A 281378-nucleotide genomic window follows, 5' to 3' on the forward strand; every position below is an offset into this window, starting at 1 on the left:
TCTGGTCTTTCTTTCACCTGTCATAAAAAAAAAAAATCAACACCATAATGTTGAAAAGCTGCTGTCAGAAATACACTAGCAAAACACTGAACATAATCAAATTAATTTAGCCATCTTCTGGAAGGTTTCAGTTCAATTCAATTCTATTTAAAAATCACAACAGTCGCCTCAAGGCACTTTATATTGCAAGGTATAGACCGTGCAATAATATACTATAGTCATATATGGATAAGACTATAGTGTCCTTAATGCCAACTTTATCCGAACCGCTTTGTTAAAAGTTACTCATTGTAAATGCAGTGTTACCTCTAGCCTCTGCAGCTGGTCCTTTCCCAACAAATCCCGCACCTCTTCGTTGTAAATCTCCAGGTATGAAACACGAACTAAAAACCTGTGGAAGGTAAGTGCAAATCAGACACTCACTAAGACTTCAAACTGTAAATTGTAAATATTTTACCTGTAACAGTTTAGGTCAAAACCTTTAAGAGCTCTGTTTAGAGCCCTTAAAGGTTTGGAGCCTTTAAATAATTTGAATTTAAAAAAATCGCCTGAGCCAAGGTGTGAAACTGGGTGTGGCTCAGGCGATTAGAGGATCATCAGGGGGTCCTTTTGTCCCTCTGTGGGGGGTTACTCCCACTAGGTTATATCTGGGACTCTCCACCATTTGACCTTAGAACTGAAGAAGCTTCTCGGATGAGAGGTGAAATGTCTTCAAGCAACTTAAAGAAGTCCAGACGCTTTTCTTTGCAAGCTCCTTTGATCAACACTTGAGGATAAACATCGCACTTCACCAAAGACTGAGTTTATGTGAAGCCAGTTACAGACATCCTCATTACACCTTTGACATACACTACTGTGGCTTCTTGACAGCCACAATTTATAACAAGGCTTCAGCTAACCATAAATGGATCAAATGAAAGGGCAGTTGAATCTCTTAGGTTGTGTGTCAGGTCTATACTAGTTGCCAGGTTTTTGGCTAACAGCTGTTTGGGAATCACCTTGCTGGTGCAAAAATACTATTTTATGCCTGTCAAACAGTGTTATCTTTGGCTTTTGCGTAGACTAAAGAAATGGAAACAAACTATGCATTTTAGTGACAATGCTGCTACTAACAAAAGTCCTAAAGATGTAACTTGTTCTTTGCCAAGTTGTCTGCAATTGACTGGATCAATTGTGTGTAACTGATTGTGGTCTTACCTTGTGTCACCCTCTGCCTTGGCAATGTGCCCAAAAATATGAGCAAAGGAATTTGGGATTATCCCTCTGAGCCCTGGCACCGCTCTCACACCCTCCATTGTGAAAGTTTTTCCTGTGCCAGTCTGCCCATATGCAAAGATTGTGCCTGAAATGGACAGAAGAAAATAAAAATCATTACTTCAAATAATGCATGTGGAAAATAAGAAAGAAGAAAAAAATGCAAAGTTTACAATCCAATAAAGAGAACAGCAATGGTTTCTTAATTTGAAAAAGCAATGTGTGTAGTCGCATTAAATATACCATTGTAACCCTCTAACACTGAGTCAATGATGGGGCGGGCTGTGAGATTGTAGACATCCAGCTGTTTACTGTCAGGACCAAAAACAGTGTCAAAAGTAAAGGTCTTGGGAGGTTCGTGGGGGGTCTCCAGCTTGTTGACTGTGATGGTCCCACGCATCTCATCCACTATGACGGCCTGTTTGTGGCCCATCGTCGTCTCTTTCTGGTTGAGGGGACGACATCTCACCACGACCTTAACGTTATCGCTGACCTCCTGCTTCTCAACCTTATGGCTCTGGAAAAAAAAAAAAAAGGACCACAATACCATAATAAAGACAGTTATTTCTAGTACGTAGCAATAACTTTTATTTTACGAACATGGATATAAGGGCAGAGCTGTCAGGTCGATTCAGTGGAGCTAGTTTATTAGTTTGGACTAAATCTGAGGGTAACATTTGTAGAAGCTAGCTAACGGTGAGGTTATGCTTGAGTTACCTGCTTTGCATTTGCCGCTAGCTTTTTTTGCTATGCAAAAATACGCTTGGACTAGTAACATAAATGACAATGCTAGCTAGCAAGCACCACTCAAGAACACCAAATCTGAGGTGACACGCAAAACCCAACGTCGGAAGAATGAGTCTGCGGGGTTTTTTGTATCCTACAGCAACAACAACGGCTAGGTTAGCTGTGCTAACCGGTTAGCATCACATCAGCAGAGGAAGGGAGGAACCCAGTTTGCAAACAAAACAAAAATGCAAACATGCGTGGGGACTTACCGGCATAGTGATAAGGCCGAAATGCAATTACAGTGCACGTGTAGTAACAGTAAAATATTTTCAAGCCTTTGTTCATTTGACTCTACGTTATCCGAAGCATTAAAATACCAAAGCTATGCCCATATTACCAGAATCTCACAACCGATCGCTTGTTGTTAGGTCTGCTTGCGCATGCGCTAACCGGTCGTCACTGGCTCAGTCAGCTGCAGTTTAATATTAAATGACATCGAGAATTTAATGTTACGGAGACAAGTACAGGTGGAAAGTATTGGGAAATATTTTGTTATAGAGTGATTCACTACACACACACACACACACACACACACACACACACACACACACACACACACACACACACACACACACACACACACGTCTTTATATCTTTGAATAATACCATCTGCTTGCCCAGCAATGTTCCCTCTAATTTTTCATGTGTCTAAGCGAACACACAAACTCCCTGAGAGGACACTTGGATCACTGTGAGCAACAGCAGACGTGTGCACTGTGGTCACGCCAGCATCGAATCCATCCAAGTTACATGGTTTATTAAAATAATCAAATTACAACATTTACGTTAGACTATACTTTAACCCACTTACAATGACAATTTAAAAAAAAATCTTGTTCATGACCTGTGCAGTTTGTTAACACTATTGGAAGTAAAAATAATAATAACTTGTACTCCAATTTTGAAAACACAACTTTCTTTTTTTTTTTCTTTTTTTTTTTTATAAAGCTCTGACTTGTATTATGAGTATGAGTCTGTGGTCTGGGAGAGAGTCCTGTAACTCTCTGTCTGCAAAATACAGTATATAATGACCAATGTTGGGCAATTATTTATATAGTTACTTCTTCAAAAAAGTAAAAAGTTTTTTGCAGCTGTTTACCTAAAAAGCATCCAAGGCAGTTTTTTAAATAAACATTTCAAACTATTTACAGAACAATCATCTGTTCTGCATCAAATTTGATGCCACACAAATTATTTGTGCCACTCCAAAAAATAATTTCTGTCCACTATGAGATAAAGGAGAACAACAGCCTGATACCTGCAGGCCTGACAACAGGAGATGTATCACTCCTGTAACACCTGTAACATTCAGCAGTCGCCTCATTGTTCTGACACACACAACAAAACTACTGACTACACTACACACTAACTACACAAGATTTGCGCTAAACGTCGCAAATCTCTCACATTTCAAAACACCACCATCACTCCTAAAACTTCCCTCTTCCTAAACAACTAAATGCCTTGTTGCCATATCATTTTTTGATTGGAGCGTTTTCCTCATACGCCGTTTTTCTTCCACAGTAAATATAAACAATGATAATATTCAGGAAGAAAACCAAACATTGCATATATTTTTTTTATCATAACTCTGGTTTTACGTGGCCTATCAACACAATTTAAAAACTGGTATACAGGGAGTGCAGAATTATTAGGCAAATGAGTATTTTGTCCACATCATCCTCTTCATGCATGTTGTCTTACTCCAAGCTGTATAGGCTCGAAAGCCTACTAACAATTAAGCATAATAGGTGATGTGCATCTCTGTAATGAGAAGGGGTGTGGTCTAATGACATCAACACCCTATATCATGTGTGCATAATTATTAGGCAACATCCTTTCCTTTGGCAAAATAGGTCAAAAGAAGGACTTGACAGGCTCAGAAAAGTCAAAAATAGTGAGATATCTTGCAGAGGGATGCAGCAGTCTCAAAATTGCAAAGCTTCTGAAGCATGATCATCGAACAATCAAGCGTTTCAAAAATAGTCAACAGGGTCGCAAGAAGCGTGTGGAAAAACCAAGGCGCAAAATAACTGCCCATGAACTGAGAAAAGTCAAGTGTGCAGCTGCCAAGATGCCACTTGCCACCAGTTTGGCCATATTTCAGAGCTGCAACATCACTGGAGTGCCCAAAAGCACAAGGTGTGCAATACTCAGAGACATGGCCAAGCTAAGAAAGGCTGAAAGACGACCACCACTGAACAAGACACACAAGCTGAAACGTCAAGACTGGGCCAAGAAATATCTCAAGACTGATTTTTCTAAGGTTTTATGGACTGATGAAATGAGAGTGAGTCTTGATGGGCCAGATGGATGGGCCCGTGGCTGGATTGGTAAAGGGCAGAGAGCTCCAGTCCGACTCAGACGCCAGCAAGGTGGAGGTGGAGTACTGGTTTGGGCTGGTATCATCAAAGATGAGCTTGTGGGGCCTTTTCGGGTTGAGGATGGAGTCAAGCTCAACTCCCAGTCCTACTGCCAGTTTCTGGAAGACACCTTCTTCAAGCAGTGGTACAGGAAGAAGTCTGCATCCTTCAAGAAAAACATGATTTTCATGCAGGACAATGCTCCATCACATGCGTCCAAGTACTCCACAGCGTGGCTGGCAAGAAAGGGTATAAAAGAAGAAAAACTAATGACATGGCCACCTTGTTCACCTGATCTGAACCCCATTGAGAACCTGTGGTCCATCATCAAATGTGAGATTTACAAGGAGGGAAAACAGTACACCTCTCTGAACAGTGTCTGGGAGGCTGTGGTTGCTGCTGCACGCAATGTTGATGGTGAACAGATCAAAACACTGACAGAATCCATGGATGGCAGGCTTTTGAGTGTCCTTGCAAAGAAAGGTAGCTATATTGGTCGCTGATTTGTTTTTGTTTTGTTTTTGAATGTCAGAAATGTATATTTGTGAATGTGGAGATGTTATATTGGTTTCACTGGTAAAAATAAATAATTGAAATGGGTATATATTTGTTTTTTGTTAAGTTGCCTAATAATTATGCACAGTAATAGTCACCTGCACACACAGATATCCCCCTAAAATAGCTAAAACTAAAAACAAACTAAAAACTACTTCCAAAAACATTCCGCTTTGATATTAATGAGTTTTTTGGGTTCATTGAGAACATGGTTGTTGTTCAATAATAAAATTATTCCTCAAAAATACAACTTGCCTAATAATTCTGCACTCCCTGTAAAGTCCACACTTTTTCCGTCAATTGTTCCGTCTGTCCTGCTCACATCTCCAATGGTTGTACACGTTGTCATTAACGTAGATTCACTCCACATCAGCCGCTTTGCTAGCTAAAACACCGGTGTCGGCACATAAGGACGCTGTCATAGCCTGTCAATACGAATGTGAATCGCATCATTGGCTGGACTATGGGATAAGGTGGCATCGTTCTAATCCCATACGGGAGCAGCCATTCACTTACTGACTAACACTGCAAAACAGAATTGTTAAAGTTTTAATTTTAATTTCAATTCAGGTTAGATTTTTTTTTGTGCGCAACGCAGATTTTCTGTGCGGAGAGACCGTGCCAGCAGTGCGCAATTGCGCACGCGCGCAGTTTAGAGGGAACATTGTGCCCAGTATCAGCTTACACTTCATCTATAATATGGAAGAAACTGGCTACATTGTATACATATATTTGGGCAAATAGTGCATAAATTTTGCCTTTGTGCAGTAATGTCCTCACTGTTTTGGAGGGTAATAAGTTGTCAGGAGTGGGTACTGAGATAGGCCTTCCAGGCTATAAAAGCAGGTCCAGATAAACTGCTCATGGATCTATCTTACATGCCACTAGGCATTAACCCTGTGTGGTGTTTGTATTTGTTACATTTTTAATTTTACATTTGTTGTATATGTTAGTATTTTTTTTTTATTAGAAAATGGCCATGTCTGTGTCAGCAGTAAAATCAAGGCTTTAAATTTCCCTAACCCTAACCCAAGTTTTTTGGGACACAAGATAGTGTCTAATTTTTGCTTGGTTATTACATTGTTAGGATAGTAATAGTAGCGCTATTTTTTGTTTGGTTTGCAAACATATTAAATTCTTTTAGGATAAGTAGAGCCGCATAAATGTCCCTTTGGTAGACTTAGGTAGGCAAACCAAGCTGTTTTTCAATTTAATGTGGCAAAGAACATAGCCAAAGATAATGTTTGGGAAGTATTTCCCTATTTACCAGAGAGATACCATTTTATGGTTGCCCTTTATGCCAGTGGAATCAGTGTATCTGCCTGAAGACTGGGGCTGAAACTAGTCTGGAATGGTTAGCTCATTAGTTGGGCCTTTTACTTCACCTTTGAATTTTCAGAAGTAAATACACTGGTATTTGTCCATGGGTTTATGGCCTTACAAAATCTATGGCTAGTCTTTAAGAAACATGCTATATGATATGTTGGTATTCAGTTAGTTAAGCAATGTTACGTACAAAATTTTTCTTGCCAAGGGCTAATTTGCAAACCCAGTCTTTGGTTGGACTTTTTTTAAATTTAATTTTTATTTAACCTAAATTGCCCTAGTGCCAAATTGTTTATTAATAGTGTCAACTAAATACATATGCTGGAACAGGCAACATACTTATTTGGCTCCAAAAATGAGGGAAAATAGTTGGGAGAAATGGTGTTGTTATATTTTGGCCTTGAGGACTCTTAACACTTTGGAGAGTAGCCTTTTCATGTCCATATGTAGAATATATTTGTTTCTTCTTCAAAATATGCAATTCTGATTAGACTCTTGCATTATCCTATGAACTCTTGTTCTGTATTTTTGTAATGTGGATAAATTATAAATGATAAATAAAGAAATTATATATACATATGTATATTTATATAATTTGTGCTGTAGATTTCCACTACATCCTGGGTCAAATTTGACATTTCCTTCAATTATAAAATATAAAATTCGATTTATTTAGTGTATGCATACATGTCCATGTTATTGTTTAGTCAGAGATTTTACTCATATATTGGGGTTACTACATTTGCTAGGAAATGTGATGATGTCAGAGGATGAGCAGCATTATCATAGATGTCAGCTTCAATCAGGCGTAATGAAAGTTTTTGGGTGAAAATTGCTAACATAATACGATGCTTGTATAAGGTGTTAGGTGCACAGCTAGGGAACATGAGAACCTAGTCTCTGATATAGATTTAAAAAAAAAAAACTTCCGGTCTTAATATCTGTGTTCCCATCTTTGTTGCTCAAAATCAGATTGTGGAGGTTGTCTTTCTATGTGAGCTCTGCAACACACTGGTGAACTTTCTAGGGTATACCCCACCTCTTACCTTTTGACAGCTGGGATACACTTCAGTTTCCCCAAGAGCCTGAACTAGATAAGAAGAAAAAATGGATGGATTACTGATTGTGTAGGTATTTTTTACAGACAAACAAATATAGATTTTGTGTGGTATCATCTAAACTATGATCTAACTATCATAAACTGACACTTTGCTCAGTCCTAAAATGGAAAATTACCTAATTGACAGTCTATCCTATGTCAACAGTGGAAATTTCCTTTAGCCCTAAAACAAAATTGCTATCATGCACAGTCTATCCTGTGTCATCAGTGGAGAATTCTTACATTCAGTTTATTTTAGTCTACCCTATATGAAATTCACTGACACTGATGTAAATCCCAGAGCAGAAATTTCTGATTACATCATATCCTCAGCATTTGTGTCATATTGACAATAGTGCAATGCTTTGTGTGGTAAAAATGACTAAACAACTGCTACACCAACACGAAGAAATACATTGTGATTCTATACAATTTGAACAGGATAAAGTGGAAGAAGATGGATGGATGGTAAGTAAATAAGTAGATAAGTAAATAAATAAAAAGTAGATACTGTTGGAGCATTTTACACAACTGTGTGTTCTGACTCAAAATCAATCAGCAGTCTATAAAAACTACTATGACTAAAAAGTAAATACACTTTTTCTGTTTGCTGACATCATTTGACAGTCATATGGTTACTTCATTAGCCTTGTGTCATTAAGTGAAGTCCCTCACATTATTTTTCTTTGAATAAAGTTCAGAAGTTCTTGTTTTTCTATCTCTATTTTCATCTCTTTTGTGGTTGCTCTAGCTGTTGTTGCAAGAACTGACATGCATGTTGCCTCCACCATGGTTTAAATCCTGCAGTGGTTTTTTTTTTTCTTTTTTTGCTCAAAAATGATCAGACTTTAAACTTTGAAGAAAATTTAACTCAGAAGGAACACAAAAAGTGCACCTTTGATGCTGCAGCTCACCACCAGCCTTCTGCTGTGAAGTCAGTGTGGTGTGTATAATCCATATATAATCTATTTTGTCTGACCTCTAGCACATTTCTGTTTAGAGAAATGCAGTTTTGTTATTACTGTTTGTCGCCACAGACTGCTAGTTGTCTGTGCATGTCTTCTAGAATCAGTGTTTCTGCGAGGTGCGTGTTTATTTTTAACCAACTGTTGAAAGCTTATCAGGGCTATACATGGCAATTTCCTGGACATTGATACTAGAAAACACTGTCCAAAACACTGCTCCTGAACTGTACATGTATGGTTTTTGTCCAGATATCATATTTTTAGCTGTATTAAAATAGTAGACAGTTGAAATATTCGCTCATCGACTCAGTATTTGCTTTTTATTTTTCAGAGTAAGATACATTTTGAAAAATAAATAAATAAAACAATTTGTTAAGCACCACCTCATCTTTTCCGCCTGACCTCTTTATTTGTCTTTCACTTTCTATTGACCAAAAATGAAAATTCAGTGATAACTTGCGCTCGGTACATGGGTATATCTTCTGCAAGACATCTTCTGTGCTGTAGCTCGGCGATAGAAAAAAAGTAGAGAACAAGAATCTTTCTGCTGCTTTCTAACGGTTATCCAGGAAGTGAATATGAAGAGCATGCATTTTACTTGACTTAAACCAAGAACAAAGATCCACCTCCCTTGCCCATAAAATTCAGTCATAAAAGAAACCTGCACAGCAACAACGATCATGAGGACCTGCTGCAGGAGCAGATGGTTTGTGCAAAAGTTAGCCTGTGCTGTTGCCGTATTTTTAAAACAGTAAATACATAGAAAATTTATGAAACAGCTGCAAATAGCTTTTTTAAAATGCCTTTTAAAGCTTGCCTCACAGCAAGAGGTTTGAATCCACCATCTGGCTGGGTCCTATCTGGAGTTTGCATGTTCTCCTTGTGTCTGCATGAGTCTTCTCTGGTTAGTCCAACTTCCTCCCACAATCTACAGACATACAGCTCGTGGGGTTAGGTTAACTGGTAGATTTCCATTATATCATGAATCAAAATGGGCATTTCCTTCAACTATAAAATGGAAAATTGTGTGCACTTACTATATGAGTACATATGCATGCTGCTCTATTGGTTAGTCAAAGATTTTACTCATATGTTGGGCTGCTGCAGTTGCTAGGGAGTGTGATGATGTCAGAGGATGGATGTCAGCTTCAATCAGGCATGATGAAAGTTTAGCATGATATGATTCTTTTATAAGGGCTTAGGTGTACAGCTCCTACAAATAGGTCATTTTACCCCATAAATAAGTGGTTGCAAGGGAACACGAGGTCCTAATATCTAATATAGATAAGAACCTTCCGGTTGTTTTCTGTGTTAGCCCTGCAACAGGCTGGCGACTTTAGTTTTGAGTTTACTAGTGTCACATCCGAGACCAGAATTTTTATTTTATTTTATCAGTCTCTAAAACAGTTTATAGTGTTGCTGTGCAGAACTTTGAATGGGGAGAGGATGACTCACTTTGTTAAATGCTTGTTGCCTTAAAATCTCAGAAGCAAAGAGAAGAATCTAAAAAATTGAGAGAGGGGCTTGTCTCTGCTTTTTCCCCTTCTGCCTAACACGACCTGCTACAGCACGGGTGTCAAACGTAAGGCCCGGGGACAGAATAAGCACAGTCCACTGGACTGCTTTGGAAAATGCCAAGAAAGGCATACATTTTTTTCCACAGGTTTTACAGCTTTTACTACTATTAGAGACCTCTTCCATTCATACACAAAAAGTTAAACAGTTAAACTGTATACAAATTTCAGTTTTTGTTGTTTTTTTTGACAATGGGTTCACAGTTTTGTTTTTTTGTTTTTTTAAAAAGGTACCTTTTTAGCTCCAGGATTAAATGTACAGTTAAACCTCTGCATAATGACAGAAAGGAGAATTTACCTGGTCTGGCTCACTTAAAATTAAAGTGGGCTGTATGTGGCCCACAATGTAACATGAATCCCTGTTCTACACCTGCAGAGATTCCTCTGGGCTTAAAGGGTGTTTTTAAAATCTCCTCAGTCTTGGAAAGTTCTTGCTTACAGAGCACCAGTGGGTTTCTCTCTTTAATATTGAAAGGTTTTTACCTTATGAACAGATGACTGTTATGAATTAGTAGTACATGAATATAGTTGAACTGAACTGAACTAGTGTGCCACAAGAAAGTTGCAGTCAAAATCCAGGCTGCAAAGCAAGGTTTACATATAGAACAGGTCACTACCAAAGTAACATGCTACAATACGCTACTGTTGTTTCGTATTGTTGATGTCAGTTCTATGTCTGAAAGATGACATGAAACTACTGATGTCAAGGAAGTATACTTTATTACCGGAAAGGCATTTCACCTCATAATTTCTCTAATTATGTACAGATATAGTTAATACTTTCTTCATGGGTTTTGACAAAGGCACTCACAATGAGTGTAACATGGGTATAAAACGAGGAACAGTCGTTAAGTGTTTTTTTTTTATGTGCAAAATCTTGTAATAGTACATGTGTAAACAAACATGCATGGACATTAAAGGACGCAACAAATATTTCCAGAGAATTTACCCATACTCTAACTCAGAACAAAAATAAACACCTTCCACCTTCCAATTGTCGTTTGGCAGCATTAACCTTTGCAGCTCTAGGCGCGTCACCAGGTCTATCAAGTCACTTGGCAGTTTTAAAACATGGTATTTAGAAATATACATCACTACAGAAGGAATGCACGGTCAGCTGAGGCGTTCGAGGGATTGAAGAATACTGCTCTGGAAAAATCCTGTCTGCCCGCTGCTCTCCTGAGTAATGAGAACCCGCCCATCAGGTCGCTGTCTGTGGACGAGGACAAGCTCTCCTTGAAGCAGACTGAGCTCTGAGTCTGTTTGGGCTAAATGTGTCGCGGCAACTCTGTGTCTGTGGGGGGGGGGGGGGGGGGGGGGGGGGGGGGGGAAGAAAAAAAAAATCAGTAATGACTTTCAAGACTGTATGATCAATCACTGCTCCAAACCCATAAATCCAACATACCTACTTGGGCTGAACTGTGCTGACACAGCTGACAACGTTGGCTGTGAGGTTGTCGGCTTCTGGTTAGTATAAAAATCTGTCATGGCCGTTTCAAGCCCCTTCCGGAGAATAGGACCTTTTCCATCTTTGAGGATAATCCCAGGTCCGTCCCTTCCCAATGTGAGCGATGGGGCCCACACTTCTAAAGGAAGGGGCCCGGGTCGGCTGTTGGAGAGAACCTGATTTCCTGACGACCAAGAGGCGGTCCGATGTCTTGGGGGAGGGGAGCCTTCATTTGTGACAAACCGCACAGACTTTGCCGGCTATGGAAATAAAACAAACTGTAAATCACACAAATAGTAGCGTGATTTAAATATATATATATATATATATATATATATATATATATATATGCAAAAGCAAGATCAACTTTAATGACACTGATTTCATAAGAATGGCATTACCTTCTCTGTACTGGTCTTGTGCATGTCAGGCTTTACTAGAATTGACTGAGGGGTAGTGCTGTCCCTGTCCTTCATGAACACAGCAGAAGAGGGCGCTGCTGGATCAGTCATCCAACCCAGCGGTACGTTAGCATTGGATACAAAGCTGCCGCCCTTCTTCCTCTGCAGAGCAGGCGAGTAGCCAGATGCCTGATGTTGTGCAAAGTGCTGCGAGTTGGAGGGAACGTGGGAACTGCCCATGTGGGACGTGCGATTTGAGCCTGAAAAAAAAATAAAAGATCGTCACATACCTGACAAAGTGCATAATTCAATCAAGCCAAGAGAGTGTGGTTGTTTGACACTCGCCTCTGTGTGGGTGAAAAACGCGCCTTACAGTCTCCCAACCCTGTGAATCCCCATAGAAGGAAGGTTTTCCAATCCCAGTGGGCGACATTGCATGGTGTGCTCCGTTTGGCACAGATGGGATCTGTCCTGGTGAGTATATCGCTCCATCACCATTCACCTTATCAAGAGCAAGGAACACAGTAGGGTTCTTGGCAGCTGTGTGTTTCTTTGCAGATAAAGTGCTGTACTGCGAGGGCACATTAGGCGCTTTGGTCTCCAGCAGTCTGGCCGAGGTTCTGTATTTTGGGAACAAAAATATTAGTATAGTGATAGTGATGAATGTCTACTTTCACATTGTTGCTATATATGACAAAGAAAACAGCAGCAGGCCGTGACATGCAGCTTTATATTTCTGATTCATAAATAAGTGTACAAAATAGCTCATCTTCATGCCCACACTATGTTACTATCTGAACCCAAATAGCATTTAGCTCCCATTTCCTGCGGTCAGCGATCGCAACCTCTCACCTGAGCACAGGAGTGACGTAGTTGCCGGGAAGAATGCCCACTTTGCCCGTTCTCAGCGATAACCCACGCAGCCAGCCTTCTTTGAATGTTCCGTACACGCCCACCATCTCCCCTTTCCTCAGCTCCAGCTCCTCTGGCCGGCGTGGTTTGTAGGAGTAGAGGACAGCACACCTGAGAAGTCAAAAACAATATACATCCAGATTATTCAGCCCTTTTTTGGCCACATATAACTGTTTCTTATTCTATTCACACCTCATAGATGTGACATTATACATTATAATACCATTAACACACCATGACTTTTCAAAACAGTGACTCACACACTGATGGAGAGCTGCTGTGTGGAGGAGTTTTTGCCATCTGCAGAGGCAGAAGGCATCTGGGGGTTCATCAGAGCCATAGAGATGGTGGGCGGAGTCTCGCTGGTCATTTTCTTCTCGCTCTAAAATGGGATAAATTCAAAATTATCATATAGGAAGCAAAGGACACCTCATGGTACATCGTTTATTATTCATCCCGTAATCACAATCCCAGCAAACTTAACAGTGTGGGCCAACAGTGGGGCTGGATTTCTATGGGCAACCTAGAAATTCTATATAATGAAGGGGTCATTATATAGAAGTGCTGTCCATTCTAGAGTGCTGTCGGCACCATTTAGGCACTCCCAACTGGGGCCTGCTTGGGATAAGTGTGGGCTTGCCCTGCCAACACAGCCCCACAGTTCACCCACACCTACCCAATGTGAGCCCGCATAGGCATGTTTGTTGGCACATTAATAAGGAAATATCATACAGGGAAATGTGACCGTTATGGAGATACTTAAACGACAGACCTTATTCTATTATGCGGTCAGAAATATGAGCCTGGGAAAAACCACCGATTCAATTTGGAAGTTAAACTGATCCTATTAAAATACTGCAAAAGAAGTCAATTAGTGAAAGAAATCAGGACCTATTCCATTTTCTAATAGACCCCTATTGATAAAGAAGTCACTAAAAGTAGCAACATTCTGGTAATAATGTACCACAGAGCACATCTGGGCCCCAGTAGGACAGCCCACACTGTGTGGGCATACCGTGGGTACGATCAGGCCCACAATGGGCCCCACTGTGGGCCTCTCTTTGCCAAATTTCACACTGATACTGTGGATGTGTGGGTTTGCCCACAGCACCCCCCTCACATAGGCCCCAAAGAGGGCCGCTTGCTGGGATGGCTGTCTATACCGAATGCAATTTTAATTCACTTAACAGTTTAATGTCGACAATGTGGTAAAATGATCAGAAGAAGGATAATTTACTCGATTTTCTATTTTAGAATGTTTATTAACAGTAAAAAAACTTCAGGATGCTGATTTTTTTAATGAACAATGGCAAACATGTAACATGATCAAAGCAAAGACAAACACTTTTAAAAGAATAAAGAGTTTTTATCTGCACAGACCCTGATCTCTGAATCTATTGTCTTAATTTCTTCTGATTTTGTTGTGGTCAGCGTGTAATCCTGACTAATAACAGCCAGAGTTTATAAGGATATAGCAGCCAGGTTACATTTCTGTCTCCAGCTCTCTGCTCTGCTAATCTGCGTCATGGACGTATAAAATAATGGACTCAAGAGGTGCACATCAGCATGTTTGTTTGACTGGCCACACACACGTTGGCTGCATTCACACAAAATTTTCCAAGGTAGTGCCTTTCTGCAGGGCTGTGCAGAAGTGTGGGCCCATTTATTTCTCATGCTTTAGAACGTTACAGCTACGATGCAATCAGGAAATAACGTTTGATTTTTCTAAATCTCTGCTTTGTTCTGCTCAACACCGCTCCCTCTTTCGCTCGCTCCCCTGTTGAGCCAGGGAGGAGAAGTTTAAATGTTGTTGTGTTGTTAAACAGCGGCCTACGCACTTTGCTTGTTATGCCTTTAAGACAGGCATAATGGCACGTGAGCCTTCTGATAATATAAAGCAGTATTATGTAACTTTTACGCCTCCAACACCTCATTTTTGGGCACTACGTAACATGGATGAGAGGGTGTGAAGGTGCATTAACAAAGACCTGCTGCCATAGCTCACCACACACAAGGCTCTGCAGCAGGGGACCGATGTAAAAAGCTGAAGATATAAGAGCGTGCATGGAAGCAGGTGGCTATCAGCTGAGAACTTTTTACTCAGGCACCTTTCACTAAGTGGGGAAAAAAAGTAGATCTGCATCACAAAACTTGAGTACACAACAGGAGTCCGACTGGCAGCCAAGCTGCTACTCTCTTTCTGCAAGCTGACACTCCTAACACTAATTTACCTGTTGTTGTGTATAGTAAATTGCTGGTTTGTATCTAATACACCAATACGCCGGCTATGTTAACTAAATTTCAACTCATTTGCCCAGACATTGGCAAATAAGTTGACATTTGGCGTATCAGTGGTGGATGTTTATCTCTTACGTCAAATCAGTTTGTGCCAAGTGTTCAAAGACAGTGTGATTAAAAGATAAATCATTCATGACTTTGGTATGTTGCCAGAATTTCACAATCGGTTCATTCCAAGAATGCAGCGCATTCAGTCTCTACATTTCTCCTCATTTCTTTAAGTTTCTCTTTTAATCTGTCACACGTTTGCACATAAGAAATGATTCATTGGATTTTCCTCTGAAATTCTTAGTCATACTTTGAAAAATGTAAACAGACTTCTTTTGCAGTGTATCTTTACAGATCAAAGCTTGTCTACTTAAAGCTTAGAGCAAAGAATATTTTACAGTGATGAAATCAGCAGGATGTGAGTCAAACAAGACTCAAATATGGTGTGTTAGGTTAACCTTTATAAAGCCTGGCCTGTGTGCTGCTTTTTTTCCCCTTTAATCAAACACATTAGTCTTTCTTACTTAAAACAAAGATGCAGAAATAACATTGCTGCGCCCATCTTCTCTGCTGATTCCTGCTTGTATTTACAGCACCACCACTAAACTGCTGCTCGAAGCTTTAACGATAGCCTTTGGGCTCAGAGTTCCTGCTATTACAGTATGCGGCTGGATGTTGCAGTGCTCTCACACTCTGTAACTCAACAGCACAAAGAAAGATGCATCTGACAGACGCATCCAGCACTGTAACCGCAGTCTCGCTTTTTTAAAGGCAGCGCTGTGAGGCAGAAGTAAAAAGTGTAAAAGTAAGGTTGCGTGCACCGATTCCTGAGGACACGACAGACTTCCATCATATGTGAGAGGCCACGACTGAGCATCTCTGTCATAAAGAAAACAACCATGTTTTTAAATGAATGAAGAAGCAGTATACATTATATTTGGACAAAAAAAAAAAAAAAGATGCAAAGCACTGACAACAAAGAATAACTTAATGTCTTAAATTATTCATCTCTTTCATGACTTTGTGTCCTATTTCTATTCTTAGGTTTTTATTTTAGCCACAAAGAGCCGGCTTTATTTATACTGCAGTCACGCTATGGCCAGGTGCACTGACCCAGCAGCTGCAGCGGCTAAAGGATATTGAAGGATACTTACACAGAGAAACTAACTAAACTAAAGAAGAAGAAGGCTTTCAGGAGCAAAGTGAAGGAGGAGATGAAGGCAGCACAGCGGGAGGTGAAACGCTGCCTGAGGGAAGCAAAGGACACCTACAGGAGGAAGGTGGAGCAGAAGTTGGAGAGGAACAACATGAGGGAGGTCTGGAATGGTGTGAAAACCATCACAGGCCACAACACCAAGAAAAGCACAGTGGGGGGGGGGACTGTGGAGAAGGCAAACGAACTTAACTTCTTCAACAGGTTTGACCAGCCCACAACCCCCCCACCCTCACCTTCACTACAGAGTCCAATCCCCACTCTCCTACCTCCCTCGCTTCCCCCCCTTCCTGACACCATGACACCCCCCTCCTCCAATCCCTCTCTCAGCAGCAAGACATCTCCCCCCCTCCCCTCCTCCCAAACATCTCCCAGTGTCACAGTGGATCAGGTCAGGAGACAACTGAGGAAGCTTCGCCCCAGAAAGGCAGCAGGCCCAGACAAGGTGTGTCCTAGGATGCTAAAGGCGTGTGCTGCTGAACTTGGGGAGCCGCTACAACGAGTCTTCAACCTCAGTCTGCGACTGGGGAGAGTGCCCGCCCTATGGAAGACATCCTGCATCGTCCCAGTCCCCAAAAAGAACCGGCCCAATGAGCTGAATGATTTCCGACTGGTGGCACTGACGTCACATCTTATGAAGACTCTAGAGCGGCTCTTCCTCAACCTCCTCCGACCACAGGTACAACATGCCCAGGACCCACTACAGTTTGCATACAAGGCGGGTGTCGGAGTGGAGGATGCCATCCTGTACCTCCTACACAGAGCCCACTCACACCTGGATGGGGGAAAAGGCACGGTCAGGATCCTGTTTCTTGACTTTTCCAGTGCCTTTAATACCATCCGGCCCTGTATGCTTCAAGAAAAACTGAACAGGATGGAGGTGGACCCCTGCCTGGTGGCTTGGATCTCCGACTACCTCACCGACAGACCACAGTACGTCAGGCTGAAGGACATCACGTCTGACACTGTGGTCAGCAGCACAGGAGCACCACAGGGAACTGTGCTGTCCCCTCTTCTCTTCACCCTGTACACCTCTGACTTCTGCTACAACTCTGAATTATGCCACATTCAGAAGTTTGCAGACGACACAGCCATCATGGGGTGTATCTGGGATGATCAGGAAGAGGAGTACAGAAGTCTGGTGAGGAACTTTGTCGCATGGAGTCACACAAACCACCTGCAACTCAACACCTCAAAGACTAAGGAACTGGTTGTGGACTTCGGGAGGTCCAGAGAAGGTCCACTGCCGGTTCAGATAGAGGGGGAGGAGGTGGAGGTGGTCAACAAGTACAAGTACCTCGGGCTGTGGGTGGACAATAAACTGGACTGGTCATGCAACACAGAGCACCTGTATAAAAAAGCCCAAAGCCGACTGTACTTCCTCAGGAGGCTGAGGTCTTTTAACATCTGCAGGAAGCTCCTGAGGATGTTTTACCAGTCGGTGGTTGCTGGAGTACTTTTCTATGCTGTGGTGTGCTGGGGGAGCAGCACATCAAAGAAGGACTCATCCAGGCTGGAGAAACTGATCAGGAGGGCTAGCTCTGTGGTCGGCATGAAGCTGGACACTCTGGTGACAGTGGCAGAGAAAAGGACATTAAAGAAACTGATGGACATTATGGACAATGCCAGACATCCTCTGCACACGGCCATAAACAACCAGAAGAGTCTGTTCAGTGACAGGTTGCTTCTCCCAAAGACAAGAACTAACAGACTTAAAAACTCCTTTGTCCCACACGCCATCAGACTGTTTAACTCCTCCCTGGAGGGGAGAGGGAGGGGAAACAGGAGGACAAAGGAGGGGGGAACAACTAAGCTGTAGTGCCTCTTCACCTCACTGTGCAATACCTTTTGTGCAATACTTTTGTAAATAGTCAACGGTGCAATAGACTCAATACTTGAAATGTGCAATTCACTTGTATTTTTATTCCTATTTATTCTATTTATCCCCTTCGTATATTTTATTTATATTGTCTCTGTATATATATATATATATATATATATATATATATATATATATATATATATATATATATATATATATATATATATATATGTGTGTGTGTGTGTGTGTGTGTGTGTGTATTATATATATATATATAATATTCTGTAACTCTGTAACTTCTGTCGGTGCTGTGCTTTTTTGGAAATTGAATTTCCCAGAGGAACCCACCCGAGGGATTAATAAAGTTCTATCTAATCTAATCTAATCTAACTCTGATATTAGTCAGGCAGAAAATAAAGTCTTATTTAGAGTGAAAGGTTGGCTTGCTCCTACAGTCTGAATCCTGCTAGCACAAACACGCGCATTAATTTAACAGGATATTAATCTGCAGCTTTTTGCCAACATCCTTTGACCTCACATGAAGTGAGACAGTTTGTATGGATGCCCAAAAAGTGTAAAACTAAATAAATTAATGAGCTCTTGTGAAATATTATAATGAATAAATGTAAATAGTTCATCAGTGAGGTTGCAGACGTAGAAATCACGTTCATATTTTTGACGGGGATTTTGATAACGAGCTTTAATCCCATGACCATCCAAAGTAAGTATGAGCTACTGTGTGACTTTGTGAAATAACGTCAGTAAAGTCATCAGCCTTGTCTTAACAAAAAGCACATTTTATTACATTTTATTGCCATGTTGTGGAAAAGAACTACTCTGCCTTCAAATAGTGTTGTTACTATGGAAATACCTGAACTCCAGGTCACTTTGTAAGAATAATGAGGAAATGACTTCTGGAGCCCTTAAAAACAATAAATTTTATTATATTAAAAAAGGCTTTTTGTTATATCTGCAACCTGTATCTTCTGAAATGATCATTTTACCGTCACAAAAGCAAACACTACCAACACCACGTCATAATGTGTGTCTAAAAATTATGATATGAGGTGAAAACATTCACAAAAGCTCTGACCGGACAGGTCTTTTCAGTTATTATGGATAAGACTTCTAGTCAAGCTGAAGCTGGTTAGCGGATATTACATGATGTTTAACTGTGATCAAAAGGTGCTAGGCCTGCACAGAATCAAAAAACCACCAAACAGCACATGACACGTTTGACTTCTATCCAGCTTGATCTCCAGTCACCGTGGCATCATGCCGACATCATCAGGAATTACCTCGCGGGATCACTTGCAGCTGCACTTTTCTGAGGTTGCTCTCCACTCACTGCAACCCCCCCGCCAAGGGCATGATAGAAGGCACGAGGCTTGTCCCTCATCCAACCAGCTCAGATGTGTGACGTTGTTACGTGTTACGTCTTCTGCGTCATTTTCAATATTAACATTTTATTTGTTAAAATTGCACTATTCAAGTCTATTTTTTCCTGCTAAAAATGATTAATGAGGCCAAAATGAGATTCGAAACAACTGCAATTTATAATTAATTTAAAGAGACATAGAACTGTTGTTTAAACATGTGAAGACATAAGATCTGTGCAGACTGATTTCAAACCTCATTTGATTGATAGATTTGATTGATTTATTGGTCTTTGGATTTTATTTCGAGTGTTTGTTTATGAAGTTTATATGTATGACATGTTGGGAAGTATAAACCCTGTCAACTCATTATCATGGATATGTTCTCTTACATGTTTATGGTTATGGAAAAGTTTTTCAATTGGGTGAAAAGAAGAATAACCTTGAACGCAGCTTTTGTCCCCCACCCTAGTGTACTCACTAGCTTTCAATCACTTTACAGGTTCGGGATTTTATTCGAGTTCAGTTTTTAAGCTTATGTCTCCACCCTGGATGTGTTTAATGAAAACTCCAATCAGACAACATAAATTAGCTGTGCAGAGGGACGAGTAAGCTGAATTTCAAACAGCCAGTTAGAGGGTGAGGATGATTTATATTATTGACTAGTCTCCCTCTTTAGTAACCAATTAATGCTTTGGTTTTTTTAAGCTAAAAAAAAAAAAAAAGAAAAAAAAAAAAGGGAAAAATCAATGACGAGTGAAAAGAGGGGAAAAAAAAAACTTTGTGGAGAAAAATAGTATAACTTCCACACACTGTCCCGCTTACCATTATTTTTTTTATTCAACTGCAATGTGTCAGTCTGTGCAACCTTCGTCAGGTACAGAGAAAAAAAGTGTTCATGCAAACATTTGCACATATATACACATTCAGAGAGATTCAGCCAATTAGGGACTCCTCCATGTATTCTTTAGTCAACTGAGTGATGCATAGTGTTTTTAGGAAATGCAAACATCACAATTCAAACCACATACACCCCAAAAAAATAATATAATGGAGAAGCCACTACATAACATTGAGTGCAAGTTCATCATTCAGTCCTTTAGGTGACAATATCTGCGAGGTGAATGCCTCTCTTCTCTTCACTAACAAGTCATGGTTTCCACCCATTGGAGGTACTGGAACATGCTCAGTGTCACAAAATCATAAAGATGCAGAGATCATGTTTCATATCATTAAAAAATGTGCTTCTACTGAATAATTTTGTCACATCGGTGAATCGCACTTTTATTGTTAACTTATTCTCCGTGTGGTTTTGCTGATATGTGCAAAACCACAAGGGCAATGTATCATTTATATATAATTTGAGTAAATGCACATGTAGTCACACTTCTTATCGGAAATTTTTTTCCGGTATGCGACTGAAAAAAGTATGTAGTTTTACTAGTGTTGTGACCAGAGGTGTGGACTCGAGTCACATGACTTGGACTCGAGTCAGACTCGAGTCATTAATTTTATGACTTTAGACTTGACTTGAAAAAATGTTCTAAGACTTGTGACTTGACTTGGACTTTTACACCAATGACTTGGGACTTGAATTGGACTTGAACCGGTTTACTTGAAAAGACTTGATATTTTACCCCAAATATAAAATTTAACATGCATATTATATAGAGATTGAAAATGTGACGTCATTCACGGGTAGAACCGCAAAGGATTCTGGGAACTCGTGGCAAGAGGTACTAGCGCACGCAGGCTTTCAATTAAAATCAGTCACACAGCGATAAAAAGAAACACAAAAATGTCAAGAAGCTGTTGTATTATTAACTGCAATAGCCGGTCGCATGACAGCCACGGGAAGCCGACGGGTAAAGAGATCGGTTGTTATCGGATTACGTCGTTGAAGAGAAATTGTTCAGCCATGTTTCCGAAGTAACAAAGAGGCGTCGGGTGGCCTGGATTGCAGCCATTCTAAGATCAAATATAACGTCCCAGAACACTCCAGCTCACAGGTTAGTCTGCTCCAAGCATTTACACAAAGGTCAGTCTGCTGTTGTAGTTAATGCGTCATTTTCATAACATAATTGGTGATATAGGTTACAAGCAAGTCTGGCGCTGAACAGAAATGGTCGCGCTATGCTCCTTTGTTTATTGTGCATAAATAGTGAATTGTCCTGACACAATATTGCGTTTCGCTTCTGTTATTATGGTACATTGACAAAAACATATACTTTTATTCACAGGATAAAACAGGTTTTTTGTATCACTAATTGCCCAGTACGATTACAGCATACAATATTGTTGTCACTGCTACATTTCTGTGATGCTACCAGAAATTATTTCCACTGCTAATTAATTACCGTTGAGCTCAAAGGTCCTATTAATAAACGGTTAACGAATGTGTATTTATGACAACAATTTGTGAGACTGGTAAACTTATGATACCTACGATGGTCTTTCGTTCTACACGGTGCATTTCAAAGTCCTGCACCCATCCGTCGGTAAACTGTACCTGGGCTTGTTGCAGTGACCGGAAGTTACTAAACTTCATGAGTGTATGCACTCACTCCAAGAACCGTATGCTTATAAATATGCATATAAATATGCTACGATGAGATAGCTGACTTCATCTAACTAGCAAATGTTTTCAAGGCTACGTTGGTGATGCAGTTTTTTTTTTTAAATGATATTTTTAAAAAAAATATCATTTATTTATGTATGATATTTTTGTCATGCGATTTCAAAGCCGGTCCTACAACCGCATCCAAGAATAACATGCAGCTTATCTCAGAACTGTCGGTGAAAATTATTCTTGGAGCTAGGTTTAATTGAGCTGCATTTTAAAGAGGTGCAATTTCACAATTTGTGTATATTTTCTAAGTTCACTATTTTGTCATGTGTTGAGAAAAACAGATTAAAAAATTACATGGTCTAATATTTACATTTAGCATAACTGCAACATGCTTTTTTTTTTTTTTTTTTTTTTTTAAAAGACTCGAAAGGACTTGAAATTCAAAGTTTCAGACTTGTGACTTGACTCGGACTTTTACACCAGTGACTTGAGACTCGACTCTGACTTGCCTGACATTACTTGAGACTTGACTTGAGACTTGAGGATAAAGACTTGAGACTTACTTGAGACTTGCAAAACAATGACTTGGTCCCACCTCTGGTTGTGACACTGGACGCAGTGTCCACACCAGTAATTTCCATTTGCAAGGGCATTCAAAGGGGTCTGACACGGTGTTCTGGGAATCCATCCTACCCATTGTTTCTGCACATGTGTACAACACAAAACCCACATTTACTTCATTTTTTTTTTTAACCCATTGCCAATATTTCTTATGGTTAGGGTTATGGTTTGGATTAGTCAGAAGTCACCATCAAATTATAATACGGGTAGGACGATTTGTGAAAGTAGAACGGTTTCTCAGAACAACGGCTGACTATCTCGTGTTTTAATGGAACCACGTTGTCCTTTAAATTTCGTTCTTATTTATATACAAACAAAGGTGGGAGATTTAAAATGGGATCTGATTTCAAAATTTGGCAGTGCTTAAAAAAACAAAACAAACAAAAAAAAAAAAAAAACCTGACCTCCCTCACAGAAGAATAAGTAGTTACAGGTCAGTTCTCTATCCCTTGCAAGAATTTAGATTTTATCTCTATTGCTCTTTCTATAAAGTCCTCTGTGGTTTTGCACAGTTGGCGCAATCTAAAAACTGACTTTTAGGAAAGCCTTACTTAAGTAGGCACAAGTAGCTAATAATAATGTATGTCTATCAGTATCTTGTCGACATTGTTATACATAACCCATGTGTCAATGAAAATAAGTGTTGTACTCAAAAATAAACTTATGGTTATTTTTAAATGTACAGGGTGGGCCATTTATATGGATACACCGTAATAACATGGGAATGGTTGGTGATACTAAAGTCCTGTTTGTGGCACATTAGCATATGTGAGGGGGCAAACTCCTCAAGATGGGTGGTGACCATGGTGGACATTTAGAAGTCGGCCATCTTGGATACAACTTTTGTTTTTTCAATAGGAAGAGGGCCATGTGACACATCAAACTTATTGGTAATGTCACAAGAAAAACAATGGTGTGCTTGGTTTCAAGGTAACTTTATTCTTTCATGAGTTATTTACAAGTTTCTCTTTGTTCACAGCCATTGACATGTCAAAGAGGTTAACACGTGAGGAGCGGATCGAAATTGTGTTGATATCTGGTGAACGCAGTAACCGGGTCATTGCAGCAGATTTCAATGCAAGACACCCTACGAGACGACCCATCTCCCATGCTACAGTCAGCAAACTGCTTGCCAAGTTTCGTGAAACTGGTTCAGTGTTGGATTTGCCAAAATGTGGACGCAAGAAAACTGTCACTAATGAAGAAACATCAGTGGCTGTCCTAGCTTCATTCAGCAAGAGCCCACAGTGTAGCACTCGCCGCATGTCACTGGAGAGTGGCATTAGTCAAATATCCCTTCGGTGGATATTAGTTACTCACAAATGGCACCCTTACAAACTCCAACTACTGCAGCATCTCAGCGAGGATGACCCAGATCGGTGCACAGAATTTGCAGAATGGTCAAAACAAAAATTGGAACAGGACCCTCAGTTTACGCAGAAGATTTTGTTCAGTGATGAGGCAAACTTTTATGTAAATGGTGAAGTTACAAACAAAACCATCGCTATTGGTCTGACACTAACCCACATTGGATGGATCCCTCCAAGACTGTTGGAACAACAAAAGTGATGGTTTGGTGTGGTATATGGGGTACAACGATAGTGGGTCCATTCTTCATCAATGGAAACCTCAAAGCCACTGGATATTTGAAATTGCTACATGATGATGTGTTTCCCTCTTTATGCACTGAAGCTGGCACGTTCCCTGAGTTTTTCCAGCAAGAGGGTGCACCACCACATTATGGGTGCCAGGTCCGAGCATTCCTAGATGAACAGTTTCCTGGAAAGTGGATTAGACTTTTATCTTTGGGGTCATCTGAAGGCAGTTGTCTATGGTGTGAAGATACGAGATGTGCAGCACCTGAAACTACGGATACTGGATGCCTGTGCTGGCATTTCTCCTGCGGTGTTGCTATCAGTGTGTGAAGAGTGGGACAAGAGGGTTGCATTGACAATCCAACACAATGGGCAGCACAATGAACACCTTTTATAAGTGGTCAAAACTTGTAAATAACTCATGAAAGAATAAAGTTACGTTGAAACCAAGCACAGCATTGTTTTTCTTGTGACATTACCAATAAGTTTGATGTGTCACATGGCCCTCTTCCTATTGAAAAAACAAAAGTTGTATCCAAGATGGCCGACTTCTAAATGGCCAACATGGTCACCACCCATCTTGAGTTTGCCCCCTCACATATGCTAATGTGCCACAAACAGAACTTTAATATCACCAACCATTCCGATGTTATTACGGTGTATCCATATAAATGGCCCACCCAGTATATTCAGATCCTCTTCATTTCCTTGAATGAATAATAACAGTAGAAGCAAAGCTGTAAATGTAAGAAGCTAAAACACATTTATGTCAAAATGAAGATTTAAAATAATTAATTCATACTTTCATGTAACTTCATCTAAACTAAGGTAATACCCTCCTTGCTGCATTAGCTTAACAATCTACTTTGCCTAAAATGCCACTAAGCTTTTGACCAGGTCACCTACAATCCATCACGTGTGACTAATCAAAATCTGAATTTAATTCAGGTTTCCTGTTTTGTACCTCTGCACAGTCAAACAGTGAACTAGATTACAGATCAACTGCAGTCGTACTCAAACACAAAGCCTCAAAGCTCTTCTGATCTGCGTTTACCTAAACTTTTATCTGTCTATCTTCGGTCTTCCATCTCCGATTAAGCTTGAGATTTGAAGAGAACCGTCTGCCACTTATCTTGTTTTTACTTTTAAATCTATTTTTTCTGTTTTCGGAAGCACTTTGTGACTCTGCACTTGAAAACTGCCGTATAAATAACTCAGCCTAATTATTTCTGCTCTTTTATGCAGTCACTTTGCAGGGTGACTGCATAACCACTGATAACAATTACAATGATGTCAGATATTCTGGTGAAGTATGATAGGGGAGTGAACTTTTTTTTCAAATTAATCCTAAAGTTTGCTCTTACATAACTGTGCAGATATTCACACTAATATGCATTATTTCATCCACAGTGGGAGGGAAGCTGCAAAATAAAAAAAAAAAAAAGAAACAGGCGAGAGTCAGAGGTAAGAGCCGATGGGAAGCGGCACCAAGAATAGCACAAACATGCCGTCTTGGTCACTGGAGAGCTCAGCCTCAGCTTCAGGGACACGGCCCCTCCGCTCCCTTAAAAAGGGGGAGTGTGTGGCTCGTCTGCCATTACAGGCTCGCTGATGTGAAAGGGAGCGTTACCTGCTTAGTGAAGAGGAAGGAGTTTGAAGGAAGGGCAGAGAGGGAGAGGGGTCTGTTATGTAAGCAACTTCACTAGTGACTCATCATCATCATCAGCATGAGAGCGATAAGCAGACACACTGAGGGACTCTCTGAGCCTCCCACTCTCCACATCTATTTCTCATTTTTTCCTCCTCCTTCTTCCCACTTCATGCGTTTTTTGTTTTCGCAGCCTGAAAATGTGTCGCGTTTCTCTCCCTCGCTCCATACCATTTTCTCGGACGCTCAGCTTTTCCTCTTCCTGCCGTACTGCCCCGTTTCCTCATTTCTTATCGTTCCCCTCCGCCTCCCTTCCTCTCCTGTTTCTCTCCAACCTGCATGAGGTTGAGCATTTCTGCGCTCTGACATGTGTAATTGCAGGGCAGAGCCGACACGTTTGAAAGGAATCAAAGGAAATCGCTATTCTGAAGGGCAGGGAATTTGGCAGCGCGTTACATTATTAAGCCTTCCAGAGGCTTTCATGCCAGCACTGTACTCTTAGGCCCCGTGACTTGGTGCCACATCACCGCTGTTTTCTAATGTGAAATAACAGCACTATGTCCGGTTATTTACTCCAACGTGCTAATGATTTATAGGAGCTTTTGGGTCATTTCCCGAGTAAGTTTTATCACAAGCTTTCTCAGAAATTAACTCTTCTTGTCTTGGTTAAAGCTATGTGCAGGGACATGTTTACCAATCATGCCTCGCCCTGATATTGCTACACAATCTTCATAAAGTATGCAGCAGATATCATGTTAGTGCCGGAAAGGCTATGAACCCAATAGCCTGAAACACTAACATTCCCAAACTCCAGCCTCACTAAACAATGAAACAGCAAAAATCTTCAGTTTCAAGACTGTTAATGACTTCTAGTCTTCTAGAGGTAATAATTAATTTAGACAGTAAAATTGACCTGCTTTCTTCTGTGCTCCCTCAGAGTTAAAAAAAAATAAGTTAATGAGTCATTTTAACAATCCCATCAAATCAGAAGAGATTTCCTCTTTTCTCTCCTGCTTGACAGTTCTCCCTGTGAGGATTCAAACTCGCACAACATCACAAACCACATGTCCCTGAGATGAAGAGAGAAAAAAAGAAAACCCACCCTGTGGAACTATAATTCATCTCAGACGGGAAATCCTGGCTTTTGTCCCAGGACTCGTGATTAAAGACCTCTCAAAAGTTACGGTCCACTCACCTCCACTCCTCACTTCTTTTGTTTCCCTTTCCCACATGTGTCTCGTCTTAATGAGAACCACTTAATCACAAGGGCGATCTCTTTCTCACTCATTCCTGCAGCTTACAGTGTCACGGTTCCCTCCCTTAACCAGAGGCCAACTTGATCAGTGACTCAAATAAACACCTCTTATTATCGCACATAAAACCATTTCACCTTTTTGCCAACAGCATGTTTTCTGTTATAGCAAATCACTGCGAGCAAAGCCAAACCCAGCTTTAATTAAAAGATTAGAGCAGAGGTGGAGAAAAGAATAAATAAATAATAAGAGAGTTATGTGACTCACTTGTAACAGGTGTCTGTGCGAATCAGAGTGGCGTCTTCGCTGAGAGTTCACTCTGGAAGAATGAGAGTGGCCCCGGGTGGTAGTGGGCACAGAGAGGCGCTGCGTCTGACCCTGACGGTTGTAGCTGTTGAAGGTGTTGTTGTTGTCTCCTGTCTGATAAAAGTTGCTTCCTCCGGCTACGGGCTGTTTCCGTTGGTTGGAGAGGGGCAACGTGCTGATGACGGGCGTCTTAGCCGGGGCTTGAGGGACTCCGTAATGGGCAGTCCTACTGGATGCGTCAGTGGCCTTGTCTTTGCCCCCGCTCGAAGTCTGATGGTGAAATTCTGCTAGATCCCCCCCCCTCCGACTCTTTCCCTTCAGCAGTTTGGCAGCCACAGAGTTTGGCTGGAATAGGATGAATGCATAAAAACGAACCACAGTAAGAAACGTAACACAGGAAAATCCTCAGTCAAGAAAAACAATTCCTCTCAAACTTGCTCTAACCTGCACCTGCCAACCTCTGCTCCTGCTGACCAGCTAAAAATCTGTCTAAATACACCCACTTATCACCGCTAGACTCACCCCTACAACTTGTTGGACAGGCAGGCAGCAGAGAGCGTGAGAAGTACCAGCCAATAAGCCAGGCAGGGTTGGATACTGCTGAGAAATGAGCCGCGCAGACAGACAGGCAGGCAGACAGGCATTGGCAGGGTTAATGCTTTCACTCTCCACAGTGATGTGCTGTTATGCCACCCAAGCAGAGAAAGCATTACTGTGTCTTTACGCCTGGCTGCACGACACAGGAAGAGGCTGGCTCAGAAAGGAGAGGAGGAAAGTGGAAAGGAGAAAGATAAAGAGCATCACTGAAGCAGGGCTCGAGGAGAAGACATGGGTGAGTGGGAGATAAAAGTATGCATGCATTAAAGAGAGGACTAATAAGAAGAGGGGGTATATTAGTGAGGAAATCACAGCAAAGCAGATGACAAGTTAGGAAAGTAAACAGGAAGTGAATGAGGCATTGACCCCAGCGACTGAATGAACAAACACAGCCCCCCTCCAGCATGGGTGAAGTTAATTCCTGGAGGCAGAAAGTGCAAAGGAAAACAAATGACAGTCAGCCAGCTAAGCAAGCCCCGCAACCCTGAGTAAGCCACATAGTCACAAACTAATGAGCAGCTGCAGACACAGCAGGGCTTCGCAGATTAGCTTTCTGCCTCAGCACTTTACAGAGCAGGAGTGACATTTACTGACAAATCAGAGATTTGAATGAAAAGCAAGTTAGCGTCCCGGCAGTGACCTGGAATTAATGGCATCCGGCGACGACATCTGCAGTTCAATTGATTACACTACCGGAGAAAAGTGGCTAACGGCAGGTGTCGACCTCGATCGCGCTGAAAAGGTCACAACTCACATCCAAGGAAGAAAAGAAACTCACCTCTGTAAACTGCTCAGGGCAGAATCCCACTTTCTCCCCCAGCTTGGCCTCGATCCAGTTTTCATCCACCCGCCTGATGAAAGTAAGAATGTCTCCCTGTATGAAGCACAAAATAAATAACAGACTGAAAACCACACACAAGACGGGACACAAGATGGATTTAACAGAGTGCGCTTGCCCCAGAGACTGAGCACTCAGCTTGGAAACTCTGTGTTTCTCCACGAACATGTGACATAAGCTCCCTTTGTGTCTGCAGGCCTTGTCCTTTTCTGTGGCCAGCCTCTTAAAAAAAACAACAACATTTGACCACCTAGATTGAGAAACAAAAGAGGCTCGGTCGAGGGCGTTTTAATGGAGGGCACAAAAGTACCCAGGCCCTTATATAACTGCCTCAGAAATCCAGGGTAAGTAAGAACTGCTGCAATGGAGGTCTGAGCCTCCGTTTCCACAAGTCTCAGTTTTCAGTCTCTGAAAACAGTGAAAAGAATAAAAGCGGTGATCCTTATGTAGCAGTCTTTGCTGGGGACTTCCTGCGCTCTTTGTATTCACAGATTGCTACAAACACAGGTTTAATATAAAAGAAAGCAGGATTAAGTTCAAGGGGTTAAGCATCAATTCAAAACTGCTGTTTCCCTGCCATGACAGAAGATAAGTCAATACACCAGTTGAAAGGCTTCTAACATCCTAGCTAACTGACAGATCTGTCCTTTATGCATCTATGAAATCTAAACCGAAGCAAGTAGTCAAACCAGCAGCTAAAACTATGACCGTATGACTTTATCGGTGTCTCAGATCATTGTGGAGGAGTTTTGGTCCACTTTTTGTTCATGCACAGCTTCAGTTACTCTGTTGTAGATTTGCTGCTGTACTGTCCCATTTTCAGCCAAGCTTTAGCTGTCAGCCACATGGCCTCACATTACCTCTCCACCATCATCTTGACAGCTGGTATGAGGTGTTGATATGTTGTGTTTGGTTTCCAAACATGGTCCTGTGCATTATGACCAAACATCCGCACACTGGTCACTGAACAAAGCATAAAGTCTTACGCTTTGTTCAGAAGCAACTTTGCAAACCTCAACTGTTTGGTAGGGTTCTTCTGGCAACCCTACCAAACAAGCCTAACTTGTTCAGTCTTTTCCTAATTGCATTGTGGAGTCTGAGATTTAGCTCTTGGGTTTTTTTTTTTTTTTAGTTGTTTCCCTTGGGTGTAAAGTCCTGGAAAGGACTTTCTGTTAAACACACACCTGAATATATCAGACTATCAATGAATAAAGAGCATTTGACTATCAGCAAATGGCTGCTGCTTACACTCTCTGGACCAGATTTACTAATATGTTGCTCCATAAACTGGGTTTTGGTGTAAAAAAAGGTGTTTACAGGGAGTAACAGATTTGCGACTGACGCTGTTAAACATGTGTCGCAAGGTGACCTCATAAGGTGCAAAACGTAAGAAGGAGAATATTTAAATCAAGCACAAAAACATTTACTGATATTTGCGACACACAATTTACTGCTAATTCTGCAGATATTTAAAGCATGTCTCATTTTTACCAGTTGATATTGAAATGAATCAACTGTGCCTGTGTTTAGAAAATAGCAAACACCTATCAGCGCTGTCTGGGGATTGAGCTCAAACGCTACTTTGCCCTGTTTAGTAAATCTGGCCCTTAATTCTATGGAAGCATTACAGACTGCACAGACCCCTTTGAAAACTGTCTTTTTCACATTACTGGGGAGCTTACTGAAATCATAAAGAAATAAAATACAGGTGCTTTTTAGCCACAATAAATATGTGAAGTTTGGTCCATTTGTACCGCCATGGTGGTCTGTAAACTTCAGTGCATGTGCGATAACTGAATTTCTAAAAACGAGGCTTGTAGCATATTTCTTGCAGAGGAACCTTTATACTTTTTCACTCTAGAGGTTCACTGAAGTAAAACCGATGCTATTTAAAAGGTTTAAAACTGTGCACACACAATTACCCCATGAACACTATATTGCCCTGCTGCACTAACTCAGCAGTCTGAGTGGCTCACCTTGAGGAAGCTGAGAAAATATCTGCTGTCTTCCAGATTCATTTCTTCTGGTTTAAAGTCACACAGTGCTCTGCACAGAGCTGGTGCTTGGAGCTGCTGGAGGGGCTGCAGCTGAGGTGTCTGGCTGACGACCTGCTGAGCACTGACAGACGCACTGCTACTGTCGCCGGCGTGCCAGTTGTCATCCCCTTTGTGTTTTGGTGTGATAGCGTTACCAGCCGAGAGGAACAGCTCTCCTGACAGATCACCTCTGTGGCTATACACTGATGCTCTGTGAGCAGCCTAAAGTGTGGAAGAAAGTCAAATTTCAGCTTCTTTATGTTGAAATAATTAAGATTTCTTACATAATGTAAGATTTTAAAGATCCCACACTCTGCAATTTCATCTGTAAAAATCCCCGGCTATGACACATTTTAAGAAAATAAGTGACAGTTGGTGTGAGGTGCTACAGAAACACTCTGCATTTAATTTGTGCTTCATCTTGTAATACGAGTTAGATTGTGGGATGACAAAACAATTTTGCGCTGAACCGGCACTGATGCACCACTGAGATATGAAGATGACTTTTATATGACACATCCTTTCTTTTTTCTTTTTTCCCCCTTTCAAGATTGTATCAAGTTTACACTTCAGTTTGGAGTTTTTCGAAAACGGCACAAAAGCGATTACGCTGCCTGAGAGGGCACAAAATCTGATTAATATGGACTTCAAGTCATACTTAAAGTAACAATTTCACAAGTCTCCTCGTGATTTCCGTAACTAAATGCAGGCTACACCCTGAGCTTCACTGATTATTACCAGTGGAAAATGTCATATGTGCAATTTAAATTGATGGTTTAGGGATTTTGTATCAAGTCTGTAGATAAAGTGTTTACATCCACTTTACGGCCAATCATCGTAGCATCGGGTTACAGTTAATCAGACTGACACATACTGTATCCATGACAGCATTCGGAAGAAGCCAAAATGATCACTAACTCGGTTTAACGAAACAGGCTCAGCTTTCTGAACTGTGACTGAACTCAAATCAGGTTTCAAGTAGAATACTGAACTCTTCTTGTTTAGCTCGCACATGTGAGAACGCAGATTTGTGGACTGTAAAGTTTTTGCAGAGATGCATATAATACTAATTTAAAAAAAAAAAAAATGCATAAGAAATAGTCAGTTCACTGGGCTTTGTATAATTCCCTCTTCATCATCTTCTTCTGCCTATGGCAATCTCTAAATCTGCATGCTGAATTTGTTTTTTGTTTTTCATTTTGCACACAAATAAAACTGTCGTCCAATTTTTTCTGGTGGCACCCAAAAGCCTGCATCACTGCCAGAGAGCCAAAGTTGGAGGTCCAATTGGGTTCATAAAGTGGGAAAACACAGATTTTCTAACTTTACCACCACCACCACCACCACAGAAAACAGCAGACTTTCAGCATTAATTAAAAGGGTTTTACAAAAGCATTGCATTAACTGATTAATTTCACTGACTTTTCAGCTAAAAGTCTGAACTTTAGTCACATGATGATTGTTTGATTTCAGATCCACTGTGGTGATGTGCAGGGGGCAAAAAGTGTATAATTGTCAAAAAATGCTTATGGAGCTAGCTGTATTCATGTGCACTTTACTTCACTTTCTGGCATATAGAACATTTTTCCCCCAACTTGTTCTACGGCTTGGCCCACCTTCCTAAGAATGCCCATCATTTGTCCCCTCAGGGGCATTGCTTTAAGTAGAAATATGTTTTCTTCTTTAAACGCTTTATTTTTAATATATAAACACCAGAATGCTAGGAATATGAAGTACTCTGTTTTGCATGAGCCACAAACTTTCAGATGTATGGAGATTAGTCGAAAAATATCGCTTAGCTACTGTTGGAAATATAACCGAGCAGTAAACCACAGCTCTCCATGGAGTTGACACACATATTATCATCTGGTTGGTTTTTCCCTCCTGTTGCCCTGCATGCGTGTGGGTGTATCACTCAGCAGCACTTCTATAGATTAACGGCATAAAGTGCTATCTGTTTTTCCCCCATCACTTGATAATTATAGTATTTTCTATAGTTTGCTTAAAGGATCTTATCTACATCCAAGATTGATATTCCATCATATTAAAAATCCCCAAAGTTCAAAGGTTAGGTAGTACAAGTGAAAGGGCAAACACTTGCATTTTTACTACTGTGTAAAACCCTTCAGCCCGTATAGTGTAGTGTAGTGTTAATAACAAATAACTATACTTGTCAGTAGTGATGTGCAACACTTGAGTTTGGGTTTCACATATTAGTTTTTACAGTTCCACTTTGTTTCTCATATAGCTGTAGATGACTGGGCTGAGGCCTTACTCACCTCATTGTTCCCCTGCTTCTCTCTGTTTGGACTTTCCTGGTACTGTTTATCGTCCCTGGCTGTTAAGCTCTCCCGGGACACGGGCACTGCATAGCGGGATTTCTGGTTGTTCTTGCTGGGGCCCGAGGGACCGTTGAGCCCCTCCAGGAGCCGCACCAGCAGGAGGTTTGTCGGCAGCTCCTCTGCGGTCCTGGCCGGGACAGGAGCGCGGCACTCAGGGCAAAATAGCTGGTACTGGTCAGCCTCGTGCCTCTGCAGGCAGGGCAGGCAGAAAGTGTGCTGACAGGGAAGGACCTTGGCTGACGCATCCAGCTTCTCCAGACACAGAGGGCACTCCAGCAAGGCCATTAGAGCCAGCTCCTCCATTTTAAAACTTGTTTAAAACTGTTTGAGAATAGGACTTCTGGTACATCGGAAACACTATAATCCACCATTCTGAGACAGAAACACAGAAAGGAATGAAAAGCTGATGTAGTGAAATAAGTTACTGCCAAAACACAGTGAAGCAGTTACAACACGAGTGACCAATGTCCTCGCACATGACAGCCAGTAGAACTCCATGTCCCACCACATACCTCCAGACAGCTTTGATAAGGTCGAACTACAACCTAATAGAGCGCCCCACGCGCAGCTGCTCGCCCGCACGTTCGCCCGCGGTGCTTTACACAGGTGTCATGTCGGCTCACCTGACTCCACAGGTAGGACAGAACCAGGAAATAACACAGTTCTTCCATATTTGTTTACAAGAAAAACCCTCAAAGAACAAAAAAGCACACACGTGGTACTTACACGTTTGCTTCCTGCCAATCAGAGGGACAATCCATAAACTTCGACTATTTGGAAATGCGCAACTTCTTCCCCGCCGTCGTCGAGACGCGGTGCGCCGAGCACGGGGCACAAAGGGCGCATCAGCTTTACCTTAAACCCGTGCCAAATATCACGACGACATTTAAAAAGAAACGCACCTGGTAGAATTCTACTCAAAACAAACTCCTTAAAATGTCCCAGCCGCCTTCGGGCGCATCCATCAGGAACTGTCTCGGGTTTCAGTGTCTTGACTAAGTTTAACCCTTTACAGCTGATCAGCTCGGCTACACCGTTCAGGGTAATGACACGGAATATTTCAAGGTGATGTCATGCAAAGGATTAAAATGGACGTTTAAAATCAAATCTCCTGTAAGACAAATGCTTTTTGCAATTCCTACATTTAAAAAAAACATTTATTTATTTATATATTTATTTTTAACTGTATATGTTTTGCATAGTCTCAAACAAATCCTTAAAAACACTAAAATTAAACATGGCAGACATTGAAGCTTTTAATTATTTTTCCCTTCAAATGAACCGTCTGAGCATGCCCATCTTTATTGATTAAAACATGTATGAAACGGGGAATTTTGGGCATCATTTACAGCGCAGTCGTGTGACTTTGGCTCCCTCTGCTGGTGCATACACTCACCGCACTCCGCAGCAGTTTATAAAGCCCCACAGCAGTGCACATCAGTTTGAATTGAGTAAAGGGAATATCAAGCATACCTGACATTCACCGGCACTCCTTTCCTCCACCACAATTTTGCCAAAAGGCATTTAAAGCAGTTCACAGTTAACATGTCGCATGACTTTTAATTGTTGCTCGGATTACAGCAGCACCGCCCAAACCCCAAATTCCCTTTCTTGCACCAAAGTGTTAAATAATTCACCAGTGTGGGCTGTGTACTGAAAGTTCAGGACATCAGTTTGAATTTTTTAAACAAACATGAATCTTTCATCTCTTTCCTCACGTCAGCAGAACTCGGGGAATTCTAAAAATGTACATATGGCTTTTACAGAGAGAGAGAGAAGAGGAGAAAGTGAGGGGGAGAGATTAGCCATGGCTTATTTACATGCTCACCTCAGTGTTGATACAGGGCCTTCCTCCTAAGAACCTCATAAGTGTAGACACGAGGGGGGCCGAACTGCACTTGATTTTAGTTTATTTTTAGGTCTTTTTTTCCTTACTGGACTGAAACGTAACCTCCTGATGACTGTAACACTCTCGCGTGTGAGTGATTGATCTCCTGTAATCCTTTGAAAGATGGAGAAGGGAGTGTGTTTGTTTAGTTGTTCAGAGGGAGTCAGTACATAAGTGCTTATCAGCTCCTTACAGCCGACGATCAGTCTGGCCTCCACTGTGGAGCCTTGCATGTTGCAGGAGTGGGGATCATGTCTGATGGTTCTGATATATAGTCTATCTGATGGAGAGTTGAAGGATCTCCCCCGGGGACAGCTCTGAGCTGGCTGCCCTGTCTCTCAGAATATCATGGCTTGCCACGAGTTGCTGTATATAAAGTAGTGACTTCTTCTCCAGCTTTCATGTTTTATTTAAAAAGCTGTCTTGTTCAGAGAGCGCTGCTAACTCATTGAGTGTGATCTGCCTCAGCATTGCCTTCACCCCCTCGACTTCTTTTTTTGTTTCTCTCTTTCAGGCCTCTTTCTCCTCCTCTGTCTGCCGCTGTGTTTGATCATTTCGGTGTGGTACATGTGCAGATGTACTTCCAAATGCACGAGGATGTGTTTCAGCAGTTTCACTCGAAACAAGGCAACGGTAAAACTGCGTAATCCTCGCGCAGCAGTTCGGTGAGGATTAGCCACAAATCGAACAGCACTTTAGGTGCATCACAGCCACATAATCAACTTCTTCCTTTCAGAGGGGAACTAATCCTCCACTCCAAACCTAGTGGCTCTCTTAGCTGCGGCAGTTCTCAGGTGCTGATTTGATGACTTATTTTTTGCTGTTTTTCCATTCTTTAATGAAAGATCCACGGACAGGGCGGGAACCGGCTCTTTTTCCCACGGAGTAACGTGAGATGTGAGATGAGGCCGCCGGCTGTGTTTGGAGGAAAAACACAGTACTCCAGTCAGACTGGCTCAACCAGAATATCTGTAGTTTTTTCCGAGTCTGCGTTTCTGTGTATGGCACACAGACACATCCTCCGTCTTTTATTCAGGTACTCCCTTCAGTTGTCTGAGAGAGAAAGTCCAGCTGACAAAAGAGTGAGATGTTTTTGGCCCGCAGTGCATTGTCACTCTCGGTCTGGGACTGACTCAGCCGTGACTGCTTGAAAGCCCAGAAATGTAATTTAGGTTGCAAATGTATGCAGAACAGCAGGCAGCCCTCCACCAGATGTTTTTTTTTTAATTTTTAAATTTTTATTTTTAACATCCATCTGCAAAGCAACTTCTGCCTGGTCTTCCTCTACCAGCAAATTGAATCCTATAAATATTTTACATTTGATAAATAAATGAAACAACCTCTTTTCTTACTTCTGGGTAGCGCACTAAGTTGCTCTCCTACCTATGGCTTATTACTGCTGCTCTGACATTGTTTCAGTCACTGTCAAAACGAGGCTCTGCTCAGGGATGTTTTGCTTTATTTTTGAAATGAACATGCACTCATTCTGCTGGGAACTACACAAATAGTTTTTGACTTAGTCTGAAGCCGTTATTAAGGTGGAAATTTTAGATATCCTACAGCATTTCATCAGTGAAATATTCTCTTGTGTTATATTTTGTACATGCAGGGGACACAACAAATACACTATTGATATCCCTGAGTGACATCCCAGCTACTTCTGTCATTAATGACCCCCTTTGGCTGTTTTCTCAGCCTGTCATGGCCCTCCATACATTACTCACATGGGACACAGGCTATTTACGACTTTCTTGCTTTTCAGGCTGCAGGCGGTATGTATCAGCCGCGCTCTCTGGGTCATGTGACTCTACCCTGCACCCCACCTTTGTGTTCGCGTCTTAAACTTAACAGAAGCGCAAATCGGGTGATGCTGGCGGGATTTTAAGCTCTAAGCCAATAACAGCTGAAACACCTGAGCCAGGCTGAAGTTTGAGTCTCCCTGTTGCGTGGATGTGCAGGAGGTGTGCTGAAGTTTTTGTTTTTTATTCGTGTGCAAATGCTCCAGCAGCTGTGTGGAGTTTGAGATGTGCATGAGGGAAACTAAAAATAGGACGCACACACCTCCGAGCCAGCTGCTTCTTCTCTGCCTTTGGGACTGCCTTTGCGTCTCCCCTCTTGCTTGCCTCCTTTTCTCTGAGTAGCTCTCTGTTCCCGCATTCATCTCTATTTTCCCACTTTTCTTTGTCCCTGAAAAGGCCTTGTGTTCCCGGCCAGTCCTGAGCTGACATGAAAGAACTGAAACAGGACACTGCCTCCCCCTCACTGTGGTCCATTATTCAATCTGAAGAGAAACTAGAACACGTGAATCAGTACTGAAAATATGAAGTCTCGATCCCACGAGTCTCAGAGAAGCACCAGTAAATTTAAACCCCTAAATAAAGATCTGCAGGTATATCAGAAACTGTGTGTTTGAGAAGGATCCTGGAAAACTTGAAAACATTTATACTTGTATTCCAAGACTGGCAGGACATGAAGCATGCTTTGCTGCAGTTGGAACTGCAGCTTTATTCTCCATTCCTGCTTAATAACACTTCTTTCCAACAGAGAAACTTCTTATCTCGCATGTGACAAATTTTGGTTTTGGCATTTTCATGGCTTGTTTTGATGTAAAAGAAAAAATGCTGGCAATGCATTTCTATAAACTAGCTAAAGCCTGAGCTTTTTCCCTCCTGCTGAAAAACTTCTCAGCACTTCCCAGCAGATGTTTTCCAGGCAGATACATTGTTTGTGGACAATTTTGCAAGACCCTGTGTTATATTGAGGACTAAATTCATGTGTCGTACTGCTATTATTTTCATGACTGATCACGCATAGGTGTGATTTCTTGGAAACAGTCAATCATCAAAATAAAGACACAACAGATTCCAGAAAGCATGAAGTTTTTTTTTATGCTGTTGTGCAACCACATGCTGCTAGAACAGCTGCAGTGCATGTTGGCATTGATTATGCAAGTCCCTGGAAATGTACTGGAGGAAAAGAGCTGCAGTTTGCTGAGAAATATTCCCTCTATTAGTGTTTCGATGCTGCTGGTGGAGAATGCTGCCCAAAACGTTGGTAAATAATATCTGTGGCTGTTTAGCTGGGCTGAGATCTGGTGCCCATGGACCTCCTTGTGCTCTGTGGATGAGGGGATTACCCATCGAGATACAGTCCTGTGATAAACTAAGTACACCCTTACTGCTTTAGGAATGAAGAGGGTAAGTAGCAGCCACGTGCTGCTAATCAAATGCACTTGATTAACTGATCATCAGCAGGCATAAATACTTCTTTAAAAGCAGAGGTTTGGGCAGTTTTCAGGTCTGATGCATTCATATGTGTGTTAACACAGAGCCACAATCTTCCCAGTAGTGGATGTCCAGATGATTCGCCCCAAGGTCAGACTGTGTAGTGCTCAGGAGCTGCAAAAAACCCAAGAGCTCATCTGAGAGTCTACAGGCCTCAGTTAGCATGTTAAAGGTTAACGCTCATGACAATACAAATAGAAAACGACTGAAAAGAGAAGCTCAGCTTTGCAGGGCTGGCAGAAGGAATGTGGCAGAGTGCAGTTGCATCTGAACAAACCACAAGATTTTAATGAATAATGTCTTTTGGACTGAGACCAAAGCAGAGATGTTTGGCCTTAATGCACAGCGCCACATTCAAAGAAAACCTAAAAGAGCATATCAGAGGATACACCTCATGGACAGCTGATGATCTATGCTTGTTAGCAGCCACAGGACCAGGGCACGTGCAGTTGGCTTGGCCTAAACCATTTCAATGGGTCAACAATCCCAAGCACAGCAGCAAATCTACAACAGAACTGCTGAAAAGGAAAAGAATCAAGGAGTTGCAATGACACTGTCAAGACAAGAATCTGATTGAAATGCTGAGATGGGACCTAAAGAGAGTGGTGCATAAACAAATGCCTGCAAACCTCAATGAAATGAAGCAACACTGTACAGCGGAGTAGGCCAAAATTCCCCCCAAAAAGTGAGACTGATGAAATCATTAAGAAAATTAATACTTATATTCATTACTTTCACAACTGTAAATGGTTCAAGAGGATAATGATGAATGAATGTCTATAGATTTGCTGTTACTCTTCTTCAAAAAGGAGCCAAATGGCTCATAAGCATGACAGTCAAATGTACCCGACAGCATAACAGAGTTATCTAATACCCACAGCAAAGAAGGGCAATAACCTTTGACCTATAGGCCCTGGTTATATTAATTCTTCTACACCTACTTTAGTTAGTTATAGCAAAAACAAACAAACAAACAAACAAGAAACCCATAAGAAGATACCCAAAGATAAGTTTAGCAAAGCCACTCAAGCTAATAGTTGCTAAAGGGAGATATATTTTGCAGGAATAATACAGTATGTGTGTGTGCTCAGGGCAGCTATTGCTCAGGAGAGAGTAGGAGCGAGTTACCTACTAATCTGAAGGATGATAGTTCGATCCCCAGCTCTTATAGTCTGCAAGTTAAAGCATCCTTGGGCAGGATACTGAGAGCTGCTCCTGATGCATCAGTGTGAGTGCTTAAATAGTTGAAAGTGCTACATAAGTACCAGACCATTTGCATCACGTATGCTATGATGTGCAGTAAAAATCTGTTTCCCCTTTTTATTATTGTTTCTTTTTTATTCTTGTTGCACAGCTCATGCAGTTGTTGCAGGATGTAGGATGTAAGAATTCTAGCCCTTATATTTAATGAATATAAAAAAGTATTAAACTGGGAAAGAAATTAAAATAAACCCCAACAACTGAGTGATGTTTGCTAAAACCTTCAGTCCCAGGCCGTCTTTGAAACTGGGTGAATTTCACAGCGTGGCGCGTATATTTGTGACCTATTTTTTAAAAAGATTTACATTTTTAAATTGAACAAATGGCTTTGGGCTGAGACAAAAGAGAAGTTGGAAAGTATTAGGAAATGGATTAGCACCCTGTTGGTTTTTGTTTAAAAAAAAAATGCCGTCCTTATCCTATAAGTAGACTGACACGCAAAAAGCTTTTGTTCTCTAAGTTCAAAGGTGAAGCAGCGTAAGAGACGAGATTTTCCTCTAGCTCGGTGAAGTGCAGACATCGAGCAGGTTTGTGTGCATGAGTGTTCCTCGGGCTATGAATAAAAAAAAAGTAGCCTCTGTTTATTGTCCCTGCAGACTCCGTGAACGGGAAAACTCTCTTTCACCGAGTAAACGCTGTAACATGATTATTATGGCCTGCCCTGTGTGCGCGGGTGATGAAAGTAATTCACATTAGAAATGACTGGCTGAGTTTCTTTCACTCATCTCCCGTGGAACAAACCCCCTCAATCACACCCTTTGATGTGCTTCTGTGTGTGTCTAATTCCCATTCAGTAGGCAGATACATGTGTCACACTGTTTGCTTGGTATCAGTTTTGGAGAAAGACTGGGAGCTTTCAAAATAGGTTACGCAACCCTTCTCCTTTCTCCCCTCTGCCTCATCATTATTCATGCACGTTCATCACAAACATATCTGGGATGCAGCCCTCAAATCAAACGGTTGTTTGGGGTATTACCTGCTGGGCTGACCTTAAGTGGATGATTGGCGAAAAGAGAGTTGAAGATACCATAAAAAAAAAGTGAAGTCTGTGTAAAAAAAAATTAAAAAACACGTCGGGATCCTCTGTCCTGTGACAGTCTTGGATAAGTGGTGCATGACAAGTGTGTCACCAGTGATTAAGGTGACACTGAATGCCATCTAGAGGCCGGATCACGGCTCCTGTTAAACCATGGAAATAATTTGTATGGTGCAGAAAACCGAGAAATATCACCAGTTCCTCGAAGCGGTTTATGTATTTGCTCAAGGCTCTTCTACACACACACACCCACCCACACACACACACGCACACACACACACGCACACGCACGCACACACACACACACACACACACACACACACACACCAGCAGAATAGCATTTTGTCAGACCCACTTTCTGTCATGGCTTGAGTGTTTTTCACTCTGATTTACCAAGAGTTCTGAATGGTTGAATCATACATTTCTATTCAGCCCGTGTGTGTTATTAATCTAAAAATAAATAATACATCATGGGAGAGTGGCTTTGTCAGGTTTTTTAGGGTAATGGGCCCAAATGAAGCTCACAGAGGTAGAGCGACAAGAAGGAAATGAAATATAAGGATCTTTAGTGAGCAGCTGAAAAACATACAGGATATATGTGAGGGTAGCAGGAGCCTCCAGCACAGACAAACACGGGCAAATAATAGCACAAAACATGATCCCAGTGTTCACTCTAAGGCTTAAATGACATCACCTGCGTGTGCAGGTTGAGTTTGAGCTGGTAGGGATTGGAAATTGTATAAACAGAAAGTGGACTGCACTTTATGACTTATGAAGTGATGTTATTGTAAGGTTTCCAACTTATTGCAGCTTTTGGATCATTTGTTTCACTTTATTTTGGTGCTTCCATCAGCGCCCAGTAACTTAAAGGGGTAATCTTCCAGGGTCTCGCTCTATACCGCGAGGATGAAAGTTAGAATAATCTGTTTGTGGAAGTGCTGTACATATGAATGGGTAGGGCTAAAATCCAGGAGGATTTTTAGTCTTTGAATACATATCACATTATATTTATATCTAGCCGTATCTTGTGTCTTGAATATGTATTTCTATTTTATGCCTTAAGTATTACTGCCTGCCTAGGGACTGCAGATGGAAATTAGCATGAGATCATTGTTTCAGTGTGTGGTCCCTGACAAAAAATAAATAAATAAATAAAAATGAGCCTTAAAATAAACTATGTAATAAAAAAAACCTTTCATGTAACTTTTTTTTTTTGTTTTCTAACTTTTAAGTTGTTTTCTTCTCCTGTCCTCGCTTGTTTACCATTTTTTTTTTCCCATCCTTTTTTTCTAAGGCATCCCCTGCAACATATTTAACATCACAGTGCTGTGAAATGTGGGTACTTCCCTTTGGCACAAGTCGACAGAAATGTCGACTTACTGACAGTGTGCATAAAGGGCTCAAAGGCCCAACTTCAATCCGTGTCCTACACCCTCCAACTCCACGGTGAATGTAACTCCATGTGGAGTCACATTTGCAGCTGCTGAAGGGTCTCTTAATTAAAGGGCAGAGTGGAAAATAACTCAGCAAGCTTTGGGATAACTTCGCCTTTCTGCAGTGGAAAAAGAAATTTGTAATCAGCGTCTTTATTTGTACAGCTGTCAGTTTCATGTATTAAAGGTTATCACTTATTAGAAAATGGACCAAGTCAGATTTGTTTCCATATATATCTTTCTTGGGTTATCAATTCAAAATACACGCTCACACAGGAGAGATATGTTTATCCCACACTTTTTCCCTTAGTGACACCACACATGTGATCTTCCCTGTCCTAATCAGAGATGGGCAGTAACGCGTTACTGTAATCTGATTACTTTTTTCAAGTAACGAGTAAAGTAAGGGATTACTATTGCAAAAACGGTAATTAGATTACCGTTACTTTCCCGTAGGAACGCTGCGTTACTAAAACCGTGATTTTTTGCGAGAATGTCTCACGACAGTGACGTAAGCGAGTGCGCTGTTAGTGACAACAGCTGTGTGCAGATCAACAATGGATCACATATCGATTGTGGGAGAGAGTATGAGCGTGCAGCGTTTAAAGCGTGGAAGTACTGACCTTACTTTGAGTTTGATTCCATAAAAAGTGACAAAAACATTAGCGTCCATTGTGCGTGGGAAGAAAACTTCTTTTTACAGCGAAAAAAACCCCTAAACTTCCAAGCAAGCACCGAGTGTGCTATGACGTAATGGGAAATTTACAGAGAAACTCGCGGATTCTTCAACTGACCGCTGCGGCACACCTGCACCAGGGTAAACCTCCGCCTACCGCAGTCCTGCTTTACAGGTGAAAATAGAGCAACAGGACCGCTGAGTCTTTGACTTTATTTATGTTCTGCTGTGTTTTACTTGCATCTATTTGAAAGACTGAGTGTAAACACAAAAAATATTTTATTTTATGTGTTGGAATGTGCAGAAAATAGGTTTAAATGTTAAACTAATTTATTCAAGTCAGAGAATGTTGCATATAATTAAATTTTTGCTTGATGCATAAAGTTAAAAGATTAAAACTGATAAAACAAGTTTAAAAAAAAAAGATACTTTTCCATTTGATTACATTTTGTATGATGGATTATGTAGAAAAAGTAGAATTGGGCTGAAAGATCTATCACTTTATCACCTCTTCAGGTTGTAAATCGTGTTTTTAAAAAGTAACTAAGTAACTAAGTAACTAAGTAATTAATTACTTTGAAAATAAGTAATCAGTAAAGTAACGGGATTACTTTTTTGGGATAATAATCAGTAATTAGTTACTGATTACTTTTTTCAAGTAACTTGACCAACACTGATCCTAATACACAAATCCCAAGTTAATCATACTTTATTTATGTAACCCTGATACTATACTTAGTGTTTTAAATGTAGGAACAACATTAAATCCAAATACTAATATATTACTTATATTTCGTACTTATATTACTTATATTAAACAATATTATTACCTTCTCCTGTTGGTGAAATGTGTAATTTTTTCAGATACTGTTTACATTGTTTGAGAATACGAAGATAGAGGTCCAACATGAACTTGGTCTAGGACAGGAGAAGAACGTATGTGCATGACTAGTTTGTGACAACAGCAATATGTTGAATGCATCACTTATGTTAACTGTTTTCTAAGTGTAATCTTTGAAAATTTACCTGTAGAACTTTAAACTGAATTAAAGTCAGACAGCACAACGTGGAGTCGCACTAACCCTCTCTGTATCATACATTTGCATCGAGGGTGGCTGCAACTGACTTTACTTCATTCTTATCCTACCAGCATTTTTAACAAATAAATAAATTAAATTATGGAGAACCTTTCAAGAACATTAGAAATCATGTACAAAATTTGCATAAATGCTATTTCCTTTAGTTTCAGTTTCCTCCATGCTGGACACAAATGTGCTGCACATTTTACTGGGATTTATAAGCCCGCACTAGTGAGGGCTCTATGTGGGAGAACTTCATAAAGCACTTAAACTCAAGGCTAGGGTTTTAAAACAGCATTTTTTTTTGTGTTGGACTCTCCACATGAGTATTGGTTTAGGTGCCAGACTGGAACTATAATAATAATAATGGATTGGATTTATATAGCGCTTTTCAAGGCACACAAAGCGCTTTACAAGGCCACTATTCATTCACTCTCACATTCATACACTGGTGGAGGCAAGCTACAGTTGTAGCCACAGCTGCCCTGCCATATTGTGCCATCGGCCCCTCTGGCCAACACCAGTAGGCAGGAGGGTAAAGTGTCTTGCCCAAGGACACAACGACGAGGACAGAGAGCCTGGGGATCAATACGACAGACGACAGAGAACCAACACAGAAACTTGTGAGGACTGACTCTGTGGCACAGTTCAAGTCTGTGCCACAGAGTGGTACACACCTGGGTAATGGGTGGAAAATCACAGGTAGACTCATTTGGATACTAATGAGGGTGGGAAGACGTAGGAAGGAAGTAAAAACACAGGAAGAGAATATCTACAAAATAAAAGATTGAGTAATAAAAAAAGAATAAACTTACAGAGAAAACAAGAAGAAACCGATGGGTGGAAGGCACAGGAAAAAGTAAAACACTCAAAAACACAAGGAGCAATCACTATGAAACTATCACAGGTGTGTTTCATCCTGTATGTAAGCCTTGGCTCTATTTCCTCGAGCAGCTCTGATCCTGCTCGAGGTCTCCTTTATCTAAAGTTAATCACAGAGCAGACCTGCTCCCGACTCGAGGCTGTTGCACACACACACACACACACACACACACACACACACACACTCCTGCCCCTAACACAATCACCTTTTCTCCACTTTCACCTTGGCTTCGCTTTCTCAAACTGGACCTCCTATAACTTAATAAAAGACAAGAAGTTAATAAAAGAACGACTGTCCAGATGTTGATATTTCTCCTGGGAAAAATGAGATTCGAAGCAAATGACAGACATCCTTGTGGCAGAGATGTAATCAGCCTTACTTCTGAGGCTAAGCCAGGGTTCAGTTGTGTAAGATCCTTGTTAGGGTAAAGTCACGCGGGTGAGCTCTTTGATTGGACCGTGATAGACCGCAGGCTGTCTCTGTGTGGGTGACTAATTAACAGCACCCTAATTTGGAAATCAGACTTTCTTTGGTGTAGAAGCAGGCCGTGATTTAATACCACAATCAAAATCAAACCCAATTACCCAGGCGTTCAGGGAGCTGCAGGATTATTTTTAAGTTTGTTGCCATGGAAATCAAGTCCATGTCATAATGTAGTGAAGGATTAGATGGTGATGTCAGACATCTGTGTCAAATCCCTCTCCAGCTCATTTCAGCCGTTTGTCATGTTCTTGGATGACAGATGACAGGCTGACACTTGCAGAGGAAGTCAGCACGCTGCAGCTTTATAATGAGTTTCAAACTCCTGTTTATACCCCCTCTTGCTTTACCCCTATCTTGGCGTCATAGCCTCCTATTCCTTCACCCTGAGGTAATGTGGCCTTTGAGGTAAATACCATTTATTTTGTGGATTTTCTTATGATGGCAGAATAATGGCTTGAAGTAGGAGGCTAAATGAAAGTCCGAGGCCGGGGATGGGAGTAATCTCGCCTTTCTTTCTGAGCGCTGACACAGGCCAATAGAGATTAATGAGAGTGCCATGGTCTTAACACTTTCACGGCTATAAGACAAACAACATCTGCTTTGTGTTGGTTAGACTTTTACACTCACCACACTCACATTCACCAGCTCCACATAGTTGCACTATTTTAGCATTAAAACAAAGTTTTGATTAAAAAACTCCACCTTATCTAAGATACAAATCAGCTATTCAACTCTTTATTAAACATTATCTGGTTGTTGGCTAGCACTGAATGCTAAATCTTCAAGAATAAAATGAATGTGGGGAACTGACAAGTCATTTATTTGCTGTTGACCTTAAATGTAATGCATTTAAACGCCTGTCTCCTGTTCTTAAAAGCAGTGAAAAAAATAAAGGACATGATCTCATTATTCAAAGTGCATTAAGCTGTTTAAGTCACATTGTATTAAAACTGGGTTTTTCTGAAGAGATTTAAGCATCTTATTGCAGTCAAACATATTTTATTGACGTACTTTTTAATTATGTCATCATTTGTGACCTTTTTAAACCAGCCTCTGCTTACAGGTGACAGCACGAGCCGCATCATTTGCGAGCAGCTTCATTCAGCTAATTTGATTTTTATGCACTGCTCATAAAATTAAGGGAACACTCAGTCATCACAGTATAATACAAAGTCAGCTGAGGCTGTGCTGGGAGGCACACAGCAGATTTTCTTGCAACAGCATGTGTGGAAGAGCCATCCTGGAGGAGCTGGACCACGTGTGAATGTGCTGCAGGTACCGTGTCACGCTACCAGCAGGGTCTCTGAGCAAAAAAGCGAAACTGGAGAAGAATCAGTCAGGAGGCATAAGGTGGGGTAATGGTCTGTGGCTACCACCTGCTAAACCATTTTGGGAGGTTGTCTTGTTGCCTCTCTGGTGCACCTGTTGACACTTTCACTTGTAGGAAAAATGGATTTGAAGGGGTTCATGGGAGGAATGAAGCGGTCTTTGTGGTATACTGTGGTATACCAGTGTTCCCTCTATTTCTTTCAGCAGTGTTTTCTTAGTTAAGCTGCTATAGGTCTTGGCTGTTGGGGACTTTCAATGATGCACTGAGGATTTCTTCTTCAGTCACCTCTTTTCAGTTCTTCTTCTCACTGTCACCAAGTGACATTGTTGGGGTTTTCTGTGTTGTTGTATGGTCTTTACATCACAATATAAAGCACCTTGCTAAATAAATAAACCTGAATTTCAATGAATTGAATTGAAACAACTAAATGGGCAGATTTTGAAAGAAAAACATTTGCTAACATACTGATGTAATGCTAAGAAATCACGAGTTCATTTAATTAATTATTACTTTGTAAATAAAGCAGTTTGAAATAATGATATGTTTACTAGGTAATGGTGCAGGATGCGAAGTTAGCCTTTTACTAAAGTTAGTAAACCATTATTTTATTTTTATGTGGACCTTTCAGCGAAATCTACAATTGTTACCTTCCACATCTGTGAATCATCTCTGAATCCTCTCCCGTGCCTCCTGACTTCAGTGGTTCCAACTTTTTCAGCGTTTCAAGCAATTATGGAGTCCTGGCACAAGCTTTTTGGCACAGACACTCCATGGGCTGCATTCAAATGCATGAAAACAATTCTAGAGTTGGCACCAGGCACTGGTGAAAAAGATATATAGTAGAAGTCAGTGAAGTTTTTAGGATGTATTCACTGCAAAAAGTTAGAAGTTAATTGTTTCCACATCAAACTCCGAGAGCTTGGCTAAAACAGTAGCTTGCTTTATTGTTGCTTCATTGAAATAAAAAAAGAGAAGACTTTCTATCTCACTGGTGTTTTTTGTTGAGATGGGCACTGCACAGAATTGCATTGTAATTATTGCACTGTTATCTGACCCCAGAAGCTGAGTGCTTTGGCGTAGGCCTTCAGTGAAAATATGTGCACAATGTACTGATGTTTTCATGTTTTTAAGCAATCTGTGTGGATATGTTTAGTCCACTGCTGATAATCGCAGAGCAATGGTACCGGGTCAACTGATGTGGATGCAACATGCCCACCATCTGTGTGCAATGTTTAATCTCTGGAAGGATTAATCTGGTACTCCATGGGTGATATGAGCTCTTCCTTACATGCACGACGCACTCAGCTTTGGGAAAATAGTGCCTAATACCCATAAAAACACATCCCGCAGACCTGCATTGGTTGAGTTAAATATCTCTCCAGAGAAAAGAATTTGATTTAATGAGTGTAGCTGGGAAATAAATGCATTTGGCATTAATACGTGGCTTCCGTTTTGTGGTGCTGCACCTCCCCATCCTTCAAAAACAGATTACCACTGAAAATAGATTGGATTATATTGAAAGAACGCGGCATAGTGAGCATGAATCTTCCTCGCCGTCCAGTCTGGATGCCACATGATAGTTACCTCCCAGCTGTGATTTGATCTGACTCAGTTTTTTTAATTGCATATATTTGTGAAGATACGCGCCAACAATATTTATTTTTTCTCCCATCAGTTAGACGTCACATAAAGGCTTTGTTTGACTTCAACTTGAACCTGCTCCATCGCCTTAGAGTCAAATTGAATTCTCCAACTTAATACACAGATTATTTTTGCTATACACTACCAGCTTTGTAATGTATTCAGAGAAGGGCTTCTCCCTGGGCCCTTGTTAAAAGGCATGAAAGAAATTAACAGCCAACAAAGTCTTTATCGCGCTTGTACACTGAAAAGGGTTGCACAGATGGAAAAGTGCTCGGAAGCTATTTGAGGATGTTTTAAAGAGCGACAACACCTCAAGGTATGGTTAGGGCATGAAATTCTAATTGCACATCACTGGGAAAATGTTGGGAGGAATTAAGACAAAGTTTGCCTACTGATTACTTAATAGGCCGACACATTAGCTGAGCGCAGCATATTTTAAGGTACAAAATCAGGTTTAAGGGGACTGTGAAATCTTCCCTTGTGTTTCATAACATCTTGACAAAAGACAGCTCTCTCTCTCTCTCTCTCTCTCCCTCCCCCCCCTCTCTCTCTCTCTCTCCCTCCCCCCCCCCCCCTCTCTCTCTCTCTCTCTCTCTCTCTCTCTCTATATATATATATATATATATATATATATATATATATATAAGCAGAGTAAGTCCTTGTCTATTCTCTCATAGCTTCATAACTGTTTACCTGTCTTGCTGTATTCATTCTCTGATATCAAACCTCACAGACAATCAGTGATTATTTTCCAGATTTATGATACGGTGTCCTACAGTATTTTATCCCCTGCAATATTCTCTGCTCTCTTCCTTTGATTTATAATACCCTGTGCTCTGCGGCACACATCATAGCGTGCTGCTTTATGCTGTGGCACAGCAGCGCTGATCAGTAGCCCTTGGAGGTGATTTATGAGCAATGAGATTTCCGGTCAGAACAGCTTAATTGAGCCTGTATATGCTAGCAGAGCAGTCCTTGAGGAAGGGATAAGGTAATGAGGTGGAAAATGACGAGTGGGAGACACTTTGGCTGTAAATCAGCCTCCTTACATCCGCCAAGAGGAAACGTTTTAAAAAAACCAAAACAAAGCATATACACCTGTGCTGATGCTGTGGAGCTTCAAGTTCACTTGACTGACCTTAGAACAATGCAGTGGGGTGACTTCTTGAGTGCACCCTCATTTTTCCTCTCTTTCATCACCCACTTATGTCTCAGATGGATCCCTGGTGAGCCTCTGTATGTAGTTAGCGGGCTCGCTCTTTGCACTTTTACTCTTACTCTGGACCTCTGGATATTACGCATTATTAGGAGCATGGATTTAAAAACTTTATTTTGTGCAGTGGGAGAGGCAGGAGGGATCCCACAGGGGGTTGGAGGAATATCCAAGAATGTAGCTGAGCACATAATCCAGACACAAGCTGCAATGCTGACAATGGTCGTCTGAGGTGGGCGGGAGGGTGGGGGTAAATTTGTCAAACCTCACTACTGGCGCCAGAGGGGAGAGCTGAGGGAGGAGATAGGGTGCCGAAGAAGTGCAAAAGAAGACTCGCATTGGACTCAGTGACTGCTGAAGTCAGCGGTATTGACTGACACCTGTCTTTGCAGTATTCATTGTGTGTCTATGTGTGTGTGTGTCTATGTTTGTGTGTGTGTGCGTGTCTATGTGTGTGTGTGTTTGTACCTGGAGTAATGAGAAGAGATTGCAAGGGGTTCTAGATCAAGAAGGCTCTTAAGGTTTTGTGCTGGTCAGCAGTAGAAATCTTGGACATGTTAAAACCTGGACACATAAAACTAAGAGTCAAAAATGACTCGGTAACACGGGGCACTTTACTGTGTGTTGCGTTTTCAAAATAAAGTGCTTCAAAGTCAAAGAGTGTGTGGGTGTGTATTGTTGTAGCTTGCACAGGGCGATCGTGGCTCAAGAGTTGGCAGTTCATCTTGTAATCGGATGGTTGCCGGTTCGAGCCCCAGCTCGGACAGTCTCGGTCCTTGGGCAAGACACTTCACCCGTTGCCTACTGGTGGTGGTCAGAGGGCCCGGTCCGGCAGCCTCGCCTCTGTCAGTGCGCCCCAGGGCAGCTGTGGCTACAATGTAGCTTGCCATCACCAGTGTGTGAATGACTGAATGTAGTGTAAAGTGCTTTGGGGTCCTTAGGGACTAAGTAAAGCGCTATACAAATACAGACCATTTACCATTTAATAATCATTAGCTGTTGGCAATGGTGAAATTGAAGTGAGTTAAAGGAAATGGGAGGCATAAAGATTTAAGGTTTATGTTTGAACCACTGCATTCTCACAGGGAAGTCCTGCCACTCAGGGTGTCGCTCCCTTTTTTTGCTGGGGCTATGGTGATGATATTTATTGTCATCCTGTCACTTTTCCCCCAGAATTCATTGGTACTCTGCTCTGTTGGTATTTCTACACATTGGACTTGGCAGAATCAGGCCAGTTTAAGACCCCCAAAAATGCACTCGGAAGCTCTAAATTGGCTCCCATTTCTCCATAGCTACTTCCCCGCAGGCTCTCTATGCATGTGCGAGACAGTATGTAAGTTCAGTATAATCACAGCTCGCAGCACAATGTGGCATGCAAGGGAAAATTGGCCCCATTTACAATCATAAAAGACAGTGAAATCTTACATATATCAAGTAATATGACACTGAAGGGAAATCAGGGCTCCAGGGTGGTCTTTCCATTAAAAAGAAAAACAAACAAAAAAAGCCCAGTATGAGCTGCAAGATTTTTTTTAATCATTTTTTATCATATTATCAAAGGACACGGTGGCGCAATCCTGGGAATACCCTCTTCTGCCATAGCAATGAGGAAAGATGCAAATAAACAAAGATACGTACCACAGGAGATAAATCCTAACTTGGAAACATTTCCATTCACTTCCCCATAAAACCCAGAGATGTCAGTCATCTAAAATTTGACGAATGAGCTGAAAATGGATATTTATGGAAACACAGTGAAACCTCTCCCTTAAGAACTGTTTTTTGTCAGAAGAATGAAAAATTGCATAATTCATCTTTTTATGCCAAGCTTGTCAAAAAAAAAGAGAGCATAGGCTTGTTTATTGTATAGCTGCCTAAATCGTTCTTGTTGCAACAATGACACCAGTTATCAGGTTGGATTTATAACATAAGGAAGAACAACATAGCCTCATCTAAATCTCATACAATGCAGAGCCTAATCCTCACAGTCCTTGTGTGAAAAAAATATATGTAATCCCGTTTGCCTGGTTTTACATCATACGTCCATTATTTCTTTTGTGAATAACATCCTTTCTCTGGTCGCCTAATATCTGATAATCAGGGTAATTCTCCCACTCCTGAATCCTCACAGGCTGTGCTGTAATTTTCTAATACAAGGGCTGTAATCACGCTGTCAGACCTGCCTTGTGCTGAAGAAAGCTGCTGTGCGTAATGCAAGGCCTGCAGGCAGCCCTGGCAGATAATTGAGGGTAGTTAGCGGTGGCAGGGATGCTTTTTGAGTGAAGATTTAATGTTAGCTTTCATCCTTGAGGAGGATGTTGGTTATCGACTGTCTATAAAGACTAGAAAGGCCCGGGCCAGGATCTGAGGGTATTGATCTGTAAGGAAAGCAGAGCGATGCCGGCCGTGTTCAGGTGGTTCTGTGGGATATGTCAGCAAGGTCACCTGTGCAGGGCCAGGCTCGGCCATGCTACACTGTGATGTTGTGCATATTTGATATGCAAAAACAGAATGATTGATTTTCTTTTTTCTTTTTTTTTCTTCCATTGAGGTATTAGGATTCAGATTGTGCGAGGCGAAATGTCATCCAAAGCGGATGTGGTTCTCAAAGTCGGGGAAAGGGACATTGAATTTCAAAGAGATTTCATGCTGCGGTGCTGTTGAATGACGGCTGAGAGGAAGAGATATCAGTGCAGGTGCAGAGTGCAGGAGAGGCGGAAGGACCATGATATCCATGACAAATTCATTATGTCACCGTCACTGAGTTATTACGGATCTAATGCATATTTTTTTAGTGAGTTTCAGAAAGCCCATTTACATCCTTACCCACATCACTTCTTAGTTACAGAGCAGTTAAAAGGACTTTAATAGAGGCTTACAGGCCTGAATTTTTCTCTAACATATGGGTGTAAGCTGATGGTTTTTTGCCCCAGGATTATAGGTTCCAGTTTGCATTTATGCCTTAGCTGACACTGATGGAAGCTCTTGAGAGGTATTCCCCTTCCTCACTTATAATCTGGTTATTATCAAATGCATTTCTGCAGACAGAGCAAAAATCACCAAGCCCTATAACAAAGCTTTTTTCCTTGGAACTTGTGTTGGAGGACACTGGCTGCCTCAAGAGAGAAGCAGGTCTTCATCTATCATCGCAGGGGCTGTTTTTGGGTTGCAGTGATACGCTCCCTAAGCCTCGCTCCTTACGGATGCAGTAAGGAACACTGCAGAAATCTGTTTGCTAAAAATAGTGCTCTCTATGCTATGGTTTTCTTCGCCTTTCTTTAAGATCCTCTCGAGAGGATGAGGCAGACATTAAAATGTCAACAAGCAGGGATCTATTTCACTTCTTAAATGAAGCCAGTTTGTGTGGGATGAGCAGGTGATGCAGTGCATCTCAAGGGAGCATGGTTTTGTTTCCAGCGTAGACGAGCTTCTGTATGTGGAAAATTTATAAGGCATCTCTGTGTGGAGGAAAACAGGACATGGAAGGCGTATTTACATACTTCATTTTCAGATGTTGGTGTCAGAAGCAGACTTTGTAAGTGAAAACAACTGCGGACATGATACTGTGCTAAATGTCTGTATCTAAAACTATGTCAGCATCCGCCTTCGATGATCTGTGTAGTCGACCTATGAATAACAAACAGTACTGTTTATTGTAACAACCCTGGTATGGCTGCTTAATAAATATACCTGGATAAGAAGAACAGAGATTACATTAAAGAAAAATGTTTTCAAATCAGTTTGCAGAAATTTGTACAAAAGGAAACAAGTGTACTGTTTATACGCATCAAATACTAGTCTTATCCTTCTTTCTTCTGCTCCCTTTAGGGGTTGCCACAGCAGATTATCATCCATCTCACCCTGTCCTGATCCATGAGTCTTCCCTGTGGTTTTTGTCTTTTCCTCCAGTGTGACAGCTCCATATTCAGCATGTTTTGTTCAGTATGTCTACCATTCCCATTCTGCACATGTCCGGACCATCTCAGCCTTGCCTCTCTAACTTTGTCTCCAAAACACTCAACCTGAGCTGTGCCTCATTTATAATCCTGTTCGTCTTCATCAGTCTGAATGAAAGTCTTAACATCTTCAACTCTGCCCCCTTGAGCTCTGCCTCCTTACTTTTTGTCAGTGCCACTGGCTCCCATCCATACATCATAGCAGGTCTCACTACCATATTTTAAACTTTCTCTTCCACTTTTGCTTCTATTCTTCCATCACAAATCACCCCTGACACTTATCTCCACCCACTCCACCTTGTCTGCGATGTCTTCTTCACCTCTCTTATGCACTATTCATCACTTTGAATGGTTGACCCCGGGTATTTTAACTCCATCCATCTTCACTACCTATACTCTTTGCATGTTCTGTCTCGCTTCTACTTTCATTCCTCTTCTCTCCAGAGAATACCTCCACCTCTCCAGGCACTCTTCCACCTGGTCACAGTACAGATCACAATGTGTCCATTACCACTGGATACTAATGCTAATAAACAGGAATAGGATTAATAAGTAAAACACAAACAGCTTTGTAAGGGAAATGAAAGCTATACTGAAACAGTGATGTTGCCGAAAAGATAAAAATTTCACACCGTAGTAAGAGTAGTCAAAACGACGATGTGATCATTCTGCCTCAGCAAAGTCTGTTACAGGCAGAGGTTTTATATAATTCTTTCCAGACGTGCTGTCTAACTCTTTCAGGTCTTCACGAGCACAAAGGCCTATGACTGAGTACTAGAAACACAGTGGTCAGCCAAGGACTGAGCACAGCAGACATGACACAGGTTAAGCTGACTTTCAAAGCAGTGTTCAGGGTTGCCCATCAGCTCAAAATTGGGATTCTAAAAAATAGGTAGGTACTCTGGACTAATGAAACTTAAAAATATCCACATCTGACTGAAGGTTTTTCTTTGCAGAGGAGTTGGGAAGAAGAAATTTACGGTGAAGCAAGTTACAACCTGCAAATCTGGAGTTCAATTAGTGAAAATAGTCACAGATGTGATCAAATTTATGGTCTCCAGCACAACAAGGACTCTAATCAAAACAATAAAAAGCTATTTTGCAAAAACAGCAATTAGCCCTACAACAGAGGGTATGGGCCCCATGAATTGTTGATGTCAACACCATGGCTTACATGAAAAAACTGAAACAGTCTAAGCTCAGCAAGCTGCTTGGAGCAACACACAACAAATGTCAACTAAATACCCAGATGTGGTGTTAATAGAGAAAACTGCCTCTTGTTTTTTAGTATAACATTTGGTTATTGACTAGATTATTGACAAACTAGGTTATTGTTGGCATTTTTCACTGATTCACAGAAATGGTAACAAATTGTTATGTTTTAGCAACAAGCTGATAGTAGCAAAGATGGTAGCCTGGATGATCATGCAACTTCAAAACCTGAAAGCAGGATCACCAGTTTCAAGGTGGGCATGAAAAATTAACCAGACTTTGAAGGTGAGGGCTGAGCTAGCTAACCAGATATATTAGCAGTATAATGTTTGAGGAACTTGAGCAGATGAACAGTTTAGTCAGTTGTGTTGTTTTGACTGTTTGGTCTGTTCTTTTGGATTTTTTTTCCATTTCTTAAGAACATGAATGTGTTTATTTTTTTAGGCCTGCCACTTCTTCTTTTTGTTTGTCTTCTACATGTCCAATTTCCTCAAAATTTTTAAGGCCACAAAGCACCCAATGCTCATTCGAAGTAAAATATAAAGAAATGCGAAGTGGCTCGAGGCTTTCACACAGTACCGGATGATCATGCAACTTCAAAACCTGAAAGCAGGATCACTAGTTTCAAGGTGGGCATGAAAAATTAACCAAACTTTGAAGGTACATCTCTATTCATATCTGTGCACAATAGCCTCTTTGTTGACCTCACAAGTTACCAGGTTGCACTACGTAGATACTCGGGCACTTTCAGTAGCTATATTTATTAAAGTAAACCACAGACAATATATAAGATAGAAATAGCGTCTCGTTTTTGCCATCAGAGTCTTGGTGCTTTGAGACAGGACATGATGAGGGAGGGGCAGGTTTAACTGTAAAACTAAGTACACACACACACACCCTGGATAATCCTTCTTTCTGACTATAATAACCACCATGAGTTACAAAATGAGCTGCTGGCCATTAGAAGGAATGCAGGTTAAAGGTACTGCTGCGTTGGCTTCTCAGACCCAGAAGCTATATCAATCTCTTAAAGCACTCTTAGAAACAAAATAGCAAGTGTAAGTACTGAAGTAGGTCATCATTTGTTAAAAGTTGTAAAAGTTTTGAAGAAGGCTCATTATGAAGGAACAGAATTCTTACTCATTTATTTACTTTTTTTATGCACACATACAATCAAGGATTAGATCAGTATCCATTGGCATTATACACTCTACCTACACAACATCAGCTATCCAACACATAATGACGTCAATGGACAAAAAGTTTCACAATGGCAAAACAGATCTAGGCAGTGCTTTCTTCGGTGAAGTCGGCCTCGGTCCTGACACGCCACTTTTACCTGTCACACGAAACGGTGAATTTAAACTTTGCTTGATATTGCATAATTATGATAAGAGTGAAATGACATGCAGTGCTGCTTTCAAAGCGTACTATAAGTATATGTTGCGTCGGTGACGTATAGTGATAATCCGTTGCTAACTCACAGCACCATCTGGGTACATCCATTTAGAAAATAGCTATTGTGGGCTATTGCACATACAGTATGTGGTGAGTTGATGAACTGAAATGATGTTGCCCCTGAGGTTGCTTTGTTGTCAGTGGTAGTGTTTCCTGCCTCTCAGCTCCGCGAAGCGAGAACAGGGTGTGTGTGTGTGATGTCAGCCCCAGCAGGAGAAACCTGATTTACACATGTGCATATCGTACACAACACTGTGCATACCTCACAAATAAATGACTCACACTGCCTCATACTGTGTGTGCTTGGCTAGTCATCCTGGCAGGAAAGTGGCCACAGTTTTGTTTTGTTTTTTTTCTAGTACAGTATGTGTCTTAGAGGGTGCAGTGTATTGCCTATGCAGTTTAATGCTCTCCACTGATGGTTAAATGATACTACGGCACCATCTCTCACTCTCTCTTGCCTCTCCTCCACTCATATATTTAGAGATGGTACTTCCTCAGAAGCTCTGATTGCCACATGTACTTCCTTTCCGGAAAGTGATCGGGAATCCTAATGCGCTGGAAGTCTTGGATACATTTCTCCAGCTCCTGCTCGGGAGTCATCTTCTCCTTGTTCGCTTTCCTTTTCGCAGCCTCTCGCTCCCGCACTCCAAAGGTTCTCACACGGAGCATGTCAGTCTTGCGGCGCATCTCCGCCTGCTGCAGCATGTGAACCGGCCCTTTAGGCACCGGCCGGTCCAGCGTCTGAATGTTGGAGTGCCGGCTCACGGGCCCGCAGATCACGGTTCCTTGAGGGGAACTGGCCTCTGACTGGGTCTCGGAGCAGGACGTGGAGAGGTCGTTGTAGGATGTGCCGCTCTCTCCCTCGCGCTCGCTTTTGTGGCTCTTGCAGCAGCAGTCACAGTGAGAGGACGACCACCGAGAAGGTCCGCCTACAAGACAATGCAAAAAGGTTTGTCAGTGGGGTCCGACCACATGCAGTTTGCAGAAAACCACCGCAAACAGTCTTTACGGAGACAAATCCCCACAGTAATCGACCGAAACAGTTGGAGTGAACAAGCAAATGCTGACAAATGCCTGCACAGCAGTTTCGGTGTCCACACGAGTATCTTTCAATTATTCAAAAAAGGCCACAGCTGTAAGAACATGCGAGGTATTGGCTTTGACATTTAATTGCTGAATTTCAAAGAGCTGGTGGGCTGTGCATATTGCATCCCCTGATAAGGAGAACCTCGGAGCTCAGTGCAGCTCAGTGCGACTCCCTTAAAGACCTTTTCCCAAGGCGAAGCTTGTCTCGGAGCCAAAGCAATCTGCTCTGCTGTTGCAGCTTCTTATTGGAGCTGTAACCCTGGCTGCCAAGGAGGTGGCGCATGATTTTTGTGTTTTCGGATCACTCAGTCAAATAAGTCTGGGATTATGTTTTACACCTCTGGGGGAGCCACCGGGCCAGGAAAATGTAGGCAAACAAAGCACAATTTATCTCAGCTGGTGTTAGAGTCAGGTCAGTGCATGTTGCAGGATGGGTGGATGTATGTAGACCTCTGATGTGCTGCAATCTCTTATCATGAATTTTGGGAACAGTGACTCACGCTCTGCAGCGAGCAGCAAACAGGTACAAACTAAAGATTTTTTTGTAGTCTTTTGTTTTTCTGCCCGTACCTTCTTCTTGTCTCATCTCACATCCTCCTACACGGCTAATTATGGACTGTACAGTACTGCCCGCTGGCTTGTGAAGTGTTCAAGTAAAGGCAGCAAACACTGTAGCTGTCTTTCATTTCCAAAAATAGCCACAGTATGTCTCATTTAGGTTGAAATGCGTAAACACCAGCATATGAGGAATAAACTCGCGGACACAGAAACATATTAATGGCTCTCCCCCCAGTGTTATCATACAGACCACATAGCAGTGATATCTCAGAGGGAGCAATAATTTGTCCATTACTCCCTCCAGTGCACGCGCCAATTTAAACTGAGCATAGTTCAAGGGGGATTTTAACCTCTCTGCGCAGACAGTAATAATGACCTTATCTGTAGCACGATGATTGCATTGCGCTGATAGTGAGAGAGTCACTAACAGCTTTTTAATGGCTAATCCATGAGTAAAGAGGCCAATCAGCATGCCAATCCTACCCCTCCCCTTTCCACATAATGAATCCCACTGAATCCGGCAGACAAACAGCACCAGGCAAATGGATGCAGGCTCTTTAGCAAGGAGGATGAAGAGGAGGAGGCTGAGCATTGTTTCGAAATGGATGGATGCTGTAGTCCAGAGGGGGAAACCCGTTTAGGAAACTAGCCAACACCCAATAATACCAGCATGAAATTTCTGAGCCCATGCAGGGGAATGGATTGTATCAAAGCCGCCGATGAGGTTGAGAAGCACCTGTTTTTGCCTTTTTATTTTTGTTTTCCATAACAATTCATGTTGCTGGAGCATGGATACGGAAATGGGCTCTTGCCACGCAGCCAGTAACACAAAGACAAATCTGAGCGTTTGGGGAGAAGTTGTGAGGTTCTTATTTCTGCCGTCAGAGCCTAGTCAGTAAACAACTAAGAGACTTTCAGGAAACACAGATGCATTTAAACAACTAGGTGGGTGTGATACACTCTGGTATCTTTTCAGGGAAGCCATTGATTGTAATGTGTTTTTTGTCTTTTTTTCTCAGATCTATACACCCCGTCTAAAAGCTCATATTCCAACCACATTAACTGACTAGGGCTGGTCCTCAGACTTGGGCTGTGCCTGCACTTCTCATAAATAACACAGAGAGAGGGAGTCGAGCTCTGCACAGAGCACGGGGCGCGAGCAGGCCTGTCACACCGGGTATCCTCTCCACCTCTGAGGAGAGCGGGAACGCTTGTCCCCGTGCCTGCAGAGGCCAGGTTTACACGGTTCTGGCGAACTGTGCATTCGCTTATAGGTGTTTAAAGGTTTTAAATGGCAGAAAAGTAGGACATGACTGAAGGCACAGCGATCTGACAAACTCAAATGCAAAATGTCAGAGGAATTCTTGCCAGACACTGGGGGGAGGAGGAGAGATTGGTTTTAACTGTGCTCCTAAACTGAGTCATCAGGGGTGTCTGATGATGGCAGCTTTAAAGGCAGAGCAGCGCTGTGCTCCAGTCATGCAATCTGAAAGAGACTCTGCACAATCGTGTGGTGAAAGTTGAGAGGCAAAATAATTTTTAAAAAAAAAAGGCAACAAGAACATTGTTATAGTACAAATCCACAAGGCCAGAATGCAATTTATGTCCCGTTCAGATGTGAGTGACCCAGATCTGCTTTTTAAATGTGAATATGGTGTGAACTGTGCCCTCAATCTACACGGATGAAAGTTTGGAACACACACACACAAAGAGCATTTCACATCAAAGCTGTTGGAGTCAGGCACAAAGATACTTTAAAAATTCTGAAATAAACACGTCTGCTTCTGTTCACTTTCATTACTGTCTGTTATTTGTGCAAACACAAGAGAAGCCTGTGAGACCTGAGAGTATGAAGCTCCAGTTGCTGTGTTTTCTCTTATGAAATAATATTTTCAGGCCAAGACTTTGGGCGTGAAGCAAAACAAAAAAAAGAAAAAAGAAAAAATGTAGAAAATTGGCCCGTTTATTAACTTGGTGTTGGAGGATGAATGTGTATATTCATGCGTCATGCAGCTATTCAGAGAGTAAGCTCATACAACTTTCTCATCTTATATTTTTCAACCTCTATATCCAGTTACACAAATATATATATCTATCTATCTATCTATCTATCTATCTATCTATCTATCTATCTATCTATCTATCTATCTATCTATCTATCTATCTATCTATCTATCTATCTATCTATCTATCTATCTATCTATCTATCTATCTATCTATCTATCTATCTATATACATATATATATATATATATATATATCTTCCTGCCTCAGGAAGTAGTTTACATGCTTGTTAGCTCACAATTTAGGTCAGCATGTCCTTGGAGCAGAAAAATAAAGAATTGTCTTGCAAAGGCAGCGATTGTCCTTACACGGAGAGGGTAATCCATTTCACCAAGATAGTCTTATTTGCCGCAGAAGTATCACTTAAGCAGTTTGTGTCAAACCTCCTGCCGTGTATAATAAAGTCTGTAATATTTGCATACATTTGAATTTGTCAATATTAATTACCTCCATGCAGCCACCCTAATGTACTGAAACAACCATTATTGGCAGCAGTGATGAGAAAGAGCTGGGAAGTTGGGGTAACCCGTCCCAAAAAAGGACTACGTGACCTAATTCAAGGACACAAAGCATGGCTTGTTGTTTTTCATTGCTCTGGCTGAAATTATCTCCCTTCCATGAGGACAGTGACAGCATGACTGGCTGATTGTTAATGACAAGCGGGTGCTCTCCCCTCCCGAGTCAGAGGGTGGCTGTCCGCTGAGTGTCTCCCTGACAGGGAGATGAACAAGCATAGCAGGCAGATTGAAATGTCTATATCAGCCTCTCCCTGTAGGCCTGTCCTCTGACCCAGAGCCACACCCCTCTTCTGCACAAGCACTAATGAAGCGAGATGAAGGGAGGACGTGTCCCGAGTAGTTTGCAGTGCTCTATTCATCCCTTAAATGATGCCTCAGGAGAACTTGGGGGGTAGGGGTTTGTGGTCCCTCTCCCTGTCAGGTTGGTTTTAGTCAAAGAGGGAAATCTAAGAAAGTACACTGAACAATGAGTTTGAGTACGAGACTGTGCATACTTTATCAACTACATTCACTGGCCACTTTATTAGGTACACCCATTCAACTGTTTGTTACCTCCAATATCAAATTAGTCAATCACATGTCAGCAGCTAGGTGTATTTAGACATGTAGACACCGTCTACATGGCATGGCAGCAGATTGGTTATAGCAGCAGAAGACCACAGCAAGTGCAAGTGTCATCAGCTAAGAACAGGAAGCTGAGGCTACAGTTCAAACGGGCTCGTCAAAATGGAACAATGGGACTTTTTGGTACTCTTTCGGTCCCTTAGTTCCACATGAGCATTGAGTATACAGGGTCTTACTCGATATAGTAACAATTTGTGCATATTTGTACGTATTTTTGTACACTATTATACCTATTTCATCTTATTTTTTTATAATATGTTTCTAATTCACTTTTTCTTCCTGACCCTTGTGCTGCTGTAACAAGATTAAATAAAGTCTTTAAAATGTCTTTAAAAAAAGACAGCCGAAAGTATTGTTGCTGACCATGTCCATCACTTTATGACTACAGTGTACTCATCCATGATGGCTGCTTGCAGCAGGATTTTCATGTCACAGAACTCAAATAATCTCAAACTGCTTCCTTGAACTTGACAAAGGGTTCACTGTACTCAAATGACTTCCACAGTCACCAGATCTGTCTATGGCACGAAAAATGTTCTAAAGGCAAAAGTTCAACCCAATGAACTGGTTGGTGACTGCAGAATGCCACACACCTTCAAAAAACCTATAACATGCCAGTGACTAATATACAACGGTCTCCTTCTGCATACCAACACAGGGGATCCCCTTTTCTTCAGAAAACACTCAGTCCTGTCCATAATGTGAAGACTTTCACACCCGAGCAGCCATTAAGTATCTCTGGAGGGATCGTAAAGGTGTTAAATGTCAGACAGGAGCTGTTATACCTGCTCTCCAGCAGATTCAAAGAGCAGAAATAGCAGAAGCAGAGACCAAAATAATAACTTCTGTGTAAGTGCTGCCTGCACAATTCCATTAAGGGGGGAGAGTCTTCAGAGAAATATGAGAAAAGGGTTAGATACAATCATAAAACCTGCTTAGCTGATTAACGATTATGTCTGAATCCCAGGCAGTGTGCACAAAATGTTTCAGAACAACAATATATTTTATTGGATGAAGTCAGCTAAAAAAGTTGTGTTTCAGTTTGCTGATATAGACTGTAGGGTCTATACAGAGGGGATTTGGGGTTTTATTACTCAATAAAACAGAAAAGAAATTCTAAACAGCTAGAAAAAAAAATAGATTTTCACCATCTTTTTTGGAACAAAATGTTCTATAAATCAGGCTATGAATGATGTATGAATACAGCCCATGGGTAATGACCTTCGGAATAAAGATGGGAATAAAACTGGAACGGTTTCTTTCTGGCTCAGAGTATGAGAATGAACTTTTTTCCAAGTAAACAGCATTTAAAGTTATGCACTGTAGAATTTCACACACTTTATGGCAATTTTTCTAACTAATACATGTAGATATCACCACGAAACCTCCCGGCAGTTATTAAAAATGTGATTATTTGCATATATGTTCGGTAAAAAAGTGATGTGAAGACCTAAATATGTACTCAAATTTTTTTTTTCAGTTTGTCTGAAGTAAAACATGGTAAGTAGCAACAAAGTTTAAAATCTGAAGCTTGACCAGTCTTTTCATTTCAGTGTACAACTTGCTTAAGACTGATTAAAATCCATCATCAATGACAATCTTTATTAGTTTGTCACACACTTGTGTTACAGTATACTTAAACCAGAGGACAATCAGTATGCACAGACAGTCTTAAACATGAACAATTCCAGCTTTCATGTTGGGTTCTAGCTCTTTGTGTTGTAGGAAAATTAGGTTAAAACTGGGTAGAAATCGTAAAAGCTTGTAGAAGGTCAAACATTTAGAAACCATGCGGCAGGGCCGCAAAACAGGCCACAACATAATCTTTCAAAGAGCGATTGATTTCAAAGACTCGATTTTCCCTTTGAGATGTTTAATAAACTCATACTTTACTCCCAGGGTGGAGCAGATTGCCTGCGTGAGCTGATGTCACGCACAAAGTTCGGTTACCTTTTGGGAGATGGAAAAAAATGGCACATGCACACAAACCTCGCCTTGCTTCCAACCATTTTTCCGCCCAGGTGCTCTTTAAGACGTGTACGAGTTATTCATGGGAACACCATCCATCTCTTGTAGGCACTGCCAATCCATCCAGACTCCAACCAGGCTCCGTGGGAGCTCAGGGACGGTCCAATCTCTGCCTCCATTACGCCCAAGCAATTGATTACTTTCACTGTCTCTCCCTGCCGATTTGTGGCCATTGTTCAGGAGCCATTATGGGCAAACATCATCTCTTTCACAGCTTAAATGAAGACTGCACAGTTATATTAACAGACTAGAGGAAGTACAATCATCCTCCATCTTTACTGTACAAATCTCCCATTTTGACAAGGCTCTCTGCACCGCTCTTTCAAAGTGGGAAAGATGAGCATGTCTCTGGTTTCGCCGATGAGCAGGCTAGGATGATATTTAGTCCAAGATGACAGCTAGTTTTCATTTATGAATTGCCTGAAAGTTCTCCTATGGTGTAATGGTGCCTAGAGTGTCTCTTTAAATAGGGAGTTTGTTTTTTTTCTTCCTCGGTGGATGACGGCAGTTGAGGAAATATTTTGGGATCACAGATTGCTTTTTAATTAGCAGCAGCACTCCCCTCTTTCCCCGGAGATAATTAGCAGTGAGGGGACCGGTCCCAATTGCCAGCTGGGAGGTTAGAGTTTTTAATCACTACAACGATAATGTTGTCACTACCAGTGGAAAACAGCAAACATGTCTATCATGCTAAACAACCTACGTCTCTGCCTGGGATGTCACTTGACAGAATCGCTTATATAAGGCCATTTCTGCAAGTCAAAGGGAGGGGGGTGAAAAGTGTGTAATGATATAATTAAAATGCTCAAAGTAGGTTAATATTTTGATGTACTGAGTCAAATTTCTCTGCACAGGGTGTAATTGAAAATGTCAGAATATGACGACGTCCACATTTAAATTCCTCACTCAAAAATTTATGATCTTTCCCATTTTTTCTGTTTTTTCTCTTCTCATTTTGATTAAGTAAGCTATAATTTTGACTTTTATCAAATATTTTACTTATGATTTAATCATTTTTAGCTTTTAAATTGTACAGTTTTGACTTGGGATTTTAAATAATTGATATTTTTCATCTCATGATGACTTTTTATGTATGACTTCAATCACCTTACTGTCTTGCTATTACGACTAACTTGCAAAGCAAGATCCCGGTTGACCGGATGAGCCTCTAAAAGCAAAGTACTGATCCCAGTCCTGTTCGCTCTGTGTGTTCATTAGCAGTTTCAGTTGTTTATTCAAAAGGTGTCCAAGTCATGCTTGGCTAAATGTGAATCATTCATCATGGCTGCAGCCTCCTGAGGAGATTGCCCTTTTAGATGAAAATATCATTTGTTTTAGTTTGAGGAGAAGCTGGCAGCATATTCTACAGCGCAGGTGAGGATGACAATAACTGAGATAAGAGTGTCTTAACATGATGAGAGGAAAAAGTCCCCTGACTGTTAACAGAAAAGATTATGAATATGTGGAGTCCACACTAATGCTGCCAGACAGTGGAGCCAGAAAACAACTGACGCATTTAACAAGAAGAGCAACACGGATGATGCTAAGAAACTGACAGGCTGGAAGGAAGTCCTCCGTTTTTTTTTTCTTCCATTTTCTTTTTTTTCTTACCGCGCTGGATTGCTCTTCTTAGAGACTCAACAAACCCATCCTCCCTCTGACCATTTTCCCCACTATGTGAGTCTCTGTTAGAAGGAGGAGAGGGTATATAAAAAGAGAGCAGTAAAATGTTCAGCTGAAAACAACAAACAACAACAAAGCACATCTGTTTTCTGCCATCCCCGAAGGTGCACTTGTCTACATGCATTCTTAGCTTAGGACTACCTGCCCTAGGCCAGCCAGCGTCCCACATTTAGAATCAGGTTACAGTATTAGTTTTGAGAGTGGATGCAGGCCGCTGTGCTGCTGTGAAGAAAGGCCTGTCCCGCCTGTCTACCTTTGATGTGCCTATACATCACCCTATCATCTATCTATCTATCTATCTATCTATCTATCTATCTATCTATCTATCTATCTATCTATCTATCTATCTATCTATCTATCTATCTATCTATCTATCTATCTATCTATCTATCTATCTATCTATCTATCTCTGTGCTATCCCCTCATCCACTGTCTTCTAATGAAAACCCAGCCTGTCTCTCCCTGTGCTTCCATGTTTTACCACCCCGTTTTTTTCGTTTTTTTCCCCCCTTCCCCGCTCCCACGGCCTCAATGAACTTCCCTGTCTGATCCTTACTTTAATCTATTTTTGCTCCCACTGCCTCTCTCTTCTTTCTGCCTCAGTTCTTTCTCCCCATGGCCAGGTCTCATGCAACTTTTACTCCCTCATCCCTCCCGCTCGGCAGCTCTCTCCTCCATCTGCCAGCCTCCCCTTTCTTCCCTTCACTTCAGCTTGGCTTCTTACATTGTGCCTCTCTTTTCCCGTTTTTGCTCTTCGCTCTTATTTTCTCCTCTGTCTCTTCCCACCTTCTCTCCACCTCCTGCTGTCCCATGACCCAGAACAGTGTTTCTTAATGGGGAATGGGGTGAACACCTACACCATATGTTGTTGTGCTCCAGAATGTTGAATGACTCAGGAAAACCCTGCTAGCTGCCTGGTTGGATGTTTTCTCAGGTCAAGGCAGAGCCCTCTGTGATAATTACCTCGTATTAACAAAGCTATTGGTAAATCATTACCAAACCATATGTCATGTCTTCCTCAGTCCACCTTGCACCTCCAACTCTGACCCACCAACTGGATTTAATTCAGCTCTTCTAAGGGGAGCCGTTCAGAATAATGAACAAAGTGCTTTTTAATTGGCCATATGCTCCAACTCCTCCCTCCGCAACGGGACAAGCCATATTTGCAGCTAATTAGGTTATTTGCTGATGAACAAACTTTGTCTCCAAATAAAAAAAGAAAAGAAAAGACAAGCTGATTCAAGACAAGCGGCAGTAGCAGCATCCATGTGATTTCCCCCCCGCCCGCTGGTGCTATATTATTCATCGCCCAGCGGCTGGCAAAAATGTGAGCAATAAGACATGTTGACGCATGACGCATGTGTACTTTAAGTGTAGCAGCATTGTGACTCAACTCCTCCGAGGGCCGTAGGCAGGTTTGCCTCTTATCTCGGACCCAGAACACATGTTTTAAGTCAGTCACTGTAAGGGATGCAAATATTTAAAAGGATAATGCTGCAATCCGACCGTGCCTCCTGGCGGTGTGAGCAACCCTTGTAAATCTTCAAATCACACTGACTGTCGTGTGGCAAACTAGCAGGATGGTCTTTTCATGTGAAAAAAACCCTTCCTGATAGGCATTACATGTGGATGTGGATTTATTAGAGGGGGCGAGAGGGGAGGGCATTAGTTCCTGTTTAATCGTTTGTTTTCTTTATTTTTAATTCGTATTTGGGGTTGTTTGTGTTTTACTTTGGTGATGGTTGCCTTATGATTACTCCTGAAGGTCAGAAAGCCTCCAGCTCAGCTTGTTAGCACTTCTAAGAGAACAGAGTGGGAATAAATCTTCACTCACGGTAGAAGATGTACTGTGCGTAATTGGACCAGACCCTGTCATCCGGGTAATGAGCGATCGGGGACGTGGTCAGGGACGAATTGCAGGCCACAATATGAAAGCCGCTCTCTGACAGCATGTCAAACGCCCTCTCCAGGTGTCTGAACTTGAGGTAAAATCTGCAGGTGTATCGGTCCGGAGGTCTGTCCGTGTCCCTGTTCTCATTCAGGGCGTCTCCAAACACTTCTTTCGCCAAGCCAATTCTGCTACTAATGAAGATTCTCGGTAACTTTCTGGCCTTGGCATCACTTTGATTTTCTCTGCCTCCCGCTGCGCAAACGCCTTTGAGGGCGACCGTGATGTAGCCGTACCTCCTGTCAAAGGAGTAAGAGGGATAATACCTCTGGTCGCTGCCCTGCGACGCATCATCCAAATCGCTGTAGTACAAGTCGTCTGCGAATAGTTTTGAGTCCTCGGATGACAAAAGTTTGACTAAATCTGGCAGCTGAAAGTATTCCGCCTCCCTTTTCAACCTTCCTCTTTCAGGAAAGTGATCAGGGAGGACGACTTGCTTGTCTCTAAGGTAATCCAGGATATACCGAAACAGAAACCCATCTCTGTCTATAAAATAGCGTCCTCTGAGGTCCCGGGACAAGTCATTCGAGGACCCCTTCTTGTTAGAGAACAGCTTCCCAAGTAGAGAATTTGGAAAACTTGCCAGTGTACCATAACGAGTGTAATACACCTGCCCACCCACGTTTAGCTCAATCACATCCGATGGAGGGTTTTGCACCGAGCCTTGCTCCTTTGTGGGTTGCGTTTTGCAGTTTTCGCTCAGTGCCATTTTGTCCGATCCTGTAAGAAATCCGAGTCTCGATCACGGAGCGCAAACGTCCCAGAAGTTCAGGGTGTAGGGTGTAGCTGCATACGGTGCCGATGCGCTCAGAGCTAACACACAGTCTCGATGCAAGCTGCAGCACTCGCATCCAGTATCTCATGACAGAACAATCCCAAGGTGTGTCTACAGTACATCCTTTAACCCCGTGCGTAAACGTGCCTACCCACCACGATGCATCCTTTTCTTTTTTCTTTTGAATGGAATCGATTATCCTAACCGGCGTCGAATTACACGCATCCACCCCGTTGATTTGCTAGTTTGATTCCAGATAAATGTAATATACTCACTTCACTCAGAAATTTCACAGCACAAAAAAGTGAATACATCTCCGCTCAAGTTTCAGTGGAGAGCGTCACTGGTTTGCGTTTGTCCCTCAGTTCAGCCAGATAAACTCAAATAAAGAATTAAAAAAAACAAATGTGCTTGCACCTCATCGCTCTGCTGCCACGCTCCCGGCTCCTGAGATACTGAAATGCGCGAGGAGGTTTCTCGCACAGATGAGGAGGATGGGATTCCTGCGCGCATCCATCTCTCCAAACTGCTGAGTGCGGAAATGTTTGGACCGACGGCAGGCTCAAGATAACGTTGCTCCAAGCTGTGCAAGAGAGAGAGAGAATGGGAAGAAATCGTCCCGTGTAGTAATGTCTTACATCATCTTAAAGGAAAATGACATTTTCAGCTGATGGACGCAAAGCGGGATGATTGGAGAGAGAGAGAGAGAGAGGGGGGGGGGGGGGGATCTGTGCAATTTTTCATGAAATTCTGATACGGCCACGGGCGACGTGCAGCTGGCGATGAGGTGTGACGCAATTTTAAGATCACAGATTAATCCCCTTTTACATTTAACACTTTTAGCTGACGTGCTTATCCCGTGAGTGTCACGGTTCTGGGTCCGTCGGACCCAGTAGTTTGAGTTTTATTATGTTTTGGTTTTAGTTTGCATCAGGGATTGTTTTCTTGTTCTCTTGTAGTGTTGATTATGATGATGTTTATTATTTGAGTTTCATGTTTCTGTGGTGTTTAGGATTTGTTCTTCAGTTGTGTCTGCTTAGTATTTGTCTAGCTCCATGTGCCATTTTCTGTCTGTCTCTCTATGTCGAGTTTGTGTCTTAGTGTGATGGTTGCTTGTTCCTGTTTTATTGTGATGGTCTGCGTCTCATGTGAGTGTGTTCAGTTTTACCTTTGTCTCGTCTTGTTGATTATTCCCAGCTGTGTCCACCACCTGTGTGTAATTCCCCTGTGATTCTCTGTGTATTTAAGTCATGTCTGCCGTCATTGTAGTTGCTGGTCCGTCTGTGTATTCCACCCTGCGTCATCTGTGTGTTTCCCTGCTGTCAACCGCCAAGTGTTTCTGCTCATGTTCAGGTTCGTGTTCTGTAGTTAGTTTGTTCCCAGTCTAGTTAGTCATAGCTCCCTTTGCCGTTTGTATTTACTTTCATGCTCAAACCACCTTCACACCTTCACGACTGCCTGCGTTTGGATCCTCCATTACCTCCACACGGCTCACCTCACTCGCCGTGACAGTGAGATGGATGAGGTGGGGTAAGGTGTCGCTGTGTCACTTGAAAGCTCGTCGTGTGTGACAGCTGCGCGTGATCTACACTCTTAACTACACCCCTGTCCGGTGTTACGCTTGAAAACTCGAGCTGAGTGAGCAATAATTAGAATCTGAGCGGCACTCTGACTGAACCTTTGAGCACCAGGGTCAGACATCACGGTGAAACTGATCTCTTTACCAAAGGAACTAATTAAAAAAAATATTAAGAAATGCATTAATGAACACTTTTACTTTTTTCTGCACGTGTTATAATGGTAATTGAACATGTATATCATAACGAAGTCTCCGTTTAGTGCGCTCTCCCTGTGGTTTATAGAGTTGGAACCCTCATTACTGAGTCATTTTATTCTGGATTATATAGCAGCAGAGGGGGGCTGAGGTTTTGGGGACGTGTGATAGTGCTTAAGGCCTGCTCAGTGAATTTGCCGTAGAGTCATCAGAGTACACTGCGCTGAAGCCAAGTTTTCTTGGGGTGGAAAATCGAGTTTGGATAATGTGAGGTGCAAAGCAGAGGTGAAGGATTGACAGCGCATGTCATCATCTGCATGTGCATTTCTATGTAGGTCACAAGCTCCTGTTGTATATATTGTGCATAATATAAGATGTGTGTAGGAGAAATTATTTAAATGGGGAGAGAGGGCCATTCAAGGGTTCACAATCACCCGAATCTGTGATACCAAGTTGAAACGTACTTGCCTGTTTGCGCTGTGTGTGAAATATCCCATAAATCTTGCTGTCCACATCACACGGAGCCCCCAACCACGTTTCACACTGTTTCGTGTCTCGTGTTTGCTTTTCATGTTGTTTTGGTTTTGGATCCACGATGTAATAAAGCCGCGGCTTTTATTGCTGCAGTGCTGAGAGAAGGCGTTGGTGATGGGAGAGCACCCTTGACTCGTGGTTGTGAGGAGGCAGCGGTCACGCTTTACCCTGTTAATTCGGAGTATATTGTGCTGGAGAGGGGTTGCTAAGCAGCCGCAGGGGACTGAGTGGGATTCAAACAGTGGGGATTTAGAGCTACAGTGAGCATACTGATCTCCTTTTCTGTCATGTGAGGGCTTTGCTGCTTACATTTGAAATTATATCCTGATGTTTTGAGGCTTGTGCGCCCTCCACACTGAAGCGCACGCCACTATAGATAAGGAATAGCATCATACGGTGTAGTTTACTGTATAAGGCAGGTTGTTTGCAGTTGCACATGTGCAGATAGGGCGATGTTTGACTTGTATAACAGAACGACTTGGAGTTAATTCCCTAAAATGTACTTGGGGATGACTCTCCTCCTGTGTGTGCTATAGATCCTATTTCTTATTCATCTCACTCATCCTCCCATTAAAGCCAATTTCCCTGCCTCCTGTCTTCACTTTATTTCCTGTTCGTGCAGAGCTCCCAGGTTAGATTCTATCTTTTGAAAGGGATTGAATTTCATGCAACTTCAGCATGAATAATGTAAGACAATATGTCTCTCAGCTGAGCGTGAAGTAGAAATCTGTATGAGCTGTAACATTAAATTCTCAGCTGTGGGCTTTGGAAGCTCGTGCATTGTAATCTGTGGTGTGGGCTGATTGGACAAAAGATTTTTTTGAAGCAGGTCAGCTCGCACTGCATGCACAAAATATCTCTTTTAAATTATTTAAGACTCGTTTGTAAATCTGAATACACACGTATGCTCGGTGATGAATGTCCCCGTTCACTCGTTAAACGCTGCTCTTTTACTGTGCAAATTTACTGACAGGCATTGAATTTATGCACTCTTGTGCAGCCTTTAGAGGGGAAAATAATATAGGACTGATCCTCTCTGCAGAATTATTGTCCCCATGCACAAACAACCTGCCTCACACGATTTCCTCTTCTCCCGCCCACTTTTCATCCACTTGTATTTTCACATAAAAAGGCAGAAGTGTGAACCGGCTTTTTTTTTTTTTTTTTTTTTTTTAAGGGGCCAATATGTGTTTTGCAGCTTTTTGCATAAGCAGTGCAGCAACTGTCTTTTAGTTTTTTGGTAACTATCTTTTTCTTGCTTCATAATAAATTTCAACATGAATATTTTGATGACGCCCATTAATAACAGCTTAACTATTAACCTACCTAATAAAAACTAACACGCACAGTTCCCTTTTGTAGCCCCTAGAGGGCGGTAAACAAATTAAACCAGGAAATTGCATCTCTAGATATGAGTTATTCGTTTATTTAACTACTAAGCCCAAGCATTCTAGAATATTTATAACAATCTGACGTTAGGTGTAACTTATATTGGATCAGGTTCAATCATTTGGACAAATAAAACATGGGTTCCATTTAAAAAACAAAGTGAACAGATATTGCAGGAGTACACTAATAAACACAGTGTTTCATCATACCTGAGTTTACACACCAGTAAACACTCTTTAAATCTTTAAAACTGAGAGGAAATGTTCTTGCAACCACGAATACCACCCTCCACCAAAAACCACACAAACACACGCAAAACATAATTAACTGTAGGGGAGACCGGGGATAGTTGTAACGTGGGTCAGTTGTAACACTTCCAATTTCTCCAATCAGGGCTAAGTTTCAAATGATGTGACTCATCCTGTGCATGCCCAATTCAGTTCTGCTATCACATGTGAAAAATCAGCACATTTCGTCAAACACAGACAATTTAACACGAAAAAAAGTAATTTGTATGCCAAAAAGTAATTTGTATGCCAAAAAGTAAGTTTTTCTACTTTATTTCAATTTCTAATAGCATTATCTGCTTTGCAGTTAAACTCATCAAACCTAAATTATGTTATTTGTATGTCTATGGGGATATATTCTGTGTAGGTCTTTAGTGCTAATGTTTTAGCCGTTGGCTGTAATGTTAGCTAGTTCATGGCTATAGGAGTCTGGGTCAGTTGTAACAGCAACAGTCTGGGTTAGTTGTAACAATAATGCAGATGTTACAACTTACCACGCTATTACTTTAACTTATATTAAACAAGTTGGGGGAGCGACATCAGCAGAGAGAGGTTCACTGGTCGCATTTGTATATGCAGTTAATGCCATTGGCAACACAATTCCCCCACTGCTTGTGTTCCCACACATACATTATGCAGACCACTGTGTGAGAGATGGACCAGTAGGAAGTACTGGTAGTGGAAATAAATCAGGATGGGTGCAAGAAACAGATTTCCTCATCTTTCTGAAGCACTTTGAAAACCACACCAAGGTAAGCCATGATAAAAAGTAATGGAATTGCGATGCTGGTGAACAACTACATTTTTTCAGCTTCATTGTTATGTTCAAAATTGGTGCAAGAGTTGTAGGTTATAATGCCCACTGAGCCAATGAGGCCAAACTCAAGGAAGACCAACCAAAATTAATGAAATATTCAGTTGCAGAAAATTCCATAATTTGTCTTTTTTTGGGGGGTTGGAATATGTTCAAAAGCTAGATTTCTGCATTCTGTCACACACACACATAGCTACATAAATGGATGTAAGTGCATTCATGTGTTGAATAAACAAAGATTACATGTTAATGTTTTGTTAGTACCCTTATTTCATTGTGTTACATTTCACCCCAGGATATGTTACAACTAACCCAGACTATGGGGTTAATTGTAACATTTCACTCTTTGTGTTTGAGGCCATACCATGCAATGGGTAATTGTGCTGCAGAGAAAATAGCTGCACTATTTAATAGCAGAGACATGTAAATACTTTGCATTACATTTTGAATCCACTACCTTAAAAGAGCTCCAATTTACAGACAGAAATGTCAAAAATGTTACAACTATCCCCGGTCTCCCCTACAAGAAAGCAGAACTTTGCTGTAACTGTGGCACTAATTCTGATTCAGTAATTAAAACAAGCAAACAAAAAAAAACCAAACTGTCGTTCTGCACCCATTTTCTTATATTTGATCGACTCAGTTTTATAGTTTTTTTTTTTTTTTTTTTCTGGAAGTTTAAATCGGAACTTCAGCTGCAGTTCCCCGGTGCGGCCAGCAGCGGGCAGGGCTGCATGTAGTAAAGCAGGTCAGCCATGGAACCGCCTCTTCCAGTTCTCCATTTTGTATGTTTTTCTTAGAGGTTAGCGCCTACTTTCCTAAGGGATAGCTGGCAATCAGTGTAGTTACCAATCTCACCTTTTGCATGCAAATCTACAGCTAGATTGATTTGGGCGGCTGAAAAAACGCCGAGGCTGGGTGTGTTGTATCATTTGATGTCGGAATGTAGAGACGATACGCCGCGACAGGAGTAATGTTAGCAGACTCAATCAGGGTGTATCAACCAAAACAATGTTGACAGGCGACCTGTGGACAGATATCTGCAACCACTCATTTCAAGGGTAAATACGATACATTATTCACATTTAGTTGGTTCAGTTAATGCTAAAGCAGCCGTTGTAAGGACTGCGTTAGCTTGAAGGCTAATATTAGTGTCAACGACTTTAGCCTATTGCTACCTAGCATGTCAACAGTTAGCAAGAAGCTACCGCTGGGAAATCTTAAACTTGTCTTAACTTTACCAGTCTCTGCATACAGTGTGTAGTCTAATTCGCGATGTGTGTGTTTGCTTTAATTGCAGTGGATAAGAGGTCGAGATGTGTGCATTCATGTCAATATTGTGCTAATAGCTAGCGTAGTTAGCGGTTGCAGTTCGTTGAGTATCAGGCGCGATCAGGCAACTTTCCTCTGGTCTTGTACATAACTGGAGTTACCTGCTCTGTGCATGTGTTATTATCCAACTCCGTAGCATTTCTGCACATTTATCTGTGTTTGCACTCTGTATCTTATCGCTGTCTGTCTCCTCTCCCCTCTAAAGATGGATCAAGGTGGAGTGAAGAAGATAGCATACAGAAGAGATGACCATTTAAGCAAACTGGTCTATACTGAAAGCCCCGAGGAGGGAGGTCTGTTGAGAGTAGCTCCTCACAGTGCCATGTCTGTCACCTCTCCCGCCTCTGTCGTTCTTCCATCCAGCTCTTTGATGCAGCCAGGACAGGTGCCCAACGGCCTCAACAACAACACCCTTCCTGAGGAGCTCACCTCTGCCTCTGTCACTGCCACCGTAGGCTCGTTGATCGACAGTCCACAGCCCCGGGGATTGACCAAAGATCAGAGACCCCAGCACCAGCAGTTACTTCAGACGCAGACGACTTTTGGTCATCAAACCTTATCAGAAAATTTGTCCCAGTTGGATGCCAGTATGGCAGACATCACCCAGTCCTCCATGGATTCGCTAATTGGGGGATCAGATCCCAACTTCTTCCCTTTGAAAACGGAGGATTTCTCCTTGGATAAAGGAGAGCAGGACCCAATTGACCTTGATAATGCCTTTGAGCCCATTGGGAAAGATATGGACGTGAACCAAAAGTTGTTCAGTGACAACACTCTGGATCTGCTGCAGGACTTTGACCTCTCTGGGTCCCCTTCAGATTTTTATGTAGGGGATGATGCTTTTTTGTCTTCTCTTGCAGATGATTCTTTGCTTGGAGTGACATCCGAGAGGGACATAAAACCTGCTGTAGTTGACAGCAGTAACACGACTGGGGCAGTGCCTGTTGCCCTTAATGGCAACAGTGTGACCAGTCCAGATCTATCCAGCCCTACCATATCCACAACTACTTCACTATCCCCTACAACCACTTTGTCTGCAATGGTGAAAAAAGAAAAAGATGCAGACTTCATCCAGCTCTGCACCCCAGGTGTGGTTAAACAGGAGAAGACCTCTGGAGGACAGAGTTATTGCCAAATTAGCGGCACGGCTTCTGGAGACATGGCTGGGACTAACGCCATCTCAGTCTGTGGGGTCAGCACTTCAGGAGGACAGACCTACCACTTTGGTGTGAACACACTGAGCAGTGATACTCCGCTGCAGAATGAGCAGAAGCCAGTTTCCAGCCTGTTTCTCCCAGTAACGACCATCGGTGGGATCTGGAACCGAGGCCAGGGTATTGGTAACAACTCATTAGTCCAGAGGGCTGGTGAGGGGTTCTCAAGTTCCCCCTCCTACCCCACCAGCTTTACCAGGTAACAACTGTCGACATCAGCTGTGTCCTATCACCCTTCATTTCAGTATGCCTGAATAACCACTATCTTTTATGTTTTAAGCCAAAAATGCCTTGTTTTTATCATATATATCATCTAGAGAAATTTAGTATTTAGTGCTGAAATACCACTGCAGCAGTGTTAGACTGCATTTTAGCAGCAGGTCTGTGGTCTTCAGAAGTCAGCCTGGTCATGAGCTGACTTGCCCACAAATACTCAAGATCCTTTGCTGAAATTCTTGTTTTTTTTAATTGGGTGTTTTGTTTTTTTTGTTTTTTTCTCGGTTAGTTGACTCAGAGTGTTAGTGGGGGTTTGCATCTCAGATTTGATCTTACTTGCAGAAGCCTTGCACCCCCTTGGTGGATATTCATAGCTTGTTTATGAGACTTTTGAGATGAGACTTTTTTTCTTTCTTTCTTTCTTTCTTTCTTTCTTTTTCTTTTCTTTTCTTTTCTTTTTTTTTTTTTTTGTAAATGCTGCTTGTGATTAAGAAAGTTGTGTTTGAAATTCGGTTGCTGTTTTTATTTTCATGTGATTTGACTGTTAGTTTCAGTTGTACTCGTCTTGTTTATGTCTCAACTTTGGTAGACTTTGTTATCTGCTTTCAGATCGGACTTTGGCAACTCTGGTAAACCAGTCTTACAAAATGGTTATCAGATATTGGTGTCAGCCCAGACTGTTTCACTTTGACTTCACACAAGCAGCTACTCACGTCTACCTTTATCAAATAAAATGCTGGGTAATTAAAGCATTTAGTAAACTTTTATTTGTTAAACACATTACATTGACACTATTGATCCCTGGGAGGAAAATCAGCTTCAAAAAGTAAGGGTCAGCAAAGTAAAACGCTTACTTTTCAATACCAAGAACAGAAGTAAATGCGTTACAGGTGAAAATAATGCAGTTGTATAGAATTGGATCAGCAATCAAGAAAATATGTGAATTGCTATAGAAAGAGTCGCTGTATTGAGTTTTGACCTGCATCTTTTTCAGTCTGTAATCTTTATTTTTTCCCTGTATTTTAGTTAGTTTCTATTATTTGTGGGTTTTCAGCTAAAAAAAATGTCTAAATTAAAGTTTTGCTGTTGATGGTGCTATTAGTGTGGGGCACTGATGTTTAGGTGGATGGTGTACATCAAAGTAGCACCACTGCTGCAGTTTTATTATAGTTCCTGATCAGTACAACTTCCTGCTTTTTTTTTTTTTTTTTTTTTTTTTTTTTTTTTGGCAGCGATAAGAGACGGTCTATTTTTATACCCACAGTGAGACATTTGAGGAAGTTCTTTATTTCTGCAATTTATTTTAAGCCTTTTTTATTTATCTCTAAATACATAAAAAATCATATTACAACCATATTACAATATGGTGTTTGTATTTAAATAAAAATACAGATATGAGAAATAACAATATGATATGTAACATTTACAATGGGTTTTGTTTCTCTGTTTCCTTATTCTGTAGAATTGGTGACTCATACAATTAGACGTTTTTTGTTTGACTTGTTTTGGTTCAGCATGGTTTAACCTCTAAGATAGTTAACCTACTAATCCTGCTTTGTGAGGCAGACTGATGGTCGCCACAGGATGTGGCTGCACCAGAAGCAGTAAGTGCTGAGATCTAAAGGAAGGATGTGCTGTTAAAGGCTCGGGGAATTCCACTTATATTCGAATCAGACAGGCCATCCTTTTGTTTTCCTTGACAAGAGTGTCAGTATGAGTCTCTATAGCTTGTTTCACTTCCACTCTGTGATCAACTGTTTTCTGATTTGTTGTTTTTATGTCCTAATCCCACTATCTCTTTTGTTTTCTATTATAAGAGTAAGGTTACCCAGTCAGGGAGTTCAATGAGTCATTTTTAGTAGCTCTTCCAGCTGTTTTGTGCTAAAATAAACCTGAGGACAGATAAGTAGGATCATGGTCTAAACAGATTATTTGAGCCCGTAATATAATAATCAAATTATTTCTGTGTAAGGAGAAGTGAGGGGGGTAGGAAAGACACCTTCTGTTCCTATGATTTATTTCCAGTGAGCTTGCATTCTGGCTAATAGGAATCACAGTGTTTGCAGTGCACATGGCCCTACAAAGCATATTTTGTTTTGTAGTTACTTTGCTGCCCTGCAGATATTTTATGATTTCAGCTCCGAGGCTGACATGCAAACAGAGGTGTGTCAGAGAGTCTAACTGTCTGCTTTATTTGCATCTCTTTTACATTCACGCCTGTTTGATTCAGTATCTGATATGGGAGTGATCAGCTTAAAACTTGGTGCACCCTGTCAACACAGCCACCGATGTGGTTGTGTTTGTATTGTGCAAATGATGCATGGTGCCATCTCCACAGCTGTCACACTGCTTGGTGAGCAGGAACAGATGAGTTCAGACATGAGATACACCTCAGCTTCATTTCACTTGAGCCTCTAATCGTCCTGTCTTTGTGAACAGTAAAGGTGTGTTTAGGCATGGGATTATGCCTGTCCGTGTGGTGTGAGGCGAAATGATTTTGTGTGCACCTCTGGCTGTTTATCTTATTAGTGTCTGAGTCTGTGTGTATGAGTAATTTTTGTGTGGTGTTTGTTTGACTCTGGTTGTGTTACATTTACTGGCTTGAAATGAACTGAGCACTGGGCTGTGTTTTGATTGTGTGGTCACCCGGCAGTTTGCATTAGGTAGAAAACTTCTCACGCTGCAATGCCACTGCTGCTTCCTTCTAAAATTGTGGCTCAGAGGGCATTGCGTGACACTGAGTGACCGACCTGAAATGGCACATTTTATAAATAGCACACACAGTAGATTTTTGCTGGGTTTCTCTGTGCAGGACTCCTAACATGAGTCCATTGTCCATTAGTTTCAAACGTCCGCTGTGAATTCCGTGCATCACGTTGTATTATAGTATGATGAACTGACTCGTAGATAACCTGTTTGCAGTTAATCAAGAATGCGAATGTGTCACTTTAAGAAATGTGGAGCTTTGTTTATTTTGGGAAATACACACCCTCATCATGTCATGCCTAGTTTTGACCACCAGACGTGATGGATCGATGGAACTGGTATAAATATATTCCTTCAATAGATAATAATCCACCTTATTTTTTCTGAGTGCTTCTTCAGCCTTTTATGAAACCATAAAAATATAGATGTAGGGGAAAGGAAACCTTATGCCTTGTTAACATGCAAGTTCCAAAGATAACTAAAGACACTGGCATGATTGTGAGATTGTTCTGTGCAAATTCTGGGCATAGGTTTGCAGACAGTTTTCTACTTGTTGCAGCTGTCTATACTTTTACCACGGGGCAGTGTCACAGACAGCTGGTCTGTGGGATAGTTGTCTTCATGTTCATGTGGTTATTGGTAGTTTAGCTTAGCTCTCATCTCAGAAAATCAGAGTCAAGTCAGAAAAGAGCATTTGTTTTGCTCGATAGCGTATGGTAGAGCACTCATTAGCAGTACTTGGTGTACAGCAAATTTCTGTTTAGTTTTGGTTTTTTGCACTTCAGAACATCACCGTTGCTCATTTACAAATAAAGTCTGGTTGGTATTCAGTGTATGGCTTATTTTGTAAGCCACAAATGCACAACAGCGCTAGTACACATTACAAGCTCTATAGTTTTACTGCTTTTCTACTACTTTACTATTGCTTTCATTTTTGCCAACGTTGATACTAAAGTTGGGGTTGGTGGAACCGCTCCAACTTTACAAGTAGGAAGTCCGATTTGAGGGGGTGTTCCAGCTGAAAAGTACGACAGGGAACTCAGGATTTCAGACTTCCCTTCAGATGGAACACAGCTTTATTATACAAAGAACAGGATTGTAGTAAAGTAAAAGAGAATGTTAAAAAAGATGAAAACTGTCCACTGCAGTCACTACCTCTGCTTTTCATTAGGGGTGGGGGAAAAAATCGATACTGTGTAGTATCGTGATATTTTGTTTGCTAATAATGTATCGATACAGGGACAGCAGAAATCAATATTTTGTTACAAAAAAGTTTTTGTGGAATGGAACATGCTCTGACTTCAGAGCATGTTGATCAGCTCCTTTTTCTGAGCAAGAATCCTGACATTCCTTCACTGTCCAAATGTGTTTAACTTTTTTTTTTTGGCAGCAATAAACATGACAGTTTACTTATTTTAATTTAAGACATGTTTTATTTTAATTAAGTTTAAAACTTTTTTTATTTAATGTAAAATTATATTTTGTTTTAATTTACTTTCAAATTCTTCAGTTGCTGAATGGGCTGCATAGTTATCATAAATTTCATAGTTCAGAATAGCTATAATTGTACCAGATGGTTGCATTCAGTTAAGTTGGACTGGACTGTAATACAAACCGTTCAGTTTGTCAACAGTAAAACTGACTGAAATGAGAGAAAGACTGAGTGTGAGACTTTGATATTAGATAAAATGAATATTGATAAAGTTTACCTTGACGTACAGAATCTGAATATCGCAAAATATTTTAAAAAATTGCAATAATATCATATCGTGGGATGTATGGTGATTCCCACCTCTACTTTTCATGGTGTTTTTTTTTCTTAATTTGTTTGGCACTTCTCCCTGTATCAGTTGAACTTTCCTTACATGTTCAGAAGAACTTCTTAACCAAGCAGGATTTATCCTTTGTGGAGGGTCATCCCCATTGGGCTGTGTGCTTTTTTTTTTTTTTTTTTTTTTTTTTTTTAATCGGACTACACAGAAGCACATCTGTGTAGAGTTGCATAACCAGTCCGTCACTCTGGATAGCCAAATACCATAAATACCACTTAAGCTGTTACTTATAGTCTTCTGGTCATTTTCCAAAGTTGTGCCGCAGTGGTTTCTGGAGATTTACTTTTTGCGGGGTGTATCTCAGCGAGTTTTGAGGTTATTCTAGAGCTTAAAGAACATTCAGACACAAGATCTTTTTAACACGGGTACTTAAAGACATTTGGGATTGTCATTGTTAATCCATCTTTGGTTTTAGAGTAGGCAGTCATCAATTTGAGTAATGGTATCTTCTGTGCTGACACACATGGCAATGGAAGAGAGAAAATGGTGAAAAAGGCTCTCAGACTGCACTGAAGCTAAACAACGGCACATAATTTAAACTATCTTAAAAATAATAATGTAAATATTTTGTGTTTAATTAGTTTTCCCCTTTGGCTTATTGGGATCTCAGGGGTTTTCATTGGGTTGGTGTGCTGCTCCCACTAAGGCAAATACACTGGACTAAAGATAATTAATATTTTTGTTAACCAAAACAACAGACGCATCATTAAAATATTGATTTGTACTTTGTGCTTTGACATTATCTTGTCTTGTTGTAGGATAAAGATGAGCTCTAGTTTTTGTAGCATAATCATATTGTCTATCATTATGTTGTTGTTGGTGCATGCTGCAGATTAGTATTTGTAGATTTGTGCATTTATTCAAGGAACTTTGTTTGCAGGCGTAATGAAACTGATTCATTGAATAGAGCCGTTGTCACTTAGAGTTGTCTTGTGTAGCTTCAGCATCTGCTTTTCACTTTATGTGTGCATTTGGATGATTTATGAGTTAGGTTTTCACACATATAAAAGGCCTTAAATTCAAGTTTCCGCTCAAGCAATTCCTTTAGCTCAGTTTTTCTGTTTATTAAGTAGATTCTCTGGAAAGTTAAAGCAAATATTTTCGTAATGGATCCCTCGTTTAAGTTATTTTTTTGGCCAAAAAAGCCACACTTTACTTTCCTGGAGCAGCCATGGGGATTGGCTGCATTTTTCTGCATGATACTCTAGTGGAGTCTGAGATTTTCTTTCAAACAAGTGATTTGAGAACACATTTGGTGCATTAACTAATTAAAAAGAAATCATTTGTTACAGAGTAACAAATGTGTTGTTATAGTAACAACAAATGTCTTGTTACTGCAACCCAAACATTTGTTACAAAGTCACAAATGTTTGGGTTGCAGGGTTAACCACCTGACTTGATGACGCTGCACAGGCAGCGTTTAGTGAATCTGACCTTCTGACTCTGAGCTCGTGTGCAGTCAAGATGGGGGCGAATGAAGCAGTGCCTGGACGAGACGGTGATCTCACTAACGTGGTAACTCTCCAGAGAATTTCACATGTGGGAATACTGAGTCTACTGTGGAAACTGACTATGACTCACAGCTGAATGAAACTCGGGAGAGTAAATCTCTTGAAAATATTTTGATTCAACACTGGTGCTGCTTTGAAGGAGCTTCTTCTCTTCCACAGAAAATGCCTTTGTTTAATGTTTTATCATGCATTAAAAAGAAACAAACAGCTAAAGCTTCTATGTGAACATTTTAGGCAGTGCTCTTCCGATCAAAATGTTGGTATGATTCCTGCCCTCAGGGCTGTGTATTATGATAGCTACAGTGTTTATAAGACACTGCAGAGACCTGTTCAGCTAGTGAGATCCTTATCAAACTGTTGCAGCAGTGGTGGGCCTCAATCTGAAGTTAGAAAGTGTGTTTAAGTTGTATTGGTGAACTAAAACTGGTGTCATGAGTGCCAGCTGTGGTTTAAAAGCTGGTTTGATACTTGAGTTATTTGTGGTCAGTCATTAATTTATATATAACTGTGTGTATTTAAATAAAACCTGCTTGTAAGCCTATACTAACCTCTGTGCCTTAACTCTGTGTTTAGAAAGTAATCTTTGGTCAGAGTCCCAGTTCACTGCACAGTCTTGCCGCGGCACACCCCTCTACTCGCTCAGCCGTCCTCTACCTCTCGCTCCCTCTTTCTCCCTCTGTCCCCTGCTTTTACTTCCTGCAGTCAAGGGCAGAGACCATGACCGTCAGCAGAAGCTTTCAACTGCTGTGTATCGCTTCTGCTTGTGTGTGTGTGTGTGTGTGTGACATTTGTTTCTGTTGACTATGTGTATTATTCATGAATGTGTAGGTGCGCGCATGTATGTGTGCATGTGGGTGTGTCATGAGCACCGAGGCAGGAAGGCAGACCGCAGAGCACAGCCGTGAAGCTCTCACTCCTCTGACCTACTTTCTCTCCCGCCTCCCCACATCTGGCGCCGAGTGAATGCACCAGATCAAATGCCAGCCATTCCAGTCTCTTTCACGTTATTACTGCATTCCCCTGTAACCACAGTGCTGCTTTTTCTATATTTACTCTTTGTTGAGTTTTGATGCTGAATAGGCTTACAGAAACTCCCCATATTGAGGATAAGAGGATACAGCTAGGTTAACTCTGTGCATTATGTGCTTTTTTTTGTTGTTGTTGTTGTTGTTGTTTTTTTTCCTTTCAGTGAAGTTGTTGAGTCAGCAAGTCAAACTTTTGGGAATGGGATCCTCCCACATCCAGTAATACCCAGTTAAAGGTATTACAGTATCCAATTCATTCAGCCAGGAAGTTACCTCCCACCTACACGTACGAACAGCTTCTATTATGGAAACTTGTATGGAAACTCGGATCCTAGGGGGTTGTTCTTCCTATGCTTAGCAGCGAGTTGAGTCTAATTTCCTCTTCTGGTGCTCGAAGCCAAGCAGTAGTTGCTGCTTTGGGCTACAAACTGCCACTGTTATTGAAACCGATTTAGCACGAAGAGGAAGACAGTGGCCCTTTGTGGACAGTGACACAGAGGGACAATCCAGAGTGCCTGTATGATGAAACAAAGCAACAGCCATGAGAAAACTTGATGTAGATGTAAAAACCGAAATAGTATGCTTTTTCACGTGTTCACTGTACCTTGACAGCGTGCCTCATTGAGTAAAGGCGTAGCACCAGTATGTATAAAGACATACTGTTATTATTAGACACCATACATCATAGATATTTTTGAAACGTCTAGCCCAGAAAGAAAAAAAAAAATCCTGCCACTCACTCATAAAACCTCTTTAATTGTTCTGCATATGAGAACGATTCAGAGTGCACAAACCAGTTCTCCTCTATATTTCAGTGGTGTACTTCCTCATACACTTCTACCGGCTCTGCTCCAAACGTCTGATGAAGATGAGATGTTTGTGGGATGATGTTAATCCATATTTGTAGCTGCAATTGCCAGTAAAATAAAGCAACCATCACAAGTGAGGCTGACAAATCCAGTAAAATGATTGGTCATAATCTTTTCAGTGCGATGACTCATTTGCAGTGGTTGGTTATAAAGTAGGTCAAGTAGTTTGAGAAAAATATGTGTAAGAAAAGCTTCAAATGATTTATCATCTGCAAAAGAAGAATAACTGATAATCTGAATGGGCAGACAGTGGAGTATAGAGAGTAGGGGGCTGCCAAGTTCCTTGTGATGCACGCAGCTTAAAGGGGATTATGAATTGTTAAGCAGGGCATTGGGACACCTGCGTTAGCACAAGTGTGTTGCCTGCTTAACGCCCAGGCTCATTGATTGCGCTCCTAAGCAGCTAACTTTCTCAGCGCTGCTCGTGTTGAAGGCGAGCCCCCACTCAGGGTGTCTCTGCCTTTGTTCTGCGTCTGAGCTCTGACCGAGAGTACACTCAGAGGGAATGCAAGAACTTCCTGTTGATTGTGAGCACGCACTTCAGCAGATGGTTTCAGAAAGAGGAAATTTGGTCTCCCCACATTGCCTTGCAGCTTTGAGTGGTTTGCATCTGACAATCCACAAAGACAGATTTGCAGCTCATATTATGGTGAAGTTCAGTTTCATCAGCTGATTTCACAATGAGACTTTGAGAGTGTCATAGACAGCCACAACTTCTCTTCGGGGTTACATTGTTGTCGTTCTTGCAAGCATTTACCAGCAGCAGTAATTGGATTTAAGCCAGTAGTCCAAAGCCTTCTAGTAAAGCTGCTCTGCTGACACCATTTCAGTGGACCAGTCAAGGACAAACCCTCTGACATCATCATCATCAGTCTAGACTCATTAGCAGCCACCGCCCATCGTGCAGGCCACTACACTCTCATTTGGGGGCTTCGTGGTCTTATTTTATTTTTACCCATCATGCAGTACGATCCAGAGGCCTTATAAGTGATCCAAAATGCTGTGGCACAAACCTCAAACATAGACCCGAATCATGAAACATTATCTTCAGTGACAAGTACAACAGCGAACTGTGCAGCAGATGGTATTTCCCCCACACAGCCATGACCTCTCAGATCTATAGGCCTCAGTAAAGCTGTAGTTCAGCCTGTGTGGAGAACTGGTGATGTTTTAAAGGGAGAGAGCAGAAAATATTGATTTGATTTTTAGCTTAATATGGGAAAAAACTGTATATAGCATTGTTGTTCAAAGCATCCTGGCTTTATATTTGGTTCTTTATATTTTTCTACAGTATAGTGTGTTGGTATAGCCACACTGAAGCATTGTGTTAAACTCTAAAGCTTGGAACAGGCTGCAAATATAATAGCGACGTATTATCACCTAATAACTTTGTTACAGGACACATTTTGGCAAACCGTAGCTTCTTAACACATCCAGCAGGGGTGAAACGATAGCATTGTTATTTGGAGGCATTCTTCTGAATATTTGCATACATATTTATACATCTGTTAAGAGTTTCTGCTTATTGTTTTTGTTTTTTCTTTGTGCTTAGGTTAGAGCTTTTGTTGAAAGCAGCCACAAGCTGTTATTACTGAAAAGTGCTAAAGGTTAAACTTTTAAACAATGCACTGGAAAAGGCAGAGTGAGTAAAACATTTTGGAAATTGTTGAGGATTAACAATCATTTTCACATTTGATTCAGTGGTAATGTGAAAATATTGTTTACTTAACTAGGGTCACCTTAACTTTGGTAGGCTATGAGTTGTGCTCTGGGTATAAAGTGTAAAAAGATGCGTGGTCATTACAGGATGAATTTTGGGGTTTACAATGCGCACTTGAATGCATCATGAAGTCACATTTTCTTTTTATTACATGGTTGGCAAATTGATCTTGTTGTTAAAGTAGAGATGGTGCAACCGTCCCTCTCAGGTGATGTTAGTGTATAAATATAAACCAAAGTTCAGTGAGGTTAAAACCAGTCAAGGTCAAGGACATACCCCGACCTTGGCTTGTTTGTGTTAGTTTGGAAGAACTGCAGAGAGGGCAAAGTGAGCAGCACTAGAAAATAACATAACTTTCTGTTGGCTCACTTTGGGATCCCAAATGAATGCAAAGGTTATTCCACGTCAGTCATCAACTCCCTCAAATCCAACCATTTAGGATTGAATTGAGAAAAATTCCAGTGGAGCAATCCACCTTAATAGGATTTCTGCAAAATTTCAGGTCCCACTGTTATTAGTTTTGTTTCTCAAAATACAAGACAAATCGAAACTAAAAGATTATTTGCAAAGTTTGTTTTGGAAGCAGAGCAGTGTAGTTTTTGCATCCTGACAGTACATCAAGAAGTTATGGTTGAGAAGACATGATGTGTCCTGGATGTTGTTACAGGACTTTATTGCAAAGAGAGAACTTGCTAATGCCACCTCCAGATCCCGTCTTAAAAATTAACTACAGTTTTATCGTTTTCATATGAATTAAGACAGTTTGTAGCAGCCAGATGTTGCTAATCAGATGTACTTGTCAAGTGTGACAATCCCTATAAAAGCAGACCTTCAGGCAGTTTGCTGATAAGGAACATTCAGGTGTGCATTAACACAGTGCAACCATATTCCCAAGAGTGGAAATCCCTGCAAATTCAGCACATGGTCAGACAGTGCAATGCTCAAAGAAACTGCAAAAAACCCAAGAGCTACCATTTTCTTTAGCCATCTAGAGCCATTTGACATATTAAAAGTGGAAGTTCATGACAGTAAAATTATAACAAGACTGAACATGCATGGCTTGTTTGGAAGGGTTTCAGGAGAAAACTCCTCTTGACAAATGACATGGCTGCACAGCTTAGGTTCACAAAGATGCATCTAGCAAAACATAAGACTTCTGGAGCAGTGTCCTTTGGACCGATCAGACCAAAGTGGAGATGTTTGGTAATATGCAATGTCAAATATGGAAATAGCCCGACACATCATATCAGCACTAACACCTCATTCCTGCTGTCAAGAGTTACTTTAATTAAAATGTTGAAACATTTTGGATCCTCAGTATTTTGGACCCTTGATCTGGAAAGCAGTGAATATCAGAATTTATTAAAGTCTTCAGCTGCTACATAAATGTGACTATTTTAAATATTTGTATTGGCAGATTAAAAGGGAACATCATCAAAACAATACAAATGTATTGCTGATACGTAAATGGTAATCATGTTATCCAAAATATAAAAAACTTTATGCAACCATTTTAGTGTCCAAAATGTGTATGAATAAAAATCAAAGAAGAATACGCTAATAACATGAGAGGGATTATGTGATAATGTACAAACAGGTGAAAAATGCAACGCTTTTTGCAAAGTGGCGCTCCTTTCAGTAATAAACAAACAAGGTCCAGTGCAAACCGTAAAAGGTCAATTCCTAGTCATTTGACAGCAGTTTGGCGTTTAAGGCAGTATTTGAAGAATAACAGGATAATAGTGCCATCTCTATTACCCTTCAACCAAGGTGATGCCTTTGATTTAAAGCATAACTGAGCAGAACTAGTTTTTCTTGTGAATACTTGAAAAGACGGAGGGATGAGGGAGGCTCTGCTCTCTGTCATCACACATACTGAGCTATAATACGGGCATGTAGTTTTAATATTTCTTTTAAAGTGCAGCCCACATCAGCCTTAAATCAGTTAAAAAAATAAATATCTCTAGGCTTAGTAGTCACTTCTTTGGTGTAACTTTGATGGATAATGAGAGTGGGAACATACTGCAAAACCATTACCGCACTGTTTGGTTTGTTGAATGTGGATTTGCTGGTAATTTCTTGTTTCCCTTTTCAACTGTTGCAAATGAATGATTGATTGTTTCTTATTTATACAAGTAATGCACCTACTTAAGCTGGGATGCATTGTTTTTTTTTTAAGCTGGGACGATAAATCTGGTTTTCAGGGCTTAAAAAACAGTTGTTATTGCACCATGCCCATTTATCATAATGTTCTTTCTGCGTAGTCTACCTCAAACATTTTGAAATCCTGCTCGTGTTACTCTTAAAAACATTTGTTTTTAAGTTCAAAATAATCATAAATGCCGGTTTCCTGGCTTACTCGTGAATTTAGTGGCTGTGTTCACTCTCTTTAAGCTGCGTTCACCGCTCACAGCTGACCAGAAGGGAGTTGTTTACGTAACACTCCACTTTTCAGCATTCGGCTCTCCTAATTAAAACGAGATTTGGAAGTAAACACTGGTTTGAGTTTGAGGTGTAAGAAAACAGTGCGGTGAAAGACGGAGAAAATGAAAGCTCGGAAACAATCACACAGTTGTACAGATTATAGAAAACTGACATGTATTGGCCACAGTGTGTTGTCAGGGGAGCTTAGCTTTCACAGATCTCGTGCTTCTTTGGTTTTCTTGCCTTTCTTTTGTAACAAGATTTATGAATGCTTCTGGACTTGATGCTTTGATGTTTTACTCAGGTTTTCCGGTCCTGCGCTGTCCATTGAAAGTGCATGAATGCCTGCTTTCATCTTAATACCCTCATGTTGTATAACAAAAAGTGAACTTGAGTCCTCTGCCAATAACCTCAATAAGTGTTTTGTTGTGTGCAGTGATGGTGTTCAGGAGAAGCTGTTGTCAAATACAATAGTTTTCATTGCAGCAGCAGATGTGTAAACATATGGACAGAAACGGTTATTGCACGTCTCAGGCTGCATATCCTCTCAGTGTGGGCGTTGTCATTGCTGTGGCCATTGGGTTAGAAAAGTTCATGAATGCAGCAAAGTCCTCTAGTGGCGGTTTTGAGCAAGTGCATTCTTAACCAGTATTGACCGGGTCTGGAAATGTTTGCGGTTCAATCACAGGAAGAAGGGCTGTTTGATGAAAACCACCGGATTTAGGATGTGACCGCAGATGTTGAGATAATTTAGGTTTTAAGGGCTGGGACTTTAAAGTTTTCTTCACTCAAGATGCTGAGATCAAACCAGAGTTTACAAAAATAGTCACTAGAGTGTGTGTATATATATATGTAAATTGTTTTTTATTTGCTTCAAAGCTTCAGCACAGAGTTATAAATATGAACTACAGCTCAATTCTGGATAGGACAAGGCTGCATAAATAGCACTGTGTAAACACGCAGTTTGTGAATTTTACATGAATTTGATTGTGTTTTGCAGCTGTTTGATTTGAATCAGTTTAAACACTTTTGGCATGCAGTAAAATTACATTAGCGAGATGTCACTGTGTGTGAAATTGTGTTTTATTAAAAAATAAATAAATAAATAAAAATGCTGCTTCTTCCAATTCTATCTCCAGGCAGGAAGGGAGCACCGCTACATCCTCCACACAAGGAAAGAGCGGGACTCATAAAATCTGCCTGGTGTGCTCTGATGAGGCTTCGGGCTGCCACTATGGCGTTCTCACCTGCGGCAGCTGCAAAGTCTTCTTCAAGAGAGCAGTAGAAGGTGCAACACCCTAAAATATCATCATTTGTGTATTTATTGCCTCCTGTTACACAGTAATTACTAGTGTTTGCCTCTCATGTTAGCTCAAATACAGGGGTTATAATGTTAAAGTTGATGCCTTAATGTTTTAAAAGACCATGAAACACCTCATTAGATTTAGCCTGCAGTGTTTGCCTTAACATTTAAGGTAAATAACACATGGATCTTCTCTTCTGTGTGCTGCAGGGCAACATAATTACCTGTGTGCAGGGAGGAATGACTGCATAATAGACAAAATCAGGAGGAAGAACTGCCCAGCCTGCCGATTCCGAAAGTGTCTGATGGCAGGCATGAATCTGGAAGGTATGCAGCACCCGCATGGATATTTCAGATGCTTTGAGTTGTTTTATTTGCAACTGTTCACCCCTGTTATGTCTCCCGAAGCTCGCAAATTAAAGAAGAATCGGTTAAAGGGCGTCCAGCAGAGCAACCCACCAGAGGTTACACCTTCACCGCCAGTTGAGACCCGCTCCCTCGTACCCAAGTGCATGCCTCAGCTCGTTCCAACAATGTTATCCCTGCTGAAGGCGATAGAGCCAGACACCATCTACGCTGGCTACGACAGCACCCTGCCCGACAACTCCACCCGCCTCATGACCACCCTCAACAGGCTTGGAGGCCGACAGGTCATCTCTGCCGTCAAGTGGGCCAAGGCCCTGCCAGGTTAGTGGTGCTTGGTGTGATTAAGCTTATGGTGGGGAATTTGTAAAGTATAAATAGTAAAGACAGGTGATAAGTTGAAGGGTCTTAGCAAGGTGTCGTCACCAACACCTTGAGGCGACTGTTGTGATTTGGCGCTATATAAATAAAACTGAATTGAAGCAGGACAGCTTCAAGTCTCTGTAATGCTACTCGGGGGATAGATCATCGTTTCTCCCAAAGATATTCCATTTTTGGGTGTTTCGATGATGGTGGTAAAGAGTCTGGCATGTTTGACATGTTGCTACAAAACCTCCCACTGGTGTTCAACTGGTGTTAATTACGGTGAAAAGACAAACACTTAGAAGAACATTTTATTGATTTGTGCCCACTAAGGGAACAAATGGAACCAAACCACAACAGCAAAAATGCCCCCAACAGCTAAACAGAACCAGCAAATCCCAGAACTGTTGCAGTCAAGCATTTAGGTTTGTTCTGTAGGGCTGGCCTCTTTGCTCGACGGTCTGATTGTCACCCTGTGGGATCCCACAGAGGAGGTTAAGGGTTAGGGTAGAGGTTAGGATAGTGCGATCCACCCTCCATTAAAGTACAGCGAGTGGCCCACATACACCAAATCAGTATGCAACAAATGAGAGAGAAACACGCACATCTATGAGTTTGTTTCTCACTTCAGCATGAAGAGATGTCTACACATCAACATTTCATTTTAGCCTAATTAGTTGAAATAAGTAGATTTATGCTGAACATCATATTAATGGTATTTTAATGCATGAAAGGGAAAATGAGCTAAAATGGCCTTGATTGGCGAGCTATCATCAGTCACTTTGACCATCTGCACAACCCTACTGTGCCCTTCTCTTGGCGTGCACCACACGTACACTCGCCCACCTTCAGAGAATATAGTGACAGATGACTCATCTGACCTTATCACTTTTTCCACATCTCTGCGAACTGTTGTCTTTGCGGTTTGTTTGTACTGCCAAACTCTCAAATGTAGATTCTTCTTTGTAACGAGGACTTCATGTTCTGTAACTCCATGTAGTTTATTTCAGTGTAGTTTCCAAAATACCTGTTTTTAATGACAGTTCCACTATGTCCTTTATTAACATTTTAAGCTATGTTATGAGGAGAAGCTTCTTTGTTGTTTTACATGCTAATGCAGAAATATCATGTTTGTGGTATTAACCACAGCTTCACTGGTTGTTATTGTCTTTCTGAAGCAAATGTCACTCTGGGTGTTTTCCGTGTTAAGCATAGTCTTGTGTGTTCGCCAACAGTGATGCCTCTTTAAAGTCTGTGCAAACAGTTGTTTAGCATTTTACTTGTAAACCACAGACCACCTCTGGAAAATGAATATAATTATTTTATATCGTGACTGCTTTGAAAACCAGTTAAGGTATTTCCACGTCCTTCCCCTCAGGTTTCAGGAACCTGCACCTGGATGACCAGATGACTCTGCTGCAGTACTCCTGGCTCTTCCTCATGACTTTTAGTTTGGGCTGGAGGTCTTACCAGCAGTGCAACGGCAACATGCTCTGCTTTGCGCCAGACCTCGTCATCAATGAGTAAGTATTGCTAAGCATTCTAAATCGTCTGATACCTAAAGGACGACTAGACCGGTGTATATTTAAAATAAGTGAAATAATGTGTCACTGCTGTCGGGATTGTTAAAGTAAAAACATAGATGACCAGGTGACTCAAGCACAAACATCTGCTTGTTGAAGTGTATCAGAGCAGCTCTCTGCTGTGTGTCCCATCTACCAACATTCAAACTGTGTCTGCCTGCTCTTACTAGTAATCTGTGTCTGATCCTTCTTATAGAATCTGAGAGCAGTGAGCCGTTGTCAGAGCTATCGTGCTTAGGGCTATAATAGGCCTTTTGCTTTTCATTTTTCTCCCCCTAATCAGAAGCTTAAAATTAGCATGATCATAATTAATATCTGACGAGGGTGTGTTTTCTGTTGTTAGTCAGCTCCAAACAAACCTCATTTGCTGCCTGTCTTTTGTCATAATTTGCCAAAAATAATCTCTTTCAAACATTTGTTTGTTGTCCCGCCATGGGGAACGCTGTCTTAGTATTGTCTTCATACCCTCTTTTTTATCTACCCAAACAGTACTGGAGACAAAATCATGCTGCTTCCCTATAAATGAGGATAGCTCAGTATCAGATGTCATTTAAGTTTCTTTTCCTATTTTACCCAGAAGGCCTCTCTCAGCTGACTGTTTAACTGTACCAGTTACACAGACCTAGAGATCTGGTAACCAACGGTAGTAAAGGGGGGAAAAAAGAAGCATATTCCTAAACCAGTGGGGAATTGGTCACTGGAAGTTGCTGGCAGTGAAGGAGATATGCAGCACTGCACTAAAAACCACGATTTGATTGCCACGGTCACCTGTAGTTTGTATGAAAGATGCAGATTTGTCCGTAAACAGAGCTCCAATATATACAAATGGCTCAATATAAATATCCAAGTATATTACACAAGCCCCTACTACTTAGCTAATAGTTGGCTTTTGTTTGCACACAAGTTGGAATCTACCATGCTGGCGACAGCTTTCAGCCAGAACAATCACAAGGAGGTTTTTGGTGCAGCACCCTCTTTGCAACAAATTTCACCTAGCTACCAACTGTGAACAAGCACTCACCAACTATACTCGGGTGATACAATTTTTTCCTTTTCAACTTGAAGCCTTAACTGTCCAGCTGAATACCTTCATCATCAGATGCCATCATGGCTCCTCTCTGACAGTCACCGTCTAGTCCTCGCCATACAGCCAGGTGTGGGATCATGTTAACTTAGACATCCAAGCCTGTTGGGGTTAATGCTTGTTTTTATGCTCACCATGGCCCCTGTAACACGGCGGTTATGCTGCTAGCACGTTGGTGTGTTGTGAGACTTTCTGGGACTGTAAAGTCTTTGATTCTGGTTTAAACTTCTTCCCTTCCTATACTGGCGCTGATGTGGCGTTATCTTCTGAGTGTGGGCACTTATGATTCGGGAGAGTGCTGTGGTAGCTTCCTTCACCTTGACAGCAGACATAAATAGAAGCGACTGCATGACGACGTTGCAGTGGCGTGCGAAGCATCAAATGTGGGGGGAATACTGGTGCCTTAAGCCTTGCACATGAGGATCAGTTGTTTGCTTCATGGGCTAACCCCATGTTGGCAAGCCTGTTACTAAACAGTGGCTCTCTCACCGGATTATGTAAGTTAACTAGCAAAGGACTGCAGCTACCTGTGTGTCATTGTGCTCATTCCTTTAGGGGAATGACACCTCCTGGGCTCTGTTTATACAAGATGAAATTGTATTGAAGTCAATCATTGCCGGGATTTATAAGTTAAGTGTCACTGTACTCCACTGTGAGCTGTCTTACCTTGAAAGAAGAGAGAGTAGCAGAGATAAAGAGAGGCTCATCTTGAATGATGAGTGATATTGAACTTAGGGCTGCTCAATTAATCGAATTTTAATCACGATTACGATCTGGGCTTTCAACGATCATTAAAAATGACTGAGCCGATTATTAGCCCCTCCCTCATTTATCCGCGACACCTTAAAGGCCGTCTGTGAAAATATTGTCGGGCATAAACCAGTCCGTGGCGCAAAAAAGGGTGGAGACCGCTGATTAAGAGGACCCGAGGGAAGCTCGGAAAGCTAAGCAGAAGTTATTTGGAGAGGAGAGTGACTGCCGTTGGTTGAAAAGAGAGTTTAAAAAAAAAAAAAAAACTTCAGTGGTGTTGCACACTATTTTATATTATTTTTTTAAAGTCATTGTTAACCCTTTAAAGCCGGTCAGAGCAGCACGCTCCGTTTTGCATAACTATTGTTAAATCCCTGTAGAACCTGAACCGTGTAAGCTAGCGCAATAATTTTTTTTTTTTTGCATATGAAACCGGAGGAGTTGTACTTACATCTGATGCCATCAGCTTGTCCTCGGTCACGGTTTCGTTCCACATATAGCTTTGCAAAAATTGCATAAAAAGCGCTTGCAGGAACAAAAACATAATATTCCAGAAACAGGCTTTGCCGTTCCTATCAGCTGTTCGTAACACTTCCCACAGTGAAATGATGCACATGCTGTTTTCTTTGCAAATTTGCATCATAGGATTGTTTTTTGTTTTTCCTGCAGTATATAAAAATTGCTGTATCTCCAAAATAAAACTATGAAGACACTCAAAATAAATTTCCTGTGGTGGGAAATTTTTTTGCAACTTTATTGTATTTAAAGTTTTGAGGGATAAACCTCTTAAATTTCTCCAAGTAGAAATATATGTAAACAAAACAAAAACGATTTTCAATTTTTTTTGTAGTTTATTGCACTTTTTTGCAATTTATGTAATTACTATGGACTTAATGCATACATATTATTAAAATATGGGCTATAACAGTTGTATTGATGTATAGCAACTTGAAATGCTCCCACAAATGGCACTACAGCATGTAAAAAAAATAATATAAGCTCTGGTGGACTTGGTTCTATGGTAGGTCTTAAAGGGTTAAATAAATATCGTCAAATAATCGTGATCTCAATTTCAGTGAAAATAATCGTGATTATCATTTTTGCCATAATCGAGCAGCCCTAATTGAACTACCCTCATTTTATAAGTAATGCTGTTAGAGCATTCACCATAAACATCAATCATGTTATCAGAGAACCGAGGTTAAAGGACCAGTAACCTCAAGTTTGTTTGTCAGCGACATGTCGCAAACGTTGCCCAGGTGTATTTCACAAAGCTTGGTGTAGAGGCAGCACATGTGTTCGAGAAGACACTGCACAGGAGGATCACTTATCAACTGGAAGTTAGGATACTAGCCTCAGCAGAGATTACCCCTTTAAAATACCTTCCTTAGAATAATATCTAATAGAAGCAGATAGTTTATTCTATATCCTATTTTTGAGGTTTTCATGTTTTGGTGTAACTCACAATATAAATGGATCACTGTAATGATCTGTACTAAATGGAAAAATGGATTTTCACCCTTCTACATCATGACCATGGACATAAAATGTACAGAAATATTACAGGTAGCACAACAGGAGAAATATTCTGAAATGTCTCTGTCTGAACCCACCAGGGAGAGGATGAAGCTGCCCTACATGACCGACCAGTTTGAGCAGATGCTGAAGATTTGCAGCGAGTTTGTTCGGCTGCAGGTTTCCCACGATGAGTACCTGTGCATGAAGGTCCTGCTGCTGCTCAGCACAGGTCAGACTTCCACCTGAGAGCAGCTGAACCTATGTTACAAAAGTCATTATCTCAATCCAATACTATAGACAATGTTGATGGATGCACAAGGCACATCTCAGCACTTTCTCAGTTAAACTAATACGTAGTTTTAATTGAGTACAGAAGTTTACAAAACTGCATTGTGGTGTGTGTGATCATTTAGTGCTGCAGAATTAAAGGTGCCAGACTACATTTAATACTTAAACACATTTATATAGTCTTTAGAGCTAGATCTCTGCCTTGTAGACTATTTGGATAGTCATTAGGTGCTGTTTGTGTCCTTCACAGCATGGATGTTTTAAGTAGTTAATGGTGTTTAAAATGCCCTTCCGTGATTGCGGTTTAAACCTGGAAGTGTGATGGCTGTAGGGTGAGACACGGGCAGTAAAAGTGAGGCACACTCCCCTGATTTCATTTCCAAGATGGTGACATTGAGTGTCCTCCTCTCCCACAGTGCCAAAGGACGGCCTGAAGAGCCAAGCAGTGTTTGATGAGATTCGCATGTCGTATATCAAGGAGCTAGGAAAAGCCATTGTGAAGCGTGAGGAGAACTCCAGCCAGAACTGGCAGCGATTCTATCAGCTCACCAAGTTGCTGGATTCCATGCATGAGGTACAAAGACTGAGCACATGATCCCAAAACCTATCCGTGCCAGCAAGTCGTTATTGACCATCTGCAGTCCCTAAATCCTTAAACAATGGTCTGTTATCTGTGACTTATCAGATTAATCATTTTAAAGTGCAGAGAGATTTGAGGGAGACTTGTTTCAGTGATACAAAACAGAAAAGTACAGATTTGATAGTACTTCCTAAAGTGCAGCAAAATTGATCAGAAACTATCTGTGGAGGGTTTGCTCAGTTGCTTAATGTCGACAATTAAGAGAGTGTGATATATCAAAGACACTCACTGAGGTTCATAATAAACTAGAAGCACCTTTTTGTGGGGAACAAACTGGAACTAACCCCCAGTGCAGATGGACCGCCACTTACAGAAAAGATAGGAGAAAATAAACTTTAGACAGTATTAACGAACAGTGTCTGGCTTTTGACTCTCAGCTGGAAACTGTGCATAAAAAGCCAGCAGCCCGAGCCGATCACATCGCCCGTCACTTATCAGTGATCACCTGCTCTGGCACCTCTGCTAACACGATGCCAGAAGTTAACGAAAGACTCAGAAACCAAATATCCAATCTAGGAGGAACTCAACCTACTTTATCAGATTGCTGAATGTGAACCAGAAGCAGCTGTGTGAAAGGGATATGGCTTTAGAAGCAAGGAGTAAGCTAGTGGAGGGCTAACATACCGGCACAAAAATTGTCTGAGAATGCAATCAGGACCTTAAAAAAAAAGACTACAAAAAGGCTCATTTAATACTCGAAGTGAAACTGGTGAACCCACCATCAAAGCTACACATTGCTGGTGCAGTTTGTTTTGTAGGTTTGCATGTAGCATTGTCAGCCAGTGTAGGGTACTGTGCACAAGTCTTGATCCATCCCTCATTTCTTTGTTTTGCTTAAAAGAAGATGGACTTTTTTGTAATTTCTAAATTGGTCTTGAGCAGTAACACTACAGGCTTTTCAAAGGTTTTTTTTTTTTGTTTTTTGGACATTGGCTGCTTTTTCATTCACTTTCACTCCTCGTACAACTTTCAGAGGAAAGTTAAGAATGTCACTTAACACAGACAAGTGAAACGCGGAATGAATCGGTGTTGTCTACAAATAACACATTTTAAATTATGGGGGTTTTAAGCAGTTTGTTACTAGCAGCCTGCTCCAAAAACACATAATTTGTTCCCATTTCTTTACTTAAAAGATGTCAAACATAACACAGAACAGTATTAATTGTAAAATAATATTTTATTAATAATAGTAACATAGTATTTTTGTACCAACAAGGTGATTCCCAAAGAGCTGTTAGCTGAAATGTTTGCCTTAATATTTTAAGGTGGATAAGTATGTACAGTCAATCAGTGGTATCTGACACTCATGTCCTTAAGAAATAGGCCACCTGTAAAACACGCTGGGCACTTATAGCTAGTGTTGTTGATGGGATAATAAAAAGCAGAAAAGTATGGTGATCACACTACTATCTAGAAAGCATCAGATTGGCACCAGTTTTCAGTCTAATCTAAAAACACACTGCCAGTGTAGTAAAAGCATAAAAGATGGTGTTCCATTGTGGTTTTCTATTAGGCATGGATTGTCCTCCCCACAAAGTGGATAAGCGTTATTAAAGCAGGGAGGGATCATCTTGACAGAGAACAGAACAAACTACTTAAGAAAATGACAAGAAAGAGTTCAGGCTGTATTTCTGTGTATGTTAATTGAATTACATGAGAGCAGCAGCTGTACTGTAACTTTGACTTAAATGTTTTCAAGCCAGTTTTTGTTGCTCGCTGGAAATATTTGTATATTTGATGGACTGTTTAAAATGCCACTCATAGTTTTAAACCATTATTCAGGAAACACTTGCATGTGTTTTATGTTAATCACGTTCTGATGTTTCCTCCTCTTGCGTTCTCTCCAGATGGTCGGTGGTCTGCTGAGTTTCTGCTTCTACACCTTTGTGAATAAATCCCTGAGCGTGGAGTTCCCAGAGATGCTGGCAGAGATCATCAGCAACCAGTTGCCAAAATTCAAGGCTGGGAGCGTCAAACCTCTGCTCTTCCACCAGAGATGACTCACCCCCGTAACAGACACAATGCCTTAAAAAAAAAAAAAAAAAAAGAAAAAGAAAAAAAGTCCCACCACATAATCTCACCTCACCACCCTTACCCCAACCCCAGAAGACTTGAGGATCCCAGGATGATGTATTTTGGGAGCACGTATGCAACTCTTGTGTAGTGGCTCACGGGTCTGATGGGAGAGGGCGGAGATGTTTGTGTAGAAACGGCAAGCACAAGAGGTTTGGTTTTGTTGAACAGTGTAGGATGTAGTATGTAACAATGATTAGGACTTGTTTGTAAGATAAAAGATAATCACAGAAGAACTAGACTAACATCAACGTCATCTCAGGTTTCTTACCTTCAAATTCAGAACGTTATCTAAAATAGATTGAACAAATATCTATGTACAGGTTCTGATAGTATTTTCTACATTTTCAAATTATGACAGTTTCTACAATTACCCAGGTTGATGTTACCCAAGAGGGTAGCGAAGCTTAACATGCTCGTCGGTAGGCTTTTAGACTGTATGTTCCACTTTTAGTTTTTATAGGAGGTTGTAACAAAATGTTTTATCAGTCACATGGGGGGAGAGTGTGTTTTATAGTCATTTAAAAAGCGTATTTAGTGGCTTTTCTTTTTTTTTGGTTTTGCTAATTAACTTTGGAAAATACAAAACAAATCTATGGGACTGTTAAGAGACATCCATCGTTCTAAGGATTATTTCTTTCACAAGCTGACCTCTTCCAGGTTTACACACGTCTTTTATTATAAAAGGGAAAAAAAAACATGTGCCTTTTTTGCTTCAATGATCACTTAGCCATTTTTCTTCCGACCGTACTCTTTATCCCATCATGGTCTACCTTCATCGTATGTTGATTGTACTTTTTATACTTCTTTCGAGTTTTCCTTTTTGATTTTCCAGTGGCTGTATGTTATCTTTAGAAGTGGCAGCTCACGTGTAGAAATGATCCTTATTGTTAAACAACGCTCAGAGCCTGCTTCCTCCTGCACACACACACATACACGGGAGTCTTTAGGTGCGATTTGAGCACTTTGTACTCTGCTTAAGGCTTTAAAAGGCTGTGAAGAAAGACTGTTTAAATTGTCTTTCCTGTTTGACTTTAGATGGAAAGTAGAGCTGCTTTTTTTTTTTTTTTTAGGAAGTAGCCCATTTTGTGCTCGTTTTAGTCCGCGCTCCTTCACCGGTAGTCTAACAGTTGGATGGATATCTGCGTCTACCAATCACAAGAGAGAGGGCTTATTCTTATTGTGTTTGCAAGTTTATGTCATTTTTGATTAATCAGGAAATTTCTGTGGTTTTTAATGTGGCTCAAAGTGGAAGGAGAAACACCTGTCTTTCACTTTTTAAGCTCTTTTTACAAAGTGTGTTTGGTAAAGATGATGTGATACATACAGTATATCTCTTCTCTCAATAAGCTTCTGCTTTGGATTTTTTATTTTTTTTATTTTTTAAATTTTAATTAAAAGCTCATGTATTATTGTATTCATTAAAGGAATAGCTGGACATTTTGTGGGAATGCAGCTATCCCGCTGTCATATCTGTACAGTGAATGTGAAGCTGGAGTTTAAAGCTGGTTTGGTATTTCTGGCTTTTTTATTAGTTTTTTGTATAAACTAAAGAAACACAATCTAACTGGTATTAATGAGGTGTTAAAGGTCCTGGCAGTCTTATTGTTTTTAAATGAAACCATGCCAGATGTTCCCCTCTCTACACTCTTTCTGTGCCGGCAGCTTCATATTCATTGCAGGGATATGAGACATTTTACAGAATACTGGTCAAAATGTCAGAGTATTCCTTTGAGAACGAACAGTCTGTATGATAGACGGCTTGTGTATCGAGCAGTTTGGCTCAGGCATCGTCCCCTCCCTAGACAACGTGTCCAGCATCTGCTTGTGTTCTTCGTATGTTTGTTTGTTTGCCATTGTGGACGAGTCCCGGCATTTTAAAAAAAAAAACCAGTCACCTCATAGAGTCCTGTCACAGTCCGAGTGTAGCGTTGCTGCTTTGGGGAAGCAGGCAAAATGGATCCTTTTTATTCTCTGGGAACTGTTTCAGTGCCAAACTCCTGTTTTGTCTGTTTTCAGTGATGCTGAAAGTCGGTCAGTATTGTATGAGAAGCGGAAATGAGCCCAAACTTTGAAGCTTATAAATTTGTCTTAAATAGAGGGGGGGGAAGTCCTGAGTTATCTGCACTTCAGGACACTGGATTGTTGTAAGAGATAACTGAGTTTTATATGTAACACAGATGTATAAACACACGTGTGTGTTTGTGGGGTCTAAGTGGGAATTTTCACCAGTCAGCCGGCCGTGTTTCCTAACCCCTTTTTTTTATGTTTTACATGAATGTGACCCTTAAAAGAGGAATTCATTTATTTCACTTGAGTATTTAAATATGGAAAAATGTAAAATTGTCCAGTGGCTGATCTATCCCCCACGACAAGTCTAAAAGAACTTTCTCCCCCATTCTCAGGTTATTTAAACTGTCTGATTCACACAGCATTTAGCTGTCTGTGCTCCGTTTTGACACTAAAAACCAAAAACAAGTTTGGATTCCCCAGATGTCTCTTTTGGTGTTTTTTTTTTTTTTTTTATGTTTATTCCTTTCTCCCCCACCCCCACAAACAAAGATAAAAAATTAAATATATGAGAATAATTTAATGACTCTGCTGCCACCAGCATCACTCTCACTGAGGCTCAGACAACAGATGCTTATCATTTTTCTGAGAGGTTTGTTTCAGATATTTGGAAATCATCTTGGGTTACTTTCACATTCAGTGTAGCCAAGTCTCTACTGCTGCTGCTCTTCATTTAAACAGGTATATATACACACACAGAGATATATAGATATATATGTATGTATGTATATATATATATAGAAAGAGAGAGAGATAAAAATCGCACACTTGCCTCTTCTTGCTCAAAAATGTCTTGTGTGTACATTTTTGAGGAGGACATCTGAATATGCAATAGAAACACCATCATCATAGCATAACATTACATTACTTCTTGTTTTCCTTCATTTCTTTCCTATATAAGCTATTTACGTACAGGGGACTGACTTTGATCTCTGCAGGCCAGCTTTTCAGGATATTCAGGAAACAATAATCAGTCCACCCAGATTGCACAAACAACAGCCTGTTAGATGTTTGACTACAAGGTGACCAAAGCAAGTGCAGACAGGACAAATGTACAGTTCTTTTTGTTTCTTTTTCCTCTAACGTGGAGGCTTTGGTCGGATTGTGTAATACTGTGAATAGGATAGGAGTCAGTCTATTTCACACGCAAACTGGTTGTGAAAGTAATCAACCAGCTTGAATCTTAAATAAAAATAAGAAAAAGAGAAAAAAAATTTGCACTACCCAAATATTATTTGAAAATCTATTTTGTATAAAAACATATGCAGACATTAACTTTTGAGAATTATCAAGGGCAGATCATCTTTCACTGGTATATGCTTTCTCTAAAGAGCGTTTGTTTTTGTTTGTTTTTTTTGCTTCCAACCAGTTTAATATGTACATATAATCCATTGTAAAGAAATAATGTGGTGTATTTGTCTCCAAAAAAAGAGTTTTTCAGTACCTCCCCCCACCCCACCCCCTCTGTATTATTTCCTCTCTGTAGTGAGATCCTGTTGATATTTTTCCTCCATCGATTAAAGTTTGAACCTTTAACGTCTTTGTGTGGTACTTGTCGAAACGGGGACGTGTATGATGATGTTTGCCATCCGTCGCAGTAAAACTAAACTGGAAATGGTCATTCTTGGTGCAAGGCCACTTTTCATGTTCACAGCAAGCACGTGTTCATCAAATAAACATGCTTTTCCATTCTGACACCTGGTTTATTGACTGCTTAGATTCACTGGAAGTAAACCAGTATAATTAGAAGGGGGAAGAAAGCCTTTTAAAACCTAAATTTAAGGCAAAGTCAGCAACTTTTAAGGTGAAGTTTCTGTCAAATTTCCCCGGTGACTTTACAGTGCAGGCGAGTATTTAAATTAAGATAATGGTTCAAAATAACTGCCCCAATAAGTGGTTGTTTTTAAATGGCTGCTGAGAAGCAAAACTTAACACCTTGGAGTAGGGACTAAACTCCGAGAGCCAATAAAGGAGCACATCTAGCTGTGAAAATTAGATGCTTATCCAATCACCACAGATTTTATGAGGTACACTTTGAACCCTATTTTGCATTCAGAACTGCTTTAATGCTTCACAGTGTAGTTTCAACAAGGTGCTGGAAATTCTCACCCTGCCATTCAAATGTCGCAGCAGAAAAGGAGACTCACCAGACCAATATTTTTCAAATCTTTCGTCCACTTTTGGTGGTGTGGTCTTTGCTCCTCCAGGCCATCTGCTTAAAGGTTAAACGAGTTGTGCATTCAGAGATGCTCTTCTGCATTCCCTGGTTGTAGTAAGTTGTTATTGTGTGAATGCCTCACATTGCATTTTTTGCAATATTTTGCCCATTGAAATGAATGGAACACATTATCAATGTGGTCACTTATTTCTGCTCGCTGGGCTGAGCTGTGTTTTAGGTCAGTGAGATGAGCAGCCGTTCTCAGACTGGGAGGCCAGGGTTCAAATCCTGCTTATGGTAACATTTTTTTCAGTTAACAGTAAAACTTTGTTTTACTCTTTTCAACACACATTTTATGTTCTTCACTCCTTTTTAGCAGAATTTTCAGTTTTTTCACCACTTTTCAGCACAAATGTCAGCTTTTTTTAGCTCTTTTAAGCAGAAATCTGTTTTCAGCAGAAATTTTGCTGATTCACCTCTTTTCAGCACAACATTCTGCTTCTTTACCTCTTTTCAGCAGAATTTTCAGCTTCTTTGCCTGTTTTCAGTGGAATTTTCAGTTTTTTCAACTGTTCTCAGTTTTTATTTCATGGAGACTCGTGGAAACCAGTATGTAGGACATTTCTGAACTTAAAAAAAAACAAAACTTTGTGTCATTGGAAATGTTCATTTACTCAAGAAAATGTATAGTTATTTTTAACTCTTTAACTAAAACTGTCATGTTGTGTTATGAATAGCATGTTGAAAATGTCCCTTTTCCCCTTATTTCCTATCAGTTAGATTAAAAGTGCGCCAGCCGGGGACGCAAACAACTTTTGTTGTGTTGTGTCCAAACTGCAGTCCCATCTCTGGGATAAAGCTGTGATGTGCAGCAGCTCCTCCCACGTTAATTACAGCTGCCTCCCAGAAAATTAGAAATATCTTTCAAAAACATGTGAATAAAGGTTGCGTGCTTATGGCACGTGGGCTCGTTACTGATTACCTGATCAACAAGTAACGAAAGCAGAAAGTAACTCAGGGTCCTCACACTGGCTGTTTAAAAAGCTACTTTGAATTCAAAGTGGGCATTGTTATTTTCACCCCAGTTGGATGCTGCCAGGAATCGGGACTGCGCATGTGGCTGCCTGTGTGGTCTCGCGCTCGTTCACGGCCACATAAACACCTGATCTCTGCAAGGGGACAAATCCAGTGAGAATTTCCGCAGGAAACCGATCCCCTCTCGTCGCAGACCCCCCTGCTGTAGAGAGCGAGGTTTCCTGCCGAGCAGGATGGCGGATGGAGACACGGTGGTGGATCTGAGCGTGGGGGACAGCAGCCCGCTGCAGCTGAGGGACTACCGGAGACTGGCTCGGCTGTACTGCATGAATGGCGGACATCACCTCCAGATCCTCCCCGACGGGACGGTGCAGGGCCAGAGGGAAGAGAGTGACGCTCACAGTAAGATCACTGCGCGCTTTAACATCCAGGTCAGGCCTGCAGCATGACGCGTTCACTTCCTCTGCTGCAGGTGTTCCAGGTTAAAGCGCCATGCGTCCATTTCACTTTTTAAGTGAAATGCGGGACATCCCACTGCGTTAGTTTGTTGCAAAATGTCTGTGAGTTCAGTTTGAACGTGTTTATGAATGTGGATGGAGTCGGTGGTTGTCTGAGCACGAGAAAACACGCAGAAGTAGAAGGAAAGTTTACCGACAGGAGCAGTGGAATGGCGTGCTGGGAATGATGCCGCAGAGGCTTCTGTGAAAGAAACATTTCTGGCCTTGAAAAGGTGGAAACAGGAAACCACAGCACGAGACATTTCAGTCATCAGATACTTTTCTGTATTGATCAGCCATCTGTGCTACACCGCAGGTGAACCTGTTCTAATCAAGGCTGGACAAAACAGAGAGAAACAGATTAAAAAAAAGATTGGTGGCTCTCTTTCTGCAGGAATATTTAAAGATTTTTGCTGAAGAATTTTCAGATTGTGAATAATAAAATAAATAAATGCATCGACAGCTGTTTTTGATGTTTTATATTCAGATGCTGCAGATTTACCTTTGCACTGAAACCTCTGAGCCAACCCATGAAATATTCATTATTTATATATTCAGATTTTGACAGTTTCTGTGTAATTTCTTGACTTTCATGTAATTTTTTGTTATCCTTTCAGCTGTTTTAAAGCTCAAAGCTGTGGACAGAGGTGTCGTGGTCATCCAAGGAACTGAAGCCAGCAGATATTTAGCCATGAGCGATGAAGGCCGTTTGTACAGTTCAGTGAGTATTTAAGGCAAATTTTATTTTTTAAATAAAGGTTTATGGGAACTATTACAAGAAAAACAAATCGGGAAACAATCAAGAATATTAACACTTAACATAAGACACATTTTATTATTCATTAAATTATTTTTTATCTGCTTGAATTGTATAAGTTCGGTCTGTGTTATCTGCACTGACATCATGTTTTTAAACCTGATCCCACTTTGTTGCAGAGTTACAGTCCCATGTAAAATCCTTGATTTACCCCTCATTTCTTTATATAGTTCTTTATAAGAATTTCATGTAAATGTTTTAAGCAGTAGGTCTTCAGGCTTTCTGAAGGTCTTTTAAAGTTTCTCTGTGGACACTGGCTGATTTTTCACTCATTTTCAGTCCAGTGAAAATAATCCAAGAATTATTTGTTGTTAATGTTTTTTGGTAAGTCACTTAACAGACCTGTGAATTCACTCCTAAAAAGACACCTAACTCAATGGATAAACCTTTTTTTTCACTTTTCAGTTGAAAACCTGACATATCTTGGCATGGTGTGCCGTGTGTTCTGAAAAAACAAGAGAACATTGGAAAACTATCTGCAACAGATAAATAGCATCTGTTTCTTGTGTCCTTTAGAATTTTTTTTTTTGAATCATATTCATTCTGTAAGTCTGTTTGTATATTTTAATAAATTTGTTGAACTTATTAAACCTACCAAAGAAAGAAGGAGCTGCTTAAAACCTTTGCACACACTGTACTTTTAATATATTAGTTTTTTGTTCAATACCAAGAAGGTTGAAAAATCTGAGTAACAGAATAAGATTTCAACATCAGGGCATTCCCACAGTGTATTGATCACTGGTCATACTTCTCTGCTGCTTTGCCAGCACAGCTTAATGTAGGAGGACAAGACATAAACTCTGATTATTGATAGTGCAGGATTTACTGAATCAAAGTGAAACTATTAACTGTTATTCCTAACCCTTTAAATGTTTACATTTTTACCTCCAACTCAAACCTCATGAGATGTTATTTCAAATGTTCTTCCATTTGTCTCTCAGCCCACAATTACAGATGAATGTTACTTCCTGGAGAGGCTGGAGGAGAACCACTACAACACATACCAGCCACAGAAATATCACGACAACAACTGGTACGTAGCTCTGAAAAAGAACGGAAAGCCTAAACTCGGCCCGAGAACCCACATCGGACAGAAAGCCGTCTTCTTTCTCCCCAGGCAGCTGGATGACTAAAGGAGCAAAACACACAGCGATACCTCAACCGCAAAGGACCAGAAACACATAACCTCTAAATCATCAATAGGACTACTTACAGGAGATGGTGGCGTGAAATCAAGAGATAATAAATCCAAATAAAAGGGAAGTGCAAAGGCAGTCTGTGTAGTGCATGGAGAGATCAAATGTCTCTTTATTTTAATAATACGTCAAATCTATAGACACAACAAATCTTTGATTTTATTTGGTAGCAGGTCCTCTTAGCTCACAGAACAGACATGTAGAGCAAACATGAACACATTAACCTGCAGTTTAACAGGAATTTGTGCTTCTTGGACTAAGGTTTTCTGGGAAGAGTAAATAAATACATTGCCACTAATTATGTACTGTACTTTAGCTTTTCTGTAATCTGTTTTGTTCTTGAAACCTTGACTGGATAGAAAGTGCTACAGAGCTTAAAGCCTAACAAATTAACCAGTAAAGCTTTCTCAGAAGTGTTGCTGCTCTGTTATACTTCCAACAGTTACACATTGCTGCCACTAGAAGCCGCCACTGTGCATGATTACATCCTCTCCAAAGAATCTTTATTTGCAACACTTAAATTTACCGGCCCCTTATACACATACACACTGACCTATGAGTTAGCCCCTTTAATCACACTTATTAACAACTGTTTGTGCACTCACGGTTTTTCATGGTTTGTCCAATAAGGCTTCATAACCTAGAACAATCATCAGTATGCTCGTCTCTACACTTTGAATATCCTGCACTGTTTATTTTACTATGCACTTAATGAGCCTTCATTTCTGTTCTACTGAGCTCTTGGTTCTATTTTGTTACGCTTTTTTAAATATTTGTTGTATTTTATTGAACTATTTTAATGTTTCTTTGCAAGCTCCTTTGACTACCATATTTATAGTTCTTCAGTTGTACCCCATTGTAAACCACTTCATTTTGTTAGCGGTTTTCCTGTTACACATTAATGAAGCATGCAGTGGATATAAAAAGCGTACACGTGCCTGTTAAAGTGCCTGCGGTAATGACGTTACAATAACGAGACCAAGATAAAACTTTTTCCACCTTTAATGTGACCTTAAAACAAAACTTTTAGCGGATCAAATTAAAAACATAAAACATTGTGGTTGCACATGCTCCTATAAATGGGAAGCTTACACTTTTTCTATCCACTGCATTTATGTATTCTGAGTAGGTGATGCATCAGTAACAACCCAGGAAGCTCAGCAGGTGCATTTAAAGTGACATTTATTTAACACTAAACAGTTTCTGTACAGTTTGATAACAACAAAAACCCCAGGCTGCAGCTCTACATCATATAGAAAGAAGCTATAACTGGTCTGTAAATGAAAGCCATGGCATATGAAATATGAACTGTTGATTCAAGCGTCATTATAAAACAACATCCTGCACCACTTGCTTTATGTGTCTGTGACTTAATCTAATGATGGAAATGTCCTTATTGGCCGTGTTTCTAAAAGTGCACCTGCATTAAACATTCTTTGATAATAATACTCACAACAGAGAAACTTCTTACATAGTATGAAAAATTAAGAAATAATCATCAATTAAACCTTGAGGTAAAAACCCACCTGGAAGTAAAATACAAGTTCATTTCTTATGTACTGAAATCCTGACAGCTTTTCCTCTGACAGCGAGTGGGACGTGGACTAGAAAGACTGAGGAGTCATCGAGAGGTCACGCTGTTACATCTAATTGGTATTTGTGAGGACACGGACCAGAAAATGTGCTCATATGCCCTTAAAAATCATCTCGGTCACTGTCAGTGCCAAAAGAAATTTGGCGTCTCCACAGCTGTCAGCAGAGCAGCTCCAGGTTTTGTCATTTGAGGCCATCGAGTTCCTTTTCCATCTTCTAGGATCAACCTGCACATGCAACTTGAATTCTCTTCCCTGGTTGGAGAGTTTTACCTGATTTAATGTACAACAAAAACATTGTAACAGGCAAAAATCATGGATGCCGCTTTGCTGTGTGTGAATCACATCTACGATGACAGTTTCTAAAAGCTGCAGACAACACTGTCCCCTCCTGGCAACACTGCTTAAAGCCAACAGGTGAGTGGAGGATGTGTTCATGAGTACTTCCGTATTTACAGCCTAAAGAAATCTATAAAGAGCTTAAACCTCGAAGAGCAGATTATTATAAAGTGTGTTGCATGCTATGGCAAGCTTACAGAGTGTTGCGCTAATTAATACCTGTTGGCTTCAAGTGTCGCCAACACGAGACGCTCCCTATTTAATTGACCTTAAGGGCAGATGCATGCTCGTATGCTACCATCAAATGATATAAGGCATTACTTATACATTACAGACAGATGTAAATAGCACTTAACATTCGCCACTAATGAGTACATTGAGGGACTATTACTGTTAACCATTTGTCTTTAATAAAGGTTTGAAACAAAAGAAAACGAGTGATATAATTCCTGATTATTATTTTTTATTGACTCGAGTCGTCTTCATCTGGATCTCATCTGGCTGATTTCTGGTTAAGTGTCTTCTTTTATTTTAAACTCGTTCTTCTTCTTCACATCCAGTTCTTCCACGTCCTGATTTTGACATAGGAAAATGGAGAAAACTGACATAACAGTGGAAATCAATCCTAATCTCAACCACAAATCTTACTTATCAACCTGACACACTGTAAGTAGAGCCAGTTAATAACAGGCCTGCTCACCGAATTATTACCACTCGGTTAAATATAAATACATGTTTTACAGAAACATGGTTTAATGCTTTTGAGATCATTTGTTGCTACAACTTTGTTCTTAAAAGTTCAGTTCATAATAGATGGAGTTGGTCTTCAGTGACATGTTAATGATATGCTGTTTTAACTTTAACCTACAAGGCAGAGTCTCACAAGATCACGAGAGAATCCATCATAAACCAGTCTCTGAACCACAGCTGGTTGCCCAATCAGCAGATAAGCGTTTCCCCTTCTACTGAGTTGGAAGTCGAGGGGAAATTTTTTCACACATGCCCTGCAGGAAATGCTTGTGACAAACCAGACGTCTGCAGTCAATCTGAACATAAAGCAGCTGCTGAGTACACAGGCTGGAGTGGTCCTCGGCCTGTATGCTGCTGCTCAGACGACACCCTAACCTCAACTAAACGCTGTATTTTCACTGCAGTGCACTTTAGAGGTTTGAGCAGACACTTAGAGTAAAACAGATGTGTGTGAAAACAGATACAGGTTCTCTGCTCTGTGTGAAAGAAAGGAGGGGCAGTGTTACATGAGCTGATGGCAAAGTGTTAAGCTGGTTTTATGGTCAAGCAGAGCGAGCGTGTAGGCTTTCGGCTCCACTCTATGCTCTGCCCGTCTGCCTGCAGTGAGCTCTGTGGTCAGGTGGAGGCAGTGTACAAAGTCTCTGCTGTTGCTCGTGGTGTTGTTGGTCCGTGAGCCAGCCATGGACCAACAGAACACACACAGAGCTGTCTGCGCTTTTCATGAAAGCGAACGTGGATGGACATGTTTGTGGGACTATAAATCCCACTTAAGTCTAAAGAAGTGACGTCAAACTCTTTGTACTTCATGTGCACATACAGCCTACTTTGACTGTAAGTTGGCCAGACCAGCGAAACTCCTATTTCTGTCAGCGTACAGATGTTTAACGACACACTTAATTACATTTGATATATAAATCAAAAAGTGCAACTTCAACTGCACGTCTCAGTTTTTCTACATGATAAAGAAATGTTGAGGTAAATTAAAAATCTGTCAGCATACTTAAATAAGTATGTAAATTTGCTGATAAAGTTCTGGTAGCTCTTTAACATAATTCCCATTCATTCATAGAAACAAGCCATCCAGTGGACCAGATTGGAGTCTTTCTGGCCCTTGGACTGCATTTTTCACATTCCCGGTCTAATTCAAGTGTAGCACCAAAGATTATTGGACTCCGACTGATGGCAGGGAAACTTGTTTAGGTCAAAGCTGCTGCTGCATGAAAGCTACACCGCAGATATGTTGTAACCACACAAAGTGAAACCCTACACCGTAACCGGACAGGTACCTCCCTGAAACTGTAAATACAGATCACATCAATGCAGGTAGCACCTGTTCTGACTGGTCTCTTCAGTAGTGTAGATTCCTTCTGTGCATTGCTAGCTATTTTTTTCCACCATTTTTGATTTAATTAATAATCATAACCTCAATCTAACCACTTAGATGTCAGCAAATTCCTGGAGGGGGACTACTGAAACCATGGGAATGGACATGACACTACTGCATTTCATTAACATGCATCTTCTCTCCCATGTTTAACAGCTTCCTGCTAAAAGGGAGGTCTTCCTTCCCACTGTCACCACCACAGCTGGGCGATAGAACGATAACGATATGTATCACGATATAACTTTTACTCGATAGAGAAATTAAACTATCGCGATAGACCTCGCCGCTCTTGTCCTCAAAAAAAAAAAAAAAAAAAAAGAAAAGGGGTCAGCCAATCCAAATTAAGTAGCGCAGAGCCGAACCAATCACAGCCGCAGCGTCACGTCGCGTGACTTGTTACGTACAGCACAAGTGCCAAGCCGCACGTGTGTTTGTTTGGGAAGCAGCCAGCCACCGTACTGCCCGGGTAATGGAGGAAATGAGTGTGCCGACTAGAAAAATCAACCAAGCATGACCGAAGGTTACCGAAGAGAAAACAGATGATGGCTCCAATGCCGGAGAGATTGTCGAACGGAAGAGCCATAGAAGTTCCGTAGTGTGAAGGTATTTCGGCTATTTCAAGTCTGACAAAAAACAGAATAGCGTGCACTGTAAATTGTGCCGAAAGCAAGTCTGGAAATACAATAAACTGGTGCATGCGTCACACTGTGCGCCACGTTATTGTTTCGGTGAAATGAATTTCTACAATACTGTTACTGTTAATTCTACTCTCTGCAGTGTTTAAATGCTTACATATACACACAGTTACTGTCCCTCCACACATACGACTCGGTTCTGCTTCTATGCCCCAGCTTTGTTTACTTTTTCCCACCGAGGCTTCTAGACTTCTGATTGGCCAATATTTCTGCACGGTTAGGAATCTAGCGCCACCTGCTGCTTTGGCATGTTCATAGCAGCGTTTTCCTTCATTTCTGCCTTTATGTGTGGACGGGATTATTTTTTAAAACGAAAACGGAAAATCTCCGTTTTCAAAAATACCCGTGTACGTGTGGACGTAGCCTCAGTGTCTGACTGGAAGCGCTAATTCGTCATTCGGCTTTTGTCAGACTAAAGTAACTGTTAAAACTGTTTGAAAAGCTAAGCTATACAACAAGGAGAGATTGAGAATTTCCTTTTAGTTCTCAGTTTATTTGATATTGACAAAGGTTAGTCAGTTTTGTCTGTTCTTCTGTAAAACAAACTAAGATTTTTTTTTAGAATTAATATTTTGTTTCTAAGTGGAATTGACAATTTAGTAGTCTGCTTCGTTTGTTCTATTTTGAAACTTAAACGCTTTAGCGGCTGCCTTTTGTGTAGTTTGCAATATTTGCCTTTATTTATCTGAAAAAGTCTCATGTTCCTTAAGTACATCTACCCTGTTGAACTTATTATGGGAAATAAATATTTAAATAAAAACAAGCTGCTGATTATTTCACATTTTACTTGTGAGCAACGGCACATTTAAATCTTACAAATATAGTTATTTGGCTTATATCGTGATAGATATCGTTATCGCCTGAAATGAAAAAAAAAAAAAAAAAACATATCGTGATATGAAAAAATCTTATATCGCCCAGCTCTAGTTTAGAGCATTTCTAAACTGCAAGAAGTGCAAAGAAAACCCTTATAGGCACTTCCTGCTCTCTGTTTTCACTCTTCTCCTGACTGACTTTGGCAAGAACCTGTTTTTCCAACTGGCTGCACTGAAAGTAGCCTGTGGATCTGATTGGTTAAATTTCACCTGTAATGAACAGACAGTTATTTTTGGCTTGCACCTGCGTTTTTCCAAAGGACATCCCTGCTGGTTCTGTGTCACACACCATCTGGAGCATCAGGTTAGTTTAATCACAGAGACAGGTGTTGACAGTGGTTGTGCTGTGCGCCATGTAGCAGCAAAGTCAGAGGACAGAGGTTACATGGGGAAGTAGCAGGTTTATGTTTAATCTGCTTAAGCTGAAAAATCAAAGAGGTCGTGAACAGCTTATTTTAATCTTTTCACCAAGTCTCTACATTTTATTTTCACTTGGATGGAGCCACAACAAACTGTGGGTACCATCTGGGGCTTTTTGTTTAATGGCTGATTTTTGTGCTGTTTGTTTAGCTGCCATTCATAAATCAGTCCAACACGGATTTAAAGGTGCTGCCCACTAATGACAAACCTGACAGACAGTAAGTAAAAATTGATATTTTCTTCATGACCCATGCACCTTACCTTTAATAGATGAAGAGTACCCTTGTTCGAGGAAGGGTGGCGTAAGTGGGATCAGCCAGTTTACGCACTCTGGAGTAGTTCACGAAGCCTCTGATAAACAGCATAAAGCCTGCAGTCCAAACAGAAGACAGATTAGCAAAGAAATGACCACACAACATAATTAGAAAAATCTTAGCTGTGTGTGGAGTGTTAATAATATAAAAATACAAGTATACTTATAAAACATCATCTCTCACTCACCAAGTGCCAAAAACACCCACCACAACCAATACTGCCCATCAAAGTAACCGGGGAAGTAGGTCGAAAACTGCAGAGACACAAGACGCAAGTTTCAATCAACAGTGTGACTCTGGTGGTCTGTCTTTAAGAACACAGCACCAAACACCACTTTGTAGAATCATGCGGCACATCTTTGACCACACACCCATCCATAACTTAAGTGGCACGAGTAATTTCAAGTGTTTTTGGAAATTAAGTGCCGTTAAATAGATCATTAACCCTGTAACGCCAAATGCATCATATGGTCAATGGTAAATGGACTGATTCTTATATAGCGCTTTTCTACTCTCCCGGATTACTCAAAGCGCTGTATACAACATGCCTCATTCACCCATTCACACCCACTCATACAAACACTTCTAAACACAAGTGCAAACTAAACTACACACATTCATACTCCGATGGATGCATCGGAGGGCAACTTGGGGTTAGTATCTTGCCCAAGGATATTTGGCATGCAGACTGGGGAAGCCAAGGATCGAACCACCAACCTTCCGATCAGTAGCTGATCTGCTCTATCACCTGAGCCACAGCTGGGGTGGCTGTGGCTATCAGATATGATACACGAGTATCATACATATGATACATTTTGAGAACTGTAATTTATACAATCAGACACATGCAGTGTTCAAATATAAATAAACAGAATTTTCTGTCAATCCTTTCGTTGTTCAGGCTTCACAGGGTTAAGACCAACATTAAATTATTAAAATTTAAACTAAAACAAGAACGCTAATAATAATAATAATAATAATAATGGATTGGATTTATATAGCGCTTTTCAAGGCACCCAAAGCGCTTTACAATGCCACTATTCATTCACTCTCACATTCACACACTGGTGGAGGCAAGCTACAGTTGTAGCCACAGCTGCCCTGGGGCAGACTGACAGAAGCGAGGCTGCCATATCGCGCCATCGGCCCCTCTGGCCAACACCAGTAGGCAAGTAGGGTAAAGTGTCTTGCCCAAGGACACAACGACCAGGACAGAGAGCCCAGGGATCGAACCGGCGACCTTCCGGTTACAGATGCGATTCCCAACCCCCTGAGCCACGGTCGCTAAGACAGCACAACTCCCTCGAAGGGCAAGGTTGTACTAAAACTTTAATGTTTTATGACATTTTTATTGCAACATGCTGTTTTTATTACAACACGCTGCTATCTGACCTCTGACCTTGAAGCATTACATACTAAAATAAATGGTGTTTTTATCATCTTCACTCATTCGACTGGAGCAGATTTGGCTGAAATCTTTGGTTTTTATAAGCTGTAAAAACTTAAGACTTTAAGATATTCATGCAGTGTAAGATTTTGCAAAACTTTATGGCGTCATTATGATGTCATAGGGTGTTTTATTGAAAAGATATAACCCTGTGTTTTACGGCTCTCCCCATACCCTTTCATACGTTATATTACTTTATACGCTTTCTTAAATTTTTTTTCCAAGGTCCCTTTGAGCTTTGGCACCAACAATAAAGGTCGAGATCAAATGATTAGCCAACATGGTTACTGACGTCCCCCCACAGCCTAGTGTAGTGTTGTTACATTTGAAGACAATGCATTAAAAAAAGATTAGGGTAACATAAAGCTTTTGCTGATTTTCACATTTGTTGTGACCTTGACTTGATTTCACCAAAATGAAATCAGCTCGAGCTGTCACTATCATCGACAATCACACAAGATTTGAACCCATCTTGAAAACTACGGACGCTTACAAACAGACAGACAAACTAATTGAACCGATTACATACGCGCTCCTTTCGGGGGGAGAATAACTGTGATATTATGGTTGAATTTTAACCACCTTGTGGAGAGCTGAGCTGAGCTGGTCTATGCTGTGTGTGGCTCTTACCCTGACAATAAGAACCCATTTGATGAGCGACAGGCCAAAGCCTGAGATGGCCCCGTATCTGCCGGCGGCTGATGTGGTCAAACAGAACGACAAGAAGAAGCCAATCCAGTTGAAGAGGAATGCCACTGGTAGCAGAAAGACAGCAGTTCATTAACAGAAGGATCATTGATTTGTAAAGTCATCATGTTGGCACAGATTTAACAAAAAGAAGCTAAACAAAAGTTAAATTAAAGGAGAGTAAATTTTGTCCTTGATGAGTCAACAGAGTTGTACATTTGCATCAAGTCTGTTTATTGTTACCGTTACAAAAGTCTGTTTCTTACTGAAGAAAGTGAGCATGAAGATGCCGTCGTTTCCTATTCGCAGCTGGTCGGCATCATCAAAGTCATCTCTGGCCACAAAGTCTTCCTCCTGCATCATCAAAAAGGATACGTTTAAACTATTAATTAAAATAACCTCAGTTTACCTCTGTCTTGTTTAGTGTTTTATATGTGACAACACTAAGTCATTAGAAAGAAGTCTGAGAACGAGACGAGTACCGTGACTCTTCCAGCGACCAGCGGGATGGCCGCCTCTGCTTTGCTTCTCTCAGCTTCATCATAGGAGGGCAAAGTGGTGGCAACGCTGTAGGATGGAGGGTTGGGAAATCTTCCTCCATCTTCCTTGTATTCAAAGAAAGCTGTGGGTGTTACAAGCAACAAATAATTACAACTAATTAACAACAAATATATATCTGTAATAATACATTCCTCCACACAGCAGAAGACCTACAGAAAATAATAAATGAAATCCTGTTATCACAGTGTATAAGAGCTGAAATTTTACACTTCCTACACTTTAATACTACACCAAACAGTAGCATTATCAATTAATGAGCTGGTTTATTTCTCCAGTAAACGTGTGGTCTTTAAACTACAAAATCACTTTTCTAGAGCCTGTGATGTCTTCAAAAATACAAATGTTATTTTGAAAACAAGAAAACCAAAGACTGATTGTTCCTGATTTCCACCTCCCTGCTTTACTTTTTGCTAATCTGAACAACGGAGTGCAAACAAAAACATTTCTATGTGCTCACTCTGCTGATCTTTCCCATTGTCTTCACAGACCAGTTCTGTGCTAAATCTCAGTTGATGCTTTAAGGCAAGATAAATTATTAACACAGGTGTCCCTTGAAAGCAAAGCTAAGGCTGTATTGTATCATCCAAGACTCTGACAATGGCAGATCCTGACTGGCTTTATTAAGTACACCTGTTCAGAGAATGGTCCAAAGAGGAGAAACTATCCAGTGAAAGACAGACATCTGGGTGAAAATGCCTTGTTGATGTCAGAGGAGAATGGCCAGACTGCTTCATGGTCATGGGAAAGCAACTGCAACTTGAATCATTGCTTGTTACAACCAATGCATGCAGAAGAGCATTTCTTGAAGCAGATGAGCAAAACCACTGCCTGGTCTGTTGAGTTTCAATTTCTACTGAAACACTGGAGTTGTAGTGTCAATGAAAGCATGGATCCTTCCTGCCATGTATCAAATGTTCAGGTCTGTCATGATGGTGTGGGGGATATTTTCTTTTCACATTTTGGTTCTTTAGCACCAACTTGTTTTGTTTAAGCCTGTTTGAGTATGGTTGCTGATCATGTCCATCCTTTTATGACCACAGTATAGCCATATTCTGATGGATGCTTCACCTGACACCATGCCACACAGCTTGAATCATCTCAAACTGGTTTCTTGAACACAAGTTCACTGAACTCAAATGGCCTCCACAATCCAATAAAGCACCTTTGGGGTGTGGTGGAACAGACAAACTGTTTCATGATGTGCAGCTGACAAATCTGCAGCAACTGTGACACCATTGTGTCAATGTGGACCAAAATCTTTAAGGAATATTTCAAGCATGTTGTTAAATCCATGCCACAAAGCATTAATCCAGTTCCAAAAACCAAACAGACAACATGGTACTACCTGGTCTACCTAATGTAGTGTGTATAGAGTGTATTTGTTAGTGTTTCATTTTGAGGAGTGCTAAATGCCTTCTGTGGACCAACAATTTATGAAACAGTTTGCTGTAAATGTAACTGAACACTGTTTTGGGCTGCTGTAAACTGAAGCACAGTTTATAATTTTGGCACACATCTACAAACAGTGAGTGCGACAACTGCCGCTTCTTTAGCAACCTTCACTGTGCAACAGACAGAGACAGATGGCTCGAAGCCATCCTCTGAAAGAAGGCAGAGATGATAATTAAAGCATCAATTTTGAAAGCGAGAAACAAAGAAACCGAAGGTCAGCGAGTTTTAACACGTCTGACTGCTGACAGACAAAAATCTTCTTTCACTTCCTTCAAAAATGAAAGCTACAGCTGAGCTTTAGAAACCCAAAGCAGGAAGCAATGACTTACGTAAAACATTAGTACAAGAAAGACAACTGTGATATATTGCATGCACCCATTACTGTTTGTGCTCTCTACATACAAGCCAAGACTTATCTGGGTTGTTTGGCTGCGATCCTGGAATACGCCTCTGCCTCGCTCAAACACTAACAGCACTAAAACAGATCAATGGACTCATCCAGGAAGAGCTATAGCTGCACCCTCTTATGGAACATGCTGACCCTTGCCCTCTTAAGAAGTGACATTGGAAACATGATAACGAGCCTGAGACCTTCCCTGCACATGACCTATTCTGCAATCCTATTTTAGGAAAAAAAAATTAAACAAACTTCACACAATTATACGTGTAAATAAACATACTCATTTCAGTACAAATGATATATGGTGCATCTGGACTGTATTTAAGATTTCTGTGAGCGAAACTAAATATTTATCTGATCTTTAACAAAATGCAAAATAAGCTCACAAAATCTGCATGCAGGGAAACCTGTCACCAGAAAAGCTTCAACATCAAAGTGCTTTGTACAAGTCGAAGCAGTGATCACATAGGTGGCAACTTGTCAAATTACAGCTGTTAAAAACAGCCAGTGTTCATAATGTTTATCTCTTCCTGCTTTTAAATTCACTTATAATTGACAATTAGGTCGCACAGACACATCTGGAATTAAATTGTGTTTTTAAGAAAATGAAGTGATTTGACAGCGTGTGACCAAGCTAACCTGCATTTGCTGCAGCAATGCTGCTGTATGGTGGTGGGGCGTCCTGGGCAGGACCCTCCTGGGAAGGCTGGGCGGGCTCTTCCTCATTCACCAGCTGGAGAAACATTAATAGACAACAACACAAACTGGGTCTCGCTTACAGTACACGGTCCTTTCAGATAAGTAAGCAGCTGCAATTTAGAAAAGGGAACAATGCTGTCTGCATAGGGGAGGTCAAAATGATAGCATTTACACTGTGTGATAGCAGATATTTGTCTGCCATGTTGTTTATATCATGGCAACTATCCCCAGGGAAGATTTCTGCTTGTACTGGGCCATTATAGACAATTACATGAGTCATTAAACAGGGCCTGCTGTACGGACATACAGGCTCTGTCAGCCACTTTCTTCTCCCAAACACAGATTAGACCATCTGGATTTGATACTTACGGATATTCTCATTTAAATAACATTATCGGACAGTAACCTTATCTTTACCAACGACACACAAGGCAGGTTGTATTATAAACCGTGGGCTGCTGATTTCAGACATAATTTGCACATCAGTGCTGTGTGGCGATTTAAGCGAGCATGCAGCAGCTTCACTTTAGCATTTTGACCCTGATCCGTCTCTAAGGTTTCAGTCACTGACAGGGAGGATTGGTCAGTGAGCCAGGACAGCTTTGGATCAAGTCTAGACACTACACAGCACTCCTGTGCAGGCCAGCTAACGCTAGGAGTGGCTAATTAGCTGCTAAATAAATATGGCCTATTCAGCGTTAAAATTATATATGATGAATATATGAGTACAGCAGTTGCAGTGGAAGAAATTCTGTTTAATAAAAGCATAAAACATGTCACTCAACATCGGGCCCGCCCGTAAACAAATGACAGCTCAGTTCGCTGTTTTGCTCTCAGTGACAGGCTAATGTTGACTGAGCAGCAGCTAGCTGTTAGCCACATTTAAGTGTGACGGCAACCTGTTACCTACCTCCTGATATCTGACGCTGCTGTTTTGTTCTGCCATAGCTGAAGAGGAACGAAATAACTGTACAGTACTCCCTCTGCTTCTGCTGTGAAACTGTGTAATGTAAAAGGAATCTCGCAGGCGAAGTAGCAAAGATAACGCTGCCTTCTAGTCGGCCATCTCCTTCCTTCTCCGCTCCTGGTAGTGGCAGAGCTGGTGCTGCGTTCAAGTGCAGTCGGAAACGACATTCTTTCAGTTGTTAGCGCGTGAAAGATCGAGGGGGGAAAAATTACAAATTATAAGCCCATAACTGTCAATTATATATATTTTACGCTGTAAAGGGGAATTGCTACAGTGTATAATATAGCAAAATTAAATGCACTTATTTGGAAGAAATTGCTCATTTAAAGTGTTATAATACATAATATGACTGGTGCTGAGCTAATATGATGTGCCATCTTCCGAGATTTCTTATTGAGCATCTGAAATTAAGCAAATATGAAGTGTGAGGCAGTATTCTAGTTAACAAAAACGGTTGTGCGGATGGATTTTGGTTTTTTTGGGGGGGGGGTTTTGCCATTTGCAAGTCAAAAAATTTGGGCTAATAACTACATATCAAGTTTACATATAATAATTATAATAAGTCTGCGGGCATTTTCCCCTGTAGTGAAAATAAACTTTCATAGCACTTCCACCCTAAGAAAACCAGTAAAAATAACAAGGAGCACTTGAAGGCAACAGGAGTTCATTCCTGTTCGTCACATGACTGGAAGGACGGACTGAAAACCACAGCATGTCCCAAAAAACACACATAAGATGTACAAATTAAATTTGCTTTATTACAAAGAACAAATGAGCAGTTGTATGAAGAATCATCTATACCAGCACTAAATTATCTAGTAGTTGAAAAGTAGTTGTGAGAAAATCTTGCTTGATCTTGAAGAAGGAAAAACATAATCAATGGAATTATTGGAGTGCTCATTTGGTCAAATGCCTCTTGAATCCAGGATGTTTGAGAGAGGTCTCCCTCAGTTTTTCTTCGGCTCTGATGGAGGTGACTCTACCAGCTTGTTGTGGACATGCATCATCCCTGTGGACAAAAAACAAGACTCAGTAGTTTTTCTATGACTCATGTCTGCTTTGGAAATATTTTTTCTTAATCAGCTGGAAATATAAAATGTTTTTCTCCCACTCAGCAACTGCATGATCTGTGATTCAGTGTCTCACCTTTAAAGTACTTCACAGTTTTGACTCGCAGTTCCAGGGTGGCATCTTCATCGCACACAAAAATGGTCTGTGGGTGCTGCTGAAAGGCAGACACTGTCCACATGTGATTCACACCTTCCTCTATGGCTTTGTACAAAGCAAACGCCTTGTGTGCTCCGGTGATGAGAATCATGACCTGAGGACAGATTGAAAACCGAGAAATAACTCAGCAAGTTCAGAAGTTAACTGATGACCACTCTTCTTGATATTTAGGCACAGCAGCAAAAACACAAACACCAAGGCACGTGGCTGACACTGAGCCAGACTCCCAACCTCTTTGGCATCCATGACAGTGCCCACTCCCACCGTCAGCGCCATGGTGGGGACTTTTGAGAGATCTCCATCAAAGAATCGGGCATTGGCCATGATGGTGTCCTTCGCCAGCGTTTTCACCCTGGTCCTGGATACCAGACTTGAACCAGGCTCATTAAATGCAATGTGGCCATCAGGTCCAATACCTGACACAGAAAAAGAAGAGGGGACTTAATTGTTTTGCAATCATTTATTACAGGGCAGAAGAAAAGAAATGTGTGGCTGACTAGCTGCAGTATTTTCACTTTTATCTGTGTGTCTTCTGACCTCCAACAAACAGCTGAATCCCCCCAGCAGCTGTTATTTTCTTCTCAAAGGAGTCACACTCTGCCTGCAGGTCGGCGGCGTTGCCATCGAGGATGTGCGTGTTCTCTGCTTTTATATCTATGTGCTTGAAGAAGTTATTCCACATGAAGGAGTGGTAGCTCTCAGGATGATCTCTGGGAAGTCCTATAAAAGCAGTTTATGGCAGTTTCTTATGCAAGACCAGAGCTTGGAAGCGTCCCTCACTCTGTATGCTTAATGGCACAATAGAGAACAATCAGGACCTACCTACATATTCATCCATGTTGAAAGTCTTCACGTACTGGAATGAGAGATCTCCATTTTTGTAGTATTCAATCAGCTTCTTATAACAACCTAAAGGAGTGCTTCCTGAAGACGGGCAGAAAAAGCAACAAAGGAGTGAGAGGAGGAAACGTAGGCTGCACATTAAAATCATGCAAATCTAAATACATGTGCTAAATGCTACATCACAGGACTGCACGTTGCTCTTACCTGTAGGGAGCCCCAGAGTGAAGTATTTGTTGGGGCCAGGGCTGAACTGTAAAATCTTGTTTCTAATGTACTTTGCTGCCCATTCGCTCGCCTGGTCGTAGTCGTTCAGGATGATGAGCTTCATGGTCCTGCAGAAGTCAAAACAGTGAGAAATGAAGCAACGAAGTTGTTTAGACTCTAAACAACTTCAGATTCTAAGAAGATCGTCTCAAAACACTCCTTGTCAGACTTTAGACTCATCAATAAAAATCAGCCACAAGCAGAGCAGTTGGAGCTCCGAGGTTTCCGAACATACTCGCAAATCGCTCACAGCTTTACTCACCCGCGCAGTGTCGCCAGAACCTCACATTTACTGATTTTAAAAAAAGTAATTTAGTTAATGCAGCCAGCTTTACCTTTCAGATTTCAGTCTGAGCACACGGCTCTGGGTGGATCATGTGACTTTCTGCCGGAGGCGAACAGCGCGCACCGCGGAAGAAACGAAAACTGAACTTCAAGCCCAAGAGCTGAGAAAACAAAAGGCACCGGGCTGCTCCACAGCGCCCTTTAATGACAGAAAAGCCTGTGTCCCAAAGGCCAGTCCTTTTTTACTTTTACGCGAGAGTTTTGAACGATTATTGTGAGCTTTTAACAAAAAGAATGAGTCTGCTGTTGCGCAAACGCCCTCTCAGCTTCCCAGGATTTAAAAGTCTAAACAGTAGCATCTGCACATTATGTCCACTCCAACCTTTCATCATTGCCCAAAATGCATTCCCGACCAAACAACAGCTGCCGATGGGTGAAAGAAGCTTTTGAAATTTTCGAAAAACTAAGATTGTTTGCAGTTTTTAAAATAACCAATTACATTTCTGATATTAATGTTAAAATGATAAGCTCTGCATCTTTATCATGAGGGCTCATTTTAAGGCTCAGACACTCATTAAATTAATATTATAGATTCTCGTGTATAAAAAAGTGCTGCTAAAAGGCGTCATTGATGAAAAAAGTTGATTAAAATAAAATGATTTTAGAATACTAAGTCCCATTTACTTATCTATTGTTGTTTTACCAATTTTCCCACGTTTTTTGAATTGTAATAATCGATTTATTCAGCATGATCATAGACCAAATCTACCTACTTAGTAAGGAGTGTTGGTGTGAAAAACAGAGGAGTAAGATCAAAATGTTGGTCTCTTTAACTGAACTTTTGAATCCATTCCAGGCCTTTTATTTGTCCTTAAATATCATTAAAGAGCGTTGAAACGAGCTACATTTAGATTCAGCATGTGCTGTGCTCTCTGCAGCTTTACAAGTATAAGTGGGTGTAGATGTTGGATATGGACTGACTTTTATACAGACACACTGTTGGGTATTTCCATTTTTTCAGTAAACTGGGTACAGAAACACACTCAGAACGTGTGCTGGTCACGTGTCCAGAATAAGATAGGAGATAGGCATGAACTCGTCCATCACCAGGCAGGATGACAATAGAGAAGCTCAATAACATTGTTTGCTTCATGTAGCATTCCTATCAATCTTGATGAGCTTTTATAAACCTCTCTGTCTTTTTTGCCCTCCTGTCTGCATGTTTGTCCTTATCTTCTTGTTTCTCTGTAGGGTGACCAGTACAGACACCTGTTTTCTGTACAGACATCTGTTCTTTATTACTATTATTGTCCTTATTATTTTAATATTATTGTTTTGTTTACTCTTATTGTTGCCTGCTGCTAAACTAAACAAATTTCCCCTTGTGGGACAATAAAGAATTTGAATTGAATTGAATTGAATTTGGTCTATATATTTGTGAGGAGCTGGGCTTCTGTGCTTAGGCTAGAAGAAGTGGTAGAAAATACATTCATGGTTTATTGTTTTGTTTTTATTTTAGAATTTAACTTTCATTGACATGGTTGATATGAACTGTAGAACACTCTGCATTGCCCACTTTACATTGCATCACACTGTACTTCTTCTACAGAGTATAATGTGCAAAGTTGATAATGCACAATACGAGGTGCCACATTAAACAGCATTTAAAGTATGGTTGATTACTTTAGAATGTGATTAATGGTTTAACACAGACGAATCTTTAGTCAGCAGACTAACAGCTCACACCTCCTCTCAGCGACCACTGACCCACTGTAAATCAGAATCAGATCAGAAACTTTATTGTCATTGTCATGAGAACAACGAAATTAAGAATGGTCCCCGATCATTGCATCATCCCTAGCAATATCAAAATATAAATAAAACAATAAAATTCAATAAATAAAATAGATAGAATACTTAAAATACTAATAAGATATAACAGTAAAACATTCACATACATTCCCACACACATGCTTCAGACCGTGCATAGATTAACACAAGAGTGGCGTGATGGACATTTTTTTGTAGTATTCAGATGTGTTATTGCAGTTGGATAACAGCTGTGTTTGAGTCTATTAGTCCTTGCACTGATTGCCCTGTACCGTCTGCCTGAGGGCAACAGTTCGAACAGGGAGTGGCCAGGATGTGAGGTGTCTTTTATGATGTTTTGGGCCTTTTTAAAACAGTGGGCGTTGTGTAGAACTTCCAGTGTGGGGAGAGGGCAGCCAGTGATCTTTTGGGCGGTGTTAATGATCCCTTGGAGTGCTTTCCTCTGAGCCCCTGTGCAGCTAGTGTACCAGATGCATATGCAGTAAGTTAGAACACTCTCAATGGTGGCTCTGTAGAAGGACACCAGCAGTCTCTGTGTGATGTTATTCCTCCTGAGAATTCTCAGGAAGTACAGTCTCTGTTGGGCCTTTTTCAGCAGCTCGGAGGCGTTCACACTCCAGGAAAGGTTCTCCTCTATATTGACTCCCAGGAAGCGGAAGCTTGCCACCCTTTCTACACAGTCCCCATTTATGAATAGTGGTTGGATCTCTGCCTTTTTCCTTCTGAAGTCTATTATGAGTTCTTTGGTTTTTGAAGTGTTGAGGAGGAGGTTATTGGCCTTACACCATGACGTCAGCTGCTCCACCTCGTCTCTGTACGTAGACTCGTCTCCCTTGGAAATGAGCCCCACCACTGTGGTGTCGTCTGCAAATTTCACAAAGATGTTGCTGTGGTGGCGAGGAGTGCAGTCGTGTGTGTAGAGAGAGTAGAGCAGTGGACTGAGCACACAGCCCTGGGGTGAGCCAGTGCTGAGACTCAGGGCTGAGGATGTGTGATGGCCAACTCTGACTCTCTGTCTACGGCCCGAGAGGAAGCTATTGATCCACATGCAGGTGCTGTATGGAAGCCCCAGGTCTTGTAGCTTGGCCACCAGTTTGTGTGGAAGGATGGTGTTAAAAGCTGAGCAGTAATCCACGAAGAGCATCCGCACATAGCTACCATGCTCTTCCAGGTGAGTTAATGCAGCATGGAGTGCTGTGGCTACAGCATCTTCCGTGGACCGGTTTGCTCTGTAGGCAAACTGGTGTGGATCTAGGCTGCGGGGCAGGGCTGCTGTGATGTGTCTGCGGACCAGCTTCTCAAAGCATTTCATTACCACTGGGGTGAGTGCCACCGGTCTGTAGTCGTTCAGGCCGGTGATGTGGGGCTTCTTAGGCAAGGGGACTATGGTGGAGGACTTCAGGCAGAGTGGGACAGTCGCCTGTGCGAGGGATTTGTTGAAGATCCTGGTGAAGATCCCAGCCAGCTGTTCTGCACAATCCCTCAATATTCGACCTGGCACACCATCAGGACCCGCCGCCTTCCTCGGGTTAACAGCCTGCAGCATGCACCTCACCTCGTGCTCTTCCAGGGTGAGGGGGGTGCTGCTATGGGTGGCGTGTTGCTGCTGTGGCTCCAATACCTCCGGTACCATGGTCTCAAAGCGGGCGAAGAAGATATTCAGCTCCTCTGCCAGCTGCAGGTCACCGTCCGCAGCTCCGAGATTGATCTTATAGTTGGTTAGGTGTGGCAAGGCCTCTTTATTTACAAGAGGTCACCAGAGCAGATGGATTCATATATTTGATTTGGCAGAAATTTCACACTGGGTGCCCTTCCTGATACAACCCCACCCAAGGTTTTATGTCTCCTCCCTGTCTCCAACCAGAGATTGTTTGTGTGTTAGGAAAATGTGTTAACCACTATACTACAAAGTCCCAAAGAACAAGTTTGAAAGCTTTGCAGCAAAAACTAGAGAATTGTATTATTGCATTACTTGTATTAATAAGTGTATTACTTTCATTGATTTGACTTTTTGGTTCCACTTTAAACTGTAGGAACTTCAGATGAGGAGGTGAGTGTAAAGGAGAACATCAGTGGAAACAAGGAGGTAAGAAAGTCATCATTTTTTTCATATAGGACATTTTACTTTACTACACTATATAACATTATAATTTCTTTACATAGAGTACATATTTATTTGCTTATTTTCTGCAGCCAGTGAAGGTTTCTGGAGAAATCAAAAAGAAGAACTCATGTCAAAAACAAACCGAGATACTGCTTGGCAGACTTCACCTTCAAGACAAATTTCAAGATAAGTTTCCACCAGCAGATTTTCTTCAGATACATTCACCTGTGAAACAGAACCATGTGACATCTGAGAAAGATCTAGCTCAGATGTTTCTTCACAGGCTGATGATGTTAGACTACAGAGTCAGATACATTCCTGTAAAATCAGACAGTCAGACAGAGGGGAACCATCCAAAACCTGTTCAGGTGATTCACATAACTGAGGAAGATTTCAGTAATTTGGGGGCTTTATTAAGAATGGGTGCAGGCACACATGAGACAGAACAAACTCATTTGCATCCAATGGATGTTCAGATGGCAGTATTTCACTGCTCAAACAGCTTCCTTAAACAGATGATGATTACAAAGCTCTCTCAGTGTCAGTATGCCTTACCATTGCTTGTCCCTGACCCAGTCACAATGGAGATCGAGTGTCCTCTGTGGACTTTCAAACAAATAACAAAAACCTGGAAGGTAACTGAAGACGGCTCAAACATCGTCACTATGAAGAGTGTTCCAGTGTGCAAAGCTCAGACACCCTTGGTGTCATTTTTCCGCCTGGGTTCTCTGTCAGTGTCTAAATCTCAGCTGATGAACACTTTGATCAACGACCGTCACAGCACCTTCTTCCACAGAAACTGTCCAGGAAGCACCAAGTCTCGTTATCTGATGGATGGTGTGGCAGAGATTGCCTGGTACTGTCCTGCTGGAAAACCCAATGATGCCTTCAATGACTGCATTGCTTTTTGTAATCTTCATGGTGATGCTCTGTTGACTGAAAAACGGCGCGACATACTGATTGAAAAATCTTCCATCAATATTATTCTTTTTGCTTCTCTGCAAAAGCATGAAGAAAGTCAATCATTTATATCAGGTCTTTTTAAATCTCGCAAACCTCTCATTTGTCTCTGTGTTGATGACTGTGATGTTGTAAAGACAACAACTGGACAATACATCATAGGTCTCAAGGACAGAAGCCAGTCAGATGTATCTGAAGAACTGAAACAAATCATTAGAGAAGTTTTATCTGTAGATGGATCCAGCTTGAAACCATCTTTCCAGCTTGAAATGATGGCTGAGGTCTCTGGAATCAGAGTGGATGAAAGCGTCCCAGCCTGTCAAAGAGGGAAATCTGCTGCTATGATAATAATGGATTTGATTAAAAAGAATAACATGGATGTCTCAAAGCTGAAAGATGAATTCCTTCCTTATCGAGGTGATCTGTGGCATCAGTGGAGCAAAATACACAAAGAACTGTATCATCTCAGAGGAGACATCGAAAATGAGAAATGTAAAAAGCAACAACAACTGATGAACATACGCCAGAAACAATGCGCTGCTTCCTGCAGTAAACTGATGGAGTTGTTCATTGAAAGTCTCTCATCTTTGCCACTGACAGACAAACAGTATTTTCTGAAATGGATTCAGATATTAATAGATGATCTCTCCACAGATGAGCTTTCCTCAGTTCTCCAAAGTTATGATAAAAAATGGTCTGAGGTCTTGGCTTTAAAGAACAAATGCAATAAATCAGATGTGTTATCAATAAAACAAACTGAGCTTGAAGAAATTTCCAGAAAACTGCAGTCTGCAACTTTTGGTTTGGAGCACATTTTCAGAGAAATGGGACAGATCTATGAAGCTCATAGAGCAATAGAAGGAGAGAGCAGACACACTGACTGGTCTAAATACCCTGAGCTGGCTGCACAGCTGATGATATCAGGACACCCGATGGAGCTGATGGATGGTGATGCAGGTCACGTGCCTTTAACATGGATCTCCAGTCTTTTAGAGGAAGTCATCAAGAAACTGGGGGACCAGACAGTTTTTGTGTTGTCAGTTTTGGGCGTACAAAGCAGTGGAAAATCGACAATGCTGAACACCATGTTTGGGTTGCAGTTTGCAGTGAGTGCAGGCAGGTGCACCAAAGGTGTCTTCATGCAGATGCTCAAAGTATCAGAGGAGATGAAGAAAGACTTGAAGTTTGACTATCTTCTAGTGGTGGACACTGAAGGACTGCGTGCTCTTGAGCTGGAAGGTAACACCACTCTTCACCATGACAACGAACTGGCAACATTTGTTGTTGGTCTGGGAAACCTGACACTGATCAACATCTTTGGAGAGAATCCATCTGAGATGCAGGACATCCTGCAGATTGTTGTTCAGGCTTTCATGAGGATGAAGAAAGTTAACCTTTCTCCCAGTTGTGTGTTTGTTCACCAGAATGTTACAGATGTCGCAGCAGCAGAGAAAAACATGGAAGGAAAGAGACGCCTGCTAGAAAAACTGGACCAGATGACCAAACTAGCAGCTGAAGAGGAGTTTTCCAGTGCAGAGTGCTTCAGTGACATCATTGAGTTTGATGTCCAAAAAGATGTAAAATACTGTGCCCAGCTATGGGAGGGCAGTCCACCCATGGCTCCTCCTAATCCAGGTTACAGTGAGAGCATCCAAGAAGTGAAGAACACCATCCTCTCTAAAGCTTCAAAGTCTGCTGGGATCACTCTCACACAATTCAAAAACAAAGTCCAGGACCTGTGGAGTGCCCTCCTCAATGAAAACTTTGTTTTCAGTTTTAAAAACACACTTGAAATTGCAGCATACAGAAAACTGGAGTCCCAGTACGCAAACTGGACCTGGGCCCTGAGGAGCAACATGTTGACCATTGAAAACCAACTTCATAACAGAATTGAAAATGGAAATCTTGACAAGGTCGAAGCAAACTATCTTAAAAAAGAATCACATGAAACACATGAAACAATCCAAACGGAAATGACAACATACTTTGAGGAGGACAAAGACAAAGAAATCTTGGCTCAATGGAGAGGCCGATTTGAAACCAAAATTAAAGACTTTTGTGATGAACAGGAGAGCATAGTGAAAAGAAAACTGGATGAAGTTATTCAACAGAAGAAAGCTCGTGAAAAGCTGGATGATGAGAAGAAGGAGTTTGAGGACAAGCTGCTACAGAAGAGCAAAGAGCTCGCTCAGCAGCTGAAGGATAAGGCCAATGACGAAGAAGAGCTAAACCAACAGTTCAGCTCTGTTTGGAGTGACTGGGTCACTGAATTGACAGCAGATACTAAACCTGTTGAAGACATCAACTTGAAAGAAGATCAGTTTATTATCCTTAAAGAACTTGGTTTTGAAGAGACTCTGATAAATGAACGCAAACAAAATGGCAGATACAAGGATATGTCAAGGCTTGGAGATTATACAGATTATGTCATCCTTCCAAAGAAAGGAAATCTCTCTGACACAAGTGAATCAACTCAAGATATTGAGGAGGATAACAATCACACAAGTAGACCAGAAGAACATGTTTCAGGACCTGTCAGAAATGCTTGGGAATATATAAAAAAAACATTTAGATACAATTCAAAAACAAAAAAAAACCAACATAAATCACACAGTGCTTTATCCTGGAATGAACAGCAAGAGATCAGACTGCTTATTGACAAAGCTGACAAACAGTCACTTGATGCAATTAAAGACAAACCTGTGGCTACAAGAGGCTACACACAAACTCACTTGCACGAGGTGGCCAAAAACGTAAAAGAAGAAGTGAAGAATTTCCCAATGATATATAATTTGAAAAAGGAGTTTACAGTCGATCTCATACTGTATGTGTTTGACAGAGCAGAGAGTTGGCTTCTAGACTCCCAGAAGAAATTTAAAATGAACACAGATGCACTGACTTATTTAGAAAGCAAGAAAACACAGTTTTACACAGTCTTTAGAAGCTTTTGCAAAGGAAACTCATCTGCTGTTGTGCTTGCAGAATTGATCTGTGAAAGGTTGAAAGCTTCCACTGTTGAGGCTGTCTGTAACAGGACTGCCATTGGTCTGGCTGGAGAGATGAGGTGTAATTTCCCAGCATTCAATGGGAACAGGCTGAACTTGGAGAAACATGTGCTGAAGTCACTCGCTGAGAATGAAAACTTTAATGATTTCATCACCTACATCAGAAATCCAAGGAGACAAACAGAAGCTTTTATAAAAGCAGAAGTAGAGAAATACATCTTCATAGATCACAGAGATAAAACTGTGAATATACTCAAGAAAAATGTTGATGATGTCAACTCACTGATGAGTCAAGCTTTATCTACAGCAACACAGAAAGTCCAAAGTCAGGGAGGAGACATAAAGATGTGGCTGAAGGAATTTTCTAGTTTGCTAAAAGATGAGTTAACTCTTCATACCATTTCTTCTCAAAACTTCAGTGACATCAATGATTTTGAGTTTCTGAAGGAAGAGATAAAGAAAAGACTCGATTCCATCATTGAGCAAACTAGCAGCCTCTCTTTGGGGAAACTGAAGGAATCCAGGTTAAAACCTGATGAAATCCTCATTGATCAGCTGTGTAAGTGCTGCTGGGTAACGTGTCCCTTCTGTGCAGCTGTTTGTACCAACACCATTGAAGGTCACAGTCCTGATGACCACAGCGTCCCTTTTCATCGACTCTCTGGAATCAAAGGATGGCACAAAAGAGGCACAGTGGAATTCAGCGTCAATTTTTGCACAACAAATGTTGCAAGTGATGGCAGATTTTATCCTCATCATAATTCAGAGAAATCTGTTCCCTATAAACTGTACAGAACTGCTGGTCCAGAGTATGCTAACTGGAGAATCATCCCTGATGAGTCTAAGCTGGCGTACTGGAAGTGGTTTGTGTGTCGATTTCAAAATCAGCTGGAAGGGTACTATAAGTACAAATTCCAGGGAAGAGGAGAGATTCCTAGTGAGTGGAAAAAAATCCCTAAGGATGAAGCTATTAAAAGTCTGGATGAAATGTGTTAAAGCATCAGAGAAACAAAACCCTTCAGTTTTGGTTTCACATTGTAACTCATTACTCAAATGAGTAGAGTTTTTAGTGTCATAAGTAAAAGTGCAGGGCTTGTAGAGATGACAGCATTGCTACAGGGAAGCAGAAGTAGTGTCTGAGATTATACTGTTTTTTAATGTGATAATGGCTTAACATTTAAAAGTAACTATTATTAATATGTTCTTTTACAATAAATACTTTCTCTATGGATTATACTGGAACAAATAACTTGATTTTACTTTTTTCTTTTCAGGTTCTTTTGTTCAGGTTGTTATAGATCATGTAAAATTATAATTCTTCATTCCTTTTTTTGTCTTTCACATACAATAATAATATTAATAATAATAATATATTCTCAGTCATCTGAATTTGTTTCAAATTGATTTTCTGTAATGTGTTTTTGTCATCATGTTTAAATAATGACATATATTGATCCTCATATATTGATTCTCAGTTGGTCTAATCACAGTTAGAGAAACACAACTGTTTTTTTATATTACATGAAAATTCATTCACAGATTTAAGGCTGATTTGTTTTGTTTACCTAGTTGGTACATTTAAAACTAGTTATCCAGACTGAGTTTACTTAAATTAGAATTTTATCCTGTTTTTCTCCATTTTATCCTGAATATTTTCCTAACTATTGTTTTTATGATAAAATCTTTTTACAGGTTTTTATAAGTGTGCCATTCAGTAACAAGTATAAGATGAACATTGGTGTTATCTGTGTGCAAATGCGTTATGATAAAATAAAAGACTTTCTTTCTGACATGCAGTGAAAATTGTGTGGCATTTATATACTTAGAACTGAGTCTTTCTATTTTGTGTTTGTGTGGGTTCTCTTCAGGTACTTTCTCCCACAGTCCAAAGACATGCAGTCAGTGGGGACAGGTTAATTGGTAATTCTAAATTGCACTTAGGTACCCTTAACATGGGTAAGCGGAAGAGGATGGATGGATGAACTGTTATAGGACCTGCAGTCTTCATCATTCAGCACTTGCCCTTCTTCTATTGCACTTTTATCTTTGTGATTGCTAATAGTTATATGTTTCTTGGTAATTCTTGTTAGGCGGATGTGATTACTATGTGGTAGCTAAAAGAAACAGAGTTAGGGGGCTTTTTGGTGTTGTGTTGTTCTGTTTGTTTATTTAAATTATTATAGGTTAAGGTTTTGTAGTAATAGTTTTAATGAAGTGCCAGTAAAAAAAAGACATGTTCAAGAGCAGAAGGGGTGGGCATTTGTAAGTACTTATCAGCTGTTTTTACTGTTTTATAGTCTAAATTTAGTTTCTCCCACACAAAACAGCTTTCAAGCACTTCCACTGACAAATGGCTGCAATACTAGAGTATATAGTCGCAACGGTAGAGAACGTGTTCAGTAAACCTACCAGTACAACAGCATACAAAACTGTATTACAAGTTCAGGTCTTCCATGAAAAATTCCTAATTTAATAATTAAAGGATAAAATTAGCTTGATAAATACCGAAGTTTTTCGAACTACCACTTTAACCTGTTTTGCTCAAAATGACGTCATAGCTACTGATGATTTAAGGTCATGTCAGTCAGACCTTTCTCCAGTTGTATTTTGATGCATTATGATCTCTGCAAGATTCTGGCACAGATTTAACTAACCATAAATAGGCAGAGTAACATAACTATAAATCGACAGAGTAGAAGATAAACCAATATTGATTATGAAATAAATAATCTTGAAAGAAAATAAACATTTGTTTTAATTAACGGTCAAAAAATTAATTCCTAAAGAAAGCTATTACAGCATTTTCCACATTTACTCATAAGTTTGACCTCCCGATCTACTGCCATTGATAAAAGCTGACGAACTAATAGCGCCCCAGAAGTTCAGAGGAAGGTTTCTGCTGCCCCCTGGTGTTTGGCTGTAGTATATGCCTGGATAGAAGCATTTACAGTCTCTACCAGTGTTGACATGCAGGTGGAGCCCTTAGGTTCCTAAACAAGATCACAAATCACTCGCAGCTTTCACACAACCGCGCCATTTATAAACTCGCACCTACTGTTCTAAAAAAAAAAAAAGCAAAAAAAAACAAACAAAAAAAGGACAGTGGTTGGGGGTGATGGTAAGAGGGTTATGCACTGCATTTTCATCATTTATCCCCCAATCATCCAACATACTGAAAGAATAGGTTCCACCTTAAGATATGTGCTGATTTAAGGAAATAAAGCAGTTAAAATTAAAATTAACACCTCGCTCAAAATGTACCTTAAAGGAATAATTAAGCATATAAGTACAACTGCTCAGTATATGCTTGAGGCAAATGTTGTGTTACCTTAGTTAACACAGGTCTGTGTACTTTGCTGCAACTCTGGTAGTCTTCCTTTGTGGTAAGGCCAACACCTCACTGGGTGCCACAGTCCTGATTAATTCTGCTCTCTGACATTTCATGTGGTTTCATGCACTTTTATGGACTGAGACAGGAAAGACGTTTTATTAATGAGATCTCATTTAGAAATAGAGGCAGCATTTGGATGCAGCTGGTCTCTGCTTAAACCGTGTGGTTTTTACATGTTTTGCATCTAGTTTTAATTAATGTAAAACATGCAAAACATATGTGCGATATATGGATGTGTGATACCATTAGTTCAGTTTCAGCCGTCACGGTGTTTATTAAGCCGCACATTGTAATGACAAACTGATTTTGATCCTGTGTGTATATTATATGCAATGAAAAAATTTCAAATTGTATGTTAATTAATAAAAAAAATGCATGATTAAGATCGAAGGTCTGAAATGTTACGTCGTTCTGATCATAAGCTGGGTTTCTCAGGGAGCCTTTCCCCTCATGAAAGTTAAAAGTTGTGGTGTTGCCCTAAAACAAAGTCCGTGCTTTGTGAACTTCAACATCAGAGGCCACAAGCTGGTTAAAGGTTATATGTAAGCAGGGTGTGCAAATGTTGAACTAAGATAACTGATAATCAGTGAATGGCTGGTGTTATTTGATACCGTATCTCAATATATTTTGTAGAATGAATGAATCAAAGAGTACAGTGAACTTATGTTCAGCAAACATGATTTGAGCTTTGTAACTGGGTTATGCTGCTAAAAAGGTAAAAAGATGCCATCAGAAGATGGGTAATCAGCAACAATACTTAAGTAGGTTGTGGGATTTTAAACAAGGCAGGATGCTTTGTTGTTTGCCGCTGCCATCTGAATGTTGCAGTAGAAACTGAGACTCACGAGACCAGGAAATCGTTTTTCAGCCTTCTGTTGTCCAGTTTTGGTGAGCTTTTTAGAATTGTAGCCTCAGATTTCTGTTCTTAGCAGACATGAGTGGCATCCAATGTGGTCTTTTGCTGCCATAACCCACCCACCCTCTTCGAAGTTCAATGTGTTCTGCACTCAGAGATGCTCTTCTGCATCTTTGAGATGTAATAAGTTGCTGTCTTGACTTCCCGTCAGTTTAAAGCAGTTGAGCCATTCTTCTCTGAAATCAAGTGCACATTTTCTCCCAGAGAACTTGACCATTCTGTGAAAACCCAGTGACTGTAGAAAAATCCCACATCAGCATTTTGTGAAATACAAAGATCTATCTGGCAGTAACAACATCATTCTGAGTTACTTAAATCACCTTTCTTCTTCATTGTCTAAGGAGCTTGGAAAGAAAAGCATCTGGACTTTAAGCTGCTTGAAGATGTTTCACCTCTCATCCAAGAAGCTTCTTCAGTTCTAGGGTCAAATGATGGAGAGTCCCAGATTTAAACCCTGTGGGAGTATCCCCCCAAGAGGGAAAAAAGGACCCCCTAATGATCCTCTACCTAATCACATGAGCCAAGGTGCGAAAACGAGTGTAGGTCACAATCACCCATGGTTTCAAGTGAGCTCATTGGGAAACCTAGCCCCACCCTATCATGGGATTTCCTGAGGTCAGATGGACCAGGGTATGAGTGGGCGTTAAGGGGTCTGGGACGGGATCTCAAAACTGGATTATAGATGGCAGACGGTGTCATAAGTCACCGCCTCTGTTCAAAGATGGTCGCTCACAGTGGACATAAATGGCCTCTTTCAAACCATCTGTCCTCTGTGTCCAAAATGTGAACATTGGCATCCTCGAAAGAGTGTCCTTTGTCTTTTTGATGCAGATGGACCGCCGAGTCTTGTCCTGTGGAGGTGGCTCTTCTATGTTATGCCATGCGTTTATTAAGTGGCTGTTTGGTCTCTCCAATGTAGAGGTCTGGGCATTCCTCGCTACACTGTACAGCATACACCACATTGTTCAGTTTGTGTTTAGGAGTTTTGTCTTTCGGATGATTCCTCATTCATTGTAGCTTCGTGCTATTAACACTGAAAAATTCTCTGAAAAATGATAGATGGCACATGTCCCGTGATGGTGCGAGTGATTTTCAATAACTTTATTAAAACCATATTGTGACACAGACCAGAACACTTACAGAGCACACAACAGAAATAAATACCATCATGTGTACAGCGCTCATTGCCGAACAGAATTATTGCAGCTGGCTTTTGATTTATGTCATCCAGAAAGGGAGAGGGCATGCTATGTCATCAGACAGAGATACCACCAGGAGCTGGGCTCAGTGTGCCAAACACCCTGCCTGCTTTTTGACCGTAGAGAGCAGTTCCTTAAACACGTCATCGGCTCTGATATACAGCTAGGCTGCGTCTCAATCTAAAACAATCAGCTCCTGCTCAGCTCCGCTCGAGGAGGCATCGGGCTGCTTTAATCAAGGTCCATGTCAGGCTTGCTCTCTGTAGTTTCTGAGGCAGGATTGCCCGCAGCCTCGGTCGTTCCCTTGTCTGCCGCTGCTTCCTGGGGTTTCTCCTGGCCGTCGACGGGCCCGTTCTGCTCTGCAGGGGTCTCCTCTTTGGGAAGCTCCACTTTGGGTTTGGGCTTGGTCACGATCGGGTTACAAGCACCGAAAAGCTCCTGTGGAAAAATGAAATGATGGGTTGATTCAATAAAAACTGAACTAACCCTACAGTCTAATATTCCTAGTGCTTACAATCTTAAACTCACCCTTGTTTTTGCTTTAATGTCTTTGACTTTGACAGATGGATCCACCGCCAGGCTCTGTTTGCTCTGCTGGTTCATGGCACTGTTCATCCAGATCATTGCATCGTTGTTCAGTTTGTCCACCTTGTTTACATCTGCCTCATCTAAATGGTCATACTGCTCATCCTGGAAATCAAACGGGCAATATTATGTGCTGTGCAGGCAACAGAAGCTATTAATAGTAGTTCTCATGTCTTTTAAACAATACCGTGTAAACATATTTAAAAACAAATACATTTCTTAATACTGTAGTTAATAGTAGTCACCTTCATTTTGTAGGCTTCGATAAATTTCATGTACTGCTGGATTTGTTTTCCCAGCTCATCAAAAGCTTTAGGTCTCTCTTCAGACTCTGCATACCTGTCCTGAATCGGCTGACCAAGTTTCTGCAGAGCACACCGTAAACACATCAGTTAGAGGAATCAATATGTGATCAGATTAAGACAAGAAACATAAATAAAGAAATAAAAAGAAATCAGCGCAATAATCACCTTCAACTCTGCCAGTTTGTCAATGTACACCTGTTTGGGTTGGTCCTCTCCATCTTCATACAGCCAGTTTTCAGTATCCTCCAGCTTTAAGGACAAAACATCTCGGTCCTAAAGAATTAGAATGATTTCACATTATGTCGAGGGACGTTGAATCTGCTGCTAATTACATCACGGCTTATCTTAAACGATGAATGAGACGATGCTCTTCACTCACAGTTTCGCTGACGAACTTCTCCAGCATGCCGTGCAGTTTGTCCCTCATTTCGTACACGTACTCTTCTACATTATTCTTAGCGTCGTTCCTCTCCTTCTCCAGCTTATCCTGCATGATCATCTTGCCCTGAGGAGAACAAACACAGCCATTCTTACTCCCAGGCGAGATGACTGGATTGTGTAATGTCAGTGTGAGAGATGGGTGAAAATATAGGTACCTCATTTTCTACAAAAAGATTGAGCATGTCGTTTGCTAGCTGCCACTGTGGGTTGTTTTCAATTGGAAGCTCCAGAACTTTTGTCTTGACTTTGGGTTTTTTGGCTTGTGGAGGCTGATCGGACTTCTTCTCACCCTTGTTCTCCTCTGTGGAAGTCTAAGGAAAAAAAGAAAAGGTATAACAAAATATAAACACACAGAATGAAACAACTGTATTATAACATTTACAGTCTAATGAATTTGCTTCATAAGGATAAAACATAAAAATCAAAACATTTCAGGGTTCTAACATAAAGACTTTAATCTGGGCTATCAATATTTAACTGATTCTACACAAACATCTCACCTCCATCTCTTCACTCTCTCGTGGCGTCTTCTCTTCTGTTTCTTTCTGAGCCTCTCCCTGAGTCAGCTGCTCATCCTGATCTGTCTGCATTTTGCTCTGCTGTGGGAAGAAATTTAAGAAGTCTTTAAGAAGAAGCATCTCACAATGAGTACCGCATGACTCTTTGTGATGAACCGTTTGTCCAAACTACCTCTCCATCTTTGTCGGCAGCCTGTTCTGTTTCCATTGGTTCCTCTGCCTCATCAGACTTCTGCACTTCAACCAGAGAGGCGCTGGACACACTAAAGATTCCGTGAATGTTCACCCGCACTTTCACTTTCACTTTGGAACTCTCACCTGATGCCTGGGGGACAACTTTCTGGATCATAAACTGACCTGTGGAAATAAAGGGTTAAAAGGAGTAAAGATAAAAAAATTAACTAGGAAAAATAGGTTTAGTGAAGCTTGTTAATCGCTGCCTGTCATATCCCACAGTCATTAAAAAGATATCACTCAGGGTCAGTTATAGGTCTGCATTTATTAAAAAAAAACAAAAACAAACAAACAAAAAAAACCCTAGGGAGACTGCAACATATTATTAAAACCTGGAATGATAAAGGTGAACCGTGATGTATTAGGTAGAAACTGATCAGAGAGAAAGAGGGAAAAAAAAGATGATTACTGGAGATCATTTTAAAATTTAGTGAGATCAAACTGGTAAAACAAAACAAAAAACTAACACACAAAAAGGCCACATTTAATAGTGAAATTAAGAGGATTTCAAGCACAAGGAACTCAAAGCATTGGGCCTAAACAGCTGTGTAGCCTTAAGAAAAACTCTTATCAGTGAGACTAATAAAAAAGGCTTCAGTTGGCAGAAGGAACATAAAAATTGGACTCTGGAGCGACGGAAAAAGATCATGAGGTCTGTAAAGGATTTACTGTGATGGTCACATCGTGGTACAAAGAAAAGTGGATTAAGTGATGCACTCATCATCCATAGTGTAGAGTACAAGCTTATGAGAGCAGTGTTGATGATGTGGCATTACTTCAGTTGGTCAGTTCTTGGTTCAACAACATTCTGCACCCAAAACTTCACCTGACAATCTGGATATAGTGAGTCAACAGGTTTTTCGATCATAGGATTTTTTTTTTTCATCTTTATCATCGATGGTTCAATTTGTGAAGGAGTTGTTCAGGTATCACGAGACATCAGTTTCAATGGGACACCAACTGGTCCAGACATTAACCCAACTTTTTAGGGTGTGCTGGAGAAGACTATACACAGTGGTCCACCTCTTCACTCGTGAACACAAGATCTTGGTGAGATACTAATGTGATTCTGGACACAGATAAATCTTAAGACATTGCATACGCTTATTGAAAAGAAGTGATGGCAAATGAGCACCATCATCAAAGCTTATGGGGTCCAACTGCACATTAGTGTGTGACTTTGTTTGGCCAGGCAGTAAATTTGAAAGTGAGGAAAGGTACACCAACCAAGATATTCTTCTAAGGACTTTATGGGGGGGGAAATAAAAACTTATAGGTACAAATCTAGCTGTGTGTCTGCTTGATGTGTAGGTAACCAAGTTTTAGGAAGGTTTCATTTCTTACCTATAGTGGGATCTGGATAAGGCAGCTCATTAGGGGAACTGTAGTAAGCCTCCAAAGAGAAAGGCTCTTTCCGGTAGAAAGTCAGCACTTTGGAAAAGGGCGCAGCATGGTTTTTGGGAAACACCTCACAATCACTGCAACAAATGAATATTAAATTACATTACGGTAACTAAGATAAATGTCAGCATAAATAAATAATGATGACGATAATAATAATAATAATGAAAAACAAAGAAGCCTTTTTCTTTTTTTACCTCACACCATCCTCTGCAGCAGAATGCCATTTCAAAGAGATGGGATATGGAACGGCATCTGTGATGGAGAATTCACGGACTTTGAAGGCCGGAGACAGGATTGCGCACTGAGGAGAGAGATGGCCTTGTGTCAATGAGCACTGCAGTAGCATTATATTATATTAACTCCTCTCAATCATCAACACTTGTTAAAGTTTGCCAGATGCAAACAACTGATTATTTTCCAGTAGACAGAATAAAACCCGACTGCATTGTACCTGCAGAGCGCATCCTCTGGCCACAGCTTCATCAGCATTCAGTGTAGTGCTCAACTCCTTTCCAAAGAATTTGCTGATTCTCTCTTTGACAGCTGGGATTCTAGAAGCACCGCCGACTATCTCAACCGCATAGATGTCTTCTTTCTTCAGTTCTTATGAAATAAAAACAAAGTTTAATCTTAAACATGAAGAAAAACTAATGAGTTCCTTTTTTAAACTCAATTAGACAAAAACTAAATTAAACTTACTGGCCTGTTCCAACAGACTCTGCAGAGGGGGTTCTACTCGGGCCAAAATGTCAGCACACATCTCTTCAAACTGAGCCCTGCAAAAGAAAAGAGGAACATGCCGTTAGATGTAAAGTAGATATCAACAATCAGCAAAAAAAAAAATCACTTTCTTGTCGAACTACCTGTTCATTTTTCCAGTGACATCGATGTCATTCATGAAGCACTCGATGTTGAGTGGCAGGTCAGAGGAGTTAGCGCTCATCAGTTTCTTCAGTTTTTCAGACTCCTGGTAGAGCCTGACCAGAGCCCGGGGCTTTGACTTCACATCAAGCTTGTACTTTTTGCCAAATTCCTCGCAGAAATGTTTAACGACAACCTCGTCAAAATCCTTTCCTCCCAACAGCGGGTCACATGCTGTGGCAAGAACCTGAGCGGCAGGGTAAAGAGTTATGGTTATGACACAAACTCAGTTGTAGACTGATAAACTGTGTGCAGTGCACTGGGATGTCTACACACCTTGAGTTTGCCTTTATTAAAGGCACACACAGATGTCTGGTATCCAGAATGGCCCAGGTCCACAAACACCACATTCCTGGCCTTCTCCTCAGGAGCAGGCAGATCCTGTTTGTAGATTCCATAAGCCAAGGCAACTGCAATCGAGTCAATTAGAATTTTTAGGTGTACCTTATTAACTAGTTAGAAAATGGAAGCTTACAAACAACACCAAGCTAGAGTGGCTTTGTATGACTCAAAGCTCAAAATAATCCTTATCTGATAATTAACTATTTTATTTATACTGGGCAGTGATGTAGCCCTTTTAGTGACTGATATGATCATATTACGATATCTCCTTTTAAGAAAAAAAACTGTTTGAAATTTGAGTATGTAGAGCATTCGACTGATTTGAGCATCCACCACTTTGAATATGACAGAAAATGATCAAGAGCAGAATAGGTCTCAATTACTGTCAGATCAGAGTTGGTTAGTGAGATGCACTTCCTTGCCTAAAAGCTCTGGTACAGACCTGCAGTTGTCTCATTCATCAGCCTCAAGCAGTTGAGTCCAGCAATCTGAGCAGCATCTACTACAGATCTCCTCTCAGCATCAGTGTAGTAGCAAGGAACCTGGTTAGAACAGAAGGGAGTCCATTGATTAGTCTGGTTAATCAGCCCACAAGGTGGCACACACTATGATTTGATTCTGATCTTTCTCAGCTGGTAAACAGTAGATAATTTGGTCACACGACTATGCTCTCATGTTAAGCAATACAATGTATCTGTGTCTGAATTACAGCAAAGTCACAGACTGAATGTCACACGCATCTTTAGCATTTGCAACAGGTTTTTATTGTTTTGAAGGTTGGAAATGCTTGTGTATGATTGCTGAGAAATAAACTTTCACTGCCAATTTGAAAAGAACTCTGAGCAATTAAAAAAAAAACAACTTATAAGCAACATTCTCAAAAATGAATCTCTCATCCAACTCCAGTCAGCTGTCCTCTGCTCTGCTGCTTGGAAGAGTTAAGCATAATGGAACATAAATCACGTATCTGCCTGCTGCAAGTTCTGGTTTAGAGTGCAGCAGATCTCCAGAGCAGAAGGATTACTACTGTAACCACTAGAAGTTCTTGGAGGAGAGTTTAATTATTAATTCTAAAATAAGTCTGATGCACAATCAAAGGTCATGGGTTTATGCTAGAATATGGATGATTCAATAATTAAGACTGGATTTAGTGAAACCAAACTATGTAAAACATAGACTCTCTGTTGTATGCCATTCTCTCAGAGCTTGTGTATTATTCTATTAACCTACTTAATGAAAGACAGATTCAGGACAAGTCTGATCAAGTAACATGACAAATGCATGTGTGTGAGGCATGGACTTGTTATGACAGCATACTTACAGACACAACGCAGTCAGCCACGGGCTTCTTCAGGGCGTTCTCTGCCGTCTCCTTGAGCTTGGTGAGAAGCATGGCGGTGACCTGTTCGATGCTGAATACCTTTTCCTCCTCCATGTACATCACCTTTAACAAAAATCCAATTGACAGACATGGAAGTTTATTACGCGTCAGCTCAAAATGAGTGTTTTATATAGTAGCAGATTTTTAAAAAATATTCCAGTTAGTGACACAGAGCAGCAAAAGGTTCTCAGAGGTTTTCAATTAGATCCTCAAAGAAAAACAAACCCATTATCAGCTGCTAGAGAAAATGTCAGACCAAGTTTACTATAAAGTCAGGTCTGGAAAAAGAATACCAAAATTTTAACTATAATGCAAATGTTCCCTCTTCTTCTCTTACCTTGATGCCTGTTGTTCCCGAGGGCATTTGTGCAATATCGTAGACCATGTTTTCTTTGAGGGACTGCACATATGGATCTGAAAATGCCCTGCCATGAAACTTCTTGAACCCTTGGACTGTGTTCTTGCAGTTTGTGACAACCTGTTTAATGAGAGAAAGAAAAGAAAAATGTTTAATTGACACACAAATACTAACTGCACAAACTGTCAATTTATGACTTGGCAAATTGATTTGTGTTGGTGCAGTTTCTGTGTAGAGTTGTTCATGCTCTGTGCACTGTGTGATGAAGCGACCCCCACCCCGGTCTCCTGGGCAAAACCTGTACCCAGCACCTCTCAGCTTCTCGTGAAAACATACCTGGCTTTTTGCAGCTGCACCAATTGATCGATTCCGGGGTCCAAAAGAAACACATGCTCTAAAAACAGAAAACACAATTCACCTCTCTCATCTACAACAATTGCTTCACAATGGTGCAGTTAGTTCACCAACTGGCGATATAATATTAACCCTTTCACGTGTATTTTTTAAGATTCTGAAATCACAATTCTATGGTCCTTTATCTGGTTTTTCTGTGGACCGAGAGCGTTAAAAATGAAGCACAATAGGCTGATAATGTGGTTTTGACAGCCTGGTTCCGGCCTCCTCCCGTCAGCCTGCAGTAAAACATCCATCACCTGACTAGTTAGGTCACTTAACGACCTTTAAATATTTTTTCGATGGTATTAATGTATTCAAACCCCAAAAGAAACAATAAATTAAAATCAAGTTATCCCAGGGTTTCTTTTCTCCAACAATTTCGTTCCGGCTTGCTAGCATTAGCTTTAGCACTCACATGCTGTTTCCTGTTGTGAAATCTGTTAGCATGCTAACTAGCTAGCAATGTTAGCTTCACTCAATATTAGGATATAGAAAAGTGCATTCATTCACATTCTGTAGGCGTTATCAACGCAGACGATAGATTGCAAAGCATCCTCAATGATGTGACTAGTCGTACTTACGGTGTACATCGATCGCTGTATTCATTGGCGACAGTTTCAATCCCTCCGGCTCGGGCTACTGCTACATAGCAGTTTAAAAACCCGACGTCAAAGCCTACAACTGACATTATCGCTAGTTAACTTGGTAGTGTGGAGTTACAAGGAGGAACAAAAATACAGTTCGGTGCTCAAAGTGACAACGGTGGCTACAGAAGCTCTCAGTCAGCGGACGGTGATACACCCTTGTTCTTCTTGTTCCATGAAGCTGAGCAGCAGCATGCGGTACGCCGGCAGATGCGTGACAGCGTTCAGGAATTTTCTGTCTGTGCACTGACCAATAGCATCCGACTGCGGGGACCAGAGATGTCATGCGCCACCTACAGCTCAGACCCGGTATCGCATCAGCAGGTCTTTTTTTTTTTCCTTTGGGGGTCGCAAAAGCGGATCATGTGATTCCTTCTCACCGTTCATAGCATCCTCTTCTGTCACACCAACCCTCTGCATGTCCTCCTTTGGTACATCCATGAATCTTTTTTGTGGCCTTTCTCTTTTCCTCCTCGGTGGAAGCTCTATATCCATCCACCAACTCTTTCTCATATCTTCATGGCATGGGTCATCATCTTTATCGCTGTATATTTACTACCACTCGGTCTGTCACACTTGTTTCTTCTCTTCTCTATACCTCTGGAATCCTTACACTCTCCATGACTGTGTTAAATTATCTGGTTAAAAACTCAGCTGAGCTCTGCATACCTCCACATGTATGTTATCTAAACCAACTGCCTTTCCACTCATTCTTTTTATAGCTGCCATCATTTCCTCCTGCTAATCCTCTGCACTTCCTGATTTACATCTTCCTCTCTCTCTCTCATTTTATACATTCATCAGGTCCTCAAAGTAGTCCTTCCACCTTCTTAGCACACCCTGGTCACTGATTAGTACATGCCCATCTCTATCCATAATCACCCTAACCTGTTGGACATCCCAGTATCTCACTAGAGTCTGTATGATCGCTGTCTGACTTCTGGTAGCTGTAGCGTCAACCATTTGCAGGTTGGTATTTTCTTAAGTATCACAACTACTTCAAATCAGCTGTAATAAAATTGTCTGGCTGTTAAGACTTCTGATTATGTTTCTGGCAACTCTCACCAGCTAAACATATCAAGGAGTCACATCAGCAAATCAGCATCAGGTGATGCAAAATCATGTTGTTACAACAGTGTGTTCTGCTTTTACTTTGACACATAGTACCGTACCCACTTACGCTGTTGCAGATCCTGCTATGGCAACAGCACTCACCAGTGACTGTGGTCAGCAGGACACTGTATTCTACAACATCACAAAGTCAATCAGCCTACTTTTATTAGACACTCATGAATCTGGAGATTCAACTAACACAGGGAAGGAATACAGTATATAAAGTTCACTGTCGTGCAAAAAGACAGCTGTGGCACTGCCTCCACCCCTCAGACTCAAAGCGTGGGGATGATTCCTGAAACACTGAGCCTGAAAATAAATACATTTATATGTCTTATATATCCATTCCTCAGCACTGCTTTTATGACTGACTAGTATTAACTTCTGCAGTTGAACCATTTCTGTCTCATCAGTATTATTCTCATGGGATCAAAAATAGCAAATAATCACATCAAACGGTTCAAACTCACTCAAACACAGATTCCAACATTTTTAACCACACTTTTTTCTGTGTACTGATAAATTAATTTAATGCAAAATATGTATTAGAATATCTAAAACTGCAACCCTATCACAACATCCACCACATTCTAAGTGAAAACATGACAAACTGGTGTGCACAGGCATCAGATTATTGGCCAGAACATCACCAAACATCATTTGCGAGAGTACCACACTTATCCTCCAAATGTCACACTCTAACTTAACTATTTTTTATTTTGTCATTCAATGTTAGGAATTAAAGTGAACCAACAGTCAATCAAAACTGATTTCACATAAATATTTTCACTTTTTATTGGTTAGACGTACAGACTTGGAATTATAAACAGAGGGCAGTTTAGAGAGGCGGTGCGTGTTCATTGATCGTTCTCGTAGTCGGCTGAATTCTTCCTCTTGCCCTGCTGATGGACGCTGTTGCCCCAGCTGTAGGTCAGATACATAAGGACCATTGCTGCAAAAAGGAAGATTACAAAACACATTAGCATTAGCGATCTGACACTTTATGCACCTTACTGTGAAATAAGTGTCTTTAGTAAATCCTTAAAATCATATTGTCTGTCTCTTCATTCTCTTCAAATCTTCACTCATGCTTCACACATGACACGACTAAAACACTTCTATTATATAAGCACAAATACTGTTATGGTCAAACTCATAATCAATTAATTTAACAGGTCATCTAGGTTTGTCTGTGAAGGTTCTCAGTCACCCAGGTCATCGTAGTCAAAGGAGCTTGCAAAGAAAAGCGTCTGGACTTCTTTAAGTTACTTGAAGACGTTTCACCTCTCGTCCGAGAAGCTTCTTCAGTTGAAGAACCTTCTCAGAGGTGAAACGTCATTTGAGAAGCTTCTTCAGTTGAAGCTTCTCGGACGAGAGGTGAAACGTCTTCAAGTAACTTAAAGAAGTCCAGACGCTTTTCTTTGCAAGTCATCTAGGTTTGCTTTATTTTCTATTTTCTCTATCTTAAAAATAGCCTAAAGTAGTTCAGAATAAGATCCTTTTATAGTTTAAAATACAAGCGTTTTTAGCTCAGAAACCAACTCCAAGATTCCAGGTGAAGTTTAACTAGGAAAATATGAATGACAGAGTTGAAACAAACAGGCCAAGCATGCTACATATGCTCTTATTTAATTTTAAGAATTTACTGATATTGACACAATGAGCTGGTATACCAGAATCCTAACATAGTGTAAAAGAAAAACACTCACGGGGTGCAACTTTGAAGAAAGACGACGTGACCCTCCTCCACACATTTGGGATTCCCTTGGAGAAGTAGTTGGGGAAAGCCCTCTGCTCAAAAGGGGACAGACTGTATGTGATTATATGCCTGACCTTGGCCAAGTTTCCAAAGTGGCGTCCCATGTTTACTGGAGAGCTGGGCTGAAAAGACAGCAAGACGCATACAAACACAGTCATCAGTGCTTAAGTGTTTCTGTGAGCTGGATTTAAAGAAAATATTTTTAACCCAATAGCTGGATAATATATCTAATGTTCTCCTCAGAAACCAGCCTGTCATTGGAAAGGGGGTTATTGGGGTTACTGAATTTTAAATATACATAAAGGGCAATACATACGTGTCGTATTAACTTTAACGTAAAGTCGTCATTTAAACGTTAGCTTATGTAATGAGGTTCACAAGTCAGCTTTATAAAGCTGTTTTATGTAAGAGTATTACATAAACAATCACCTGCCCTTGTCTTAAAGACTTCCTGTGATAGTCACTAACACAGAACCCCCAAAAGGGTGCCAGATTGTTGATCCGTAGCCTGTCTCAAAGAACACAAAATTAAAATCCCAAACGAGCTAAGGTTAGCCGCGCTAGACGTTAGCTTGTCTGTTAGCTCAAACAGGCTAGCTCCTGAGGTACAAACAGACCTTGAGCTTGCACGAAAGCGTGGTATTTGAATCGCAATAGGCTCACACTAGTTCAGTTTCGCTATAAAAAAAATTACTGACATATCACGTTTTAGTATTACGGATAAATTCAAGAAAAACTTTTCAGTTGAAATAATGACATTGAGACTCACCGCTTTGCTTGTCCACGGTGTTTCTGAACACTTCCGGTGTCCGTCGACCTTTGTTATTCAGGCGTCAGCTCACGCCGAGGGCATTACTGCCCCCTGACGGGCTGGGGTTTAAACGGCAAGCCATTAACTGAGTGAGGAAAATGTGTTTTTTCTAGTTCCAGGTCTATTAATACTGTGCTCGTGTGTTTTCAGATATTCCAATATTTGATTATGGGCATCATCTAGTTTAGGCCGCAGATCCTAGCTGCCACAGCAAATCACACTCAGAAGGTGCCAATATTAATCGACTAAGCTCTAAAGGTTTTTTTCCTCAGTTAGGACTTTAAGCAAAACAAGTAAAGTTGTGGTCGAAAGTTCCCATACACTCATGGAGGGCATGGATGTTATGTTAATTTTTATTCAGTGCTCTAGGGTAGAATGATTGTGCATCATAGATCTTTAATCACTTTAAAAAAACAAAACAAGAATTGGGTGCAGAATTGAATTCGTGTTGGATTTTCTTTAGTGTACATCTGTATACAGGCTTAAATATGAATATATACATTCCCACTAATATTTAGCTAAATGTCTCTTAACGTGTTGCACTTCAACCAGAAACTTTGGTTGCCATAAATAAGCTTGAGGCATATTTTTGGCTGGATGACCACTTTTCACGGCACAGTTGGTAGTTCATTTAAATTGATTACTTTCAAGGCAATGACTGGGCATTTAAACATAGTCCACAATTTTTAACAAGGGTTGAGGCCGGCATTTTGGCAAGACCATTACAAAGGTGTAATATTAGTCTGCTTTATTTATTCCAAAACCACTTGTGATGTATGCTTGGCATCATTGTCCTGTTGGAACATCCAATTAGATCTGAGTTCATACTGTCTAGCTTTGATTTAAGGTGATGAAGAAAGACACCTCATCTCTGTGGCCAGATAGCTCAATCTTTGTCTCATCTGGCCATAAAACTTTTATTTTTAGTAGATTTCCTCAATTTCAGCACCACTCACCTTTCTTTAGTGGCTCATAGCTCTTCACATAATTCCATTTAAACAAGGTTTATGCAAGTTATTTTTAATTTTCTTCAACTTTTGCCTACATAATTTCATTCTTTCGAATATTCCTAAGCTGAACACAGACACAGTGAATTCATTCAGTTTGCATAAATAGATATGACATGCATTTAGTCTCATTCAACCAGTACAAATATATAAGCATGCAGTCAGTTCACACGTATGCAGTCACTCAGTGACCAGAAGTAATAAATACACACTGAAACCTCGACAACTTTCATTCTGGACATTATGCAGACAGACGTCTGTAATCCCCATGAATAAAACGATATGTAAAAGGTTTGGGAAGCGTTTGTGACTGCTTTTTCTTTTTGTCCAGAACAGAGCTACTTAAAATTTGGCAAATTGTGTTAAATTAAAGAATAATGACAGAAAACCCACCCAGAATAAATTAACAAAAACAAGCAAACTTAAAATAAATCATACATCACACATTTTTATCTTCAAGTGTGTTAGATTCATTACAACATTTCTAACAGCTGAAGATCAGGATGCATCTGCACCTTTTCTGCCTTAACAAAACCGAAATAAATGCCACACTTTTACATGATAAAATACTTTAAGTAAACACAACTGCTCCAGACCAAACTTCTTTCATGCACAACGATTTTATAAATTCATGAAATCACCGAGCCTGGTCAGAATATTTGATGCTTGGAAACAGTCCACCTGTGTGATGACTGCTGATGAGGGTTTGTTGACATTCTGATCAGCCTAAAAAACAGAAAGGCATGTTGGTTGCTGGCTTAGCGACATGTACACCTGGTGGCGACCATGTCTTCAAACTCCTTGTAGACGTAAGAGCCGTCCTCTTCAAAGATCATGACACTGAGGGGGCTGTAGTGGGAGGGGACACACGAGGGCCTGGGAACAGAGGAGTCAAGCTTCTCATAGATGAGGTTTTGCACCATGGTGTGGACGGGTGACCCGTAGATGAAGCCCGTGATCCTCGGGCAGATTCCTCTGCAGTACCTGGGATTGTACTTAGGAGGAAACACAATCCAGTGGTCCAGTTTGAGCTGACTGAAGCGCACCCTGAAATCATACAAGGCGCAGTCACGTGTTGGGAATTCGGAACTTGGGAGAAGCTCAGGCAGCTGGATGTCCAACTTTGTATCACCTCGTTTGCTCTTTGGAGATTCCCTCTTCCATCTCCTCTTGCGCCCACGCCTGCGTTCTGGTTTTAAAGCCCCCTCCTTCTGAAAATTATTAAAGGCCACAGATGGCCTTTTACTTGCTTTAGCACTCTCTAGTGACCACTGGTGGGCGATTTTACTGGTGTCATTGAGGTAAAGAAGTAGAGGAGGGGACCTCAAGGTGATCTCCAGGGGACCTTTGCAACCATTGCCCTTGGCTCTTTGTTCCTCTGGGCAGGTGATGTTGACAAGCAAGTGTATGTTCTTTTTCGGAAACTTTAGGAGAGGCAGAAAAAATGAAGTGATGTCAATCTCCACCCAGTTTCTCCAGCTCCTCCTGCCTGTGCTGGCTGAAAAGTTCACTGCACGTTGGATCCCTGGACAGAGCGGGCACTGATTCGACCTCTCATACTCCTCGATAGTGATGTAACACAGAGAGCTGACAGGTGCTGAACTTTCATGGTCCAAACTGTACAGCAGGGCCGAGTTCAGAAGTTGCTCTTTTCTTTTCACTTGATGGAGGCTGTAGGATAAATCCTGCATAAAACTCTCTGTGGAAGAACACAAGAACATAAAGGGCAGAAAGTCACCATCATGTCATGATGCAGACGTGCTCAAGATTACACCAAATTTTAATTAGGTTGAATAAACATGCACAACTTATACATGTAGCCAATTCCACCAATGACATTTTACTTTTAAGGGAAGGTAAAAATGCAGGATTAGTGACAATGTGTTTCCATAATCAGTTACATACAAAAAAAACCCCCTAAAAACGCACACTTTTTGTGTATGTGTGTGTGTGTGTGTGTGTGTAATATATATATATATATATATATATATATATATATATATATATATATATATATATATATATATATATAAATAAATCAACTATTACACACTTAAAAATATATATAATAAAAAATATTGGTATATTGTAGCATACCCAAGTATTATCACACTAAAGTTGAATGACTAAAAAAAATTTAAAAAAATTAAAAAGACCTCAAGCTTTAATATCTGTGAAACCATACATGTGGTTTGGACCGTTTAAGATATTATGTGTTGTATATTAGAAGCTATAAAAAATATATCTGTCCCCTGTCTGCAAAACTGTGATTTCTACAGGCATCCAATCTGCTGCCAGAGATCTGACATTCAAATATTTTTGATTTTAAACGGTATTCATTCTGCGTTAACTTGAGCTACATCCATGAGTCCATATTCATAGAATTACAGTAATAGATTTAACGTAAAAGTATCTGAAGGGCCTCACTCAAGATGCTTTGTAGATAATAGAACTACAAAATGAACCCTCACAAAAAAAGTGAAAGACTAAATCATCTAGAAACCACTTACCTTCTTCCCTCACAGTTTATGTAATAAATCTTATTAAAGACGTGCATCTTTTTCCTGGAACATCATTAAATCCAGCAGCCACAGTATATACCAGCCTTGTGTAGAAATTAGTTCTCCCTTTAAACCAGGTTTCCCATGGTACCCTCTATAATTTGGGTTAGCACTAAGGTTAAGTTATGGCTTTTCATAAGTACTTGACTGAGCAGTTTTGCTGTAATTTTGCTGCACCAGCAATCAGATAGCAAGCAACACAATCCTCAGAGCAGGTATGACTAACTTCACCACACTGGCCTAGTGAGTTTGTGTGTCAACAGTGCAAACAACGCACCTAGTTGAGCGAGGGTGTGTGCAAATGTACGTGCATCTCTTGGCAGCGAACATCTACTTGCTGCTCTGCCTAATAACAAAAAAGCGCAGAGCAAAATGGATGATCTGGGGAAGAAATATAGGTAAGGCAGACAGGGAGGGAATAAAAATGAGAAAGAAAAGGCAGCTAAATGCTGCAAAAAACATCCCAGTTATGAGCCAGATCAAACAAACACTCACCATACATGCAGCCTAATGATTTATGCAGGTGCACCAAAAGCCATAGCACCTTGAAATTCAGTAGTTAGGATTGTTGGCAGTCCCAGGTTGCCTTTTTTAATGTTATAATATGAATAAAGTTATTCATTTATAATTAACATCAATGCACAACCTGTAAAATCAGTGGTTAGTGTATTGCATGTACATGGTGGACTGGAATTATTTACGTATGATCTAGTCTGCCCCTGGTACAGCAGAGAGAAGTGGGTCAGGTCAGGGTAAGATGATGAGATGTAGTATAAGGTATGGTTAATGTCAAACATGAAACAGTCACATTGTAATACCATTAAATGAACCACTTTTTGTTCTGTGTTGAGTCAGTTTGTTGGGACATTTGACTCAAAAACTTTATATTACCAAATATAAACTGAGATACTTATCCTAGGGTGCATCTGGGGCTTGAGGTTCTTCTGAGATCCAGGAAGCTCTGGTAATTTCGCTTTGCTTTACCTCATCTTCGAAAAAGTGACCTATATCTCCAAATCATTGAAACTCTATAATCTTAATAAACACATGACCCTTAGTAACTATCCTTTGGGGTGTTTTAAGGCTGTGTGCCATGTTTCAGAGCCTATTCGTTTATTTAAATGGCCATGGAGCATCAGTGCTGCATGACCGTTTTGTTTTCTCCAGTGCAGTCAGCTGCCCGTGTGACTTGCTCACCTTTGTTACTTTGTGCCAGGCACTCATCCTGTGGCTTGATCAGTCGGACAGTGTTGTAGATGTTGCTCCCGTCCACACTCCTCTGCACTCTGGAGGACTTCTTGTAAACCTCTGTCAGATATTTCATGTACCTGTGCTCGGGTTTGAGCTTTTTCTTCAGACCGGGGTTCCACCTCGACCCCCCGTGCTCCGACAGAGCTTTCAGCAGCGGGGAGAAGATGCTGTCGTACTGGTAGGTGAAGTCGGTCAGTGTGTGCGGCGCGTTAGTGGCAGGCCTGAATGGCGCAACCAGCTTGAAGCTGCAGGTGACAAGCAGCAGCAGAGCGACAGTGCGAAAACGACTAAGGGCAGCTGACATCAGCATTTGTTTTTCCATTATAAACAACGAAACCGGTCAAAACCTATCGGGACTCTCTGTGGAGAGCTCGAGGTCAACAGGAGCGAACACGTGCTGCCGCTGATCAACACGCGCAGGTGTGGGCAATCAGCTCCATCACTCATATTACTTTGTCATGTAAAAGAAAGGTGCTGCAGGAGCCCCTGCGGCTGGGTCGTGTGAAAAATAAGAATGAAAACTGCAGCGAGCTTGTTTTATATGTAGCATAAGTGAGAGGACTGTGTTTTGTAAAGCACCAGCTCTGATTAAACTGTGAACCTTTAACTTCTGGTATTGAAGTACGTTTCCGGTTATTGTAAAAACAAGGTCAGACTACACATTTTAACATTTAAAGCGGAAAACCGAGCCCTCTAAACAGATTTGAAACACATTTTAGCAAATTTAAATACATTTAATCCTAAAGTATATGGATTTTAGCAGAGCTACACTGTCTACCAGTATCTCAGAAATTATTTAAATTGTTATTTAAATTATTTACTTTTACCTGCATATAAAATCCGAAATGGTCTCTTGCCTTTTTATATTTCTGTAAGTCTGTAAGTTTTAGATCCTATGCTGCTTAATTTTTAGTTATCCAGTAGTAAACTGGAAAAACTGGGGGCGCAGCTCTCCCAATTTTTGCTGCCAAACTTTGGAATAGCCTACCTCAAAATCTTAGGAAAGGAAAAGAAAACGTATATAAAAATATATAAACACGCCTTGTTAGTGCTTCCACCTAATAATAAAAAATACCACTGTACAGCTATATCTGCTGCATCATTTTATTGTTTATGTATTTCTGATGGGTTTCTTGTTTGTTTAAATGCTTGTTTCAACATTTTTATTTACCTCATTTTATAACATAGATTTATTTTATATCTAATTTAGAAAAAAACTGAACTGAGTTTTCGCAGCATGGATAAGGAAGAATTTAAGCTAACAAAAACCAAACATGTTGGTATGGCAATGTTTTTATTTTGAAGAGGTCCCTCCAAACTTCCGGTGCCACTCTTATTCTTGTGTTTTAAGTTTAAGCGAAAAACCTAAAGCAAACCTAACCTAAAGCAAAAAAATTGTCAAGAAATATATAGTTGGCTGATTATTTATTAGAAGTATCAACCGACCGTTTTATATAAGCGTATGCTGTCTGCTAGGCGTAAGCTAGCAAGTTTAAGCAGTTAAGCAGTTAAACTTAACTGCTATTTTAAACTTAACTGCAAAGACGAACGTGTTATTAAGGGTATTCTGTATGTTTCAGGGAAATGGGATCCCAGCAGGAACCATTAGTTCCCATTAACACGGTAAGAGATAACTCAACCTAATAATTAAACAAGTTTGAGAACAGTACAGTATTACGCTATAAAGAACATAAACAAGCCATACAAACAAAATTTACTTTTTGCCAGCTTCCTTGTACATTTTTCCTTTATTTCTTTTTACACCATTTTATTTGGACAGCTTGAAAAGGCTGCCAACAGATTTATGTGGTGAGTTTGAAATAACCAATCTGGACCATGTCCCAGACAAATGTGTGTAGTTTTTGACAGTAACTGTTTATTTCCTCAATCAGCTCTCTGGGAAAAGCTCGTCAAATGTGACAGTATGTTTTGTCATGTCATCACTACAGAAGTGTGGGTTTATGTTTACTGAACAGCTTCTCACCATTGGACCTGACATACTGTGCCAGATGACTAATTTGTATTGTTATTTCCATTATCTTTGGGATCTAAACATCAACAATAGCTGATATTAGCTAACATTATGCCAGCTTATGTTAGGCTCGAGTGTCCTGAAAATCACACCTTGCCTCTGAAAAACAGTTTGGTTACATTCTCATTTTGCGTGAGAGTTTATTCACTAAGCATCAGAGTCCAACAATGTTAGATACACTGGCAGATATAGCAGTGCCTAGTTCAGAACATCCTCAATATCAGTGTCATCTAACAGAAGTGAGTTTTACTGGCTCATTGACTCATTTCAGACTCCTTTCACAAAGCCTCCTCTAGAGTAAATGTATGCACCCAGCATATTGCTAACGTAAACAGTGGACTGACAGCCTACACTTACTACAGATGAACGTCAGCCAGAGTATTTTGAGTGGACTTAGGGGTAAAAATGTAAAATGCTGCATTTTTTTTCTGGGGTGATATTATTCAAAAATGTTAAAATATAGTGTGTAGAAAAATGTTTTTGTACAGAAATGCAAAGCAGCTGGCTATTGCTGTTATAGAGCAGTCTAAATGTAATGTTTCACTCTCTCTTGGCTGCCATACACTGTAGCTAGGATTATACATTAGAATTAGGAGGGGTAAGAAATCAGAACTCAATTGACTGCAATCTACTGACATCTAGCGGTGGGATTTTACACACTGTACCTTTAAATGTAGGGATTGCATGTTCTCTCCTAGTACTCCAGCTTCCTCCACAGTCCAATAACTTAATCCAAAAAACTGGCTATCGGTATAAACGTGATTGTGAATGATTAACTTGCTCTAGTTGTTGATCCTGCAATAGGTAAACTGGAAAAAATAGTAGTGAAAATGTATGGATGGATAAAATTATAGGGGTGGTATGGTGGTGCAACGGTTAGCATGGTTAATTCATGGTGTCTGGTTCAAGTTCCAGCTGGGGTCTTTGTGTATGGAGTTGGTGATTTTAAATTTGTGATTAAATATTTTCATTGGGTATATTGTTATTTTAAACGTTAGTATCACTATCAGTCCAGAATATCACAGTCTCCACTCACAAATTGTTTTGTCCTTGATTGGCACGTTGCAGCCACTGGTTTTTATAGTGTTCCCACAGATTTCTGTTTATTGTAAAAACTGTGATCCCTAACTTTGTTCTCAAACACCACGCTTGTGGCACATCATATAATTATGGCACCACACTACAGCTTTTTGTACTGGTGTTCTCTGGAGTGTAACTATGAACTCAAGGGACCATTTCAGAGCTTTAGTTATAACTTTGCCCCAGTTTACTACAAGTACTGAAGCAAATAAAATCAGTTTATTTACAGCAAGTGCAGTTAGTATATAAAGTATATAAAAACAAAACATTTTTCTTAACAGGATCTAACATAGTTACCCTAGAAAAACTTTGATGTTTAGAAGTTTTGCTTGGATCATGGGACATAGGAAACCTTTCTGTGGGAGATTTCCTTTTTTAATCACATGACACAGTTTCTATGAGTGGAGCTGTCCTTTGTCTTTATGTAAGCAGCTTCTTTTCCTAAATAACAACACAAAGGACATTGTTCTGGCACTGCTCTGAATACGGCTTTATTGTCCAAGTGCCTTTTAGACCCAAACTTGTTTTCAGACTGGGTCAGCTAAGTAACAAATGAGGTTATTTAATCTCAAAATGATGTTTTGATGCATAGCTGGTCTTGAAAAAAGATTTATGTTTAGTCAGTCATGTCTAAACAAGGAAATATGTTTTAATAAGTTTAGGTTTAGTTATTTATGGCTCAGATAAAATATTGCAAAGGCTTTTTCCACTTCATTGTGTTGAAGGTATTAAATTCAATGCAATTAAATGTTAATAAAGTCACTGCAATAGTTAGTGTTCCTTGCTCATTAGCTTTTGAATACAGTTTAAGCTTATGTATTTATTTAAAGATGGGGAAACTGCTTTATTTTTATTGCAGTATGTTTTAGAGCTTTGGCTGATACTGCTTATCCCACAGAACAGTGTCCTCCTCATACAGTACAAACTGTTGACAAAAAGTGTATAATGCAAACACTGCACTACCCCAACTAGTTTCTTTCCTGCTTTGCTTTGCTTTTATTCCACACTCTTTGCATGTACTAACACTGAGATGTTGAATATGTTAAAACCTAACTTTATTTGTTTCTTCAGCTATACTGAATGTTTCCTTTTCCTTTGACAAAGCTAACTGATTTCATGTGGATGATAAAAGTGATTGTAAATGTGATCAGCAGCCCACAAAAGCAATGAGCATACTAGAACAATGTATTACAGGTTGATGAGTTGACAGTTACTATTTCCCAAGAAGTAGGGAGGTGCAATCTATTTTTCTATTTCCTCATACTTTGAAAAGTCAGGAATCGAGAAGTGACCTGTAAATATTTACTACACATTAGGTAATGAAAATATGCATGACTATACACATTGTGGTGTTAATCAGTGAGAAAAATAACACATCAGTTTACATGAAATTTAAGATAAACAATGATAATTATAAATACCATTAATAATTTAAAAAAAACCACACTGTGCAGTGCCATACAAAATACAGTAAGTACTCCTCTGTAATTCAGTGAAAGACTGTAAGATATGTAAAGCCTTAATAAGGTGTAAAGTATAAACAGTGTTATCTCCTTCAGGTTTAATAGTTCATGTCACAGCTTGTTTTGTGATACTTCTTACCAGTCATGAGCAAACTAAGTCTTTTGTTTCTTCCCATGAGGCTGAAACAGTTTACTGATTGTGTTGAAGCCTTTCGTCTGCTCTCTGTACTTCTCTATATCTTCTGCTTTCAAATTCTGCTTCATTCCCAGAAGTGCTCTGACCTCAGCCGGAGCACCTTTGCCCAGGTAGTAAAAGGCCTTTTTGCCATCATTGTCTCTTTCGTTTACATTGGCTCTGTATCTTTGCACAAGCAGAACCATGACCTCAGTGTGCCCATGTATGGCAGCGATGTGCAAAGGCGTGTAGCCTCCATGTGCTTTGGTGTTGACGTTTACATGGATGCCACGTTTCCTGGGGATGTCCATGAGTTTGCGTATCATTTCGCTGCTGCCGTCCTTAGCAGCCCAGTGAAGTGCTGTGAACCCTGACATGAAGTCTTTCCTCTGGGCTAAACCAGTGTCCTGCAGCAGCAGAGCATATATATGTCCCCACATCCCAGCTGCACACTTCACCAACCACTCATGAGCCAGTCGCTCCAAAGGCACAGACTCTGAGTACTTGGCATCATCTGCTTGTCTTGTGGTCTTGTTTGGCGCCCTCACCTCTGGTAAAACTCGTGGGTGTGTGTCATCTGTGTGTGTGACCATCTTACTTTGGATTTCTCTGGATATACCCTTGCAAGCGGAAAAGTTTGCGTTTGAAGTTGGTGCTGGTCGTGTAGAAACTTTTGCACTCGAATTAATTGGTTTGTCTAAAGTTATCTGCTGATGCACTCGGGAGTGTGATCCGTCCAGTGCTGCTGCTGCACAGTCTCTCCCTGGAGATTTCACAGCTATGACAGCGAACACAGCTCCAGATTTCCCCGCTCTGCTCGCCTGATCTCCGGAGATATTCAGGATCTTAACAGTGGTCGTATCCTCGATACTCACGTTTCCAGATAACACATTCTTTTTCTGCATTTCCCACAGGGACATGTGTTTTACATCGGTGTTAGAATTGGGATTAAAGTTTGAGGCGTCGCCTACATTATTGTTTTCTATATCTGAGTCAGTCCTGGCTGGCTCGGCTCGGTCTGGAGATGTGCAGGAAAAACTCGTGTTTTGGCTGGAGAAGCTCTCATCCATCTGCAGTTTCTGCGACACATCCTGTGCCGCCTCTTTAATAAAGTCCTGGTACCTTTTCTTCACCACCACAAACTTCACCTCGTCGATCTGTTTGACCACAGCGACGCTGTTCACCAGCTTCTTGAAAAGCTCTCTATTGTGCTGCTTTTCCGCGGGATCGCTGCAGTTGATGCGGAGTCTGAAATAGTTTAGCAGTTCCGAGTTCTTTACTTTGCCTCCGTGCTCTAGTAAAAAGGACAAAATGGACTCTTGGGTCAGATCCATGTTGTCCCGGCGGCGCAAAAATATGAAAAGATATAGCGGATGGTTTAAGTAGAGCCCAAAGGATAATCCCGCACTGCCTGCTCCCCTCTCTGCTGTCCTGCACCAACCTGCTGCTTCCGGCGCCTCTCCAAATAAATCCACCCGTATGTTATTGCGGCCCTCCCAGTTAAAAGGACTGTGTGCAGGGCTGACCCTCCCGTGATCAGTGGATTCATATAAAAGCTTAAATCTTCTGTATTTTTTTCTTTATCAGCGTAGTATTTATTTACGGAGTACACGAGTTTAGCTTAATTTAAGATGTGTGTGTATGTATATGTGTGTGTGTATATTATACGGGGTTACACTTACATACCACAGATATATTAAATTTCTCAAATATTTCATCATTGAGGGCTTATAAATTAAATTACATTGAAAAACGAAATTAATAAATACACGAGAACTGGAAATAAACATATTAAAAGCTGTCTGCATGTTGTAGCTGGTCACGGACGCCTATTTAAAATATTTTGCATTTTTTACACGGTTAGTCTTTCCTTTAATTATATATTTTCTCTGCAAAATTACATTTTCAACCATGGTTATCAAATAAATATTTAAGTAGCATTAAATAGAAAAAGTAACGTGAACAGGTATTAAATGCATACATTTTTCCACGGTCCTACTGTGTCGTTCATTTTCTTTATAGGCTCTGTACTCTGCTGTAACCCCACTGAAATTTCATAATCGTATATAAAAACACTTTCTGGGCCAGATATTACTGTTTAGTGTCACTTTGTGTAAATATATAAACCTTGACAATTACGTACTACAGGTTTTCAAGTCAGAAAACTGGATGAATATTGGAAAGCGGCAGAAAAAACTCCCTCTAATAAATAAATTGTACAATTTTCATTTCCATTGAAAATAATTACAAATCATAGTTAAAAAGTGCTCCCATTGTGAACCAGGTTTTCCGTGGCAGTCGTTGCAAACCCAGTCAAAGCAGTTATTATCGTAATTTCGCGTAAAATCTCATCAAAAGCAACTATCTCGGTGTAGTTTAGTATATTTCGAGCTGGTGTAATATCATCCTCCAGCACCGAGGGGGTGTTGCCTTCAAGTAGCCATATTGAGAGCAGTGTGAGTCTGTGTGTGATGTGGATGGAGTGCAGGTCGCGCTGAACACTCATAATTCCTGCACACAGCCACTTGTGACGATGGCGACCAGCGAGGTGGATGCTTTTGCGGTAAGTACGACGGTGGGCTGTCTGCCGGCCTGCAGCGGTGACGAGCGGTTTTTAGAAGAGCAGCATTGAGCTAGCAAACGGTTTCTTACATTCGGGTGTAAATAAGAGCAACGTGATGTGTGCGGGGATTGCAGCAGGAGGGCTGCGGTGATGAGGAAAGCTCGTTATGTGTAATGAATCGCGATGAAGATGGTTGATTCAGCGGAGAAATGCTTCGTCGCTCCGTTTTGAGGAGCTGGTCCTCGGAGACGTGCGGAAAGCGCGCACTTCAGCATCCAGGCGCGCTGTCTTGGACGAAACAGCACGGAGCCCTGCTGTGTGTCAGTACTTTCCTGTTCACCGTGTCAGCACCTCTGACAGGTGTGCACTGGTGCTGAATTAACAGCACGAAATTAGCATGTGGTTGAAGACCAGGCCAGCAATGACTGAGAGACTGAGTTAAGAGGATAAACATAAGTAGTAGTAAGTGGTAGCTACCAGCTCCTCAACCGTCAGCATCATATTGCTCAGCAAAAACATGTCAGCATGTTTCAGCCAAACATGTAATTCAGGGTAATGACATGCGTTAATTAAATCCTATCATGGCTCACCTCACATACCTGGAATTTAGTTTCCTGTCTATGTTGTAAAGGATGGAAGAGTTCAAGTTAATGTAGTGTTTGTGGAGGGGAGCGAGGGGGGTACCAGGGCAGCCAGCAGCTTGGATATCCTCCCATCCTGTGAAATAACATCCACATAAAGAGCTCTTTGTGTGGGTGTGTGTGTGAGAGAGAGAGATGTGAGGGAGAAGCAGAGGATTGTTGTGTTGAAACACATCCTGGTGCTCATGTTGAGCCTTTTTGCAAGATGCCAGGCTCCCAGGGTGAATCTGGTATTGGAGGAACAGTCTCTCACTGCCAACTTACCAGGCTGTAGCATCATTCATCCTACTGCGTATAGTTTGGGCTACTATATACAAACTCGCAATACCCAAAGCTCAAGCTGGGAATTCTGAGTGAGTTTATCAGCTTGAGTCTCTGGCTACATATACTAGGTTCACTGATATGATTGTCAGTAAGTTACTTATAAGCGCCAGTTTTAAAAATAATTCATCAAACAAATATTTGTTGATGATTTAAATGTTCAATAATAATAATAATATCTTTATTTTTGTACCTGAGGGCTGAGGGAAGCTGTACCAAAGTTTAGCTGCTATAACGTCTAAAGTATGCTGCAAAACAGTCCCAGGGAGTTTGGTATATACAGAGCAGCTTGTGTATGTCGTTTTTTGTGTATAATTAATTCATTTTTACTATGAATACTGAATTACACTTGAAGCCAATGAAATCATGAAAAAACACTCTAATCTACTCCATTTCATAACACACGAAGCATATGATACATTTAACGTGACATCAGTGCTAACTGGAATTTGGTTCACTATTTGGATAGTTCCTTTTTATAGATGGGACTGTTCAGTGTGTTAATTGGAAGAGGGAGAGAGAGAGATGACCTCATTTGCAAAAGATGCTTTTAAGCCTAAGAGCAGAGTGTGTGTGGATGGGATGTGACAGATGGACCTTTTAAGCTCACCATTCCAGTCACTGTTTTATTTTGTTGGATATTTACTAGCATAGGATGAATATGGTTTTGTTTTCATTGTAATTTCTCAGAATGAAGAGAAGCGAACTCTGGAGCTCAGTGGCCATGTGGGGTTTGACAGCCTTCCAGATCAGCTGGTCAGCAAAGCATCTGCACAGGGATTCTGCTTCAACATCCTCTGTGTGGGTATGTCTGAACCCAGGAGGAGCTTCAAACTTAGTCCTGTAACCATAACAAGAGTTCATTTGAAATTCACATGCACTCATTCTGCTTCATCTGTAATTTTCGCTCCTTGTTTTTCTGTCTGTTTTTAAGGTGAGACCGGGATCGGCAAGTCCACATTGATGAACACTCTTTTCAATACAACATTTGAAAATGAGGAAGCCAGCCACTATGGGCAAATGGTGGAGCTGCGCCCACACACGTATGAACTGCGGGAGAGCAATGTCAACCTCAAGCTGACTGTTGTACACACTGTAGGGTTTGGAGACCAGATCAACAAAGAACAGAGGTACAGGTTGCTGATGGATGTGATGATGGACTTTTAGTTAAAATGACTTTTATTTTATTTTTTAAAGAGGAAGAAACAGTTTAGAAATCAAAGAAAACCTTTGAAAATTCACAGAGGTTACACTATAAACCTGATAGATCAGTGCCAACCCTGAATCACTTTGCCATTTTTCTCTTATGCTGAAACAATTTCCGATTGTAAAATCGAGAGCCAGCTCTGCCCCGCTGCTGGCTTTTTAATTGGAGTGGAAGAAAGGGAACCCGGGAGTGAGTGATAGAGCAAATGTGGTTTCAATTGCTGTTTGAGTGCTCCATCAGCAGGAAGTGTACGCATCTAACATGCTTGGCTGTGTACAGAGTTTTTACCATGGTTACCGATATGTCTGTTGAACAACATGAAGTTGAATGTTCATGCATGTAATGTTTGTTTTTTTTACTGCAGCTACAAACCCATTCTTGAGTATATCGATGCCCAGTTTGCGAAGTTTCTTGAAGAGGAGCTAAAAATAAAGCGCTCCCTGTTTAACTACCACGACACGAGGATCCACATCTGCCTGTATTTCATCGCCCCCAACGGACATTCTCTGAAGTCCCTCGATCTCGTCACGATGAAGAAACTGGACAGCAAGGTGAAAGGAGATCCAAGCTATGTGTATTTCAGCAGTTATTACTCAGTCCATGACTTATCTTCTGGTTATCTTCAGGTGAACATCATCCCCGTGATTGCGAAGGCAGACACTGTGTCCAGGAATGAGCTAGAAAAGTTGAAGATCAAGGTTATGAGTGAGCTGGTCAGCAATGGAGTCCAGATATATCAGTTTCCCACAGAGGATGAGGCTGTTGCAGAGATCAACTCCTCTATGAATGTGAGTCCTAAAAACAGATAAACATAAAAACATGTGCACCGTGGATTTGGTACCTAATGCTTTTTTAATGCTTAGTTGTAGTCATCGGTTAATCTGCATACTTGCTCTCTCTTTTTTAAGCTAACTAATATTATGCTGATAATCACATGTAATGATAATCAACTTTGTCATGCCATTTGAAAATAGATGTTCATTGGTGAGGAAACAGTATTTTTAGAAACATTATATAATGCATAATGGCATATTAGGATCCTGGATATGACGCAGCATTATTAATAGCTCCATATTCTAACATTATCAGTACTCTTTGTCACAGACTCTTCTGCCGTTTGCTGTGGTTGGAAGCGTAGACGACGTGAAAGTAGGAAATAAGATGGTGAAAGGAAGGCTGTACCCTTGGGGATCTGTGGAGGGTGAGTCTGCTGAAATGGTTTGGCAGTCATCATGAGGGAGCTGTTTAGTCAGATGCCTGCTGCTCAAATCCAGTTTTTTTAATTTATTTATTTATTTATTTTAGGTATAAACATGATGGATTTTATGAGCAATTAAAAGACCAGTTTTTCTTTTCAGTGGAAAACGAAAAGCATTGTGATTTTGTGAAGCTGAGGGAGATGGTGCTGCGTGTGAACATGGAGGATCTCCGGGAGCAAACGCACGCTCGTCACTATGAGCTGTACCGTCGCTGCAAGCTGGAAGAGATGGGCTTCAAGGACACAGGCACTGACAGCCAGTCGTTCAGGTGAAATTAGGGAAAGCAGTGATGCAAATGCATCTGGGCAATTTACTTTATCAAAAAAAAAAACCCCAAAACAAAACTCTAGCTTTCTTATGAGGTTAAAAATGTGCAAATAACTTGGATTATTCATAAACAGCACATTAAAGTCAACGTTTTAAGGAGATTTAGATAAAGAATGTGACTTGAAAACTATTAATCCCTCTGTATCACAGTTAAAATGTTTTCTAATTTGGTGTGTTTTGTTTTCTAATTTTGAATGTTGAGTTAAAATATTGCTTGTTTATTATTATTTTTTACTATTGCAGAGCATTTTTCTGGATGAGTTCTGCTAGCTGTAGTTAACATTACAGCGTTTGCTCTACAGATTTTATGGCTCAACGAAGTGTGAAGTTATAGGGCAGTAAAGTGAGCATATTATTGACTTTACCCTGATCTTCAGCCTGCAGCAGACGTACGAAACCAAGAGGAAGGAATTTATTGTGGAGCTGCAGCGCAAAGAAGAAGAAATGAGACAGATGTTTGTCAACAAAGTGAAGGAGACAGAAGCTGAGCTGAAAGAGAAAGAAAAAGAGGTGAGGATTAACAAAGTCATAAAAGAACTCCTGTGTGATCATATCTCATATTTGGCTTGTATGACATTGCTCTGTGTATATATATTATCATCACCTGTAGCTTCATGAGAGGTTTGAGCAGCTCAAGCGGATGCACCAAGAAGAAAAGAAGAATCTGGAGGAGAAAAGACGAGAGCTGGAGGAGGAGATGAATGCCTTCAATAGGAGGAAGGTTGCAGCAGAGACACTGATGGGACAGGCACTCCAAGGTTGCTCACAGCAGCCATTCAAAAAGGACAAAGACAAGAAGAAGTAAGTTAATGTGTTTGTATTTACCTTGTGCTGGTTGCTTAATTCACACACTGATTGTCAGCAGAACTGTTAATACAGTCAATGAGTAATACCTTGAGATCAAGCTATTTATGGATAACCATTGTCAATCTACATTATATTCACTGACCTTCCATATCATGGAGGTCAGTCTTTGTGGTGTTTTTTGGAAAAGGGGGAGCAGTAGAACGTGATTAACGAGATAGTGTTATCTTCCCGGAGGCTATGTTGGCTCAGAAAAGGATACGGGGACAGATTCAGACTGACACTGTGTGCCCAGACGCTGTAGGAAGGGTCACAGCTTGGATGACACAGCCTGATGCTTATGTCTCTGCAGGCTGACCTGCCAGACTGTATCTCGGGCAGGGACAGTTCTGTTTACATTGGACTGGTCTCACCGATGCTCACGCCATGCAGAGCACAGATGATACTCATACATCCCGCAAAGAGCTGTAATCATGATGTTGCATATGCTTTAAATGCAGCTTGATCCTGGCATCAGCCTTGTAAAACACAGCACACCAAAGCTGTCTTAATAGTCAGTAAAATAGAAAAATGAAAAGAACTGAGTGAGCAGAGTTTCTTGGAAACATTTACTATTAATGGTAAGGGCTTCAGTATTCCAGACAGTAAAATTTTACGAGGCATTTAGCCAGTATAATTACATGTGAGGTGGATGAAGAGATTTCAGGTATTTTAATGTTTTAATAATTCTTCCTGCTATTCTTATAACACTGTTTTTGAAAAAGCAATAAATGCATTTTTATGCATTTCAAAATTAACAGCTTCGTACACTAAGCATATACACAAAGGGATTTATAAAATAATCCTTTAAATATGTCATATGAAAGATGAGGAAATGTTTGTAAAAATCTTACTGTAGACAAGAGTGAGCTGAAGCTTTAAGGTAAGATTGCAAGTGGAAAGTATTTAAAGTCACTGTCTAACCAAAAAGTCTGGTTGTTGTTGTTGTTGTTGTTGTTTTTTTAAATACACTCACTGAGCACTTCATTAGGTACACATTGCTAGTACCAGCTTGACCTCCCTTTTTACTTCAAAAAACCATCTTAATTTGTCATGGTACAGATTCAACAAGGTGTTAGAAACATTCCTCAGAGGTTCCTCTGGTCCATATTGACATACTAGCGTCACCCAGCTCCCGCAGATTTGTCAGCTATAGTGGTCCCTCGCTGTAACGCGGTTCACCTTTCACGGCCTCGCTGTTTCGCAGATTTTTTTTCCATGCAATTTTGCATGCTTTTTTTAATTTTAATTTTTTACAGCACATTGTGTTCTGTGTCCTGATTGGCTGTAGATCATTGTCAATCAATCTCTTCCATGTTGTGTCTCCTGTACAGTACAGAATGCGTTTAGCTTGTCAAATTTACATAAATCTTCGATCGCTAGCAGCGTGACTCTGAAGTGCTGTACTGTATGTTTGGAAGTTTTCTCCCCAACAAACACAACAATGTCGACAAAACTTTTTGCACTGTCAAAGGCACCTGCGGTAGCACCCAAAAGGCAGAGGAAGATCCTAACCATCGCACAAAAAGTTGCACTTCTGGACATGCTAAAGAAAGATAGAAGTTACTATATTTTTTGGATTATAAGGCGCATTAAGCAAAACAAAACAGTCAGATAAGTCAAACTTTACTCAACTCATTCTTCTTGCTTCCTCCACTTCCGTATGATTGAATTACACTGAATTAAATTGAATTGATTCTGTTAAATTCTCTCACAGCTGCTCTATTCTGTTCTGTTCTGGACCTGAAATTAGGGTTTGATCTTTGGTTTAATTCTATAATACTGGACTTATTTTTCTACAAAGGTTTGAACTGTGAGAATGTTTAAACAAGAGAGAAAAGTGTGAAAATGTTCATGCCTGCCTCAGAGAAGTGAATAAAGTGCGTAGTGAGGGGTTTTACAGCCTTAAAACATCTATAATATTTGTAAATAATAAAGTTGGCTACTTCACGGATTTCACCTATCGCAGGTTATTTTTAGAACGTAACTCCTGCGATAAACGAGGGACCACTGTATACATCCACAATGTGGATTTCCCATTCCACTACATCCCCCCAGACCTGGTGACTATGGAGGCCATAGTACAGGGGTATTGTGCTGAGGTTTTGTACTTACTAACTCATTGTCATGTTCAAGAAATCAGTTATCCTCCTAAAAAGAGCCATCAGATGATGGGTACTCTCGTCATACAGAGATAGTCATGGTCACCAACCATATTCAGTTAGGCTGTGGTGTTTAAATAATGCCTAGATAAGAAGAGTCCTAAATTGTGGTAAGAAAATATCCCCCACACCACCAGCAGCCTTCATTCTGATTCTGCCATCCAAATTTTGCAGCACAAATCAAGATTCATCACACCAGGCAACATTTTCCATTTCCTATTGTCCAATTTTGGGTTATTTTGCAATAATGAGCAGCTGAACAGGTGTACCTAATAATGTGGCTGGTGAGTGTGTATAGCCATTGTTGGTGTATAAAGAGTTAAGCTGTCAGTGTTTTCCTGTTGGACTGGATCGACTTGACTCAGAGACAGTAGAAACCTCAGACTTGTCACACAGCTAAATGTCTCAATGGGATATTTGTTAGTAAATGTGATTTAAATGTTAAACTGTCAGTAATGGGAGCTGAGCTGCCAGCATATTTCAACAGAAAAAAAATCTTGCATTCCAATTCATTCACTATTTACTTTTGATTCCTGCCATATTTCAGATCCGTCATCCTTTTGTTTCTTTTGCCATATTTTGTCATATTTCTTTTCCCCTTTCAGTTGATTTATGGATCAAACATCAGTGGAAACCAGGAATGTTTGTGCCATCAGCATGGGAAAAACGATCTTACGGATGAGAAAGGGAGCCTTGTTCAGTGTATTTAAGTTTCATATGCTGATTGTGCTAAACACATAATAATAAATCAATGGACGTTTTTCATAACATGTAACTTGTGTAGTTTTATGTTCTTGACAAGAATGTATGTTCATCTTCAGTTGTAAATTTAAGTCTCTGGTTTTCAATGAGACACTAACAGAACTTTATATTAAAAAATGAATATTGAATAATCTTTTTACGTATATATTAATACATTTATTCACAAGATGCTTTGTAATGTATATGAATATACTGATCTTTTTTAATTGTTGTTTTTCTCAGGTGATATCTTTCAATTGCCTAAGCAGTGTTCTGTGCAGCGTTATGAAGAACATGATTAAATTTACTGACAGTGAATCTGGAAATGAACACAATTTCTTTGTCTTCATTTACATTTAAATAAAGAGAGATGATGGGAAACAGAATAGAGCATCAGTTTGTGTGTCACCTGAACCCATTTCCATCGGAATGCCTCAGTGCTTTGGGACTTCCATCGCATGAGCCCTTTGGTTCACTCAAAGCATTTCATATTGTAGCTGTTGTGTCGTGCCATGCCCAAAACACATCTGATGATTTTGATTTATTTAACAGTGTTGCTTGTTTTATTTTTATATCAGTGAGTGGCAGCAGCAGGAAACCCAGCAACATGATTTATTTTTAATCAACATGTGCAGTGTTGTTGAATTTGTCACATGACCTTTACTGACTGATGCTTGTTTGGATAAATGATGATGTGGTTTTTCTTTCCTCTCATAGCTTCTTTAGTCTCCCATCTGCGTGCTCCCTAACCTCAGGAAGGAATTTGAATTAGAAGACTTTCTACCACATCTAAAGATCACAGACTAACTACTCAAGTTTATTATTTTTACAGTGTTAAAATAAAAGTTTTGCTGAACTTTCACTTGAAGTGAGTCAAAGTCTTCCATGTCTACTAAACAATGTTCTTTTTAAACAGCGATCTGTAGCATGGTCTCTGCATGGCTCCTAAACTGCAAGTATGCTTTTATTAAAATATCTCCAATACCAAAATTTCCAATTTCTTTTGTACTAAATGTGCTACTTTTGTCTGTTATGTTATGCTTGTGGTTTCTGATAAATGACAAGTTACACTGTGAAATATATACTATAAACTGACATGATTATTGCTGTTAAAGGTACTGATTGTGAATCATTATGATTTAGAAGCACTTTAAAACAGTTATAGTAAATATGCTTTCTTTATTTATATCCAATTATAAATGGTACCCTGTACTACTAACTTGTCAGCTCTCTGTTGTGTTTGCTATATATATATATATATATATATATATTAGAGAGAGAGATTTCATATTTTAAACTGTATATAAATTCAGGATTAAATCTCTTTATGTCATAAGATCTATATACTGGGTCTGTGTAGACCTGCTTGGCAGATTTTTAAATCCTAATGTAATAAAGAGTTACTTTATTGAAAAATGAACTGTGTACTCTCTATATTTACTTTGATTTTTAGACAGAAAAGACCAAAGGAGTGATGGATAATGCAGGTTCCTTCCAGATTGTTCCAGAAACTTTCCAGTTGTGTGCGTGTGTCTCTTTTTTTAAATAGTTTTCTATGATTTCGACACCCTTTTAAAAATGTAATCTATTTTACTACCCACTAAAGACATTACTGTGTAAATGTTGATATAATTTGTATATCTGTATTTATTTATTAATGAATTTTAAAAAATTAATCCAATATAATTTATATACCAAAGGAGGCAACTTTATTACGACGCTATTTTGGGTCGTATCCCACCTTCTGACGTGCGATTGGCCCTAATGCATGAATGGGGTGGACCTTGTATGTGACTAGCTAGTTAAATATCCAACTAAAATGTAGAGCTGGTAACGTCACTTGTTGAGGACCAATAGAAAATCGGCATGGTTGGTCATGGGCTTGGTTTTATGCCTGTTTTAACGCCTTAACTGTCCTTTTCCCCATCGCCTTACGCCAAGGGTAGGGGGGTGTGCATAGGCAGAAACTAACCTATGCTTAAAACTTTCTTTAGTGAAAGTTCATACTTACACTTTTGTGTGTTTTATTTCTCCATTCACCCGCTTATTTGAAGCGCGTGGATTTTTTTTTCACCTGCTCTTTTTTTTTTTTAAATACAAAAAGCAACGTAACTGTTTAAGGTAAGTAAACCCATTTTCCTTATATGATATATATATATTTTTTTATCTAGTGGTGTTCGTGGCTCTAAACAGTAAATGATGTGTTGCTATCAGCCAAAAAAATGCTACTAGTTTTAGAAATGGATTTTTAGCTAGCGTTAGCTTTGATTGCTAAACAGTTTACGTCGTCAACAAAGAGTAGTTTGTCATTTTCTGGTTTCTCTAATAAAGTATGAAGTTTAACTTACATAGTACTTACAGACTTATGTTGTTGTTTCACTCTTATCTTTATTGTTTAAACTGTGTACTGTCACTTTGGTTTGCTGTGCCATGCTTTGCGTTAGCTCTCCTTTGGTGTGTATGGCAGGGACATGTCTCGACATGACGCCGGTCCTTGCCCTGACATACACAAGGCCTGCTGCTGTGATACGGCTACATGTGGACTCACAAACTAGCACTAAAGCTGTGGAACTCGTGTTTTACACACTTTTAGTAGCAGAAATGTCGCTTTAACTAAAAACGGAGAAACTTTTTGAAGCATATCCCTGTTCTGTGTTCGTCTCATTTCGCCTCCTGTTTATATACAGTCATTGCTCCTGTCCAGTCCAGTCCAGTTTAGTCCAGTTCAGTGACGGGCATGTGTTAGCGGAAGGCTTGTTGCAGGATCTTGTTAGTAAACTACGCTCACTGCATTTGTTTAACCATTTTTGTTTCGGACTAGATGTCCTTTAAATACACCAGTCTAATATTTCAATTACGTAGCAGACAGAGCCTTGCCTTATTAAAGAGACTAAGATGTTTATCAGAGTTATGTTAATACTTTATACACAGTTTATGGTCACACAGTTAATTCCAGTGTATCTTTTGTTTGTTTGTTTTTTTACTGTATCACTAAGTTTTATTTTCATGTCTGTGCAGATGATTGACACAGTAACAGGCCCTGTGGCACAGCCCTTTGCAGCCCAGCTGAAGGCCCTGATTGATCTGGAGGGCCGATACCAACCAAAGCTGAGTGGCTTGAGGTTCATTGAAAGCGCCCAGGACAATGGCCTCAGGATGACTTCCCGACTCAGGGAGCTGGAGGTGAAGGACCTGCTTTCACTGACCAGGTTCTTCGGTTTCAGTTCAGAGAGCTTCTCGCTGGCTGTCAGTTTGCTGGACCGATTTCTGTCTGTCATGAAGGTTTGTAAATGCAGTACATTTTGCTTACTTTCTTAAAATCGTAGCAGTTGTTCCGTTCTCCAATATCCATTTCCCCATCTCCTACAGATTCAGCCAAAGCACCTTCCTTGTGTCGGTCTGTGCTGCTTTTACATCGCTGTGAAGTCCACAGAAGAAGAGAAGAACGTGCCTCTGGCCAATGACCTGATTCGCATCAGTCAGAATCGCTTTACAGTGTCTGACATGATGAGGATGGAGAAGATCATCATGGAGAAGCTCTACTGGAAGGTGAAGGCCCCCACGGCCCTGCGCTTTCTCCGCGTCTTTCACAGCCACGTCCTGGAGCAGCTCGACGCTGAGAGGTAAGGACAGACGGTCACACCAACCTGCAGGGCTGAGCTATGACTCAACGAGATTATATTTACTCTACTAAAATGTGTCTTCTCATATTTGGTTTGAAAGCTAACACTAACCAAAAATATATATATATTTTTTAGCCAACAGGCACAGTCCTTTTTGAAATCGTGTAGACTTTTAGACATGTGACAGGGTGTTAGAAAACAAATATGCAAGTCCCCCCCCCCTTTTCAAATGTTACCTTTTTAAAAAAAAAAAAAAAAAAAAAAATAGAAATCCTTTTGGTTGGCTTTTTTATCACTATTTATGTAAGCTGTACTTCACATTCAGTTTGCTTTGACACTAAAAGCATTTTTTCCCTTTAGCATGAAAATCCTGAGCCTTGAGAGACTGGAGGCGCAGCTGAAAGCCTGTCACTGCTCATTTGTCTTCTCCAAAATAAAGGTAAGCCAAAACAACTACTCTCTCCACATTGAAAATAATGACTTATTTCAATGCTTTTCTGCGCTTTTCATTAAAAATCAGACTGCTTTTGTCTTGTACACTTCTCGTTTGTTGTTGTATCTCAGGTATAATGTAGGTCATCTGTGTCGATTTGTTTTTAAATGTTATCATAGTTTCTACTTTTTTTTTCTTTTTCTTTTTTTTAACAAGAGACTTTGTTTGTGTTTCTGTGCAGCCATCTCTGCTTGCCCTGGCTCTCCTGTGTTTTGAGGCCCATGATGAACATGACCCAGAGTACCTTGACAAAATATCTGAGGCCTTGAGCAATCTGCAGCAGCAGCTAAATGTAAGTCCAGCTCTGAGCCTTTTGCTTTAAAGAATATATACGAGCAGTTCAAACTAATCCTTATTTTAAACTGGGCCTCAGAAGACACAAGCCCTTTATGCCAACGTTCTTCTGATTGGTTGCCCCTAGCAGGCAGAAGGTTTAAACAACAGGTCAGTGGGACTTGTGTGCTCATGGCTACACCCGTGTGCCTTATTAGGAATAGGTCCATCTTATCAACATACAGGTCAGAGTAGGAAAAACTATCAAAATGAGCCTTTGCTCAACTCAAACCAAAATGGCTCGTTTTTAACATTATTGCATATTAGTGTTTTTGTCACAGTTAATATAAGGTGGTGATCCATGCAGTGTAGCTTAATGAATTTTAATGCTTCTTGCCAAGTGTTAAGCAGAGAAAGATGCGACTCCTCTTTCCTGCAGATCAAAGACGGGGATCTGGTTTGCATGCGGGAGCTAGTTGGAAAATGCTTGGCTGAGTACGCCACCACTAAGTGCTGCAGGCCAAACGTCCAGAGACTTCGCTGGACTATTTCAGGAAGAACTGCACGTCAGCTGAAGCACAGCTACTACAAGATCACTCACCTTCCCACCATACCTGAGTCAGCTTGTTAAAACCTGGGCGTCCAAGTGGGTGACTTGACATGGAAAGAAAAATTACAACATTACCACTGTTACATCTTTGTCCTCTGACTGGATGTAACATGCAGTATGGTCACCCACTTACAGCTCCAGCTTTATTTTCCTTAGAGACCTTCATCTGTGATGATGGATGTCTTTAAGGAAATGCCTCCCTTTTTTTTTTTTTCTTTTTTTTTTTTTTTATCCATTAAGTTTGTAATCATATGTTGATCAGACACACATTTTTCTTTCCCTATGACAAGGAGTAATTCTTCCTCAGAAAGGTTGAAGTTTTACTTTCTTGGTTGAGCCGTTTGCACAGGTGTCTAGTATGTTCTTGTTTAAATCCGTACCACGGTGTTTGGTGTTTCCCTGGAACGGGTTGCTGGTTTTAAGCTAATAAGTATAGAACCACCTAGGTCCTCAGTCCACCATGTGGAAGAGGAGGGAGAGGGATTTTGTGAACAGCAAAAAAATGGAACCAAAAGATCGGGCCCAAAGTCCTTCACTCCCACCCTAGGTTGCTAAGCTGTCCTGAATGCACACTCCTACCCAAGGTGATGATTTTTTTTTTTTTTGTTAAGGTGAGGGAGCTCTGGTTTGTACCAGGGAAATGAAGCTAGTGATGATCCTGTTATCTACAGCTCATCAGTGTTTGAGATGAAACGTTACCAACGGTTACAGATGAGTTGTTTTCACCAACTCTTAATTTGTGGACACCGTGTGAAGCGCCACAAATATACTGAGTTAAGTTGTTAGTTTTTTAGAGAGCACTCAGAAAACCCCAAAAAAGGTCATTGCAGTGGAAATTCAGGTTGAAATTTATATCGCATTTTCTGTGCCAGTTTCCCTGTTTAGTTTGATTTTAGTGACAAAACAAAATGTGGTCTCAAATTCAAAATGACTGAATACACCATCTGATTAACCTATGTATTTGTACCTTTCAATAAAACTTTATTGAAAAGCTATTGCTGAGTGCACTTTGTTTTTATTAAAACATGTCAGAAAATTCTCATAACGAGAGTTATCAACTTCCTTTGTAGAGCCTTCCCACTCCCCACATCTGGTTTGCACAAAATCAGTCCTTTGAGGACGAGACCAATGATGTGACAGCCAGGCTTTTTAGTTCGTCTCAAGGCAAATTCTTGTCACAGTAGACCGAATGCATCCACTGTTGTTCTGCACATTGTGCATGATGGGCAGAGGTAACTCCTCAAGCATGTACTAGCATCATGGTATGGGTCACTTCTGTAAGCTGGAAAAGTCTGGACCGCCACCGGCAAAATTCCCAGAGATCTCTGCACCGCTGAAGTCAAATCCAGGATTCTAACAAAGGAAAAAAAAGAGTAAGACATACTGCTGATTGTTAATCTGTAATTAAGATTTCCTGAGGATAGATGTATCTGAGTTTAAGAAACAGATGTAAGAAGACAAACTCATCACTGAGTGCTCATCTCAACAATTTCCAGAATCACAGCAGTAACACTGCAATGAGTGTTTAATAAAGTCTAAAGACACTTATTAGGTTAGTGATAGTAAATTAGCCACAGGTGTGCACACAAATGGTTGGTAGTCTCACTGTTAGCCCTGCAACAGACTGGTGACCTGTCAGCCTCTCACACAATATCAGCGGAGAGACTTCAGCTCATCCTGATTTGTAAATTAAAATTTAATTTAAATAGTTAAGAAGATGAACTGATGGATGGATTTCTTGATAAAGGGCTTTGAGGTTGAAAGCAATGCCTTCATTAACTTAACAGATCATCACCTTTAAAACATTCTCAGGAATGAGCTCTGACAGCCAGACTTTCAGAACCCCTTACAGGTTTCATTACGCAAAATATGTAATATGTTAAAAGTCAGTGACTCACACTGCCACATAATTGCAAGTTAGTAATGTCGCACATTACATCAGAAATCTCTATTGTAATGAGGAAGACATTTTCCAATCTTTCCTTCAAGCTGAAGTGTTACTGATAATCCTACAACTCAAAGAGCATGTCAGCTGCATTTCTGAGAATTAAGGTGGCATGGTTATTTTTTTTCTCTTTAGCCTACCCAGAAATGACCATCACAGAGTTCCCTTGATTATTTCCCTTCATTATTTATGGATTTGCTTCATTTATAAGAAAAACCGATTTATCACAACCTGGGGACTGAGTTATTATTAATGGATTGGGAATGAAAACAGTCAGATGTCTATATTTCAACAATCCAAAACATACTCTCATTACACCTGTCCAACTGCATATCTAATCAGCCAATCACATGGCAGCAACTTAATACAGTTAGCCATACACACATGGTCAAGATGATGTGCTGAAGTTCAAACTGAGCATCAGACCGAGGAGAATAAAGGTCATTTAAGTAACTTTTTTGGAATATTTATATTTCAGAAACTGCTCATCTCACAGCAATTTCCCCACAGACCCACCTGTGGGGTTTATGGAGAATGGTTTGAAAAAGAGAAAATATCCAGTTATTGGCAGCTCTGTAAGAAAAAATATATCGTTGATAGTGGAGGTCAGAGGAGACTGCCCTGACTGCTTCAAGCTGCAGGTAGCAGGAGCTTCAATAACTCAGTTACTACTTGTTACAACCAAGATGTAGAAAAGAGTTTCTCTGGAAACACAACATGCTGAAACTCAAAGCAGATAAACTACAACAGCAGAAGACCCATCCTGTCAGCTAAGAACAGGAAACTGATGCTACAATTCAAGCGGGCTCAAATTGGACAATAGTCTCAATCTCTGCTGCAACATTTGGATGGATCCACGTGGCCCTGTATCAAAAGTTCAGACTGCTGGTGGTGGTGATGGTCTAATGATACTGGAGCTAGGCTGTGGTGTTTAAATTATGCTCAACTTGTACTAATGAGCCCACAGACCAAAACCTGAGTATTTTTGCTGACCATGTCAATCCTGTCATGACCACAGCGTACCCATCTTCTCATGGCTGTTTCCATTAAGATAACACACCATGTCACAAATCTCAAATCAATCAATCTCGAAGCGGTGTCTTGAACATGACAGTGGTCTCAAATGGCCTCCACGGTCACCAGATCTCAATCCATTAGAGTACCTCTGGGATGTGGCAGAATTGGAAATTCACATCATGAATGCTGACAAGTCTGCAGCGACTGTGTGACGCTATTATGTCAACATAGAACAAAATCTCAGAGGAATATTTCCAGCACCTTGTTGAATCTGTGCCATTAAGAATTGAAGCAGCTCTGAAGGCAAAATGAGCTCCAAACCCAGGCAGTTGTAAGATGTGTACCTAATGAAGTGACCAGTAAGTGTATGTAAAGCCTTTAAAAGTTTCCTTTTTAGAAGGTGGTCCTAACCTGGCTGAAAAAGTAGCAGCTGTGCAGTAGAAGAAATGTATTAGGATTACATGCGTACAATATACAACAGTCATTAGGATGTACAGTAGAGTCAACAGTGCTACAGAGGTCAGCGAATCAAACTCACCTCTCGCTGAAACCTCTCCAGAGTGAGTTTTCTCTGCATCTGGTCTTGGACCCAAGCATTCGCACAATACTCCCCCTCCAGCAGCGAGGACCAGCAGTTCCCTGCTTCTCTGTTGGTCTTCATCAGAATGATCCGGATAAGACATTTATCCTCTGAGGAAATGATCAGCAAAGCAAACAATGCATTAAGCTGGCTCTCATTAAAGTCTAATTTAGTAATGTCTCCTTTCTATTTGACCATTTCTAATTCAACAATGACATAATACAAAGGGTGAACATAAAGCCCCCAGTAACTTAACATAAGTAACATAAAGACATGAATGGATGAATATCACAACACAGCCAGTCAACAGCAATCGTTAGAGTTATAAGGATAGTTATTAATTCCCTTAATATTTCTGTGAGTGTGTCACTTACCTAGTGTCCATGTGGCCTCATCTGATACAGTTGTTCCAAATAGCTTTCCCTGGCAAAAGAATACAATAAAATAAAAAATGAATAATATCAGTTTTATTCATATCAGCACACCTGGACCTGTTCTTGGAAGAGTTAAAAGACCTGCACATGACCAGAACAGGTCTAGCTGCGTTACAGCACAATACAGTGAAGTTACATACTCTTTACGTACACACAACAGCCCGACTGATTTCATTGTACGGTATCAAAATAGGCGACACTGCTGATTAACTGTGACGTGGACTTTTAGGTCCAACTGTGATAAGTATGACGGAAAGGGGCTACATGAATGGTCTTACAAGGCTGGATTGGGTTTACTGGTTAGTTCAGTCACTGGGTAAAAGAGGGTGAGAGTGGGGTGGAGCTGGAGGATAAACCAGGAATCGCATTATCTTACTTTCTGCAAATAAAGATCACAGCATGCAGGTTATTCTCGGGACCTGGGAGTCACTTTGGTGCCCTACCTTGAATATTTCCTTTCCCTTGACCAACAGCTCGATGTCTCTGGACCCCAGGTGACACTTGACCTCTTTAGCAGTGGTCCCGTGAGGCACGTTGACTTCAATGAAGACCTCATCCATGGTCTGGTACCAAGAGCCCCATGGCGTCTTGCAGGGGACGACACCGCTCCTCTCCTCGAAGTGTACCGACATGCTACGGCTGCACGCCGGCTCACGGGTCGGCTAACCTCCGCTGACCAGCTTCCAGCGTGAAACCGAGCAGGTCGAAGATACGCTGGAGGCTTGCTGTGCGGTTAACTGTTACAGTTGCCTATATGTTTTGTTTTTAACTTTAAAGGTCTGTTTTTAAGTTGGTGTATTTTACCTCTCCCTGTGGTGTTTTCCCCTCACAAGCTCCAACTTTCTTCTTCTTCTCAGTCTCGGTGTCATTTCCGGTTGTGAAAATCACGGAAGCTGCAGCGCCATCTACTGCCTGATAGGATGAACCAGTAATTAGAAAACCTTGCTCCTATGAGACACACCATAGACTCTTTAGCTAGGATTTTTCTTTCTTTTTAATGTTACTGAAATGTCACGTGTTGTATTTATTTCCTGTTTTTAATGCTCCTATTTTAACTATTATTAGTTAGTTATTTTAACTAAATAAAGCAACTAAATCCGGAGTTTTTCTAAAAATGGAGTGGATTTTCTAATCTGTTAATTAGATTACACTCCCTGCCTCGTTGTTTCCTGCGTCCATATGCATACCTACTGGTAACTTTAGCGACACATAAGCAGAAATCCTGCTCTGAAGTGGCTCTTTTTTCTTTTTCTTTTTTTTAATTTTATGAACTTGTGAAACCTGATTCAAAACCTAGGATGGCCGTCCCTTCATTAACTTTAGCTGCTTTTATCTGCTGGATGAGGTAAGTCCTGTCTGTGGAGTTAAACGTGGAGCAGAAAGCAGTGATCGTGCGAGTTTAAGGTTTGATTTTCTCTCTGCAGTCTAGGTAATGTATGGGGAAATGAAAAGATATACTCAGACAACATCACTCGCATTCTGGACAGACTTCTAGATGGTTATGACAACAGACTGCGACCCGGTTCTGGGGGTAATTTAAACTTTATGTCCTAATACCTTGCTCCTTCGAGATAAAGACATTATGCAACAGCACTTTTTGTGCTCTTAGGTACATTTTGCTTTTGTTAAATAATGTTGCAGGCGGTGTCACCGAGGTGAAGACAGACATCTTTGTCACCAGCTTTGGACCTGTTTCAGATGTTGAAATGGTAAGATAGTACTTCTGTCAGGAAGTGTGTATGTGCTGACTGTGGGAGATAATAGTGCTTCAGTGACCAGCCTTATGGGCACTCTGCCATGAGACCATCTAATGAGCTTTAATCTGTTTGACCAGCCCTATAACTCCGTTATTGATGGCCTCTAAATCAATATGACAACATGTCAGAGAGCGAGGATCGCTGAGTGGATTGATTAATGATTATCCGGGATGAGTGGCATCCATCACTGCCTCATCGTCTCCCCTCACCTTTCACTCTGTATTGAAATGTCACCTCGGTCTTGTGCGTGCTGATGAATGGACGAAGATAGAAATTTCATTCTTGAATCTGGGATTGTAGTTGTGGGGTTTTTTTGTATCAAAACAATATTACGTTTGTGCCTCAGGAGTACACCATGGACATGTTTTTCCGCCAGATGTGGGTTGATGAGAGGCTGAAATTCGAGGGCCCCATTGAAATCCTGCGGCTGAATAACCTCATGGTGGACAAAATCTGGACGCCAGACACTTTCTTCAGAAACTCCAAGAAGTCCATTTCTCATAACATGACCACACCCAACAAGCTCTTCCGCATCATGCAGAACGGGACTGTCCTTTACACCATGAGGTGATTTTTCACAGTGAACGTGTAGTTTTGTTCTTTGTTTTTTTTTTGTTTGTTGGAGCAGATCATTTTTGCTAAACACAAGACCAAATCAGAACATTTATCAGAGACTGATCCCAGCTCCTGCTTTCAGGCTCACAATCAGTGCAGAGTGTCCAATGAGCCTGATGGATTTCCCTATGGACGGCCACTCCTGTCCTCTGCGGTTTGGAAGCTGTGAGTATTTCAGACCAACGCTAGCATCCAGGAATATCCAGATTGATAAATATGACCAAACCTTGAGCATGTTGATGTGATATTTTCTTCCTGTTTTAGATGCATACACCAGCAGTGAAATTATATTTACCTGGAGGAAGGGACCAATAGCTTCCGTCGACTGTCCCAAAGAGTCAATGAGTCTTCTGCAGTACGATCTTGTCGGACAGACTTTGTCCAGGGAGATATTCAAATCAAACACAGGTAATGCAAAATAAAAAAACAAATCTATTTTCATAAGCAGCCTATTATGGCCGTAGCCACATATACAAGCATAATTAAAAGATCCACAAGTGTTTATTAATGTTTGAGTAGAAAGGGGTCAAATGAGTGTCTGCAAGCCCTGCACTAGTGTCCATTACTCCCCGCAGGAGGACGATATATAAAAGCAAAGACTTCCTTGAGCCACCATCTAAGATGCTTAAGTGGTTAGGCCCTAATGCGTACTGTGCACCTTAATAGAATAGAATAGAATAGAATAGAATAGAATAGAATAGAATAGGCCTTTATTGTCATTGTACATGTACAACAAAATTCTGGGTGCTCCACATCAACTGTGCCGGAATAAAATATAAATAGTAAACCGCTTAAAAACCATGTAGAACCCCAGTGGATGCTCAGGCGGGGTGGGGGGTGAGTTTTATGTGTGTGCATTTTCTCTTTTTACCAGGAGAAAGCCTCCCTGCTGTGAATCCAGCACATTCCTCGAATGGAGCAGAAAAGGATGAGGCAGGCTCCAAAATGTAGCGATGATACACATTTAAGAAACACAGAGTGAGACAGAGGACGTCTAAATAAGTGTGTGTGAGCGTGCATGATGCAGCACGTTTTCGGTCTGTGAATGTCTGCATGCATGTGTTCAGACAGAGCAGGGCAGCAAACACATAGTGGCACTGCATGCTCTCCGCCAGCCCCCACCTCACTGGCTCCTTCCCCCTCTTCCTCTTTCCTTCCTTCCTTTTTTTTGTCCCACTGTCTTCTCTCCTCTCTTCCTATCTCCTCTTTCTTTTGCTCCCTTAGACTTAGCAACCTGTTCCTGTCCTGGCAGCATCAACAACTGGTTCTTTCAGCTGCTATTCCCTTTTGAAGGGCAAGCAAGGGCATCTGTTCTGTGCGACCACGCTCTGTCCCTCACACTCGCTGTCTTCTCACGTGCTGTTTATCTTGCAGGTCACTACTCTGTGCAGGTGGTCTATTTTCACCTCCAGAGGAAGCTGGGCTACTACCTCATACAGACCTACATCCCTCTTATCATGGTTGTCGTACTGTCACAAGTCTCTTTTTGGATCAACAAAGAGTCTGTTCCTGCACGCACAGTTGCTGGTATGCCCCCTCTTCCCTCATGCCCAGTTTGATCTAATCTCCCTCTGCATGTGTGATTCATGAATACTCTGCTGCCCTTCAGGCATCACCACAGTGCTGACCATGACCACCTTAAGCATCAGTGCCCGCCAGTCTCTACCTAAAGTAGCCTATGCCACGGCAATGGATTGGTTCATTGCTGTGTGTTTTGCCTTTGTGGCATCAGCTCTCGTCGAATTTGCGGCAGTGAACTACTTCGCCACCTTGCAGGCCCACCGTCTGAAGAAGAAGGCAGCCAGACAGGAGAAGCTTGAGGTCCTGGCCACCGGCAGCGATGATGATGACACAGTTTCGGTAAGCAGTTTTCATATTAAAATGTAGAAAAGCTGTATATAACTTCTTTAAAGGGGAACCCTACTGATCTTTCCACCAGAGGGCCTGATAAATGACTCAAAAATGAGCAAATTTCATTGGGGTGAGAACAGAATGAATCCTCTTTAGCCAGCTCCTCAGCTCTGTGGGATAATGGTTACAAGCGACATTTACTGTTAAGAGCCAGTGTGGCTGGGGTTTACTGTGGGTAATGCAGTCACCAGATAGTGTTAAGAAAGATGAATGTAAAGAAGCCATTTCTGAATCTGAACCACCTATTTCGATGCGTTTTAAAAGTCACTGTCAAGCACTAATGCTTAAATGTTTGGGGTCAATTAGAAATGTCTTGCTTTTAAAAGAAAACTACTTTTTACATTAAATCGATCAGAAATAACAAAAACTGATAAATGGAATTATTAATCATGATTTTTAATGCATATGTGGGTGGCATATCCAGCAATCGCGACACTAATGGCACTTTCATCATCTAATGCAAGTTTATAATGCTGAAAACATTACACTCACACTAATACAAGCGACGACACATTTAGTGAGTGAGTGTGTGAGAATTCAGCCCCTGTGCTTACACTGTAGTTTTAAAAACCCCACATTTTTGTAGAACAGTCATTATTCTTGATGTGAGAAATGAAGGCTATTCATGTGGGACCCTGACATAAAACCTCTGGTGTGTACTACTTCCTACACAGAACAGGATCGCGGTTTCTAACCTGAAAAAAAAGAGAAGTGGAGATCTGAGCAGCCGAGTCTTTAGTCTGAGAAACGAACACCTCACAGGTCCTCAACTGGCAGCTTCATTAAAGTGCCAGATTGTAGTGGTTGGAAAGAGAGTAGTACACTCCTTTGTGTGAATTTTCTTTTGGGCACAATTTCTTGTGTGGTATAATCTTCATTCACTTGGAAAAAGACCAAATTTATTTTTTCAGTTTGATTGTGAGACTCTAATCAACTCCACAGGGGCTCAAGGTCCAGACAGTCCTCAGTGGAGTTATCGTAAATGAGAAAAATTCTTTTTAGTGATAAATCAACCTTTACATTGGATAAACATAAAACAGGTAACATAAAATGTCAACAGAACAAACAGGCTTTTATAGATATTCCAATAAAATCATTAAATCAAGGATTTATAGTTCTAATTCCATCAGTTATTAATTGTTATATTAGAACAATTTGCTTTTCTTTCAAAACCATGGACATTACGGAGTAACCGTAATGCTGAGAGGTAGTGTAAGTCTCACAGTGGTGTAATGGAGCAATTCTAAATATGTAGTTTAGATTAACCTGATCTTTTAAGAGATAATCCATTTTTTCAGCAAAGCAATAAAGCAAAACTGTATACTGTATGTTTTAAAGGCTATATCTGGGAATGCACTTAGTCATTTTGTTACTAAGGAGGGATATGTTGCCAAGATGCAGTGAGTTTCCAGTTATGAACATGGAGACTTGTATACCCTATAGGCTACATCTTTATAGCCAGTTTCATGAGTTGACTGGATAAGTGTTGTCTTAAAAATTTTTTTTTATAGGAACACAATGCTCAGTTACATCATCTTTTCCGCAGTGTATTTACAGCGCTAATAATGGCGAATCTTTAGGTACAGAGCCTCTGAGTCTCTAGTTGATGCAGTGATGTTAGTGACGAGGAGACAGTCAGCAGCTGCAGAAGCAGAAAAAAGAAACCATGTCACACACACGGCTCTTTTTCTATGCATTTCCAAGTAGTCCCCCTGCCTCTTTCGCTCTTCTCACTTAGGGCACACCATGCATTAAAAAGTAATATGGGCTGTTGTGTACTCTCATCTCTGGGCTAGCTATATACTGTCTGCTTTATGCTAATACAGTAAGCCACCCCGGTGTCCTCCTGGGACCTGCCTCACGTGTAGATCTCATGGTTAGATGCTCGCTTTAAAAATAGCTTCAGTGTGAGAACAGAGAGCAGCTCCAGCACTCCTCCCCGTGTGATCTCACAGCCATCATATATGCATCCTCAAAACTTCCTGCTGCTTCCTATAGAAATGTAGAGATGCATGCCATGGTGAGAACGCTCCTGTGGAAACAAACCCGGCTTGCAGCCTTGCATACACGACACTAACATGTTAGCATGTGTTCCCATTTATAAATTTGGAGGTTAAAAATCTGCCCCATCTCTCTTTTTTTCTTTTTTTTTTTTACATCCACCCCCTCCCTTTCAGTGATTACCACAAAACCAACACTTACCTCATTTTACCTCTTTTCGCTTTTCCACAAAATCATTCCTGCTACTCCCCCCATCAGTCGGACAGCAGCCCCCGGGAAGGCCTGAAGAGGAGAAACCACTCAGTGAGCCGCAGTGAGCCAGGAGATATTCCCCATCTGCCCATTTTTCTCCAGCAGGGCTCAGCCATTCCCCAAATCCCACAGCTGGCCGGCACCAGCCCTATTGATGCGTATGCCCGCATCCTCTTCCCCCTTTCCTTTGCTCTCTTCAACTTAATTTACTGGTATATCTATCTGGTCAAGGACACAATGGAGAAGCCCAGGTAAACATCCTGTTCTTAATTACACTGGTACATCTATTTTTGTCTATTTGTTATGTCTAATAGGGCAAAGGCAAAGTGTATAGAAGTCCAGACATTTAAAAGGTAAGTAATCATCAATAATTCGTGGAAAAAAACAAGGTGGAAACGAAATGCGTGATGCCAAGCATGAGCTTATTCATCTGTGCTAGAGAGCTCCATTTTGGTCCAGACACCACTAAGCACAAAACTAAGACACATCTGAGTACATCTGCTAAAGGCTGCACTTTTATTTCAGTACATCAGAGAGGAAATGGGCACCACTGGCTTTTGCCCTAACATGATAAATACATTTTCCAGTTCAACAAAGAGTTTCTCTTCTTTCCTTTTCACGCTGCTTAAAATAACAGGTATAAATAAAAGACATTGATTTAAATTAGACCACAGTCCCCTTCAAGATGGTCTCCTTGAGCAGCCCTGCATCGTTCCTAGTGTTCCTGCTATTTATGGAGCTCAATATTCAAGTTCTAACCTTCATTTTGTGGATAATTACAAGCGACAGGAGTTTTTAAGCAGATGACTCCACAGAGCGCAGCCAGGGCTTTCACAGGGTTGGATCACAATGTCCTGAGAGGTCTGAGGGAGAACATGCGCCGTTGTGCTAACAGAGGATTCAAAATGCAGGGGTTTTAGCCACAAGACACAATCTGCACTCACTCTACCCCAAAATGAAATTTTACTTCAACAGTGCACCTTAACAGACTCACACATGCCAAAGGGTTTGGACAGGACATCTGATCTGGGGAGCAATCTAAACATAGCGGGGGACATAAAAGTGGTGCAGTGCTGCACAAGTAGACTGTGGGTTTGCTGTTTTGAATATATTCGTAAAGATTATCCAGACAAGATAACCTTATGAAAAAGACACAACCTTTCAAATGTATTTCTCCTTGTTTACATCTCAATGTAAATGGTTAAATCCTACCTTCTGAGTCATGCTGAAAGCAGTGAAAATGGCTGATATAGAGCTGGAGGGTATCCAGTATTCTGCAGATGAAGTTAAAAACATCTTACGGTAAACAAAAAAAACAAAAAAACGTGTACACGCATACTTAGTCCGTGTCTCAAAAAGCCACAATCCTGTCTTGCTAATATAATAGTTTCAGTGGAACCATAACTACCCACAGTTTTTGTCAAACACTCATCTAGGCAGTAAAGACATCAATAATTTCTAATGCTGAAACAGCCCCGGGAGCTGTAGGCGAAAAAGGAAAAGAAAAAAAAAGGAAAAGGAGAATGATGTTAGGTGGCGTTGCTGCTGCATTGATGCCAGCGCTGAGGCTTTTATCATCATCATCATAGATTTACAATACAACAACAGGCTGGACTCTCAGCTAACTTGAGAGGAAAGTAAGCATCACGCTCTGGTTTCTTTTAAGTACGGTTTACCTGAGGGAGGGTGGCTGTGTTAGTGACAACAAACCTAAGTTTACTTTGTGCATCAACCACACGAACAAGCTTCTCTTCTTCACTTTCCCACCTATAAGTGAGCCGCTTATAGAGCGCAAAGCTCCATGTCCAAGAAGGAAAAAGAGAGGTACAGTACAAAAAGACAGAGAGAGGCTGAAGGAGAGATGGTGGGGGAGAGATCTGTTATGTAACACTGGGGAGTGCAAATCTGCTCATCATGCTTCTCATGTTCCTGTCAGAGAATTTTTATGGTTGTTTTGTTTATAACGTTCTGCAGAATAATGAGAGAGACAAGATGGAGAGCATGAGAGCAGCTGCATCACATCTCTCCCCCTTTATATTTTCGCCATGTCTCTCGTCTGCTACTTTTTTCTTTTTCTTTTTTTTTAAGGAGAGGACAGGGAGCATGGTAACAGTTTTGGCTGTGCAGTATACTGCAGAGAGAGCATCTCTGAATGTGGAAACAGAGAGGCTTCTGTACACTCTGCTCACCCCCCCCCCCCCCCCCCCCCCCTCCACTCTGCTGTATTCTGGTGTTGCAGGGTTATGGAGCTAGACTGAGAAGACCTGGAAAAGGGCATGTGCAGCCTGAGAGACCTTCAGCATCCAGCCGGCTTCACCTCACCCTCCTCTGCCTCAGCGAACAAGCTCTCAGCATTCACTGTGCTCTCATCTGACAGAGGAAATGAATCAGAAACTCATTTATTCTCCCGCTGCACATCTATTCATTTCACAGGCTATGACCACTGCCCACTTGTGTTCTGATCAGTAGCTGAAGAGCCGCCCTTTCACGGGCCTCGGCCACTTTAAAACCCCACCGAGGCACACATGACAACTTCTGAGACCCCCGGACCGAAGCTGACGACACACACACACGCACACACACACACACGGTATGCATGACGCCCACACACACGCACAAACCAAGAAACACATCAAAAAGATGTGGATGATATAATCTATGATGGCTTTAACTGGTGGTGATGCAACAGTGAACCAACACTTTCAGAAGCCTGCCCTCTACAGAAGCACAGCTCCCACTACAACAACATCAAAGGCAATTTAGAGGAGGCTGCATCCCTCCTTGAAGGCTCAAAAATGTACTGAAACCTGAAAAAGAAGAAGAAGAAGAAGAAGAAGACTTGTGGGCTTGTGTTTTCCACCCCACATTTCTGCTTTGGTGCTCCCCTTGCATTTCCAGAAGTACAGCAGGTCCTCTGGAAACACTGCAGGGAGGAGTACGATATATACCCATGGGTGATGGTGGTATTCTTTTCCTATTTTTGTATGTACGATGCATAAAAGATAGTTGTGTAAAGGTAGGCTCGTGTACATGTGATGGATTGATTCTGTTTTTCACCACTTAATATATCCGGTAATATGAAAACAGAGGGAATAAAGTTGTTCTTAACTTAATCTGACCATTTTAAACCCTGCAGTTTTTTCCATTCTTCGACCTTGTCAGGAAATAGACAAACTCATCTGCCGTGTAATCAGCACGAAGAATAAAAGCAGCCTAAACGAACGCGGTTGTCGGTGTTTTCACTCCTGCCACAAACGCTTGTTTCTTCATTACGCACATTCACTTGTCCCTTTAATATTTTTCTCTGCAATGGAAACTGCTCATCCACCATCATCAGTCTCCACTCTTTGATCTTGGGCTGGCTGCACGCATGCGCCCCTCATTGGCTCCTCTGCACTGTCTGGAGTAAGTTGGATGTGCGCTCCCCTCACTCGCATCCCGAAGGCGCCTCAAAAACTGTTGCGATGGGGAGGATCAGGAAAAACCACTTTGGGATTTTGACTTTTTCTTTACTAGTGACTTTTGTGTGGGCTCAAAGGTAATCTCGTTTTTTGCGTCTGTGTGTCTTGCATGCGATTTTAGCTCTGTGAACGCGTGCCTGGCGCGTGACATTAATGCGCTATTTTTTTAATATGTGGTTCTTTTCTTGCATTACACCACCCTTTTCTCCGCAGCATCAAGGATATCAAAGATCCGAGCAATATGCCTCTGGTAAAAGAAACAGTGGACAGGCTGATGAAAGGATACGACATTCGGTTGAGGCCAGATTTCGGAGGTAACGAGCAAATTGAAAACGGGAATGTCATGTTTTCACGCCCTCCTGACGTGCGATACATGTTTAATGAATCGCAAAATCTGCTTTCATTTACATAATTATCCCTTCACAGTCAAATAGGCCTTTCCGATTAGCCCAAGAGAGATGATGTGCATATATTTCATATGATGATGGGGGGCTTTTAACGTGATCGATACCGCTCATCAATGTTTGATTACGCCGCTAAATAAATGAAATTAACACCATTTAAGCTCATCTGTGTATCAAGCGTGTAGGGGTTTTTTTTCTTGATCGGGCTGATGATGCACAAGCCTTCTGTAGGTGCGGGGTTCGGAGAGGAACCTGCACTGGCGTCACGAATTTGTTAAAATTTAAATGATGGTGAGAATAATTCATGTCCCGTGTTAATGCCTCCTTTTTCACCACCCCCTTCCTTCCTTCACAGGTGCCCCGGTTGCTGTGGGGATGAATATAGACATAGCCAGCATAGACATGGTCTCAGAAGTCAACATGGTAGGTGAATCTTTATTATCATTACCGCCCGCTTCATGTTGCCAAATGTACCTGGCACGGCCGCTATATCCTCTGAAGTGAGCTATACTTATCATGGGGGCAGTATACGTGATGGAGCCAGGTCGTTAATTACATTTAGAGGTGGGGGGGATATAAAAAAAAAATGTGAAGGCTTCCGTCCCCCCTCCTACTACCCCAAACACATCATCGCCATCCTCTCCTCAGTCTCCGCATTTGCAGTTCTGGTGTGTTGCTGCATTTGAATTCAAAACACACACTCACTGGCGCACTCGGACGCACAGCCCCGGCTGCGCGCACGGAGAGAGCTGCTTCTGTGTGTGTGTTTGTGTGCGTGTCACTGCTTCACGTTGTCAAGCCTCGGTGCTGTAATTTTGTTGCCTCTCTCTCACACACACGCACAAAACACGCAAAAAAGAAGGAGACCTAGAACACCACCTTTCCTCTAAATGCGCATAATTTCGCTCTTTTTAATTCAACGGCCAATCTCATCATCAACCTCTACACAAGCGATCTCCCCTCTATTTGTCAGATGACGTCAGCAATTTGTTATTAATAAATGTATAATCACACGACGGTGGAAAAGAACCCCCCCCCCCCCCCCCCCCCCCCCCCACCACCACCACCATCACACACACACAAAAGAAGGAGGGTGTGTGTGTGTTTTAGTTCGGGGGTGCACAAAGATGTAGAACTTCTGCGACTTGGAGATAGAGCAGATGGGTGGGTGGGGGGGGGATTTAAGCAGCCCATGCAAGAGCACCACCTATTGATCCGTGTGACTGACAGACAGACGGACCACTGCAGCACACATGACACTGCCAAGCAGTTTAAGCTACTTCACTGCAGCTGTAGGGCATCAAATACTGTCTGCCTCCATTGTAAAATTAGTGGTTTTGCTCATGGGAGGAGGGGGTGGGGGGTAATGAAAATATTAAGGCCATATTGAAGAAATCCGAGTGTGAGAAAAGATGATTTCTAAAGCAGCCTCTCTGCAGGGCAACATAATAGATGTGTTATATAAGAGCGTGAAAAACAAGTTTGCCACCAGGAATGGAAGGAGGTGTGTTTTCTATCATTAACAGAAGCTTTTTCTTTTTTCTTTTCCTTTTTTCTGAGCTGACGTCTAGTTCATTTTGCTTGTCAGATTTTGATTTGGCAGCCCGTTAAAGCCGCTGTGTCTGACGGTCGTTTGAAAGCGGACAGAGTGGGCTTTCTTTCTTTTTTTTCAGCAGATAGATACGACAGTGATGTGAGTTTGCTTTGGGTGGGGAAAAGCACTCAATGGTCAGAGCTTCTCCTTTGATGGAAATGATTCATTTTGGTGGAGGATGCTGCCAGAACGGAAGTGCCTTGGGGGTCCGGGGAGATTTGAAATAGAAACCCCTCACCAGCTTCCGCCTCTCCTTGTCTCTCTCCCTCCCTCTCACTCCCTTCCTCTTTCCCTTCTCCATCCTTCCCTCCCACCACATTGACTGGATCCCTGGATGTGACTCTGGACTCAGCAGCCATGTAATCTACCTCTGCCTTGCTCCAAAGGGTTATCTTACTTAAGAACTAGGCATCTATGCAGGCATTCATCTGGAAAAAAACACTGCTTCATACATTCATGTGTGTGTGTGTGTGTCTGTGACAAAACACAAAAATGAGCGCAAACAGTGAATGGCGACTGACGTCATGCAACTCCCCGTGGCTATGAGAGAGCATTCATCTCTCTCATTTCTCAGAAAAGCTCTCCCTGCCAAATCGGCACAAGCGTCCCTCTGACACGACAGACAAATTTAGACAAAAAGAAAGGGAAAAAAAAGTCTAAGTTCTTGTGGACTTGTGCTACGTTGTGAAAAATCCTCCTTGCAACTTACATAACACGCTGGAATTTCCTCCTCCTCCTCCTTCTATCTTCACGTCCGGCTTCTCTTTGGTGCAGTAGAGGATAACAGCAGTTGACAAGATTGATCTCGGAGAAATCAATAATATCACCGTGCGCCATGATCACGAGGATGGAGTTGGTGACCTGTGCTTGGTGCAGGGCTGCTTTGATCTTCCTCATCAGGGGCAGCTTGCTTTTAAGATTAAAGTGCTGAGAGGGAAAACAACAAGGAGAGAGAGAAGCGAGGATGAAACTGGTGATGAAGGCGGCGAGGAGCGGGGTGGGAGGGATGTGAGGGTTACTGTGATCAGTTTCGGTATCTCCTCTAATGATATCTGCACACATGGTGTGAGCTGAACTAAAGTTGCTGCAGACCTTTGTGCCAGCACAGAAGATCAGGAGTGTCCTTCCTAAACGCACTGGCGCTTTTTTCCATTTTGACATCTAGTATTAGCACACGTGTGTATTCCTTGTCAGTTATTTTCAGCTTCCCCACTGAAATTATACAACCTTAAAACTTGTATCAAAACCCAAGATTTTTGTGGCAGAGTCACCTAATGAAATGGAAATTTTCTGCATGCTTGTGCATAATTCCCCACACTCTTTTGGAGGTCTGCTGTATTTTAAAGTAATCTATGGGACCTTTGTAGTCCAAGGTTTGGCTAAAAACCACAAGTTTGTTATGACTTTGGTGCAGGGTAGGGGGTTAAAAACAGAGCAAATTAGATGACTGCAAATGTGCATCATGCAGTCTTGTCTAAACAGTGTCATCAGAGATAGCCACTGGAAAAACAGGCATCAAACAATGTCCATGACATTGTTTGATGCCTGTTTTTTTTCTTCTGCCTGTAATGCCAAGCTGGCAGTTAGAAGAAAATTGATTTTTTGTAATTTGTGCAAGTGATCAAAATTAAAATGAAGAATGCAGAGATGTTAAACTTGTAATAGTTAAGCTGATTTTGAAGGTGCTGTCCACCTTCACCATCTTCAAGATCAAAAAATGTTCTGCAGGCTACCCTCAGAGCAAAGGCTAACTTTCTGAAAGCAAAACTGAAAGTCTAAAGATATATTCAGATGGGAATGATTTCTGAAGAAGCTTTTCTAGGGATAAATCCAACTTCATCCAAGTCATGTCTGTTTCCAAATGAATGCAGTTTGTGGAGGGGAAGGAAAATGGAGGAATCAGCTGTATGCAGGGCCATCTCCAGGATGTTTTCATAAGGGTGGCCATATGGGGGCCACTGAAAGTATTTGGGGTGGCACACCAAAAACATAATTTCCAGTTTTATTATGCTGTTGTCAAGTATAGGTTACCTGAAAAATATGACAACAAAGATACAAAAAAAGGTAATAATCTGTGTTAATTGATTGACTGATTGACTGATTGGGAGTCCCAGGCATCACTTTAATAATTCTCAGTATTAGATCGTGTAAGAGTGTGAACTGTTACCTCTCCAGGGATTGGCACCAGCTTTTCTGCAACCTTATTACATTATTACCAACATAGGACAGGAAGGGGAGGGCAGCAAATTTTGCGGGGTGGCCAATGCCCCCACCCCCAGTGGCACCCCTGGCTGTACGAAGTGATCTTGAAATCAGCTGTTTGTGTGCAGGCCCGCTTTCATGGTGGTGTGCAGCACTGGGTTGCAGACAGCTGCTCGCTCCTCTAATTAACGCTAAAAACGCCTCTGGTGGAGAATGAACTCTGCATTTTGAACGGGGGGTGGCTGATTGAAGACATTGTGGCATTTTTGTTTTATTTTATTTATTTATTTTTTGCTCTGACATGAAAGCCATGGCGGTTGTGGGAATTGTAGTTTTGCTGCTCCTCTTGCTGTTTCAGTGCCTGTTCACATGTGTTTGTGCCACAGCTGTGAAGTAGTATACATGTATGTATATATATATATATATATTTGCACATTCTTGTGCGGTCTGCAGCACTGGCCTGCTCAGGCTCAAAGGTCAGCCATGTTGTGGGGCCATAAAAATGTGCAGGTCAGTCAGCGCTGTGGTAGCAGCCTCGCCTGCATGACATTACAAATGTGCTATTTTGAGAGGAAAGTGTCCTCCGAGTCCGAGGTGTGACCACACATCTTTGCTGGGTGGGCTGTGCTGACTCACTGGGGTTAGTGCAAAATATGGCACAGATATGATATCATGGCCGAGACCCCCAACCCCAACCCTACTCCACGGTTTATCAATGTCTGTCTGTCTGTCCTCTCCATCACTCATCTCCCTCACTTAGCAGCTGAAGTTTGATTTGCATAATGCTGTTTGTTTTTTCGCTGAAACCACAGATCCAGGAACCCAAACCCTGGTTACGGTGCATTAAAAAGTGTTCTGCACACAGCCGGTGCAGCTGATTAAATACAAGTCGAGTCTGTTGTCTCAGCAATGCATCAGCGCTGCATAATAATGCCTTCAGTATGCAATCCATATGTTGAGCATAGCTGTGCAATGCAAGGCAGGAATGGGGAGGAAGTTAAATGAGTATTTTCACTCCTCTTTTTTCCCCTCTTTTCCTTCCCGGTTGTTAATTACATGTAAAATACCTGAGGTTTGTGGTTGTTAAGAGGCACTGCCTGTACTATAATACTGTTCTCTGAATGTTAATTAGCTGGCTGTGAATTAAAAGATTTAAACAAACCAGCTGTGGTGGCTTCTGGGATGGAGGAATTAGTGGGGCGTGAGTGTAGCTTTTTATTAAGATCTTTATCCCGACTGGTGTGTTTCTTTACGTGAGTAACGGGATCTGGCCGTCAGATAACGGCGGCCGATGACCAGAGGGACAGGAACGGCCGTGCAGCACGTCCGTGTGATGCAGCTTCGCTTGTGTGTCTGTGAATTAGCAACCATTTTGATCTTGTTTGTCCAAACTGATCCTGTTCCATTTTATTTTCAGCTTGTGGAAAATAAGCTTGTGTTATTTTTACTCAGTGTTGCTATGACAACCCAGCCATTTCTTTTTCCTCTTTTTCTTCTTCTTTTTTTATATGGTGGATCCAATGAAGTCAAGGGGGAAAAGGCCTCTTTTTTTGTTGATGAGACTTTTTTGAGATTTTTCTATCACTTATATTCCAGGTGAAGGTTGTTTTGACTTTGTTTTAGCATTTTGTTTTTAATTTCTATTTCTCTCCATCCATTTTCTTAACTTCTTATACACCTGGAGTCCTGGTTGTGGCTGGTTCAAAGCCTCTGGACACTCTGAACACCATCCCATCAACACAGAGACTCAGACAGGTGTTCACATCACACCTGGAGTCAGTTTAGGATCAAGCACTTAACCTAGGGAGAGCATGCCTGGTCCAAACCTCCAGATCACCAGAAGCTTCGAACCCACAACCCTCCCTGCTTATCATCTAAGCTGATTAAAAACTGATCGAGCTTCTGCGTGATGAATGGCTTTTAAAAAACCACCTAGTTACCTAAATTTGTACATTTTCATTCAGATATATTCACACCTTTCTACCATTTAAATACAAGAAAGACTTTTTTTCATGTGTTGCTGCTTCAATTCTTCTTTCTGCCTTTGCTCTGCTGAGCTTTCCAAAAAAGCTTAAGAGAAGAATCCAGGTTATCCAGAACACTGTCATTAGTAATGCTGAGTGGACGCACACAGTAACAGATTAATATGGTAAGCAGTATAATTACAACAGCGCAAGAACAACACTTAATCCTGCAGCTTTCTTACATGCATGCCGGCTCTTCTGCCTTAATGTTTAGTCCATGGTCACTTAAACTGTTAAACCTAAGGTACTGTAAAGAGGCACACGAGCTTTATGCTACACCTAAAGGTAAAATCTGGCAAAACATACATTGTTAAATATGGAAAAGTATGCATATTTTGAACACTAGGAAGTTAGTGACTTAAATGGAAATGCAAACATTATTCCACGATTTTTTCCAACGGGACTTATATAATAACAGGAAATCGCTGCTTTGCTAATGTACTGAATGTTCTTATTATTAACTTACCCTTGTAGAGTCCCGCAGCATAACGTTGCACAAACTTTAAATTGGTTTTAATCTAATTTCATTGTGGCCAGTGCAAAGGGAAAAAAATCTAAGCTTCCTAAAGTGGGATGTAAGTTATCCAGCTCCATTAAAAGCCTTTAATGTGTTTTGATGACTCTGTTAATGATTCTGTCAGGCACTTTCTCCACTGAAACTAAGTAGCTGAAAAATGACCAACTGGAAAGAGAGTCATAAAGGCCATGTTGTCACTTCCCTCAGGATGTGCATGGCTGGCAACTCATTCAGAATGCACTTACAGCCCCCTTGACCCCTAATATTTAATTTGAAGACTGTACTTAACCAGAAACACAGATAGAGAACGACAAATGAATACGCTCAGCTTGACCAGTTGTTCTGGGTATGTGCCTCCGCTTGTAAATGCTGAGACGTCTGCAGACAAGCTCGTTATTCCCCAAATGTCCAGTTGTCTCCTCACACACAGTAGATTTTGTTATTAGCAGATTCTTCCTGCTTTTGCTGGAGCGCCTGACAGCAGGACCAAGCACAGGAGAGCATTAGCAATATGGTGGACTTCTGTCTACTGCTGCAAAGCTGCAGAGAGACGAGGGAAAGGTGCACAAGCCAAACATCCATGGATCAGTTTTTTTTTTTAGTATTATTTTTTATTTAATGTGTATATTTCACCACAGTGAAAATATCTTTAGCAAAAATTATTATTATTATTAGTATTATTAATAATAAAAACTAGTCTTTTAATGAAGACAACGAACAAGTAAAAATGTTTTTTTCATAAATATTGTAATGTATTTATCATTGTGTGGGTATAAACCACAGAGAGGCTGACTGGTCTGTCGCAGAAAATGTTTGACAAAAAAAGGGAGTGCTGTATAGAAAGCATTATTAACAACAAGTACAAATTATATCCATCACATTTAATTATGTTTTACGGTGGGAATTAGTGCAGGACAGCGACTTAATAAATTATTAATTAGAAATTAATAAAGAACATGAAAGTGACTGTCTGTGGACGTGTCTTTTCACACACTGTAAAAAATTATCCCGTTGATTAAGAGTAAATACTGGCAACGGGGTTTCTCGTATTTTAGCGTTAGTTTCCTACTAAGTCTACACTGCAGCAAATCACCGTGGTAACACAAGCACACCCAATCACAGTAAACAGCTGTATTTTATTTGTATTACTGAGCAGCGTTCACGGTGCCTTATCGTTTTTTAAATTTGTTTTGTTTTTACAATTTTCTTAAGTAAAGTTACAGTTTCTTACTCCTTATGTTTATTATGTTATATGTATTATATAAAATCTAGTGAATTTTCACTATAATCAAGGTAGCAGGGTAGTCAGTGCAAAAGTATTTTTTATTTTTATTTTTTTAAGATTATCAAGGGAATTTCACCTTTACCTAAATAAATGTATGATAAATATCATCCTTTACTGTTGATTAGCAATTTCAATAAACCAAACCATTCTCTGGGAAAAAGGAGACTTGGAAAATAATGTCACCTAAAAATGAGTTCAATCTGAAAAGACAAAAACAAGTTTCAGGCACATACCATCACCCTTACCCCTTCCTAAACCTAATGTGACTGCTTTGCACAGACAGAACAGAGGAAGCAGTTTATATGTTTATGAAAAGTGAATGCTTAAAGTCAACTTTTCCTTCAAATCTAAATTTACAAACCCAGCAGTATATTGTGTTAAGCCCATCTATGTGCAGCCCCCCTCTTATGTCGCTTGTGACAGCTGATGTAGTTGTAATGGAGGACTTGTAACAACCATAGTCTGTCAGATTTCTCAGGGAAACACAAATGTACTCCTTGTCACTCTGTCAGGTTCTTAATGGGGGTTTGTTAGCCCAGAAACATATCTGCAGCGAGACACTGTCACTGTGCACCCAGCCTTGATTTTTTTTTAAAGTTAGCCGAGCCTCGTTTGTATGCTCTTTGTGTTTATGTATTCGGTGCTGTCGTGCCTTTTCTTTTAAATGTTGGTGCTCTCCACAAGATGTCTCCCTCACTGATGCTTACTGGGCTGTCTGTGTGATGTTAATGGAGTTTCTGAGAAGTGCTTGTGACAAGGAGATTGAAGGTCGCTCTGGAGACCAGTGCTCAAGCATGGGATGCTCCGACTAGCTGCAGCTTTTTTCTGGGTGCGGATTGGAGAAAAGTCAATCAGGATTTTCTCTCCTTACACAGCCCTAGTGACTGAATGCTAATATACAAGATGCAGAAACATATTTGTCAGATTTTCAAAGATAACCTCGTTATTTTTTTTAGGCTTTTGAGGGTTTTTTTGCATAAAAATAACATGGTTGTCCTGCTTATTTTACTGCACAGCACCTGCACAGCATGACTCAGCCAGCACTTCGTCTGTTACAAAACTGTTCCCTTGCAGTACTCTGTGTTGCAGATTTGGTTCTCAGGCTGCACTGAGAGAGAGAGAGGTGAGGCAGCTGTACTTTGTGTCTCTCTCTATGCTCAAGTGATGTCCAAGTCAAGGTAAACAGCACCATCTGCAAGGACGTAATTATGCTGCCATTTTACAGCACAGCCAGGAGGCAGCGTGCAGGCCCAGGTGTTCTCTGCGCATATCTATACTGTTAAAACCTCTAACGCACACACACAGAGGTCCTGCAAATATGCAAACTCAACACTTTAAAACGAGGACAGGCATCTTTAAAATCCAGGTTTTAGCATTCACATCGTTTGGTGTCCACTCCTCATCTAATCTGAGAGGTCACAGTCAGAAAAGTACATGTGTAACTGCCTCACTGTCACGCTGTCATGTCAGAAATCTTTATCTTATTAGTAACACCTAAACTTTTCCTACTATGACAGGATAAAATGTCCGTTGTGAATATGTGACTCATTTAGTATCCGAGTACAGGAGACACTTCACAATGATTCAAAATCAGATTTTTATTTGTTGCCTACTATTGAGCGTTTACTGTTTATACGGGGAGTAGCGACAGATTTTGGTAACAGGCTGTTATTTTTATTATTTATTATTGTTTTATTCTAATCGGTGAATTAAAATAAAGCTGACTTTACTTTAGAATTGTAAAATTTGAAAATTAAAAACAGAAGTCTGGAATCAAAGTTTGAATTTTGTCAGAAAAATGTCAGAATTTTTTGTCTTTTTTTCATTTTTATTTTTTCAGTGGCCCCTGTCTTCTTCCATGAAAAGTGAACAAACTCTTATGAAAAAAATAAACTGAGCGTTGAAGCCAAACTGGGTTTTCTGAGATTTATTGAAAGAAACTCTGCAGAGGGATCAATACAGTACAGGCAGTCTTTGCATTAGCATCGATGCAGAAAAGGAAATTAGCAGCTCCTTTATGCTCATTGTGTGGATACAAACTGTGTGATCAGCTGTGGAGGGTTTTCTTCTCACTGTCACATAGGCGCCTGCTTGATAACAACGACACAGAAAGCGCCTCATGACCTCGAACACAGAAAACAGTCGGTTGTTTTTCCATCTTCTCACACTCTTTTTGTAAACACATGTTACAATCACATAAATGAGCTGAAATACACATTTTCCATTGTATCATCTAAAGACAACATGCTATGTTAACAGTCTGATTATTACTTAATTCATTATCTGAACTTACACCTAAACTTAAACAGTAGCAGTCCTTTGAGTGTGGCAATGCTCCTTGTTTAGAATATAATTAACTGAAACAAGTATGGAGGCTGAAAGTCCAGAAAACTCAGTGTGAACAAGTTAAATTGAATAATCACTATAACTGAAGTTAAATGCATCGTGTCATTTTAAGAAAGGACATTTCATTTTCAGTGTAATAATGCTGAAATGGACTGAAACTAATGTCACCAGGTAATCACCAGAATTTGCTGGTTATCTTTCTGTTATATCTTCAGGACTCTTAAATCTTTAGGTTTTAGTTACTCGAGTAATTTCAAGTTGAGAGCTGGGACTGCAAACAAGAAAATCAAAAATAGGATAATGGCACTCCCGGTTCACACCAGTGACTCTATATTAAAGATGGACCTGGCAACTGTGACATCACCCTTTGGTTTATGGACTACCGTTTTTGTCGCCATCTTGGCTGTTGGAGGCAGAAGTAAGAATATTTGGACACAAACCTTCCTCACAGCAGTTTATCAGGACCTTTTAATCTAATGATTTGTGTTTCTGGGCACAAATTTGGCATCATTTTGTTTGCCTCAATATAAAATTCCCATCATGAACACAACTTTTCATCGGCCCACTGTCATATGTACTGATTTAATTCCATTTTCACTATGTTAATATTTTCCACAGTCTTCATTCGGAAGGTGGAGGGGTTTGTGGCTGTGGAGCCGATTAATTCACTGTTAACACCAGAGACTCAAATTTGAGCTACAGACTTTTCAGATGTAATTTCTGTCATTTTTAAATATGTTATTGATTAACGCTTAACGTTAATGCCTGACATTTGATACATTTGTTTTTGAGAGATCAGAGTGATTTTTTTCTCTATAACAACATAAATAAATTACACCATAAATTGCACACAAAAAATGCTGGATGCAGCAAAAATTATGCAAACTAAAACTAATATATGCAAATACACACACACACACACACACACACACACACACACACACAGCACATTACTTACAAATACACACTTACTGACACAAAGAAACCCGACAATTTGTGTTCATGAACCACAGCAGTTCGAGAAAAGTTGCATAGCTAAATTATTAACATCTCTAACGTTTGCTTGGTTAGCAAGGTGCATACACAGACTTGCTATTGCTATTATCCGAGTTATTCTGAGTGTTTTTGAGTTGCAGCTGGGGCTTTAAAAGCAAGGACACTGCCTCAGCAGAATATCTAGTAGTGATCAGATGGACTGCACTGGTGCAAAGGTGGGCATTTTAACATGGAGGTCTATGGGGATTGACTCACATTTGAAGCTAGCCTCAAGTGGCCACGTGAGGAACTGCAGTTTGTTGTCTTTATTACTTAGCCTCCTTGTCACATTGTGACTTTATCCACCAAAATGTCTTGAGGTGTTTCTCTCTGCAAGACTGACACCACATTAACAGAAAGTTTCCACAACAATAATTTCTGTAACCATCTTCTCAGACTGGGTTAATATTATGTGTTATTTCTTTTATAATTCTGCTAAAGAGAGGCCTGTTTGTTTTCCTGCGATAAAGACAGGAGTGTATCACAGGATGTGCTGCCTGGGTTTGTGATGTACTCTGAGCCTGCAGGCAGCAGCTAACGATCCCAAAGGTGATAGAGATATCCGATCGACAGGCTGATAATGAGACAGAGAGGGAGCGAGTGTGAGAGGAGGGTTCAGTGGGAACCCTTGTAAAACAGGATAAGGAAGCAGCTGTCCTCGCGTGACTTTTTTTTATTTCTGAAAAAGAAAAAATCAAGATGGCAGAATCTGGTGTATTTTTAGATGGCCTTTTTTACACTAATACTTCGGTCGGGCACGCTGCACACAGTGAATTTAGTGTTCAGTGGCAACTGTGCGGCAGCGTCACGCCAATGTGTTCTGATGGGGCTCTGAAACATAGAAACACGGCGATAAGTGATGATGATGGCTGCTTGGAGTAAAAGCTCAAGGGCCTTGTTTCATGGACCGTATTTTTTAATTTGTTTTCCCACTCGCTGATTGCACTGCAACACACTGTAACCAAGCAGATCCGACTGCAGTGCTGTTTTTCGCTGTGGCTGTGTGTGGGTGTGAGTCTGTTTTTAAGAGTGAGAAGCAGAGAAAAGATACACACGGAGAGGGAGGAGGAGGAGGTACGGTTTTCTACCACATCTCTGAGCATGTGTAAAAACAAACTGTACAGTATAAATACTGATTTTTTCCCCCTCCCCACTAAGGTTAAATCTGGAAAAGTCTCCCCTGAATCTCAGTCGCTGTGATTGTTTATTATGCAAAGTCAGAACATAAAAAGAGAGAGCGAGGGAGAAAGCCCCAGCTGCAGATATCTACCAGGAGTTTGCATTAAAGAGGGTATTGTCTCTGTAAAGCAGAAGGCAGCTTCATTCGCTCAAGTGGAAGCAGATATTTTTAGCATGAGACAATAGTCAGCCAGCTGAGAAAGTTGCCCTCTGGTTATGGTCTAAAAATTAATGGAGGATAGTTGAATATTAACCCCCCAACCCCGGCCACCACGGGCCCCCTAGTGCAGGCTGTGGCCTTTCAGACCACCGACGACCTTTTGGCTGACCTTCTCACTATGCAGAGCCCATGAAAACATGCCATGGCTCAGACATGAGCGTGACATGACATCCCGGTAGAGCTTTATGTGCTCCCCGGTTGAGATGGTGATGAAAATAAAACATATATAAAAAAAATGTACAATGAGTTTGACTGTGGCGTTAAATGTAGTTCACCTCTGTTTGGCAGGACTACACCTTGACAATGTACTTCCAGCAAGCGTGGCGGGACAAGCGGCTCTCCTACTCTGAGATTGCTTACAACCTGACTCTGGATAACCGAGTGGCTGACCAGCTGTGGGTCCCTGACACCTATTTCCTCAACGACAAGAAGTCCTTTGTGCATGGCGTCACAGTGAAGAACAGGATGATTCGTCTCCACCCTGATGGAACGGTGCTGTACGGACTCAGGTAAGACTTTTATGTGTCATAGCTGTGTCTTTATGAATTGTTTTTATTGGCAAATGATCTGGTTGGACCACAAAAAAGAAAAAAAAAGTAAGAAAATAAGAGAAGATATTTCAGCCTCTCCAAACTCTACTCAGAGCAGTCAAGCTGCACTTTTCATACGCAATGAGGGATTATTACGAGGCCGCCCATGGTGCCGCTTTCTGAGATGATTAACAAGGTTGAAAAGAAGAGGCAACATGGAGGCCAAGCGAGGCAGGTGTGTTTGTGTAGCGCTGCTCAACAAGAAGGCATTTTAAAATAAAACCCAGGGTTATATATATATTGAAAAAGGCAGTGTTTTCAAAGAATAACCAAAATCTGATTATTAAAAAAGCTGATATGACACAAAATTAACACCTGTTAAAGTAAGAAAAAGTGCAAATGTGTGTATTTCCTGTTTTTTTTCCCGCTTCTTTATTGATATCAAAGGATTGGTGATTGTGTTTGGGCACAGAAAGGTTACGTTTGACTGTTTAAGTTAGAGTTCAGTGATTTCAATAATCTATACCACTGACTTATTGACTTTCCATGCTAATGTCATCGAATTAATTGCACACAAGCCACAAATCTAAAAAAAAATAACACCCCGGGTCGTAATGAAGTATAGAAGGTGTGTATAGGAGGAACTATATGCACTTGTACTGTAGCCTTTCATATCTCCTGATGATCATCAATAATAAAAAGCTGAACTGACTCTGATTGTGTGCAGCCCATCTACACGATGTCTCTTTGTGGCGCAGGGCTGCGATGCCTCTGAGGATGCTGTCATCCATAATTGATAAAGTCATAATCAATAATGTAGCAGTTCAATACAAACACTGAATCTGTATTTGTACTGACGTTGCGTATTTGACTGCATATGCTAACGCAACCCGTCCATCACTGTGCCGCTGCCTCCTCTGATCTGTCACCGCCTTTTCGTGTGCGTGTGTGTTCATGCATGTGTGTGTGTTAAAAGCTGAGGTTATTGTTGCTAATTCAAGATGTTGCAGTCGTTCCCTCTCTTGACTGAGATGCCCTTCTTGCGCAAAGGCTGCTTAAAAAATTTAAGTATCTGCACTGCACCACATTATTCATCGCTACATTTTGTCTCAACAGTCGAGAAATGTAATTCCGAACACTCTGACTCAATTATATAAGCCTAACACATATTTTTTGCATAACAGCCAAAAAGCAATGAAAGCCAGGGGAGTTGTAAGAGTGTTGTGAAATTTTAAGGGGGTGTGCGCAGCAGAGACATGTGGTTTTTACCTCGGATGCGTTGTCCTTGTCAGTGCCGGTGCCTGCCGGCTTCTCCGTTATTTGGTTCGTGGGTTTGGTCCAGGTTTTATTTGATGCTAGCGAGTCCAGACACAAGCTGCTGTCAGAGTCAGCCCGGCCAGATGCTTGCGTGCTCTGAGCACACTGACACGTACCTGTAGAGACGGGTCAGCTGGTTGCAACAACACAGCTTTAGTGGGTGTGGAGAAGATGGCTAACTGAGAGTCTATAGGAAAGAGGATGTATGTGAGCACACATCCTGTCAGAGGTCCGGGGATGTGAATTCATTCAAGGCATGTCATCGGGGTAAAGGTCAGCAGTGGTGGAAGAAGTTTTAGTTAAGAGTTAAAGTAAAAAGGAAACAGTAAAGGGGAGAACATTTTAAAATTGTGCTGCAGAAAGAGCATAAAATTATATCAGCATGTTATGACAAATTAAAAACGGATGCATTATTAAGTAAGAAAGCTTTTACTGTGGCTACTAGTCATTTTGACAATAAAATTCACTTTCTTTACACACTGCTGTTTAATTCATACCACTGCATCATATGTCTGAAGCTGACTGACTGTAGCTAAAATATAAAAAAAAGGAAAAGTGGAGTAACTACAGTTGTCAAATACATGTATCTGAGTAAAAAGTAGAGACGAAATGTTTCCAAGTAGTTCCACCATAATTACTGCCCCTGAAAGCCATTTCCTAATTATTTATAAACATGTAAACTGTGAAAGGGACCACTCTCATGAGTAAATCTATATGTATGTAGGACATAAACATTAACTATTGATGTAAAAGTACATTGAAGAATCGGAGGGTAATTAAAATTATTGCAGCTGTGCCTTTGAAATCTTGTAATCTTGTTGCTTTTGAAATGGTTGCTTTAGCCATGAGGACCAGGTCTTACAGGTAGTAGCACTCTTCAGTGCAGCTTAGGTTTGTCAAAAAGGCGATGAGTGTGTTATCAGTTTGCAGCTGAGTAGGGTCAAGGTCACAATTCCATGTAAACTGGTTGTGAATGAATAAATCGCAGGAAATCATAAACCTTTTGCTGTCAGTTGCCGTCTGCATATACAGAAATCCACATGAAAGTGAAAAACCACACTGTTTACCTACTTCCACTCAGTGTCCAGCCAGAATCTCTGAAATTCAGAAATTCCTCCAAAAACAGTAATATAGTTTCTTCAGGACAGTGATTCAACTGCAACATGACAAAGACAACCTTGGCAACCTTGCTCTGACATAATAGAACCAGAATACAACCAGTTGGCAACTAGTCTAAGTCTCCTACTGCAAAGAGATGCATTGCAGATAAGTTGTATCCATTAGCACAGACTGACTCAGATTGATCCCGATGTGTTTATAATCTCTCTGCTTGTATAAATTTTAAATACATTTTTGCAAATCTTAGCTGATTTTTCTGAAAGTGAGTCAGATGACAAGTGTTTGGAGACAGGTTGCCTCCCATCAGGCGACCTGTGCAATCATCTTGCAATCTTAAGTGGTCCCCCAGTGGCTGAGGACTTTGGATACTCATCTACTTGCAAGCCATTGCATTTTTTTAAAAAAAATTAAATGCAATCATCCAGCAACCACCAATTTTTCCAAGTCAAGTGTATTTTTGTTTTTTTCTATTTTGATTTGCAGCAATGTGACAATCAAAAAGTCATTGACTTCAGTGATTAATATCCACTGGCAGTATGGAGTGGGTGGGTCCCACTTTTCTGTTTTATTATGTGGATAAACTCTACACAGCACTTCCAGAGGCCTCCAGTGGCACACCTGCCAATTTTGAACTAAACTGCATGAATGGCTGTTAAACATCACAAACATACAGAGATTTCTTCATTTCCTCATTTATTAGAGCAAGTTTTGCATTATGAAGAATGAAGAAGGTAGGAAACTAAAAGATGTCATTTAGAAATCTATGGGTGCTGACATGTTTATGGAGCGGTGCGGTCAGGATATCTTCACCTCTGCTGTGATATTAAATCACGGGAGTAGATGAAGCCACATGCAGGACACAGCGACTCTCTTATTCAATCTGCACAATATAAACACAGAAAAACTCAACCAAACAACCGTCTGTAAACGTTTAAATACATTTTAAATTTATTCTAAAATCTACCGACTGGTCTGCTGACTCAGCCTCTGGATAGAGCAAACTAATTTTGGCAAGTAATAATTGCCAGCTAATAGTCATCACATGCCATCCTTCTAATGCAAGTAAAGCCTGCTCAAGGTGACTTATCTTATAATGCTTGAACTACAGACTGAAAACCAGAAAGCTTCCTGCCCCTATAATTTTACCCCCTTACTATATGCTGAATCTCTCTTTTTGGAGATTAAGCTAAAATGTTTGACTATAAAATATCAGGTAATATTGCTAAATCCTTAGATAATGAGGGGCAAAAGTAAACATATTATTGCTCTTGCAGGAGGAGTATTTGTGCTGAGCTGAAACCAGCTAACACGCTAACTGGCAAACACCAGTAGGTTAAACTGTTTAGTTTGCAGGAGATGTGTGTGTCTGTGTGTGCAGTTTGTGTCTCTGGGTACATGTGCGTGTGAATGAGTGAGTGTTATTTTCAGGGGTGCACACGAAGGAGGAAGAGTGAGGGTGTTGTTTACTCCTTATTCTGTGGATATATAGTGCATCCCAATCCTGCCAAATCCTGGTCTTCAATTACCAGGAGGAGCAGAAAATTACAACAGTGCTCCCAACTGTCACTTTAGAGCTCGGTTTGACTCTCGGGGAGAGGCAGTCTGATCTAATTACCCAGCCCCTGAAAAGGCTCAGCCAATAACACAGATACCGCCCAGGCTGCGAGGAAAAAACACACATATACACACACAACAGGAAAACACAAACTCCACTTAGCTTTTCATTTTATGCAGGAATGGAGGAAAAAATGAAAAAGAAATATAGACACCGAGTGCGTGACTCGTGCTGTATGTCGCTCCACATTGGCATACAGAGAGAGACTGAGCCGAAGAGGGAGAAAGAGACGTGAAGGTCAGACTTCATTCAAAATGGAGAAATTATTAGGATTCTCCCCACTCCCTCTCCACCCTCCCTCCTTTCTCTGTGAATATTGTAACTCCTTTTGTGTTGTGAGAGGACACATCCTTGTGCTTTGGAGACTGACGTCGTCTTCTGTCAGGCCGAGGAACGTTTCTGCTCTGCAGCTAAAATGCACAATGATATCCCGTGCGAATGCTGTCAATGGGATCACTTTTAGAGTTATCTCCTTCTGAAGTTACAGATCAGGCGAGAGGGAAACGTAGAAACCTCTTTATTTTTCCTGCTTTTTGATTGGATGTGCTCTGTGACCTGCCTGAGCAGGAAGAGACAATCCTGCATGTGTTAGCTCAGCTCAACATGGGCTCTCTATCCAAAATGGAGGAAGCTTCTCCATCTTAATTTAACTTCTGAAATGATCTTTCTATTTTTTTCTCCTGATGCCTGCATGCATGATAAAATGTCAGTTTAAGTAAGCCTGCACCAGGTTTGGAACCTGCAAAAATCCCCCTCTCATCTGTATTTTGGCCTCTTCTTCTCTGATGCTCCCTCGAAATGAGATTCTGTCTGGGAATTCGTGGTGGTTGTGTTATGTCCGTAAACAAGGTCATTTGGAATAAAGGTGCACAGGCCGCCTTAGGGGGGTCCACACACACACATATACAGAGAGAGAGAGCGCGCCTGGGTTGAACTGTTAGAGGAACATAGACAAAAAAAGAAAAAAACAGCCTTTTTTAGACTCTGTGTCCTATTAGCTCCGACGCAGAGCAAATGTAGCGTGTTTGATTCTGCGTGATCTGCGAGAGCATGGCCTTTCCGCCGGCAGGTTGGGATGAGCGAGAGACGGACCGGCTCTGATGTTGATGAAGAGCAAACAAGCCTGTGCTTCATGACAACTGCTGCTGCTGCTGCTGCTGCAGAGGTCCACAGCAGACTCTCTCTGCAGTGGAGATGACGAAGACGAGGAGGAGGAGGAGGAGATTCAAAGATGGGGAGGGAATCCTGCAGAGAGAAACCCTCGTCCTGCTTCTCCTGCGTGCTCATTATTTGCATTTTTGGGGTAATTGTTAGAGCAGGTTTTGGATGCTCTAGCTCAGCCGGGTGGGGTGGGGGGTGCAGAAGCAGTTCTTGATCAGCCGTGCGGAGTCTCAGACGAGAAAGCTGTGAGACTTCTGCTGATGATGTAGGTGGGCTATAAATAGGCTGTTATTTTTACCCCTGCCATTTTGGCCTCATTTCTGCTTTTCCCCTGTGTTTCCTCTGTGCCACCGCGATGATTTAGTGATGGCGATGGCGATGATGGTGAGTGATGAGTGCCCGGCTATGCGAGCACAACATCCTGGGAAGTTGTGGCCATAAAAAAGGGGTAAACTAGGACAGAAATGAGCCTCCTGTTTTAATCCCCCAGTGCACCATGGCCCTGCTAACTGGCTCTTACATAAGAGCCCAGAGAGCAAGAAAAAAGGAGGCAGAGACGGAGAGAGCCCGAGTGTGTGAAAGAAGACTCTGCAGCTCGAAAAAATGAAATCCCAAACTTGCCAGCCTCGGCCTGAGGGAGCTGAACATCTTATGCAGAAAGATTTCAAATAAAGTTTGCTCTTAATTATTAAAGACAAGGCGCTCTTAAAGATGCATCTGTAGATGTGATGAAGTTAACCGAGAGAAGGCATTGTGATTGTATTTTTTTATTGCCATAGTGTCCCCGCAGCTCCACGGGACCACGTTCTCAATCTCAAAGCAGCAGCGATTTGGAAAATGTGTGAACTAAGAACATTTTTTTGCCCATTTCTATTCATGTTTAAAACATTTACAGGCTTTCAGGAGATGACAATGCACACCAAACAATATACATTTCAGCACTTTGTCATAAATTTTTTTCCCATGGTAGCACTTCCATTATGATTTTATAAATAGTGGAATGACGTAAAGTCTTTGATTTATCAAAATAAGCAAATCCAGACACCACTGCTTGTGTTTTTTAATGGTAAACAACAGATTTTTTTTATTATTTAATATTTATTGTCCCTGATTTATAAAATTGCATATCCTCCTGAGGCCCAATTTCTGAACAGAGATGTGCAAAGGTGACCCTCATAAGCCCTCAAATAAGGACAGCGGGTTTGTTTTACAGCTTAACACTGTAAAATGATCATCATGAAGCCTTTTTGTTCACATCACCTCTCTTATAAGGACAGTTTACCTTTCATTTATTTTTGTATTAGTTCAAATTCAGTGATAAGCAGCAAGATTCATTTGTTCCCATTACAAACACTGTATTTCACAAAATGGTGAAACTGAAGAAATAAAGAATAAAAGGACATATGAACTAATATATTGATGGAAAGTGCAATTATGAATAAAGACAAATTATGATTGTGCGACACTGAGGGATCCTTGTTGTTGAACTGAATGTCCAATGAATGTAAAGTGTAAATGTAGCATGACTTTTACTGGATGATCTGGCTACTCAGTGACCTTTTTCATTGCCACGTACGAATGAATGGACCGCTAACACAATAAATCGATGATGTGATCGTAATCAGCTGTGACAAGGAAAACCCGCGGTTATGACAAACACTTCAACCTATACTGGGAATTCTCCCACAGGCTGCTATTATTATTATTAATGGTCGCGTGACGCCATCATGTTTTATATCAATCAGTGTGTTTGTTTGTGCGTGTGTGTGAGGGGGTTCGTCTTACACGTCTACGCTAGATTTAGCCCCCATAGTTAGATTGTGTGGCCAGTCTCTCTCAGACAGCCTCAGGGGTTTGGTGCGGCCGGGTGCCAGCCCGTCTCAGCTCTGGCCAACTTGTCATCTATAACAGGAAGTGCGTCACCCTGACTGAACCTGTTGGATATGACTGGCCTGTGCTCGACGGCTCTTTTTTTAAGGAGCCCATTGACCAGACGTTGAACCCTGCTTTTTTTTTTTTTTTATCTCTTTATGGGATAAAAGTAAAACCAGCATAGTGTCCAAATTCCACACTTTGTTAAGTACAGTAATTACTAGCTTTAATAGTTTCCCAATCTTGTCATTAGAATAAAATATGCAGTAAATTTCATAATAAAAGCAGAAAAGAATTTCTCAATAAAAAGACATTGTCAGCATCAGCTTACGATTTATGGAGGCTTGAACTGAGGCTGATGTAAAAAGTGTGCTTTAACAAGAAGGAAACCAGACAGAACCAGGCTCCGGGAGCGCGGCCATCTGCCTCGGCCAGTTGGAATGGTTTCTCAGATTTGCCAAACAGCATCTGATTTTGAGTTAATCCTGATCCCCACATTTGATGGCATTTTCCATTTGAACCTATTATTTCCGGAAGAATGGCTTTCATGTCTGGTGCTCTTCAGGTTTGCCAACATCCTGCAGGGATGTTTACATTACTCTGCGCAGTGAAGGTCAAATAAAATGAACCCAGCCTGCTCGTGGCCGCCTCCACCTGTTTCTGCGTTGAATCCTATATTTCTTTATCCCTCTCTGTGTGTGTAGGATCACTACAACCGCAGCCTGCATGATGGACCTGCGCCGCTACCCTCTAGATGAGCAAAACTGCACCCTGGAGATCGAAAGCTGTAAGTACCGTTGTCCCTGACAACCAGCTCTCACACCCACACGAAGACATCGAATTAAAGAGATCCCACGTACGCATGCAGCTCGGAAAACCGTCCTGAAAACAGTCTGCCAGCCCAGTGGCACCGAGGTAGAAAGACAGTTGATAAGACAGGATGTAAAATGCTGAGAAAGGCTGATGAGATATCAAGAGATATGCATCAAGAAGAGGAACATCACTAATGGCTCAGTGACTGATAACATCCAGCCTAATTAATTCAACTGCTACTGCAGTGGCTTCCCAAGGCGAGGAGGAGCCTGATTAGGTCCAGTATTTCAGGAGGGTGCTGATAGTGGATGTTGTGTTCAGCTTTCTCGTGAAGCCGCCTCCATGTTTGTGAAGTACAAAGACTCAGTTTCACGTGGAGTTTGTAATTGTACGTGATCCGGTGCTCTCGAGTCAGGGGAGCGAGGAAAGAGAGGAGGAACGTGAGAGAGAAAGACGAGGTCCTCTGCGTGTATTATCTGGGTCCCCTAGGAGAAGGATTATGGGGCTGGGATGTGGTGTAGGCCCAGTCTTCCCGGGTTTGATCACACTATTGCCAGCAGCGTTAAGCAGCACAAAAACAGCGCGGGTCAGAACCACCCCCCCTCCCCCGCTGCTCCTCTCCCATTATGCTTGCCATCTCTCTCCCCATCACACCCTCTCTTTCCGTTTCTCATCTCCTTTCTTCGCACGGTCTCATCCTCTTCTTTTTTTTCCCTCCCAGCCTTTTTATCTCTCTCTCCATCACTCATATGCTCTTTTTTTCTCTCCTCCTCTCTCAGGCAGAAATACACACACACACACACACACACACACACACACACACACACAGCTCCAGTTTTGATCACCAGGCAGTATCTGCTCTCATATGGATTAACTGGCAACGGTTTTAACGTTGGAATCTCTTCATGCCAGAGCATGCTATTTTATTCAGACTAATGAGCCCAGAGAAGTCTCACTCCCCTTGATAAACTCAATGCATTTTTAACAGACACAAGTTTTAAAACCCCAGAAACCCCCGATACATCAGCGACTCACTGCTGCGGCTCAGGCCGTGGGACTCACGTGCTGCACTGAGGAAAAAAAAAAGAAAGCATTTCTTCCCCTCTAACACCAACTAATACGATCTGTTATGCACATATAAATGCTGACATACAGTATCCATGCACATCTTTGGCTCAGGCACCCTTCATATCAGTCTTGATAGACCAGGTTGAGTGCAGTGATGTAATGCACTAACAGAGACAATGGTCTGGAACGAATGGAGCTACAAACTAACTGAATGTACTGGCCATAAACTGCTCCCTTCATATTGAAAAAAAACTCCCCTCTACCAAATGACTCAACACCCCGCTGATCCCCAGCCTGACGTAGCCGATAAGAACTTAACCGAGCTGCACCTCAACAGCAGCATGGTACACTAATTGGGGTAATGCTGTGACGATAACGGTAGAGCTTATTTATCTGCTGGTGTGGAGTTCCAGCATCCACTGCTTTATGCTCTGCAGATGCATTCAGTATTCAGTGCCATAGTTTGCCCTGGCAAGAAAAGCTTTAATTAAAGAATAAGACTAATTTTAAACAAATATCGGAGAAGTTGGTGCTCCCTCTGCACCAGAGAGCTTCTGTGTTGCACTGATGGACATCCTTCTTCATTACTGTCATCACACACTGTGAGTTTGTTTTGAGTCGATCCCACGTACTTCATCCTGCTGCTGTGAATACTCACCAGAGCACCAAATGTGTTGCAGAACCTTAACAGATGCAGAATTTACTCCTGTTTGAGTAATATTGGCCATGAGCTACAGGACCCAGCTGTTTCGGGGGATTTCTTTTTTTTTCTTTCAAACAAAAACAGCAACAAAAAAAAAGAAGAAGAAAGAAAGAAAATCTGTATTTGTGTGCCATTACCTTAACTGTCAGTGATGCAAGATGTTAAAACCACCCTAGAGACAGAGTTTCTTTCTTCCACAGCAGACACATCGCAGTAGGAAAAGCACAGGTATAAATAATATACCGAATGGTGGCTGTTGAGTTTCCTGACATTGTGCATGCAGGTTCGTGCAGAAGGAAGCCATTGCTGATATTATTAGTAACACCTGAGCTTCTCCAACTATGACAAATCAAAATGTCTGCTGTGAAAAAAAAAAGGCCTGTGGGTGAAGCCGGCTGCCCGTCCGACCAATAACAACCCGACGTGACTAACTTCACCTTCAGTGTCAGCGCCATAGCAACAAAGAATTTTGTGTTAATTTTTAAAAATCAAAGCCTCAGACTTTAATTATTCATCACATCTGAATAGGTCACTGCCTCTATTTTGAGCATGCGGCAGTCAAAGTGGAGCTTTGGAGTAGGGAGACGGCCATTCCCTGGGTGAGCACACGACGCCGCTCCGTTGACTGTAGCAGGATAAAGTTCAGACGAGAACATGTTTCTTGGTACATATACATGCTTCACACACAGAGAGTTGAAAATGCTGAGTGTTGATTAATTTTTTATATGCAGATAGGTTCCTTTGTCTCCATTCACGATGTGTGCAGCTATGTAGAAATTAGCTTCCTGCTTTAAAGTGCTGAAAAATAAACACGTTGTCAACCAGATAACTTCTTGCAGTTACACGAATTGTTTCAGGTTGATGGAAACAGGTTATGGAAACAAACCTGCAGTGAACCGGCAGCCACATATTTAGTGAGCGTCCCTCTGTTTCTTGTCCCGGTGACGGAGCTGAGAGACTTCTACTTCCTGCAAGTTCTTGAAATCACCAACAATCACCTCCTTCTTACGCTCATGATTAATTTTGAGTGACAAATGGATAAATGCATGTTTATAGAGATTACGCTTACACAAAGTTTGCCAGCAAATACTCAGAGCACCGCTCAAAGATTTCTGAGGGCTGTAGGTGTTTCTGTAATCTTCCCTGCTGTTTATAACCTTAAAATTTTAAAATGTGACAAGCCCCTAATGCAAAGATGGCCTCTGCAGCAGTGGCTGGATAAATGGGAGATCTTAAATGTGTGTTAGTTTAATGATCCTCACCCTAACCACAATCATAGAGATTTGTTTCTGCAGTGAGCGCCGCGGGCCTTTTCTCTGGCTTGTGGCTCTTAAAGTCAAATTGCAACACCTCCTTAAATTTTAAACACTTTAAATACTTTAAACCAAAAGTGATTTCATATTTTTAGAGCCCTAAAATGGCACCTTCATTCTATTTTCCAAGAAAGCATAAAATATGTTGTTAAATTTCCTGTTATTTAAAGTTCCTAATCATCTTATGACCCCTCAGATGTAATCAGAGTTGGTGACGGCTGCTGTGGATATTGCCAAGCATTAAGTATAGTTAAGGGCAAAGACAGACAAAACCGCAGACGACTTTTAACATTACAGCACTTTGCTGTGATATATTATAGAGCATTAATGGATGGTGATAATGTTTCTCTAAGTGTCCTGGCTTTTTTCCCCTGCAGATGGATACACCACAGATGATATTGAGTTTTACTGGCGAGGTGGAGATGGCGCAGTGTCCGGCGTGGACAGGATAGAGCTGCCTCAGTTCTCGATCGTCGACTACAAACTCATCTCCAAGAACGTCGTCTTCTCCACAGGTGCGCAGAAGCTTCACTGGGTTTTGCAGGTTTTAATTAGCATAAGCTGCTGTGTTAACAATTTTTTGGCCTTTTATTTTTAACATAAAATCGACAGTCAGTATTAGAGAGAGAGTGTATGTGACAGGCTCGCTTGCGTCAAGGAAAATGTATTTGGTGTCACTGAGGAAACTCTATTTCTATCCCACTTCCTCTGCTCCTTTGCCTCCTTCAGGTTCCTACCCCCGCCTGTCCCTCAGCTTTAAATTGAAGAGGAACATTGGTTACTTCATCCTGCAGACATACATGCCTTCCATCCTGATTACCATCCTCTCCTGGGTCTCCTTCTGGATCAACTACGATGCATCGGCTGCCAGAGTGGCCCTGGGTAGGATCGGCTCGCTTCTGCTCAGCGCTGACCCTCAGAAATAACCCAGAGCCAAATGATAGCAGAGCATGAAAAGAGCCATTTAACGTACATTATTATGCTCAGGATTTCTGCATTATTGTGTCTGTGGCGAGCCTGATGTTTTCCCTGTATTTTCTCAGCGTTTACTTTTTTTCCTCATTAGCTCTAAGCACAGTGAGTGATAGCAGTGTGTGATAGGCTGCCTGGCTAAATGTCTGTTGTTCAGAGATGACTATATGCATGAGTCATGCAGAGCGAGAGGCACTGCAGCTCGACCTTGAAGTGTGCTGTCTTTCTCTCATCCTGTCTGTCTTTTGGAGCCTCTCGCTGGCCGGAGATCGCAGCTTATCAGAGCCCGAGCGCAGCTGTATTTGTTTAAATGCACCGTGCACTTTGGAGCTCACGCTCTCACGCCAATGTCAAACTGGCACGTCGGTAGCTTTTGCGTTTTGCGCGTCTCTTTCTTGTCACACACCGTTTGTTTTTTCGGAAGTGGGGACGGCTGGCAGGTCAGAGTCCCAGACGGTGCGTTTAGAGGGTAACGTGATTTAAAGATGTCCCCCCCCCCCCTCCCCGCTCTGCTCTCAGCGTCCTAACCAAAAGAGAACAAGTGCAGCCAATGGGGAGACGAGGCTCCGTGCTACAGTGACAGTGCTGGCTGCCGGGTTATTTATAATACGTGTGAATCTGACCAAATGCAGATTGTGCAGGCAGATGACTAATGTATCAAACACAATGTGTACATGTCAGGAAAGCAGGTGAATCGTGCTGTGACTAACAACAGATGTTTACAGTGGCAATGTGGCCCTTTTTTTTAAAGCCTACAGTTTGTTCCATCATCATTGGTTGCACGACGGGATGTAAGCTATCGCAGTCTCAGGTGTTTTTTTTAATCCATGTGGACTCACATTCTCTCAAATTTGACTGCTTGTGTTCATTAAACACTATACATTGTACAGCATAAGAGCAAATGCACATGTTCCCGAGCACGTATACTTTGGAGATGAGCATCTGAGCTCAGTTAGTTTGATGCTGGGGCAAATTCCAGCGAAGCGAGAAAGACATCTGTGTTCATTCATTATGCACTGCCTCTATAGTAGATCCTCAGTTGTAAGCAGCTTATATAAAATGCAGAGTTATGGCATCAGATGCAGAAAACTGTGCAGTTTGTTGCCTAAAACCAGTGGAATAAAATGGCAGACAGTAGCTATAGTGCACCATAGCCTGCACAGGGAATGACTCACCTATAGACTTGGGCAGAGCGGTGCTTTGGGCCAAACGCTAACATCAGCATGTTAAGCTCTGCATGCTAATGTGACCACACTGATGACTAACATCAAATTTAAAGGGTTCATCGTGGTAGTATTAGTATTAAGGTGCTAAATAATCAGGCCTCATCTTATCTTAAAGACCTGATAGTATTGTATCACCCAAATAGAGCACTTTGCTCTCATACTGCTAGTTTACTTGTGGTTTCTAGAGTATTAAAAGGTAGAAAGGGGGAAAAGCCGTCAGCTTTCAGGCCCCTCTTTTGTGGAATCAGCTCCCAGTTTGGATTTGTGAGACGGACACTATCACTGCTTTTAAGATTAGGCTTAAAACTTTCCTTTTTTGATAAACATATACAGTGGGGCAAAAAAGTATTTAGTCAGCCACCGATTGTGCAAGTTCCCCCACTTAAAATGATGACAGAGGTCAGTAATTTGCACCAGAGGTACACTTCAACTGTGAGAGACAGAATGTGAAAAAAAAATCCATGAATCCACATGGTAGGATTTGTAAAGAATTTATTCGTAAATCAGGGTGGAAAATAAGTATTTGGTCAATAACAAAAATACAACTCAATACTTTGTAACATAACCTTTGTTGGCAATAACAGAGGTCAAACGTTTACTATAGGTCTTTACCAGGTTTGCACACACAGTAGCTGGTATTTTGGCCCGTTCCTCCATGCAGATCTTCTCGAGAGCAGTGATGTTTTGGGGCTGTCGCCGAGCAACACGGACTTTCAACTCCCGCCACAGATTTTCTATGGGGTTGAGGTCTGGAGACTGGCTAGGCCACTCCAGGACTTTCAAATGCTTCTTACGGAGCCACTCCTTTGTTGCCCAGGCGGTGTGTTTTGGATCATTGTCATGTTGGAAGACCCAGCCTCGTTTCATCTTCAAAGTTCTCACTGATGGAAGGAGGTTTTGGCTCAAAATCTCACGATACATGGCCCCATTCATTCTGTCCTTAACACGGATCAGTCGTCCTGTCCCCTTGGCAGAAAAACAGCCCCATAGCATGATGTTTCCACCCCCATGCTTCACAGTAGGTATGGTGTTCTTGGGATGCAACTCAGTATTCTTCTTCCTCCAAACACGACGAGTTGAGTTTATACCAAAAAGTTCTACTTTGGTTTCATCTGACCACATGACATTCTCCCAATCCTCTGCTGTATCATCCATGTGCTCTCTGGCAAACTTCAGACGGGCCTGGACATGCACTGGCTTCAGCAGCGGAACACGTCTGGCACTGCGGGATTTGATTCCCTGCCGTTGTAGTGTGTTACTGATGGGGACCTTTGTTACTTTGGTCCCAGCTCTCTGCAGGTCATTCACCAGGTCCCCCCGTGTGGTTCTGGGATCTTTGCTCACCGTTCTCATGATCATTTTGACCCCACGGGATGAGATCTTGCGTGGAGCCCCAGATGGAGGGAGATTATCAGTGGTCTTGTATGTCTTCCATTTTCTGATGATTGCTCCCACAGTTGATTTTTTCACACCAAGCTGCTTGCCTATTGTAGATTCACTCTTCCCAGTCTGGTGCAGGTCTACAATACTTTTCCTGGTGTCCTTCGAAAGCTCTTTGGTCTTGGCCATGGCGGAGTTTGGAGTCTGACTGTTTGAGGCTGTGGACAGGTGTCTTTTATACAGATGATGAGTTCAAACAGGTGCCATTCATACAGGTAACGAGTGGGGGACAGAAAAGCTTCTTACAGAAGACGTTACAGGTCTGTGAGAGCCAGAGATTTTCCTTGTTTGAGGTGACCAAATACTTATTTTCCACTCTAATTTACGAATAAATTCTTTACAAATCCTACCATGTGAATTCATGGAATTTTTTTTTTCACATTCTGTCTCTCACAGTTGCAGTGTACCTCTGGTGCAAATTACTGACCTCTGTCATCATTTTAAGTGGGGGAACTTGCACAATCGGTGGCTGACTAAATACTTTTTTGCCCCACTGTAGTTCGTGCTGGATCAGGTGACTCTAAATCCTCCCTTAGTTACGCTGCAGTAGGTCTAGGCTGCTTTGGGCTTCCCATGATGCACTTTGTTTCTTGCCTTGCTCACTCATTATGTGTTTATAAACCACTCTGTGTTTTATCATTAGTTAATATTAATCTCTGGCTCTCCTCTACAGTGTGTTTTTTGTCCTGTCTCCCTCCCCCCAACCAGTCGCAGCAGATAGCTGCCCCTCTCTGAGCCTGGTGCTACTGGAAGTTTCTTCCTGTTAAAAGGGAGTTTTTCCTTCCCACTGTTTCCAAGTGCTTGCTCAAAGGGGGCAGTTTGACTGTTGGGATTTTCTCTGTATTATTGTATGGTCTTTACCTTACAGTATAAAGCACCTCAAGGCAACTCGTAAATAAATAAATAAAATTTGATTTTAAAGCTCTTAAAGCTTTAAATTCTAGACAGAAATCTGGATGAAGCACAAAAGTGATTATCATTATAACAGTTGAATATTGCGACTAAACTTCACTAACACCTGACACAAAACATCACATGCGGGGCTTTTGTCTCTGAAACTGTGACTCTGCTGATGTCCAGGGATCACCACGGTGCTGACCATGACCACCATCAACACCCACTTGCGAGAGACGCTCCCCAAGATCCCCTACGTGAAGGCTATTGACATGTACCTGATGGGGTGCTTTGTCTTTGTCTTCCTGGCCCTGCTGGAGTACGCCTTCGTCAACTACATCTTCTTCGGCCAGGGCCCCCAGCGACAGAAGAAGGCGGCCGAGAAAGCAGCCACCGCCAATAACGAGAAGCTGAGACCCGACCCCAACAAGGTACGTGCGCGAGCCGAGCTCCTCCAAAGGTATCCGTGTTGTCAGTTAATGTGCGTGTTTGTTTCTGTGCGAGAAAATTACCTCTTCTCCTTTCAAGGTCAATGTGATGCTGTGATCAATGCTTGATATCCTTTACCAGCACTCTTTACTCCTGCTCTAGCTCTCCATTTCTCACTGGTTTAGCCCTGTGTATCAACTTTATTACTCAGCTAGGATCTGAAAGAGTGAATGCAGAAGCAATGACTGGCTTATACTTTATCTCCATATTTCTGTGTCTCCCAAAGGGCAAGGCGCCTCGGAAAAATCACTGGCTGTGGTGCCAAAGCCTTCTCTTTAAATTTTATTCAGCTGCTAAAGTTAGCAAGAACAACGGCAGCATAAGGAAAAAGAAATCAAACACCCTTTCCTTCTGAGTGTGGCAAGCTACGATTTCCCCCTAAGTAACAGTGCTGATTTTGTATGCTTGCAGTGGCTGGTGGGAAATGTAGTTCAGAGAGATGATGCTCTGTATGCCAGAATGAAACAGAGGGAAATTGACGCATATGACTCGATGTGGGATCCCATCTTTGTGGACGATGCCGCATTAGGACTAGGCGAGCAAAGAAATAAGGTACTGGAGGTTTTGAAAGTCAAAACTAACAATGTCATCAATCTGAATCAATCCAGATCAGAGGAAAATGCTGTAGTTTTTTTGTGCATTTCTTTGATTTTTTATAGATTTTTTAAGGCAACCTTGATCATCACTCCCACCATTGTGTTTTTTTCCCTCTCTTGGTTTGCTCTTCATGCATTTTCCTGACAAACATGGCTTAGCAGTTTGATTTCTGCAGGCATTAATTTAATCTTAACTTGGGCTGTACATCTGAATTAATAGGAAATGAGAACAAGAGAAATGAAAACATCAGTAGCTCCTCTTAAGATAATATCAATCTAGACCGAAATACTGTATCTCTAAGGTGACTGATTAATCTCTTGAAACTAAGTGAAGCAATTGAAAAGAAAACAAAAGCAAAGAGAAAAAAAAAGCATCTCCAGATAAGAGAAAGAAATCATTTGCAGTTTGATGAAAAGCTCCAACTAAGTGGCTTCGCTTTAAACCCCCTAAAAAAAAATCAACAAAATGCATCAGGCTGACATTTACAGCAGGACGGGATTGGATTATTGGGATGTTTTTCCTCAGAAGTCAGGCTATGGATGAAGAAATGTTGATCCGAATTCACTTCCCACAACGTCTTTCCTGACCTGCCCTGAACCTTTTAGCCTCTCCTCCATCTTTGCAAAGTCCTTTACAGTTTCTCTCAACCTTCTCCTGTCACATTTTCCTTTTCCTTTGCTTTTCTCTTTTCTGTTTTTGTTCAGTTTGTCTTGTGAATCGACAGAATTTTAACCACACGCTGGTTGAAATTCTGACATGGCAATGAAGGTTTCTCCATGAGAATTAAGTTTGTGGAGTGCGTTGTGCTTTTCCAGGAGTGTTATCTCATAGTCTTGTGGTTGTATTGTCACTCAGATAATGACGACAGATGATCAATGATTTATTTAGAGCTTTTTTTAAAGTGCTTAAAATCTTTTCTTCACTGTAAGTAACACGATTTTTGACTCATTTGCATTACCCATTCTAGCACCCCATCAGTGTTTTTACACAGTAAACTGCATAATTATCATTACAACTTCAATTATAATTTTGCTAGACGTAGACTGAACGCTCCAAAATTTCCTCCCTGGCAGTAACTTCTCATGGCTGCGCCTGTTTTGTTTTGTTTTGTTTTGTTTGCACCTTCACACAGATGACCCCCGACGACAACATCCTCTTCAGCACCTTGGAGATGAAGAATGAGATGGGCGGCGCCGGGGATCTGTCCCGGGGCCTCGGAGCACCCGGAGACCCCCGCAACACCATGCTGGCCTATGATAGCTCGACGCTGCAGTACCGCAGGGCAGCCATGGCACGCCAGAACTATGGCCACAGCGCCTTGGAGCGCCACGCCCAGAAGAAGTCGCGCCTACGGAGACGGGCTTCCCAGCTCAAGGTGAACATCCCAGACCTGTCTGACGTGAACTCTATTGACAAGTGGTCCAGGATGATCTTCCCCACTGTCTTCTCCTTCTTCAACGTGGTCTACTGGCTTTACTACGTCCATTAAACCGAGCCGGCTCGCGGCAGGCATGTAAAGAAAGAGGGAAGAAGGGGAGGAGGGAAAAAATAAGAGGAGATGAGAGAGAGGATGTGTGTGAGAGAGAGAATGTGAGATGAACAGTGCACCGACTTTTTTTAGGTGGTTCGTTTTAGAGAAAATACGGAGATACAAAAGACTTTTAGACGGACTGCAGCAGCACCCAACACTTCAGTCGGCAGTGACTCTTTTAGGATTTGGGAAACACCTTCAAATCGACTGTCAAGCTCTTGAGAAAAGAAGAGAGAGTTTTAAAAAGACAGAAACGGTGCCTGTTCCAGAATTTCAATATATCACTAATATTTGTCATTCGTAGCTTACTCTCTGTGGATCAAATATTTATGCTTGTGTTTGCATATACTTTTAAGGATTTCTTTTGTTTAGTATCTATTTACTTCGTAGCCGAGCTGTCTGCATCCAGGAAAGCTTTATAAATGATTTTAAAGGAGTCATCCTTGGATAGTCTATTTTCCTATAATTATTGTATATCAAAAACATCCTTTAAAAGCATGCTTATGTTTGATTTCATTTGCATCTCACGATGATGATGATGATGGAGTGCAAAGCATTTTTAGTTGTGCTAGTAGAGGTTGTCCTGTCAGCTAACGTTTGCAGCTTTGGCTTAGCACGACTCACCTGGGTGGATTGTTTTGAGCGTCGCTGGATGGGAACAGGTGGACAGCAGGGGGCGTGCTCTTCTCTGGATGTCTATGTGGGGCTTTCGTGGTGGCAACACTCAACAGGAAAAGCTTGCTGTGTGCCGAAAGAAGAGTGGACACTGAAGCTTCAGCCAAGTTTCTGTTTTCGCTTTTGCTGATGGAATCGAATCCATTTCACCACGCGTGTTTATTTCTTCTTCTTTTCTTTTTCTCGTTTGTTTTGTTTGACTTAACTTGACTCCCTAAACTTTCCGCCATCACGCAAGGAGCTCGAGAGGCTTGAAACGGCTTCAACGCAACCTAGGCTGCTGTGGGGACTTTGAGCTGAGTTTCATTGCAACCAGACTTGCTGCATAAATATGGCAATCCACAATCCATCATTATCAGTAGAATTGAATGATAGAAGTATGATGCGTTCCATTGTGCTTATAGGTTTCTGTTTTGAAAAAAATGTAGATAAACATAAAGTCATATTTAAAGAAAAACAGATGATTCATTTTTATAAACCAGTACTCACATTATTGTGTAAATATTACGGATTTATTCTATTTAAATGGGTCTTCGTTGTTGTTTTTGCAGTTGAATTACAGATCAAATGTTCCATTCAGTCGAGAAAATAAAAAGATAACGAAAAAAGAAAAGAGCAATTTAACTGAGGATAAAAAAAAAGAAAGAAAAAGAAAACACAATTCACAACTTTGCTGACTCTGTACCTTTTGGGATTTTCTCTCTTTTTTTCTTTTTAATGGACTCTTAAAAGCATCTACTTGCTGAAACTAAAGCACTTCCAGACACCAGTGACTTTTGGGTCAATGTTTTGCTCTCCGGAAATGGCTTAACAAGGACCCCACTATCCAGGCATTGAAGTCAGGCATATTTTGTACAAAGTTTCTGTAAATTCCAATTGTAATATTTCATAATGACTGTAAATATCTTGTGTAATGATTGTCAGCAATTATGAAGATGTATCTAAATTCAATTAAAACTCAATTCAGTCTATCACTTCAACAACAGAGTACATGGGTGGCAGTTTTATGTGTCCTGCATGAATGAGAGCCTGATTACTGACTGTCTGAGCTGCATGGCTGATTGAGTGTCTGCATGAGCGAATGAACAACTGAGCCCAGCACGGGGAATGAGTAGGCATATGAGAGGAGCAAATGTAGGGGGTGAAAAGAGAGTCGAGAGTGCTGCAGCTGGGACTATTGGCTGCATAATGGATGGAGTGGAGGAGTTGGAGTGAGAGGCTGTGGCGGTGGTCTAGGCTGGCTGTGATGGGCTTGGCTGGGGTTTGAGCGGGGCTAAGCTTAACCCGGGCCTCGGGGGGGGCATTAACGCAGAGAGCCATAGATATGGAGGCACTCTGCAGACTCGACTGTGGCCCTCTGGCTGAAGCCACGAAGAGAAAGAAAATAAAGGACAAGAAAGAGAACGAGCCATCCATGCAGCCATCCGTGCCACGACCTCTCGCTGCATCCTCCCCCGTCACGCAGCAAAAGCGAGTGCACTCTGCGTGCACTGGCTGACCACTTAAATGGATGCTGGTGAATATTTAATGGTGCAAAACACTGAATATTTATTATTTAAAGCAGGATTTTGTTCTAGTGTGAAGCTAATGTCTGGGTTTTAAGCTTAGGAAAGTGAGGAAATAACTGGTGAATATCAAAAAAATCAGGCAAAAAATGCAGATGAAAATGCACAGAAAACCAAATTATCAACCAAAGATTTCTGTCACTAAGCTCTGGAAAATAGAGGACAAAAAAACAGCGAGGCTGAGAGAGCATCATCTTTGAGTGTTTTGTAGTTGCTGTTTGTTTATGAGAAAAAAAGGGGAACTACGTTTTACGTTTGAATAGGACTCTGCATGTGTGAAGCTGCTGGGAGTAAAAAGAAAAACTATCTCAAAAGGCAAATTGGTGTAAAAACTGATGTAATGTGACATGTAACCTTGTTCCTCCATGCATCGCTAAAAAAGCAGCTCTACACGACTGTTGCCCGCTCAGTATAACAGATGTATTATCTCACTACAGAAGACAGATGGTTTGTGCTAAATTGGCCCTCTCTCCCTCTCTTTCTCTTTTTCAAAAAAGGGCATTAGTGTTGTCATGTAAGGGGGGGGGGGGGGGGGGGGGGGGGGATGAAAGGCAGATGCTTTCTACTTTGTTGTGTTTCCATGTCACTGGCATAATTAGTAATGCACAGACCTCTGTTCTGTGGAATCTGGTGTGTGCGTGTTGTTGTTCCAAGACCGTGTTTGTTACTGTGTGTGTGTGTGTGGATTCACAGCTGCGCCACTGTGAAAGTCGGTGTGCCAGCCAAGCCAAACCCAGCCAGAGCTGACTGGGACGGGTGAGAGGGTGAGTCTGCCGCACTCCCTTAATGCTACACCCAAAGCCACCCCCCTCCTCGCTGTAAACATATTTGATGGAAAAACACGCTGAGCTCCCCGGTGAAGCTGAACCTGATTGTGTCATCTGTTCTGTAACAAAATAAATCACCTGCGAGGTCATGCGTGGCATCCTTACTGTGTGTAAAATACTACATATAGATTTACTGCAGTCACTATAAATATGCCTGAAGTTTAAATTTAAGCACGTTAAACGACTGACCCGGTGCAAATCAGGCCTCCTTAAACAGGTTTGGCAGACTGCTTTGGAAAAGACAACATATGTCAACATGAGGAAGTGGAAAGCATCCTACATGCTTGCCATCTGTGCAAGAGGCTGCTTTGCTGTAGTCCATCAAACATAGACTCGCACACATGCATGTGAGCAGTTCCGCTCACAGACTCCTGCATGATTAACGCCATCAAAGTTCCAGCTCTCGACACGCCCGTCCGGAAAATTCTGCATCTGTCCTCCTAAAGCGGTGACAAGAAGTCACCTGTGAAGCTTCTGTTGCTGACCTCTGACCTTTCTGCAGAGACAGCAGACCATGAGCATTGGAATTTTTGTCTCCCGTGCACCAATAAAGAGCCTTGCTATCCATTGCCAGTTTCATGCAGACTCTTCATATATACTGGCCGTGGGCAGTCTGTTCAGTGTTGTGCTGTCAGTTCAAATCTCCCTATGACCCACTGCACCAATTTTCTGCTCTGTAACTATGACATTGTCAGCTTTTTAGGGCCTTTGACTTGAATATGTGATAGTAGCTTTTTGTTTATGTGTGTTATTTTTTTAATCAACACCCAAAGTCTGTAATATACCGACAACACACTACACAGACTCACCACACTGAAGTGTAAGATTATTTCAGCTGAAAACATGATATAACTTAAGGAAGGAGATCACTTCCAGCCAGACTGAAATCAGCTGATTCATTGAGACACATCACAACAATTTTTTTGGGTGTAATCACCTGGCCTACTTTCCCCTGACAGCTCAAGCACGAGGAATGCAACACACCTGTCAGTGCAAGGGGGAGGACTCAAGAGAAGAACTAGGTGTGTTGTCATTTGTTTCGGCACAGGCCTCACACACTCACCTAGAATCTCTGGAGGAAAGACGAAGCCCGAGGAGAGTCTATTTAACACAAACCAGCAGTGGATTTCTAGAGGATGGGAAGGAAAAATTGGTGAGAAGAGGAAAAGGAAAAAGGACAGGCAACCATGACGTGGAGGAGCCCGCTGGCCCTGGTGAGGGATGCCCTGCGAGGTCAAAGGGCACGGGAGAACGAACTCCGCAGCTTAGAGTCTAATCTACCTTATGAAGGATTAGAGAAGGGAAAGCAACCTAACCGCTACTTCCCATCAAATGCCATCAAGACCACAAAATACAGCCTCCTCTTCTTCATCCCCATGAACCTTTATGAGCAGTTTCACCGTCTGGCCAACCTCTACTTTGTGGGGCTTGTTATTCTGAACTTTATCCCTGAAGTGAATGCTTTCCAGCCAGAAATAGCCCTTATCCCAATTTGTGTCATCTTGTCTCTGACCGCTATGAAGGACGCCTGGGAGGACTTCAGGAGGTACCAGTCTGACAGGAAGCTTAACAACATGCCGTGCTTCATCTACAGCAGGTAACTGACTAGATGACAGTCATGTTCCAAATATAGAAACAGCTGTGCCGTGCTGTTTATGCACGACGTGCCCCGAACGATCCACATCAGTGCTTGTGATTCCTCTCTTCCCTGCTGTTTGATTGCGTAGATCTGTACAATTGTGTTCTACCTCCTCTGCGCTGCAGCACCCCCGTGGGAATTTTCGACTTAGAAATAGAACATGTGTGGGTGATTATTCCTCCTTTGAAGAGCCTCATAACAATATCTCTGACTGTCACATTGTGCACATTTGATGAAATCCTCGTTCGGGCATTGCGTCAGCAAAAACAGTAATGTTAGACGTTATCTGTTTTTTAGAATTACTGGTGAAAAATGAATAATTCACAAAGGAGGATAAACTCCGTCATTTCCATCCCTGTTGCTGCTGTGATTTTGAAGTACAGTGGGACATGGAGGAAGTGGGGAGGTGGGTATTACGTTAGACTGGAGACACTGCCTCCAATGATGAAGCCTCAACTTCTGGTGGGGTTTATAATTAACCCGCCGCCCGCTGCTGGTTTCCCCAAAAAGACAGCAGAGGTGTTAGGAAGCCTCATCTGGGGGAAAAGCCCATAGTGTGAATCTGTGTGTGTGTGTGTGTGGTGTCAGGGTCCAGGTGGCCTGAAGGGTGGTCTCCAGACACAACATTTCAAACACTTCAGAGAACACGCCGGTCCATCTGGACACTAGTTGCCTCTGCTTCACACACAGAGCAGTTGTGCGCTGCTGTGCAGGTTCCTGTGGGTCTCTCACGGCTCACTGGGAGGGGATGCTAAAGCTTCATTTTGGGATCATAAAGCTTAGAGCAAAATCATTTGGTTGGGATTTCTTCGAAGTATACAAATATTTCCTAAAGAAGCTCAGGGATGGATTTTTAGACCTCCACACACATCCTTCCTTTCTTCTTGGGAAGCCATTTTTACAGGCATGATGACAGAAGCCTTTCCACCATCTTTACCTGAAAAGACCCACGTGGAGGTGCAGACTGATGACAGAGATCAGACTTTAATCAATCGGGCCATCTCTTAAGCACGTAGTTTCCCCCCCCCCCATTATCTCGACATAATTTTGTTTTCAAAGCAGTGTGAAGTGTTTGAGCAGAACGTGCTTATCTTCTGGCTCATTCTACCCATCTTGTCTCAAACACTTGTCAGTCCACCTGCGTGGAAACATGCCGAGCATGAAGCATGCCGGCTGTTTGTCACAGCGTTTGAATGCCACGTCGCCCTCTCCTCTTGTTAAGTATGTCTCACCGCATAGCAGCAGGTGTGGTGACAACCAGTCACCACACCTCGCCGGCTGTTCCCATATCTGCTGTTTAAATCAGCTAAACAAATCTGGCTGATATTATATCATCACTGCTTTCAAGTATCCCTTGATCGCCAAAGAAGTAGGCAAACTAATAAAGGAGAATCAATAATGTATTTTTTTGTAGTTCTCTAGAAAAGAAACAAATGTGGCTGAGAGCAGTTGAATTTAATAATTGTGAGTCTTGAGGCTGTCTCCATTAAACAGCTCACCGACCCAACAACTTCCTTCTAACACTCGCCAAGTAACATGTTCAAGTATTTTTTCAACTGTTATTTGTGGCACACAATGACTACTGCGTAATTTTAGGCGCAAATGTTTAAAATAAATCCGAGGAATGATGTCAAAGGCTAGAGCACACACTTAACACCTCCCACACCTGGAATTCAACTGCCTGATGTATAAAAAACAAAAACTAGCGTAACAACTGTAAAGCCTTCTGGACATGAAAAGGATTGTGCGTGCATCTCGTGAGATTAATAAGCACAAGAAACTAAAAATATATAAGTCTGCGGTCCTGGCTTTGTTTGGTGTGAGGCGTGGTGTTCAGTAGTAGCTAACCGATCAGGTCCTGCATGCAGAGTAGCATACCTGCATCTCTCACCCTCATGGCTAAGCCTCACTACCTGGGAACAGCCTCATCTGTTAATGTTCAACGTGCAGTACTTCGTTGACAAACACCATCTCTACAATTTTCCTTTTCTGAAACACATATCACAGTTTGTGTCGTCATCCCCCCCCCCGAAAAAAGAAACCTGATATAATTTTCTCTGCTCCTGCTGTTTACGCTCTGACTTCAACCACTTCATAACACAGCACACGTGTGATTCCCCAAAACCTACCTTGGAATTTTTAAAAAGAATTCGAGGCTAGACTCTCAACTGATGTTTAATAAGGATTTTTTTTTTTTACTGTGAAGTTAAAAAGGTAAAATAATTCATTAATTTAATTTAATTTAATAATATAAAAGCTGTTGTATTTAACTAATACCGAAAGCAAACTGTTTACTTCGTCCTTACGCCGGGCCTTGAGCCCACAACACCTGTGTTTTAGTGTTGTCACTTTTGAATGAAAGGGCACTCCAGAGGACCACGTATGAAGGAGAGCATAGATTTTGGACTGTATTTCATTTTTACCTCCACCATTGCCATTTATACTACACCAAAGTAAGTAATTGGTAATTAATGGATTATTATTGTGCAGAAAAACTGAGATGGACTGTTGAAATGGCACTTTTCTTATATTATAATGCTTTAAATGTGTGTAAACATCTTTAGACTGACTGAAAGGGGGATTTCGTAAGTTTAGCCCACTTTAGATCAAAGTGGACCACATGAGGCCCACATTGTAAAATGAGTTTGACTTCCCTTCTTTGTGTTATAGCCTGCAACCCTAATAATACTGTGCCACTTAAGAAGTGCAATAATTTATTTCTTCTTTCTTTTGAGACCTCCAGTTGTTCTGTTGTATCTATTGGTAAGTATTTTAGCTGCTTAGTCTGGGCAATCATAAATTGCAGACATCATCAAAAGTGTTATCATTTGCATACATTTATATATATATAAAAAAAAGATGGCTATGTCTTTAATGAATGAGACAAAAACCTCAGCATAAATTAGTATAAAAGTTTTTAAAAAGAAAAAAAAAATTAAGATAAAAATGCAATGATCGCTGGCACCTGACATCTCTGCAGGAAAGAGAAGCAGTTTGTGGAGAGACACTGGAAAGATGTGCGAGTGGGAGATTTTGTGAAGGTGGTTTGCAATGAGATCATTCCTGCAGACCTCCTCCTGCTTTACACATCAGACCCCAACGGTGTGTGTCACATAGAGACAGCCAACCTGGATGGAGAGACCAACCTGAAGCAGAGGACAGCTGTGTCTGGAGTCTGCAACACGGTGAGAGTTAAATCTGCCTCCCGGTTTTTGTTTTCTCTTTCCTTCTTTCTCTGCGTGACTGAAATTGAATACACTCTGAAAACAGTCGTGCCATGTCCGGATGTTACTTAAAGTGCAAATCATTACAACTTGTCAAAGTAAGTGAAGACATACCTACTGGATTACATAGCTTTAACACATGTATTTGGAGAGGGATTGCCATTCCCGGGTGCAGGAGACATCTTGAAGTACAGGTTAAGCTGCATTTAAAAAGTTTCCATTTGTAATGATTTTCCCGTGTCTCTTCTCTCTTTCCTTTTCCCAGCATCCAGAATTTGAGCCTGAAAGCTTCAATGGGATCTTGGTGTGTGAAAAACCCAACAACAACCTGAATCATTTCAAGGGTTACGTGTGGGTATCAAATACACAGACAACATGAACCCCTCCCTGCACCCCCAGTTTCTATTAGCCTTTCAAAGCAGCCAAGCAAAACTAATTCCAACCGCCTTGCTGGACTTTCTGATTCAACCAGAGGCATTATTGGGGCTGTAATAGACTAGAATCGATTTTCTCAGGCACCACGGCTCTTACAGGTGGTCTGCCTATGCTGGCCAGCTATAGACATAAAGCAGGAGAATTGCTAATGGGGAATATATAAGCAGTAATGAATATCTAACGAGATCTGACAGTAAAAAGGAGGCTTCTCACTTTCTCCTGCTGCAGAGAGAAACCCGATAAGCAGAAGGTGGGAGCTGGAATTGAAAGTCTGCTGCTGCGAGGCTGCACAGTGAGAAACACGGACCATGCTGTTGGCTTTGTGGTATATGCAGGTATATTTTCCATTTTCTCGGCTGGTTCGCTGTTTTAACCTTGAGCTTTTAATGTTTGTTCCCACCACGATTCTTGAAATACTGAGATCACAAGAAGATGCTTTTCACAATCTACAAGCGTAACTCTACAAAATTACTATTTAAAAATGTCACATTTTCTTTACATTTATTCATTAAGTTTCCCTTTATTATTCTTTACTGTCAGAAAAGTAATTATTGTGCAGTGTAATGAAGCCAGCTGCTCTGTGAGACTTACATAATCATAATTGTAATCACAGACTGTATAAAAAGGACAGAAGTAGCCATTGTGCCTTCACCCACAGTTTACTTATAGTATGCATCTATATCAACTGGTCAGTGCATTCACCTAACAGCTTGGGGTTTTGGAGTCAGAAGTGACCAGATTTAGACCAGAGGGTGGATTGCTAAAGCACAAAAAGAAAAAAGAAAACACAGGAAAAAACAAGGTATAGGAACTAGAAACCTGGACGTCTTAAGGGGTGTGCAAACAGGCGAAGTGGGTGGGTCCTGACTGAAGCAACTAGACTACCACCAAGAGTGACGTGTGCTGACTAGTTATACACAGAGGGCTGGTAGGGGAAGTTGAGATAGGTGGGTAAAGGAAAGTTAAAAACGAAACTAGTTAACATAATAAAACAGGAAATAAACAACAACCACAAATGAAACCAGCAGATGCTAAAGGGAGGAGCAGATGGTGAAATAATGAGGGAGCTAAACACAAATAACAAACTCAAAATAGGACTGAGTGAAAAACAAACAAGGGTTCAGAACCAACCCTAGAACAGCTGATCATCTTCACCAGTATTCACACTTCATATACACTAGGCCAAATAGTGGTATGTAAATGAAATGAAAACAGAAACTCTACTTAACAAGAATCAAGAACAACAATGACTTCAAAATTCTGGGACCAAAGCCTGAGACCACGACAGCACTGGTAAAAAGCAAAAACACAGATGCTGGCTTGTTTTTTCACATATCGAGGTCCAGGTCATGGGAGCAGCAGTCTAAACAGAGACATCTAGACCTTGCTCTCTCCACCAGATCTTCTGGAGGGACAACGAGGCATTGACAAGCCAGCTAAGAAATAGAACTCATCCAGACTGTCTTGCCTACATTTTGGTCCCTGTAGGCCAAAACACTTCACCTAGGTGGAGCTAGGAGCCATCATAGTCGGATGCTAAACCACCTCATCTGGCTCCTTTAACTGTGGAGGAATTTACAGTCCACTCTGAGTCCCTCTTAAATTACTATGCTCCTCACACTGTCTGTATGAGCGAGCCCTGTTGCCACTTGTATCAGCGACATTATTCTTTCTGTTGCTGCTTGTAGCCTCATGACCACAGATGAAGATGGGAACATAGATGTACTGGTACATCAGTCTTCATTGTGACAAACTGGTGTACAATCGCTCAAGGAACTACAAGTATCAGCACTTCCACCATGGCTTCAATTTTTAGCCCCATATGCTAATGTTAGCATGCTAAAAAAAACAAAGCTAGCATGATGACGTTTGCCACCATGTTTAGTGTTTATTTAACATTTTAGCATTTATGAATTCAGAGTCTTGGACTCAAGAGATCGAACAGATGAAAATGATGTTCATTTTGCATAAATGTAATAGTAGTAAATGTAGTATTTTATTACAATATTTAAGATTTTTTGCTTTTTTTAGTGAGCACAACCTAATGTGATGCTGTGACAGTGGCACAATGACAGTAAAGTCTCTTATGTATTATGCATGTCTTAACGTGTGATACCGATTTTCACTCACCATGTGGGGTGTGGAATCAACACCTTCTCCTCCTTCCTTTAAGGCCGTGAAACCAAGTCCATGCTCAACAACAGCGGGCCAAGATACAAGCGCAGCAAACTTGAGCGGAGGCTGAACATAGACGTCCTCTTCTGCGTCATTCTCCTCTTCACCATGTGTCTTATCGGAGCACTAGGTCAGTAATGAATTACATCTCTTAGCCGTAAAATCGCTACACAAAATGATTCATGTTTGATGGCTTTACATTTATGAGGGGACATTAACTTCCAATAAAAAAATGGGCACAAGCCCAAGCTCATATCAAGACAGAAGACAGAGGACGGTATGCTGCTAAAAATAGCTTTCCTCCGTGCACTGCAGTCAGTGATTAATCCTGCTGTCCTCCTGTATGCAGGTCACTACTTATGGCTTAATGCTATGCCTGTTGTCCCCCCTTACCTGGTACCCCCCACCAGCGGTCAGCTGGACAGGCCTAGTCTTACTAGTTTCTACATGTTCTTCACCATGATCATCCTGCTGCAGGTACTGCTCTCTCTGACGGTTTGGAGGGTGTTGTTATTCATTTTGAAGTCATTAAACTAATCTTCTCTCCTCTTGTCTCATTTACTGTCCTCCTGTTTACTCTCTGGGTTACCTTTCACCTTTTTTCTATTTACTCCTCTCCTCTAAAGATCCTGATTCCCATCTCTCTCTACGTATCCATCGAGTTGGTCAAGATTGGCCAGATTTTCTTCATCACTAATGATATTGATTTGTACGACGAGGAGACTGACAGCCGCATACAGTGTAAGGCTCTGAACATCACAGAGGACCTGGGGCAGATTGAATACATCTTCTCAGACAAAACAGGCACCCTGACTGAGAACAAGATGGTGTTTCGGAGATGCTCCATCATGGGAACCGAGTACCCACACAAAGAGAATGGTAAACATCTTCACTGAGTTAGTTTAACCTAAAGCTGATGCAGTTTAGCTAACCTCACGATTATGACCTGTTTTGTAACGTTGTTACAAATGGTGTTTTCATATGCAGATTTCTCCAAATGAAAATTTGGATGTCTGATTAAATCAGACAGAAAACTAGGATAAAAGAATCAGAAGGTTATCACTAGTTTAACAGAAATATTAAGAGAGCTCTCTTAATTATTAATAATCTTGTTACCTTGCTGAATACTTTGGTGTTTTGACTTACTGAAAGAGTCCTTCCACTCAGCTCTCTAATCTCGGATTTTAAACAGTCCCTCAGCACTGTTAGTGTTTTAATGCATGTGTCGACATGTTTTTGGGGGGTGATTTGCAGCCATCCGCCTGGCTGTCCTGGATGAGCCCGAGGCAGAAGAGGAGGTCATCTTCAACCAGCATGCACAGCCTCTACCGACTCGTTGGTCCTTGGATAGTGAGGAAGCCAATGTTGAAGACACACATGGCCATGGCAGCCGACGCAGAAGCAAAGTCACAGGAAATGCCCAGAGTGATGTGGCCTTCAGCAGCCCACTGGTACGATGATGTTTATTTTTCTTTTTTCTCTCTGTCTGGATACCTGCTTTCCTCCAAATCTGTTGTTCAGTTATTGCGGAATCCACAACTTTGGTTTTAAACGAGGAAGTCCGCCCTCAGCCTTATTTCATATCTGAATTCTTATTTCAACCTAATTTCAAACTCTTACTTTTTTACCCAAATGTGACCCAACCTTCTGTCAGAAGGTCCCAGTCCCTGCTGCAGATGGCCGAGCTGCTAGGTGTCAGTGATGAGCACATCCATTTTGGCTCAAAGCTGCCCCTGTGTCTGTGACAGGACATATGGTCATGCTGAGCATCATTTGGCACAGGCCGGTGATGTCACATAAACTGTAAATGTGCACTATAGATTAGTCACCGTCGTCTTGATTTACAGTACAGTGACTCTGCGCCTATTTTTATCTGCGGGGCAGAGAGCGGAGGCCTGGGCATACAGGCGGAGACAGAAAAAGTCTTATGTTTATGCCAGCAATGTAGTACACAGCCCATCTTTAGCACTCCTCATGCTGCGTCTCAAACAGAGCTGAATGCTCGTATGAACGTACACTTCCTCCCTTCCTTCTGTCCTTCTCTCCTCGCAGCTCTTCCTTAAACATGGACCAAAAAAACCCACAATGAAAACAGAGAAACGTTATCCAATCTCCTCAAGTCAAAGCTGGAAAAGCGTAACGTAAGCAATAAATCTACTAATAAAAGTGTTTCATTAACAAAATCATTAACTTGCTCTCCGACAGGAAACTGAGGTGGTCCCAGACGGGAAGCTGTTTCAGAAGATTAGCAGGACATCAAGCGGCAGCCTCAGCCACAGCCAGAAGACAGATGCTTACCTGGATTTTTTTCTGGCCCTAGCCATTTGCAACACAGTGGTGGTTTCCATGGCAACAACAAAGAGAAGGAGGGTGAGTGCTCAGTTTGCTGCGACAGTGGATGGGAAGTAGAGATGGAGGGCACATCCGGTGGAGAAATGATAGATTAAAGATGTGCCCTCTTTAAACTTCCAGTGTCCTATAACTATAAACTTTAAATAGAACAAAAAAAAAAGAAAAGAAAAAAAAACATTCTTCACTAAATTGACATGGAGCAAGTGGAGATTTGCAAACAGGGCAAGCTTCATTAAGTTGAACATTTGCTGCTCTGAACTGTGCAGTTCTGAAGTCTGGCAGATGGATGATGGATGTAATCTGTGTGTTTTCCCCCCTGAGTTCACAATCAAAGGTTAATGCACAAACAGAAACTGAGTGGAAGAAGAATTGTTACTGGGACGTTTTGCCATATGTGTAATGTGAGAAGAGGTCTTCCTAAAGCTATTTAATGAATTTCTTGATTCTTTTTTTTTCTCAGGTGAGTGTGTCTCCACAAGCCAAGCACACAAATACTCCACTGGAAACTTTATCCAGCCTGATGAGAAATGCTGGCGGCATTTTTAAATTCTGCAAGCGCAATCCCAAGAGACACCGTACCTTCACAGAGGACTCAGAGGAAAATTTTCAACCCTCTGGACAAACAGAGGGGGTCGACACCACCGGGCTCCAGCCGTGTTCGCCTCGTCCTCCATCCCTGAGCGACGAGCCCGCGCTGACCTCAGATAATCTGAGATATGAGGCGGAGAGTCCAGATGAGGCTGCCTTGGTCTATGCTGCCAAAGCATATGGCTTCACTCTGCTGTCTCGCACCCCTGACAGCGTTTCAGTGAGACTACCATCTGGGGAGGTGCTGGATTTTGAGGTGCTGGACACCTTGACCTTTGACTCCAACAGGAAGAGAATGTCTGTGTTGGTGCGACACCCAATCACCAAAGAGTATGTGCTGTACACTAAAGGCGCAGATTTTGCAATCATGGAATTACTTGGTACACCCTATCCAGGTAAGTTGAGATAAGAGTACATTAAGTACTTATAGTATGCATCTATATTAACTGGTCAGTGCATTTCTAATTAATTTGTAATATTTCCAGAGCACTTCAGTGGCAATAAGAAAAATATAGCAACTGTTACTCAGCGTCATCTCGACTGCTATGCTAAAGAGGGGCTCCGCACACTGTGCATCGCAAAGAAGGTGCAAAATCATACATTATCCTATTTACCAGCATGATTTGCTTATTTAAGTGAAGCTATGTTTCATTTTTTTTCTGCATGTGTTTCAGGTTGTGAGTGAAGCAGTGTATAAACGCTGGTCAGTGGACAGAAAGAACGCTATGGCTGCTATAGAGAATAGAGAGAGGCTCGTCATGGACACTGCTGTGCAGCTAGAGAAAAATCTCACCCTGCTAGGTGACACATCCACCAATCGTGCATTGGTTGCTGTATACTGTATATCTTTGTGATAATATTTGTGTGCGAATGGTGCCTTTATTTGAAATATGTCCACGTGCAGGAGCTACAGGCATTGAAGACCGTCTGCAGGAGAACGTTCCAGACACCATCCAGGCACTGCGCGAGGCAGGGATAAAGGTGTGGGTGCTGACAGGTGACAAGCCAGAGACAGCTGTCAACATTGGATATGCTTGTGGGCTCCTTGAAGACGAAGACCTGGTGATAAATATGGGCTGCAAAGACAAGGTGAGGAGGCCTCACATTTAAGGGTTGCTGACTGAGGTGTTTTTCATTATGGCATGTGTTGAAAATGGAGCATTAATTTATTTTTCAGGAAATCAAAGTAATGTACTTAGGTTGTGCAACCTACAACACTCATGTGCATGGTAAATATGTAGGTAGTACAGATTCGGCAAACAAGGGAAAGTTCCCAGGACGAGACACAAATCCCCTTTGGGTTGTGTCAGAAATGACATCTGACTTGGAAAAAAAAATCTGCCACCTGCTGTGGCGACCCCTTGCATCAAGGCACCAGTCAAAAGTAGTTTTATCCTAGGGGGCCAGTGTACTCCTAGTACCTGTCCCAAGCCTGGATAAATGTGGAGGGTTGTGTCAGAAAGGGCATTCAAGATGTTACACTAAGCTAACTGACTAACGGTGGCATCTTCCTATTTACAGTGCAGATTGTGGTGTCGAATCATGGAATCTAACTTTTAACAAAAAATAATAATTTTAAATAAAAGGTTAAAATAAAATCTTCTTAATGTCTATCTTCTGGTGATTTAAATAAGTACACAATATGATAAATTAGAGGTGTTGATTTAGTCAGAATAAGGAAATCTGACCAAAAAGTTGGTGGAATTTTATACAAGAATTTCTACACCAGTCAAATCAGAAATTTACCTTCACTTTCAGTGTTCCTGATGCAAGAGGAGAGGTGTTCCCAGTTTTCAAGACAAAAAGTGCCACTGTTTGAGTGTTAAAACTACCACTAATTAAATAAAACAGAAATTAAAGGGAAATTTACAGGAGACTCAGAAAAAAACCTGAGAAACATTCCTGGGTGCCTAGTTTTCTGTCTGGAGATTTGCAGGTGTATGTAACAGAGCAGCGATGACCCTCTGCATGAAAGAAGAAATCATCAAAGCAAGTTGTTATGTTAAGAATCTACTGGAGCAGATTTTTTTTTTTAAAAACAGCATTTCTGTGCTCTTGCAGTTTGATATTGTTTTATAAAAAAAAATATTGAAGTTAAATGGCATAGCTGACCAAAGAGCACGAAGTAGAAGACCATTAAACTGTTTGCATGGTTACATTTAATTGTATCACATATGTCTGAAGAGGAAAATATTATAGTGCGCATATCGATTTCATTAAAACAAAATTTTTACAAACTTTTTGTAAAAGATGTGGAATTAGTTTAAATCCTGAACCCTTTTAGTTCACACCATTAGTAAATAATAAATACTCTAACAGGGTTCAAAGGAAAGAGGACCATTTCCTCCATTATTTTAATTCATCAAAAACTAAAAACATTGTGAAGACCGGAAGCATTAGTAGCTAACAGATATGAAAAAAGTCTATTAAACATTGGCCTTTTAAAGCAAATTAGGGACATGTGTAATTTATATTTCGCAGAATCACATACAGCTTGTTTCAGGGGACAACACTGATTTTCTTTGATGGTCTTTCAAGGAAAGTTGTGTGTTTTCCCAGCAGTAACTTCAGGGTAGGTTTCTCCTCCTGTGAGCTTGTATCCTTCCAATTTAAATGACTGAACCTTTGTGACCACTTTTACATTTTAACTAAAGGTCAAACCTCCGCATTTCCATCAGAGAAAGATAAGGTGTCAGGTGTGGCCCTGCTTCTCTTAGGTCATTAAAGAACTGGTACCACCGAAATGAAGCCTTCATAACAACCTGACCATGTCTAATCATCGGCAGCCTCAAATAGACTGAAATTGGCTGTCGGCCCTGAGGGATACATGTGGGACTTTCTGAAACAAACGGGCTGCTGCGCTTCCCTCAGATGGACTAGTCACTGATGATGAATGGAGTGAGATAGCCTCAACACAATAACTAATGCTTTCATATCTAATTACCAGTCTAATGTTCAAACCTCAGAGGAAATAATTCTCTCATAATCCAGAGTGGAGGCATATTAGAAGCGAACCATTTTTTTCTACCATCATAACTCGGTGATCACCTGAGAGATACACTCCCACAACCACTGTCCTACCAAAGCCTAAAGAAATTTAAAATAATAAAAATAGAAAAAAAACCTTTTTCTTCCATCAGTTTCCTTTTTGTTTGAGTTATTTACACACAACAATGATGAGTCTGATGGGACCAGAGCCTGATATCTGCTTGTATTCAGAAATCATGAATGTGAATCAGCAGTAGAGTAATCGTGTTGCTAAAATACCAAAAAAATGGGCGTGTTTATTTTTTCTGGAAATCTGTCCAGAACCCAGGCATATTTAGTTTTCCATTATTAACAAAAGAGAAACAACAATTTTATTTTTCTATAATATTTAGCTCACGTTTGACAAACTTCAAAGCAAAAATCATCTAAGTGATCAGCTGCTGTTTTTCAGATCACATGTACGAACATCCTGGACTGCACCCTGGAAGAAGTGAGGAGGTACAACGCTGATCCTCGTAATGTGGATACCACCCTAAACATGTCTCTGGTGATTGACGGCCTTACCCTGGACAAGGCTTTGTCGCCGGACCTACTGGATCGCTTTGTGGCCCTGGTGAAGCACTGCCGCGCCGTGCTCTGCTGCAGAGTCACGCCGTTACAGAAGAGCCGAGTGGTGAAAGTGATCCGGGAGAAACTCAAGGTCATGACACTCGCCGTTGGTAAGAAAATCAATGAAATGCTTACATGTTCAGTAAAGTAAAAAGTTGATTTAATGTGTTCTTGACTTCTTCCCATCATACATAAAATACAGTGAAAAATAATATGAAAGTGACCAAAAACATTTTCTTTGTATAATTTTTGAACCAAACACTAGAGCTTCAGATGCAGGATAAAGACCTGAAACTTACTTTTAAAATTAATCCATGCTGAGGTCAAACACAGGTACACTTTGGGTCAAATATTTCAAGAGGTAAAACTAAAAGAATAAGGCAAAAAGGAAGAAGTCATACTCAGCTCATACTAAGTTAAGTTAAAATTGTCACCTGTATTTGGAGCCCACTTCAGATGTTTGTTTGATCGTTGCGCTTTAGTTCACTTCACAGAAAGCTGCTCCTACAAAAGAAACTTTCACAGGACTGTGAAGTTTAAACACACCCATGATTCAGGAACTTGTAGAACCACCTTTAGCAACAATAACTATAAGAAATTGTTTTCGTCATTACTTTATCAGTCTCTCAAATCATTATAGAGGAATCTTTGGCTCTCTCTACAGGTATCAGTTCACTGAGGTTTGCAGGTATTTGTTTATGTGCACAGCTCTCTTAAAGCATTTCTTTCAGGTTGAAGTGTGACCAATGCAGCATCACGATTCTTTTCTTTTTTTTAATCTTCCTGTTGTAGATTTGCTTCTCTGTTTGGGATGATTGCACGAGTTAGTTTCAGCTTAGCTTAGGAGTTGGTTGACTCAATGACTGCAAGATGCCCAGCTTCTGCAGCTGCAAAACAAATCCAAATGATGCCGCATCCATCACCATGCACTTTTGTGAGGTGCTTGTGATGATATGCCATGTTTCGTTTTTGCCAGACGTGGTGCTATGCATTACTGCCAGACATCTCCACTTTGATCCCACCTGTCCAAAGGACCACAAGTCTTGTGGTTGGTTCAGATGTAACTTTGCTGCCATGTTGTTTTTAGAGAGAAGAGGCTTTCTCCTGGGAACCCTGTAAAACAAGCCATACCTGTCCAGTCTTTTTCTAATTGTAATACATTATTGCATCATATTGCACCAGACCAGCAAACTTATAGCAAATGATCAGTTTGTTTAGCAGCACCTGGCTGCTACTTCGTAAGTCCTGAGGAAGTGGTAAGGATGTGCTTACCGAGAAAACCTTTATTTTCATGCAAATGTATGGTTATCAGAGAGCTTTTTAGAGACCAAACACAGGGCTAAATTAGATAAATTAGTAATCATGCTTACACGTTTCCTGATAGGTTTCGCATAGCAGCTTAAAATGTGATAATAAGTCAGTGTCATGTTCACTAACGACTTACATCCATGTAGTAAAGAGAATAAGACTCAATACAGTGCATAGAGTTTGTGAATCGAGTGAATCTTAAAACATTTTTAAGCTTCTGTATAAACCACTAAATCAGCGTCTGTGCTGTGTTTTCAGGTGATGGTGCAAATGATGTAAATATGATCCAAGCAGCTGACATTGGCATTGGGATATCTGGACAGGAGGGGATGCAGGTTGGAATTGATTTCTTTACCTCCATGTATGTGCTTTGTTCTCCTGCCTCACAGCCTAAAACACATCAAAACTCCTCTTTGTCATCTGCAGGCCGTCATGGCCAGTGATTTTGCCATATCTCGCTTCAAACACCTGAAGAAACTTCTCCTGGTCCACGGACACTGGTGCTACACTCGACTGGCCAACATGATCATTTATTTCTTCTATAAGAACGTGGTGAGTGTTATATGTTATATCTGCATCCCGATGCTCTGCTGTCTAAATTAACATCATGTCATGATTCATCCTTTAACCGTCTGTGTTTAATATGTTTCCCAGGCCTACGTAAACCTGCTTTTCTGGTATCAGTTCTTCTGCGGATTCTCTGCCACTGCCATGATCGACTACTGGCTGATGATTTTCTTCAACCTTTTCTTCACCTCTGTGCCACCCATAATGTTTGGACTCATGGACAAAGACATCTCAGCAGAGATGCTGCTGGGTGTGCCCGAGCTGTACAAGACTGGACAGGGTGAAGGGGTTAGTGACACTCCCAAAAAGTCATGCCAGCGTTCGGTCTTGAATAAAAATGTGCAGAATGCTTTGATTAGTTTCTGTCTTCATGAATTCCAACTTTTGTGTTGTTTGTTCAGGATTACAGGTTTACAACTTTCTGGGTTTCCATCCTCGATGCCTTCTATCAGAGTCTGGTCTGCTTCTTTGTTCCATATTTTGTAAGTGACACATTTTAAACAGTCTAATCTTTGATTGCATTAAGTAATGCTTTCATAACAGGGCGTCATTTGATTTATTTACTGGTTAACTACTCTTTGTGATAACTGCTTTCTTCTTTATATTTGATAGTGTACTTAATTTAATTACTTGTATCTCAGGTCTACCAGGATTCAGACATTGATATGTTCACTTTTGGAACACCTATGAACACATCTGCTTTATTTATCATCCTGATGCATCTGTCAATAGAGATCAAATCCTGGGTGAGTTCTGAACTGACATAATCATGATATACCTCAGTAGAAATGTCTTTAATTCACTTCTTTTTATTAGTGCATATTCGAATTCTAACATTTTTTAAGACCTCTAAACTGGTTTTAAATGAAAGGAAGACACACATAAATTAGAAAATGCAATAGAGAGCTAACCCAGATGGTTTTTCTATGTTTCCAGGAGAAAAATGTTCTTGAAATCTGGATGATGTATAACAGCCTCTCTGTGAAAACCTTGTGAATATAGGCAGAATAAAGTAAAACTAAGGAATAAGGATCTACATCATTTTTTCAGTATTCATTTTTAATCCACAGCTTTTACTCCAAATATTCAAAATACAAATATTCTCTTTTTAGAATCTCTTTTTATCTCTTTTTAGAAAGACTAAATTTTATTTACTAACAAACCACTAAACTTATTCCTAACTTTTTATACATATGCATATTTTCCAAAATGTTAAGTGAGGTATTTAATTTATATGCAATTTCAACAGAAGGTAATAATTTTTTTTAAAGCATGGAAACAAAGTAATGCAAAAAAAAAAACTGATGAAGAATCTTATTGCTGTAAATATTTCTCTTGCAGCAGAAAACAGAGAATTAACGGGTATTTGTTGCTAACTGGATTGTTTCCACCACATGTAATTGCTGTTTTTTGTCATTTGTGCCGCAGACGGTGGTTCACTGGATAATCATGCTGGGCAGTGTGGCATTGTACTTCATCGTGACACTCGCCTACAGCGCCGTCTGTGTAACCTGCAACCCTCCCTCTAACCCATACTGGATCCTCCAGAGCCAGATGGAGGACCCCATGTTCTACCTTATCTGCATCCTCTCCACTGTGGTGGCTCTCCTGCCCAGGTACCGTGTCTGTCACTCTTTAAGCTCAGTGGGGTTGAAGATTTTTAATTGTCCAGAGTTTTGGGGTGTATTTGTGAGCACTTTCTAGCGTTGGTAAGTCTTTTCAGTGTCAATGTTTAACAATCACATAGTCTAATTTTAAAATATGAGCAGCATAAGGTGGGTTTTGCTCTGTATTTCCCTTCATTTCTACTTTAAGGAGTCACCAAATGTGAAAGGATGTACATATACTTACAGATCTATTATTATAGAAAAGCAACAATTAGCTGCACAGGTGTTAATTAACACTAAGGATATTAAACTCTAACGTTCTCCATTTTTTTGTCATATGACAACCAGAGGAAAATAAAAATGTTCTGAAATTAATAATAATTTCTTTTAATAAATGTATTTTGCGTTCAGCACAGTCGACGGTACGGTGACTCAAAACGGAATAAAGAGAAAAAGCAGCAAATATTCTCTATTTTTAGTTAAAGAATGACTCATTCAATGCTGAATTCATGTTCACAATATAACTCACTTCTTAATCGATTTTCAAAAAACCCATTTGAGCAGTTTTCCTATTATGTTTATATCTATTTCCTAATACATGTCTATTTGTGTTGGATTTTCTAGCCCAATGGTTCTCAACAGCAAATCTGAATCATCCTGCGGTTTTTAAAGGGAGCAGACAATGCTACTTTTCTCTAATGCTACCCTTTTCTTAGCCACTTAAAATCTTTAAAAAAAATAATAGAACATCTCTGCACAAAAGGCCATAGATAACCTTAGATGAGCGGCAACAGAAAAAACAACAAAAATAGAAATCACTATTTTAGTCTACATTTGCACACATATTTAAAGCTAGCGGGTCTCCTATTTTAATTACTTATATTGATCTAGAGCACGCTTTGACTTGTGTACATCATTAACTGCTATGCAATTATGAGGCTCTTACGGTGTGTAAACCCTACCTGCAGAATTGTAGTTAAATATTGTTAAACGTGAAGGTCAAGAAGGACTGCACCACAGCTTGGTCTTCTTCTTCTCGGTTGCTGATGCGTCTGAAAGTGCTGATATTTAGAGAGAACGCTCTGATTTACATCAAAGGGCTGCATATTTTTCACTGGCCTACTTTCTCACCACCACACTCTCTCCCTCAGGTACATTTTTCACGTGCTGCAGAACTCTATCGCCCTCTCCCCGTTCATACAAGCTAAGCATCTGGACCGTAAGGACCCCTCCATCAGAGAAGAGTGTATGAAGGAGTTGAGGAGCTACAGGGGCAGCGGGCAGGTCAAACGCTCTAGGCTCTCTACCCCACCCTCTCCCACCCTGGAGACCCCTGTGGACTTCATTCACGAGTCTCTTGCGGTTGCTGATATCATGGGGGATGATTTCACACTGAATGCCACAACTAAAAACTAGCAAAAGTCTGCAGACTCACAGGGAACATGAAGGGGAAAGGAATTCTAAGATGGTTATTTATTCAGAGGATTTTATATACATGAAGTCCCCCTGTATACATTGTTTCATTTTTGAAATGCAATCAGGGAGATACTGCTGCTCTCTAACTGGAGTTTATTTTGCAATAAACTACGTGACAAAAGCATGTGGGCCGTCTGTTCCTTCCTCTCCTCCTAACAAAGTAACACATAAGCCTGTTAGTTTCCTGATGGGGTTTCAGCGCATAGTGGTAACCCAATTAGTCATGCCACCCACCCCTTCAAAAAGTGGTACTTTTCCAGGACAAAATGCTTAGCTGGTTTAGTGTGGTCCTCTCACCTAGATATCCTAAACAGCCACAGTTACAGATCCTCTATTTAATTTGCTGCCATTATTAATAATATTAGTGGCATTTATAAGCTAGCCTTGGAGTAATTTTTGTGTTCGGTATGCATGTCTGTGAAAATTACCATGGAAATGCATGGAAATCAAATTTTATTTTCCACACCAACAACCAGTGTGTGTGTGTGTGTGTGTGTGTGTGTGTGTGTGTGTGTGTGTGTGTGTGTGTGTGTGTGTGTGTGTGTCAAGCTTTATGTAAATCCAGCTGGAGCATCTACATCAAACAAGCCAAAAAAGATAAATTTAGAAGAATCAGAAGCAAAGACTTCTGAGCTACAAAGACTGCTGCTTTTTTTTAAATGGAAATCGAGTGTGCACAAGCAAATCCACTTGTAAAAAAAGGCTGAGGTATCATTGGTATACCCCATTATACAGTAGCAGCTCTGCTTATATAACGTCCCATTCCCCCCCCCCTCCGGTTAGATCTTTGCTGCCCTCTAGAGCTGAAAACGAAGTGCTGCAGAAAGGTCAAACGGGACAAAGTCAGCTTGGATCAGGCTTCACTGTTTAGGAGATCATGCAACATTAAAGTTATGTAAACATGTTTTTTTTATTAGTATTTAAATACAGCCTGTGTAGAATAAAAAGCAGTTTCAATGAAGCTGACATCAATGCTGCACATACACAAAAACCACTAACAATAAGTGATATAAATTTATACAGCAATTCTTCTTCTACTAACTACATCCACGCAAAGTAAACAAATACAAAACAGATATTTACAGCTGTATGTTGGACAGCGTGTCATTGCACATCGTGGGCCTGTAATGGTTCATTTGTACCTTTTGCACAAAACTATCGTCGTAATCACATTTGATACAAATACTTCAGTTTTAAGTTGGTACTCCCTTACAAGCAAAGAACCAACTAACTACATGTTAAATCCCACAGGACAATAATAAAAATAAATAAATAACTAAATGTAACACTCAAAAAACAAATCACGCCCAAAGTGCTGACTTTAAGTAATTTGATTACATGTTAATTTTCCATGTAATGTTACATTTAAAGGAATCTGGTAGTACATTTTATACCAAACATATTTCGCTTAATGATCACTTATTTTAATAAATAAATCTTTGATTTGATTGATTTCAACTGCCTTTGCCTCAAAATTATTGCTTCGTGTTTATGAGGACAGCAAATCTTTTTTTTAAGTGCACATGTTTTTGTTTTGTTTTTTAAAAAAGGAAAAAAAGAAAAGAACATAAACCGACCACGTCACCACATCACCTAATCTGAGTTCTGCATATTCATTTCTGTTCAAAGCCTTTAGTCAAATACCTGCTATTACCTGATTTTTAACACCTGTCAACTAAATGAAAAGACGGCAAAGTAAAACAGGCCAACAGACAAAAGAGACCCATTGTGTTTTCCATGGAGGTGTGACTCGCTCCGGCTCAACAGGAAACTCCTGTCCTTTCTGCAATGAACCAGTATCACTGTGGTTAGTGTCCTCACCTGAATGCATGCAAATGTGGTTAAATTCAGAAAAATCTGTAACTTGAGGAAGAGTTTTAAATTAACTGGTTAATTATTTCATTAATTTTAAGATTTTCAGAAAGATTTAGAAACGTAAAGAACTTGTGAATTATGTTTGGGGGATTTTTCCCTACCAACGACCAGCAGATGGCAGCGTCACGCTCTTTTATACACCATGGTTAAAAATGTAGCCCATCATTCAACTGCAACCAACATGTTTCATTACAACATTTAGTGACAGACAGAAAGCAATCAAACGTTTTTATGCATGAACTATTTTCAGAGAAGTGTATTATTCTTACATAAAATTCATTGATGGTACACAACAGCTACAGAAATTACCCATAGTGAGCGGGCCAAGACGCGCCGTGAAGAAATGTTTTCACCTTTCCTAATTTTTTTCCCAGCTTATTTCTCATGCTTACATATTTCAGATCACCAAACAAATTTTAATATTAGACACAGAAAACTGAAGTAAGTACATTTTGCAGTTTTTTTGAACAATGACTTACTGAGAGAGAGAAAAGAGGTACCCAAATCGACCTGGCACGTGTTTGAAAGACAAATTCCCCCTAAACCTGATAAGTGGTTGTGCCACTGTTGGTAGCAAGAACTGCAATCAAACTATCTGCTTTAGGACCTGGATGACCTGCTGTAATTAATGGAACCATAAATTCTGCTCTCTACCAGAAGATCCTGAAGGAGAATTTCTGGTCATCATTTCATGGACTGAAGCTCAATCAAACTTGGGTTACGCAGCACGGTAATGATTTGAAACACATCAGCAGGTCCACCTCTGAATGGCTCAAAAAAACAACCCCCCACCCCACCCCCGAAAAACAAACAAAGTGAATGTTTGGGAGAAGCCAAGTGAAAGTATGAAGTTAGATTGAGATACTTCGCCATGACCTTAAGTGTTTTCAACTCTTCTTCTGCAATGAAGAGTGGGCAAAAATCATTGCAAATTATCACAAACACTTGATTGCAGCTCTTGTTGCCAAGAGTGGCACAACCCCTTATTAGGTTTAGGGGTCAGTTACTCTTTCCCACAGGATCAGGTAGATTTGGATTGCTTTTGTTCCCTTAATAAATTTAATTGTTATTTAAAAACTGCATTTTGTATTCATTCTGACTCTTTGTATGACATTAAGATTCGTTTGATGATCTGAAACATGTAAGTGTGACAAATGTGCAAGAACATAAGAAATCAAATAATTTTCACATGATAGAGATAGGGTGATGGTGGTGCGCTGGCAGTGGATTTTCACCTGGGAAAGCAGGGTTCCAATCTTACACAAAGCCAAACGTGTATGCCTGTGCTTCTCTGGCCCAAAGTCTTTCTCCAAGCAGGGCTTTCCAGTCAGGGGCCATCTTGAAATGGATTTTTCGTTTTTCCTTTTCTAAATGTTATGTCTATTAAAATTGTAAACTGTAACCATAGTTTAATGCCATCATTGATAGCTCTGGCTTCATGTCAGCCTACCAGGTGGGCATCATATCAGGAAACCACATCCGCCCGAGGTGCTTCGACACCTCACTGTGGATCTGCTCTATGTTATAGCTGCTGTCTGGGATCAGTACCTCCTCCATGATTGACAGCTGTGTCAGCCTGCCCCCGCACATCTTCACAAACTCCACAAAGCCACTGCAGGTCACCTCACACTCGCCTAGCCCGATCGCTGTCAAGCTCTTGCAGCGCTCTGCGATGCGGATTAGCTCCTCATCTAGGGGCTCAATGCCATTGGCGCACACAACCAGCTCCACCAGCCGAGGGCAGTTCAGTCCAATGCGGCCTAGCATCATTTTACTAACAGCTCGGCCAAAGTACAGATGGGTGACGGGGGTCTCCTCGCAGAAAAAGGGCTCAAACTCCTCCTCATACAAGTAGAAATACATGACTATGTTGACCTTCGGCGAGTGGCGGATCAAAGCCTCCCAGCTGCTCCTCTTGATGGTGTGAAAATGTGTTTGGCCGGGGTTTTCACTCACCACGTCAATGCGCAGGTGTTCCAAGTGAACGTGTTTTTCAGAAGACAGGGCAAGAAGAAGCTCATCACTTAAGAGATGGTAGTTCAACGCCAGCTCCCTGAGGCCATGACACTGGTCTGCCACACACAAGATACCTTATGAAAAAGAGAGAAGAGTGTCTTAATGTTTTAGAGCCTTTGAGAATGTATATACCTTTTAAATATGAGTATGTTAGCTGAGGCACGGTTGTACCCTTAATCACAGACTGTATACTAAAAGGTGTTCATAGCTTCTGGGTATTAAAGGTTTGTCCTTAAAGCTGCATTCTTTCTTGGGCAGCAGGGGTCAACTGTAAAGAAATCTATAAGAAGATAACGTTACTTCTCACTTGCTTTATGGCCACAATAAACACTTTCCTGATGATTTTATGGTGGTACGGTACGATTTCACGGTGGGGCCACCTTGTGACTGTCAGGTTACTACCCAACTGGCCTATAGTGTGCTTGGGTTTAGGGTCAGCTCAACTCCCCTGTCATATAGTTTAAAGGCTTCATAATGGGAGTCCATAAGCTGACAGGTGACATCATGTTGCTTATGTTCACCTTCATAAACAGTCTGTGAATTTAATTTTCTTTTTGGCAATCAGTTCCATGCTGAAGTACCTCAGTTCCAAGAAAAGCAAAATTGAGCAACTTGCTGATGAGTATTCACAGTGCCCACTTTGAAGCTAAAATACTGCAGGTGTACTAACCAGCTGGGGAGACATGAGGACAGCTGCTCATCTTCAGCAACTTAAGGGTGTCACTGTTGTTGGCAACCAGCACCTTCAGGGACGGATCATCCACTGGGGTGTCATCGATCCTGATGGAGGATAATGACTTGGAGTTTACGAACACCACCGTCAGGGCAGACACAAAATGGGCCTGAGGAGATACCAACGATGTTCATCAAACCAGGATTCATTATCTGTTATTGCTGATGTAGAAAACTGTGCAAATCTTTTTACAGGAAGTGCAAAAAATAATAATGCACCAGGGGAAGAGGTGAATACAATCTTCATGATGACTTGAAATACCAGCATATATTATGTGTGTTAAAAAAAAAATCAAATATAAACAGGCCATTTCTTACTTGAGATACATCCATGAAGCTGGGCCGTGCTGTAGAAATCAGCCCCAGGGTCTTGATGGTGCAGTTCACTAGCTGAGAGAGAATGTCACAAGCTGCCTCTGCAGATTCGGTGCAGCTGTCCACCTGATTTACCAGCAGTGATTCAACATTTTGGAGAGGAGGAAAGAGACATTAAAATAATTGATGAAAGACTGAGGTGTAAGAATCACTTGAGATAATTAAGCACGTCGATGCCAAGACTGCTGACATGTGATGCTCAATTCTGCAGCAGTTCAGATTAAGGAGGGCAGGTATTGTTTATAAGACAGTGTGTTGTGAAAATGGAAGAAGAGAAAGAGGCCACAGCAGGTGAAACAGGTGAGAGGAAATGAGAGACGGCAGGGGAGGCTCTTACTTTGAAGCTAACATACTGCAGGTGTTGGGCATGCTTCTTGATGATCTGCTGAATGAGGTCAGGGTGAGTGGAGCGTAAGTAGGACGTGGCTGGCTGATTGAGCTCAAACTCAAACTTCCTCCACAGGTCAGGGGTGTGAAAGACGTCATTCCAGCACCGGCACACGGATGATGCCCTGGCCCGGTCGACCAGGGACAGATGCTGGAAGATCTGCAGGACGACGTGATGGGGCAGGTTTCCCCAGTCTTGTGCTGGAGTCATCCACTTCGGTCTCTTAGCCCGCTCTCCGAGGGAGGGGAAAATCTGGCACTGTGATTTCAGACCTGTCCTTCCTCGCTTCATTCTGAAGCAAATCAGCCCACTGTGGTGTCATAAAATCAAAGGTGTGTTTAAAAGGGCAGTGCAGGGTTAAGATTTTACTGTGCTGGGATTACACAAGCCATGAATTGCAGTACAGTGTGAACTCAGTTTATGCTGGTAGCACTGAACAGGTTTTGTGTTTAGGGACAAACATCTCCAATTCTATAATTATCTGCTTTAACACTATTTACCCACTTAATTATAGCTTCCTGAAATGCTTCATTAATTATTTTCTTTTATAATTGTATGTTTTTAAAGCCCTGATATAATAAAGAAGCTGCGTTTGGCTGCTCCATTATTCACAGGGAGTCACCACATTTTTACACGTGATTGTCTTTCTGTCAAAGCCCCAATTTGAGTGTTTTTCTAGTCTCAGGTTTCTTTCAGAGTTCAGGGTTCTTGTGCTTGCTGGGCAAATGTGTAACTATGGAGCTACCAACGTGCTGATAAATCAGAGAGTTTTAAATGTGTCTGGATCCAATGAGAATTTTCTCTTTTTTTTCACACAATCAGTATTTGCAAATGACATTTTTTTCTGTTTAGTATAATTTAAAAAAAGAACAAAGAACTTTATATTTATCCACTAAAAGCACAGAGTTCTCTAACATATAACTCTCTATGTTATCTGCGTTACATGACAGCCAAACTCAAACAAATAAATGCTGTCAGAACTAGATTTATGAAGTACCAACTATGTCAAAGGACATATGAGCACTGTATAACACAAATATAAGGTACGTAATATATATATAGCACTTGATATTAAAACGGAACTCTTTGTCCTTTACCACCACCACACTTGAAGAAACAATCTTAGACACTATAAGCACCGACATAATTTAATGCAACAGCGACCAGTCTAAAAGCTAAAAGTGTCTAAAACCTAACCCTACAGAGATGCACTGTAAAAATCTGTCTGTGAGCTGATGTTGTTTTTATTCAAGAGTCAATACTGGCTCCAGAATATGTACGAAGGTCTTTTAAATAAAGTATCAGCTAATGGTGTTCGCGTTTCACTAACTATGAAATATACTAATCTGTTTTAAAACCATTTATAGTATTGTCCCTCTGTTATTACCACTACTATTGCTTTCCTTGCATTGTATTGTGTTGCTGTTGTTGTTACCGTCGTTGCATATTATTGCATGTTGCACATGCTTAAAAAAAGCTGAACAGAAACTTTAAAATGCATAAATGCAGGTGTCCTATGAGCATTTATGAGTCTGCAGCAAAGCTGACCGAATCGTAACACAGCCCTTCTCCTCCAGCCTCCTCCAATTCCGCAATCGATCTTTTACTCACAGTCCAAAATATCAATAAAGCTCAGAGTTACTTACCCGAACGGCTTAAAAACGACGCCTTCCGCAGGGTTTCGTGCTCTGCCAGCTGAGATGACAGCGTCCACTTGGAGCCATGGCTGGAGATGACTGCAGAAATGCTGGCTGCTGTTGATATAGGACAGCAGGAGCAGCTCCCATAATAAGCTCTCTTCACTTTAGCGACAGCTTGACGGGCGCTGCCGAGCAACCGGTACACGTGAGCTGAGGAAAACATGGATCTGCATCTCCCACCACCATCTTGCGCGCAGAAAAACAGATTAACAGTTCTGCGTGAGCAGAGGACATATATTTTCACATTTCAGGAAGTCGGAAAGGACTGTTTATACTAATTCTAATTTATGTGGTCACTCAATGAGTGTTGTTGTCCTCATGAGCAGAGGGCACAAGATAGTGTGTGCACGCTTGCACACAGAAACTAGGTCAGTGTGTCAAAGTGTGCGTGCGTGCGTGTGTTTGTGTGACGGAGAGAGTGATCTTGTGGACATGCTCATTAAAACCCCACACAGGAACACACTTTATAAACCCTTGATTATCGAACCTGTGCCGATTAAAGCAGTTTATTAACCGCGGCCGTCAGCGGTGAAGAAAAGTTAGAAAACGATGTCAGGTGGTTTCTTAGTGTTATGAATCTTGCTGCTTCACAAACTGGCACATCTAAAGCAGATGGCAAAACAACTATACCTGATAAAAACGTTTACATTTATCTAAACTCATTAAAAAAAATAGCAATCACGTGTGGGTTTACAAACTCAAGGTGAAAAACATCAAACAAACCGGATGTTTACATCTGGATACTGTTAGGATGCCTGGGTCGTTGACCCAGGGTGTTTGAGTTTATGTTATTATTTATACTTTCTAGTTTTTGGTTTCTTTGAGTTCCGTCTTATGGCTTATGTCTCCCCTATCACCTGCATCCCCTTGTCTAGTTCTCGTCTATGTGTATCCTAAGTTCCTATATCCCCGTGTTCAGTCAGTGTTTGTGTCTGCCCTGTTCCCACGTCTCTGTTCCCTTTGTAGTGCCTGCATATGAGTCTGTGTCTTTGTTCAGTCTGTGTTATGTGTTTCCTGTTTTACTTTGAAAGTCCATGTCTGATGTTAATGTGTCTGGTTTTGCTTCCTCTTGTCTCGTTAGGCCTGATTTGCCCCAGCTGTGTTTCCCTCCTGTTACTCATTCCCTGATTGCTCCCTCTGTGTATTTAAGCCCAGTGTTTCTCTGGGTCTGTGTTGTGATCTACCGGTTTCCTAGCTGTGTGTTCTGTCATTTCTCTAGTTTAAGTTTGTTTTGAGTTATTTCAGTTATGTTATATTTTGAGTATTAAATTAAAGCCTTTTTTGATTTCACGTCTGTCTCCGGAGTCTGCACCTTGGGTCCTATTCCTACCTGCACACAGCCTTAACCTAACAGATACTGTCATATGGTGTCAGTTTGCTCTTAAAAATACTGGCATGGTTTTGTTGTTATTTTAACCTGTTAATCCTAATCAAGTTGTAAATCACAGTTTGTTCCTCCGACTTTGGCTGCTATTTCTCAGTACCTTACAGAACTTTGGGCTTTTGGCAACCCCAGTGTTTTAGGCCTATTGCATGTCTGGATACTGAGTTTGCAGAGTGGAATAGCAAGAGAGGGAGGAGCAGACAAGAAGAGATGGTCATGTTTATCACTCTGGGGACTACATTGTGCAGGGCATTTCCAAAATTATTTTGAAATGGAAAGGCACAAGAACAATTTGTAGAAAACTGACATAGAAAACCTTGGGCACAGACTCTAGTGCAGCCTGGGGTCTTAACTAAGAGGTTTATTTACAAAGAATCTTTCGCAGTCAGTGTCACAAAGTGCCTGATGTCAAAAGTCCAATCTTTTGATGAGAAATTATTAGTAGAGTATTAGTAAACTTTTCCAGAAGTTCAACTTTTTGCCACAGAATGTTTTCCCAAAAGTCTCGGGGATCATTTAGATGTCAGTTATTTTGTTTTTCAGCAGTTTCTTTAGATTGTTGCACAATGTGTTGCTTTTTCTGTTATCCTCCTTCACTCTGTCACACAGGTTCTATTTAATTGTTCATTGATTCAACAAGTCTGGCAGTAATTAGGGAAAAGACAAGATCTGCAGCTTTTCATTTAGGTCTGAAAAACTGAACACAACACTGACAATTAAACGTTGACACTGAAATTGCCCAAACTGACAAAGACTAACAGTAAAGTTTTATGGTTGCAAGGCTTTGTCACTGATGTTTTATTTGTTTGTTTTGTAAGCCATAATTCAGCAAGTTTGTAACTCAAAGTTTCAACTAAATAACTTAAGATTTCAACTTATTCACAAGTCAGAGTGAGTAACTCGACATTTTGAAAAACCTAACCTGAAGTTTTGGGGTAAAAAGACATAACAATTTGACATTTTGACTCAGTGCTGCCTGAATATTATTTTATTGTTTACTTTATTTACTTTTTTCAGTGAAGGAAACAAGGTTCCATAGTTTAAGTCTTAATTTTTTACATTCAGTCTCGTGTTTATTTTTGTTGCCTATAACAACCTTAATATCTGTAGGTAGATGAGAAGCAAAATGCAACATAGAAAAAGCATGAATACATCTTAAAATTTATTATTATTATTATTATTTCGACTGCAGTGAAAAAAATGGGATAAATAATATGGGACAAATAAATTCTCTTCTGTTATTGCTCTTTGTTTATACCCTGAGTTTCGTCTTCAAGGCTCGTAAACTAAACTGTCGACTGATAATTCGAGTCCACTAAAGCGAACCCGTTAACTTACTAGTAACTTCTTTGCATGACATCTAATCTAACAACACTTAACCGCGATTTATATAAAAGATGGTTACTTTTAGAGAACGCCACAGCCTTGTAGGCAAAGTACAGGGAAAAACTACACTCTTTTACGTTGCCGTAACTCTCCTAGCTCCGCCTCTATCCCTGGACAAACAGGAATGCAGCCGCTCGTCACGTCAGCATGAGGAGACGCAACAAAATCAGCTACACATAGCAGAGTTCTGTGATAACAGAGGAAGAAAACTCTCAATCCAGCACTGTCAATTATTTCTAGCAGTCCTCACGATGCAGCGACGTGTCCGCTTTGTTGACTGTAACGTAGGATGAAGAGTAGATACCAGCTAGTTAGCTTGCTCTGACAGTCGGAGTACTAGCCTGTGGCTAACAGTTTGCTTCACGCTGTGAACTGAGACGGTAAGTTTTTCTCAGATATTTCTGTGGTGTCACGTTGGCCGCATTGCAACTAGTAAGAGACGGAATTGCTTCCTATATAATCCTAAAAAGACATTAGGTAATATTTTTGGTATTTTTAGCTCCGTGGAGGTGATACTTTCTGTTACAAATACTGCTCACAAAAGGGATCAGTAGCTTTTTCGTACGGCTGACAAAGTCACCAAACTAGCTTTACAAATACTTTACGTTCCATTGTAGCCGATGCGTTTTTTATATAACTGACCTTTTTCTAAAACCTATTAAAACATTCACTAAATTACCTCTTCTGTGTTAACCTAATGTTTATCTAGATTAGTTCATCGGTGTCTCGCTTTTTCTAAACGTGGCCCGGGTCTTTCTCTCTAGTGTCATACGAGTCCCTTTATGTCATTCAACGGATCCGACCTCATCCGTTTCATGGGATTTTAAACTGCTATAGCTACAGCCAAGAGTGCTGTTTATGCGGCAGATCCGTAAGTGATCGTCTGTAGGTGTGACAGTATTCACTCAAAGCCCAGGAGGGGATAACAGAGATTATACTTAAGTTAAACATTATTTATCCACCAAAACTTGAACTTTAGATATGTTTCCAGCCCATCAACGAAACGAACGTTATTGTAAGCCAAATGAAGCTGGGATCATGTTTCAAGCTTCACCTTCGACGGCAATGTTTGGACAACCTGATTAGTCCATGCCAGGAAGGAAGTACAGGAACAATTCTCGTCTTGTACAAACAAAGCTTTGTTTTGTTTCCACTTTTTGTCTAGTAAATGTACCAGAATTGGAAGAACCAATTGAATATCACAAAATTCGTTTAGTTTTTGTAAAGCTGCAGACCAGCTGTGCACATGGAATAACATCACCCTACTGTCTTTTTCTGACAGTTTCAAACCTTGCTATCGAAATAAAAATGGAGATTCACCCTGATGACACATTTTTAAAAACAGGCAAACTTTAAGCTGAGCAATTTTTATATCTGATGTTAAGCCTTTTTTTATTTTAGTAAAGCAAAGATAACCCTGACGGATGTCTCGATTTAAAATTAAACACTTTATTGGTAATATAAGGCATCGTGTATGTTTAGTTTTGCATGCGTGTTTGTGTTTGCCCCATACATTAACATAACTGTCATTTCGAGAAGAACTACCCCGTCTTTCTCTACTCAGCTTTCGTGATCTTTTTCCTCAAAGCAAAGACTTGGTGGGAAAACCATTGTCTTTCTTGTGTTCTTTTAGGAAACAGTCATGACACATAAACGCAGCCTGTGTTCAGTTTCTCTTGGAGTGGAGGGTATGACCTGCGGCTCTTGTGTCCAGTCCATAGAGCAGCGCATTGGGTCTCTTCCTGGAGTGATGCATATAAAGGTAAACGTGGGCTCTTTAGAGCTGTTTGTGGTGGTTAGTGGGTTTGAATTTTGTTTTAATTAATTTTTAGTTTAAATGTCATGCAGCAGTCTTTGTTGAGGAACTGATAATAACATTTTGCTGACTCAATACTTCCCTCGTGATACTTACTGTTTAACTACAGGATCTGAAATAACTAGATGTTGTAACAGTGGTCAAGTATTTTAAAACCATGTATTAGATCTCATAAAGAAAAAAAGTATATTAACTAAAGGCCTGATTGATACCCTAATCTTACCCCCTCGGGACTCGCTCATCTGATTAAGAACCAAGTAGCATCAATGTAGCCATGAGAGAGGGTTTAATTGCAATAGTTGAGGCCTGCTGTTTTGTTTATTGTGTGTTTACCCCCGAGGCTGAGGGTAAATGAGACGATAATGTAATAGTGTGTTCCAGATAGCGCTCTGCCCTTTGCGGGACTGTGACATCAGCTCAATAAATTCTGTGTGTATCCACAGAAAATGTCATTTGTGTCTTAAGACAGTTTAGGTCCTGGATTATTTTACATTAATCTATACAGACATGATCTGCGAAGAGTAAATAGATTTATTTTATGTTCTTAGTAGAACAGTCATTGTCGGATTAGTGTTTCCCCTTTATTCTGAGAGTAAAGGTTAACCCTGCAGGCAGCCACACTTACTCACTCACTTGCTGGTTAACTTACGGCCAAGTCAGGCGATGCCTTCAATGTGTCACATGTTTCTTTCTTGCTAAAGTGAGAGCTGAGGGGATCATGCTGACAGCACATGCTGTGAGCTTGCCAAAGTCATGCATTTCTTTTCTTTTTTTTGTTTGTTTGTTTTAATAAAGGTTTAGTTCTGAGACAAGACAGTAAAAGCGTTAGGTGATAATAAAATCTAAGGAATCTGTATAGCTACACAAGACCAAAAATATCCCTTTCATAGTATCGGAATTAACTCTGAACCGACATTAAGTGCTTAAGAGTATTACTGGAGGTAAATCTGATTGTTGCTTGAATAAAATAGAAGCCACATCTTAAATGTAGCTATATTGCATATTAAGGTTAAGCTTAGCATTTATTCCAATTTTGTTGACTCCATTTTACATTTTCTCTTTCAACTCCACTTTTGTAGGTGTCTTTAGAGGGCAAGAATGCAACTGTCATATTTGACCCCAGCCATCAGAGCCCAGAGTCTCTGTCAGAGGCCATTGAGGACATGGGCTTTGAATCAAGTTTGCCAGCTTCCAGCAAAGCCACACCAGTCCCTACTGATATCCAGTTGGTCTCCACCTCGGGCATGACACCCACAGCCCAACAGGAAGCATTGAAGAAACTATCACAAATTCAGGGAGTGCTGGATGTCAGAGAGAACCTGCCACAGACGGGCCTCACCGTCACCTTTGTTCCCTCCCTGACGTCCACGCAGCAGCTTAGTGAGGCGGTGGCCAGCGTAACACCGCCGGACATCTCCACACCGAGCAGCCCTTTGCAAAAAGACCCCACCTCCTCTCCATCTCAGACCACACGAGGTGGAGCGGCCATCCTTAAGCTGCGCATTGAAGGAATGACCTGTCACTCCTGTATTACCACTATTGAAGGAAAGATTGGTAAACTCAAAGGGATTCAAAAGATCAAAGGTGATGTACTCGACCCATTTGCAAACTTGCAGTCATATATAACTTTACAGCCTGAGCTGGAAGAGATGTTGTAGCGCGACTGCTGAATTGCACGTCCTACATCTCAGGTGTCATGTCATTGTGGATCAGCGAGGCTGTCTTTAGGTTCAGCAAGTAGAGATTGTTTAGTACGATATGATTATGACTCATGAAATCCCGTCTGGTTGGAAAGAATGACTTGTAGACGGGATTATGGTGGTTGAGTGCAGCATGATCCCTGCGTTCAATGTGGTTGTTTGCACAGCCTGTCAGTGTACTGTTTGCTCTGTCAAATTTGTTTCAAACTGACGCAAAAAGGGAAGTTTTATAGTAATGATGACATTTATTTTCCTTTATAAAAAGAACAGAAAAAGTTATGCGTATTTGAAATTTTTCGAAGTCAGTTTTTAACTGTTGTAGTTTGTTGCCCTGAAGCTCAGTATTGAAGAGGATTCTTTTGTTTTTTTGCATGGTGTTCATACTTATTAACCCTGGGTTTTTGGCATAAGACAACTCCGGACATGTAAAATCATTCAAATATTTTGTGAGCTAAAAATATCTTTTGGGCTCACCTATTCTTTTTGCAGTCGTTCATACAGGATGTGTAGTTTAACTTTCTGATGTTTTGGATCCAAATAAACAGATCTGACCAATCAGATCAGTATATTTGGCAACAAGTGCCATCATGGCTAAACACTGCTCCGGCTCATAATCGTCTCTCTGAAATGAAATTATCTCTCCCTCTTCAAGCGTGGTCCCATTTCTGATAAAAGAGCTCAAAGTGCCCCACTGACATCCTGAAATATGTACGAAAGCGAGCGTGATACAGTTTTAACTTCTAGATCAAAGCGTAAAATTGTCCTTGCTGCTGCTTTCTTGTGAGAATTTGATGAACCCAGAATCTCTGTTTCCTTCTTTTCTTGTTTCAGAAACATCAGGATGAACTTTTTTTTTTTTTTTTTTTTTTTTTTGTCACAGTCAGTGGTTTGTTTTTTTTTTGTTTTGTTTTGTTTTTTTTGAGGACGAATGCTCCACAAAAAATATAATGTGTTTGGTTTGTATGTAGGCCAAGTTCAGATCTGGAATTTTGTGTTGTTTTTATGCAACATGTTCAGTGTGTAACAGCCTTCAGAGTGAAGTAAAGGCTTTGTCTCCTGAAGCTTTAAGCTGGACCATCAAAATGATCTCACATCGATTGTATCTCGTGTGTCTGATTCTCTGCCAACATCTTTGTCCTTGTTTCACACACAGTGGCTTCCGCTTCTTGTCAAAGAATTTCATTTGTTTTTATTTGCTTTGTGCTTCTGTTTTAACTTTCCTGTTTCCATCTCTTCCACAGTTGTTTTAGAGTCTCAGGAAGCTACACTCGTCTACCTGCCTTACCTCCTCACTGTCCAAACCATCATTGATCAAATTACTGTGGTTGGATTCAAGGCCTTTGTGAAGTCTAAGCCCCGCCCCCTGCAGCTGTCCCCCAGTGAAATGGAGCGCTTTGTTGATTCTCAAAAACAAACAATTTCGTCGCCATCTGAGACTTCGGAGGAGACTGAAATCTTCATAGACACCACGCTCGTCACGCTTAGGGTCAAAGGCATGCACTGCCGTTCCTGTGTGGTCAACATTCAGGACAATATCTCAGTGCTGCCTGGTGTGTCTTCTGTGGAGGTGTCTTTGGAGAATGAGAAGGCCTCCATCTGCTATGACCCCCAAACGGTCACAGTGACTCAGCTGCAGCAGGCAATTGAAGCACTGCCTCCAGGAAACTTTAAGACTCAACCGTGGGACTCCTCCGGTCCCCTCAGTCCTGTGTCCACATCACCTGCTCGCACTTTACCACCGTCATCATCATGGCCTACAGGAGCAAACCAGGCTAAACCTGCTGTCTTGCAGCCTTGTTTTAATCAGCCACTGGGATCTGTGGTGAATATCCACATTGAGGGCATGACATGCAACTCCTGTGTTCAGTCCATTGAAGGCATGATCTCCCAAAAGAAAGGGGTCATGTCAGCCGAGGTCTCTCTGACTGATCACCAGGGGATCTTTGAGTACGACCCTCTGCTGACCACACCAGAGGAGTTGAGGGAGGCCATAGAGGACATGGGCTTTGATGCCTTTCTGCCTGGTAAGAGGACCGATTATGTTGGCATTTAATTACCCACATGGTTTCAGGCCCAGAGCAGTTTTATTTTTAGAGGCTAGTGAGCAAAATTAGCATCATTAATGAAGAAATCTTCTTGTAAACAGAGACCAACTCTCTGCTGCCTGCGCCACATCCTCTTTCATCGAAGTCTTCAAGTATAGCACCTGTCAAAGGTAAAGAGGTGGACAGTGACCACCACAAAGAAACCCCACAGGGACTTAGTGGAGAAACCAACTCTAAATGCTACATCCAGATCGGAGGGATGACCTGTGCTTCCTGTGTGTCAAACATTGAGCGAAATCTCAAGAATGAACCTGGTGTGTTAAAGTTTTTTGGGTTTTTTTTTTTTGATAGGATAATTTTTTGTTTTTCCTTAGGAAATAAAGAGAAAATCTGTAATGTTGTGCAGGTATCTACTCTGTTCTGGTGGCACTAATGGCGAGTAAAGCAGAGGTCCGTTATAACCCTGAAGTCACCGATCCTATGAAGGTAGCCGAGTGCGTGAAGGAGCTGGGCTTCACCGCCTCTGTTATGGAGAACTATGAAGGTTCAGGTGGAAACGTTGAATTAGTGGTGAGTCACTGTGAGGCTGCATTGACTTTATGTTCTTTAATGCATGCATGCAAAACCATAAACAAACATTTCTCAATAAGGATTCACTAGATGAGGTGCATTCCTCCCCTCATATTCTCATTATTTTCTACCTCTTCATCTGCTTGTCTGCTCCTCTTCACCTTCTTTCAGGTCAGGGGAATGACGTGCGCTTCTTGTGTTCACAAAATTGAATCCAACCTCACGAAAGAAAAGGGGATTATCTATGCCTCTGTTGCCTTGGCAACCAACAAAGCACACATTAAATTCGACTCTGAAGTTATTGGACCACGAGACATCATCAAGCTGATTGAGGTATTATGCCTTCCTCTGTTTATTTATGCATGTGTTCAGTTATACTTTTACTAATTCATTGGTCTGGATAAAAGTCTTTAAAGGCCTCATCAGGAGTTTGTTTTCTGTAGAATCTAGGGTTTGAAGCGTCTTTGGTAAAGAGGGACCGCACTGCCAGCCACCTGGACCACAGCAAAGAGATACGACAGTAAGCAGCATTTGGTGTTTGTCAATTTAAAAACCTGTTGTTTGTGTAGTTATGTATGTTATGTATGTGTTGGGACATGAGTCTGGTGTTCAAACTCTTTTTCTTTTTCCTTTTTGTTCATCTGAATGTTGGCTTGATCGTTTATCTGACTTTCCTAAGAAAAATCTTTTTGTAGAGTGAAGTGCTTAGGCCATTATAGGCAGTAAAATGTAAACTTATCAGAGAGTGATACTAGGGATTGAAAGTAATCAGTTAGTGAGGTATGTTGAGCGTGAAGCTAGTTGTCAGTGTCACAAATGTAGCTCCCTTTGTACCCAATAAGGTAATCGAGCTAAGTTAAGCTGCACATGTAATATGCTTCAGAGGAGGTTATTTTCATATTCAGCTCTAAAAAGCACTCTCAGCTGAGGGAAAACATTTCATATGCAAGGCCACGAAGGCCAAGTCCACTTGGAGGGTGCATGCGTAATTAAGCATTGTAGTGTCGTGTCTTGCTGCAGGTCATGGGACAGAGCCCTGTTTTTAGTCCCTCTCTTATTTACGTCCTTCAGATCCAAGCGACCTCTCGCATGCCCATGGGAGCAGAAGCTGTAACACTGACCTTACACTCAGCTGCACATGCATTCATTTGAAAATTGGGGGGCAAAATTGAGGATACGGTACAATGTGTCGTACGTGGAGCATATAACTGTCATTTTTCTTTATTCAAATTTTTTATGTTTTTGAAGCCATTTACTTGATTTGCACTATTTTAAATAATATCATGTGCCATTTTATAAAAAGCTGTTTAAAAAATAATACTACTAATAAGACCTGCAAACCTGTGGTTTCTACAAGCATCCAAAAATGCTGTCAGAGATCAAATATTTCAGGAGAGGTGGGAATCACCAGACACCTCATGATACGATGTTATCATACTACTTCATTTACTATTTCATATTATTGCACTTTTTAACATTTTGAAACATGCTGAGTATTGCAGTAACAATTATTGCGATTTGTCACCTGTTCTTTCATCAGCAGAGGTAAACTTTATTATCTGTTTTATCTAAAATAATGTTATCTCACTTCATTTATTTATTTAGGTTTTCCTCCAAATAGACTGTTAACCGTACAACACTGGCTTGAAAGCCAGGCATAAGTGGCGTCATAAGACCGGGTCAGTCTGGTATCAGTCTTATATCAGACCCCATTCAACTGCAGGCTGATATCATTCTGCATTTGTATGGGGTCAAGCTGGCAATAACATGCTATCTGTGAAGTGTGATAAGTGGTTGCACTAAAGATAGAAATATTTACACATTCAGCAGAAATTTAACTGACATTGATACTCAGTGGCCTTCCTGTACTATAGGAACATAATCAGACTGATGGCAGCATGTTGGCATCTGTCTGCATTTATAAATTAGACTGCAGTTATTGTCAAACCTTCAACAATCTCTCTGAGTGATTCCAGTCAGTTCAAGTCAGACTGTGACCAGGCGACCTGTTCACTCAACTTTCGATCTAAAGTCATTGTGAGTGTGTAAGACCTTCAAGCTCTGAGCAACCCTTTCTATTCTATTTTATTTTATTTAACTTGTGTGGCTGAGCCATTAGCTTGGTGTGAATTAGGAGGTTGCTTTGTCAAGCTAAATGTTACCAGTGTTTAACGGTTTTTGAGTTGAGATGATTTAATGTAAGTTGGCTCGACTAACATTATCTCAGGGTTTTGGTGCATGAGATTAGCCCTGTTGTTTGTAGTATTCCCAGAGCATTTATATTTATTTAATAAATATCATTATAATATCGCCCCACAAAATATTGCTCCAAATGTGTATGAATGTAGTTTTGTTTAGTCATACTGGCTGTGAGAGAGTTGTGTCTTGGTTCTTTTTGTTATGATTATTAAAGTCAGCATATGTTTGCTTTGTCGTTTTAAAAAAAACCTGTTACTAAGTGAATATTATCTTCCCTTGCTAAGGTGGAGGAAGTCTTTCCTTGTGAGCTTGGTTTTCTGTGTGCCTGTGATGGGTATGATGATCTACATGATTATTATGGACCACCAGATGACAGTTTCACATCATCACAACAATACGGCAGAGGACCGCAACCGCTACCACTCCACCATGTTTCTGGAGAGACAGCTGCTCCCAGGCCTCTCCATCATGAACCTCCTCTCCTTCCTGTTTTGTGTGCCTGTACAGGTAAATCACAGGGATTAACTTCACTCCCAGGAAACATGATAGGGAACTTTTAGTAGTAGTAGTCGTAGTAATAGTAGTATTAATTTTTGCCCTCAGGAGAGAAAAGTCGTGGAGTCATATTAATGATTTCTGTTTTGTTTGTTTTTTTCTCTCTCCTTAGTTTATTGGAGGTCGCTACTTCTACGTTCAAGCCTGGAAAGCCGTGAAACACAAGTCTGCGAACATGGATGTGCTAATTGTTCTGGCCACTTCCATAGCCTTCACCTACTCATGCGTTGTCCTAATTGTGGCCATAGCGGAGAAGGCAAAAGTCAATCCCATCACGTTCTTCGACACACCGCCTATGCTCTTTGTCTTCATCTCTCTGGGACGCTGGCTGGAACAGATAGCCAAGGTTTAGCTCATATTTATTAATATCTGTGACATTTCAAGTAACTTTACTTTTTTGAAAAGTCTGCAAATCGACACACATGTATAAAAAGTCAAATTGTTTTATGTGCCGTCTTCCAGAGCAAGACTTCTGAGGCTTTGTCCAAACTGATGTCTTTACAAGCCACTGAGGCCACAGTCGTCACTCTCGGCAGTGATAATTCAGTTCTCAGGTACTCCTGGTTCTCTACCCTCACCTTTCACATGTTGACTTGGTTTGAAATGACAACATAATGAAATGTTTGCAGTTAGAGTACCTGTTGAAATAGACAACAGCATAACAAAGGGTGTATAAAAAAACAGCAGGGGAGTTTCCAGAGTTAGTGTCAGATTTAATTGACAATTTTGACCTTGTGTGTCTTCTAACAGCCTTTCCTAAACAGTCTAGTATCATTATTATTATTAATAATCTTACTATTTTTTTCAGTGTCAAAAATGAATTTGTTTTTAGTATTTGACATTATTTTATGTTTGTGTGTTGCAGTGAGGAGCAGGTGGATGTGGAGCTGGTTCAGAGGGGTGATATAGTCAAAGTCGTTCCTGGGGGAAAGTTTCCAGTCGATGGGAGGGTCATTGAAGGACATTCCATGGCCGATGAGTCCCTCATCACAGGTTGGTCGTCATTAATTGTAGGACCTGTATCTATGCATGGACTGGTGCTGGATGTCTATAAAAAGTGTTAATAGGTCACTTATGCTCATCGTGGGCATGAATCTCATGGTCATTTGGGGCTTTTAATCATTTCTTTGAAATCTTATTTTTCTAGGGTGGAATGATTGTACAGGATACATCTTTTATTACTTTAAAAAGACAAGAATTTGGTTCATAAGTTTAGATTTATTTTGGATTTTCTCTAATCTAGAATTAATATTTAGTTCTTTCAGCCAGTTGCACCTCACCAGGTGCCTTTGGTAGCCATCAACAACCTTGACATAATTCTTCCTGGGCATTTGACCTCTCTTGGCAGAATTGGTAGAGTTCATTTAAATTAGTTTGTTTCTTGGCACAGACCTGACTTTTAAGCGTAATGCAAAAAATTCTAATAGGGTTGAAGTTGAGACTTTGAGAAAAAACAATTTCAGAAGCTTAATGTTAGCCTGCTTCATTCATTCCAGAAGCAGTTTTGTTGTGTGTTTCTGGCTGTTGATTTCAGGGGAAGGTGAAGAATTCCTTTATTGTTATTTTATTATTGTTACATGGCATCCACTGACAACAAACAGCCCAGAGCACGATGCTACCATCACCATGCTTGACAGTGTTCTTAGATGCGAAAGCCTTATCTTTTCTCCTCCAAACATAACTCTTGTCAAGGTGGTCAAATAGCTCAGTCTTTGTCTTGTCCGACCTTAAAACCTTTCTCCAGAAGGCCAAAAGCATCTGGTTGGAGTGCAACTTGCTATGGGAACCAAACCAAATATTAGTGGGTGTGTTTTGTTTATTTTTTTCTTACCTGTACTGCAGCTTTTTGACCAGCTGTTGCTTTATGACTCCAGGTGAGGCCATGCCAGTGACGAAGAAGCCCGGGAGCTCGGTGATTGCAGGCTCCATTAACCAGAACGGCTCTCTGCTCGTCAGTGCTACACATGTTGGCATGGACACTACGCTGTCTCAGATTGTCAAACTAGTGGAGGAGGCTCAGACTTCAAAGGTGAATTACATGGTTTGGCCTGTGCACTGTATATACCAGCTTTGAGAGTAACGCTGTACAAGTGTTTATGTCTTTACTTTGTGTTTTTAGGCTCCCATCCAGCAGTATGCGGATAAAATTAGTGGCTACTTTGTACCCTTCATTGTTGGCATATCTGTGCTTACCCTGATCGCGTGGATCATCATTGGCTTTTTGAACTTCTCTCTGGTGGAGATGTACTTTCCTGTGAGTTCTTTTCCCTTTTACTTCAGTTTTATGTCATTTTTGTGAATTGGAAAAAAGCTAACATCATTTCCTTCACACAGGGTTACGACAAATCCATTTCCAGGACTGAGGCTGTGGTTCGCTTCGCCTTCCAGGCCTCCATAACCGTGTTATGCATCGCCTGTCCCTGTTCCCTTGGCTTGGCAACCCCGACAGCTGTCATGGTGGGCACAGGGGTCGGAGCCCAAAATGGCATCCTGATAAAGGGGGGAGAGCCACTTGAGATGGCGCATAAGGTGTGTTAATGATGATTTTCTGACACCTCTGTGTTAGCCAGGCGGTTATATATGAGAAAGCATCTGTTAGTTTTAACACATTGAATAAAATTATAATTATATAAATGCAGGCAGATATCAGATGGGTGACTGAATGCATTAAATTTGATTTATCGATGTAGTGCCACATGTATGCACTTATTCGATTACGTGACATGCATAGTGATTTATTTCCATCATCTAAAATGAGGTTTTTAGACCTCACAAGTGCATTTACTGTATTTTTGTTTTAGTGGGTTATTTTCACCTCTCAAGTATGATCCTCCTGAAAACCAGCCTATTCATTTATGTCTTCTGTAATGGACATTTTGTTGTTGGTCTATATCTTTTGACTTATTTGAGCTACCCTACTAAGTCCTGATGTACTAAATAGAGGACATCCTGGGTTTTCCACTGATATGTCATGTGTTTGAGTGGCCTCTTTTAGCTTCAAAGAGGAAGGAAATCACAAAAAACATGTCAAACAAAAAATGTTCAATGGGAAGATTCCCCCCCCCAGTTTTCAGGAGGTTATCAGGGTATTATCATCACCCTGTTATGTCTGTGAATGCGATAACTCGAATGAGGAGTTTTAAATTCATGCCATAGGTGTATCTACTAAAAATCTCAGTTTACAATCTCAGTGACCGCATGATCAAGGTCAGAGTTCTCTGAGAACAAGGTGCTGTAGGATTTTGAAATTGATACAGTAGGTATATCTACTAGAAGCCTGAGGGGTAGCACTGGGGGTGCCAGTATTTTTATATTGTAGTTTTCTGTTTCATGAATTGTAATAATTTTTCCACATTCTTTAATTTGCTTGAGAGCTGTTATTCTGAAAAGAAATTCCCATCTCCTGCTTTAATCGTTAAAAAATCTTAAAAAAAAATCTTAAAGACTGTTAAAGATGAGACCCATGAATAAATAATTAAATTCTCGATGCTGGAGGTGATAAACGTCTTTTATATTTAGATATCATTTCTGGGGTCACAAAGTAAATAACTTATAATATTATCTTTCATATGCAGGTTCAGTCTGTGGTGTTTGACAAGACCGGCACCATTACATACGGGGCCCCAAAGGTTGTTCAAGTAAAGATCGCGGTGGAGGGGAATAAGATGCCTCGCTCCCGCCTGCTGGCCATTGTAGCCACAGCTGAGAACAACAGTGAACACCCGCTCGGAGCCGCTATTACCAAATACTGCAAACAGGTTTGCCTTTCATCAGATTTGACCCCACGGTGAGATGAATGATAATCTACAGTATGTATATGTGGAAGATGTTGATCCATTGTTATTTGCGTGCAGGAGCTTGGCACAGAGTCTCTTGGCACGTGCGTGGACTTTCAGGCGGTGCCGGGCTGTGGCATCCGATGTCAGGTGAGCAACACAGAGAGTCTGCTGAAGCAGTTGGACAGTGACAGCGAGGACAACAACCAGCGCAACAGTGTCCTAGTCCAGATCAGCGACAGCCGGACATGCACCAGCTCCCATCCACTCATCATGGACCCACAGCCGCAAAGTATGTTTGGAAGTGCATTCCTACTGCATGATTACAGTTGCTGTAAAGTTGTGTTTCACTTGCTTTTATGCCTTCTTGCTGTTGTTTGCAGGCCTGCTTCAGACAGCCACCTATGTAGTCCTGATTGGGAACAGGGAGTGGATGAGGAGGAACTGCCTGCAAGTCACACCTGAAATCGACGAAGCCATGATCGAGCACGAGCGCAGAGGACGCACTGCTGTTCTGGTGGCCGTAGACGGTGAGTAGCAATGTTAAAATTGACTCTTTTCTCTCACTTTCTGACTGCTTGAAACTTAAAAACCTTTTTTTCTGTGCATAGACCTGCTGTGTGCAATGATAGCCATAGCAGACACAGTGAAACCAGAGGCTGAGTTGGCGGTCCACACGCTGACCAACATGGGTCTGGAAGTTGTGCTGATGACTGGAGACAACAGCAAGACAGCTCGGGCTATTGCTGCTCAGGTAAGCAAAGCAGATGAATGAAGAGCTGATTAATACTGATGCTATCATTAGACTTTTGTTACTAGATGGTGAAGTTGTAACAGAGATGATGGCTTCGATTTTTTTGCTTTTCTGCTTTAATGTCATATTAAGCTGGAAACCCAACACGTGTTTGATTTCTGAGCTCATCATTCTGCTTTTTGTCCACCAGGTCGGCATCAGGAAAGTGTTCGCTGAGGTGCTGCCCTCCCACAAGGTGGCCAAAGTGGAACAGCTGCAGCAGGCGGGAAAGAGGGTCGCCATGGTGGGTGACGGCGTCAACGACTCGCCCGCTCTGGCCATGGCTGACGTGGGCATCGCCATAGGAACCGGGACAGATGTGGCCATAGAGGCCGCAGATGTGGTGCTGATCAGGGTGAGAATCTGATCCGACAAAGGTGTCTGTTTTGTAACATGAAAGCGGCACAGATGATATTTAGGATGATGTGAATCGCATGCAGACAACACAACAGGTCACCGGTGACTCTCCAACTTGAGAAACAAAAGTCTAACATAAAAAACCTTGTAGACTGAAATAAAAACAGTTGATCTGTTTTGTTTTTTTGTTTGTTTTTTAAAGCTTTGTGCTGAGAGGATTTTACTTAAAGCATTTCAACTTTTTCCCCTTTTTGCCACAAATTGCTATTAACGCCCTGCTCATTTACCCAGTGTTGTTCTCTTGTCTTCAGAATGACCTGCTGGATGTGGTCGGCAGTATTGACCTCTCTAAAAAGACCGTCAAGAGGATCAGGATCAACTTTGTCTTCGCTCTTATCTACAACCTGGTTGGAATTCCTATTGCTGCTGGTAGGTTCTTTGGTGGGCTGAATGCAGAGTGAGGTCATCCACTTTTTTAGTATCATAGTGAAATCACTTTGAGCTCTGTGGAAATACGAACCTCATCTATTTACAGGGGTGTTCCTTCCCATCGGCCTGGTGTTACAGCCGTGGATGGGCTCTGCTGCCATGGCGTTGTCATCAGTCTCTGTGGTTTTGTCCTCGCTTCTACTTAAATGGTAATGAAATATTTGGGGTTTTGTTGAAGTATTTTGTGTGTATTTTGTGTTAATTCATAAAAACTTCTGTCCATTTTATCCCCTTCATCTTTATGTAGTTACACTAAACCCACTGCAGAGAAGCTGGAGGCCAGACTGGGTACCAGCAGGCGGCAGGGCAGCCTGTCTGACGTCAGCGTCCACATCGGCATGGGCGAGATGCGTCGCCCGTCCCCCAAACTTAGTCTGCTAGACCGCATCGTCAACTACAGTCGAGCCTCAATCAACTCGCTGCGCTCTGACAAGCATTCAGTCAACAGCTTCGTGCTCGGTGACCCCGACAAACACTCGCTGCTGGTCGGGGACGCTGCGAGCCACGAGGATGACTTGTGTTGAATCTGAGGAGCTTACAATAGAAAGTGCGTTTATTCCAGGCTAAGTCAAAAGGGTTACATTGAATAATGGCCCTTCCATTTGCTGTAGGTGCCCTCAGGCCAGCACTGTTTACGTGAAGAAAGCTTTCCCTTGTTTTCTTTTAGCCCAACCCACTGATCACACTCTTCAGACTATGATGAGATGGGTTTTGTTGAGGTTACGCTCTTGGGGACACTCTTAGACAAACTCATTGACACTACAATCCACAACTCTCCCGTGTCAGCTTCTTCAGAGCCATGAAGCAGGTGCCACATCCAGGAAGCAGAGCTGTGATCATCGTTGCAACTTTACAATCTTGAACATCTATCCAAAGACATTTAAACAGTGGTGCCCTTCCTAAGAGTGGACAGAGTAGAGTTTTATTTTAGTTAATCTCCCTAAATGGAAAAGTGTTGTATAATTATATTCCAAACTATTTATACTATTATTTATCTATTTTTTTTTTTCACTACATCAATGTAAAACATGAAGTTCTTGAATCCAAATGTAAATTATGATTTTGACGTTCCCAAAAAATGTGTGATTGCTTAGAAAAGTTATGCATAAAAACTTTATAACAAGCTGCAAAAGGGATTGTTAAGCAAAACTAAGGAGTGAGATGTGAATGTCAGTGTTACCTAAAGTGCCAGTTGAAGTGCCACCCGGCAATTCCAACACATTCCAAAGATAGCAGCATTCAGAGGTTATCTTGGACTTGATCTTCACAAAGTGTGAGCAGAGGTCTGCTGAAGGTCGATTTAAGCTCTAGTTTCAGCATGCGTCAACTCGCTCCAGCTGTAGTCAGTCATCTGTCAATGTATGTGAAGATTGTTTGCTGTTGCAGTGAAGCAGAAGTTGTTACATGGATTATGATGTTCTTGGATGTCTTTGAGTTGTTGCAATTAGGCTTGTGTTTTGAAATGGCTGAACTCTAAATGCCGTCGTGTCCATCCTTGTGTCTGCAGTAAGCAAGGTTGTGTTACTGTCGTTAATGCAAGGCTGTCACTTTCTCAGCTTTTTTTCTTTCCTTTTTAATAGGATTGATGCTGTTGCACTTGATCAAAGAGACTCAGCACGAACAGAGTAAACACAGCTGTGTCCCAGCAGTCCGCCAAACAAGTTACTGAGAAGCAAACGCTAGAATAATAGTAATAGTTCAGTACTATTTAGATCCCACCAGATTTGAGGAGGATGCTGAACAGCCACTGCTGTTGTGAATCATTAGAAAACAGTTGAGCTATTTTGGTTTCCGAATTATTTCTCTCTTGCTTTTCCTCCTGATGAGAAGTACATCAGCACGTCCTGCCACTTCCCTATGATGCACTCTGGTCTGGTCAGTTCTGCCAGAATGCTGTTTTTGTGCAATGCCTTTTTCAAGTGTCCATAAGGCCTCAGATATCTGTGTCCATGTTTGCGCGTTCTTCTGAACATTGTGTGCCTTTTAGAATAAAAATGCTTTCGTAACATCACATTGCTGTTTTTGCTTTAAGCCACTAGATGGCACTGTGGATCAACAACGACCCTCGCTGTGGGATTTTATCAAGTTTATTTCATCTGGTTAGTCAAAACATTACATCACCCCAGTGTACTGCAAAACAATCAGAAAACATTCTTTGTCACAGTATTTTAAAAATTATTAATGCAAGCTATAAATGACTTCCTCTCGAGTTGATTCGTCTCGCTTTGGCTGTGTTGAAATTTCATTTGATTTGGTAAATTGAATTTTCTTAATTGTTAGAGTTAACTGATCAAGCACGGACTGAAATCGGTGTGGTTCTAAAAATGTGCAGCACTTGGAAATCTGCTACAACATTGTGCTTTTCTAGACACACCGCAAACAGCTGGAATTGGAAAGTGCTACATTCATTCACCATGAACACGAGAATAACAAATTTCACTTCAAATAAACTGGAGAGAGCTCCAGGGCGTCTCTCTGAAAACACTGAAAATCTAGAATTGTAATTTTACAGCGATAAATTCAAAGAGATTACAGAGTTTAAACATTTAAAAACACCTCACAAAAAATTACATCATATGGGAAGGAGTCTGTAAATATTTCAAAAGCATTTAATTTTTGTTGAATGCACGCTGGGTTCCAGAAACACATTTGAGTTGGGTTAAAGGTGTGAGTTTTGTTGCTTTGAGTTAATCTTTGTTCTTTTTTTCTCCCACTCGTGATTTTAAAAATGTCCGGTGATGCGCTTGGCCTGGCACCGAAAGCGAGTTTACAACAGTTTACAGACACATTCTTTTAGACACAACAGGTTAATCAACTGTGTCCAAACACGCGTTATCTGAATCCTGACTGCAGAACAAAAGTACAGAGCGTAAAATCTACCTGCTTTATCAGCTCGCTTGGCTTGAACTTGGTCATGGCATGTGCAGATATGACTGAGGTGCAGATAAAGTAAAAGGGGGCGCTGGAGGTCTTTGCTTCAGATATCTTTTTGGCTGGGAGTTTGTGCATTCCTCAAACTCACCGGACTCGAAATGTGTTACTGTTTGAAGTTTTCAAAGCAGGCAGAGTGTTAGCGAGATGAACCATTTAGGTGTGGCGTTGACAAATAGCATCCATGAGAAGTCTATAACATCTATAACATCTATATCTGACACTCTAAATGCATATAACGATGTAAAAACACTTCTGCCACCTTGTGTTGTTATTAGATCTCTCATACTAGAATTGGGCTTGGTAGAAGTAAGAACCAGCGTGTTTTTTCTGAAATGATTGATATGAATTTAACATTTATTGTCAGTGTTCCTGAACACAGCCTCTGTGTCACTAAAGAGGCAGAAGAATACTTTTCAACAAGCCAGAGAGTGGTTTGTTCACACGTGTCTGGCAATTAGAATAAATAGAACAATAAACACTGATTATTCAGACATGAAATAGCACCGTGCTGGCCTATTATAACATCCCATTTTAAAGGGTGTATCCCTGGAGAAGGCTTGTTTAGTATCACTCATTTGGCAGGTGAGTTAAAGTGAACACCAGGAGGTTGAAATCCTTGACAGAGGTTTAAAAAGTACAGATTTGGCAAATGTAATCAGATCTGACTAGTCAGAATAAAGACCAGAAAAAAGAAAAACCGCCGGGCAGACAGATGTGACAGTGGTTTCATGGCAACATAAGATCAACAAGTCACAGACATTAAAGTAATAAAAACATGGCACAGAAGAAAACCTTACGATGGGCCACTAAACATCTGTCGAGATAAACATCAAACTTTTGATCCCGCTTGGAGAACATCTTCAGCAGTTTCAGTAAAATCTACAATCACTGACAAACGTGAACAGCTCATTACAAAGAGGCTGACAGCGAGGGGGAGTCCTCAGATATCCATCTGGATCGGTGGAGGTGAGGAGAGAAAAACTTAACTTTGGCACACTGAATGAGGAGAGCTGGCAGAGACGTGAGGAGCGAGCCTGCAGCTGTGTTATGGCAGTGTTCGGATGAGGTTGGGCGGTGATTGGGGGGGTTGCACACACTCATAGCCCTTTGTTGAAGTAAACCCTCTCCACTCCTGGGTGGTTGGCACGGATTTTCTCCTGCAGCTCCGGCTCCAAGCGGCTGACTGACATAGAGCTGGATTAGAGGGCAAAAAATAAATAAAAGGGGTTAATGGGTCAAATGCATACAATGTAGGCATGTAATGCATCCTTTTTGGCAGAAAAAGACTCATGCACACTCTGCATATAGTCACATAATAATAAGATGATTTACTACTAATAACTTCAAAATGGTTCACTCACCTTTTCTGAGGGAATAAAGCACAACAGAGTGGTGTGGCAAACACGAGGCTGAAAAACAAGAAACGGAAATGATGAGCTCACGTGTTTTTAAATTAAAGGCCTCTCGAGCTCACCGAGATTCAAACTTAGAGATTTTTAGTAGATACACCTATGGTATCAATTTAAAGCTCTTGTGTTGCTTGGTTCTCAAGTTATCACATTTGCAAACTTACGTGTCCACACCGCCTGGCCAGGTGATAACAATGCCCCATCAGCTTAGTATAGATGAGGGGTAACAAAAGCCCCCCAAGAACTATGTCTCAGACTCTGCAGGCCTCAGTCAGCATGTTGAATTTAAGAAGTTCATGACAGCACAATTAGAAAAAGACTGAACGGGTATGGTGTCTTTGGACAGGTTTCCAGGAAAAAGCCCGTTCTCTTTAAAAAGAACATGGTAGCTTAAGTTTGCAAAGTTGCATCTGAATAAACCTCAAGCTTTCTGGAGCAACTCAACCAGAACATACCAGCACACCTGATACCAACTGTCAGGGAGGATGGTGGAGGGCTGATGATTTGGAAAGCCTGTTTTGCAGCATCAGGTTGTAGAAACCCTGCAGTCACTGAGTTAACAGTGAACGCATCTGTATACCAAAGTGTTCTAGAGTCATGTGAAAGTCATGAAAGTCATGTGACAGGACGATAATCCCAAGCACAGAAAAAAGGTGCAATGGCCGAGTCAGAGTCTGACTGAAATACTGTGACATTGTGGCATTAATGAATGCCTGCAAACCTGAATGAACTGAAGCAACGCTGTAGGGAAGAATGGACCAAACTGTTTACATAAACTCACACATTTACACAGACACACTGCTGTGATGGTGGAAGCTTCTATAAAACAAGGTTTACATCATTTCAAAAAATGATGTAAATGTCCATTTATCAGGATCTTATTGAGGGGAGATACTGATATCAGTCTGATACTAATACCAGTGCTGGTACTGAAATTATTTGTATTTTGATCAATCTGTCCACCTATAACTTATAACAGAGGTCTCAATCACGCAGCCTAGGGGGGCAAAAGTATTTGAAATTTTAAAAAAACAAACAAGACAATATTTGTGGGTGTTTTCTTGTTTGATTCATTGTTTTTTTTTTTTTACTACTTGAACACTAAAGTGGCCCTCCAACGAGATGACAGCGGCAGCAGCGGCCCACCGGTCATTTAAGTTTGAGACCCCTGATCTATAACATCACAGGGAGGGGGAACAGCTTTAAACCTGCATTCTATCAGAAGGCCACCAGATGGCGATAGCTCTGATTATAGAAATCTCCATGAAAAGCTTTCATTCTTGACCTCTGTGAACACTGCTGAGTTTATGGGATCAATTACTTCTTTAGGGGCACATCAAATAAAAAAATGAAACCTATTCTGTAAATCTTGGTCGTACCATGTTTCAAAATGGAGGATTACCTAAGATATGGAAATCACACACTCATGAGCTAACTAGTTATCAATCAGAGCCAGAGTCCGTGTCACATCCATTTTCTGGCGAGCAAGATGGCAGCGACAAAAACGTTCATCTCGAAGCTTCAAAATGGGAATCTAGAAACTAACAGGTGATGTCACACCTTCAATTTACGAGGGGCAGCCAATTAGAAGAAAGTCGGCATAAATGGAGGGCATATACACTACCTGCAAACCAAAAGCACAAAGCACTGTTGAAGCACTGATAAACACCAGGTGTACTGTAATTTCATCCTTGTGGGTGCAGAAACATCTGCACATTATTTAAGTAATGAAGCATGTATGTAAACTTCCATTACACATTGTGGAAGTGTGTGGATTAGCGTTCTCCTAAAAGGAGCCTGCTTCCCCATTTTTGTGGATTAGCTTGCAGAATGTGGTCCTGATCACAGTCATGTGAGTTACACAAGACTTTAACTGGTCGCACCGAGGGCTCGTGAGGCAACGCCGAGTAGGAAGCACAAAGTGAAAAGCTGGGTGATGATGTGCGAGTCATCATTAAAGAAAAAAAAGGAAGCAGCAGATTCAGTTTCATGTAAAAAATAATTAAGTTATTGAGCCACACACGGGCTAAAGCATCTTCATATCGTTATCCACTGAGCTAACAAATTTTATGAGGGCATTTTATTAGGGGCATTACACTACACTGTAAATGGAAGCATTTATCATCAGTGTGATCTTATGTTATGATTGTGGGGTGTTTGTAGTAGAAAGAAGACTGCACATGATGGTGAACGTATCAGGTGAACTATCTCTGGCAACTCACCAGAATCCCACCAGGCTGACTTGAATAGGTGCATTCATCCATGGGAACCTCTGAAAAAGGCCAGGCAGAAAAAAATGAGTGAGAGGCACAAAAGCGGCAGAGAATCCGAGAGCGGCCTCATGCACTCGGGGCTTTTGGTCTCTCTAATATGTGATCATAAAAAGGAGCTAGGCAGTTAATGATCGTCTAACTTGCTGACATTTAATGCAACAAATGCATTTCTCATATTTTGTCTTAACTCAGGCGTGTGCTTACCCTCAGAAAGGCCTTCTTTTCCAAATGGTTCATTAAAAATGGGGGAATAGCTGAAAAGAGAGGAAAACTGATTTTATTTCTGAAATTAATAATAATATCTGAAGCCAGATGTTAAAGTGAGAAAACACTTCCATACCCATTCCCGGAGAAGCCATGAGAATCCTGGAAACCACAACCTGAGAGATGGCCTGCTGCGCAGCCTTTGATGACTCTCCTAACCTGTTGTCATTTTCATCCATTATAGGTATACCATGCTGAAGCTCTCTGAAGACAACAAGCAAAACTGGTAACAGTTCTGGAGATAGATGACTGTGAATGCTGAATGCTCTGAATAATATGCATGGAAATGCACAAGAGCTCCTGCTGAAGAACCTGGAAACTGAAATGAAATACAGCAACAGCTGGGAAATAAAGTGGAGGAAGAGGCTGTGTAATGCATCTTACTTCGATAAATTAAATGTCAGGAAACCTGTTTTTCATGAAAACAACTGAAGTGTTCTTATAAAAGTGAAAACACTGAATGCAATTTCACTGCATGCTGTAAACCATGAACAGCACATGTATGAATTTATCATATCACGGGGACTCCTCACACAGATGGACGAACTCCCCGTTCTTCATAGTAATACATCAGAAACAGCAATGAGCAGACAAATATTTAAGATTTAATTAAAGTATGGAAATCTGAGTGTATGACCTGAAAACACAGAACAATGACACCCTCTAGTAAACTACACATTTTCAGTCATTAACTAGTTGCTTATTAGCATTTATATCACTAACCTTTTTGCACTTCTTAGCACCTTTGTCTGCACGACAGCACATTAGGTTTTCCATCAGTAGCCTTCTACCTACTGCTTACAGATACTCCGCATGAATTATGATCTTAAAAGACTTTCCTATCCAAATAATACCAAAAAATATCACTCAAAGTCATGTCTCTTAAACTGAGAACATGTTAACAGTTCTATAGTAAAGTCTGGACCTGATTATCCAATGGTGTAGAGGCCATGCAAGACGCAAAAGCCCCAAAAGCATAACAGAATTTTATTTTCTTAAACTTTATATCTTGAAATCATATTTCCAAAAGCATTTGATTTTTTTATCATAACAAAATGATATCATTGGTAGAATACAGTAGTGCAGTAGTAGTAGTTTCTCCCCTGCGCTACCGAGATTAGCAGTCACTCCCAAACTCAGCTAACTATCCTGCATACAGAACTTCCAAAACAAAGGAAACAAGGAGAAGTCGAGATATCAAATGACAAAAATGGAATCTGAAAGTTTAAGGAAAATTCCCATTTCTTGTTCAACATATTCAGAAGGAAAGAAAATAAATGGCTCTTAAGTTTGAAGTTGCTGAGACGTTAAAGCAGGGTGACACCCAAGTAGCAGCACCTCACAATCACAGTGGATTTATAATCTGAAACTCTGATTGAATCCAAATAAAGAATCCATGCGGGCCCTTATCAGTGAACGACCTGCTGCAAGCATCCAGGAAATATTTCTGCTTTCCCTGCATTATTATTTTTTTCCCAAAAATAGAAAAAAAAGATGTTTTAACGATGCCTTTTACAATTAGAGACATCCCAAATGTGTGCGTTTCCAGGGAAAAGCTTTCTGAGCATTAATTACTGTTTTAATACCCATCCAGGAGCAGCACTGTGAAAAAGAGCAACAGATAGAGGGAGAGACAATCAAAATAGCATTGTCCTTATAAAAACATGAAACAGCTCTGACTGCTTGATTATTCATTATCATTTCACTAAGGTGCAGTGTTCTCCATTTATAACTATTCCTGTATGACATTGAAGAAAGGAAAACAAATCATCAGAACATCAAAACAAGCTGAGCCCAGGGTTCAGTAACTTGATGTTCTGGTCATGGTTCGTAACCAACTTGGAGTTTGACACTATTAACACACATGAAACTTCTCTGCTCTTCTCAAGTTGTCAGTTCATTATAGCACAAAAGTACTGCAGTTAGGAGAACTCAGGACGATTTAAATAATGTCATCAAGCCAGTGTGTCGCTCCTCCTGTACCGGAGGTATGACACTGACTCTAATCATATCATCTTTGAGACCGAGCGAATCTTTAGTATAAATATTGCATTAAGAGTGGATGGACAGATGGACAGACCAGTGATCTTTACCTTTGTCGCATCAGCGGGATGTTGATACAGTTAGCAGCAGCTACAGCAGCAAATGGAACAAACCGTCCGATCAGCGGTGAAACGTGCTGCAGCGGGAGGAAAGGAGGAAGCTCAGATGTAAACATAGCTTGAAGAATTCACGCCAATATTTCAGATGCTTTACAGAAAGGCCTTTCTGCCGCAAAGTCCAAATAAAAGCTCGCATGACAACATGATTACTGAGCGTGATGCTCTAAACAACATGGGCTTTCAGTGAGAAACAATTCATGTGTGGCTAACTTCATACCAGCACACCCACATGTCTGAAGTCAAAGCATTAATAGGAGATGTAGGATGGGGTTAGATGAACTGATACCTTTGTTAGTGCATTTAGTCCTAGAGCGGTGGCAACTGCCCCCGTGGTGGCAGACACATAAGCTGTGCCAAGCTGACTGCGAACAAAAGAGGCACCGGTCACGTCACACAAACAAAAACCACCGTCCACACCAGCACTGTTAAATTAAGGGGTTAATATGTGCCGGCATCAGCGCCAAAGCAGCTGCCTCTTACCCGACGGTTATGGGAGCGTCACCACTCCTGTTGGTGTAATTCACTATTGCGTTGAAAGACTGATTGATCCACTGCCAGAACAGCACAGCAGGAGTTGTCCTGTAAATTGAAAATACAGTTTGAAATCATTAAAAATGTGCATTACAGTGGGTGTAAACAGATATTTGTACTCTCCTGTGTGGGAATGCCATCATCCCAACAAGCACCAATAACACTGGCTCCTTCTATAAGCAAAAACAGCAATGCTGCATGCACTACACCAGCCCTGTGAAACTTTAGCAGCAAAATTTAAACCAGCATGTGTGAATTTCCCTCGAGGACATGCTCTGCTGCTTAAAAAGAAGCTATAATAGGCCTGGGTGTGGCTGTGACAGTCTGACAATTAACTCGCACATGATCTTACTTATAAAATGTCATCATGCATCCAGTGATCGTCATGTTCATTGGAACCTGTGCCGACATGCGGCCTATCAGGATCATCTTCTCTCCAGTGTCGGGATGGAAAGCTGAGTCAAAAACATACTTGGCTCTCCACAGTTCATCCTCCGTCAGCCCTGGAGAGACTATACCTTCCCTGCAAGACAGCGAGCGTGTAAAATCATATTTCTCGTTTTACACCGGCAGTGAGTTTACAGCCTGTTTCTGAAAAACTGGGCGGGCTGGTTACCTGTAATCGGTGATGATTTTGTGCGCGTGTGCTAGTTGTTCGTTTGTCAGGAGAATGTTCCTGGGATCTGTGACGGTGAAGAAATGTTTAGCCCGACCCACAAATGTGCTCTGGTCCCAGCGGGGCTCCTTGATGTTTATGGAAGTGGATAGCTCGGCTGCCATTTTTATCTGGGGAAACAAAATGTTACAGGCGCAATAAATGTATCCGATTTTGCACATGGTAATACTTATCATAGTCGTTTTCGTTTCCACACTTATATTCCTGGACTACAGCAGAGTGGCTGTGCATGAGTCACAGTTTGAAATAATCTTGGGCATTGATAAAATAGATGGATGAACTGCTACCGTGTCTCTGCTATATTTGAACCTTCAAAGTGGTTTCTACCACAAGTAGAATCACACACACAGATGTACTATGACAAAGTGCTTTCAAACATTCTCACACACACTCTGATTAATGCATCTCGGGCAACTCGACGTTCAGTACCTTTTCCAAGGATGTGTCAACATGTGGACCGGAAAAGCTGGAAATTAATTCACCAGGGCCCTGCTCCAGCACTTAGCAGAGGAGTTAGCTTCCCTTCGGGCTTCATTTCTCTTGCAGACAAAAGTCAGCAAGGGAGGACTGGCGGAGCACAATGCTTCTTTTGCCACGCTGCTAATTCAGCATAATGTGACTAAGTGAGGGCTGACCTAACAGGAGGACTGCGAAACACCAAATTGCAACTGGGCACACACACCAACTCCCAGTCTGAAAAGCACCCTGCATGTTTAGGACAGCTGGGAAAGTGGCATTTTTAACCAAAAAGTTACAAACTGAGTAAAGTCTGTGGCTTTATTTGCTGTAACTGGGTACTTACCTAAAACTTTATTATATTAATTAGTCTGAAAGCAGACAGAACTGGCTTGCAATGGAAAAACACCAGTGGATGGGGTTTTTTTTGTGGATGTGCATGCAGCATGCTGTTCCAACCCAGCTTGATCTGGATTTGTTCTTTGCCTCAGATGAACAACTGTGAGAAGGCATGCAGCAGCAATGAACTCGAACTGAAGCATGGCTGCTGGATCGGCTTAAATAAGAAATCTGTGCAGTACAGAAAGCATGCTGTCGCTTTAAATTGAATTAAACTCAACGGGGGTTCTCACGAGATGTCAAAAAGCCTTCAGTGGCCCAATAAGACACAAAATTACTGCTGGAAAGAGATTAAAGGGCACTTCCTGGCCTCAAACCCCCGAGTTAGCGTGAATAATATGATGCCAAATCAGTAATAAATGCGCTGTGAAAGGAGTGAAGTTTGTACCGACACGGCCTTTGATCCATAAACGCACAGCTGGTTCTGCCCTCAGTCTCAGCCAATCAACGGCGGCCTGCGTGGCTACACATTAACCTGCAACTCCTTACAATCAATTGTTATGTATCCCACATATTTCAACCCCTGTATCAGCCTGGTATGTGCTATAATACAAAACGCGGCTCTCTGTGCGTGGTCGCAGGGTAATAACATGCCCCCTGAATGGATACGGTTTGTTGTCCAACCCGACGTAGACCAGTTAAATCTGGACTGTAACTGGAGGTGTTTCTGTGATCTGAAGAAGAAAAAAGGGCGCCAAAATCTTTCCCCAAAACAATGAAAATCAAGGTGCGACCGTTTTAAAAATGGCAAATTAGCCACTACATCTGTCCAGCCCGTTAATTGTCCAGCTGTGCGCCCCAGATTCAACTAGTATCAGCCTGCCACATCCACACACGAGCAGTGGGATCCCGAGGAGCAAAAAGCTGTCTGATCACTGCTTGACACGTCGGACACACAAGCGCACACGGCACAAAACTGTCGGTCCGTTTTGGGAAACGAGCACAGGTTACTTACTGCACTGTGGTCTCCGGAGGTCCGCAAGAGGAGTCCCTGAAAGGCTGCGGCCAGCTAATTTTCAATGCAGCAGTGTCAGCTCGGCCGGAGGGCGCACAGGAACCGCGAGGGGCTTCACCGACAAAATAAAAGCCTTGCCTCGCTTCTTACTAGGGAAAAACATCTTATAATGACAGGAAAAAAAACACGCAGTGTTGATCCAATCTTTCGCAAAGCAGCAGGAGCTGTGATCAGCAGTCTGAGGGGAGAAACTGAGCTGCAATCCGCCAAATCCTTTAAATCATGCTTTTATTTTCAGCACTACATCCGCCGGTGCTCTGTGAACTATCGCTACATTGATTTTACAGGCAGTAAATCAGTAATATCGGTTAAAACTTCGGAGGATTTCCACACATGCACGTGTAATAAGCGGATATTAATAGTGGTCCATGACATGTGCATGAAAATTAAAGCAAACGAGAGGTTATTTGGTTAATATCAGAAATGCACAATAAAAAAGAAAAGTAAAACATCATGCTGCAAACAATGTCCTACCTTTTTCCATGTTAAAAAAAAACTGTGCAAAAATCCTGTTTTAGAAATTAAATAAACAAGAAAAACAGATGTTAAAATGACCAGTTTACTGCAAATAGTCCACTCACAATAAAGCTCATTATCAGTGTCTGAGCTGATCACCTGCACCGATTTTGGGTGTCTGTTTCCATCTAGTGGTCACTCCTCGGGAATAATGTCATAAGCTGTACAAAAGGGGAAATAAATGACACAGCAACTCCAGTTTTAATTTTTTTTATAGCTGTGAGTGCAAAACATTAAGTTATATTATTATTTTTATTTATTTTACATCTGATGTCATTTGTAGCAGTATTGCCTAGTTAAATGAAATACATTAACTCCCATCCCACATGGAAAAGAAATAGTAAAAACTTATATGTGATTACTCATGAAATTGGCCACTTTCATGAGTAAATCATATAAGGCTTACATGATTTACTCATGAAAGTGGCCACTTTCATGAGTAAATCATATAAGGCTTACATGATTTACTCATGAAAGTGGCCACTTTCTCATTACTTTCATACATTGTTTTAGTAAGTATCCAAAACATACAAGTTTCATTATATAACTTTTCAAGGGATCTTATATCTGTTTTCACTCTTATATGCTTTTCATACAAGTTTCACACAAGACAGATACAAACTTTATAAGATTTATATATATCTTTTCCGTATGGGATATGAGACAGCAGAAAGAGAACTACTTACACTATAACGGGATATAAAAAGAACAAAGTTTGTCAGTGCCATGTGATAAAAATCAAATACAAAAGTGCAAAGAGAACATACTCGTTTCTATCATCTCACAAAATAAGCACTTTCGCTTCGGTTACAAAAAGAAAAGAGTTCACATTGTATGCACTGCAACCTTTTGTTTGAGGCCATGCCGAGTGAAAGATGCAGCGTATATACTGTATGTGGCGACACACTCTGCTTATCAACATCTAGTCGTTATTCTCAGCGTTAGTTCATTCATGTTTCCTGACAATCCAGCAGGTATTATGACAGTATTGTTCATAGTAGCAATCATTTCTAGCAATTAAAACATCATGCACAGAGAGGAAGGAGTTAAAAGGACGGTGGTGTTCATCTAGACGTTACAGTTTCCATTTTATTGTAATTATGGCACACATTTTCAGGGGAGAGGGATTGAATGCTTCTTTTCCCCAAGCCTCTGTGCAGCCCATTACCGTTCTTAGCAGTGATCTTTACAGGAAATAGTCCGGCGTACGCCGCGTCACGTGGGGCTCTCCTCTGCGTGGTGCAGGGTCAAACTGTAGGCTAAAACAAACAAAGGGCAGGGCTCTCGTCATCTCATAGACTGAATAATAAGGTTTATTTATTTAAGTCAGCAAAGTGAGATTAATTGTTTAGCCAGCTATGTCAACTTTAAAGTCAAGAGTTTCTGTGTCACAAAGGTAGCCTGGCTAAATCACCATGGTAACCTATGCTGAATGCTCAGCCTGGTCGAGAGCAAGTTATGTTCTATCGGCTGAAAGTGGCACATTTTCCCTGACTCTTTTATTTACAGTAAGTTTATTATAGATTGTTAAACTGCTGTTAAACTAAAACCACTGAATGAAGTGCAAACATTCCCGATGCATTACCACAGTAATGTACATGTAATTATTTATGCTGAATCCAGAATGCACACCAGGAATATTCGTTCAATGAATAACATTAATTTCATTAATTTGATCTGCCAACAAACTAAAGAGATTTCCCCGTCTCCTTCATTAGGCTATGAGACAGTAACCTTTAATGCTTAAATGGATCCAGTTTAAAGTGTTAGAGCTCTAATGTGCACCCATCACCTTAGAAATGAACAGACAGCAGCACTGAGACTGCACTCAGCCATAAAATTATTAACTTGAATTAAAATGTTTATTTTACTGCTCTGTGCACTAAATTGCTAGATTATGTTCATTATAGACTAGTCATCACCACTTTATCATTATCATCTGATAGCATCGATGACTGAAGTAGGTAGCACTCACGGGGATCATTTTGTGAGGAAGAAGAGTCATATGACATAAGGGGTGACTTAACAGCGAAAGTTGATAACCAGGTGTTGCTGAGCCAGCTAAAGTAATGAAAGACTGGCTTTGTTGAACTTTGTATGTAGCATCCCCCCCTCATTGCAAAAAGATATGTTTGCATTATTAGACATGACAAACTTTACTTACAAGGAGTATTTCAACGTGTCATCAAGCTCCATGATTGCTGCCTGGTTTCCACAACGATAGCAATAGTTTGGTGCACTGAAGATCGTCACTACATTGCGGTCGTGGCACCAGTTATAACCCTAAATCAAGACATCAGCTTCATGTTAGCTATTTTATAGCCACTGACTGTGAAGGGTACATCTGACGAAGAAAAAAACAGAATTACTTGTAGTACACAAACAAAGTCAGAGTACCTCCATAACCAGCTGGTGGGCTCTTGAAACCAAAGTGAGACCGTTTGCGTGGTTGAATGTCTCAGAAATGTCCTGCCCGAAAGTGTAGCCAGCACCGCGTGGTGATATGCCCCAGCCACCGCGGTCATCAGGATCTGACCATAACAAGTCACACATTGGACCCTGAAAGGCGAAGGGAACGCCAGTGTTGTTTAGTGCAATTTCTATTCAGTAAAAAGAACAGAGTGAGCATACAGTGATTACCTACAGACTCCATGGTGAACTTTCTTGAATGCGTATGCCTACACTAAAGCAGTCAGCTGGGATATTTCCTAAATTAATCTCTAAACATCTCTAAAAAGTATTTACGTAATCTGTGTTTACCTCATGAGGAACCTCCTGCAGGCGATCCAGCGCTCTGATGTGTTCCAGTGTATCTATTGATGGGGATAATCCTCCATGTAGGCAGAATATCTTTCAAATAAGAAATATGAAATAAACAACACATAACAGCTCAGTGCACCTGTCCTTCAGGTTGGGTCTGAAAAAACAACATTACCTGGTTATCTACCAGCGCGGTAAGGGGAAGATAATCAAACAGATCTGTAAAGTACTTCCAAACGTTGGCATTTCCATATTTCCTCAAGCACTCGTCGTAAAAACCGTACACCTGCGTGATCTGTCTGCTCTCGTGGTTCCCTCTGAGAATTGTGATCCGTTCGCGGAACCTTACCTACGAAGAAAAACACATTTGTAATAGAAGTTTGGTGCATCAATCCAAATATTGATACGGGTATCAGATCGAAACTAGCACAACAGGATGGATACTTTGCTTCTATCCTCTAAGGTCAGTAAATTTATAAACATTCATCTCAAAAATCATGACACACTGCTCTCCCCTCAATAAGATGCCTTTATACACTAAACGTATCAGTAATACTGGCTTTGTTTACTTGGAATTGCATCAATACCAAAATTTGCAGTTCTGCACAGTTTTACTTCATTAAAAAATTTAAGTCCATATCGATGTTAAGATTACTTTTTTTGAAATACCTTAAGAGAAACCAGAAGTGTAACAGTCTCCACAGAATAGTAGCCTCTGTCAACATAATCTCCCATGAAGAGGTAATTAGTGTCCGGAGATTTCCCTCCAATCTTAAACAGCTCCATCAGGTCGTGAAACTGTCCGTGGACATCTCCACACACTGTCACTGGGCATCTCACCTCCTGCACATTGGACTCTTTTGTCAAGATCTCCTTGGCCTACGCATGAGAACCAAGAAAACAGGTTAGCATGTACCAGAATGTGGTGCAGTTTGGGAGCCTGTGGAGTACACAAGTTATTAATAAGCCAGATTCCAATATTCCTGCTTTTAAAAAAAAATCTGATTATTAAAGAGTTTTCTTGTGTGCTTCTGTAAGTGCACTTTAGGACAAGCAGTGGGCGTAGGTAGGGAAAACATTCGCAGGCATCCCCCCTCCATCTTCTCGGCTTGTCTTAGAAATCCACAGCATGCAGCTACAGTCAAATGGTGTGCTCCTGTAAGGCCACATGCAATAACGTCTGAGTCCAGGCAATATTTCTATTAAAGGAGCCATTCGGGGGGGCTGTACGGGCTAAGCGTCGGCTAGCACTGCGGAAAGCTAATAATGTGGGGTACTAATATTAAGTCGCCTGGTAAACCTCACCTTTTCGCAGAGGACTTTGACCTGATTCTCTGTCAGCTGCTTGCACTCGTTCAGTTGTTCGATCCATCCGTCCAGCTCCTTGGTGAATGACTTGTCGTCCATGCCTGCTTTGCCGTCAGCTAGCGAGCCGACCAGCTGTAAAATTCCTCGGGAAAATATCTCGCTATTTCGTTACGTTTCGGTGTCTCTGCTACGCTACGTCCTACTGACTGGAGAGCTCTGGTGTATTCGCAGCTAGCGCGTGCATGTGCGTGTGCTCGCACGCGGGTGTGCTCCTATCCAGGGGCGGATAAGAAATTTTCTTAGGGTGGCATGGAAATCAAACGGGGTGGCAAAATCACAGCCATTTCTTTACACATGTGCAGGCAGTGGTGGTTTTTGATATGGGCGACATGGGTGGTTGCCCGGGGCGGCATCGCGGCGGGGGTGGCATCATGGCATCGGCAAAAAAAAGTTGCTTGCACCCATGCTGCCCCGACATCATGCCAGCGCATTTTGGGGATTGCATGGGAACCAATCGGAGTAAAGGCTGGGTTTCCTGGGTTGTGTGAAATCCCAGAAAAAAAACCTATACAAGGTGTAGGTCTATTAGTTTCTGTTGTGGGGTTGGGTGTTAATACTGGAGATGCAAGATGGACAAGAAAAGGTCAAAGCCATCAGGTCCTTGGTTTATAAAAAAAATAGAGTAAAGAAGAGGAGAAATGAGCAAAAGATACAGGTAAGCAGATGTGTCTTTGGATAAAGGCAGGTATTATGTATCCTGAAACAAGATAACATTCATTAGTAGGGATTGGGAAAACTTTGTTAGCTACCTTTGTTAGCCACTTGGCTATGATAGTAAACAGTAGACAGACAGATGACACTGATGTGGCTTATTGACAGTGTTGGGACTAACGCGTTATTAAGTAACGCGTTACAGTAACTACGTTATTATTGTGGTAACGAGCACGGTAACTAGTTATTATGCCAAAACCAGGAACGCGTTACTCGTTACTGGGATTTAGATAGGGTCGTTACTTCGTGTGGTGGCTATCGCGGAGCTTCCACAGATTCAGTAACATTAGCAAGTGGGGGAGGCCAGCAGGTGGATGAAGGAAAAGGGAGGCAAGAGGAGAGACCCGAAGTGGCCGCTGGTCCGAGAGTGTCAAGTGAACTGAACTTCAGGTAAGAAGTTATGACCTGCAGTCCATCTGAGTCACATATAAACCAAGTTTAGGTGGAGTTTATTTTCGTACTGCGTGCTAGCTAGCATGACGGAGTTTCTATACAGCTGGGTGGGTGCTATGTTACTGATGTTGAACTTTATTTTGTTCATAAGGTTAATTATTAGAGCTGCCAACCGTTCCTTAAAAAACGGAATCGTCTCGTATTCAGAGAAAATATTACGCGTTTCTTATTGAGGTGAAAAGGAACAGTTTGTCCCGTAATTCAGCTACAATGAAAAAGACACAAAGCTGGATTTATTCTGTGTCTTTGCTGCACAGCTGCCTCTTCTCCTCTCATCCTCTCCCCCTCCCTCTCCTGTTTCTACTTCAATCATGAAACTGATCAGTGATCAGCTGATCGGCTCTCTTGTTTGTTTATCGCCCACTTTGCGCCAGAAAGAGGAAACCAGCGGATGTCGCGCTAAACAACAGCAGCACGTTTAAGCTTGATCAGCTGTTGTTAGAATTTATTTAATATTAATTTCTAGTATCAGCTGATGTTTGCTGGAGCCACAGCTGCAAAAAAGCTGCTGGTCATGATATCGGTTTGGTTATGTGATGAGAGGGAAACATGAAGATGAAACCAGGAGATGTCCTTACTGAATCATCAGAGCTGTGATGGAGAAACAGGTTTACCTTTTAGGTCACATGAATGAGTTGAAGGGAAGTTATGAACTGTTTCTGAGAGACAAATAACACCAGGATCCTTTTCTAAGTAGCTGACAGCTGGTAACTGTGCAGGGGCGGGTCTAGCAAAGTGTTGCCAGGGGTCCATGTAGGGAATTAAAAGGGAAAGGGGGGCACAAGGAAATGCTTTCTTATTCTCATTTAAAATGTCTCAGTTTTAAAAAATAATTATCTGAGTCTTACAACAAACAATTGATAGATTAATGCATATATACCATCAGAACAGTGTACATCACTGTCACAACAGCGTTTGTTTTCATTCAAAGGCTTTATGATTTTCCTATAATGGTGGGCCGGTCTCTAGTCATATTCCCCGGGATGATTTTTTTTTGTCCCAGTCCAGCTCTGTAAGCAGCTCATCTTCAGTCTGGCGTTACCTATATCTTCCTATTCAGAAGGCAGAATTTCCGAGTTCTGAGTACAATCGAAAGCACCACGACTGCAGTTTTTGTGTTGAATGTAAAAAGCAGGCTAGAATCATGCGGCGGTCAACGACGGTCCAGGCGTGGGATTTCTCTCGTGGAAATGTGCACATTATTTTTTTCCTTTCTATTGGTAGGTGGCACAGTGCACTTGTGGCAAGTAAGCAAGCTAGAAGACTGGCAATCTTGTTGGGTATCCAGTTACGGAAGCAACACATTAACAAGAGAATTCTGAGTAAAACCAAAGTTACTTTCCCTAGTAACTAGTTACTCTGAAAGTAACGAGTAACTTGAAGTAACCGAGTTACTTTTGATAGAAGTAACTAGTAATGTAACTAAGTTACTAATTTAAAGTAACTTACCCAACACTGCTTATTGAATGTTTTGGACTGTGTTTAGCATAATATTAATTAGCCATTAATTGGGAGAGGTGTATTGTTGATTTGTCTGCTATTGTCAGTGTATGATGAATTATAATGGCTGTTTGTTGACCATTTGCATACTCTTGCTGAGGGAGTGCTCGCCCAGGGCACCAAACAGGCCACGAACGCCCCTGTGTTACATTCTGTAATATGTGTTATTTATGGTTATAATACGTCAAATGCTATAAGTATGCACATTTCATATAAACATAGTCTGTGACTTTCTTTAGCCCATATTTCAGTTACATAAAAAATTTAATTTTGATTTTATGCACTGTATAGCATATATAATAACTAAGCATAAGTATAAAATCCAGAAGCTACACAAAATGAGGTGGATCAGTTAGAAATACAAGTTTAACTTTTCACACTCTTTTTATTGAATAATCAAAATCTTATATGCTTTAATTTATACAAGATGTCAGAAATCCCCACTGCCATGAAGACTTGTTTGTTTGTTTTTTCTTTTACCAAAAATTTACTGGGTTAACCCTCTGGGGTCCAGGGTATAATTAGTCGTTTTTTATTATTTGTGATTTTACCTCTATATTTCAACTGTTTATCTTGCCTTGTTTGGTATCATGCTTTTCGGCACAATCTCGCATGTCTAAATAAATGTAAAGTTATTTTTTCATTTTAACATACTGTATTAACACAACTGATTTAAAATGACACAAAAACCCCATAGAATCCAAGTAGGCAAATTATTTGGGGGTTTTTGCAAACAGTAAAGTTTGCAAAAAAAATACCCCAAAATGCAGCCAATGGCTGAGCCATTTTTGTACAAAAGTTTAAAACCACTACTAAAACTAAAATTAAAGAACAATAGGGTATCACAATAAGATGTGACAAATTATTTGTGCTACTCCAAAAAATGCTTTGTTTCCAGCACAAGACAGAGGAGCACATCCAGCTGGAGACACATTGCAGTCTACCTTTGGTGGCCTCTGTCGCATTCACTAGTGCCCTCATTGTTTTACACACAAAGCAAAACTACACACCAAACATGCCAAATGTCACAAATCTCTCACATCTCAAAGCTCGCTATGGATATTACTGTCTCTCTCTCACTCACTCTCTCTTGCCACTGTTAGTCCCAAAACCTGTTCCCTGTTCCTAATCAACCGAATGCTGATTGGTCAACATGGTACATTGGTGCATTGATGCAC

At 41.1% G+C, this 281378-nt stretch overlaps 22 protein-coding genes across 35 annotated transcripts in view; 9 read left to right on the forward strand and 13 right to left on the reverse strand.

Moving 5' to 3' along the window:
• kif3a (kinesin family member 3A) overlaps positions 1-2434 on the reverse strand; it is a 15376-nt gene extending 12942 nt beyond the window's left edge. For both annotated transcript variants that reach the window (XM_085292125.1, XM_085292117.1), the window contains exons 1-5: positions 2253-2434; positions 1498-1771; positions 1198-1342; positions 307-391; positions 1-17 (exon numbers count right to left, since the gene is read on the reverse strand). The exon at positions 1-17 is cut by the window's left edge and continues 89 nt beyond it. In XM_085292125.1, the coding sequence (XP_085148251.1) occupies positions 1-17; positions 307-391; positions 1198-1342; positions 1498-1771; positions 2253-2258 (527 nt within the window). In that variant the 5' untranslated portion in view covers positions 2259-2434. The remainder of the gene's footprint in view (positions 18-306; positions 392-1197; positions 1343-1497; positions 1772-2252) is intronic.
• An 8194-nt stretch (positions 2435-10628) lies between these two features.
• Positions 10629-34191, reverse strand: sh3rf2 (SH3 domain containing ring finger 2). 3 transcript variants are annotated; one of them, XM_085292088.1, is made up of 11 exons: positions 33914-34191; positions 33125-33559; positions 30786-31067; positions 28750-28845; positions 27336-27719; positions 12946-13067; positions 12626-12796; positions 12119-12393; positions 11774-12033; positions 11331-11632; positions 10629-11219 (listed from the first exon to the last, which is right to left on the reverse strand). In XM_085292088.1, exons 2-11 carry the CDS (start codon positions 33488-33490, stop codon positions 11039-11041), a joined length of 2439 nt encoding a protein of 812 aa, XP_085148214.1. In that variant the 5' UTR covers positions 33491-33559; positions 33914-34191; the 3' UTR covers positions 10629-11038. The 3 variants fall into 3 exon arrangements, with proteins under 3 accessions (XP_085148214.1, XP_085148224.1, XP_085148232.1); XM_085292098.1 differs by lacking the exon at positions 33914-34191 and adding an exon at positions 33700-33906; XM_085292106.1 differs by lacking the exon at positions 33914-34191 and having other exon boundaries at positions 11083-11219; positions 11335-11632; positions 33125-33506.
• Positions 34192-55681: 21490 nt separating this feature from the next.
• Positions 55682-67888, reverse strand: kctd16a (potassium channel tetramerization domain containing 16a). Its single transcript, XM_085292137.1, has 2 exons — positions 66420-67888; positions 55682-56954 (listed from the first exon to the last, which is right to left on the reverse strand). The coding sequence occupies exons 1-2, from the start codon at positions 67240-67242 to the stop codon at positions 56503-56505; spliced, it is 1275 nt and encodes a 424-aa protein (XP_085148263.1). The 5' UTR covers positions 67243-67888; the 3' UTR covers positions 55682-56502.
• A 4980-nt stretch (positions 67889-72868) lies between these two features.
• nr3c1 (nuclear receptor subfamily 3, group C, member 1 (glucocorticoid receptor)) lies at positions 72869-100526 on the forward strand. Its single transcript, XM_085292149.1, has 9 exons — positions 72869-73167; positions 73644-74851; positions 88095-88243; positions 88469-88585; positions 88667-88945; positions 90363-90507; positions 94018-94148; positions 94624-94781; positions 96695-100526. The coding sequence occupies exons 2-9, from the start codon at positions 73644-73646 to the stop codon at positions 96845-96847; spliced, it is 2340 nt and encodes a 779-aa protein (XP_085148275.1). The 5' UTR covers positions 72869-73167; the 3' UTR covers positions 96848-100526.
• Positions 100527-102241: 1715 nt separating this feature from the next.
• Positions 102242-104785, forward strand: fgf1a (fibroblast growth factor 1a). Of its 2 annotated transcripts, XM_085292185.1 has the most exons (4): positions 102242-102585; positions 103298-103401; positions 104439-104530; positions 104615-104785. In XM_085292185.1, the coding sequence occupies exons 1-4, from the start codon at positions 102417-102419 to the stop codon at positions 104628-104630; spliced, it is 381 nt and encodes a 126-aa protein (XP_085148311.1). In that variant the 5' UTR covers positions 102242-102416; the 3' UTR covers positions 104631-104785. The 2 variants fall into 2 exon arrangements, with proteins under 2 accessions (XP_085148311.1, XP_085148302.1); XM_085292176.1 differs by having other exon boundaries at positions 102251-102585; positions 104439-104785.
• Positions 104786-105858: 1073 nt separating this feature from the next.
• ndfip1 (Nedd4 family interacting protein 1) lies at positions 105859-117415 on the reverse strand. The gene is made up of 8 exons (XM_085292163.1): positions 117219-117415; positions 116249-116342; positions 113679-113818; positions 113463-113550; positions 113140-113264; positions 111250-111316; positions 111010-111118; positions 105859-107196 (listed from the first exon to the last, which is right to left on the reverse strand). Exons 1-7 carry the CDS (start codon positions 117252-117254, stop codon positions 111012-111014), a joined length of 657 nt encoding a protein of 218 aa, XP_085148289.1. The 5' UTR covers positions 117255-117415; the 3' UTR covers positions 105859-107196; positions 111010-111011.
• Positions 117416-118013: 598 nt separating this feature from the next.
• Positions 118014-120086, reverse strand: gnpda1 (glucosamine-6-phosphate deaminase 1). 2 transcript variants are annotated; one of them, XM_085248149.1, is made up of 7 exons: positions 119945-120086; positions 119550-119677; positions 119325-119426; positions 119040-119222; positions 118734-118918; positions 118422-118596; positions 118014-118284 (listed from the first exon to the last, which is right to left on the reverse strand). In XM_085248149.1, exons 2-7 carry the CDS (start codon positions 119671-119673, stop codon positions 118223-118225), a joined length of 831 nt encoding a protein of 276 aa, XP_085104275.1. In that variant the 5' UTR covers positions 119674-119677; positions 119945-120086; the 3' UTR covers positions 118014-118222. The 2 variants fall into 2 exon arrangements, with proteins under 2 accessions (XP_085104275.1, XP_085104284.1); XM_085248158.1 differs by having other exon boundaries at positions 119872-120000.
• Positions 120087-123761: 3675 nt separating this feature from the next.
• Positions 123762-129583, forward strand: LOC146582153 (interferon-induced very large GTPase 1-like). The gene is made up of 2 exons (XM_085292198.1): positions 123762-123810; positions 123918-129583. Exon 2 carries the CDS (start codon positions 124098-124100, stop codon positions 128787-128789), a length of 4692 nt encoding a protein of 1563 aa, XP_085148324.1. The 5' UTR covers positions 123762-123810; positions 123918-124097; the 3' UTR covers positions 128790-129583.
• A 3603-nt stretch (positions 129584-133186) lies between these two features.
• On the reverse strand, positions 133187-141079 carry hspa4b (heat shock protein family A (Hsp70) member 4b). The gene is made up of 19 exons (XM_085292212.1): positions 140766-141079; positions 140125-140182; positions 139768-139908; positions 139371-139493; positions 138492-138591; positions 137984-138117; positions 137650-137894; positions 137486-137562; positions 137238-137389; positions 136981-137087; positions 136727-136860; positions 135321-135505; positions 135131-135229; positions 134786-134941; positions 134569-134694; positions 134355-134462; positions 134130-134249; positions 133828-133989; positions 133187-133737 (listed from the first exon to the last, which is right to left on the reverse strand). Exons 1-19 carry the CDS (start codon positions 140870-140872, stop codon positions 133531-133533), a joined length of 2541 nt encoding a protein of 846 aa, XP_085148338.1. The 5' UTR covers positions 140873-141079; the 3' UTR covers positions 133187-133530.
• A 1632-nt stretch (positions 141080-142711) lies between these two features.
• On the reverse strand, positions 142712-144598 carry uqcrq (ubiquinol-cytochrome c reductase, complex III subunit VII). The gene is made up of 3 exons (XM_085292225.1): positions 144470-144598; positions 143651-143822; positions 142712-142893 (listed from the first exon to the last, which is right to left on the reverse strand). The coding sequence occupies exons 2-3, from the start codon at positions 143802-143804 to the stop codon at positions 142799-142801; spliced, it is 249 nt and encodes an 82-aa protein (XP_085148351.1). The 5' UTR covers positions 143805-143822; positions 144470-144598; the 3' UTR covers positions 142712-142798.
• Positions 144599-145203: 605 nt separating this feature from the next.
• On the reverse strand, positions 145204-149850 carry gdf9 (growth differentiation factor 9). 2 transcript variants are annotated; one of them, XM_085292308.1, is made up of 3 exons: positions 149277-149850; positions 148357-148425; positions 145204-147217 (listed from the first exon to the last, which is right to left on the reverse strand). In XM_085292308.1, the coding sequence occupies exons 1-3, from the start codon at positions 149650-149652 to the stop codon at positions 146277-146279; spliced, it is 1386 nt and encodes a 461-aa protein (XP_085148434.1). In that variant the 5' UTR covers positions 149653-149850; the 3' UTR covers positions 145204-146276. The 2 variants fall into 2 exon arrangements, with proteins under 2 accessions (XP_085148434.1, XP_085148442.1); XM_085292316.1 differs by lacking the exon at positions 148357-148425 and having other exon boundaries at positions 145207-147217; positions 149277-149846.
• Positions 149851-150576: 726 nt separating this feature from the next.
• LOC146582157 (septin-8-A-like) lies at positions 150577-165564 on the forward strand. 4 transcript variants are annotated; one of them, XM_085292266.1, is made up of 11 exons: positions 150577-150654; positions 150911-150953; positions 158296-158410; positions 158540-158735; positions 159177-159363; positions 159439-159600; positions 159917-160013; positions 160171-160339; positions 160776-160908; positions 161009-161199; positions 164862-165564. In XM_085292266.1, exons 1-11 carry the CDS (start codon positions 150605-150607, stop codon positions 164914-164916), a joined length of 1398 nt encoding a protein of 465 aa, XP_085148392.1. In that variant the 5' UTR covers positions 150577-150604; the 3' UTR covers positions 164917-165564. The 4 variants fall into 4 exon arrangements, with proteins under 4 accessions (XP_085148392.1, XP_085148401.1, XP_085148411.1 ...); XM_085292275.1 differs by lacking the exon at positions 164862-165564 and adding an exon at positions 164009-164530; XM_085292285.1 differs by lacking the exon at positions 150577-150654 and having other exon boundaries at positions 150668-150953.
• On the reverse strand, positions 151187-155652 carry sowahab (sosondowah ankyrin repeat domain family member Ab). Its single transcript, XM_085292330.1, has one exon. It carries the CDS (start codon positions 155412-155414, stop codon positions 154059-154061), a length of 1356 nt encoding a protein of 451 aa, XP_085148456.1. The 5' UTR covers positions 155415-155652; the 3' UTR covers positions 151187-154058.
• A 487-nt stretch (positions 165565-166051) lies between the features above and the next one.
• On the forward strand, positions 166052-170138 carry ccng1 (cyclin G1). The gene is made up of 6 exons (XM_085292364.1): positions 166052-166265; positions 167163-167426; positions 167514-167767; positions 168128-168206; positions 168442-168552; positions 168973-170138. The coding sequence occupies exons 2-6, from the start codon at positions 167163-167165 to the stop codon at positions 169162-169164; spliced, it is 900 nt and encodes a 299-aa protein (XP_085148490.1). The 5' UTR covers positions 166052-166265; the 3' UTR covers positions 169165-170138.
• On the reverse strand, positions 170102-173967 carry nudcd2 (NudC domain containing 2). The gene is made up of 4 exons (XM_085292378.1): positions 173563-173967; positions 173060-173108; positions 172644-172795; positions 170102-170496 (listed from the first exon to the last, which is right to left on the reverse strand). The coding sequence occupies exons 1-4, from the start codon at positions 173749-173751 to the stop codon at positions 170413-170415; spliced, it is 474 nt and encodes a 157-aa protein (XP_085148504.1). The 5' UTR covers positions 173752-173967; the 3' UTR covers positions 170102-170412.
• Positions 173968-173991: 24 nt separating this feature from the next.
• On the forward strand, positions 173992-183139 carry gabra6a (gamma-aminobutyric acid type A receptor subunit alpha6a). Of its 2 annotated transcripts, XM_085292342.1 has the most exons (10): positions 173992-174464; positions 174544-174650; positions 174761-174828; positions 175223-175443; positions 175574-175656; positions 175756-175899; positions 176866-177018; positions 177101-177351; positions 179662-179906; positions 181895-183139. In XM_085292342.1, exons 1-10 carry the CDS (start codon positions 174418-174420, stop codon positions 181911-181913), a joined length of 1338 nt encoding a protein of 445 aa, XP_085148468.1. In that variant the 5' UTR covers positions 173992-174417; the 3' UTR covers positions 181914-183139. The 2 variants fall into 2 exon arrangements, with proteins under 2 accessions (XP_085148468.1, XP_085148477.1); XM_085292351.1 differs by lacking the exon at positions 179662-179906.
• On the forward strand, positions 182990-216240 carry gabrb2a (gamma-aminobutyric acid type A receptor subunit beta2a). Of its 2 annotated transcripts, XM_085292245.1 has the most exons (10): positions 182990-183193; positions 183330-183430; positions 183876-183943; positions 196211-196431; positions 204241-204323; positions 207811-207948; positions 208163-208315; positions 212152-212396; positions 212866-213006; positions 214184-216240. In XM_085292245.1, exons 1-10 carry the CDS (start codon positions 183120-183122, stop codon positions 214538-214540), a joined length of 1581 nt encoding a protein of 526 aa, XP_085148371.1. In that variant the 5' UTR covers positions 182990-183119; the 3' UTR covers positions 214541-216240. The 2 variants fall into 2 exon arrangements, with proteins under 2 accessions (XP_085148371.1, XP_085148379.1); XM_085292253.1 differs by lacking the exon at positions 212866-213006.
• Positions 216241-218660: 2420 nt separating this feature from the next.
• Positions 218661-236728, forward strand: atp10b (ATPase phospholipid transporting 10B). The gene is made up of 21 exons (XM_085292235.1): positions 218661-219246; positions 222269-222473; positions 222778-222863; positions 223176-223282; positions 225121-225252; positions 225472-225599; positions 225749-226001; positions 226377-226573; positions 227328-227492; positions 227935-228457; positions 228548-228648; positions 228737-228863; positions 228967-229151; positions 231502-231769; positions 233226-233302; positions 233394-233519; positions 233622-233822; positions 233936-234016; positions 234176-234280; positions 234963-235150; positions 236293-236728. The coding sequence occupies exons 1-21, from the start codon at positions 218837-218839 to the stop codon at positions 236555-236557; spliced, it is 3930 nt and encodes a 1309-aa protein (XP_085148361.1). The 5' UTR covers positions 218661-218836; the 3' UTR covers positions 236558-236728.
• Positions 236729-237516: 788 nt separating this feature from the next.
• Positions 237517-244025, reverse strand: fbxl3l (F-box and leucine-rich repeat protein 3, like). The gene is made up of 5 exons (XM_085292391.1): positions 243650-244025; positions 241953-242313; positions 241559-241681; positions 241179-241350; positions 237517-240582 (listed from the first exon to the last, which is right to left on the reverse strand). The coding sequence occupies exons 2-5, from the start codon at positions 242292-242294 to the stop codon at positions 239939-239941; spliced, it is 1281 nt and encodes a 426-aa protein (XP_085148517.1). The 5' UTR covers positions 242295-242313; positions 243650-244025; the 3' UTR covers positions 237517-239938.
• A 2569-nt stretch (positions 244026-246594) lies between these two features.
• On the forward strand, positions 246595-262784 carry atp7a (ATPase copper transporting alpha). The gene is made up of 23 exons (XM_085292402.1): positions 246595-246853; positions 248107-248235; positions 249369-249873; positions 251231-252013; positions 252136-252348; positions 252441-252604; positions 252776-252937; positions 253048-253124; positions 255088-255310; positions 255471-255704; positions 255821-255912; positions 256224-256351; positions 257233-257387; positions 257478-257612; positions 257693-257887; positions 258934-259116; positions 259213-259426; positions 259518-259664; positions 259746-259888; positions 260079-260282; positions 260596-260713; positions 260820-260922; positions 261021-262784. The coding sequence occupies exons 2-23, from the start codon at positions 248116-248118 to the stop codon at positions 261295-261297; spliced, it is 4575 nt and encodes a 1524-aa protein (XP_085148528.1). The 5' UTR covers positions 246595-246853; positions 248107-248115; the 3' UTR covers positions 261298-262784.
• A 60-nt stretch (positions 262785-262844) lies between these two features.
• On the reverse strand, positions 262845-273570 carry sfxn1 (sideroflexin 1). Of its 3 annotated transcripts, XM_085292423.1 has the most exons (12): positions 273508-273570; positions 272833-273401; positions 270963-271132; positions 270699-270869; positions 270296-270394; positions 270102-270177; positions 269747-269832; positions 267730-267857; positions 267594-267643; positions 267339-267388; positions 265069-265116; positions 262845-264901 (listed from the first exon to the last, which is right to left on the reverse strand). In XM_085292423.1, exons 3-12 carry the CDS (start codon positions 271124-271126, stop codon positions 264805-264807), a joined length of 969 nt encoding a protein of 322 aa, XP_085148549.1. In that variant the 5' UTR covers positions 271127-271132; positions 272833-273401; positions 273508-273570; the 3' UTR covers positions 262845-264804. The 3 variants fall into 3 exon arrangements, with proteins under 3 accessions (XP_085148549.1, XP_085148540.1, XP_085148558.1); XM_085292414.1 differs by lacking the exon at positions 273508-273570 and having other exon boundaries at positions 272833-273460; XM_085292432.1 differs by lacking the exons at positions 272833-273401; positions 273508-273570 and adding an exon at positions 271452-272791.
• A 20-nt stretch (positions 273571-273590) lies between these two features.
• LOC146582167 (serine/threonine-protein phosphatase 2A catalytic subunit alpha isoform-like) lies at positions 273591-277729 on the reverse strand. Its single transcript, XM_085292445.1, has 7 exons — positions 277474-277729; positions 276838-277047; positions 276344-276517; positions 276169-276258; positions 275806-275967; positions 275573-275691; positions 273591-274667 (listed from the first exon to the last, which is right to left on the reverse strand). Exons 1-7 carry the CDS (start codon positions 277573-277575, stop codon positions 274595-274597), a joined length of 930 nt encoding a protein of 309 aa, XP_085148571.1. The 5' UTR covers positions 277576-277729; the 3' UTR covers positions 273591-274594.
• Positions 277730-281378: the final 3649 nt, after the last annotated feature.

This window comes from Mchenga conophoros, linkage group LG2 (genome assembly GCF_057382185.1).
Source record: "Mchenga conophoros isolate Kocher_MC1m ecotype Shallow Benthic linkage group LG2, M_conophoros_male_GT1.1, whole genome shotgun sequence".
NCBI lineage: Eukaryota > Metazoa > Chordata > Actinopteri > Cichliformes > Cichlidae > Mchenga > Mchenga conophoros.

Bases quoted from the DNA above. Each gene is read 5' to 3' on its own strand.
- sh3rf2 (XM_085292088.1), bottom strand. From the start codon at position 33,490: ATGGAGGAGCTGGCTCTAATGGCCTTGCTGGAGTGCCCTCTGTGTCTG. The intron at 31,068-33,124 runs GTGAGTAAGGCC...TCCACACTTTAG, and splicing joins AGAAGCAGGGGAACAATGAG to GCTGCTCACAGAGCATCAGT. The intron at 27,720-28,749 runs GTGAGTTTCTTT...ATCCTATTCCAG, and splicing joins GCCCTGAGCAGTTTACAGAG to CCAAACTCTGTGGCTGCCAA.
- kctd16a (XM_085292137.1), bottom strand. From the start codon at position 67,242: ATGGCACTGAGCGAAAACTGCAAAACGCAACCCACAAAGGAGCAAGGC. The intron at 56,955-66,419 runs GTGAGTGAAGAT...ATTGTCTTGTAG, and splicing joins CGCACAGTACATCTTCTACC to GCGGACCTTCTCGGTGGTCG.
- nr3c1 (XM_085292149.1), top strand. From the start codon at position 73,644: ATGGATCAAGGTGGAGTGAAGAAGATAGCATACAGAAGAGATGACCAT. The intron at 94,149-94,623 runs GTCAGACTTCCA...CCTCTCCCACAG, and splicing joins CCTGCTGCTGCTCAGCACAG to TGCCAAAGGACGGCCTGAAG. The intron at 94,782-96,694 runs GTACAAAGACTG...CGTTCTCTCCAG, and splicing joins TGCTGGATTCCATGCATGAG to ATGGTCGGTGGTCTGCTGAG.
- fgf1a (XM_085292176.1), top strand. From the start codon at position 102,417: ATGGCGGATGGAGACACGGTGGTGGATCTGAGCGTGGGGGACAGCAGC. The intron at 102,586-103,297 runs GTAAGATCACTG...TTATCCTTTCAG, and splicing joins GGAAGAGAGTGACGCTCACA to CTGTTTTAAAGCTCAAAGCT. The intron at 103,402-104,438 runs GTGAGTATTTAA...TTTGTCTCTCAG, and splicing joins AAGGCCGTTTGTACAGTTCA to CCCACAATTACAGATGAATG.
- ndfip1 (XM_085292163.1), bottom strand. From the start codon at position 117,254: ATGGCAGAACAAAACAGCAGCGTCAGATATCAGGAG. The intron at 113,819-116,248 runs GTTAGCTTGGTC...TAACACCCACAG, and splicing joins CATTGCTGCAGCAAATGCAG to CTTTCTTTGAATACAAGGAA. The intron at 111,317-113,139 runs GTAAGAGCCACA...GTGTCTCTGCAG, and splicing joins AATGGGTTCTTATTGTCAGG to TTTTCGACCTACTTCCCCGG.
- gnpda1 (XM_085248149.1), bottom strand. From the start codon at position 119,673: ATGAAGCTCATCATCCTGAACGACTACGACCAGGCGAGCGAATGGGCA. The intron at 118,919-119,039 runs GTCAGAAGACAC...TTTCTGTGTCAG, and splicing joins GATTCAGCTGTTTGTTGGAG to GTATTGGACCTGATGGCCAC. The intron at 118,597-118,733 runs GTTGGGAGTCTG...ATCTGTCCTCAG, and splicing joins CTGTCATGGATGCCAAAGAG to GTCATGATTCTCATCACCGG.
- LOC146582153 (XM_085292198.1), top strand. From the start codon at position 124,098: ATGTTTCTTCACAGGCTGATGATGTTAGACTACAGAGTCAGATACATT.
- hspa4b (XM_085292212.1), bottom strand. From the start codon at position 140,872: ATGTCAGTTGTAGGCTTTGACGTCGGGTTTTTAAACTGCTATGTAGCA. The intron at 139,494-139,767 runs GTAAGAGAAGAA...TTTTTGTTAAAG, and splicing joins CGGGAACAACAGGCATCAAG to GTGATGTACATGGAGGAGGA. The intron at 135,230-135,320 runs GTAGTTTGGACA...TTCTTCCCACAG, and splicing joins CTGCCGACAAAGATGGAGAG to CAGAGCAAAATGCAGACAGA.
- uqcrq (XM_085292225.1), bottom strand. From the start codon at position 143,804: ATGGGACGCCACTTTGGAAACTTGGCCAAGGTCAGGCATATAATCACA. The intron at 142,894-143,650 runs GTGAGTGTTTTT...TCCTTTTTGCAG, and splicing joins TTTCTTCAAAGTTGCACCCC to CAATGGTCCTTATGTATCTG.
- gdf9 (XM_085292308.1), bottom strand. From the start codon at position 149,652: ATGGAAAAACAAATGCTGATGTCAGCTGCCCTTAGTCGTTTTCGCACT. The intron at 148,426-149,276 runs GTGAGCAAGTCA...TTTTGTTATTAG, and splicing joins CCTGGCACAAAGTAACAAAG to GCAGAGCAGCAAGTAGATGT. The intron at 147,218-148,356 runs GTGCGTTGTTTG...GTTCTTCCACAG, and splicing joins ACACACCCTCGCTCAACTAG to AGAGTTTTATGCAGGATTTA.
- LOC146582157 (XM_085292266.1), top strand. From the start codon at position 150,605: ATGTTGGTATGGCAATGTTTTTATTTTGAAGAGGTCCCTCCAAACTTC. The intron at 158,411-158,539 runs GTATGTCTGAAC...TCTGTTTTTAAG, and splicing joins CTTCAACATCCTCTGTGTGG to GTGAGACCGGGATCGGCAAG. The intron at 160,340-160,775 runs GTGAAATTAGGG...CCTGATCTTCAG, and splicing joins ACTGACAGCCAGTCGTTCAG to CCTGCAGCAGACGTACGAAA.
- sowahab (XM_085292330.1), bottom strand. From the start codon at position 155,414: ATGGATCTGACCCAAGAGTCCATTTTGTCCTTTTTACTAGAGCACGGA.
- ccng1 (XM_085292364.1), top strand. From the start codon at position 167,163: ATGATTGACACAGTAACAGGCCCTGTGGCACAGCCCTTTGCAGCCCAG. The intron at 167,427-167,513 runs GTTTGTAAATGC...CATCTCCTACAG, and splicing joins GATTTCTGTCTGTCATGAAG to ATTCAGCCAAAGCACCTTCC. The intron at 168,207-168,441 runs GTAAGCCAAAAC...GTTTCTGTGCAG, and splicing joins TTGTCTTCTCCAAAATAAAG to CCATCTCTGCTTGCCCTGGC.
- nudcd2 (XM_085292378.1), bottom strand. From the start codon at position 173,751: ATGTCGGTACACTTCGAGGAGAGGAGCGGTGTCGTCCCCTGCAAGACG. The intron at 172,796-173,059 runs GTAAGTGACACA...TCATTTCCTCAG, and splicing joins TGAGGCCACATGGACACTAG to AGGATAAATGTCTTATCCGG. The intron at 170,497-172,643 runs GTGAGTTTGATT...TTCCTTTGTTAG, and splicing joins TGGAGAGGTTTCAGCGAGAG to AATCCTGGATTTGACTTCAG.
- gabra6a (XM_085292342.1), top strand. From the start codon at position 174,418: ATGGCCGTCCCTTCATTAACTTTAGCTGCTTTTATCTGCTGGATGAG. The intron at 174,829-175,222 runs GTAAGATAGTAC...TTTGTGCCTCAG, and splicing joins CTGTTTCAGATGTTGAAATG to GAGTACACCATGGACATGTT. The intron at 177,019-177,100 runs GTATGCCCCCTC...GCTGCCCTTCAG, and splicing joins TCCTGCACGCACAGTTGCTG to GCATCACCACAGTGCTGACC.
- gabrb2a (XM_085292245.1), top strand. From the start codon at position 183,120: ATGGGGAGGATCAGGAAAAACCACTTTGGGATTTTGACTTTTTCTTTA. The intron at 183,194-183,329 runs GTAATCTCGTTT...TTTTCTCCGCAG, and splicing joins ACTTTTGTGTGGGCTCAAAG to CATCAAGGATATCAAAGATC. The intron at 183,431-183,875 runs GTAACGAGCAAA...CTTCCTTCACAG, and splicing joins GTTGAGGCCAGATTTCGGAG to GTGCCCCGGTTGCTGTGGGG.
- atp10b (XM_085292235.1), top strand. From the start codon at position 218,837: ATGACGTGGAGGAGCCCGCTGGCCCTGGTGAGGGATGCCCTGCGAGGT. The intron at 226,002-226,376 runs GTAAACATCTTC...GGTGATTTGCAG, and splicing joins GTACCCACACAAAGAGAATG to CCATCCGCCTGGCTGTCCTG. The intron at 228,458-228,547 runs GTAAGTTGAGAT...TAATATTTCCAG, and splicing joins ACTTGGTACACCCTATCCAG to AGCACTTCAGTGGCAATAAG.
- fbxl3l (XM_085292391.1), bottom strand. From the start codon at position 242,294: ATGAAGCGAGGAAGGACAGGTCTGAAATCACAGTGCCAGATTTTCCCC. The intron at 241,682-241,952 runs GTAAGAGCCTCC...CTGGTAAATCAG, and splicing joins TGCAGTATGTTAGCTTCAAA to GTGGACAGCTGCACCGAATC. The intron at 240,583-241,178 runs GTTAGTACACCT...CTTTTTCATAAG, and splicing joins TCCTCATGTCTCCCCAGCTG to GTATCTTGTGTGTGGCAGAC.
- atp7a (XM_085292402.1), top strand. From the start codon at position 248,116: ATGACACATAAACGCAGCCTGTGTTCAGTTTCTCTTGGAGTGGAGGGT. The intron at 255,913-256,223 runs GTACTCCTGGTT...TGTGTGTTGCAG, and splicing joins AGTGATAATTCAGTTCTCAG to TGAGGAGCAGGTGGATGTGG. The intron at 259,427-259,517 runs GTATGTTTGGAA...TGTTGTTTGCAG, and splicing joins CATGGACCCACAGCCGCAAA to GCCTGCTTCAGACAGCCACC.
- sfxn1 (XM_085292423.1), bottom strand. From the start codon at position 271,126: ATGGCAGCCGAGCTATCCACTTCCATAAACATCAAGGAGCCCCGCTGG. The intron at 269,833-270,101 runs GTATCAGTTCAT...CTCCCGCTGCAG, and splicing joins GACTAAATGCACTAACAAAG to CACGTTTCACCGCTGATCGG. The intron at 267,858-269,746 runs GTAAAGATCACT...TGTTGTCTTCAG, and splicing joins ATCCCGCTGATGCGACAAAG to AGAGCTTCAGCATGGTATAC.
- LOC146582167 (XM_085292445.1), bottom strand. From the start codon at position 277,575: ATGGACGACAAGTCATTCACCAAGGAGCTGGACGGATGGATCGAACAA. The intron at 277,048-277,473 runs GTGAGGTTTACC...TCTCATGCGTAG, and splicing joins TCAAAGTCCTCTGCGAAAAG to GCCAAGGAGATCTTGACAAA. The intron at 276,259-276,343 runs GTAATGTTGTTT...CTTATTTGAAAG, and splicing joins CCGCGCTGGTAGATAACCAG to ATATTCTGCCTACATGGAGG.